The 288358-nt window shown below is 48.7% G+C and overlaps 1 protein-coding gene across 2 annotated transcripts; it reads left to right on the top strand.

Moving 5' to 3' along the window:
- The first annotated feature begins 117425 nt into the window (after positions 1-117425).
- Positions 117426-259978, top strand: EMC2 (ER membrane protein complex subunit 2). 2 transcript variants are annotated; one of them, XM_075352954.1, is made up of 12 exons: positions 117426-117502; positions 121430-121472; positions 158644-158757; positions 182997-183061; positions 188931-189016; positions 191388-191445; positions 218159-218244; positions 218406-218465; positions 219977-220058; positions 226415-226525; positions 229191-229295; positions 259371-259978. In XM_075352954.1, the coding sequence occupies exons 2-12, from the start codon at positions 121433-121435 to the stop codon at positions 259455-259457; spliced, it is 894 nt and encodes a 297-aa protein (XP_075209069.1). In that variant the 5' UTR covers positions 117426-117502; positions 121430-121432; the 3' UTR covers positions 259458-259978. The 2 variants fall into 2 exon arrangements, with proteins under 2 accessions (XP_075209069.1, XP_075209070.1); XM_075352955.1 differs by having other exon boundaries at positions 117466-117504; positions 121425-121472.
- The last annotated feature ends 28380 nt before the right edge of the window (positions 259979-288358 follow it).

The following is a 288358-nucleotide window of genomic DNA, read 5'->3' as shown; positions in this document are numbered from 1 at the left end:
AGCTTACTTATGAAATTTATTCTTAGGATTGTCACCTACAGTGCCACATTTTTTTTTACGTTACCCCCACAAACTTAAAGATTTGTTATTGGGATTTTATGGGATATACCAATACAAAGTAGCAAGCATTTGTGAAGTGTAAAGGAAATGATACATAGTTTTCTAAATGTTTTAAAAATCTAAATCTGAAAATTGTGACGTGCATTTGTATTCAGCCCCTCAGAGTCAATACTTTGTAGGACCACCTCTTGCTGCAGTTACTGCTGCAAGTCTTTTGGGGGAAGTCTCTACCAGCTTTGCTCATCTGGAGGCTGAAATCTTTGCCCATTCTTCTTTGCAAAATACAGTGCCTCTCGAAAGTATTCTCCCCCTTGGCTTTACCTATTTTTTTACATTACAACCTGTGTTTAAATATTTTTGTAATCCGATTTGTGTTTGATGTATCAGTGAAGTGAGAAAAATATAGGAAAAATGTAATTTATGGGATAAAATAAATAAAAATTACCATGTGTATATGTATTCACCCCAATTGTAGTAGTAGTATTTGTAGTAGTATTGGGGGTCGGGAAGCAACAGATTTTGTGTGAGAGGTTCATAAATATTATCTGCTCACCTGTCTCCATCCTCCATCCTCTGAAGATTAATGTAGCTTTATTTGTGCACTGTTCAACGCATTTCGGGAGACCCAGCTCCCTTCCTCAGGACAGTCAGGCAAAGAACATTAAATGAGATTTAATGTTCTTTGCCTGACTGTCCTGAGGAAGGGAGCTGGGTCTCCCGAAACGCGTTGACCATTGCACAAATAAAGCTACATTAATCTTCAAATCTTCCTGATCTGGTAGTCATTGGCGCGGCTTAGAAATACCCTGCTCTACAACTCTCTGTTATCTGCCGATTTGGGGACTGCTGCCGTGACTCGGAGTTACTTACAAGCTGTCATAGGAGTTGTGACTTTCACAAGCCCTATAGGTGAGTATGACTACCCCTTTTCATACCCCCCCTTCCTACCGGGGTAAGACCCTATTGCGCTCTTTTTTCCACAGTTTTCTGTTCTGTCTCCATCCTCGGAACGCACAAAGGGCATGTGATGTTTGTTTCTTGCTGGTGATGTGCTGACTGAGTAAGCTGCTATGGATACCTGGACACAAGCGTCCGGCCTCCATGGCGGCTCCAAGCCACATGACGCAGACTGCATTACGTGCAGTCATCTGACCGGGGTCGTACTAATTGTACGACCCATCGACAGGGGACACATCATGACGCGCTGTGCATGCACACCTGTGATGGAGACACACACCGAAATATGTTTACAACATATATAAAGACAAAGGAGAAAAGGGAGATGCGCTGACTAGCACCCGGTGGTGAAGGGGATTAAGGTAGTGCCCGGAGGCTGCTCCCCTGAAGAGGTTGTGCACCCATGTACAACCCCGGTTAAAGCAGTGAAGGATCCACGGGGTCCCGCCGGAGCCTGGAGCTGTCTGAAGATCCTGGGGAGCAGAGTGGAGCAAATCATTCCGGGTTGGTCATGTGATCGCGAGCCCCCCGAAGTATGTCACCACAGGTTCTGTGCAGTCAGTGCAACCCGGTATCCCAGCAACTGTAGGTCCTGGTAAGTGTTATATAAGGCTCACCGCTCCCAAAGCTGCTCCTGCCGTTAACTCCTCAAGGGGATAATGCAAGTGAAGATATCGTCATGGCGGTCAGATAGTAGCACTAGCAAGCAGGAGGACAGGGAGGATTAAGATTACAAACCTTTTATTTCATTTAAAAACCCTCTAATGGCCACAACGCATTTCAACAGTTGATGAAGACAGCAACCAGCTTTTGAAACACATAGTGGCCATTAGAGGGTTTTTAAATTACATACAAGGTTTGTAATCTTAATCCTCCCTGTCCTCCTGCTTCCTAGCGCTCCTATCTGACCGCCACCCCGATATCTTCAACATATATAAAGAGGTATAGTGCTAGGAGTACATCATGTCTCTTGACTAGAGATGAGCGAACCGGTCCCGGTTCGGCTCGAGGCGGTTCGCCGAACGGGGGGTCTGGCTCGAGTTCGGCTCGTCGAACGTTCGACGAACCGAACTCGAGCCCATAGGAAACAATGGCAGGCAATCACAAACACAGTAAAACACCTAGAAAACACCCTGAAAGGTGTCCAAAAGGTGACAAACAACTCACAACATAACACAAACACATGGGAAAGTGACAAGGACATATACTCATGTGAAAACAAAACAGCTGGACAAGGAAAAAGAGGGAGACACACAGATATATGAGTATATGCAAAGAAACATCGATTCCATTATTGTGCAACTTGAGCCCTGCTCATTTTATGCTTCCAATCTGGATAAATTGCCTGAGCTCGCCACGTACGCCTTGAGGATCTTGTCGTGTCCTGCAGCCAGCGTTCTCTCGGAACCTGTCTTCAGTGCTGCTGGGGGTCTGCTGGCAGATAAGCACACGTGTCTGTCCACTGACAATGTGGACCTGGCTCTCAGAGGACTTTTCTTCCCCTGGGTCAGCCAGGGGAGGCGAAAGGCACGCGTATTTTTGAGAGTGCTTCATGCAAAGCATCTTTTTCTTTGTCAAAAGGGGGGCTCAACCGATGCCAGTCAAGTGGGGTGTGTGTGGCCCAGTTAGTGGCAACGAGGGAGACTGTGGTTGGAGTCCCCTCGCTGTGTCTCTAAAAGAACCAAGATGAACAAGTCATGGCTCTCAGAGGACTTTTCTTCCCCTGGGTCAGCCAGGGGACGGGAAAGGCACGCGTATTTTTGAGAGTGCTTCATGCAAAGCATCTTTTTCTTTTTCAAAAGGGGGCTCAACCGATGCCAGTCAAGTGGGGTGTGTGTGGCCCAGTTAGTGGCAACGAGGGAGACTGTGGTTGGAGTCCCCTCGCTGTGTCTCTAAAAGAACCAAGATGAACAAGTCATGGCTCTCAGAGGACTTTTCTTCCCCTGGGTCAGCCAGGGGACGGGAAAGGCACGCGTATTTTTGAGAGTGCTTCATGCAAAGCATCTTTTTCTTTGTCAAAAGGGGGGGTCAACCGATGCCAGTCAAGTGGGGTGTGTGTGGCCCAGTTAGTGGCAACGAGGGAGACTGTGGTTGGAGTCCCCTCGCTGTGTCTCTAAAAGAACCAAGATGAACAAGTCATGGCTCTCAGAGGACTTTTCTTCCCCTGGGTCAGCCAGGGGACGGGAAAGGCACGCGTATTTTTGAGAGTGCTTCATGCAAAGCATCTTTTTCTTTGTCAAAAGGGGGGGTCAACCGATGCCAGTCAAGTGGGGTGTGTGTGGCCCAGTTAGTGGCAACGAGGGAGACTGTGGTTGGAGTCCCCTCGCTGTGTCTCTAAAAGAACCAAGATGAACAAGTCATGGCTCTCAGAGGACTTTTCTTCCCCTGGGTCAGCCAGGGGACGGGAAAGGCACGCGTATTTTTGAGAGTGCTTCATGCAAAGCATCTTTTTCTTTTTCAAAAGGGGGCTCAACCGATGCCAGTCAAGTGGGGTGTGTGTGGCCCAGTTAGTGGCAACGAGGGAGACTGTGGTTGGAGTCCCCTCGCTGTGTCTCTAAAAGAACCAAGATGAACAAGTCATGGCTCTCAGAGGACTTTTCTTCCCCTGGGTCAGCCAGGGGACGGGAAAGGCACGCGTATTTTTGAGAGTGCTTCATGCAAAGCATCTTTTTCTTTGTCAAAAGGGGGGGTCAACCGATGCCAGTCAAGTGGGGTGTGTGTGGCCCAGTTAGTGGCAACGAGGGAGACTGTGGTTGGAGTCCCCTCGCTGTGTCTCTAAAAGAACCAAGATGAACAAGTCATGGCTCTCAGAGGACTTTTCTTCCCCTGGGTCAGCCAGGGGACGGGAAAGGCACGCGTATTTTTGAGAGTGCTTCATGCAAAGCATCTTTTTCTTTTTCAAAAGGGGGCTCAACCGATGCCAGTCAAGTGGGGTGTGTGTGGCCCAGTTAGTGGCAACGAGGGAGACTGTGGTTGGAGTCCCCTCGCTGTGTCTCTAAAAGAACCAAGATGAACAAGTCATGGCTCTCAGAGGACTTTTCTTCCCCTGGGTCAGCCAGGGGACGGGAAAGGCACGCGTATTTTTGAGAGTGCTTCATGCAAAGCATCTTTTTCTTTGTCAAAAGGGGGGGTCAACCGATGCCAGTCAAGTGGGGTGTGTGTGGCCCAGTTAGTGGCAACGAGGGAGACTGTGGTTGGAGTCCCCTCGCTGTGTCTCTAAAAGAACCAAGATGAACAAGTCATGGCTCTCAGAGGACTTTTCTTCCCCTGGGTCAGCCAGGGGACGGGAAAGGCACGCGTATTTTTGAGAGTGCTTCATGCAAAGCATCTTTTTCTTTGTCAAAAGGGGGGGTCAACCGATGCCAGTCAAGTGGGGTGTGTGTGGCCCAGTTAGTGGCAACGAGGGAGACTGTGGTTGGAGTCCCCTCGCTGTGTCTCTAAAAGAACCAAGATGAACAAGTCATGGCTCTCAGAGGACTTTTCTTCCCCTGGGTCAGCCAGGGGACGGGAAAGGCACGCGTATTTTTGAGAGTGCTTCATGCAAAGCATCTTTTTCTTTTTCAAAAGGGGGCTCAACCGATGCCAGTCAAGTGGGGTGTGTGTGGCCCAGTTAGTGGCAACGAGGGAGACTGTGGTTGGAGTCCCCTCGTTGTGTCTCTAAAAGAACCAAGATGAACAAGTCATGGCTCTCAGAGGACTTTTCTTCCCCTGGGTCAGCCAGGGGACGGGAAAGGCACGCGTATTTTTGAGAGTGCTTCATGCAAAGCATCTTTTTCTTTGTCAAAAGGGGGGGTCAACCGATGCCAGTCAAGTGGGGTGTGTGTGGCCCAGTTAGTGGCAACGAGGGAGACTGTGGTTGGAGTCCCCTCGCTGTGTCTCTAAAAGAACCAAGATGAACAAGTCATGGCTCTCAGAGGACTTTTCTTCCCCTGGGTCAGCCAGGGGACGGGAAAGGCACGCGTATTTTTGAGAGTGCTTCATGCAAAGCATCTTTTTCTTTGTCAAAAGGGGGGGTCAACCGATGCCAGTCAAGTGGGGTGTGTGTGGCCCAGTTAGTGGCAACGAGGGAGACTGTGGTTGGAGTCCCCTCGCTGTGTCTCTAAAAGAACCAAGATGAACAAGTCATGGCTCTCAGAGGACTTTTCTTCCCCTGGGTCAGCCAGGGGACGGGAAAGGCACGCGTATTTTTGAGAGTGCTTCATGCAAAGCATCTTTTTCTTTTTCAAAAGGGGGCTCAACCGATGCCAGTCAAGTGGGGTGTGTGTGGCCCAGTTAGTGGCAACGAGGGAGACTGTGGTTGGAGTCCCCTCGCTGTGTCTCTAAAAGAACCAAGATGAACAAGTCATGGCTCTCAGAGGACTTTTCTTCCCCTGGGTCAGCCAGGGGACGGGAAAGGCACGCGTATTTTTGAGAGTGCTTCATGCAAAGCATCTTTTTCTTTGTCAAAAGGGGGGGTCAACCGATGCCAGTCAAGTGGGGTGTGTGTGGCCCAGTTAGTGGCAACGAGGGAGACTGTGGTTGGAGTCCCCTCGCTGTGTCTCTAAAAGAACCAAGATGAACAAGTCATGGCTCTCAGAGGACTTTTCTTCCCCTGGGTCAGCCAGGGGACGGGAAAGGCACGCGTATTTTTGAGAGTGCTTCATGCAAAGCATCTTTTTCTTTTTCAAAAGGGGGCTCAACCGATGCCAGTCAAGTGGGGTGTGTGTGGCCCAGTTAGTGGCAACGAGGGAGACTGTGGTTGGAGTCCCCTCGCTGTGTCTCTAAAAGAACCAAGATGAACAAGTCATGGCTCTCAGAGGACTTTTCTTCCCCTGGGTCAGCCAGGGGACGGGAAAGGCACGCGTATTTTTGAGAGTGCTTCATGCAAAGCATCTTTTTCTTTTTCAAAAGGGGGCTCAACCGATGCCAGTCAAGTGGGGTGTGTGTGGCCCAGTTAGTGGCAACGAGGGAGACTGTGGTTGGAGTCCCCTCGCTGTGTTTTACATGCTTTTAGAAGGGCATGAAATGGCTTGGAGGTTGACTTTCATCATATGCAAACTGTTGGCTACCAAAATGCTGCCTTTCCAACAACTGTGGTTATAGGCAATGAGGAACATACTGATGAAGATGAGACGCAGATACCCGATTGGGATGACAACTTAAATATTCGGTCAGGGCAAGAAGAAACTCGGTCTGAGGGGTAGGGGAGTGCAAACACAACAATTGATGATTAAGTTCTAGATCACACCTACTGTCAACCCACAGTCAGACACTCGAGGAGGTCAACAGAGGCGGTGGAGGAGGATGCAACCGACGTCGAAGTAACCTGGCGCCTTCCTGGACACAGTCGGAGCACTGGTAGCACGTCTACAACTGCATCCTCAGCCACCACTCTGCCTCTGAGCATTATTCGGGGTGGATCAACAGGTCGCATGGCCTCTAAGCCTTGCCTAGCCAGGTCCTTTTTTGACATAGAAAAAGATCGCCCAAATTATGTGATCTGTAAAATTTGTCATGGTTCTCTTAGTAGAGGTCAAAACCTCAGCAGTTTGACAACTTCTTCCATGAATCGTCACATGAATAAATATCATATGGCCCGATGGGAAGCTCACCGTGCTGCAATGCGGCCTAGCGGAGCGAACCATCCACCGCCTGCCCCTTCCAGTGCATCCGCGCGCTCGTCATCTTCTAGGACTGTGGGGACAGCTGTCACACCTGTTTTTCCACCCACAACTTCCACCACTGTAACCGCAACAGGCAGTTTGCTTGGTAGGTCGTCAGTTGGTTTGGAAGGGGAAACAAGTGAGTGTGTACAGCTCTCTCAGACATCGATAGCACCAACTTTGGATGAAGGCAACATCATGTCTCCGCCTGCACTTTCCTCACAAAGCTGCATTTTTCCAGGGACACCCGACTCAACACCGTCTACACACAGCAGCCAGATCTCTGTCCCTCAGATGTGGTCAAATAAAAGGCCACTTCCTGCGACCCATGACAAAGCGAAGAGGTTGACTCTATCCCTCTGTAAGCTGTTGACTACAGAAATGCTGCCTTTCCGCCTAGTGGACACACAGGATTTTAGAGACCTTATGTCTGTCGCTGTGCCCCAGTACCAGATGCCTAGTCGCCACTACTTCTCTAAGAAAGGTGTGCCCGCGCTACACCAGCATGTCGCACACAACATCACCGCTTCCTTGAGAAACTCTGTGTGTGAACGGGTGCATTTCACCACCGATACTTGGACCAGTAAGCATGGACAGGGACGTTACATGTCGCTGACTGGCCACTGGGTAACTATGGTGATAGATGGTGAAGGGTCTGCTGCACAAGTCTTGCCGTCCCCACGACTTGTGTGTCAATCCTCTGTCTGTCCAAGTTCCGCCACTGCTTCTGCATCCTCCACCTCATCTGGGTCCTCCACCTCCGCCCCAAGCCTGCCTGGTCAGGCCACCAGCGTTCTCACTGCGCAGAAGGAATCACGCACCCCTCATTACTATGCTGGTAGCAGAGCGCAACGGCATCAGGCGGTCTTTAGCTTGACATGTCTTTGAAATAGGAGTCACACAGCGACTGAGTTGTGGGCAGTTCTGGAGACTGATTTTGATAAATGGTTGTCTCCACTCAACCTGCAGCCTGGTAAGGCCGTGTGCGACAATGCTGCAAACCTGGGTGCGGCCCTTCGCCTGGGCAAGGTGACACACGTGCCTTGTATGGCTCACGTGTTTAACCTTGTTGTCCAGCAATTTTTAACACACTATCCCGGCCTAGATGGCCTTCTGACCAGGGCACGGAAACTGTCTGCAGTGCTCACTTCCGCCGTTCAACCGCCGCACCTGAGCGACTTGCATCGCTCCAGAAGTCTTTCGGCCTGCCGGTTCATCGCCTGAAATGCGATGTGGCGACACGCTGGAATTCAACTCTCCACATGTTACAGCGACTGTGGCAGCACCGGCGAGCCCTGGTGCAATACGTCATGATGTATAGCCTGGGCCAACGAGATGCAGAAGTGGGGCAGATCACCCTGATGGAGTGATCTCAGATCAAGGACCTATGCACCCTTCTGCACAGTTTCGACATGGCGACGAATATGTTTAGCGCTGACAATGCCATTATCAGCATGACGATTACAGTCATTTACATGCTGGAGCACACGCTAAACACTATTCGTAGTCAGGGGGTGGGACAACAGGAAGGGGAGGAACTACAGGAGGATTCATATGCGCAAGACACAACAACATCACCAAGGTCCAGACGTTCATCATCACCAACGCGGCAGGCATGGGACCATGGGGGACAGGGATCAACAAGGGCGCATGGTAGCAGGTGAGATGTTGAGGAAGGTGCAGGAGGACATGAAGATATGGAGGACGAACTGTCCATGGACATGGAAGACTCAGCAGATGAGGGGGACCTTGGTCAAATTTCAGTTGAAAGAGGTTGGGGGGAGATGACAGAGGAAGAAAGAACGGTTAGCACCTCTATGCCACAAACACAGCGTGGACTTGGTGCGCATGGCTGCGCAAGACACATGAGTGCCTTCTTGTTGCACTACCTCCAACATGACCCTCGTATTGTCAAAATTAGAAGTGATGATGACTACTGGCTTGCCACACTATTAGATCCCCGGGACAAGTCCAAATTTTGTGACATAATTCCACCCATAGAAAGGGACGCACGTATGCAGGAGTATCAGCAGAAGCTGTTACTCGATCTTAGCTCGGCTTTTCCACCAAACAACCGTGCAGGTGAAGGGAGTGATTCTCCCAGTTGTAACTTGACAAACATGGGACGGCCTCGTCATCTTCAACAGTCTACCCGTACCAGTAGGACCGTATCTGGTGCTGGTAACAGCAATTTTATGGAATCTTTTCATAATTTTTTTAGACCCTCCTTTGCAAGGCCACCAGAGACAACAAGTCTGACACATAGTCAACGGATGGAGAGGATGATACAGGAGTATCTCCAAATGAACATCGATGCAATGACTTTGCAAATGGAGCCTTGCTCCTTTTGTGCTTCAAATCTAGAAAAATGTCAAGAGCTCTCCAGTTACGCCTCGAAGATTTTGTCGTGTCCAGCTGCCAGCGTTGTCTCTGAACGTGTCTTCAGTGCTGCTGGGTGTGTGCTGACAGATAAGCGCACGCGTCTGTCCAGTGACAATGTGGACAGACTGACGTTCATCAAAATGAACAAGTCATGGATCCAGAAGGAATTTACTACCCCTGTGTCATCCTGGGGAGAGTAAATGCTTGTGGATTTGGAATGTGCTTGATGCAAATCAAAACATCCTGTTTGCAACTAGGGCACAAGTGCTGCCACTGATAAGGTGTCTGTGTGGGGCCCAATTTTTGGAAAAAAAGGGAGACTCCGCTTGGAGTAACCCTTGCTTGCTGTGTTTTTTAAAAATGATACAAGATGAACAGATCTGAAGGCAAGATGAAGCCAACATCATGTCTCCGCCTGCACTTTTCTCACAAACCTGCATTTTTCCAGGGACACCCTACTCAACACCGTCTACAGACAGCAGCCAGATCTCTGTCCCTCAGATGTGGTCAAATAAAAGGCCACTTACTGCGACCCATGACAAAGCTAAGTGGTTGACTCTATCCCTCTGTAAGCTGTTGGCTACCGAAATGCTGCCTTTACGCGTAGTGGACACACAGGATTTTACAGACCTTATGTCTGTCGCTGTGCCCCAGTACCAGATGCCCAATCACCACTGCTTCTCCAAGAAAAGCATGCCCGCGCTACACCGGCATGTCGCACACAACATCACCACTTCCTTGAGAAAATCTGTGTGCGACAGGGTGCATTTCAACACAGATACTTGGACCAGTAAGCATAGACAGGGTCATTACATGTCACTGACTGGGCACTGGCAAACTATGGTGAGAGATGGAGAAGGGTCTGCTGTACAAGTCTTGCCGTCCCCACGAGTTGTTTCAATCCTTGTTCTGTATGTAGAAGTTAATACACTGCTTCTGCCTCTTCAACCTCGTGTGGGTCCTCTACCTTTGCGCAAACCCTGTGTGGTCAGGCCACCCTTCCTTGCAACTGCGCACAAGGACTACCACACACCTCCTTACTATGCTGGCAGCAGAGCTCAATGCCATCAGGCGGTCAAAGTTTTACTTTGAAATGTATGGGAAATGTGAGTCACACCGCTATTACAGAGAATAGTAGTCAGGCAGGGTCAAAACATTAATTGAGGAACAGGAACAGAATGGGACGGCCAGGACTTAATCAGAAAACAAGCAGAGGTGAAATGCGTATCGGCCAACAAGGTACATAAACAGCAAGCAGGAAAAGTAGTCAGGTAACAAGCACACAAAATCATAAAACTGAACTGGGGGTAAAATTAACCAGAGGTTCATAGCTATGTCTGGCAGTGGTCTGCAGACAGGATGGGCATAAAAAAGGGTGTGGTGTCTTCCCATTGGTTGTAGCTGAATGATGGTATTTCATCTGTGAGATACCCACCAGCTACATTCAGCCAGAGATTCTGCATCTGTCAAGGTAATGCAGCCCAGTGGGTGAGCATAACCTGCGTCCACCTGCGCCGCTGGCATCGACTACTCTCCCATCATCAGCACTATTCATGAAAGGAACACGTTGTCACCTGGCGACCGGAGTACAAATTGACGGAGCGGACTCCGTTGGTGACTTAACAGCCGTGTGCGGCAATGATGCAAACCTGGCTGCGGGCCATCCTCAGGGCAATGTGACACACGTGCCTTTTATGGCTCACGTGTTGATCCGAATTCTCCAGCAATTTTTAAAACACCATCACGGCCTACATGGCCTTGTGCAGCGGGCACGCTCGCTATGTGCTCACTTCCATCGTGCGCACACAGCAGCTCAACAACTTTCATCACTCCGGAAGTCTTAGGGTCTGGCAGTTAAACGCCGGAAATGCGATGTTCCGACACGCAGGAATTGGAATCTGCACATGTTGCAGCGTGTGTGGCAGCACCGCAGAGCCCTGCTGAAATACGGTAAGACATATAGCCTGGGATAAGTTGATCCAGAGGTGGTGCAGATCACGCTGCTGGAGTGGTGTCAGATCAAGGACCTATGCACCCTGCTACACAGTTTTGAAATGTCGACGAAGATGTTTAGCACTGGCAATGTCATTCTCAGCGTGACAATTCTGGTCATCTACATGATGGAGCACACTGTAATTATTATTCGGAGTCAGGTGTTGGGACAAGAGGAAGGGGAGGAAGTACAGGAGGAGTCATATGCGGAAGGGATAACAAGATCTACGAGGTCCAGATGGTCAGCGGCACCTATGCGGCAGTCATGGTGAGGGAGAGGGATTAACAAGGGCGCATAGTATCAGCAAAAAGTGTTGATGAAAGTGCAGGAGCCCATGAAGAAATGGAGGACGAACTGGCGATGGGCATGGAAGACTCAGCAGATGAGTGAGAGCTTGCTCACATTTCGGTTGTGCGAGGTTGTGGGTAGAGGGCAGAGGAAGGATGCACGATTCTCACCTCTCTGCCACCAACACACCAAGGACTTGGTCCTCCTGGATGCACAAGACACATGAGCGCCTTCTTGCTGCACTACCTACATGACCCTCGGATTGTATGAATTTGAAGTAATCCTGAATACTGGGTTGCCACACTGTTAGATCCCCGGTACAAGACAAAATTTGGCGAACTAATTCCTGCCATAGAAATAGACGCACGTATACAGGAGTATCTGCAGAATGTGGTACGCAATCTTAGATCTACTTTTCCACTAAACACCAGTGCTGCACAGAGTGAATCTCAACACTTTGTCATGGATAGGAGGAAATGGTCTTTTACTTGTCCACATCGGAGGGACCGAGGGATGGCTGCTGTGCTGAGATGGCGTTGAGTACGGTGTCCCTGCACAGTTGCACTTTTGGTCATATCCCAAAATGAGTTGAAAAAGGACAGATGCTGTTGGAAAGGGGAACAGGTGTGTTGGAAAGGGGAAAAAAATTTTGGTCCGTGGATTTGGTGGTTAAACAACTGTAACATTTGCTGAAGAAACAACATCTGTTACAGTGGGACTGGCAGATTTGGATAAAGTGGTATATAATCTGTGACCGCTATATAACAAAAATTAATAAGAAAAGAAAGAGAAAGGTATATATCACCTTCAGCAGTCAGTGTCCACCGTGCTCCCAGTTGGAAAAGGAGAGGTTGGCAACTTGAAGGTTTGGTGGAGGATACAGAGCTGTGTGGCTATGAAACTAATAGTAGCCTGAACCGAGTTAGACGCCATTCGGATCTGGAGACTGTGAGCCCTGTTAGCGTCACAGGGTCCACATGCCCACCCAGCCCAGGAACTCCCTGTTAACAACACAGGGGCCATTGAGTACGCTGACCGTGTGCGTAGGGGCCACACCTGTGGACAGCAGGCGCATCAGCAGCAGCAGGCCTGTTAATGCCACTGGGCTGCACAAGCAGGACTGTTAGGACAGGAGCTGGTCTTAACCGTTCTGCGTTACCAACTGTGGTGGTGGCCTGCATCCACCACCCTATCCCTGCCTACCTCTGGCCTAAAGCCGCAATGGGTTCAACACATGGAGGTGTGCTCTTTCGGAGCATAATAGAAGACTGCGCACCTCCTTGTTGGCTCCAGCCCCTTTTATAACCTGGGTCCGCCCCAAACCAGGGTGAACCACAATGCACCTCCTGGAGACAAAAGCAGAGTGACACGTCATGAGTGGCATAACTAGCGTCCTATTTGGAAACGCAACTTCAATGATGACCTCATGGCTGCCATGACCCAAACACCTCACCAGTCATCGTCTGACCATCAATAATGCGGTGACAAGTCATAGGTGTGGGCCTCTGCAAGCCATTTGGGAGGACACCTGATGCCCTGTGGTCTATATGGGACCCCCACATCAGGGCCAGGGCCAAAGAGTTCATTACCGGACCTAGTCTCTGATGCAGGAAGTGCCTGAGCATGCTCAGTAGCATGAAATACAGTCTCTGAAAAAAGACTATCAGCTTTAGCATGGTGTCTAGGCACAAAACAGGACTTAGACCCGGCACAGAATGCAAGCACCTGTGCAAAGAGGCTTTTCACACTTAGTGTGGGAGCATGCGCTGTATCCCGAAATGAAGACTTAGCGTCAGGAATGGCACAGTCAGGCTGAGCATACTCACTAGGCGAAACACTGTAATTATGCTGCAGCTGGGGTACATCGGCACACGCATGCGCACTAGCTGCCTCTCCACACTTAGACGTGGAGGGGAAATTTGTCTTGGAGATGCTGTCTATGAACAGAAGGAAAAGCTAAAGGAAGCCTGACTTTCTATCCCTCCGAATTATGAAATGCAGCAATGAATTCCATGAGTTTGCTATAACATTAGCGTAGCTAAATGTGCATGAGGGTGTGATGTAGAGGTGCTAGAAATAGCTTGTCACCAGTGGGGCACTAATGGAATACAACAGCCAGTTCTATGATGCCACAAAATGGCAGTATTTTGTGCTATCATTATAGCTTATTAAAAACAGAGCACGAGGTTGTCATGCAGAGGTGCTGCACATAGATTTGCAGTAGTGTGAATAGACAAAAGTACAATAGCCACGTTTAGGATACAACTAGGTACAGTGAGTGTTTGCTAGTATAATGGCTGAGTTTAAAAAAGTTTGAGTGTGCAATGCAGGCAGATGTCCTGCAAATATCGTTCCAATACTGTGAATAGACAAAAGTACAATAGCCACGTTTAGGATACAACTAGGTACACTGAGTGTTTGCTACTATAAATGGCTGAGTTTAAAAAAGTTTGAGTGTGCAATGCAGGCAGACGTGCTGCAAATAACGTTCCAATACTGTGAATTGACAAAAGTACAATAGCCACGTTTAGGATACAACTAGGTACACTGAGTGTTTGCTAGTATAATGGCTGAGTTTAAAAAAGTTTGAGTGTGCAATGCAGGCAGACGTGCTGCAAATAACGTTCCAATACTGTGAATTGACAAAAGTACAATAGCCACGTTTAGGATACAACTAGGTACAGTGAGTGTTTGCTAGTATAATGGCTGAGTTTAAAAAAGTTTGAGTGTGCAATGCAGGCAGACGTGCTGCAAATAACGTTCCAATACTGTGAATTGACAAAAGTACAATAGCCACGTTTAGGATACAACTAGGTACAGTGAGTGTTTGCTAGTATAATGGCTGAGTTTAAAAAAGTTAGAGTGTGCAATGCAGGCAGACGTGCTGCAAATAACGTTCCAATACTGTGAATAGACAAAAGTACAATAGCCACGTTTAGGATACAACTAGGTACACTGAGTGTTTGCTACTATAAATGGCTGAGTTTAAAAAAGTTTGAGTGTGCAATGCAGGCAGACGTGCTGCAAATAACGTTCCAATACTGTGAATTGACAAAAGTACAATAGCCACGTTTAGGATACAACTAGGTACACTGAGTGTTTGCTACTAAAAATGGCTGAGTTTAAAAAAGTTTGAGTGTGCAATGCAGGCAGACGTGCTGCAAATAACGTTCCAATACTGTGAATTGACAAAAGTACAATAGCCACGTTTAGGATACAACTAGGTACACTGAGTGTTTGCTAGTATAATGGCTGAGTTTAAAAAAGTTAGAGTGTGCAATGCAGGCAGACGTGCTGCAAATATCGTTCCAATACTGTGAATAGACAAAAGTACAATAGCCACGTTTAGGATACAACTAGGTACACTGAGTGTTTGCTAGTATAATGGCTTAGTAACAATGAGTTGTAGTGTGCAATGCAGGCAGACGTGCTCTGCAAATGTCTTTGCACTAGTGGGACTATAGCAAAGTCCAATAGCCACGTTTAGGATGCCACTAGGTACACTGAGTGTTTGCTAGTAAAATTGCTTAGTTTAAAAAAGTTGGAGTGTGCAATGCAGGCAGATGTGCTCTGCTAATATCTTTGCACTAGTGGGACTATAGCAAAGTCCAATAGCCACGTATAGGATGCCACTAGGTACACTGAGTGTTTGCTAGTATAATGGCTTAGTTAAAATGAGTTTGAGTGTGCAATGCAGGCAGACGCGCTATGCAAATGTCTTTGCACTAGTGGGACTATAGCAAAGTCCAATAGCCACGTATAGGATGCCACTAGGTACACTGAGTGTTTGCTAGTATAATGGCTTGGTTTTAATGAGTTGGAGTGTGCAATGCAGGCAGACGCGCTCTGCAAATGTCTTTGCACTAGTGGGACTATAGCAAAGTCCAATAGCCACGTATAGGATGCCACTAGGTACACTGAGTGTTTGCTAGTATAATGGCTTGGTTAGAATGAGTTGTAGTGTGCAATGCAGGCAGATGTGCTCTGCTAATGTCTTTGCACTAGTGGGACTATAGCAAAGTCCAATAGCCACGTATAGGATGCCACTAGGTACACTGAGTGTTTGCTAGTATAATGGCTGAGTTTAAAAAAGTTAGAGTGTGCAATGCAGGCAGACGTGCTGCAAATATCGTTCCAATACTGTGAATAGACAAAAGTACAATAGCCACGTTTAGGATACAACTAGGTACACTGAGTGTTTGCTACTATAAATGGCTGAGTTTAAAAAAGTTTGAGTGTGCAATGCAGGCAGACGTGCTGCAAATAACGTTCCAATACTGTGAATTGACAAAAGTACAATAGCCACGTTTAGGATACAACTAGGTACACTGAGTGTTTGCTACTATAAATGGCTGAGTTTAAAAAAGTTTGAGTGTGCAATGCAGGCAGACGTGCTGCAAATAACGTTCCAATACTGTGAATTGACAAAAGTACAATAGCCACGTTTAGGATACAACTAGGTACACTGAGTGTTTGCTAGTATAATGGCTGAGTTTAAAAAAGTTAGAGTGTGCAATGCAGGCAGACGTGCTGCAAATATCGTTCCAATACTGTGAATAGACAAAAGTACAATAGCCACGTTTAGGATACAACTAGGTACACTGAGTGTTTGCTAGTATAATGGCTTAGTAACAATGAGTTGTAGTGTGCAATGCAGGCAGACGTGCTCTGCAAATGTCTTTGCACTAGTGGGACTATAGCAAAGTCCAATAGCCACGTTTAGGATGCCACTAGGTACACTGAGTGTTTGCTAGTAAAATTGCTTAGTTTAAAAAAGTTGGAGTGTGCAATGCAGGCAGATGTGCTCTGCTAATATCTTTGCACTAGTGGGACTATAGCAAAGTCCAATAGCCACGTATAGGATGCCACTAGGTACACTGAGTGTTTGCTAGTATAATGGCTTAGTTAAAATGAGTTTGAGTGTGCAATGCAGGCAGACGCGCTATGCAAATGTCTTTGCACTAGTGGGACTATAGCAAAGTCCAATAGCCACGTATAGGATGCCACTAGGTACACTGAGTGTTTGCTAGTATAATGGCTTGGTTTTAATGAGTTGGAGTGTGCAATGCAGGCAGACGCGCTCTGCAAATGTCTTTGCACTAGTGGGACTATAGCAAAGTCCAATAGCCACGTATAGGATGCCACTAGGTACACTGAGTGTTTGCTAGTATAATGGCTTGGTTAGAATGAGTTGTAGTGTGCAATGCAGGCAGATGTGCTCTGCTAATGTCTTTGCACTAGTGGGACTATAGCAAAGTCCAATAGCCACGTATAGGATGCCACTAGGTACACTGAGTGTTTGCTAGTATAATGGCTTAGTTAAAATGAGTTTGAGTGTGCAATGCAGGCAGACGCGCTATGCAAATGTCTTTGCACTAGTGGGACTATAGCAAAGTCCAATAGCCACGTATAGGATGCCACTAGGTACACTGAGTGTTTGCTAGTATAATGGCTTGGTTAGAATGAGTTGTAGTGTGCAATGCAGGCAGATGTGCTCTGCTAATGTCTTTGCACTAGTGGGACTATAGCAAAGTCCAATAGCCACGTATAGGATGCCACTAGGTACACTGAGTGTTTGCTAGTATAATGGCTTAGTTAAAATGAGTTTGAGTGTGCAATGCCGGCAGACGCGCTATGCAAATGTCTTTGCACTAGTGGGACTATAGCAAAGTCCAATAGCCACGTATAGGATGCCACTAGGTACACTGAGTGTTTGCTAGTATAATGGCTTGGTTTTAATGAGTTGGAGTGTGCAATGCAGGCAGACGCGCTCTGCAAATGTCTTTGCACTAGTGGGACTATAGCAAAGTCCAATAGCCACGTATAGGATGCCACTAGGTACACTGAGTGTTTGCTAGTATAATGGCTTGGTTAGAATGAGTTGTAGTGTGCAATGCAGGCAGACGCGCTCTGCAAATGTCTTTGCACTAGTGGGACTATAGCAAAGTCCAATAGCCACGTATAGGATGCCACTAGGTACACTGAGTGTTTGCTAGTATAATGGCTTGGTTAGAATGAGTTGTAGTGTGCAATGCAGGCAGACGCGCTCTGCAAATGTCTTTGCACTAGTGGGACTATAGCAAAGTCCAATAGCCACGTATAGGATGCCACTAGGTACACTGAGTGTTTGCTAGTATAATGGCTTAGTTATCAGTTGGAGTGTGCAGAGGACAAGAGGGTACAGTGGCAGGATTGTGGTGCTCTGGGTAGAGGAATGGAAGCCTGCCTTTCTATTCCCTCCTAATGGTGAAATGCAGGTAGGAAATCCCTGACCTGGGCTACACAGACGCTGTTGCTGTTTGCAGGACCTGTCACCTATGGCTCTCTGACCCTGCCGGTTGGAGCCCTTAAAAGGACTGCTATAAAGTGCTCTCCCTAAGCTGTCTAACGCTGTGTATGCAGCGCATACAGCTGTATCGGCTATAGGACTCAGGAAGACGGAGCTGCGACAGTGATGTCTGACACCAAAGACGCAGAAGGCAGATAATGGCGTCCGTGAAGAAAATGTCCGGTTTTATAATGCAGGGACATGTGACATGCAGATCCTATCACACATGCCGTTGCTTCTCTGGCTCAAAGTCCACTTAGCTGTGTGTGTGTCTGGGATTGGCTGACATGCTGGCCCGCCCCACAAGACGCGCGCGCTTAGGGAAGGAAGACAAGAAAAAAAAAAAAAAAAAATGGCGATCGCCATTATAGAAACAGCAGTGATCTGAAGGCGCTGTTCACGCACACTATACACTGAAATGTGATAATAGTTTGATTCACAGAGTGACTTACACTATTACAGCAGAAACCAAGCTATGATTTAGCTGTTTTTTGGCTGCTAGAACCGTTCTCGAACGTTTCTAGAACTACCGAGCTTTTGCAAAAAGCTCGAGTTCTAGTTCGATCTAGAACATGCCCCAAAATCACTCGAGCCGCGAACTGGAGAACCACGAACCACGAACCGCGCTCAACTCTACTCTTGACGAAACCGGGTGCGGTGAAACACGTGTCGAGGTGAGGTGCAGCAGCACACAAGACGCCGTGCAGGTCACAAATATGACATCAGGTTTGTTATGTGGATAAATGGACCTTTAATAAAAAGCGTTAATTGTGGGCGTTAGCTAGGACTTTCTATATTTGTGTGCAATTTATGGATATATAGCACAGTAATTGAATAGTATATCTTTAAGTCCAGCTTTACACGCTATTGATATACATCCATGTACCCCATATCATATACAAATTTGTGAGTGATTTTTGCACGGCTTCAACTGTGTGTTCCTGATTTGCAGTGCGGCAGTCCTCTATTTCCATTTTGTTGTGGCCTAGGTATGAATTATTTTATTTGTATCAATACTTTTTTCAAAAAAGAAAGTATTCATTGTTTATTTAACAGTGGTCTTACTAGTCCTTTGTAGGTTGTGATATGTATTCTATTCACCCCTTTTGCTATAAATCCCGTAAAAATGTCTGGTGCAAGCAATTACCTTCATAAGTCACATACTTAATCTAAGTGTCCCAGGGTCTGTTAGTATATACACACCTTTTCTGAAAGGCCACAGAGGCTGTAATACCGTTAAGCAAGAGGCACCACGAACCAAATACCCTGAAGACCAAGGAGATATCCAAACAGCACCATGAAGACCAAGGAGATCTCCAAACAACACCATGAAGGTCAAGGAGATCTCCAAACAACACCATGAAGACCAAAGAGATCTCCAAACAAACACCATGGAGACCAAGTCGACCTTCACACAGCACCATGAAAACCAAGGAGATTTCCAAACAACATCATGAAGACCAAAGAGATCTCCAAACAAGTCAGAGACAAAGTTGCTGAGAAGTTCAAGTCAGGATTGGGTTCTAAAAACATATTCCAATCTCTGATGATCACTCACGAGGACCATCAAATCCATTATCAAATGGAAAGAACATGCTACCACAACAAACCTGTCAAGAGAGGGAAGCCCACCAAAACTCTCAATGCGGGCAAGGAGGGCATTAAACAGAGAGGCAGCATAGAGACCAAAGGTAACTCTGAAGGAGCTGCAGAGTTCCCAATCTGAGACTGGAGTATCTGTCCATGCGACTACAATAATACCATAGAGCTGGCCTTTATGGAAGTGGTCAGTAAAAAAGCGTTCACTTACAGACAAAAATTGGAAGACTCTTTTTGATTTTGCCAAAAGACATGTGGGTGACTCCCCAAGTGTATGGAGGAAGGTGCTGTGGTTAGATGAGAATAAAATTGAACTTTTCGTCCACCAAGATAAATGTTATGTCTGGCACCAAACCAACACACCTCATCACCCCAAGAACATGATCCCCACAATGAAACATGGTGGTGGCAGCATCATGCTATGGGGGTGTTTTTCAACAGCAGGAGAGGGAAAATGGTCCAAATCAAGGGGAAGATGAATGGTGTGAAATATAGGGATATTCTTGAACAAAACCTGTTTCTGTCTGTCAGTGATTTGAGACTGGGACGGAGGTTCTCCTTCCAACAAGACAATGACCCAAAGCTACTGCTAAAGCATCTCCATCACTTGAGTAATTTAAGGGGAAACTTATAAATGTAGTGGAGCGGCCTAATCAAAGCCCAGACCTTAATCCGATTAACAATCTGTGGTCAGACTTGAAGATTGCTGTTCATCAGAGGAAACATCTAACTTGAAGGAGCTGGATTAGTTTTGCCTTAAAGAATAGGCAAAAATCCCAGTGACAAGATGTGGAAAGCTCATAAACTTATACAAAGCAACTTGGATTTTAGAAGGTTAGTAGAGGGAGGAAACATGAGCAGTTCAGTTTTTGACAAATTCAGTTTTAGATAGAGAGAAAACATGATGTTCTAGACAGCAGACAGACAATTACTGGTATTTTGTATTAATGAAGGGATGATATCAGTAGACAATGTGTAAAATTTGGATGTTATCAGCATACAGATGGTATTGAAAACTGAATCTACTGATAGTTTGTCTAATAGGGGCAGTATATACACTGTGTGCAGAATTATTAGGCAAATGAATATTTTGATCACATGATAATTTTTATACATGTTGTCCTACTCCAAGCTGTATAGGCTTGAGAGCCAACTACCAATTAAGTAAATTAGATGATGTGCATCTCTGTAATGAGGAGGGGTGTGGTGTAATGACATCAACACCCTATATAAGGTGTGCTTAATTATTAGGCAACTTCCTTTCCTTTGGCAAAATGGGTCAGAAGAGAGATTTGACGGGCTCTGAAAAGTCCAAAATTGTGAGATGTCTTGCAGAGGGATGCAGCAGTCTTGAAATTGCCAAACTGTTGAAGCGTGATCACCGAACAATCAAGCGTTTCATGGCAAATAGCCAACGGGGTCGCAAGAAGCGTGTTAGGCAAAAAAGGCACAAAATAACTGGCCATGAATTGAGGAAAATCAAGCGTGAAGCTGCCAAGATGCCATTTGCCACCAGTTTAGCCATATTTCAGAGCTGCAACATTACTGGGGTATCAAAAAGCACAAGGTGTGTCATACTCAGGAACATGGCCAAGGTAAGGAAGACTGAAAAATGACCACCTTTGAACAAGAAACATAAGATAAAACGTCAAGACTGAGCCAAGAAATATCTTAGGACTGATTTTTCAAAGGTTTTATAGACTGATGAAATGAGAGTGACTCTTGATGGGCCAGATGGATGGGCCAGAGGCTGGATCAGTAATGGGCAGAGAGCTCCACTTCGACGCCAGCAAGGTGGAGGTGGGGTACTGTTATGGGCTGGTATAATCAAAGATGAACTTATGGGACCTTTTCGGCTTGAGGATCGAGTGAAGCTCAACTCCCAGACCTACTGCCAGTTTCTGGAAGACAACTTCATCAAGCAGTGGTACAGGAAGAAGTCGGTATCGTTCAAGGAAAACATGATTTTCATGCATGACAATGCTCCATCACGTGCATCCAACTACTCCACAGCGTGGCTGGCCAGTAAAGGTCTAAAAGATGAAAAAATAATGACATGGCCCCCTTGTTTACCTGATCTGAACCCCATAGAGAACCTGTGGTCCCTCATAAAATATAAGATCTACAGGGAGGGAAAACAGTACACCTTTCGGAACAGTGTCTGGGAGGCTGTGGTGGCTGCTGCACACAATGTTGACCGTAAACAGATCAATAACTAACAGAATCTATGGATGATAGGCTGTTGAGTGTCATCATAAAGAAAGCTGGCTATATTGATCACTAATTTTTATAGTGAAGGAGCGGTCGGAGAGGTAGGAGGAGAACCAAGAAACAAAAGTGTCCTTGAGCCTGATAGAGCGGAGCATAGTCAGGAGGAGCCACAGTGTCCAATGAAGCAGAGAGATCCAGGAGAATCAGCAGAGAGTAGACATCGTTAAATATAACTGTTAATAAATTATTAAAGACTTTAGTAAGAGCAGTTTCAGTAGAGTGTAAGGAGCGGAATCCAGGTTGTAAAGGGTCAACAACAGAGTTATCTGAGGCATAGCGGATTCAACGGGACTGGACCAAGCATTCCAGAAGTTTAAAGATGAAGGGGAGATTAGAGACAGGTCTGTAGTTAGCAGCGCAGTTTTGTTTGAGGGATTTGTTTTTTAGTAATAGGTGTATACTGACGCGTTTGAAGGAGGAGGAAAAATACCAGATAAGTGAGACAGGTTAAATATTTTAGTTAAGTGACTGGTGACAGCTGGGTAAAGGGACTGAAGGAGATGTGGGGAATAGGGTCACTGGTGCAGGAAGTAGAATCATAGATTGTTAAGAGTTGGAAGGGACCTCCAGGGTCATTCATCATGTCCAACCTCCTGCTCACAGTAGGATTCACTATATCATCCCATACAGATGTCTGCCCAGCCTCTGTTTGAAGATATCCATTGAAGAAGAACTCACCACCTCTCGTGGGAGCCTGTTCCACTCATTGATCACCCTCACTGTCAAAAGGTTTTTTCTAATATCTAATCTGTATCTTCTCCTATAATTTTCATTCCATTGCGTCTCGTGTTTCCATGTACAAATGAGAATAAGGATGATCTCTCTACATTGTGACATCCCTTTGTAGACAGCTATTATGTCTCCTCTTAACCTTCTTTTTTGCAAGCTAAATATTCCCAAATCCTGTAACCATTCCTCATAGGACATAGTTTGTAAACCAGTCACCATTCTGGTTGCTCTTCTCTGAACTTGCATCAGTTTTTCAATGTCTTTAATGTGGTGCCCAGAACTGGACACAGTATTCCAGATGAGGTCTGACCAAAGAAGAGTAGATGGGGATAATTATTTCACATGATCTAGACTCTATGCTTCTCTTAATACATCCCAGAATTGTGTTTGGTTTTTTGCTACTGTATCACACTGCTGACTCATGTGCAGTCTGTGATCTATCAGTATACCCAAGTATTTTTCACATGTGTTGTTGCTTAGTTCTATTCCTCTGCGTCTGTAGCTGTTATTTTCCATTTTCTTGCCCAGATGTAGAGTTTAGCATTTTTCACTGTTAAATACCATGCTATTGTGATGCCCCTGGACAATCAGGTCGTCACAGGGTATTGCACAATCTGCCCTCCCGTGCAGTACCCACCTCCTCATTGGTTTTGGGTCCCTAACTATATGGTATTGCCTACATCAGCTAATCAAACCTAGATACACTCTGCACCACACTCACAAAACACACCAGTGGACGGCTTGAGTGCAATAGAGTCGCCCACCTGGGGGGTTGGAGAGGGGAGGTCAGGAGTGTCAGAGGAGAAAGTGGAGTCTGGAAGTGAATGAGAGAGGAGGTCAGGAGCATGCCTCCTACTAAACTATCTAGGTGGCAGATGGTGGTCTGGGCCTAGAGGAGCAGGACCCCCGGTCGCAGGGGATCGAGGCAAGGGGCACGGATCTGTTGAGGAGGACAGCCGGTGGCCTTGCACCATCACCGGGCTGGGACCAAGGCATGACGGGGTACGTGGACCCTAGGTCGGGGAGTAGCTTCAGGCAATCCGACAATTTACCCGAGGAGAACGGAGCCTTCAATATCCATTCCCACCCGCACCAAAATCGGGGTACTAGCGCAACGTGGGGGATACTACTTTCCACTCAAAATGGTCCAGAAAATCCCAAGCATGAACCCTGAGAGCAAGCTACCACACTTAGCCATAGTGGGGAGTGGGACCTGGCAAGTTTCATACTACTAGGACCAACGGAGCAGTAAACGTAGTGCCAGGAGGCAGGTCACGGATCACTAGGCAACACCATTGGGGACGGGACATGAACTAAGCTTCCTTCAGCGGCAGCAGTATCCAGAACTTTGGTTTATCCAGTTGTCGGTGTCAGCTTAATGGATTGAGTGAGTACACAAGTGACCCCATTGCATCCAACGGCACTCCCCAACCATCACCGAGCCCCGGGGTATCCCCCCTACCTGTGGAGGGTCTCATCACCTGGCTGCCCCACTCCATCACCCCTGGGTACTCCCAACTGCAGCGGTCTTACTCCTAATTACCACATAGCATGGGTGGCGTCATGAACTCTATAATCTCCCTTGTAAATACCCCCCTTCATTTGAGTTGCCGCATGACCCCCGGGTCCGGAGACCCTCAAGCCACCGCAGATCCGGATCCGAGCAGCTTAGTTGCTGGCACGGGGGCGGCACACTATTAGTCCCCGCCCATTGTTCGAGCTTATCTATATCCTTCTGAATCCTTTCTCTGTCTACTCTAATGTTAGCTATCCCTTTTAGCATTGCATCATCGGCAAATTTGATTAGTTTACCTACAGTTTACTTATCTAGATCATTTATAACAATGTTGAACAACACATGGGCTAAGACAAAGCTTTGTGGTACCCCACTTGAAACATTCTTCTAATTGGATGTACAGCCATTTACTACCACTCTTTGACTATAGGGCACTTTTGTTACGTCACTACCGGAGTCCGCTCCAGCGACTTCTGCTCCGATCGCCAGGCGACGCCGTGTTCCTGCCGTGGATGGTGCTGGTGATGGGAGAGGAGTCAATGCCAGTGGCACCGGTGGGTGCAGGCTCCGATCATCCACTGGGCTGGGTTATCTTGGGATCTGCAGTACCACTGGCTGACTGTGGGTGGCGTGTGTTTTCTGGCTGAAGTTGCCAGCGCTCAGCTGCAGTCAATGGGAAGACACCACATCCGTCTTAAGGGGGCTTTACACGCTACGACATCGCTAATGCGAACTCGTTGGGGTCACGGAATTGGTGACACACATCCGGCCGCATTAGCGATGCCGTTGCGTGTGACACCGATGAGCGATTTTGCATCGTTGCAAAAACGTGCAAAATCGCTCATCGGTGACATGGGGTCCATTCTCAAAAATCGTTACTGCAGCAGTAACGAGGTTGTTCCTCGTTTCTGCGGCAGCACACATCGCTCAGTGTGACACCGCAGGAACGAGGAAGCTCTCCTTACCTGCCTCCCGGCCGCTATGCGTAAGGAAGGAGGTGGACGGGATGTTACGTCCCGCTCAGCTCCGCCCCTCCGCTGCTATTGGGCGGTCGCTCAGTGACGTCGCTGTGACGCCGCACGGACCGCCACCTTAGAAAGGAGGCGGTTTGCCGGTCACAGCGACGTCGCCGGGCAGGTAAGTATGTGTGACGGGTCTGGGCGATGTTGTGCGGCACGGGCAGCGATTTGCCTGTGTCGCGCAACAGATGGGGGCGGGTACCCACACTAGCGATATCGGGACCGATATCGCAGTGTGTAAAGCCCGCTTTAGTTCCCCTCCTGTCTGCTGACCTCTGCCAGAGATAGTTCTGATTTCCTGGCTCCTGATCTGCCCTATTCTGTTTTGTGATTCCTGTGTGCTGACTTCTGTGTGTTTTCTGACTACCCTTCTGCCTGCTGTTTTTGTACCTTGCTGCCCGATCCGGTTCTGACCTCTGCTACGTTTTCTGATTACGTCCTTGCCTACCGATTCTGTCCCTGTTCTGCTATTCCTGGTTTGACCCTGCCTGACGACTACTCTCATAGGACTACAGCCTTCCACAAGTAGTAATCTCCAGGGCCCTGTGTAATTCCACATATCTGTATAGGGGTTAAAGGGTTTCAGGGTTCTGGGGGTCCTGCTTGGTGAGTGGCTTCTCTCTAGCCTGTCCATTACATCCCATCTGAGTCTGTTGATCCAGGCAGGCATTACAACTTTACACGCAGCGATATCACTATCGATACCACTAGCGAGCGTACCCGCCCCCATCGGTTGTGCGTCACGGGCAAATCGCTGCCTGTGACACACAACATCGCTTACACCGGTCACACATACTTACCTGCCTAGCAACGTCGCTGTGGCCGGCTAACCGCCTCCTTTCTAAGGGGGCAGTTCGTGCGGCGTCACAGCGATGTGTTGTGAATGTTAGTTATGTTTTGGCTGCTGGGAGGCTCCCTCTGGTGGCCAGGAATGGTTTGGACTTGGACCAGGTGTGTTGTGCAGTGGGTGTTTCCTTTGCTAACTCTCTGCTTATTTAAATCCTGGTCTGATTGCAGGCTGTTGCCGGATGTCAGTTGTTCTTTGTATCTCCAGCCTGCTTAATCCTGCTCTACACCACATCTTTCCCAGATAAGTGCTTGCTCTTTATTTATTGTCTGGTTCTTTTGTTTATCTGGGTTTGTCATTTGCTGTGGTTGGTTTCAGTTTTTTTGCTTGCAGGGATTTTCCCCCTCAGTGGATTGTTGAGGAACTCCTCAGTTCTGTGTGGAGTATAGCTCCTTTGGGTCCATGTGTTTGTGGCTTGTTGACTTTGTTATGATTCTTGTTTTCTGTTCATTGGTATGACAAGGGCACTTGGTATAGGTCGGAGTTCAGATCGTGTGATCTGAGGGCCTTTTTGTACTATCAGGAAGTTGGTATTTTGCAGGGTTTTTCTCTGGCCACCATCAGTCCCTTTCCTGTCCTTTCCTATTTTAGTCAGCGGGGGCCTCACCTTTTGCTACTCCTGTCATCTACCTGTGTATTGTGTTTTTCCTATATCACCGCAGTCTTTGAATGTGGGGGGCTAGCTATTCTTGTCTATTTTCTGAGGCAGAGAGTTATTCATCTTTCCTACCTTTAGGATAGTTAGTTCTCCGGCTGGGTTCGCGGTGCACAGGATGTTAGTTCACCCCTCGGCTACTTCTAGTTGTAATGGTTAGTAAGGGGATGGCGACCAGATTAGTTGCCAATGCTCTTGTCACCTTTTGCCAATGATTTGTGGTGGTCTTCCATGGTTCCGGATCATAACAGCGATGTCACTAAGCGGTTGCCCAATAGAAGTGAAGGGGCGGAGATGAGCGGGATGAACATCCCGCCCACTTCCTTCCTTCCTCATTGCGGGTGGCCGCAGGTAGGGTGATGTTCCTCGTTCCTGCGGTGTCACACGTAGCGATGTGTGCTGCCGCTGGAATGACGTACAACCTGCGTCCTGCAACAGCAACGATAATCAGGAAAAGAACGACGCATCAACGATCAACAATTAGGTAAGGAAATTTGATCGTTAACGGTCGTTCGTGCGTTTCACACGCAATAATGTTGCTAACGAGGCCGGATGTGCATCACAAATTCCGTGACCCCAACGACATCTCGTTAGCGATGTCGTTGCGTGTAAAACGGCCTTTTGATCGGTGAGCCAGTTATGAATCCACCTAAAAACCTCTAAAATATAATAACAATCTTTATTATATTAATTAAAATACATCAAGGTCAATATATAGGACATGGACCAAGTAAAACAAAAAAATGGTGTTAGTGCAAGTGAGCACACTTAGACCTAACACTGGATTCTATCCTCTGCTCTTTGCTCCCTGCACCTTGAGCACATTCATGCTCAGGGTGCTTAGAGGTTTTTTGAATAGGTCCTGTAGTATTACACCTCTTCACTCCTATTACATCTGGTTTTGACTATGAATCCACCTAACTACAGCCTTGTCAATCCCATACTTGGTCATTTTTTCAATAATGATAGTATGAGATACTTTATCAAATGCTTTGTGGAAGTCAAGATATACTATATCTACCATGTTTCTCTGATCCACCCAGTCAGTGATTCCCTCATACAAAGAAATTAGATTAGTCTGGCATGACTTGTTTGCTACAAACCCAGGCTGGTTCTGGTTAATTACTGTATTTTTAACCAAGTACTTACACACAGGCTGTTTAATAATTTGTTCAAAGATCTTTCCTGGTATAGAAGTAAAGCTGACTGGCCTGTCATTTCTGGGATCAATCGTCTTTCCTTATTTGAAGATAGGGCAACATTTGTTCTTCTCAAATATCCAGTAGGGTGAGAAGATGCAAAGAGCTGCTTAACTTCTTCTAATGTGATGGTTTTGAAGGCAGAAAATTAGTTGGATGAAGTGCAGGAGGGAAGAGAATGCTTGATATTAGGAGACTGGGAAATAATTTCCTGTCATTTATGGCAAATTATTTCTTTAAAATAATTGGCCAGATCATTAGCACTGATGTTGGTGGTTGGGGCCTGTACTCTTGGACCGAGGAGGTAAAGAAAAGTGTCAGAGTCATTTAGGATTGTTGGATAGTGAAGTGATGAGGGTATTGAAGAAAGCTTGTTTGGAGAAGTGAACGGTAGAGTTGTAGGGCACCGGAGGATGAAGACACCCATTTGAGCCACGTCCACCACAGTGACCGATTTAGGTATTATAAAGTGTTTTTTATGTTCTACACAGTGGTCTGGGCTCTTATATACAGCATGTTAGAATGCTGTATATAAAAGCCAACTGGTGGTGGCCACACCTTATAGGGCAAAAAACTGGTGACAGGTTCCCTTTAAGCATTAATTTATAATGGTTGAATACTTCAAGAAGTCTGGATTTTCTCCACAGACATTCAGTGCACCTGGAGCGCCGATGGAGAAAATGTGTTTCCAGCATGTTCCAGGGCTGGTGCAGTCTGTACCAAATTGTTCTATGTGTACGAGGTGCAACTTCATCCAGGGCATTTTGCAGTGTTTTATCGGTGTCCGCTCCTGCTGCTGCTTCAGTCACCAGGCCTCACCATATTCCTGTTGCGGACAGTGCTGGTGATAGGGGAGGAGTCGGTGCCAGTGGCTCTAGTGGGTGCAGGTTCCACCCATCCACTGGGCTGGGTTTCCTTGGAACCTGCAGTACCAGTGGCTGACTGTGGTGGTGTGTGTCTTCCTGCTGAAGTTTCCACCTTTCAACTACAGCCAATAGGAAGACACCACACCCTTCTTCCCACTCCTGATTGCTGGTCGCTGCCAGATATAGTTTTGTATTCCTGCTTGTTTCTGGTTCTCGCTCTGTTCTGAATATTGATCCCTGTGATTTGACCCCTGCCTGCTCTCAGACTACTCTCCTGCCTTCCATTTTTGTACCTCGCTGCCATCTCCGGTTTTGACCTCAGCATAATATCCTGACTTGTCTGACGATTTTGTCCCTTTTCAGTATTTTACTGGTTTGGCCCTGCCTGGCGACTACACTTCTCTGGACTCAGCCTTTTACATGTAGCAATCTCCTGGGCCCTGTAGTAATTCCAAATCTTTGTATAGGGGCTAATGGGTTTCAGGGTTCTTGGGATCCTGCTGAGTGAGCGGATTTCCTCTAACCTGTCCGTGACAGCCACTCAGACTGTGGTTCCAGGCAGATGTTACACAGTCAGGACATGAGAGAGAAGAGATTATAGCCAATGATACCTTCAAATTTTTCATAAGTTTCTGGATATTCCTGTCAATTATATTCCTCTAAGTATGAAGTATGGTAAGTGGGGGTGTCCTAAGTGGGTTGACATTTCTTGACAGAGAATGAAAGAAGGTTGTGGTCTGGGAGAGGGGAGTTAGTAAAATAATTCTCTGAGCAGAGTCAGGAGAAGACCACGTCCAAAGTATTCCTATCTTTAAAGGCCCCGTCACACTAAGCAACTTACCAGCGATCCCAACAACGATAGGGATCGCTGGCAAGTTGCTAGGAGGTTGCTGGTGCGATGTCACACTGCGACGCTCCAGCGATCCCACCAGCAACCTGACCTGGCAGGGATCGCTGGAGCGTGGCTACACGAGTTGCTGGTGAGCTCACCAGCAACCAGTGACCAGCCCCCAGCGCCGCGTGGAAGATGCTGCGCTTGGTAACTAAGGTAAATATCGGGTAACCAACCCGATATTTACCTTGGTTACCAGTGCACGCAGCTACACGTGCAGAGAGCAGGGAGCAGCGCACACTGAGCGCTGGCTCCCTGCTCTCCTAGCTACAGCACACATCGGGTTAATTACCGATGTGTGCTGCAGCTAAATGTGCACAGAGCAGGGAGCAGCGCACAATGCTTAGCGCTGGCTCCCTGCTCTCCTAGCTACAGCACACATCGGGTTAATTACCCGATGTGTGCTGCAGCTAAATGTGCACAGAGCAGGGAGCAGCGCACAATGCTTAGCGCTGGCTCCCTGCTCTCCTAGCTACAGCACACATCGGGTTAATTAACCCGATGTGTGCTGCAGCTACATGTGCACAGAGCAGGAGCCGGCACTGACAGTGAGAGCGGCGGAGGCTGGTAACAAAGGTAAATATCGGGTAACCAAGGACAGGGCTTCTTGGTTACCCGATGTTTACATTGGTTACCAGCCTCCGCAGAAGCCGGCTCCTGCTGCCTGCACATTTAGTTGTTGCTGTCTCGCTGTCACACACAGCGATCTGTGCTTCCCAGCGGGACAGCAACAACTAAAAAATGGCCCAGGACATTCAGCAACAACCAACGACCTCACAGCAGGGGCCGGGTTGTTGCTGGATGTCACACTAAGCAACATCACTAGCAACATCGCTGCTACGTCACAAAAGTTGTTCGTTAGCAGCGATGTTGCTAGCGATGTTGCTTAGTGTGACGGGGCCTTAAGTGTAGAAGAGTTAGTAAGTTGTGAAATACCTAAAGAGGAGGTTAGAGATAAAAGATGAGCTGCAGATGGACAGAGGGGATTATCAATAGGATGTTACAGTCCCCCATGATGAGAGTAGGCATAAACAGAATATAAAGTGTGGATGCCAGGTGGCAAAGTGATCGAGCAACTGATGGGGGAGTCCTGTAGGGTGATACAGAACTGCCACTAGCAGGGAGAAGGGAGTGTGGACCTCAAAACAACAGAAGATAAGTGAGAGTACAGGAGGGATATCCTAAAATGTTGTTTAAAGCAGCAGACCAACACCTACACCTGGTCTGTTCTTAGGTCTGGCAGTATGTGAAAATTGTAGGCCACTATATGAGAGAGCAGTAGCGGCGGTGGTGTCTGACTGCTAGATCCTGGTCTTAGTTAGAGTTAGGAGGTTAAGGGAATTTGAAAGGGAAAAGAAGCCATAGCTGTAGGAGAGTTTTTTACCTGCTGCCCGTATGTTCCAGAGGGCACAATTAAAGGAGACAGGAGGCATGCAAGGAATATTAATGAGATTTGTGGGATTTCTGAATGTAGCAGTGAAGGAGATAAGCTTACTATTACAAAAAGGGCCTGGATTAGGGGAGATATCTTCTGCGACTAAGACCAGAAGAATAGAGACAGTGAGCAGATGGTTAAGTGATTTTAGGAGCATCTCTTGAGCTGTATGGTGAGAATGAATGGTATAAAATGTGAAAAGAGCTTTTAATTTGCAATTAACTCATCAAAAAGCACTGCAAGAAATGCAGCAAAAATGTAACGTGTGAACATAGCCTTCATAGCTGTGCCATTTCTCAACGTATTTCCCTGTTGCCTATGACTATAGTAGATGACATAGGATAGGGGGAAATAAAACTGACCCCACTAGTAGTCAACAGTAAATGTAATTTTAACATTTTATTACCTTATCTGGGCATGTGGTGTGTGTGACATCGTCAGGCACATCTTTTTTAATTTATGAAAGAGGGATTCTGAAACTCTCAAAGCCTATACAGACAATTTTAGAACTGCCAAAAACTAGAAGGGAAAGAGACTTTGATACACCTTGTATTAGACCTAAATGAGGGCCTCATACACATTCTGTTAAAATTGTTAGATACTGGAACTTTTAGACTCCTAAAGCCTATGCACTACATGCCAAAAATAGAAAGAAGTACTGCAATATACCCTGGAAGACACATAGAGGAGGACAATTTTCCCATTATTAAGGAGTGGAACTCCTTGACTAGTAAAAGCTATACACTATTTGCAAGGACTGCCAAAAATTAGAAGGAGGGACTGCAATACACCTCTAAAGACATGTAGAGGAGGGCCTCAGAATACATTTTTTCCAATATTAAGGAGTGGGACAAAAATTAGAAGGAGGGACTTGTGGAAGATAGGTCTCATGGGGTTTCAACTAGCCCACAGCCTTGGCTTCTGCATGCACCATCAGCACCACATCCACTTCCCCATCCCTTACCGCACGCCTTGTGCATATTAAATTAGGTAAATTATATGCCAGCAAACTTTATAGTATTAATAGGGAATAGAATAGATGTAGCCCTGACAAGGAACATTTGACCTTATGGTTCAACAGCAAAGACTGTAAGGCTATAATCCCTGCTTATATGACTGTAATTCAAACCTATTCCTACTCCAGCAGCTATACCTATACTAAAGGCAGCAAACAGTGGTATTAATGGGGAATAGAATACATGTAGCCCTGTCAAGGGACTTTTGGTTTTAGGTTGCTGCAACAAGGACTGTAAGGGCCGCTTTACATGCTACGACATCACTAGCAATTGCTAGCGATGTCAAGCTGATAGCACCCGCCCCCGTCGTTGTAACGATATGTGGTGATCGCTGCCGTAGTGAACATTATCGCTACGGCAGCGTCACACGCACATACCTGCTCTGCGACGTCGCTGTGACCGGCGAACCGCCTCCTTTCTAAGGGGGCGGTTTGTTCAGCGTCACAGCGACATCACAGCAGCGTCACTGAACCGTCGACCAATAGAAAAGGAGGGGAGAGATGAGCGGCCGGAACATCCCGCCCACCTCCTTTGTTCCTCCTATTCCGGTAGACGGAGGTAAGGAGATGTTTGTCGTTCCAGCGGCGTCACACATAGCGATGTGTTCTGCCGCAGGAACGACAAACAACATCGTTACTGCAGCAGCAATGATAATTGGGAATAGAGGTGCATGTCACCGATGAGCAATTTTGAACGTTTTTGCGATGATTCAAAATCGCTCATAGGTGTCATACACAACAACATCGCTAAAGCGGCCGGATGTGCATCACAAATTCCGTGACCCCAACGAGATCGCTTTAGTGATCTCGTAGCGTGTAAAGCCACCTTAAGACTCCCTGCTCACATGCCTGTAATCCTAACCTTTTCTTACTGCAGCACCTATTCCTACATTAAATGCAGCAAACAGTGCTATTAATAGGCAATAGAATATATATAGCCCTGAAAAAGATTTTTTTTGCTTTAGGTTGCATTAGAAAGAACAGTAAAACTCTAATCCATACCTACATGCCTCTAATCCAAAGCTATCACTCCTCCAGACGCTATCCCTACAGTGAATGTAGGTAACATCAGTTTGACTCTAAGAAAGGACAGTAATTAGCCATGAAAAATACTTGTGGTATTAGGTTGCAGTAGCAGTTATAATTGTAGAAGGACATTTTGCAATAAACCCTACCTATATGCCTGTTCTAATGCCTAACTATCCCTCCTCCAGCAGCTATCCCTACAGTGCTAAATAGTTTCAAGTCATATATAATTGTCTATAAAATGAAGGTAGTCTCACGCTCAAAGCTGTAGTAGATGGTGGGATATGGAGTCTGAAAGTCAAAAGTTCAAAACATTGTTACTATTTTGCTTTTCAGTGTATTTAAAGTTAACCTGTCAGGTCCCCTGTACACCCAGAACCACTAGCAGTTCTGGGTGCATATCTAGAATCCCTGCCTAACAATCTCAGTGTTATGCTCGCCAGGCGAGCAGAGATGTTAGTGAACCCACTGGGCCGCAGCACACAGAAATCCAGAGGGGCTTGACTATGGACTTGAGCCTGGTGTTCTCCAGAGCCCCTAAAGGTGAGGGTGTTACGCTGCAGGTATGAGTCCGGGTGCCACTGGGGAAGACTGGTGCTGTGTTGGCTGGCACCAGGGGTGCAGGAGCAACAGTCTCTGACAATAGGTTGCAGCAGCAGCAGGTGTCAAGAATCTGTCCGGGATGGATGGATGGACAGATAGATGATACAGCAGCAGCGTCCGGTGTGGATACTTGTACACACAGGTATCGTGTAAGCCAGTCGGCGTGGATACTTGCGACTGCAAGAGACGATACTTTGTGCTAGCGGCTATCATGGTAGGTGGCCGGGGTAATGGCTTGGGGCAGCAGGTTGGAATATGGCAGCAACACTCTGAAATGCAAAGACGTATCAGCAAACAGGCCTAGCAAAATGTATCAGCGGCAGCAGCAACGTATTAGACTAATTGCTCAGGCACTATTGATTGGGCAGAAAGTGCCATAAGTACCTACGGTCTCCCAGCTGACCTTGGAGGTACTTTTGGGTTAAGAAGAGGCTCACCCTTTAAGAAAGGGGGTGTGGCCATGGGTGCACCTTACGGGCAGAGGCCTGTGGCCTGTCAGGTGTACAGACGCTCCGTGAGGCTCCAGCATGGGACGGGGATTGGACCACTGCCGTAGGATGCCTGGACATGTGAGGGAACTGACGTCCTCACTAGGGAGGGGAGCAAGAGAATGCGAGGACACCGGCATGGGCATTACACCCAGCATCTAGTAGCACACATAAACAGATCTTAAGAAAAAAGTATTTCTAAAGATCATTTATGAGATGCTAATTAGAGCAGTGACTAGTCACAGGGGCATTAGTTCCCTGGCTAGTCAGCCCACTTAGCATGCTAATGTGGCGCCCTGGACTAGCCAGGTCGTCACCCCCACCCCCCATTAGACAGTAACATTAGCCAAACACAAAATCCTTGTTGCCTCCCTCCAGGGTCTGATGTCCACACCAGGTGAGGCGGAGCCAAGAGGTTGGCCCCACCCACCGAGGAGTTCACAGGCCTGGATGCGGGAAAAGTGACAGAACGAGTTGGGAGTTTGAAGTGTGAGGTGTAAACACTTGGTTTGTGGCCCAGGCACTGACAACAAGGTTGGCAGACGGTGGTGGCCGTCTGCAGGAGTGGTGAAGCAACGCGGAACCGTAGTACCGGGGTCGGGCGTTGGCCCGCCGGTACCGACCGGGGAGCAAAGTGAAGCCAGTACACACAGGCAGGGCCATCTGACCCCGAACCGGCTTGGAGCCGCCGACAATAGTCAAATCCGAGTGTGACCGGAACCCCAGGGGTTTCCTAACAGCCAAAGAAGGCAACCGCCCACACCGTGAGGGTATACAGCTACCGCCTAAGGCTAGAGACCCAAGGGCCAGCGCCTGCGGGCAAACGGGCTCCTCCGGCATCCATACACCGGGGAGCGGACTACCGTTGGGGATCCACCGTAGTCAAACAGGTACATCAAGGTGCAGTGAAAGACAGCCGCCATCACCTGTCCGGGGAGAGACACTGCAGCCAGCTGCGGGACCCATCCATCCAGCCGTTTGGTTTACCGAGGACTTTGTGCATCTCTTACTGAGTGAGTACACCCGTGCCATCCGGCACCGTGCCGTGCTGTCCCTGCAACCCTGCACCTCACAACCATGCCTCCCCGTTACACCACCGGGCAGCGTCCTCCCCGCCCGCGACAACTTGGCATCACGAACAGGATTGGACCCATCTACTTACCAGTAGAAGTGCGCCTTGTGATCTCCGCCGGCGGTGGCCGGCCAAAAATTTTGAAGCGCCGCCATCTTGCCGTGAAAATCTCCCGCTCGAGCGTCTTCTCCGAGCAGGGAAGGCGCGAAAGCGAAGCCCCGCCCCCAACAAACGGAAGTGCTGAAGAGAACCAAGGGGGGACGGAAAAAGATGTCTGTGCCCGACGGAGCAGTTGGAGGAGTGGCGGTTGCAGCTGCCGCCGCACCCGTAGTTGGAAACGGGATAGACCCTGCTCCGGCCGCAGGAGCAGGGGGGGGCCGCGGGCCCAGCGGTTGCCCAGGTGATGCCGTTCTCCCTGCCCTATGTGCCCGGTGCTACCTGGCTACCGCAGTACGATGGGGAGCCTGATGCTCTGCAGGTGTTCCGGAAAAAGATTAGCCCGGTCCTCGATTTATATCCCTTGGCTGATAGGCAGCGGGCAGCGGTAGTGCTAGGGCAGCTAACCGGCGCGGCTGAGCAGGAGGCGGAGACCTGGACCGACGTGGACCGGGCCTCAGTGACTACCATTTTCGAGAAACTACAAATTGCTTTTGAGACCCGCACAGAAGCGGAGCTGAGGATGCAGTTTTATCAGTGCCGACAACGGCCTGCGGACAATGTAAGAGACTATGCCCTGCGCCTGCAAACAGCCCTCAGTACACTGAAGTGGGTGGACACTATTAATGATGCGGACAGCAATAAGATGCTAGTAGAACAATTCCTGCAAGGGCTGGGGTCCGTGGAAGACCGCAAGCAGCTGCGGCTGTGGGCCCTAGAACACCCCAATCTGGACTTTGCTGTGCTGAAAGAGCGGGCCAGCAAGGCCCTGCAGGCCCCAACGCCAGATGCTCCTGAAGCGGCTTCATGGCCGGCTAAAACGGCTCCTATCAGAGTGGCACCTCCACCCCCGGCTCTACCGGCCCCGGCAGCGCCCGTCGGGATGATGGAGGAACTAGCAGCCCATGTCCGCCGCATGGATGGAGACCTAGCCAAGATCCTCGCCGCACTCCAGCTTCCAACGAGAGTCAAGCCCCCCAGGAGGGATCCAGCTCGCCAACAGCCCGGAGGACGTCCCCTGGATGCAGCGGAGAAGGACCAATGACTTACGGTATGGGTCTCCTATCTGTTACAGGTGCAGCAAGCCTGGCCACTACTCTAGGCGGTGCCCATTAAACGAGCAACCCCTGGGGCCAAGGGCCAATCCGCAGGAGTAGACACCAACGGCCCCCCCCGATTGGCGAGACCGGTACGTCGGAGCTCGCCCCATCATCCCCCTGGCAGTGGACGGCGTCCCGCTCATGGCCCTCTTGGACATAGGATCACAGGTAACCACTATACCATATACACTGTACCAGCAGTATTGGGGCACTGACGAACTTGCCCCCTCTGATGATAGCCTGACCCTTATCGCAGCCAATGGACTCCCGCTAACCCAGGTGGGCTACAAGCAAGTGACCCTGACTGTGGGACGAGCGGAGTTAAAGAATCAAGGGATGATTGTGGTAATGAATGAACCCAGTGATCACACCCCGAAAGTAATCTTGGAGACCAACGTGATGGAGCATTGTATGAGTGAGGTGCTGAATCTGTTGCAGCAGTTGGCCGCCACAGCAGGAGGGGGCCGACAGAGGGCTGTGCAGCGTGAGATCCGGGCCCTTCTGTATCGGCAGCAAGTGAGCTCGACTGGCGGAGAGATTGGTGGAGTGAGGGTGATGGATGTGGCCCCCTTAGTTTTGCCACCCCGAAGTGAAATAATGATCTGGTGCAGGGCAGCAGTAGGCCCCCAGGGGCGCGACTACCCGGCGATGGTGGAACCCACGCCTTCTGAACACTGGCCCACGGTGATGGCGGCCAGAGGGGTGGTTGACGTTAAAAAGGGGAGAGTGCCTGTAAGAGTGCTGAATTGTGGAGAGGAGGAAGTCAGGCTCCCCCGTTACGCTACCCTCGCCAAGTTGCTCACCTTAGACCCTCGCACCATTCACGAAGCTGTCCCTCCTACCTCAGCATCCCCTGCCAGTAACCATACACCCCCTGAACAGTTAGAGGAGTGGTGCCAGTAACTACACGTAGGTACTGAAGCCACACCCACACATCACAAAGAGGGGGTATACCGGGTAGTGCAAGAGTATGAACAGGTTTTCAGCAAGCACCCATTAGATTTCGGGAGGATTAAGGGGATTCAACATCATATTCCTACAGGCCTACACCCACCCATCAAAGAGAGGTATAGGCCCATTCCGCCAGCACACTATCAATGCGCTAAAGACATGTTGAGGAACATGAAGGAGGCAGGGGTCATTCGGGATAGTTGTAGTCCCTGGGCAGCCCCACTGGTGCTGGTAAAGAAGAAGGACGGCACCATGAGAATGTGTGTGGATTACCGGAAGATCAACCAGATCACGCATAAAGATGCCTATCCTCTCCCCCGTATCGAAGAGTCGCTAGCTGCACTGAGAACTGCTAACTTCTTCTGTACCCTCGACCTCACTAGCGGGTACTGGCAGGTAGTGGTCGCGCCAGAGGACCGTGAGAAGACGGCATTTGCCACTCCCATGGGACTCTGTGAGTTTAACAGCATGCCGTTCGGGCTGTGCAATGCCCCTGGAACCTTCCAACGGCTAATGGAGTGCTGCCTGGGACATCTCAACTTCGAAACGGTCCTACTGTACCTGGACGATGTGATCGTGTATTCCCAGACGTACGAGGCCCATCTGGAACATCTGGCTGAAGTGTTCGCGTCCCTAGCCAAATATGGGATGAAATTGAAGCCCTCTAAGTGCCAGCTACTGAAACCCAGGGTGCAGTACCTCGGACACGTGGTGGGCACGGAAGGCGTCGCCCCAGATCCCGAGAAGATCACTGCCATTCAGGACTGGCCGAGGCCGACCACGGTGAGGGAAGTGAGACAGTTCCTGGGCCTGGTGGGCTACTATCGTCGTTTCATTAAGGGATACACGAAGATGGCCGCCCCCATGCAAGACCTCCTCGTGGGACAGACCAAGAGTGGCAGGCCCTCTGGAACCCTGTTGGCATGGGAAGAGAAGCACGAAGAGTCCTTTCGCCAGCTGAAGACGGCCTTGACCGGGGAAGAAATCCTGGCATACCCCGACTATAATCTCCCGTTCATCCTCTACACCGATGCCAGTAATGTAGGCTTGGGAGCCGTCCTGTCCCAGGTCCAGAACGGAAGGGAAAAAGTGATCGCCTACGCCAGCAGAAAACTCCGGCCCACGGAGAGGAACCCTGAGAACTACAGCTCCTTCAAGCTTGAGTTCCTAGCCCTGGTGTGGGCCATTACTGAGCGATTCCGCCATTACCTCGCAGCCGCTAAGTTCACCGCCTATGCGGACAATAATCCGTTAACCCATCTGGACACGGCCAAGCTGGGCGCGTTGGAGCAGCGGTGGGTGGCCAGGCTGTCTAATTATGACTTCACGATCAAGTACCGAGCCGGCCGCACGAACACCAATGCGGACGCGCTATCCCGGATGCCCCACCTATCGGATGAGGGGCCGGAAGGCGATGATCTCGAAGAAATCGAGCTGCCTGCATTTCACCGGCCATCAGTCAAGCAGTTGCATGTCAAGCAGCAACAGGTGAACCTGGACCCGCTGCCCAGTCAGTGATGGCAAGAAGTCCAAGACCAAGCGCCTGCCATCCAAGTGGTCAAGACCATGATTGAACAAGGTTCCACTAGACTGGACCCTGCTGCTCCGCCTGAGGCCCAACGGCTGTGGAAAGAACGAGCCCGGCTGCATCTGGACCAGGGGAAACTGTATCGGAAATTGATCAACCCGAAGACCCATGAGAAGGTTCATCAGCTGGTGGTTCCTCAGGCTAGTGTGCCCACAGTTCTCCGGGCTTACCATGACGGTGCCGGGCACTTTGGGTGGAAGAAGCTGGAGATGCTGTTGAGAGAGCGGTTCTATTGGAGTGGGATGCGGGAGTCTGTGGAGGCCTGGTGCCGAGAGTGTGGTCCCTGTGCACTGAGAAGAAGCGACGAGGCTAGCCAGAAGGCCCCTCTGCGCCCAATCCTCACTCATCAGCCGCTGGAGTTGGTCGCCCTGGACCACATTAAACTCACCCCTAGCCGAAGTGGGTACACCTACGCCCTGACCATCGTAGACCACTACTCGAGATTCATGGTGGTTGTCCTAGTCAAGGACCTGACCGGCCGTACCGCCACTAGAGCATTCCAGGCCTTGTTTTGCCGACCGCACGGGTACCCGGAGAGGGGGCTTACTGATCGGGGTCCGGCTTTTGAAGCGGAGGTGTTTCAAGAATTCTGCCAGTTGTACGGCTGCAAGAAGATTCGGACCACGCCTTACCATGCCCAGACTAAAGGCATGTGTGAAAAGATGAACCATCTGGTCCTGGGTCTCCTCAAGACGTTATCGTTAGAAGAGCGGAACCTGTGGCCAGAAAAGCTGCCTGACCTGGTCGATAGGTACAATAACATCCCCTCTAGCTCTACCAAATGTACACCAGCGTATTTGATGAGAGCTCGGCCAGGCCGGTTGCCGGCGGACCTAGAAATGGGCTTGGAAGCTCCAGAAAAGGCAGAAAGTGTATCCAGCTCACCTGTTATTAGAGTCCATACTCATTTTTTTTTTTTTTTGTGCTTTTATATCATATAATTTTTATTTATTTATTTTTTTTTTATTTTTCAATTTTTCATGTTATTTTCCTAACCCTCTTTGCCCTCCCTGATTGCATCCTCCTGCAGTGGTGTGCAAGACACTCCCCCCCTCCCCACCTGGGGTTGAATTCTCCACCCTTGAATCATAGTTATATTCCCTTCCAGGCCCTCTAGCAGATAACTTATGACTAAGGACTCTTCTGATTTTAGATAATTTTCTCGTCCGAAACGCGTAAAGTTTCACCTGCTATACATATTTTTGTACAGTGAGTTCCCCGACATTATTTTAACTGGATACCAATAAAAGAATTTTTTTTTTTATATTTTATTGAATTGGTGCTGGGCCCATTCCTTTCTTTCCTAATCTTTTGGAAGCTCCAGAAGCTCTCCCTTCGACTGCTGGATGGGACACTCGGCGGAGAGCGCAGTAACGACAGGTCCAGGAGTACGTAGAAAGGAACCTGTGTCGGAGCCGGGAACAGCAGGAACAGTACTTCAACAAGCGGGCTCCAGCTGGCCCCTTTAAACCTGGGGATGTAGTGCTGAAACGAAATAGAATAACCCATAAGCTTGATGACCAGTGGGAAAAGACCCCGTATGTCATACAACCCACTGAATGGGAGAATGAGAAGGCCTACCAGATTAGTCGTGACCAGGGGAAGACTTCGGCCATGGTTTCCAGGGACCACCTGAAGAGCTGCCCATCTCCGTTGAAGGTGGCAGCTGAAGTTCCAGCCCCCAGACCAACCGGGGAGAAAGAAAAAGAGGTGATCCATACAGTGATGGGTGATTTCCCAGCGGACTGGCCTACACAGAACGGCGCGGTGCTTATTCCGGTAATAATGTTCCCACAACCCGTGGAGGAAAAGGAGACGGAAGTAACCGCCAGTGAACCAGTGCCCAGGGCTGCACCTGTACCCAGTCCCCCTGAGTCTCTGCCGGCCCCACACAGTAGATGGAAAGAGGAACTGACTGTCTCTTCTGTCCCCTTGCCCTCCACTGATAGCATTGGGCCCAGAAGGTCCACACGCCCCAACCTAGGCCAACCCCCACTTAGGTACCGGGAAACTACCATTTAGGGGTGTCATATGTTAAGTGTGTAAATATGTGAATGAATGCCAAAAATCAACCAAAGATCATCTAATTAGCTACAGTGATTATCCCGGCCGTTGCCGGCAAGTTGTCCCCGGAGGGACTCTGTGTGTTTTACCACCCACATGAGGAACTACTCATGGACATGGCCGAGAACTGGTAGGCCACCCACAAACTGGTGGGCTTGTAAATAGTTTTGTGGGATGAAAACCGTTGCTGCCTCCGGAGAGGCAGATTGGAGGGAGGGCCCGCAGCAGAGCAAGCTGGGGCCCGGCCACCACCAGGACCGGTGGCCATCCTCCGGGGGTCAGCGGTCCCCCTGGACGTGGGGTCCCCTGAAGTGACAGCCAGGTGCGAGTAACCGTACCCGTTCCCGCTCGGGCAGCCTGAACCTGGACTGGGGTCAAGGGGTGCTGCCCACTTCTTAGGGGCAGCATCAGGGCTAGGTTGCTTGGGTGGGAGAGCGGAAGACATCCGTCCGTCCATTATTATTAAAAATATTTTTATATGTGCAACGTTTAAGTGATCTAACAAAAAAATGCTTATGTTTGAAATGTTTACATGTTAATTTATGTTTTTACAGTTTTTGAAAAAAATAAAACCGGTGATGGACGGGCAGCCCGCGGACGGTCTGCATTTCACCAAGGGGGAATGTGGCGCCCTGGACTAGCCAGGTCGTCACAGGTAACACACAAACACCCCCACCCCCCATTAGACAGTAACATTAGCCAAACACAAAATCCTTGTTCCCTCCCTCCAGGGTCTGATGTCCACACCAGGTGGGGCGGAGCCAAGCGGTTGGCCCCACCCACCGAGGAGTTCACAGGCCTGGAGGCGGGAAAAGTGACAGAACGAGTTGGGAGTTTGAAGTGTGAGGAGTAAACACTTGGGTGTCTGGGTTTGTGGCCCAGGCACTGACAACAAGGTTGGCAGACGGTGGTGGCCGTCTGCAGGAGTGGTGAAGCAACGCGGAACCGTAGGACCGGGGTCGGGCGTTGGCCCGCTGGTACCGACCGGGGATCGAAGTGAAGCCAGCACACACAGGCAGGGCCATCGGACCCCGACCAGGCTTGGAGCCACCGACAATAGTCAAATCCGAGTGTGACCGGAACCCCAGGGGTTTCCTAATAGCCAAAGACCCGATAGAAGGCAACCGCCCACACCGTGAGGGTATACAGCTACCGCCTAAGGCTAGAGACCCAAGGGCCAGCGCCTGCGGGCAAACGGGCTCCTCCGGCATCCATACACCGGGGAGCGGACTACCGTTGGGGATCCTTCGTAGTCAAACAAGTACATCAAGGTGCAGGGAAAGACAGCCGCCATCACCTGTCCGGGGAGAGACACTGCAGCCGGCTGCGGGACCCGTCCATCCAGCCGTTTGGTTTACCGAGGACTTTGTGCATCTCTTACTGAGTGAGTACACCTGTGCCATCCGGCACCGCGCCGCGCTGTCCCTGGAACCCTGCACCTCACCAACCCTGCCTCCCCGTCACACCACCGGGCCCTGGGACCACCGACCCCTACCCACGGAGGGGGAAAACAACATCCCAGCTGCTCCCTACCATCGCTCCCGGGATCCCCGTCACCAGCAGCGGTGGTGCCCATCTTCACCACAACCCGTGGGTGGCGTTACGGACTAAATCCCCCAAACCAACCACTCCTTTCACTCGCAGGCGAGGAACGCCGCTCGAGTCCCCGGATCCAGCCGACCGCTCGAGCCACCGAACAGCAGCAGCCGCAGCAGCGCCAGACCCGAGTGTTAACGAGCGCGCGGCAGCGGCGGTGTCCTCCCCGCCTGCGACACTATCATGCCTCTGTGGGCGTGATAACCTGATGTACAATGCCCAGCATCCTGGCAGTGCTATACAAACCCGCACATACACGCGACTTTGTACCCACCAGCACTGAGCTTCTTTGACACCCTGTGTATGTGTGTAACGTCTGCCAGGGACCACAGTCTCAGGATGGCTGTCATGGACAGACTAGAGGCAAGCCACCACTCAGCAGGACCCTGAGAACCTTGAAACCCTTTATGCCCTGTACAGGGATCTGGAATTACTACAGCGTCCAGGAGGTCACTGCCTATGGAAGGCTGCAATCCAGAGAAAAGTAGTCATCAGGCAGGGTTAAATCAGGATGAACAAAAAGGGACAAAATAGGCAGGCAAGAGCGTAGTCAGGGAATCAAGCTAAGGTCAAACCGGAGATGGAAGAGAAGTACAAAAATGGCAGGCAGAAGAGTCATCAGAGAGCAGATAGAGGTCAAAAACACAGTTATTAATAATACAGAGCAGGTTGTGAAGCATAAACAAGCAGAAATACCTAGAGTATATCTGGCGGGGAGCAGCAGACCACTGAAGGTACAAGAAGGGTATGTGGTGCCTTCCCATAGGTTGGAGCTGGAAGCTGATAACTTCACCTGGAAGGCACACACAACCACAGTCAGCCAGTGGTACTGCAAGTCCAAGACCTACCAAGCTTGGTGGATAGGAGCAGACTGCGGTCACCAGAGCTACTGGTACTGACTCTGCCTCTATCCCTGCCATCACCCACCAATGCAGTGTCACCTGGGGGCCGGAGCCGAAATCTCAGCGCAGACTCTGGTGGAGATGTGTCAATGCAACTCAGCTTCAAAGAGGCTCACCTCCCATGATTGGAAGTCGTCCGCAGCCACAGGGAGAATGTAACTTAATTTTCTCCCTGTAGCCGCTGCTCCAGTATATCAGCTACATAGGGTTTAAACGTAAAAAGTGTTTCTGGAGGTGACAGTTTCAATTTAATTCCCGTTTCCTGACGTTAGAAATAATATCTTGTCAAAAATAATAATTTTATATTAGTCTGAGGCAAATGTAAAATAATTTTTACCGATCGCAGCAAATGTTTTCTGATTAGTTCACGCCTTGTCCAAAGTAGGTGAGTTGTGATACGAATAATCATTTGGAAATATTTCTCTCTCTTATCTCCACTGAGTCAATCTAGATCACCCAGTACTGTCATCATTAAGTATTAATCGGACATTTATGCTGTTGAGAATTTTAATAAAGTGTAAAGCATACAGCTTTGACCTCCATATAAAAAAAAGGAGAAAAGAAAGTTCCTTCCAAGGCATCTGCTCTCCACATGTGCGGGGATGACAGGACGCTGCTAACGTGTCTTCACCTATACCCGTCTCAGGTCATTTTTATCCATTATTGTTTTTTTTTTATTATTACGAAATTACATCACAAAAAGAATGATCCCAGATCGTACACGTGTGCGGCAGAGCAGAACGCAGCGCTAAAATCAACACGTCTTCAGCTTTCTCCAGAGAAAAAACCTTTTGTATTGGTAAATTGTTTGTATTTGGTGCCACAATGTTGCATTTAACGTGTTTCGCATTCTGTGAATCATTCTTGGCTGCCTGATCAGATAAACCTCCTGTAATTTCTTTAATATTGTTCAAATAATAAATAAAAAAAAAAGAATGAAAGAAAGAAAGAAAGAAGACAGTTGTGCGGAGCTATAAATAACCAAAATGAAACACATTACTCGAGATATTCTTTTCACATGAACTTATTTAGCTGCTGACTCTAACATGAAACAGCTGGCTGCACTTGAAAAGCACAAAGTAAATAATTACACACACATATATATATATATATATATATATATGTATATATATACAGTATATACGGTATGTGCACACAGTTTTCGGCAGGTGTGGGAAAAATGCTGACGAGTAGGAATGTTTTCAATACTAAAAGTCTTAGTTTACTTTTATCAATTAACAAATTGTAAAGTAAATGAATAAAAGAGAGATCTAAATCACATAAATATTTGGTGTGACCGTCCTTTGCCTGCATAAAGACTGCTTTACACGCAGCAACATTGCTAACGATGTTGCTGATGAAAGCACCTGTCCCCGTCGTTTGTGCGTCACAGGCAAATCGCTGCCCGTGGTGCACAATATCGCTAGGAGCCGTCACCCATACTTACCTTCCTAGCGACGGCGCTGTGGCCAGCGAACAGCCTCTTTTCTAAGGGGGCGGTTCGTGCGGCGTCACAGCGACATCACACGGCAGGCGTCCAATAGAAGCGGAGGGGCGGAGAGCAGCCGCATGAAAGTCACGCCCACCTCATTGCCGGAGGATGCAGGTACGTTGTTGTTCGGCGTTCCTGGGGTGTCACACGTAGCTATGTGTGCTGCCTCAGGAACGACGAATAACCTGCATCCAGAACAAGGAACGATATTTGGTAAATGGACGACGTGTCAACGATCAACGATTTGGTGAGTATTTTGCATCGTTAGCGGTCGCTCGTACATATCACACACAACGACGTCGCTAACAAGGCCGAATGTGCGTCACGAATTCCGTGACCCCCAAAAGACATCTCGTTAGCGATGTCGTTGCGTGTAAAGCCCCCTTAACAGTCAGCATCAATTCTTCTAGGTACAACTGCACACTAGAAATAGACATTATTGCTCACCACTGGTGAGAGCGGCAAGCGGGAGTGGACGCACTGGACCACAGGGGGACCCAGGTTTTCCCTTTCATGGGAGAGGCTTAAAGGGAACCTAAAAAAGACAGCACAGAAACGTGCACGCGTCGGGGTGGGCGTCACATACCTGGCTCTGAGCTCCTGCTATATCCTGGTAAATTTCCATGTTTTACCTTGACTTAATTACTGGCTCTATATGACCTTTTGGCATTATCTATGCCATTTGAATAGTGAAGCAGCCTCCTATTACACTGCAACTCTATGTGGTTAATATATTTTTATCTATAGCCACATACTATTGTTATTAATGTTTGGTGCACAATGTACTCGAGCTGAGGTATCACTTTTCCACGATGTCGCTAATGTTGCATATTATGGCAGCATTTAGGTGTATATATTATATTTAAATGTAAGGTTACTTCCTCTTAGCACGTGACACTTTAACTTCTTTTTGTAGTCCTATTTTGTACTAATTTTTTACTGTAAAGGAAACCTATTAGTGTTGAGCGAGTATGCTTGTCACTACTCGGTACTCGCACGAGTATCACTGTATTCGGGATACTCGGCGGGTACCGAGTAATCTCGCGATACTCGTGCTGTACTCGTGGTCTTCATGTTGGCGCTCTTTTGAGAGCCAGCCCTCATGCAGGGATTGGCTGGCAGACCGCAATGCCACAGCCCTGTTAGTTGTGGAATTGCAGTGATCGGCCGGCCCTCACAGCATGACCGTGCCTTTAGCCCGACACTTCCCCGCTCGGCTAAGGCCCCTCCCGCACTCCACTCCGCGTGTATATATATATGCACGCTTACACACACACACGCACGTTTTTTTTTAAAATTTACAGTTTTATGGTTTCTACATGCTGCCGGGGGTCATTTCAGAATAATACTCGGGTCTCCCATAGGATAACATTGGGCTCGGTGCTCGAGCCGAGTACACGAGTATTTGGAGATGCTCGGCCCGAGCCTCGAGCTCCCGAGCATTTTAGTACTCGCTCATCACTAAAACCTATCACCAGTTTTTTCCCTATTAAACCATAAATATCACCTTCTGCAGCTCCTGGGCTGCTTTCTAGGAAGGTGCACCTTGTTGCTGTCCCCCCCTTGCAGACCCCTAAAAGAACTTTATAAAATCTTACCGTTTCCTATGCAAATGAGTTTGGTTGGCCAGATGGGTGGGCTCTTATTCGGCTCCTGTCCCCCCTCCTGCCACTGTTCGCCATCCCCAGTCCTGATTTACATGGATGATGCTGCCCCACGCTGCTGGAGTCTCGTGCAGGCGCATTTCGCTGTGCCCCTATCGCAGGGCTGAGCATAAAGTTTCCCTTGCGCGAGTGCTGGTGATGTAGTTGCGCAGGCGCGAGATTAAGTGCACTGTCAGGATTCTCTGATGCCACCACCTAGAGCAGGTGAATGTTTGACCACAAGTATGTGATTTGCATACATTCGGTCTTATGCTGACATGACATGTGTGGCTTTGTTCAATCTAAGTGAATTGAGAGAGGCTGGTCACTAGTTATCTAGTGTGCACCGTCACCGGAGAATCCTGGCAGCGCACACTGAGAAGATTCACAAATCTGCAGTCACAAGTCTGGAGAACCTCTTTAGCAATTGGTAGCTTTTATATTTCTCACTTGTATCTTTCTATGCAGATTGTATCTGCTAATGTGGTTTTCTTCATCAAACTTACAGTATGTATATTTGAATTTATGGTGTTGTTTTCATTAAATATTTTATTGCAGATTTTTTGGATCAGCCAGGAAAAGGATACACATTTTTGATATTTATAATTAATTTATTTGTCTCTACAACTTGTTTGTATACTACCGTATGTGTGACATGTGCACCTTGTCCATACCTTATAATAGATGTGATATGTATTATATCCTAAAACTCAGGACTTTTTTTAATTGCTTTTAGGCCCGTTTCACACGTCAGTGAAAAACACTGACCTTTTTCACTGACGTGTAAAACACACACATGTCCCTCCGTGTTCCATGATTCACGGCACACGTGGGTTGTCCATGTGCAATCCGTGATCTGTGATTGCATATGGACCTTACTCACCTGCCTTCACTGCTGCTGTCCAGCGTGCTGATGTCCTCGGGTCTGCAGCGTCCGCCCACCGCTTTCAGCACCTACTTCCTGGTCGGCAATTCCTGCTCTCATCAATATTCATGAGCCAGGCAGGAGCTGCCGAGAGTGGAGCAGGCACAGCGAATCGCAGGCAAGGTAAGTTGAAAATATTTAATATGTCCGTGATTTTATGGTACGTGTTTCACTGATCACACACGGATCACACCATAGTGTTGTCTGTGGGTCATCAGTGATGCCATAAAAAAACTGACTTGTCTCCGTGCAGAATCACGGCCATGACATGCTGCACGGAGACAAGTTCAGTGAAAAATCACTGATGTGAGAGCAGACCCATTGATTATAATGGGTCTGCGTATGTCAGTGATTCTGGTACGTTCAAAAAAAGGCACAAACGTACCAGAATCACTGACGTTTGAAAGGGGCCTTAGGGTGGAGTCACAATTGTGTGTATCTCGCGCTAGTCACCCATTGCATCACCTGTGAAGGCCGCACACTCTCCGGACAGGAACATCTTAGTTGCGTAGCGGTACATGCAGCTGACCCGCTCTTGTCAGGAGAATGTGCAGCCTTGACGGGTGATGTGAAGCGAGACTTGCGCGAGATACACGCAAGGCACTAGCAAGTGTAACCTTAGGTTAGGTCGGCGAACACAACTGTTTTCTCTACATCCAAGAAACACGGTCCAATTATGTTAGTCAGATTCTGATCAGAGTGGGATCAGTTTTTCTCGATGGTGGAAAGAAAAAAAAGTTTCTCCACTTTCTCCATTATGTCAGTCAGTGAAAATCTGACTGCACTCAGATGACAGAACAGTCCGCTGTTTTCCACGCAGCCATAGAATTGCATTGCTGATTTTAATCTGACACTTGGGTCAGAACCGTAAACGTGCGCAGCCCCATGGAATATCACAGGTCCCAGTGCTATTCATGACAACCATGGATAGCACTTAGATGAGAAAACTGGTCGTGTGCATGAGCCCTAAGTTTATGTCTTTTGTACAAATAAAATTATAAGACCTTTTATACTCTTTATATTATTTCCTGATGTGCGCTACAACCTCATATATAGATGGTTATCCATTTAGATGTTATTATTAGTATTACTATTCATAATTTCATAATATTTAATTTATTATGTATATAATATATATATATATATACCGTATTTTTCGGACTATAAGACGCACCGGACCATAAGACGCACCCAGGTTTTAGAAGTGTAAAAGAGGAAAAAAAAAATTTGAAGCAAAAAATGTGGTAAAATATTTAATAACCTAAATAATACTGTAATATTTCACTAATGTAACTGTAAACAACTCAACAGCAGCATTAACAACCATTATTTCTGACTTTGAGCTTTTAGTCCAGAAATTCCTGTAATTATCAGGGAAATCCCAAGAACTCCTCATCACTACTATCCGAATTTAAGCTCAGTTCGTCAGAATCACTATCATCACTCTGTTCATAGAGTATGTCATCTTCAGAGCCGTCTAAGGCATTGCTGATGCCACATTTCTTGAAGGACTTCACAACAGTTTCATCCTTAACTGACTGCCAAGAGGATTTCACCCACTCACAAACTTGGGTGATAGTGGGCCTTTTAATTCGTCCCGTTGGTGTCAAATCATGATTCCCAGCAGCCATCCATTTACTCCACTCTTCTCTCATGAAAACTTTAAATGGCTTGTTGATGGAAACATCCAAAGGTTGCAACTGGCTGGTAAGCCCCCCAGGAATCACGGCTAGATGGGTTTTCTCTTCTTTAAGTCTTTTTTTTGTAGCTTCAGTGATATGTGCCCTAAATTGGTCAAACACTAATAGTGCAGTTTTTTTCAGAAGTCCTCCAGGACGTTTGGACCACACTTTTTCTATCCATATCTTCATGCCATTTTCGTCCATCCATCCTTTGTCGTGCACATGAACAACAACTCCTCTTGGGATTGACTCTGTTGGCATGTTTTTTCTCTTGAATATCAGCATTGGTGGCAGTTTGGTGCCATCTGCACAGCAGGACAACACGACCGTATAATGGGTTTTCTCATGCCCTGAGGTTTTCACGGTTATGGTTTTCGCACCTTTCACATCAACCGTCCTGTTTGATGGAACATCAAAGGTTAATGGGACTTCATCCATGTTACCAATCTGGTTTATTTGATACCCATATTTCTTTCTTGCATCCAGTACAAATTTGTGAAAAGACACAATCTTGGACTCATACTCTCTAGGCATTTTTTGTGCAATCCTTGTTTTGGTGCGCATAGCCAGGCCATATCTCTTCATAAACCTGTAGCACCACGATGGTGATCCAGTGAAGTCCGTAATCCCTTTCTCTGCAGCAAGACGTTTGGCTTCATAAATGATCATTTTGGTGGATACCGAAAAGCCATTGTTCCTGTGACGTGTGATCCACTCTTTCATATCCACTTCTAACTGTGGCCATTTTGGAGCATGCCCACGAAGACATTGTTTAGTTTTGTCCATTTTTTGTAGCTGATCCTCCTGTTTCCTCCATTCCCGTATCATTTTTTCCGTTGGAGGCGGCCCAAAGTGTCTCGCCGCTGCTCTGTTCCCATGTTCTTTGGCGTACTTCACTACCTCCAGTTTAAAAGGAATTTTATATGAAATCCTTTTTTGCTTTGACATCTTCCCACAATTACGGTACAGTATCTTCAGCAGTCGACTATGGTACGCTAAGATATCGTTCTGCAACAAGATACAGTAATGACAATTATCAACACTGTATCCTTCATACCGTAGTTATGGGAGGGGATCTTCTGCTGACACTGTTATGAGGGGTATCTACTGCTGACACTGTTATGGGGGATCTGCTACTGACACCTATGGGGGGATCTGCTGCTGACACTGTTATGGGGATATGCTGCTGACACTGTTATGGGGAAATCTGCTGCTGACACTGTTATGGGGAAATCTGCTGCTGACACTGTTATGGGGAAATCTGCTTCTGACGCTGTTATGGGGGATCTGCTGCTGACACTTATGGGGGATCTGCTGCTGACACTGTTATGGGGGATCTGCTGCTGACACTGTTATGGGGGATCTGCTGCTGACACTGTTATGGGGGATCTGCTGCTGACACTGTTATAGGGGATCTGCTGCTAACACTTATAGGGGATCTGCTGCTGACACTGTTATGGGGGATCTGCTGCTGACACTGTTATGGGGGATCTGCTGCTGACACTTATGGGGGATCTGCTGCGGACACTGTTATGGGGGATCTGCTGCAGACACTGTTATGGGGGATCTGCTGCGGACACTGTTATGGGGGATCTGCTGCGGACACTGTTATGGGGGATCTGCTGCGGACACTGTTATGGGGGATCTGCTGCGGACACTGTTATGGGGGATCTGCTGCTGACACTGTTATGGGGGATCTGCTGCTGACACGTATGGGGGATCTGCTGCTGACACTTATGGGGGATCTGCTGCTGACACTGTTATGGGAGATCCGCTGCGGACACTGTTATGGGGGATCTGCTGCGGACATGTTATGGGGGATCTGCTGCTGACACTGTTATGGGGGATCTGCTGCGGACACTGTTATGGGGGATCTGCTGCGGACACTGTTATGTGGGATCTGCTGCTGACACTGTTATGGGGGATCTGCTCCATTCATGTCAAGTGGTTTATTATTACCATATCTTCTTGCCTTTAAGGAGAACTATAACTCCAAGCATGTCCTGTATGGCATGCTTGGAGTTCTAGTTCAGCACAGTAATGTGATTTTTACTTTAATGGACGGTACTTTATTAGGGAGAGGGGGAACTTATACGGTACTTTATTGTACTGTAACGTCTTACCGGAGCAGACTCCAGCTATGATAATAATGTACCGCACAGCCTGGCCACGGAATCAGAAACCAGGAAGTACGGTTAGTGATGAAGAGGCAGGGCCGGTGGGGAGGGAGGCGGAGGCAGGGCCGGTGGGGAGGGAGCCGGAGGCAGGGCCAGTGGGGAGGGGGGAGGGCTGGGCTGTGCTGTCATGGAGGGGGAGACTGTCCACCGTACTGACTCTGAGCGCAGGTTACGGTAACGTGCGGCGGCAGTCATTTCAGCACCAGAGTGGTGATGATACACTAGCCGCCGCCAGCACCGCTCCTTCTCCTGCCGCCAGCACCGTTCCTGCTCCCGCCGCCAGCACCGCTCCTTCTCCTGCCGCCAGCACCGTTCCTGCTCCCGCCGCCAGCACCGCTCCTTCTCCCGCCGCCAGCGCCGTTCCTGCTCTGTAATAGCAAGTAGACATCTCCCTAGCAGATGCTGGAAGCCGGCGGCTGCGGAGAGACCATGCAAGCCAGCTATTACAGGTCAGGAACTACCGTAAATAACATAGTGTCTGATCCCCATGTCCCATGTCCACTCAGCGCCGTCCCTTTGCCCTTCAAGCCCCATATAATCCACATATAATTACACTCTTCAGACCATAAGACGCACCCCCCACTTTCCTCCAAAGTTTGGAGGAAAAAAAGTGCGTCTTATGGTCCAAAAAATACGGTACATATATATATACAGTGTGTCCACCCATATCCTGTCCACCGCCATTAACTTGAGAACGTCGGCAGCTATAGGCATAGAAGTGGTGTCTAGGTATAGTAAAGTAGCCATGCGCCGCGCAATGAAACCACCTATAGCGCCACCTGGAGGAAAACAACGGAGTTAGCATTTTTATCTCGAGAAAGGATAGAGATAGAGAAAAAAAATGAATTACAAAGTTGTAGGGCATCATCAATTCAATACGAATCCACACCTTGCATACAGGCTCAAGTTAATGGCGGTGGACAGGATATAGGTGAACACACTATATATATATATATATATATATATATAGATATATATATATAGATATATATATATATATATCTATATATCTATATATATATTTATATACACACACATATATATGTGCTTTGACCAAGGTTGTAGACATACGGTATATAAAACTGGACCTCCCTACTTTTATATATTTTGTATGATGGTGTATGAAAAATTTTACAATAGACAAATACATAAGAATTCACAATTTCTCCTTCTCTTGCATTACAATAGGACAAAAGCAATCATACTACAGAAAAACAAAACAATAAAAATTACAGGTAGAATGATAAATTCAGCTTTGCTATATCCTCATGTGTGCTTCATATTTATCTTCCCATCTGGCCGAGCACCGCTTATCTCCAGGAGGATTTGCCAGTCCAAACACAATGGAAGCTTTTGTGGCGACCTCTGTAATTTGTAAACATCTAGTAAAGTAATAGTCTGAGAACCCTAAGCTCGTTTCGCTTATGACCCGAGGTGTGCAGTGAATTTGGTCATTGATACTTTGATCGCTATTTACTGGCAGACTTCACCCATTCCAATTCCTACAAACATTTTCATCTCGGATATTAACACGCGCGGTAAAGCCGATGGACGCCTGCGCCCGGATTATGAAAAGATTCATAAGCATAACTTGATCTCTAGCGCGGGGAAAACATTTTCATGTCTCAGTATAACCCCTGCTCTGTTTAATGGGAGGAATGAAAATATGTTTTACTTTCCTGCTTTGGTATAGAGTGTTCATTACGGCTAAACATGGGGAAACTAATACTAAATCAGCTCTGGACATGGTGAAAGCACTACAGGGTAGAAAACACTGCAGACCAGATCTGCCTGGCTTTATGGAGGTGGCTAATTCTTGGTAGTTATCCATTTTTTTTGGGGTAAAAGTCAGGCTAAAATTTCTTAAATATCATACAGAGATAAATGTCAATAAAGAGATAATAAAGGACATAAAGAGATAATAAAAGACATAAAGAGATAATAAAGAACATAAAGAAATAATAAAGAAAAGTTGTGAAAAATAACTAACTTAAAAACTGTCGTCCTGACTATTAAACAAATGTAAATTGTGGCATCTTTGTAATATTTTTTCATTAAAGAAGAAAAAACAAACCAATTAGTGATGGAATCCAAATACTCCTTAAACCCCTTCATCCCCAGGCGGTTTTCTGTTTTCTTGTTTTTTCCTCCACTTCCTTTCCGTCAATATAGCCATACGAGAGCATATGTTTTGCACAGCGAGTTGTACTTTTGAATGACATCAATCATTTTACCATATAAAACAGTAAAAAAAAAAAGTGCAGTAATATTGCAAAAAAGTGAAATTCAACAAAGTTTTTTGCATTTTTTTATTCACTGTGTTCCCCATATAGTAAAACTATCATGCCATTATGATGCTTCAGGTCGGTACGAGTTTGTAGATACCAAACATGTATAGTTTTATTTTTATCTAAGTGGTGAAATAAAATTCAGAATTTTGTAAAGAAAAAAAGATTGCACTTTTGTCGCCATATTCAGAGACCCGTACCATTCTCATTTTTCGGGCTCTGGGGCTCAGTGATGGTTTATTTTTTGCGTCTTGAGCTGGATTTTTTAATTACGGTATAATATTTTTGGATAGATGCGATGTTTTGATGGCCTATTATTGCATTTCATTGCAATGTTGCGCTGACCAAAAAACTGTAATTTTGGTGTTTGAAATTTTTTTCTCATAAGATGCCGTTTACAGATCAGATTTTATATTTTGATAGATCGGGCTTTTCTGAAAGCGGTGATACCAAATATGTATACTTTTAAAATTCTTTTTAATTGTTTTATTTTAAATGGGACAAAAGGGGGTGATTTGAACTTTTAGGGTTTTTTTTTCTTTTTTTCATATTTTTAAAACTTTTTACTTTTTTACATTTTTTACTTATTACACTTGTCCCCCTAGGGGACTGTATGACTCTATTCTCTGTTTGCTTATTTTGAGCAGAGTGCTATTTAAACATCGCCCTGATCAGCCGAAATGCTGTGTTCCCGTAAGTAGCGGCCATCTGCCGCCATTCACAGGAAGTGAGTCATCACAGAGTAAGGGGTCATTATCTCACCTAATATATAGGACAGGAGAAATGTTGCTGGGCAGGGTATATATAAAGAAAAATACAGATACCGAGAATTGCACCCAATATACAGGACAGGAGAAGTTGTACTGTGCAGTGTTTTTATATAGAACTACATATACTGAGAATTACACCCAGTATACAGGACAAGATAAGTGGCACTGGGCAGTGTATATACACAGAATAATACAGGTACTGAGAATTACACCCAGCATACGGGACAGGAGAAGTGGAGTGGTGCTGTGCAGTATATATATATCTATATATATATATATATATATATATAGATATATATATACAGTACAGTATACATGGGTACAGTATATACAGTACAAACCAAAAGTTTGGACACACCTTCTCATTCAAAGAGTTTTCTTTATTTTCATGACTCTGAAAATTGTAGATTCACATTGAAGGCATCAAAACTATGAATTAACAAATGTGGAATGAAATACTTAACAAAAAAGTGTGAGACAACTGAAAATATGTCTTATATTCTAGGTTCTTCAAAGTAGCCACCTTTTGCTTTGATTACTGCTTTGCACACTCTTGGCATTCTCTTGATGAGCTTCAAGAGGTAGTCACCAGAAATGTTTCTCACTTCACAGGTGTGCCCTGTCAGGTTTAATACGTGGTATTTCTTACCTTATAAATGGGGTTGGGACCATCAGTTGTGTTGTGCAGAAGTCTTGTGGATACACAGCTCATAGTCCTACTGAATAGACTGTTAGAATCTGTATTATGGCAAGAAAAAAGCAGCTAAGTAAAGAAAAACGAGTGGCCATCATTACTTTAAGAAATGAAGGTCAGTCAGTCCGAAAAATTGGGAAAACTTTGAAAGTACCCCAAGTGCAGTAGCAAAAACCATTAAACGCTACAAACTGGCTCACATGAGGACCGCCCCAGGAAAGGAAGACCAAGAGTCACCTCTGCTGCGGAGGATAAGTTTATCCGAGTCACCAGCCTCAGAAATCGCAGGTTAATAGCAGCTCAGATTAGAGACCAGGTCAATGCCACACAGAGTTCTAGCAGCAGACACATCTCTAGAACAACTGTTAAGGGGAGACTTTGTGCAGCAGGCCTTCATGGTAAAATAGCTGCTAGGAAACCACTGCTAAGGACAGGCAACAATCAGAAGAGACTTGTTTGGGCTAAAGAACACAAGGAATGGACATTAGACCAGTGAAAATCTGTGCTTTGGTTTGATGAGTCCAAATTTGAGATCTTTGGATCCAACCACCATGTCTTTGTGTGACACAAAAAAGGTGAACGGATTGACTCTACATGCCTGGTTCCCACCGTGAAGCATGGAGGAGGTGTGATGGTGTGGGGGTGCTTTTCTGGTGACACTGTTGGGGATTTATTCAAAATTGAAGGCATACTGAACCAGCACAACTACCACAGCATCTTGCAGCGGCATGCTATTCTATCCGGTTTGCGTTTAGTTGGACAATCATTTATTTTTCAACAGGACAATGACCCCAAACACACCTCCAGGCTGTGTAAGGGCTATTTGACTAAGGAGGGTGATGGGGTGCTACGCCAGATGACCTGGCCTCCACAGTCACCAGACCTTAACCCACTCGAGATGGTTTGGGGTGAGCTGGACCGCAGAGTGAAGGCAAAAGGGCCAACAAGTGCTAAGCATCTCTGGGAACTCCTTCAAGACTGTTGGAAAACCATTTCCGGTGACTACCTCTTGAAGCTCATCAAGAGAATGCCAAGAGTGTGCAAAGCAGTAATCACAGCAAAAGGTGGTTACTCTGAAGAACCTAGAATATAAGACATATTTTCAGTTGTTTCACACTTGTTTGTTAAATATTTCAATCCACATGTGTTAATTTATAGTTTTAATGCCTTCAATGTGAATCTAAAATTTTCAGTCATCAGTCATTGAAATAAAGAAAACTCTTTGAATGAGAAGGTGTGTCCAAACATTTGGACTGTACTGTATGTATGTATATATATATATATATATATATATATATATATATATATATACTAGCTGTACTACCCGGTATCACCCAGGTTAATAACTGCTGTTAACAAAATGAGAATGTCCTTTGTTGCCTATATCAGAGCTCAGATTAATTAACTGTAGCAAAATAGAAGCTAAGCTGTGATTGGTTGCTATTGGCAGCCTGATAAATCTCCAGGCAACAGAAAGCCCTCCCCCTGACAGTATATATTAGCTCACACATACAGATATAGACAGGTCATGTGACTGACAGCTGCCGTATTTCCTATGTGGTGCATTTGTTGTTCTTGTAGTTTGGCTGCTTATTAATCAGATTTTTATTTTTGAAGGATAATACCAGACTTGTGTGTGTTTTAGGGCGATTATGTGGCGAGGTTGGTGTATGTGTGGTGAGATGTGTGCTGAGGGTGGTATATGTGTTCAAGTACGTGGTAGTGTGTGGTGCATTTTGTGTGTGTGTTCATATCCCCGAGTGTGGTGAGTATCCCATGTCGGGGCCCCACCTTAGCATCTGTACGGTATATACTCTTTGACACCATCGCTCTCATTCTTTAAGTCCCCCTTGTTCACATCTGGCAGCTGTCAATTTGCCTCCAACACTTTTCGCTTCACTTTTCCCCATTATGTAGATAGGGGCAAAATTGATTGGTAAATTGGAACGCGCGCGGTTAAAATTTCGCCTCACAACATAGCACCCAGCGCTTCCCGGGATAGTAACTGTCTCTCTGTTTCTTTCCCATTCTCTGTCTGTTTCCCCCTCTGTATATATTTCTCTGTCTCTCTCTATCTCTTTCCCTGTCTGTCTCTGACTGTCTCTGTCTCTGTCTCCGTCTGTCTCAATCTCTTTCCCTGTCTGTCTATCTATCTCTTTCCCTGTCTGTCTATCTATCTCTGTCACTTTCCCTGTCTGTTTCTTTCCCTCTCCCTGTCTGTCTCTTTCCCTCTCTTTCCATGTCTGTCTCTTTCCCTCTGTCTCTTTTCCTGTGTCTGTCTCTTTGTCTCTCTATACCTGTCTTTGTCTGTCTCTTACCCTGTATGTCTCTTTCCCTCTCTTTCCCTGTCTGTCTGTTTCCCTGTGTCTGTCTCTGTCTCTTTGTCTGTGTCTGTCTCATTACCTGTCTGTGTCTGTCTCTTAACCTGTTTATAAACCTTATACCAGGAGTCCTAGCTGCCCAGACATGGAGGTTAGTCCAGATAGTGGCATTTCAAGTTAGATTTTTAGTCTAGCTGCCCAGACATGGATGTTTTTAACCTAGATAGTGGCATTTTAGTTAGGGACCCGGAATATTGAGATTTACCTTGCCGTTAGTTTCCGGGCTTTCATGCATTGGCCAATTCATAAACTAAAAATCTCATTTTTTCATACAGCAGTAATGCAGTACCAGAGTTCCCTTATACATTGATGGCATTTAGTGTGTATCCATTTTCTCTCTTAACCTGTCTCTCTCTTTCCCTCTTTTCCTGTCTGTCTCTTTCCCTGTCAATCTGTCTTTGTCTGTGTCTGTCTATTTGTGTCTGTCTCTTACCCTGTCTATGTCTGTTTCTTACCCTGTCTGTGTCTGCCTCTTTCCCTGTCTGTGTCTGTCTCTTTCCCTGGTTGCATTGTACACGCCAACATTCCATATAAGGCGTGGCTGCGCATTCTTCTGTAGTTCTGGCTGCACTGTGGCTCCCAGCTCCATTCGCTTTAATGGAGGCAGGTTTTTTGGTGAATAACTGTAAAGCGCGGGGTTAAAATTTCCCCTCAAAACATAGCCTATGACGCTCTCGGGGTCCAGAAGTGTGAGTGTGCAAAATTTTGTGGCTGTAGCTGCGACGGTGCAGATGCTAATCCCGGACATACACACATACACACACACATTCAGCTTTATATATTAGATATATATAAAATTGTTTTTATTGCGTAAAAGCAGCAAACCATTAATTAGCAAAACACTAAATTTAGTATTGCTGTAAAGAAAGAAAATTACCTGACTGATTACTTTTATCACACAGTGAACAGCATAATAAAAGCCCTCCCCCCAAAAAAAAACAAAAAAAAACAAACCTGAATTGCAGTTCATTCTGCCTCCCAAAAATCAGAATAGAAAGCAATTTAAAAAAAATTAGGCGACAGACAATGAAACTAGAAAAAGTCAACTCATCCAGCAAAAACTAAGCCCTACCATGACACTGCCTGGAGAAATCTACAAAAATAATAGCACTCAAAATATGATGATGCAAATTTTTATTTTTTTTATAAAAAAAAAAGTGTTTTTTAGTGTGTAATGCAAAACTAAAAAGAAGAAAACCGAGATATGGTCAAAAAATATAATAAACATAATTTTATTGGAAAACAATTAGATCAAGAAGACAGTTGCATTGAATCTGCAGCTAAGCAGAAAGGAGGCGCTTAATGGGTAAGAATTGTTAGAACCAGTGATAAGTACAAGAGGGGAACTGATGTTTATGTGGCGCCCCTGAGGCTTCAGTCACCACAGGGTACTGCACCTCACTTAAGGTGCGGTACTTATCCCGGGTAAGAAAGAGGTTAATTGCTGGTGTTTCTCACATTCACAAAACACACACAGTCAGGTGCTTTCCCACTGGGATTGGTCTAGGGTAGACAAGGGATGGCCATTATGAGGCATGGGACTTTCCTGGTCACTAAGACAACGACCGGGGGGCAGGCACCACTTGGGGAAAAGGAAGGAGCATCTTGACACATAGTTTACCCCAGGCATAGCTTGAGGTGAGGAGGACAGTCGGAACTTCGGTCCAGACATCACCTTTTACACTTCTGGGAACGCTACAAGACCCATGGCTTGGAGCAAGCAGCACAGTCCAGGCTCTCTGCAGCTATTGGGTTTTCCAAGGTCTGCGTGTTGCACAGCTTCTAGCTTCCCAGGTGTAGAACAAAGTTCACAGAGCAGATTACATGGGATAACAAGCTCTTTACTCCTTGGAACATGAGGTAATGATATGCACAGTCATACAGTATTGCATCAGGAAGAGAAATCAAAACCAGGAAGGAAAAAAAAAACTTTTTACAAATGGTCTTGGCTTTGACACTTTTCTACTCAGAATTCTACTCCAGTTCCTTTGCATGGGTCTTCCACCCAGTCATCTGCTGAGAGCGCACAGTTTGCACCTGCGGCCCATTGGCATATGTCTTGCCCTTCATACCAAGGCAAGCAGTCTGAGCCCCAAGTTATGCAATGCAGCGTTCACTTCAGCTTTTTGATGTCTCTGCTTCTGGAGTTTCATGGGCCACTCACCTGGACCTGCCCCAAGAGGTGAAGAGATTGAGTGCACTGATGCCCAACCTCTTGTTGTGTTGGAGGATGAGTAGGAGGGCTAGTGCACATGGTGAAAAGACCACCGCAGTACATCGCTCATGGTAATCACGAACCAGATCAGGAACAAAGTTGATGTGAAACTGTTACTGCACTGCTGAAGATATGACAAATACAGGAAAAACTGAATTAAGATGGTTTTAGTTAACCCATTTCAAAGTGCCTCCCCACTTCTTCATCAGGAAATCCATGGATGACGGCCAGTTCGCGCTTTTCAGTGCCTCTGGTTGATGTCGCTGTACCTCAAGCCCAATCTGGTGGGGTACCATAACTGGTGAAATCGGGTGAGCAGTTTTTTTACACAACACACAATAATACTACAATAATAGTAATAATAATAATAATAATAATACAATAGTGTTACTTTTCAGGTGTTATTTATGCTGGATGTATTTACATGAGAATGTATCAAATTTGTATTGTGAGAAATTGGTGTCCTTAAAGAGAATCTGTCAGATCTACTCTCCTAATCCATCTACATGGGCATGCAGGTCATAGGAAGCTGAATAAAATGATACCTTGATATCTGCGATCTGATGTCTTTATTCCATAGTAATCTATGTTTTCCTTATTACGTAAATGAGCTGTTAAGGTCTATGGGGTGGACATAGATCTCCTTGAGAATCTGAAAATTTTAAGTGGAAGGAGGCGTTACCAGTGTGAAACATGTAATGATTGACAGTCTACTCTTCTGATCTAACGGCAGAACTATGTGTGATAATTAACATAGTGTCACGACTGTTTATCTGTATTTTGAGACCAGTGACAGGATCATTGTCATCTGAGACCCTACATATTAAACGTGTTTTCTTTCTTTGGGAGTGGCAAGGGTTAATGTCAATTTTTCGTGCCAGCAGTATCTGACTCCTGGTCAGGTGTATCCGGTTTGGGATCACTCTCAGTCCCTTTTTATACCCTCTGCTCCCAGCAGAGGATGCCAGTTATTCTCTGATCTCATTTTGATGCTTGGCCTAGAGGTGGAAAGGGCTGCTGGAGCCTTTGCTGTTGGTTGCGGTGTAGGCTGCAGTGCTGGTGCCTGACAGCAGCCTACTTGTTGGAGATAGTCTGTTGTTATTTTCCCCCGTCTATCTTATCTTCCCTTGGTGTGTTGTTTTAGTGCAGTGGTGGGACTAGTAATCCTTACCTTTCCTCTCACTAGTCAGGGCTTACAGCAGGGTCTTTCAGGGCTTCAGGTTCCTGCCCAGCGACAGGTGAGGAACCTGTATAGGGACTGGCTAGGAGTGCAGAGTAAAGTTGCAGGTAAGTGGAGGAGGAGTTCATCTTCCCTCTCACTAGCATCAGGGCCACTGTTCTTAATGTGTACCCCTTGTTTGTCTTGGTAAAGTCCCTGTCTGTTGTGTGTTTTACCTTATGCCAGACCTTCCCTAAGTCTGGATTGTGACACATAATACAGAAGAGCTAAAATTTATCTCAATCTAAACACATCTGCACCTGCTGCTCTCCTCTCACAATGCTATCACCTCAGCTGCATTTCCTTCCCCTCACACTAATTGCTTGTGAGAGGGAAACTGAAGATGTGTTAGGCCCGCCGTTTCACATATCCGGCATTTCACCGGATTGCTGGATCCGGCACACTCCAGTACAGTGTAATACAGTACAATGGCATCGCGGCAACCTCCAGGTCATATGCTGTCATGTGACCGGAGCATCTGACCGGAGCTTGCCGCGATGCCATTGTACAGTATTTACACTGTACTGGAGTGTGCCGGATCCGGCAATCCGGTGAAATCCCGGATGTGTGAAACGGGCCTAAGTTATAATTACACACAGCTCTGCAGTGAGATCAGGGAAGCAGACTGTCGGCCATTACATGTCTCACACTAGTAATGCCATCTTTCATCATTCATTTAAAATAAGCTCTGGAGGCAGATTTCCGGGGAGACCTTAACAGCTCAAGGATCTAAACAGTTCATTTACATATCAAGGAAAACATGGGTTTATCTGGAATATGACACTGAATCACAGATATCAAGGTATCACTTCATTCTACTTTCTAATTTAGACAACTTAAGGTCCCGTCACACACAACGAGATTGCTAACGAGATCGTTGCTGAGGTACCGTTTCTGTGACGCAGTAACAATCTCGTTAGCGATCTCGTTATGTGTGACACCTACCAGTGATCAGGCCCCTGCTGTGAGATCTCTATTCGTTGCCGAATGGTCCAGACCATTTTCTTCAAAGGTGATGTCCTGCTGGGCAGGACACATCGCTGTGTTTGACACCTAGCAACGACCTCCTAACACGGTCCCAACGCCCACCAAGATCGTTATACAGGTCGCTGATCGTTACTGCGTCGTTGGTAAGGTCTGACTGTGTGACATCTCACCAGCGACCTCTCAGCGACTTACCAGCGATACTTATCAGGTTGAATCGTTTTCGGGATCGCTGGTAAGTGGTTGTGTGTGACTGGGCCTTTAGGACAGAGTCCCTTTAATACAATTTGTGGACAGGTAAGTATGGAAATATCTGAGTGGTCTGGTGGACATTCCTGGTAATTTTCATACGCCATGTGCTAATACAATCTGCCATTTATCTCACATTGACATTGAAACCTAAGGTAATAATATTTTTTTCTTTTTCTATGTTAGAGAAAAAGGTTTTTCCCAAAAATAAAGTTTATATCAGCTTCCATAAGACTGAATGTAACAAAATTTAAGCTTCCGCTTCTATAAACATTTTAACGATGCACAGAAGGGATATGCCTATACACTAGAGAACAAAGCCGGCATCAAGTAGACAGATCATCAAAGAAAAAGTATTACTTCACTGGTAAAGTAGGACTGGCAGGGAAAGATCGTCATGTATGGTTTTCATCAGTCCTGGAAATGTTATGGGTGCTCAGACTCAAAAACACAGCCTGAGTACACCCTTTTTGGAAGAACCATTATGTAAATTTCAACAAGTATGTAGTGGAAATTCTTGCATGTATTTAATGAGACACCTGGCGACGCCGACAAGTATTTATTACAAGGAGGGAAACAGAAGATCTGCACTGATGATGAAGTTGGCATTGTTAAAGTTTACATAAGCTTAGCAGATTAAAAATGTAATAATCAGAGCTTTTTGAGCTACAAAATGTGCAGTAAGAATTTTGTGGAAACACTGTATCAAATATATTGAGACATTTAAGGGGTAATAGGACTGAGTGGATCCTCAAAAGTTCAGGATCTCTGAGTTCGACCGGACTTTAGTTGACCTCGAACCAATATAAGTCAATGGGTACCCAAACTTTGGTGCGCTTAAAAGGTCGTAGTAAGGGCTTGGAGGAAAAAAAAGAAGCAAAATCAGGGTATGAGCAGGTCAACTACTCTGCAAACAAATGTGGATTAGGATTACAGTAAAAAAAATACGTGGGGGACCCCTTATTTTTGATAACCAGCACAGGTAGAGCAAACAGCTGTAGGCAGCAACCCTCAGCTGCTTGCTTTACCATGGCTAGTTATCAACAATAGAGAAGACCCCATGCTATTTTTTAAAATTATTTATTTAAATAATGTTAAAAAATGGCATGGAGTCCCCCAATTTTTGATAACAAGCCAAGATGAAGTGGACAGCTGGGAGCTGCTATTATCAGGCTGGGAAGGCCCATGGTTATTTGGTTCTTCCCAACATAAAAACAGCACATTGGTGTGGTGGCAACCGGGTTAAATCTTTTGGGGTTGATGTCAGATGTGTAACATCAGATGGCATCTAGCCCAGTGGTTAGCAATGGAAAGGTATCTATCAGATACACCTAGTACTATCCTGGCAAGTAAAGAGTTAAAACACACACACAGGAAAAATATTTTAGTTAAGAAAAACTCAATTCACCAATTTATTTAAAAAAAGAAAACCAAAAACCCAAAACCCATGAAGATCAGATGTAATCCATGGAATCAGATGTAGTCCAATAATGGGAATCTGAAAGATATAAAAAGAGAGAGGTTAAACAAATAAAAACAAGACACAGTCCTTTGTTCACCACTTTATTAGCTCCCCCCAAAAAATCCCGCAAATCTAATGTAATCCATTGTTAATAGTGATCCTAGGATGTCCTACGTCAGCGCCAGCCTTAAATTTTCCCACGGGAGCTGAAGCCAGTAACTCACTGACATCAGCGCCTGTGGGAAAATCCAATTTTCTTGCAACCCTTCGCAATAACCTACGAGAGAGGTGAGGTCATGTAAGGTTACTGACGCCATCATTGTAGTTGCTGGGGGACAGTGCTGCCCTTCAGCGAGAGCTTTGATGACGTTAATAATTTTACATGACCTCATCATTCTTGCCAAGTCTTGCGAAGGACATTGCGAGACCGGTAATGTTTCATGAGCGATGAGGTAATGTAAGGTTAAAGACATCACCACTTGTAAGAAATGACCAGGAGTGACTGCTGCAGCCTCGTTCACTTGAACTAGTCTCCATAGGATCCAGTAAAGAATTATCGGATGTCTTAGAATCGCTATTCACTATGGATTACATCAGACATAAAGGTTTTTTGGGGGGTAAATGAGAGATTATTTCTTGTTTTTATTTATTTATTTATTTATTTAACCTCTCTCTTTTTATGTCTTTCAGGTTCCCATTATTGGACTACATCTGATTCAGTGGATTACAGCTCATCTTCATGTTTTGTTTTTTTTTTAATAAATTGGTGAATGAGGGAGTTGGGCAGTGTTTTTTAAAATAAACTTTTTTCTCCTGTGTGTGTGTTTTTTTTAACTTTATACTTGATGGATTAGTAGTGGGGGTGTCTGATAAAAATCTCTCCATTACTAACCCCTGGGTTTCATGCCAGCTGTCAATTCACAGCTGACATCAACCCCAAAAGTATTACTCGTTTGCCGCCTCACCATGGCAATCGGGAACAGCTGGGCATAGCGCCAGAATTTTCACATCTAATGTGACGCGCCACTTCTGGGAAGGTTGCAGGCATTTATATTTAGGCTGGGAAGGGCCAAATAACCATGGTCCTTCCCAGCCAGATAATACCAGCCCACAGCTGTTTTCTTTACCTTGGTTTGTTATAAAAAAAATAGGGCGTTCCATTGCCATTTTTTAACTAATTAATATATTTAAGAAATGGTGTTCCCTCTATTTTTGATAACCAATAAAAGTAAAAGACAGCTGGGGACTGCTATTGACACACAGCGAAGGGCCATAGATTTTGGCCCCTTCCCAGCCTGATATGAGCCCTCATCTATCTGCTTTACCTTTGGCTGGTTATTAAAATAGGGGGGATCCCACTTAATTTTTTAATTTAAAATATTATTATTATTATTATTGGAGGAGAGGGCAGGGAAATCACTGAAATGTTAGGATACAGTGCTAAAATGAATAAAAACATTAATGAACATGCTATTCACATTTGCCGGGTACTGACTGCAACTCACACCAGACCTGCGGCCTCTCACTGGGTGCAGCATTGAGCCGCGACTCTGATGAGAGTTGTAGTCAATAACAGGCAAATGTGAATAGCATGTTCATTACTGTTCTCCTTCATTTCAAAGCTGTTTTCTACAATTTCACTAATTTCTCTGCCCTCTCCTCCCATACTAATAATAAAAAAACTGTTTAGTCTCCTTATGCCGAACTTGAACATGGACTTCCCTAAGAAGTCCGTGTTCGTGTTCGAGATATGGACACCTAGTGTCCGGTACGACCGCCGTTCAGGTTTGCTCATCACTAGTCAACAACTTCTTTAAAATGCTCAAGAACAGGAATCACAGGAAAATTGGTAACTACAACCTATTTACAGAAAGATAATACCTAGTTGACTGTTTTTATCCAAATACTACCAATATACCTTTACTATACGTGAAGCTGTATAGCGGATTGTGAAGGAGAACTGATGTCTCTTTTGCAATAGCTAAAAATAAATTTGTAAAAATAGTAATGATTGTACACGCCAGTGATAATATTCCTTTTATACTCAGCGTCCATTAGCCAGGCCAACCATACCAATAACATGTTGAGTCTCTATAGAGAACTCATAATAATATAGCCGTTGAAAGTCAATAATCAAACTTGCAAACTCTGTGGTTCTATTGCAACAGTGAGACGAAGGTGGCACCACGGCTAATTTCTAAAATAAGCTAAAAGGCTTGAAAGAGTCTCAAGAAATGTGAAAATGACTATTCATTTCCTTAGAAATGTTTTTTGGCCATTGAGATGTTGACCATTCTTCGTAAATACCAAGGAAAGGAATGCGTCTCTCAGTTTCTTTTTCACTCTGTCAATATAATATATCCATTATTTTTGCTTACATTAAAGACTAAATCAACAAAACTTCCAAAAATCACTGGACTCATCGATAAAATAAAGTAAACTGCAGAGAGAGCCAGAACACAAAATATTCCAATAATAGATTTTCTATTGCAATGTTTAAGGATTTGCAAAATAAAAAATCTCTTTAACCCCTTAATGAAGAAGTCCGCATTCTTGAAGTGTCTCTTGTGTGGCCTTGGAGTCAATTTCTCTGTGTATTCCTATGAGAATCTCTATGTGAGCTTCATAACACCACCACCGATCAGCGGTTTTCAGATGTAAACAATGGAGACGACCAGAACAGCGCTGTTCACTGTGTAGTGGTCATTCTCAGGTACTGCAGCTCAACTCCTAGTGATGGGGTTTTCAGCCACTTTGATATTGATGACATAGTCAGTTGGGCATTAAACACACGGCACCACCACCGACCATGTCACTTGCAGCTCTGGCATGGGCTAGATGTAAACAGTGTGTAGTGCAGAACACTGAAATTGTGTTCAAGTTTATACCCTGTTTACATCCACCCTCTACCGCCAGAGCTACATCCCATCAATTTTAACCATCTTCCCTGTCCCTGCTGAAGAAATGCAGGCCCAAACCATGATGCTGCCACCACCATGTTTGACAGTGGAGATGGTGTGTTCAGGGTGATGAGCTGTGTTGCTTCTACGCCAAACATATCGTTTGGCATTGTGTCCAAAAAGTTCGATTTTGGTTTCATCTGACCAGGGAACCTTCTTCCACATGTTTTATGTGTCTCCCAGGTGGCTTGTGGCACACTTTCAACAACACATTTTAAGGATATGACATTCTCTTTGCCACTCTTCCATAAAGTCCAGATTTGTGCAGTGTACTACTGATTGTTGTCCTATGGACAGACTCTCCCACCTCAGCGGTAGATGTCTGCAGTTCATCCAGAGTGATCATGGGCCTCTTGGCTGCATCTCTGATCAGTCTTCTCCTTGTTTGAGTTGAAATTTTTGAGGGACGGCCGTGTCTTGGTAGATTTGCAGTGGTATGATACTCCTTCCATTTCAATATGATTGCTTGCACAGTGCTTCTTGGGATGTTTAAAGTTTTAGAAATCTTTTTGTAACCAAATCCGGTTTTAAACTTCTCCACAACAGTATCACGGACCTGCCTGTTGTGTTCCTTGGTCTTCATGATGCTCTCTGTGCTTTAAACAGAACACTGAGACTATCACAGAGCAGGTGCATTTATACGGAGACTTGATTACACACAGGTGGATTATATTTATCATCATCAGTCATTTAGGACAACATTGGATCATTCAGAGATCCTCAATGAACTTCTGGAGTGAGTTAACTGCACAGAAAGTAAAGGGGATGAATAATATTGCACGCCCAATTTTTAGTTATTTAATTTTTAAAAAAAGTTTAAAATAAGCAATAAATATAGTTCACGTTCACAATTGTGTCCCACTTGTTGATTCTTCACCATAAAATTTAAATTTTTTATCTTTATGTTTGAAGCCTGAAATGTGGGAAAAGGTTGAAAACTTCAGGGGGGCCGAATACTTTCACAAGGCACTGAATCAGCTATGCTTGAAAAGTATGGGTGTACAGCACAATGCTCCTCACTATCTTTACTAAATCAAGAGGAATCCTCAACCCCAGTGCTTAAAACATATAGAAACTTTATACAAACTGTGAGGAGCATTATAAGCCCAATTTTATTTTAATCGGAAGAGGTGCAGAGATGAATTGAGACTATTAGCGGTACATCCCGACTATCACCAAAGCCTATCTGCATTCTGGCTTATCCAAAAGCTAAATATCAGCACCCAGACAAGTTGTGTTATCGCACTACAGAAAACTCACAAAAGTTTACTTTACCCTTTTAAACACTTCACTAGTGACACAAAGTTGAGAAGCTGCTTGTGTAAGGGACGGCTGTTACGATCACCGAGGGGCGGCAACCGTCCGGTGGTGGACCCACTGGACCATTCACCGGACTCCTCTGAAGGAGCTACTAGCAGCGAACCTCCATATGAGGGCTGTGTAGCACTCCAACAGAAGGCCTCTATGCATGGCAGCCAGGGACGGAGGTGGTAGTCTCTACGGATGAGTATAGACACAATAGCCAGTGTAGAGGTGCACAGATGTGACAGTACAGAGGTGAAGGCTCAAACGAGATGGCACTGTGGTTTTTGCTCAGTCTTCACGGCACTATGGCTATGGCTCAGGTGTGGCGTCACACCAGGGAAGGTTCAGGTGTCGCGTCATGTAGCGCCCCTGAGGCTCTGGAACTGAGCATTTCTGGACGGCTGCTTCCGCTGCCGGCATTGAGAACAGCTGATTGGCGGAATTGCCAGGTGTTGGACCCCAACCGATCAGACATTGATGACCTATGCTAAGGATAGGCCAGCAACGTAAAAGTAATGGCCAACCTCTTTAAAAGGTAGTAGCGAAAAAATCCAAAGACAGTCTTTTCTACTGGTCAATTAAAAAGATGGAACACTTCAAGTTTTTTTTTTCTGTATGGATAGTAATAGAAACATTGCGTAAAGCACCACAAAATATAAAAAATGTTAATAATCAAAACCTGATTCAAACAATTTGTCATTTTCGGATGATAATATTTAATATTTATGGACTTATCTATATATCTTCACTTTTATTACCCTTCATGTTTATTCTTATTTATTTTGGGTGGGATGCCGTTTTCATGATACAGAATATAAAACTAATTTCTACATTTTTTGGTATGGGTTTTATATCCAATCTTGGGGTCAGGAGAGAGCAGAACAGGGCGTGTGAATATGACACTAAATGCTCGGAACACACAGTAAAAATGCTGATGATGAATTGGTGATAAAAGGTTATCTGATAGAAGACAAACACACTATCTGTTGATGATTTGTAATATATGCCAAAATATAATAGAATTGTTATGGGGCTGAAAATATGGGATCGGGAGACAAATGTTCTTTATTAATTTGATGCAATGTCCAGATATTTTACTTACTCTTCACATGTGTTCCAAAGCCTTTGAATATTCACTACAAAGTGAGGCTCCACCTGGACAGCCACTTTTACTATATCTGTGTGAGTGTGTGTACAAGGGGCTTCTCGATCACAGATGTTACATTGATCAGTGGCATGACCTTCCGAAACTGTCCTTAAAACAGGGTCAGGTGTCTCATCATCCAACAAGGCAACTGTCCTACTGTGCCCACACTATGTCCATCCATGCTGCTATGGGTCATAGTGTGGCGCCACTGAGGCTTCAGTCGCCACAGGGTACTGTGTTGCGGGCAGGGGTGACTGACCATGGCAAGGAAGGCTACCCGAGGCGCTCGGATCCGGGATCGTGGCTGGGGCTCGCGCAGCAGCCTGCCGCCCACAACAATAAAAAGGGGGTATTTACAAGGGAAGAGTTTGTCAGTGATGCTGTGGGTTGCGGTGATGTTGGTGACACCGCCACTGCCTTGGTATGGGGCGCCCGGGGCTGATGGAGCGGGGCAGCAGGATGGTATCCCCTCTACAGGTAGGGGAGGTATTGTCCTGGGGCACAGGTGTACGGGGAAGGATGCTGCTGAGCGTATTCTGCAGGGATGGACTGGGTGGTATTGGTGTACTCACAGTTCCAGAGGAATTCACACAAAGTCCAAGTGGTTAACCAAATTGCCAGTGACCGGTGACCTCCGGCGAGTGTATTCGGGTCCCACACCCTGGTACAGCAAACAGAGGTCCCTTCCTCCTGCACTTAGTGTTTGTGTCCTTAGTTTGACTACTCCGCTTGGAACGGGGAAGTCCACTCCCGGTGATTCTGTGTGTTGGGAGCTGTGGCCCGCAAGAACTGACCCGTGGGATCTTAGCAGGCAATTACAGAGCCCTATCCCCCTCGTTGGGCTTCCGTCTCGCTCTCTGGGCTTGCTGGTGGGATAAGACGTGGAATCTTGTCCCCTGCTGGCTAATTGACAAGGGGCTTGAAGCAGTCCTTGCCCTAGGGTCCAGGCACCCCGACTGTGCACGGCCTTCGGACCGGATTCCCGCTGTCGGCACCGGCGGGCTACAACCTGCCCCGGTCCACTTAAGGTCTCCCGTGACCGCATCTCCATCACCTGTGGCCCTATCTGCCGACTGCCACCTGGTCAGTAGTCCGGTAGTCCAGAGGCTCCAACCCCTGACTACCCTGTCACTCCACACTCCTCTCACTTCCACTGTCTGCACTGAACTTAACTTTCTCTGACTGTCTTGTTCCCTCCCAGAACACCTCAGGACCCCTAGGTGAACGTCACCATCCACTTGGCCCCGCCCACTGGTGTGTCCCTATTGTCATGGGGGTGACTAAGCTTTGCTGGCTGATGTGTACCTGGGTGTGGGTTTGGTTGGTATGCCAAGGAGGATGGAGCCCTGCACCTGGAAGATTTGTGTAGCCTCTGTGACAACCTTGTTTTGCCTGGGCGTCACAACTGCACCTCACCAAAGGTGCAGTATTCATCCCGGGTACGGAGGAGGTCATTGCCGGTAAACCACCACAATGCACCAAAACACACAGTTAGTTGCCCATCTACCAGGACTGGGTTAGGGTAGGGTCATTTGGACGGTCCCAACATGTATGAGACCTCCCACCCACTAGTTCAGTAACCTGGGGGGTGGAGCTAGACAGCAGGGAGCAAGGCAACACACACACACAAACAGTCAGTCAGTGACGACCAGTCAGCGAGACAGGAACAAGTGAGACGTGGGAGAACATGGTCGCTGAGGGGAAAGCTGCGCCATAGCTCCCTCAGGACCGAGCGCACGGAGCAGGGTGCGGAGCCCTAAGCTGGTAGTCACTGCACGTCCTGCCAGCAGAATCCGCTGGGCAGAGGATTGCAAGTCTTCTGGCCCACACAAAGCACCCGGGGCACAGCAGCATATAGAGCCAGGAGTCGTAACAGAAGAGTGGCATCAGTAACGGACTCGCGCTGCCTGCCATACTGGACAGGAACGCGGTCCATTTAAGGACTCAGGTCCTCGCGTAGCTTCTAGGCACAGGGACTCACACAACACAGCACAGGAGGAAGGACTCACAGGAGGAAACACCGGTTCTGACCTCTGAACTATCCAGGATCGGCTGGGGCCCATCACAGCAGAGTCCGGCAGTCCAAAGGAGGGAGCAACTCAGTGAGTAAAGAACTTTAACTGCAACTGCTGTGTCGTCCAATCTTTCCCACACCCTGTGCTCCTTTATTAGAGTGGACTACTACCCCCAACCTCCCTGGGGGCCTGAGCTCTGCCTGTGGAGCGCTGTACCAACCTAGCTGCGTTATCATCTGCCCTCAGGGGAAACCTCTTGGGCTATGTGCGCACAGTGCGATTTTCGCTGCGTTTTTGCACGTCTTTCGGGTGCGTTTTTGGCCTCAAAACTGCAGGACTTTGCTTCCCCAGCAAAGTCTATGAGTTTTCATTTTTGCTGTCCGCACACATCTGTTTTTTTTCAGCTGCGTTTTTGTGGTGCCACAAAAACGCAGCATGTCAATTATTCCCGCGTTTTTCACTGCGCTTTTCAGCCATTGAGTGCAATGGGATGTTGAAAGACGCAATGAGAAACGCAAATTGCAAATATAGCTGCATTTTGGTGCGTTTTGGTGCATTTCTAAGACCAAAAACGCAGCTATAAACGCAGGAGGTGGGTAGTAAAGTGACGTGTACAGGAAGAGGATTCCTTCTGTCAGTAAACACAGAAGCGTGAATCCTCCCGGTACCGTCACCGCCGCGTCCACCTCCCATCCTGTGCATGTCTGCTGCCGTGCGGCGCCATGTCTGGGCGGGAGGTGGAAGCGGCAATCAAAAGTGAACAGTAGAAAAAAAAAGTTATACTCACCTGTCTGCAGACTCCCGGTGCCATGTCCGCTCCTAGATTCTGTCACGGTATCGCCGCTCCGGCAGTGTGCAGTCTCCCCGGGTACGTATGCCTGCAGGATGCAGGACCTGGCGATGGATCACCAAATGCAGTTACCTGACGCGTCAGCTGATCGTAAGTCTCGGGGTGACGCCAGCGGCCGGCCGGCTTCACCTATCAGCGGATGCGTCAGGAGACTTCATCCCTGATTACCGGCAGCTGCTGCAGCGATCGGACGGGATAAGACTCCCGCCCCATCGCTGCAGGAGCTTCCGGTAATCAGCACATAAGTGAGTATTTTTTTTTGCACTGATGCATCAGCTGATTGTATAATCGGCTTTTATACAATCAGCTGATGTGTGATGGGATTCAGCCCCTAGAACCTGACACATCATCTGATCGCTTTGCCTTCCAGCAAACCGATCAGATGATATTGGATCCGGATTGGACGGCGCGGGACCCTGACCCAGGATTACTGCGGAGGGGGGTTCTTTATTTCAATAAAGATGGAGTCACTAATTGTGTTGTGTTTTATTTCTAATAAAAATATTTTTCTGTGTGTTGTGGTTTTTTTTTATCTTTACTAGAAATTCATGGTGGCCATGTCTAATATTGGCATGACACCATGAATTTCGGGCTTAGGGCCAGCTATACAGCTAGCCCTAACCCCATTATTACCCGGCGAGCCACCCGGCATCAGGGCAGCTGGAAGAGTTGGATACAGCGCCATAAGATGGCGCTTCTATGAAAGCGCCATTTTCTGGGGTGGCTGTGGGACTGCAATTCACAGCGAGGGTGCCCAGAAAGCATGGGCACCCTGCACTGTGGATTCCAATCCCCAGCTGCCTAGTTGTACCCGGCTGGACACAAAAATTAGGCGAAGCTCACGTCATTTTTTTTTAAAATTATTTCATGAAATTCATGAAATAATTAAAAAAAAAGGGCTTCTCTATATTTTTGGTTCCCAGCCGGGTACAAATAGGCAGCTGGGGGTTGGGGGCAGCCCGTACCTGCCTGCTGTACCCGGCTAGCATACAAAAATATGGCGAAGCCCACGTCATTTTTTTTTTGGGGGGGGGGCAAAAAAATCCTGCATACAGTCCTGGAAGGAGGATGCTGAGCCTTGTAGTTCGACAGCTGCTGTCTGCTCTCCTGCATACACTATTGGATGGAGGATGCTGAGCCTTGCAGTTCTGCAGCTGCTGTCTGCCCTCCTGCATACACTATTGGATGGAGGATGCTAAGCCTTGTAGGTCTGCTCCCCCTGACTCTCCCTCCAGCATACAGTCCTGGATGGAGCATGCTGAGCCTTGTAGTTCTGCAGCTGCTGTCTGCTCTCCTGCATGCACTATTGGATGGAGTATGCTGAGACTTCTAGTTCTGCAGCTGTCTGCTCTCCTGCATACATTAGTGGAGAATGAAGAACATATTGAAGAAGGAAATGACATCAGACCTTTTTTTTTTTGTTCACTGATAAAAAACGCGTTTTTTGCCGCGTTTTTTTGCCGCGGGTGCGTTTTTGTGCATTTTTTGCCGCAAAAAACGCACAAAAATGCAGCGTCAAAAAAACGCAGTGTGTGAACCTAGCCATAGACTGCCTCTGACTCACTGACTACAAGTTTCTAGGCCTGCTCTGATTTAGGCACAAGTTATTCTGTATGGAGGGCAAGGAGGTAAGCAGCAGCAGAGGTAAGCAGCAGCATCACCTGTCTTGAATGGTGGATCCTGAATTATCTACTGTATATAGATGGTTTATCTGTTATTGTAATCCTACCTATGATGGCAATGAGACCACTGAAAAGTCATCTGTATCGAATATGAAATATAAGTCTAGCCTTAAAGGGAACCTGTCACCAGGTTTTCCCCATATAAAGTAGGGCCAGCACATATAAGACCTTATTTACTGCATTCTGGAATGCTGTATATATGTCCCCAATTTGATCTGCAAGGAAAAAATAGACTATGATCCAGTCTGATGGGCATCGCTGGTCTTGATCTGGTGCCTCCTCTGTTCTTGTGATCGTCAGCCTCCTTTTTGCTTCCTGTGGATGACACATCCTATGTCATTCGTACGGTATTTTACATACACAGGCGCACTTCTCTATGTCCTGTCGAAGACAGAGCAAAGTACAATAGTGTGAATGCACTGGGAAAGGCTAAAGAGCGCTGGCGCATGCGCAATACAATACGTTGCTCTGCCCTCGGCAGGACAGAGAAGTGCGTCTGGGTAGAAATGCAATTTAGGGATACGGGATGGATGATGTACCGTAGGATGTGTCATCCACATGAAACAAGAAGGAGGACGATGATCTCAAGAACAGAAGAGGCGCCGGATCAAGATCAGAGATGCGCATCGGACTGGACTGCGTGAGTTGTGAGTATAATGAATTTTTCTTTTTGCATTGCAAATTGGCTTGGGGAAATATATACAGCATTCCAGAATACTGTATATGAGGGCTTATAGGTGCTGGACCTACTTTATATGGGAAAAGTCCTTTAAAGGGAATCTGTCAGGTGCAATATGCACCCAGAACCATGAGCAGTTCTGGGTGCATATTTCTAATCCCTCCCTAACTGTCCCTGTATCTAGTATCATACATAAAGAGATCTTTAGAAAATGTATTTCCAAAGATCCTTTATGATATCCTATTGAGCGCAGAGCGTTAGTTCACAAGGGCTAACATGCTATTCAATGCCATTGCCCAGCGTCATCATCAGCCGTGATTTGCGTACCTGTGTCTGTTGTCACCGCTTCAGAACGTCGGGCTTAGGGGTTAGTGCACATGGATCAGAATGCCCCGCACTTCTGGTTACGCGCACTATGAAGCCGGGTGTACACGTCCCGGCTTCAGAGAGGTCTAGTGTGCATGATTGGAATTGCCCGGACTTTTGATTATGCGCCCTAACCCTAAACCCAAGCGTCTGAAGAGGTGACAAAGGACACAGGTATGATGATGACGCTGAGCAATGGGTATTGAATAGCATGTTAGCACGCCCCTGTGGGTGTGTTAACATGCTAAGAGGACGGAATGACTGCAGGAAATAACGCACTGTGACTAGACCCTGCGCTCATTAGCATATCATAAAGGATCTTTGGAAATACTTTTTCTAAAGATCTCATTATTAGTGATGAGCGAGTACTAAAAAGCTCGGGTGCTCGAAGCTCGGGCCGAGCCTCCCAAGATACTCGTGTACTCGGCCCGAGCAACGAGCCCAATGTTATCCTATGGGAGACCCGAGTATTTTTGTGAAATGACCACCGGCAGCATGTAGAAACCCTAAAAATGGCACAAAAGTCTCAGAAGAGTGCTCAAATAACATGGCAACAGCATGGGGAAGACCCCTTGAAGCATTTATCACTCAAAAGTCACAGCTGTGAACAATTTTGTCCGCGTTTTACGCCATTTTTACGGACTCACCAGAAAACCTTCCAAAATGACACCAAAATGATTTTTCATGGCGGAAATGTTAAGGGCACATACCCAATAGTGAGATAGAGCTAATGTATGTTACTTTTTGAGATCAATACATGAAAGATTTTACGTAAAACATTGTGTGGCACTCCGATGTCCCTGAGAAGAGACGTACATAAAGGCCTCTGAGTCTAATGTGCCCATTTTGAGGAACTGAGTCATTGTAGTATTTTCCTTTGCCAGGGCAGTCCAAAATTGTGAGGTTCACCAATGCCCCTGCATACAGACGTGCATGATGGCCTGTAAACCTGAAGTGCCCATTGTAAGGAAGTGGGTCTATTGTAGTATAGCCCTTAGGCAGGGCAGCCAAAAATTGGGAGGCTCCACGTTGTCCCTGCATAGAGACGTGCATGAGGGCCTCAAAACATTAAGTGTCCATTGTCAGGAAGTGGGTGTATTATAGTATAGCCCTTTGGCAGGGCAGCCAAAAATTGGGAGGCTCCACGTTGTCCCTGCATAGAGACGTGCATGAGGGCCTCAAAACATTAAGTGTCCATTGTCAGGAAGTGGGTGTATTATAGTATAGCCCTTAGGCAGGGCAGCCAAAAATTGGGAGGCTCCACGTTGTCCCTGGATAGAGACGTGCATGAGGGCCTCAAAACATTAAGTGTCCATTGTCAGGAAGTGGGTGTATTATAGTATAGCCCTTAGGCAGGGCAGCCAAAAATTGGGAGGCTCCACGTTGTCCCTGGATAGAGACGTGCATGAGGGCCTCAAAACATTAAGTGTCCATTGTCAGGAAGTGGGTGTATTATAGTATAGCCCTTTGGCAGGGCAGCCAAAAATTGGGAGGCTCCACGTTGTCCCTGGATAGAGACGTGCATGAGGGCCTCAAAACATTAAGTGTCCATTGTCAGGAAGTGGGTGTATTATAGTATAGCCCTTAGGCAGGGCAGCCAAAAATTGGGAGGCTCCACCTTGTCCCTGGATAGAGACGTGCATGAGGGCCTCAAAACATTAAGTGTCCATTGTCAGGAAGTGGGTGTATTATAGTATAGCCCTTTGGCAGGGCAGCCAAAAATTGGGAGGCTCCACGTTGTCCCTGCATAGAGACGTGCATGAGGGCCTCAAAACATTGTTCCCATTGCAAAGGAGCGGGTCTCCTGTCGTTGTAATGTCCATTCTGCAAAGAATGGGTGAAAAAATTTACCACTGGGGGTATACCTGAAACAAAGGCCTAACTCTTGTAACGGTCATCATGGTGGCGCATGAGGAGAAGGAGGAGCAGTCCAGCGATTATCCAAAGTCCAGAAGTGTGTACCCATGGGTGACTGGAGGTACATGGCAAATTCCCGTTACAAACTTTAAATTCCGCTCTCATTTGCTGGTGGTGTGGTGAAGTCTGGCCCAATCCAACCCTTGTTCATCTTGATCAGAGTCAGCCTATCAGCATTTTCAGTTGACAGGCGGGTGTGTTTATCTGTAATGATTCCACCTGCGGCACTAAAAACACGCTCTGACAAAACGCTAGCGGCAGGGAAGGCCAGGACTTCCAAGGCGTAGAGAGCCAATTCATGCCACGTGTCCACCTTGGATACCCAATAATTGTAAGGCACAGAGGAATGTCGGAGTACAGTTGTTCGATCTGCAAGGTACTCCTTGAGCATCTGGGCAAACTTAGGATTTCTTGTGGCACTACCCCGCACCTCAGGGGCTGTGGTACGTGAGGGGCTGAGAAAACTGTCCCACATCTTAAAGACTGTTCCCCTACCTCTGGCGGATTGGACTTGTGCCTCTCTCGGCTGTATGCCTTGGTTGTCCACTGATTCCTGACCTATGCCGCTAGCGTTTTGTGAGGGGAATGCTTTGCCTACTTCCGTGACTATGGCCTTCCGGAACTGCTGCATTTTGGTTGACCTCTCCGCCTCGGGAATAAGAGACATAAAGTTCTCCTTGTAGCGTGGGTCTAACAGTGTTACCAACCAGTAATGATTGTCGGCCAAGATGTTCTTAACGCGAGGGTCACGAGACAGGCAGCTTACCATAAAGTCAGCCATGTGCGCCAGACTCTTAACAGCCAGGACTTCAGTAGCCTGACCAACACGTTGACTGAACATGCTGTCCTCCTCCTCCTCCTCCTCCTCCTCCTCATCTACCCTGTCCTCTGGCCAGCCACGCTGAACCGAGGATATGACTGGTGTGCATGTCATATCCTCAATTTGGCCGGAGATTTGCTCCATGTCTTCATCCTCCTCCTCGTCATAGTCCTCCACTGCACGTTGTGATGAGACGAGGCTGGGCTGTGTGTTATCACCCACACCCACTACTGTTTCTTGCTGCAACTCATCGCGCTCCGCCTGCAATGCATCATGTTTGGTTTTGAGCAGAGACCGTTTTAGAAGGCAGAGTAGCGGTATGGTGACGCTAATAATGGCGTCATCACCACTCACCATCTTGGTGGAGTCCTCAAAGTTTTGGAGGATGGTACATAGGTCGGACATCCATCTCCACTCCTCAGGTGTTATGTGTGGAGTTTGACCCATTTCCCGACGGCTTAGGTGATGCAGGTACTCAACAACTGCCCTCTTCTGCTCACATATCCTGACCAACATGTGCAGAGTTGAATTCCAACGCGTGGGGACATCACACACCAGTCTGTGAGCCGGAAGATGCAAACTGCGCTGAAAGCCGGCAAGGCCGGCTGAAGCAGTAGGTGACTTTCGAAAATGTGCAGACAGGCGGCGAACTTTTACCAGCAGATCAGACAGCTCTGGGTATGACTTTAGAAACCGCTGAACCACGAGGTTGAGCACATGGGCCACGCATGGAACATGTGTCAGCTGGCCTCGCCTCAAAGCCGCCACCAGGTTCCGGCCATTGTCACACACGACCTTTCCTGGCTTTAGGTTCAGAGTTGTGAGCCAGTGATCTGCCTGCTGTTTCAGAGCTGTCCACAGCTCTTCTGCATTGTGGGGTTTGTCACCTATGCAGATTAGCTTCAGCACAGCCTGTTGCCGCTTTGCCGAGGCAGTGCTGCAGTGCTTCCAGCTTGGGACTGGTGTGGAGGGTAAAGTGGATGAGGATGCGCAGGAGGAGGAGGAGGCTGAAGAGCATGACATTCCGGAGCTGTAGAGTGTGGGTGAAACACTGACTGAGGTAGGGCCTGCAAACCTTGGTGTGGGAAGGACGTGTTCCGTCCCTCGCTCAGACTGGGTCCCAGCTTCCACAATATTAACCCAGTGTGCCGTCAACGAGATGTAGCGGCCTTGCCCACAAGCACTTGTCCACGTGTCTGTGGTTAGGTGGACTTTGGGTGAAACAGCGTTGTTCAGGGCATGTGTGATGTTTTGTGACACGTGGTTATGCAACGCGGGGACGGCACACCGGGAGAAATAGTGGCGGCTGGGGACCGAGTAACGTGGGACAGCTGCCGCCATCAGGTCGTGGAATGCTTCTGTCTCCACCAGCCTAAAAGGCAACATTTCCAGCGCAAGCAGTCGCGAAATGTTAGCATTTAGAACTGTGGCATGTGGGGTGTTGGCAGTGTATTTGCGCCTGCGTTCAAAGGTTTGCTGAATGGATAACTGAACGCTGCGCTGGGACAAGGACGTGCTTGATGATGGTGTTATTTCTGCGTAGGCAACTGCAGGTGCAGGACCGGAGGAGGCTTGTTCGCAGGCAGCATGGACAGGGGATTGGCTCGCATGCACAACCAGCGAAGACGTAGCAGTGACATTAGCAAGCACTGCTCCTCGACTCTGTTGTACTTCCCACAAAGTCGGGTGCTTGGCTGACATGTGCCTGATCATGCTGGTGGTGGTCAGGCTGCTAGTTTTGGTACCCCTGCTGATGCTGGCACGGCAGGTGTTGCAAATGGCCTTTTTAGAATCATCTGGAGCCAACTTAAAAAACTGCCAGACTCGGGAAGACCTAACATTTGTACAGGCACCTTGTGTCGTGTTGTTGTTCCGGGGAACGGTTGCCTGACTTCTGCCTGGAGCCACCACCCTGCTTCTTACTGCCTGTTGGGATGCTACGCCTCCCTCCCCCTGTGCACTGCTGTCCTCGCTCTGCATATCCTCCTGCCAGGTTGGGTCAGTTACTGGATCATCCACCACGTCGTCTTCCTCTTCCGCACCCTGCTCCTCCTCCTGACTTCCTGACAATTGTGTCTCATCATCGTCCACCCCTTGTTGAGACACGTTGCCAACTTCGTGAGAACGTGGCTGCTCAAATATTTGGCCATCTGTACATACGATCTCCTCATGACCCACTTCAACATGAGCTGGCGAGAGGCCAGAATGTGCGAATGGAAACGTGAACAGCTCTTCCGAGTGTCCAAGTGTGGGATCATTAATGTCCGAGGACGTGTACTCAGCCTTGTGGTAGGAAGGAGGATCAGGTTCTGAAATGTGCGGTGCAGTATCACGGCTACTGACACTTGACCGTGTGGAAGACAGAGTGTTTGTGGTGGTGCCAATCTGACTGGAAGCATTATCCGCTATCCAACTAACAACCTGTTGACACTGGTCTTGGTTCAAGAGCGGTGTACTGCTGCGGTCCCCAAGAATTTGGGACAGGACGTGCGAGCGACTAGATGTGGCCCTTTGTTGTGGCAAAATTAGAGCTTGCCCACGACCTCGGCCTCTGCCTGCACCACCATCACGTCCACTTCCTTGTTCGTTGCCAACGCCCTTGCGCATTTTGCAATGCTGTGCTGACGTGTATTCACTAGACTTGGGCGTTATATCAAAGTTTGTGCAAATCGTGCACCTGTACGCTGCCACCGACAGGCACACACGTGCGGTTTTTAAATGCAAGCACGGACGCACTAAGAACCTAACAGGTTTTAGGAGCAAAAATTAATGACGAGAACTCTGACACTATCAGCCACTGCTGACTGACGTGTATTATTCACTAGACTTGTGCGTTATATAATAGTTTGGTAAAAACGCACACAAGTGCACCTGTACGCTGCCACCGACAGGCACACACGTGCGGTTTTTAAATGCAAGCACGGACGCACTAAGAACCTAACAGGTTGTAGGAGCAAAAATTAATGACGAGAACTCTGACACTATCAGCCACTGCTGACTGACGTGTATTATACACTACACTTGTGCGTTATATAATAGTTTGGTAAAAACGCACACAAGTGCACCTGTACGCTGCCACCGACAGGCACACACGTGCGGTTTTTAAATGCAAGCACGGACGCACTAAGAACCTAACAGGTTTTAGGAGCAAAAATTAATGACGAGAACTCTGACACTATGTGGACTGTTTTAGACTGTGTACACCAGCCCCAGATATGATGAAGGCTGGTATACGGTCACCACTAGGAATGGCTATATACCCTGCCTGCCTGCCTGCCTGCATGCCTGTATACTGCTACAATAGTCCTGACAAGGACTCTTTTGGTCACTAGCCTGTATTCCGACCTGGCTATACCCTGCCTGTATACAGCAACAATAGTCCTGAGAAGGACTCTGCTACTGTACTCCGACCTGGCTATACCCTGCCTACCTGTATACAACTAGAATAGTCCTGAGAAGGACTTTTGGTCACACTGTTTGCAGCCCTGCTACGGAAATAGCTATAAAGGGCCGCAAACCTTTCCCTGAAGCAGCGACCCTCTCCCTGCACTGACTGTCTGGATAGCTGTGAGCAGAGCACAGCGCGCCCGCCGGTATAAAGGCTCGGTCACGCTGTGCAGGCCGGCCAATCACTGCAATTCCACAACTAACAGGGCTGTGGCATTGCAGTGGTCTGCCAGCCAATCCCTGCATGAGGGCTGGCTCTTAAAAGAGCGCCAACATGCAGAAATGAAGACCACGAGTACAGCACGAGTATCGCGAGATTACTCGGTCCCCGCCGAGTAGACCGAGTACAGCGATACTCGTGCGAGTACCGAGTAGTAACAAGCATGCTCGCTCATCACTACTCATTATTTATGCTACTAGATGCAGGGACAGTTAGACAGGGTTTAGCAATATGCACCACTCGTGGTTCTGGGTGAATAGGGGACCTGACAGGTTCGCTTTAAGCTTAGGGGCAATTTTTTTTTTTTTAATAGGTAGATAGATAGAAATATGGTAATATGAAAAAAAATTATCAAAAACTTAAAAAACTAGATAAGTTTAACATAAACGCCTGATATAAACAATAGGTAATTTTCTGATGACGTGGTCTCTTAAATAGAGATGAGCGAACCGGTAGCCGTTCAGCTCGAGCTTGGTTCGCCGAACGGAGGTCGCGTTCGAGTTCGGTTCGGCGAACCGCTCGAACCCCATAGGAAACAAGGGGAGGCAATCACAAACCCATGAAGACACCTAGAAAACACCTAGAAAACACCCTCAAAGGTGTCCAAAAGGTGACAAACAACTCACAACACAACACAAACACATGGAAAAGTGACAAGAACAAATTCTCATGCGAAAACAAAACAGCATTACGAGGAAGAGGACGAGACACATATATAGGCATGGCATGCCCTTCTAAAATCAAAACACCGCAAGGTGACTCCAAGCGGAGTCTCCCTTTTTTCCAAAAATTGGGCCACACAGACACCTCTTCAGTGGCAGCACTTGTGCCCCAGTTGTACACTTCACAGGTAGATTTGCATCAAGCACATTCAAAAATACACCATCCTTAACCGTCCCCAGGATGACACCGAGGTAGGTAGCAAAGTATTTGCTGATCCCAGATCTGTTCATCTTGGATCATTTTTAGAAACACTGCAAGCAAGGGTTACTCCAAGCGGAGTCTCCCTTTGTTTTCCAAAAATTGGGCCACATAGACACCCCTTCAGTGGCAGCACTTGTGCCCCAGTTGTACACTTCACAGGTAGATTTGCATCAAGCACATTCAAAAATACGCCATCCTTAACCGTCCCCAGGATGACACCGGGGTAGGTAGCTAAGTCTTTGCTGAACCATGACTTGTTCATCTTGGCTCCTTTTTAAAAACACAGCAAGGGTTACTCCAAGCGGAGTCTCCCTTTTTTCCAAAAATTGGGCCACATAGACACCCCTTCAGTGGCAGCACTTGTACCTCAGTTGTACGCTTCACAGGTAGATTTGCATCAAGCACATTGAAAAATACGCCATCCTTAACCGTCCCCAGGATGACACCGGGGTAGGTAGCTAAGTCTTTGCTGAACCATGACTTGTTCATCTTGGCTCCTTTTTAAAAACACAGCAAGGGTTACTCCAAGCGGAGTCTCCCTTTTTTTCCAAAAATTGGGCCACACAGACACCCCTTCAGTGGCAGTACTTGTGCCCCAGTTGTACACTTCACAGGTAGATTTGCATCAAGCACATTCCAACTCCACAAGCATTTACTCTCCCCAGGATGACACAGGGGTAGTAAATTCCTTGTGGATCCATGACTTGTTCATTTTGATGAACGTTAGTCTGTCCACATTGTCACTCTACAGACATGTGCGCTTATCTGTCAGTACACACCCAGCAGCACTAAAGACACGTTCTGAGACAACGCTGGCAGCTGGACACGACAAGATCTCCAAGGCGTAAGTGGAGAGCTCTGGCCATTTTTCAAGATTTGAAGCCCAAAATGAGCAAGGCTCCATTTGCAAAGTCATGGCATCGATGCTCATTTGGAGATACTCCTGTATCATCCTCTCCAGCCGTTGACTATGTGTCAGACTTGTTGTCTCTGGTGGCCTTGCAAAGGATGGTCTAAAAAAATTATGAAAAGATTCAATAAAATTGCTGTTACCTGCACCAAATACGGTGTTGCTGGTATGGTTAGACTGTTGATGATGACGAGACCGTCCCATGTTTGTCAAGTTACAACTGGGAGATTCACTCCCTGCACCTGCACGGTTATTTGGTGGAAAAGCCGAGCTAAGATCGAGTAACAGCTTTTGCTGATACTCCTGTATACGTGCGTCCCTTTCTATGGCTAGAATTATGTCACAAAATTTGGACTTGTACCGGGGATCTAATAGTGTGGCAAGCCAGTAGTCATCATCACTTCTAATTTTGACAATACGAGGGTCATGTTGGAGGTAGTGCAGCAAGAAGGCGCTCATGTGTCTTGCGCAGCCATGCGGACCAAGTCCACTCTGTGTGTGTGTGGCATAGAGGTGCTAACCGTTCTTTCTTCCTCTGACATCTCCCCCCAACCTCTTTGAACTGAAATATGACCAAGGTCTCCCTCATCCGCTGAGTCTTCCATGTCCATGGACAGTTCGTCCTCCATTTCTTCATGTTCTCCTACACCTTCCTCAACATTTCGCCTGCTACCATGCGCCCTTGTTGATCCCTGTCCCCCATGATCCCATGCCTGCCGCCTTGGTGATGATGACCGTCTGGACCTTGGTGATGTTGTTGTCCCTTGCGCATATGAATCCTTCTGTACTTCCTCCCCTTCCTGTTGTCCCACCCCATGACTCCGAATAGTGTTTAGCGTGTGCTCCAGCATGTAAATGACTGGAATTGTCATGCTGATAATGGCATTGTCAGCGCTAAACATATTCGTCGCCATGTCGAAACTGTGCAGAAGGGTACATAGGTCCTTGATCTGAGACCACTCCATCAGGGTGATCTGCCCCACCTCCGCATCTCGTTTGCCCAGGCTATACATCATGACGTATTGCACCAGGGCTCGGCAGTGCTGCCACAGTCGCTGTAACATGTGGAGAGTAGAATTCCAGCATGTCGGCACATCGCATTTCAGGCGATGAACCGGCAGGCCGAAAGACTTCTGGAGCGATGCAAGTCGCTCAGCTGCGGCGGTTGAACAGCGGAAGTGAGCAGACAGTTTTCGTGCCCTGTTCAGAAGGCCATCTAGGCCGGGATAGTGTGTTAAAAATTGCTGGACAACAAGGTTCAACACGTGAGCCATACAAGGCACGTGTGTCACCTTGCCCAGGCGAAGGCCCGCACCCAGTTTTGCAGAATTGTCACACGGCCTTACCAGGCTGCAGGTTGAGTGGAGACAACCATTTACCAAACTCAGTCTCCAGAGCTGCCCACAACTCAGCCACTGTGTGACTCTTATTTCCAAGACATTTCAAGATAAAGACCGCTCTGCTGCCAGCATAGTAATGACAGGTGCGTGATTCCTTCTGCACAGTTAAAACGCTGGTGGCCTGACCAGGCAGGCTTGGGGCGGAGGTGGAGGACCCAGACGAGGTTGAGGAGGCAGAAGCAGTGGAGAAACCTGGACAGACAGAGGATTGACGCCCAAGTCGTGGGGACGGCAAGACTTGTGCAGCAGACCCTTCACCATCTATCAACATAGTTACCCTGTGCCCAGTCAGTGACATGTAACGTCCCTGTCCATGCTTACTGGTCCAAGTATCGGTGGTGAAATGCACCCGTTCACACACAGAGTTTCTCAAGGAAGCGGTGATGTTGTGTGCGACATGCTGGTGTAGCGCAGGCACACCTTTCTTAGAGAAGTAGTGGCGACTGGGCATCTGGTACTGGGGCACAGCGACAGACATAAGGTCTCGAAAATCCTGTGTGTCCACCAGGCGGAAAGGCAGCATTTCGGTAGCCAAGAGCTTACAGAGGGATAAAGTCAACCTCTTAGCTTTGTCATGGGTCGCAGGAAATGTCCACATCTGAGGGACAGAGATCTGGCTGCTGTGTGTGGTAGGTGGTGAGTAGGGTGTCCCTGGAAAAATGCAGGTTTGTGAGGAAAGTGCAGGCGTAGACATGATGTTGCCTTCATCCAACGTTGGTGCTATCGATGTCTGAGAGAGCTGTACACACGCACTTGTTTCCGCTTCCAAACCAACTGACGACCTACCAAGCAAACTGCCTGTTGCGGTTACAGTGGTGGAAGGTGTGCGTGGAAAACCAGGTGTGACAGCTGTCCCCACAGTCCTAGAAGATGAAGAGCGCGTGGATGCACTGGAAGGGGCAGGCAGTGGATGGTCCGCTCCGCTAGGCCGCATTGCAGCACGGGGAGCTTCCCACTGGGACATATGATATTTATTCATGTGAAGATTCATGGAAGAAGTTGTCAAACTGCTGAGGTTTTTGCCTCTACTAACAGATTCCCGACAAATTTCACAGATCACATGATTTCGGCGATCCTTTGCAAGGTCAAAAAAGGACCAGGCTAGGCAAGGCTTAGAGGACATGCGGCCTGCTGAGCCACCCCAACTAGTGCTCAGAGGCAGAGTGGTGGCTGAGGATGCAGTTGTAGACGTGCTACCAGTACTCCTCCTCTGTCCAGGAAGGTAACTTCGTCGTCAGTTGCATCCTCCTCCACCGCCTCTGTTGACCTCCTCGAGTGCCTGACTGTGGGTTGACAGTAGGTGGGATCTAGAACTTCCTCATCAAGCGTTGTGTTTACACTCCCCTCACCCTCAGACCGAGCCTCTTCCTGCCCTAAACGAATATTTAAGTTGTCATCCCAATCTGGTATCTGCGTCTCATCGTCATCAGTATGTTCCTCATTGTCTATAACAACAGGTGTTACAGTTTGTGAATAAGGGTCAACATTATGCTCAGAAACTTGGTCATCACAGCCTGAATCTGAGTCACGAAGGTTCTGGGCATCACTGCAGACCATTTCCTGGTCTGTACTCACTGTAGTTTGGGAGCAGACCTCTGATTTCCAGGCTATAGTGTGACTGAACAGCTCTGCAGACTCAGCCATCTCTGTTCCACCATACTGTGCAGGGCGGATGGAGACTTGAGAGCTGGGAGAATGCAAGTGTGATTGGGATGACAACTCAGAGGACTTTTTTTTTGGATGCAGTAGTTGAGGTGGAGGAGAGGGCACTTGTTGGAGCACTTGAGATCCATTCAAGCATGTTCTTTTTTTGTGTATCATCTACCTTTGTTCCAGTTGTTCGGGTCCTTAAAAAAGGGAGCACATCGGATTGTCCATGGAAAGTAGTAGATATCTTACTTTTGCTGGAAGATGGCCTATCTTCAGCAGATGTTAATGTAGCTTTGCCACCTTCCCCACGGACAAAAACTTTTTTTTCTTTTTCCAACATGCCTGTTCCTTTTTCCACCAGCATCTGTCATTTTGCCACTCATTTTGATAGCAACAAGATTGGCCACTTAAAATGTGGTAGTAAAAATTGAGAGGTGGTGTAGATTGCAGAGGTGGTCTAGCTTTATTGACAGCTGAAGAAACAACACTGACTATCCCTGACAATGCAACTATGGCCCTTAAAGTTTCAGCAGTGTTTGCTATTATAATAGCTTAGTAAAAATGAGCTTGAGGGTGCAATGCAGAGGTGCTGGAAATTGCTTGGCACCAGTGGGACACTAATGGAGTCCAACAGCCACTTTTAGGATACCACTAAGTTTCCTCAGTGTTTGCTATTATAATAGCTTAGTAAAAATGAGCTTGATGGTGTAATGCAGAGGTGCTGGAAATTGCTTGGCACCAGTGGGACACTAATGGAGTCCAACAGCCACTTTTTGGATGCCACTAAGTTTCCTCAGTGTTTGCTAATATAATAGCATAGTAAAAATGAGCTTGAGGGTGCAATGCAGAGGTGCTGAAAATTGCTTGGCACAAGTGGGACACTAATGGAGTCCAACAGCCACTTTTAGGATGCCACTAAGTTTCCTCAGTGTTTGCTATTATAATAGCTTAGTAAAAATGAGCTTGAGGGTGCAATGCAGAGGTGCTGGAAATTGCTTGGCACCAGTGGGACACTAATGGAGTCCAACAGACACTTTTAGGATGCCACTAACTGGCAGCACTCTTTTACATTAAAATGGCTGTGCAAAAATTGGCAGGAGGGGAGAATGCAGAGGTGGTGGGACTTGCTTGGCACAAGTGGCACAATAATGGAGGACAGCAGCCACTCTTTGGATGGCACTAACTGGCAGCACTCTGCAATTAAAATGCCTTTGCTAAAAAGGGCAGGAGGGTACAGTGGCCGGGTTGTGGGTCAGTGTAGAGGAAAGGAAGCCTCACTTTCTATCCCTCCTAATGGTGACATGCAGCAAGGAATTCCCTGAGCTTAGCTACACAGACGCTGTTATCTGAAGCTGTAAAAAGCGTTTCCACGGACCTGACTGTCACCTATGGCTCTGAGCCAGCTGTAATTAGCCCTTAAAAGGGCTGAAATAAAATTCTGTCCCTAATCTGTAGAACGCTGTGTGTATAGCGTACACAGCAGGATTGGCGACAGGAGCTGCGTGAGAGGTGACTGACACCCAGACACAGAAGGCAGATAATGGCGTGCTGGAAGAAAATGTCCGTTTTTATAATGCAAGGACATGTGACATGGACAGCCTATGACACATGCCTTTGCTTGTCTGGCAAAAAGTCCACTTAGCCGTGTGTGTGTCTGGGATTGGCTGACATGATGGCCCGCCCCACTACACGCGCGCTTAGGGAAGGAAGAAGAAGAAGAAAAAAAAAAATGTCGATCGCCATTATCCCAGCAGCAGTAATCTGAACGCGCCACCCCCGTACACTATACGCTGAAATTTGATAATACTGTGAGTTACAGAGTGACTCACACTATTACAGTGAAAAGCCAGCTAGTAATTAGCTAGGCTTTTTGCTGATAGAACCATTCTCGAACGTAACTCGAGCTAACGAACTTTTAGCAAAAAGCTCGAGTTCTAGTTCGATCTAGAACACCCCCCAAAATCACTCGAACCGCGAACTGGAGAACCACGAACCGCGCTCAACTCTACTCTTAAAGAGGCTACCCTCTACCACAGTGTGCATCGACTATGCCCTATACACGTGGCTGCGCCAATCACTTTGTGGGGAATCACTCTGAGCACCTGTAAATGATGGTAGTCATATTACCATCACGTTTTGTTTCTTTTTTTACGGTTTCATTTTGAATACGGGGTGTCCATACTGCATGTCCCTTCACCATATTTCATATTGGGTTATAAAGACATCATAGAGGCTGTTGTAGTCTAGAATATCGCATTTCTTTACTGACTTATGGGGTTGTAATCAATGGAATTCTTTATCACCTATCACAAGGTGGTTGTGGTCTCTTTGAATTGGAACCAGGCCACATTCAAGTAAATGAGTCTAAATGATGAGTTGGCAGGAAAATGTGAAGGTGCCGCTGTTTTTCATGGGTGTCACTCCTTTCTAGGGAATGGTAGGGGGGCAGCTCTGAACTTCTTTGGCAGTGATATCACTAACAATCATCATGACTTGTGTGGGCAACTCTCCTGAGAGACCCTTTAGTTTTGCCGCAACCTGTTTTACTTGGTTGCTAATGTAACTGTTAAATGTCATTCATCGTGTCCATTGCAGCATGATGTAATTAGGCTGATGACAGACTTATAAGGAGGGTGAATAATTCATTTTTTGTAGCGAATCATAAGAACATTTGTGTCAGATCTCTACATTGGTTCAGTCAGAATTGTAAAAGAGACAGGCACACATACTTCAAAAGATTACAAGAGTCAGTAGGTCACAGATGGTGGATCCCAACAACCCCGTTGATTCCTCTACAGAATCATTGCACAACGGGGGGGATATTTTTCATGAGACTCTATAGCGGGCTTTACACGCAAAGACATCGCTAACGAGATGTCGTTGGGGTCACGGAATTCGTGACGCACATCCAGCCTCGTTAGCGACATCGTTGCGTGTGAACCGCACGAATGACCGTTAAACGATCAAAATTACTCACCTAAACGTTGATCGTTGACCGGTCGTTCTAATCCCGATTATCGTTGCTGTTGCAGGACGCAGATTGTTCAGCGTTCCTGCGGCAGCACACATTGTTATGTGTGACACCGCAGGAACGAGGAACATCACCGTCCCTGCGGCCGCCCGCAATGAGGAAGAAAGGAGGTTGGCGGGATGTTCGGCCAGCTCATCTCCGCCCCTCCTCTTCTATAGGGCGATCGCTTAGTGACGCCGCTGTGACGCTGAACGAACCGCCCCCTTAGAAAGGAGGCGGTTTGGCAGCCACAGCGAGGTCGCTAGGCAGGTAAGTATGTGTGATGGGTGTAGGTGATGTTGTGCGCCATGGGCAGTGATTTGCCCGTGACGCACAACCAACGGGGGCGGGTGCTTTCACCAGCGACATCGCTAGCGATGTTGCTGTGTGTGAAACCCGCTTATGAGTTGTTAATTCTCTAAATGGAGACTGTCAGCTAGCATAGGGAGACTTATATGCCAAGAAATGCTACCTGGGAAAAAAGGTCACAGCATATTGTTGATCTTAGATCCGCATTAGTGCCCTCTCATCTTTAACACTGAGTTGGAGCATATTTAATTTCATCTGGTACTAAAGCAGTTAAAGTTCATTTCTATCCTGCGGTGATCTAACAGGTTGTTATAACCTTAGCTGCAACCACTACCCTGTGCTATAAATTTCCACTCCTAACTCCTCCTTATGCTGTCTATAGGTCAAACCTATGCTGACCATGTTGAAGGAGCTTGTAGCTGCATAGCTGTGCTGTTGTTACTATTGCAGCTGCAAAGTTTCCTATGGATTGAACTACGGAGTGCTTTTTTTTGTGTCTTTTCCCACCTGTTTGTCTTATCTTCCTTATGTTGTCTTATTGTAGTAGTCTCTCTGGCCCTCACTAGTCAGGGTGAGTTCAGGACCAGTTAGGGCCTAGGCACATGATCGGTGTACAGGGGGAAGGAATCGTCTAGGAATGTTAGTGAATGAATGGATCAGCATCAGAAGAGTGTTAGCAGGGACCCCACTCCCCTCTCCCTAGCACCAGGGCCCACCTTTATATAATTTGCCTGGTGTACCATTTGTGTTGCGTCGCTCACCAGGAGTCCTCAGCCAGTGTGACATTACCCTGGTGTTCCCGCTGTGTTGTACCACTCACTGGTTGTTCCTGGCTTGACACCTGTAGTTACATTGTGACACATAATGACAATGGCAGCGAGGATCTGATAAAAGACCCAATTGCCACCACATTAGTGTTACTGTAGAATTAGCATCGGGATGAGATTCATAGCAGACTGTGATATTTACAAAAATCTGTCATACTCAAGTGGGAACTTGAACAAAACAAAGAATTTGTCCGGCTCACCTGCTCACCAAGGAAACTGCACATCCAGGACCGTGCAAGGAAAGGAAGGTGGCAAGACTTGGTATAACAAAATAAAAAATCCAGCAGTCCAGTCCACGGAAAATTTCTTTCTTAAAATGTCAACATTTTATTCATAAATTCATATTAAATTAATATTAAAAAGTCCATAACAGGGTCAAACATGCCCATAAAAGAGAGTGTATGTGTGTGTGTGTATGTATGTCCGCTAAAGGAATCCGCACTGTCGCATTTACAATCACGAAATTTTGCACAGGCGCCCCATGTGAACGTCATAGACTATGTTTTGACAGGAAAATGTAACCACGCGCTTTACAGTTACTCTCCAAAAAACATGTCTTCATTAAACTGAATGGAGGTGGGAGCTAGAGGCTATTAATAGCAACTCTCAGTGGTTGCATAGGAACAAAATAAACTGTTAGTATAAGAAGCTTATATGTAAGGTAATAAGATGTCGGTGGGGAGACGGATAGAGAGAGACAGAAAAAGACAGACAGAGACAGACAGACCTGGAAAGAGACAGACAGAGACACAGACAGACAGACAGGGAAAGAGACAGAGAGACAGACGGGCAAAGAGACAGCCCTGGAAAGAGACAGCCCTGGAAAGAGACAGCGATGGAAAGAGACAGCGATGGAAAGAGACAGACGGGCAAAGAGACAGCCGGGGAAAGAGACAGACGGGCGAAGAGACAGACCTGGAAAGAGACAGACAGGAAAAGAGACAGACGAGCAAAGAGACAGATGGACAAAGAGACAGCCCTGGAAAGAGACAGACCTGGAAAGAAACAGCCCTGGAAAGAGACATCCCTGGAAAGAGACAGCCCTGGAAAGAGACAGCCTGGCAAAGAGACAGCCGGGCAAAGAGACAGCTGGGAAAAGAGACAGCCAGGCAAAGAGACAGATGGGGAAAGACACAACCGGGCAAAGAGACAGCCGGGGAAAGAGACAGCCGGGGAAAAAGACAGACCTAGAAAGAGACAGACCTGGAAAGAGACAGACCTGGAAAGAGACAGCCGGGGAAAGAGACAGCAGGGGAAAGAGACAGACCTGGAAAGAGACAGACCTGGAAAGAGACAGACGGGGAAAGAGACAGATGGGGAATGAGACTGACAGATAGAGAGACAGACAGACACAGAGAAAGAGAGAGACACAGAGATAGAGACACAGAGATAGAGACAGACAGAGAGACTGATACGGAGAAACTGATACAGAAAGAGACTGACACACAGAGACAGACAGAAACTCGAAGAGAGACAGTTACTATCCTGGGCAACGCCCAGATACTTCAGCTAGTGGAAAATAAAAAATAATGTGAAAAGTAAAAAAAAAGTAAAATAAAATATAAAAATTAGAATCATTAGAATCCCTTTTTCCTGTTCAAAAATAAAGAAACAACAAAAAAAAATTATTTGGTATCACCGCATCCATATTAGGCTGATCTATAAAAAATATAAAACTATTTGTCCCATAAGCTAAACATCGTGAAAACAAATCAACAAAACAAAATTGCTATTTTCTTTTTTACAGCTATACTTCTCTTAAAAAAAAGCATTTAAAATGTCGTACTTATGTAGCCCAAAATGCCACCATATCAATTGTCAGCTCGAGAGACAAAAAAAACAAGCCCCCCCACAGCTCCATTGACGGTAAAATAAAAATGTCATTGGTGTCAGAAACCAATTTTTTTTCTTTCCGAATTCAGCATTTTCTTAAGCCACTAAAATAATTACAAAATTATACTCTTTTGGTATTGCTCTATTCGTAATGACCTGGAGAATATAAGCAAAACTCAAAAAACAATAGCAGATTTCTATTTTTTTTTTTTTTTTAACATTTCAACTTATTTGGAATTGTTTCACATTTTTCCCTGTACAGCATAAGATATTTTAATCGATTTATATTAGTTTTTTTCAGGGAGATGTGGTATATAGCAAAAATATTGTTCTCCTATGAAATCTCCAACTATGACTGAGCTCCTCAGGAGCGCCAAGATATACTTCAAAGTTCACATTTCGTTAGTCCCAGGGATTCCAAGTCCATACTCACAGAACCTTAAAGGGAACCTGTCGGCAGATTTGGGGCCTATAAGCTGCGGCTACCATCACTGGGCTCTTATATACAGCATTCTAACACGCTGTATATAAGAGCGCAGGCCACGCTGTAGAACGTAAAAAACACTTTATAATACTCACCTAGAAGGTCGCTCCGGTGCACAACAGTCAGATGGGTGGCGCTGTTCTCCTGACCAATGCCTTCCATTTGGCCATCTTGGTCTTCCTTCTTCTGAAGCCGGCTTGCATGACACGTCCTACGTCATACACACTCGCCGGCACTGAGGACATGCGTAGGTGCACTTAGATCTGCCCTGCTCAGGACAGATAAAAGTATGGTAGTGCGCCTGTGCAGGACCTCAATACTGGCCTGTGTGTATGACATAGGACGCGTCATGCACCCAGGCCTCAGAAGAAGGAAGACTAAGATGGCCAAAAGAGGAGGCACTGGTCCCGGAGAATGGTGCCACCCATGTGTCTGTTGTGCACCGGAGCGACCTTCTAGGTGAATATTATAAAGTGTTTTTATGTTCTACAGTGCGGCCTTCTCTCTTATATACAGCATGTTAGAAGGCTGTATATAAGATCCCAGTGATGGTGGCCGCAGTTTATAGGCCCCAAAACTGGTGACAGGTTCCCTTTTAAAGCTCCATATTTCTTCCACCCGCAACTCCACTTCAAACCTTCTTCCATCAGGAAGGGGTTCAGATGCTCTCAAACACATCAGCAATAAGCCCTAGGCTACGTATGTTTCCAGAGTATATTTGCCCAGGCAGTTCCAGTAAGGCCTCGTACTGCCCAGAACTCCGTGAACTCTCTTTGCTATCCAGCCCTAACATGAAACAGTCACTTACACTACGAACTAACTCCACCCATTGTGGGCTTGTCACAAGCTTAGCTATTGTTTGCCCTGCAGTCAGTTGCTGATTAAGACATTCATAATGTCGAAACGCATTGGTTAATCTTCCTTCTACTTCATATCTGTCAGTACCTGTGCAAATTTTTATTCTCATGTTTCAATAAAGAAGAAGTTTTTATTCATCCTTACCTGCTGGTTCCGCTGATCCTATGCCATCCTGATTAGGGCATGTTCCGTGCGGAGACTGTGACTGATTACCGGATTTCACTACAGGGTGAGCTGGCTACTTTTCCGTTTTTCCTTCTTTGTATATTTAAGTCTGAGATTAAGGATAGCTGAGGGTCAGTCTAGGAGCCCCTATCCCCTGCTTTCCCCTCACTCACCGTGACAGCCACATTGGACATTGCGTTTCTCATTCAGAAACATTTCAAAAGTGAACAGCCACTCCTTTGAAAGAGTTAACAACCCTTTTTGGTAGATTCACCCTTTCTTTCATACAGTAGCACATAATATGATTGCATACAAATTACAATTCTTAATTAAATTATTTTTTTCAGTCTACAGAATAGCTAAACACGGGAATGTTTCCTGACTGTCATTTGCGTTAATTCAGTTACGTAGGTAAAATAAACACAGATGCTACACTGCACAATTGAGGCCTTTATCCGGAGCTATCCTCTGTGGATTACGTTGATTCAAGTGGACAGTGTACTTTTCACTTCTTCTTGGAAACAGATATACCGAGCACCAAATGAAATAACACGGAACCAAATTTACACTTGCAGAATAAAATGGCTCTTGTAAGGTCTCTTTTCATGTACGCTTCAGTGAGAGGCAAACTTTACATTCTGGAAGATGAAACCTCTCAGTGTGTACAGGATCACGTGTTACTGGTAACCAAAACAATCCATTAACCACCAAAAAATAATCAAACTCTTTGCCTCCCCGGGAACCATCCTCGAAGAGCAAGAATACAATGAAGGGCCTAATACTGAATTTCAAAAATGACCTCAGCGTTGACGTCAATGAGGCTTCCTCACAACTTGCCTCCATCATCATTAAGTTTTATGACTAAACTCTAGTGGAAATAGAGCTCATCTTCTTACAACAACAAACTATTATCAGGTGAAAAACTCAAAAGAAAACCTCAGAAGAAGAGTTTGTAAGAAACGGTCATCAATCCACCAGTCCAGGTGCTGGAGAGTGATGGATCCATGGGCACTTTGTTAAGGTTATGTTGGCTTACTGCAGATATTTTGAAGAGCAATCCAATAAAGAGGGTGAAAAATGAGCTTGCCCCCATTTCCCAATTTGTTGAGGACTACCATGTATTATTTGCTGTTGATTTTGCTAAGAGACTGTTCAGAAATGTAATACTCCTCACAAAAAGTTAGGGATATTTGGCTTTTTGGGTGAAATTTCAAGATGATCCAAAATGCCCTCTAATCTTTTCAGGTGAACTTAATGTGACCTCCTCTAAACTTTTGGGTGCACATTAAAATTGTTCAATGTTTTATTACTTTTTGCACAACTTGCTGCTCTCTATCAAGGACCTTAAAGGCAGAATTCACAACAGGTGTTTGATCTATAAATCACCCAATAAATTTTGGGGAAAAAAAGATTTGGTATTAAACAGTCCTCTTCATCATGCTTGTTCACATTTTGACATCATGAAAGGAGGACGACACCTAACAATTGATCAATTAATCAGCCGTACCTCAACATTGTGAGACTTTAAACAAGATATTCTCAGATAGAAGTGGCTTATGCACTTATTGTGTCACAGTGTGTCACCAGCAGATTGTACAGAGACACAGAGACTGGAAGAGTCACAGAAAGGCATAGAAGTGGACGTCCTTTGTCGACATCCCACACTGATGACCGCTTCATTGGGAACAATGCCCTTCAGACCCGAATGATGAATGCCGCACAACTCCAATCACACCAACTGTCATGTAAAGCAATTTGAAACCGTTTCCATCAGTATGGTCTGCGTGTTGCGGGGGTGGCGCGGGGCAGTAGTCGCGGGCAAAGGCGAGCTTCTACCTCCTGGTAGTTCTCCATTTGAGGACTGTGCCTCCTCAAATTCCAAAGGGATGACGCTTCTTTTACTTCAAACGGTTCTTTACAGAGATTAACACGCAACACTAGCCGAGCAGGTACATTGCTGGAACACTCTTTGAGCATTGCAGGGAGCACATAGTTCACATAAACTTGAAATTTACCACAAACTGCTCCCCTGGATCTGACACATCTGCTGTTTCTCTTGTAATCTTGAATTGAGATACAATGCAGAAAGTGAACAAAATCTTATGTGAATGCTTCCTTCTCTGCCAACTTAACATCCTGCTTTGTCAAATCAGCAACACAGATAGCACTTTTATTGACATATTCCGTATAAAAAGTGAAATAAATGCTATTCTGTAGCACCCCTGAAGCCATCAGAGTGCTACAAGGTTCTGCATTCCCGCAAGGATGCAGGGCCTACCCCCTTAGGGACCCGGAGATCCAGTGCTGGTAACACCAAAAAACCAGGTAATCCCCGTTTTTCCCCAACAATCCCCCCATACAGTGGTACCCAGCTAGGGTCGGACCAATGGATGATAGCCTAGAGATGGAGCCAGTCCAGTCCACTAGTTGACCAGGTGGGAGGGGCAGACTGTGGAGAGTTATAGTCGGTAGAGTTTAGAGTGAAGAGGTGGACGTGAGGAGATGGTCTGACGCGGGTTAATGGTGACCTGGTACCCCGGAGAGTGGTTGCCGGTGGAGTGCCCCCGGAACTACGCACCGACGGGGTACAGGACCCCAAGACAGGAAAGAGCTCCAAGCTGACTTGTTAACACCTGCACAGCAAGGGGACCATCAAGGACATTGCTGACCCTAACAATCCAAAGACTCAGTAGCAAAGGGAGAACCGGCGACATGACCAGAGACTCCAACCCCACAGGGTTCATGCTACCTCAGGCGGACAGAAGTGGACAAACCACCGGACGGGGACCCCCAGTTGCTCTACGCCACGGGGACCCATTTACCAGAGACAGGTGCAGGGGAAGAAGGTACCAGGGAACCAAACTGGCACTGGAATGAAGGGGACCTGTAGGTGAAACCAGCTGGCCTCGGGCAAGCAGTTACCACCAACCAGCAGTGAGTAAAGACCAGTTACACTTAACTTTGGTGTGGACTCCCTTCTTCTAACACCTGTCACATCACCCATCCACTGGGGCCCGGCCCTGCTTGCGGAGGGCCTACCATCTAGGCTGCTAATAACACCAGCCCCAGTAGTGATATTTTGCAGCGGCGGTTCCATCCCAATTGCCGCAACACCACAAGTAGCATCACATATGAACACTAACTTAATCCCTTGTAAATACACCCCCATCACAAAAAGGGCCCAGGGCACGGGACCAGGCAACGGCCACCACTGTGACATTTCCAAGTCATACACTGCCCGGGACCGAGTACCCCATATCCCTGGGCGACACAATTCCATTACTTATCATGTATTGATCCTGCTTTTGACTTCACTGGGTGCTGAGCTGGAGTAGCCAGGAATGGACACTAGATTGTGTATAAAGCTATGATCTCACGTTTGATAAACTGTTTACTTCCAGCTGGCGTGAGATCTGCGAACAGCTAATTGGAGGTGGTGCCTGATCCACAGTGATCAGATATTGATGGTCTATACTAAAGACTAATCATCAATTTTGAAGTCCTGGACAACTCTTTTAAAGGGAACCTGTCACCATATTTTTGCATTCTAAATCAAAACTAGTGCCTTAAGCAAAACCTGTGCTGCATTCTATAAAGGTGCATGTTATCTCCTGAATCACCCTGTAAACCCCACAAATACATTTACAAAATCTCCCGTCATGTATGTAAATCTTTGAGTCTGGTCCGATGGGCGTCCTAGGTTGCGGCTCCTGTCCCTCCTTTTGGCACTGATCACCATCCTCCTTTGATGATTGATGTGGATGACACCTGTGGCACCATCCACATACCTGGGCAGTCTTGAGTCTTGAGCCAGTCTTGAGCCTATGCAGAGACCATTGCTGGCTCGCGCAGGCACACTTTGTTCTGCCTCATTGCGGGCAGAGCCGTAAACATACAGTAGGTGCACCTGTGTGAACCGGCGAGTTCTCTGCCCAGGCGCAAGATTTTGACCAGCTACATAGATGGCACCGGAGGCGTCATCCACGTCAATCATCAAAGAAGGACGGCGATCAGTGCCCAAAGCGGGGACAGGAGCTGCAACGCAGGAAGCCCATCGGACAGCACCCAAGGATTTACATACATGGCAAGAGTTTTTATAAAGGTATTTGTAGGGTCTACAGAGGGAGTCAGGGGATAAAATGCACATTTACAGAATGCAGCACAAATGCTGCTTATCGTGCTAGTTTTGCGTCAGAACTCAAAAATCTGGTGACAGATTTCTTTTAATCCCAATGCTTCTGCTCCAAGCTGAGACTATTGTAAAAAAGATAAGAGGCCCGCATGTACTCTTTCAGCAACTAAGGCTACGTGCGCACGCTGCATCTTAGTGCATTTTTTTCCTGTAGTCACAGAAACACAGCTTGTGGCCTAAAAAATGCAAAATGCATGCGTTTTGTGGCAATTTTGTTAATGTGTTTTTTAAAGGAGAAACAAAATATGATAGGATAATTGATAAATAGGTAGAATAGATAGTTAGATAGATGTTTTTAATTTTTTTTTGGGAAAAAAATGACGTGGGGTCCCCTCCATTTTTGATATCCAGCACAGGAATAGCAGCAGCTGAAACTCTCAGCTGTCCGCTATACCTTGGCTAGTTATAAAAAATAGAAGGGATCCCATGCTGCTTTTTTTCATGATTTGATTTACTTAAAAAAAAATAAATAAATAAAGAAAAAATAAATAATTAAATGACATGGGATCTCCTCCATTTTTCTAAAACAAGCCAAGGTACAGCAGACAACTGGAGGCTGATATTATTAGGGTGGGAAGGGCAATGGTTATTTGGCCCTTTCCAGCCTACCAATAGCAGCCCGCAGCTGCCCCAGAAGTGGCGCATCCATTAGAAGCGCCAATTCTGGCACTGGACCTGGCTCTTCTCATTGCCCAGGTGTAGTGGCAATTGGGGTAATAAGGATTTAATGGCAGCCCCCAGCTGCCACTAAGCCCCTGATTAGTAATGGTATTCTATTCGACTCCCCCATCACTAATCTGTAAGTGAAAGTAAATATACAGAAACACCCAAAAAATCCTTTATTTGAAATAAAAACCTCCCTCTTTCATAACTTTACTAACCCCCAAAACACCCCTGCAGCTCTGACATAATCCACATGAGGTCCCACGACGCTTCCAGCACTGTTACATCCAAATTCACATCCAGTGAGGTTCAGGTAGTGAATAAAGTGAGCCGTGTGATCAGCGATGACATCACTCAGGTGATTTGCGGTCACAGATGGAGGACTTCAGCTGTGGCTGAGGCTAACCTGAGTGATGTCACCGATGATCGCAGCTCAGTCTCTGCCTGAACCTCATAGTGGGCACTCATGTTCTATGGCGCTCCTTTGATTACATGTTGTGGGAGGACCAATCACATCTGCTCCCCTTCTATATATGCTAGTTAGATCCTTCCAGCTAAGCCCGCTATAATTTATCTTACTTGGTCTAGTGAGGTGTTGTGATCCAGACTATCTGGTGGTTGTCACACTCGTTGCTAATTGCTATTGTGTTTACTCTTGTTGCCTTTTTGTTGTTACCTTCCTGCTCTTGCTTTATTCCTGAGTCTCTCTATCTATTGCTGTTTGTGTGAATAGTGTCTGTCTTTAGCTGTTTTGTATCACATCCCTGCCCAATCCCTCCCTGGTGGGAGGGGGGTATCAGAGTAGCACTGGTCAGGAGATTAGCCAGGAATCTCCACCATCAGGAGTAACCATGGGGTTAGGAATAGCTTAGGAGCGCCTAACGTGAGGAACAACATAGGAGCCCCTGTCCCCTACTATCCTCGTGACAATCATACTCACGAGTTTCTTCCTTTCAGCAAGATAAATAATTTGTTTAGGAAATTCAATTTTTTTTTTTAACCAAATTATCAGTAATAATTGATTCCATTATGTTTATACATCTCATTTGTTCACTGTTGGTTCCGAATTTTTTTTTCACATTTTGCTGGCTTGTTTGATAAAATTCTTATATCTGTCTACTCTAATCACAGCATCTGCCAGACATGTGATATCTGTGAGAAGATTGTCAATTTTTATTAGGCCGGGTTTGCCAAACAAAGATGCATTATAATGTTTTCTATCATCAAAGTCCTCATTTAATTTATTGTGGCTTCGACGTGCAGTCATTCGATATGAGAAATACCTTAATATTGTGTAACTTTTTTTTTTTTAAACTCTGTGTATCAAACTAATTGAAACGATATGGCCTTACGAAATGATGAAGAATAGATAACGCACAGTGAACTGGATGTTAGTTCTGCTACTTTTGTGTTTAGTTGAAAAAAAACACCTCTGAAGCCACTCAGCCGGCACACTGCACTGCTATTATTTCCGATGTGCTCACATCACTCATAGTCATCTGTGCATTTAGACATTCAATTCAATTAAAGACATATTAATTGAACGGGAGGAAGGGTAGGTACATTCACTTTATGGTTCACATTTCCCAGACATTTTGGAGCCCATTTATAAACCTGTGTACATCACAAAATATAGTAATTGGAATGTGTCTACCATATTTTGTGGTATTTTCTTAAATATGTACATTTTTTACTTTAAGTAAATGCCGCTGAGTCTGGCATTTTTCTTTTGTTCCTGTGCTTCTCCCTTCTTGAGATATATGTCACAGGGTACGTAATGACAGAGCAGGGGCTCCTAGGCTGGCCCTCAGACTCGACACTGCGCTGTATCTTAGCTCGGAGGTAGGCTTTATGGTAGCCAGGTCTGAGCCCCCAGCGGGACCCTGATTCCTGTCCGAGCTCTAATCTTACTCCCTGGCCGGAAACACAGTAACAAAACCCCACAGAAACAAAACAGACAAGGGAGAATGAAAACTTGTACATGTTGCATTAAAAACACACAGGAGAGACAATATGTGTACAGGGGAATAAATAAAAAAGGAAGGAAATAACCGCACAGCAGGGGAGCTTCCACACCACTCAAAATCACAACCAGAGATCACCACAAACTGGATCAAGGGGTACTTTGCACGCTTCGACATTGCTAGCATATGCTTGCGATGCCGAGCGCGATAGTACCCGCCCCCGTCGCACATGCGATATCTTGTGATAGCTACCGTAGCGAACATTATCGCTACGGCAGCTTCACACGCACTTACCTGCCCTGCGACGTCTCTCTGGATGGCGACCCGCCTCCTTCCTAAGGGGGCGGGTCGTGCGACGTCACAGCGACGTCACACGGCAGGCAGCCAATAGAAGCGGAGGGGCGGAGATGAGCGGGATGTAAACATCCCGCCCACCTCCTTCCTTCCGCATAGCTGCTGGATGCAGGTAAGGAGAAGTTCCTCGCTCCTGCGGCTTCATACACAGCGATGTGTACTGCCGCAGGAATGAGGAACAACATCGTACCTGTCGCTGCAGCGAAATTACGAAAATAATCGACACTACACAGATCACCGATTTACGACGCTTTTGCGATCGGTTATCGGTGCATCTAGGCTTTACACGTTGCAACGTCGTTACTGGTCACTTTCAATTTGACCCCGACGACATCGCAGTAGTGATGTCGCAACGTGCAAAGTACCCCTAAGACCGGAATCGCTGGAGCTAAGCTGAAGCTATTATCGTCACGGAATGGTAAGGTCCAGTATCTTTTATAGAAAGGAGATGGGTGTGGTTAGTAATAAGCAACCTGCTCCTAGCAGTGTTCCCCAGGTCAGCATGAATTAACCCCTACAGGACTGAGGAACAGAGCACATGAAACATTCAATGCCCAGCTCTGGTTGAACAACTAGGAGACATTAGGTTGCCTGTCAGTCTCTCAAGTGTGAACAGTGCCTGATGCCGCTGTGACACCTAATGAGCCTGAACCTGAGCACCACATGACAATATAGCCCCTCTTCCCTATATATAAATCTATTTTTTTTTTTGCCAAGGAGGGGTAGTCCTCATCACATCTCTGTTGGAGTCTTCTTGAGGACCACACGCAGTTGGCTAAACAGACTAGATTTATATAGAGAGGACTATACCTCAGGAATAGAGACGCGCAAGAATAAAAAGTAAACAATGCCAGATTCAGGAGAACTGCGGCATTTACACCAGGTATAAAAAAATTACGTATTTATGACAAGTGAGAGGTTTTCTTTAAAGGGGAATTGTGAGCACTTCTGACATGTCAATTTTAGTGTGAGACATGTAATGTTTGCTCTCATAATCACACAAATGTCTGCAGATAGGTCAGAACTACTGTGTTTCGCCCCAAAAATAAGCCCTAACCCCGAGAATAAACCCTAACAGGAATTTTCGGCTTTTTCAGAGTAAGGTTTAAATATAAGCCCTACTCTGAAAATATGCCCTAGTTACGATTCAATAATGACGTGTCCATGCAGCTAAAAAAGTTAAAGAATACTGCAGGACACTTCATTATAGAAAGCGGACACCCCCAAAAGAGAGAAGAAAGAAGACAGAAGACTTCGCAATCATACTCACCAGACCACGAACAGGCCGCAGGGGAACATGAGGATGTGCAGTGGAACGCATTGAGGACCTGCGGTGGAACGCACACACACACACCCTCCTCCTGGTGATACAGTACTTCTCTGGGGACCTAGCAGGCAGTGGAACGCAAGGACCTGTGGTGGAACACATCGATGTGTTCTACCGTAGGTCCTCCGTGCATTCCACTGCAAATCCTTGTGTTCCACAGCACTGCCAGCTGCAAGCAGTATGGTATCACCAGGTGTTTCTGAGTGTGTGTGTGTGTGTGTGTGAGAGAGAGCACTGGACCGAAGCAGGGGAGGACCACTGTGGAAGAGGGCCTGGGAGCGATGCAGATGTCCGAGGTCTGGTAATTATGATTCTTCTGTGGTGGTGTCTCCCTTTATTGGGGGTAAACTTACCCCCCAACTTGTGCTTCCTCAAAAATAAGTTCTACCCCAAATTAAGCCCTAGTGCATTTTTCGGGGCAAAAAAAAATCTTATTTTCGAGGTAACACAGTGCAGCAGAACTCAAGTTTGTCTCATTACAAACACATTTTTAGCTGCAGTTACCCTCTCACAGTGCTTTAGCTTTCATCTCACAGACAGTAAGTGTGTGGGGAAGGGCAGTACAGCTGAGCTGACAAAACTGTAAGAAGACAACTGCAAATGTGCTTGTTGTGTTGGTAATGAGATAAAGTTCAGCTGTGCTGTTCTGTTGTAAGTTATAACCTGACACAGCTCTGCAGTACAGCTGACAAAGGACAAGTGCTGCTGCAAATGTTTGTAATGAGACAAGATTTAGCTTTTCTGTTCTGTGTTAGTTATAATCAGACACAGCTCTGCAGAAGAGCTGGCAAAGGACAAGTACTGCTGCAAATGTTTGTAATGAGACAAGATTCAGCTCTGCTGTTCTGTTAGTTATAACCAGGCACAGCTGTGGAGCAGATCTGACAAAGAACAAATACTGCTGCAAATGTTTGCATTGAAACAAAGTTCAGCTCTGCTATTCTGTGTTAGTTTTGATCCCACTGCAAAGCTGTATGGGATTATGACAGCAGCCTGTAAGTCATTACATGTCTCATACTGGTAATGTCCTCTTTCATTTAAAATAATCTCTGGAGACAGATTCTTGGGGAGACCATGCCTGACCCATAGATCTTAACAGCTCATTTACATATAAGATAAACATCGATGACTCTGGAATAAAGCGGGCTTTACACGCTGCGATCTTGCTAGCGAGATCGCAAGCGATCGTACCCACCCCCGTCGTTTGTGCGACACGGGCAAATCGCTGTCTGTCACGCACAACCTCCCTTACCCCCGTCACACGCACTTACCTGTCCTGCGACGTCGCTCTGGCCGGTGATCCGCCTCCTTTCTAAGGGGGCGGGTTGTGCGGCGTCACAGCGACGTCACATGGCAGCCGTCCAATAGAAGCGGAGGGGCGGAGATAAGCGGGACATAAACATCCCGCCCACCTCCCTCCTTCCGCATAGCCGGTGGAGGCAGGTAAGGTGATGTTCCTCGCTCCTGCGGTGTCACACATTGCGATGTGTGCTGCCACAGGAACGAGGAACAACATCGCTAATTAGAAGAAAATGATTTTTTGTTTTAGGATGACCTCTCCACAGCAAACGATTTTTGCCGCTTTTGCGATCATTTTAGGTCGTACATAAATGTCACACACTGCGATATCGTTAATGACGCCGGATGTGCGTCACAAACGTGACCCCGACGATAATTTATTAACGATATCGTAGCGTGTAAAGCCCGCTTAAGACATGAGATCGCAGATATAAAGGTATTATTTTATTCAGCTTCCTATGACTTACATGCCCATATATATGACACGCCCACGGGGTCTTGGGGTGGACACTCGTCACCGGGCCGGTGTCGGTTTAGGATGACACAGCGGCCTGGCCCGGTTTCGTGACCCTGAAAATGTCAACAAAGATGGGGATGATGGGAGCAGCTATTCGTGACGCCACCTGTGGTGTGCGGCTAATATTGGAGCTGCCATTGCGAGTGCTTTCTTTGGGGCGGATGATAACACAGCTCAGATGGTACAGCTCTCCACAGGCAGAGCTTAGGCCCCAGGGAGGATGTTGGGAGTAGTAGTCGTCTATGGCGCAGGGGCGCAATGATGGGAATGCCAGCAATGATGGGACGACACAGAGGGTGCAGTTCAAGCTCTTTACTCACTGAAGTCACACCGCCTTTGGAGTGCCATGTTCCGCTGTGATGGGCTCCAGCCGATCCCGAATAGTTCAGAGGTCAAGACCGGTGTTTCCTTCTGTTTGCCCTTTCCAGTGGTCTTCCCTCCACCCCAGCTCCTGGGCCGTGGAACGGGTCACGGATGCCTGCTGCACTCCCCGCGAACCCTGGGATCCCCCTTCTTCCTAAGAACCCGGATCGAGCTCCGGACCACGGGCCCCTTTCAATTCAATGTCTTGCGACGTCTCTCTCTGAGTCTGACCTGGCGCTTGCCGCGCCTAGAGCTAACTGAATGCTGTGAGAGCTGGCTCCTCACTTCCCCTCAGGTGCCCCACCTCCCGGGTTACTGAACTAGTGGGCAAGAGGTCCCATACCTCATGATGGCCACCCCTGGCAGCTACCCTGGCCCAGTCCCAGAGCTCCCGGGTTGTATGTTGGATGTGTGGTGGTTTACCGGCGATGACCTCATCCGTATCCGAAATAAATACTGCACCTCGAGTGAGGTACAGTACCCTGTTGCGCCTGGAGCTGCAGGGGCGCCACATAGACAGTTTAGGAGGATTGATCCATTTGACAGATTCCCTTTAGAGATTTTGCACAACTTCTTCCTGCACTCTACCCTGACAGTTTGTATTGGCCTTTTATAAAGCAATTATGGCAAACCTCAAATACAGAAAGACCTATTTTTGCCTGAACACATGTTTGGAATAGACAGCGTATAAGATGTGATGGCTATGAATTGTTTCCAGTAGGATAAATAAACAATGGCTTTATTCATACACATTTTGGACATGAAGATTTTGGCAATGTGGCCAAATACATAAAGATTATAAATAAAATAAAATGTTATAAGTACATTTACAATAAACAGTACCATATGCTATATACGTGGCTGGTAATATTGTGATTCTGGGCAGAAGAGGAGGTTTTATAGCCTTTCATATGCCGTCCTGTATAACAAACATGTTTAATGGGCAAATGACTATAAAGCTCCAATCTGTGACATTCAGTTTATTCTGACGCCTTGAATGGTAATATATTTTAGACTAGAGGACACCCAGTGAGTGGCGCAACACAAAGGGAAAACCAGGTAAGTACAACAACAGGCCCTGGCGATAGGGAGAAGGAAGCAGGGTCACTTCCTATCACTCACTTCAGTCTGATGACTGCACTACCTAACATCCCTAGATAGGTCCTTCCTCACGTGCGCTGGCGTGTGCCTAGGCCATCGCTGGCCATAAACTCACCCTGACTAGTTTGAAGGCTAACGAGACATTAGCCACACTACTACAATAAGACAACATGAGGAAGGTAAGATAAACAGCTGGGGAAAAAAATAACAAATAGCACTCCTTGACTTCTCCAGCAAGGAACTTCTCAGCTGTAAAAAAAACAAACACTTCAGCTTCTCCAGAGACAGACTCCTTCAAAATGGTCAGTATAGAAGAACGCTAAGTGGCATGGATTGAAGCCAGGAGTGGGTAAATATAGCGGAAGAGAGTGATGATAAGATGCTACGGCTCTGATTAAAGCTGGTGTCACACATAACGACGACGACAACGACGTCGCTGCTACGTCACCATTTTCTGTGACGTTGCAGCGACGTCCCGTCGCTGTCGCTGTGTGTGACATCCAGCAACGACCTGGCCCCTGCTGTGAGGTCGCCGGTCGTTGCTGAATGTCCAGCTTCATTTTTTGGTCGTCACTCTCCCGCTGTGACACACACATCGCTGTGTGTGACAGCGAGAGAGCGACGAAATGAAGCGATCAGGAGCCGGCACTGGCAGCTGCGGTAAGCTGTAACCAGCGTAAACATCGGGTAACCAAGGGAAGACCTTTCCCTAGTTACCCGATGTTTACGCTGGTTACCAGCCTCCGCTCTTGCTGCCAGCGCCGGCTCCTGCACTGTGACATGTGGCTGCAGTACGCATCGGGTAATTAACCCGATGTATACTGTAGCAAGGAGAGCAAGGAGCCAGCGATAAGCAGTGCGCGCGGCTCCTTGCTCTCTGCACTGTGACATGTAGCTGCAGCACACATCGGGTTAATTAACCCGATGTGTACTGTAGGAGAGCAAGGAGCCAGCGCTAAGCGCGGCTCCCTGCTCTCTGCACATGTAGCACAGCGACGTTATGATCGCTGCTTCTGCTGTGTTTGACAGCTAAGCAGCGATCATAACAGCGACTTACAAGGTCGCTGTTACGTCACCGAAAATGGTGACGTAACAGCGACATCGTTGTCGCTTAGTGTGAACCCAGCTTTAAGCTATGAGTAAGTATCTTAGCCAGATAGGTGTAACGTTCAGTCCAGAGGTGGATCCACGGGACCGTGCACCGGACTCCCCCAGAGAGAAAACCAGGAGCGAACCCCTATACAGGGACTGTCTGGCGGCCTCCCCAGAGGGCCTAGATGCACAGCAGCTGGGACACAATCGAGTTCGGGTTTCGCGTCCTTCAGATGTCCGTACGGGATATAGTGACTAGTCCAACGGTAGCCGTGGGCAGGACGGATGATCGGAACCGGGTACAGGTGCTGAATGGAAACAGCAGACGGAGTCCGGGTACAGCGAGGAGTGCAGGCTGATGTGGCCAGATGGAATCCAGAACCGGTGACGGGTAAAGGCTGATGGAAGATGACGGGATCCACAGCTGATAGTCACCGGGGCAACTCCTGGGAAGCAGCAGGCTGGACACATTCCAGTTGGCGGTCGTACACTGTGGGTAGAGACAGGGTTAACCTGGGTACAAAGCACACAGGGACCTGAACATCTAGTGCAAGAGATAAACTACAAGAACACGTTGAACAGGCACCGCCCACAAGCAAAGGACGTCTTATATACCTTGCACCTGTAATCAGCCATATCCTGTTTCAGTGATGCTGGCCCTTTAAGAAGAGGTGAGTGAGCGCGCCTGCCCCCTAGTGCGCATGCACAAGGCCCAAGCGCCGGAGATCAACACAGGATGCAGGGGAGAGAGCGGAGGAGATGCAGGGAGAGCAGAAGCTGAGTCCCGGACCGCAGCGGGATGCCGGGGCCGATGGGCGGGGAGCACGGAGGACGCACAGGAGGGAGAGTGGGGGCAGCAGCCGTGGCCAGGGCGCCCGAGGACCGGATCGGTGAGTGACGGACGGCATTGGGATACCGGGAGCATGACAGTACCCCCTCCCTCACGCCCCCCACCCTGCAACCGGGACAGGAATTCGCGAAGAAGTGGAACAGCAATGTTCTCCCGGGGTTCCCAGGACCGTTCCTCCGGACCGTAACCCTCCCAATCAACAAGAAAGAACTGCTTACCCCTCACTCTCTTCATGGCCAAGATGTCTCTTACCTCGTACACATCATCATCGGCAAGAGCAGGAGGAGAAGTACCGGGATTAGAAAAGTAGGGACTTAGGATGACTGGCTTGAGCAAGGATACGTGGAAGGAGTTAGGGATGCGCATCATGGCCGGCAGCTGAAGTTTGTATGAGACCTCGTTGATCCGGTTGATGATCTTGAAAGGACCGATGTATCGAGGACCCAACTTGTAGGATGGAATCTTCAGCCGGACGTACTTGGAGGAAAGCCACACCATATCCCCAGGAGAAAAGTGAGGAAGATCGAGGCGTCTTTTGTCAGCATGTTTCTTCATCCGAGCGGAAGCACGTTCAAGAGAGGTCTTGACGGTACTCCATATCTTGGGAGAAATCTCTGGACAGGACGTCTGCAGCGGGTACACCAGAAGTAGAGGGTACCGGTAGTGGCACGGAAGGCTGAAGACCGTAGACGACATGGAAGGGAGAGCTGGAAGAGGACTCACTGGTGTGATGGTTGTATGAGAACTCAGCCCAAGGTAGCAGCTTGGTCCAGTTGTTATGGTGGACGTTGACGAAGTGACGAAGAAATGAAGTCAAGGCTTTGTTGACCCGTTCGACCTGACCATTTGATTGAGGGTGGTAGGCCGAGGAGAAGTCTAGGGACACTGCCAGGAGTTTACAGAGCGCCCTCCAGAAACGCGAGGTGAATTGACTCCCCCTGTCAGACACAATATACAGAGGAAAGCCGTGAAGCCGGAAGATATGTTGAATGAAGTCATCTAAGAGTTCCGGAGCAGAGGGTAGTCCGACCAAGGGAACGAAATGGGCCATTTTTGAGAGACAATCCACCACAACCCAGATAACAGTACAGCCCGAAGACAACGGTAAGTCCGCGATAACATCCATGGCAATGTGTTGCCATGGGACGGAGCGAATGGGCAGAGACAAGAGACGACCGGTGGCCAGGTGCTTGGGAGTCTTGTTACGGGCACAGGACGGACAAGCTGAAAAAGAGACGACATCCTTACGGACAGAAGGCTACCAATAGTGACGGGAGATCATGCCCCAAGTCTTCTTCTGACCCGCATGACCGGCCCCTTTCGAGGAATGGCCCCAGTGAAGGACCTTTTATCTGTCGGCCTCCACAACGAAGGTCTTCCAGGAGGTATCTGCAACAGAGTGACTGGAGCCACCGAAACAACCTTACTGGGGCAAATGATGAACTGGTCCCTCTCTTCCTCTTGTTCTGCAGGTATGAAGGATCGGGACAAGGCATCGGCCCGCACATTCTTGTCAGCGGGCCGGAAATGTAGCTGGAAATCGAAGTGGGCGAAAAAAAGAGACCACCGGGCTTGTCGAGGATTGAGTCTCCGGGCCGAGTGCAGGTATGCTAAGTTTTTGTGATCGGTATAAATTATGACCGGATATACCGCTCCCTCCAGCAAGTATCGCCATTCCTCCAAAGCTAACTTAATAGCCAACAGCTCCCGATCACCGATGGTGTAATTGCGTTCCGGAGCGGAGAAGGCCGTGGAAAAGAATCCACAGGTAACCATCTTTCCGGAGGACGACTTCTGCATCAACACGGCTCCGACACCCGCGGACGAGGCATCCACCTTCACCGTGAATTGTCTGTTCACAGCTGGTCGATGGAGAACGGGAGCGGAAGCAAAGGCCTGCTTCAGGGAGCGGAAGGCATTTTCGACCTCAGTAGACCATTCCTTGGGATCCGCCCCTTTTCTAGTCATAGCGGAGAGGAGCCGTCAGTGCGGAAAAGTAGGGGATGAATTGCCAGTAGTAATTTGCGAATCCCAGGAAGCGTTGCATAGCTTTCAGTCCAGAAGGGGGAGGCGAGGTGAGAATGGAAGACAGTTTCTCAGGATCCATCTGTAGGCCTCTGTCGGAAATGATGTAGCCAAGAAAGGGAAGAGACGTCTGTTCAAACAAACATTTCTCGTACTTGGCGTACAGACGGTTTTCTCTAAGTCTTTGCAGGACGAGTCGTACGTTTTTTCTATGGGTCGGTAAGTCTGGAGAGAAGACCAAGATGTCGTCCAGGTAGACGACCACACAGACGTACAATAGATCCTTGAAGACATAATTCACCAGCTCCTGGAAGACAGCCGGGGCGTTACAGAGACGGAACGACATCACACAATATTCGTAGTGCCCGTCCCGGGTGTCGAATGTCGTCTTCCATTCATCTCCCGGGGCGAATACGGACCAGGTTGTAAGCTCCGTGGAGATCAAGCTTGATAAAGATGCGGGCCCCTCTCAGCCGATCAAACAGCTCCGGGATCAGAGGAAGGGGGTATTTGTTCTTAATGGTGATCTGGTTTAAACCCCTGTGGTCAATGCATGGCCGGAGGGATCCGTCCTTCTTTTTCATGAAGAAAAACCCGGCTCCTGCAGTGGAAGATGATCTCCGGATGAACCCCCTTGCCAAGTTCTCAACAATGTATACCGACATGGCCTGGGTCTCGGCTGCTGACAAAGGATAGATATGTCCTCAGGGGGGAGTGGCCCCTGGCAGCAGGTCCATGGCACAGTCGTATGGTCTGTGTGGCGGCAATACCTCTGCCTCGTTTTTGTCGAAGACATCCACAAAGGACCAATATGCGGACAGCAGTCCTGGTAGAGACTCCGATGCCGAAGACTGATGGACGGGCCGGACAGACTGCAGACAGTTCTCGTGACAAGACTGGCCCCAACGTGTAATCTCTCCGGAGCGCCAACTGACTACAGGTTCATGTGCTCGCAACCAGGGTAGCCCCAGCAGGATTGAGTGAGACAGCCTCGGAAGAACATATAAGTCAATCTTTTCGGTATGCAGGGCACCAATACGGAGTTCCACTGGTTTGGTGACAAACAATACGGGTTCGGATAGCGGTTTCCCATCCACGGAAGCGATCACAAGGGGATTTGAGAGCGGCATGACGGGTATCCGGTATTTGTCCACCGTAGCCTGTTGGATAAAATTGCCTGCTGACCCTGAATCGAGGTACGCCTCCGCTGTGAATCAGGTCTCCCCCGTTGTCACTTGGACGGTCAGCGTTACCGGGGATGAGAGGGCTCCGGTGCTCAGGGTGGCCTCTCCTACCAACCCTAGGCCTTGGAGTTTCCCAGCTTCTCAGGGCAGGAACGAATCAGGTGTGTATCACCCCCCGCAGTAGAGGCACATGCCCTTGGCAAGCCGCTCTGCCCAGCGTTGTTCAGCTTGTCCCAGATGGTCTATTTGCATAGGTTCGGGAGTAGAGTAGTTGGGTGGTATCGACTGAGGAACGGTGGGCCTCTGCGGAGTAGGGGCGTGACGTGTCAGTCTCTTCTCCCGGAGTACTTCCTTGGACCGTTCCTGGAAACGGAGATTAATCCGGGTGGCCAGAGAGATCAGGCCGTCCAAGGTAGAAGGAACATCACGACCGGTCAACTCGTCCTTGATGCGGCCGGAGAGACCCTCCCAGAAGGCTGCAGTCAATGCCTCGTTGTTCCAACCTAACTCAGAGGCAAGCGTACGGAAATGGAAGGCATACTGGAAAACCGTTAGGGACTCTTGGCGTAGCCAAAGGAGCAAAGAGGCGGCCGTGGTGGTACATCCAGGTTCGTCAAAGGTGTTGCGGAAAGCCTCTAGAAATCCCTGGATGTTGGTAGTCACCGGATCTTCTTTCTCCCACAAGGGATTTATCCAGGCCAATGCTTCACCCTCCAGATGGACATCAGGAAGGCCACCTTTGCTTGATTAGAGACAAAGAGTTGTGGGAGCAACTTAAAATGCAGTAAGCATTGATTCAGGAAGCCTCAACAGGTCTTGGGGTCCCCGGCGTATCGGGGCGGAGCAGCAAGGCGGAGTTTAGAGGCTGAAGAGGAAGCAACTACGGAAGCCGCTGCCGTGTTCTGATCCGACAGGGATGTGGCTGTTGCCTGGAGATTGTTCAAACGGGTATCCACTGACATAAAAGCCAGCATGCGAGATTGGGTCTCGCGTTGTCGCACAAGTTCTTGTTGTAAACCGGCCAGCTGGGATGCTTGTGATCCGGCGGAATCCATGGCCTGTTCAAACTGCAATGTTCAGTCCAGAGGTGGATCCACGGGACCGTGCACCGGACTCCCCCAGAGAGACAACCAGGAGCGAACCCCTATACAGGGACTGTCTGGTGGCCTCCCCAGAGGGCCTAGATGCACAGCAGCCAGGACACAAGTTCGGGTTTCACGTCCTTCAGATGTCCGTACGGGATATAGCGACTAGTCCAACGGTAGCCGTGGGCAGGATGGATGACCGGAACCGGGTACAGGTGTCGAATGGAAACAGCAGACGGAGTCCGGGTCCAGCGAGGAGTGCAGGCTGATGTGCTCAGATGGAATCCAGAACCGGTGACGGGTACAGGCTGACGGAAGATAACGGGATCCACAGCTGATAGTCGCCGGGGCAACTCCTGGGAAGCGGCAGGCTGGACACACTCCGGTTGGCGGTCGGACACTGTGGGCAGAGACAGGGTTAACCTGGGTACAAAGCACAGAGGGACCTGAACATCTAGGGCAAGAGATAAACTACAAGAACACGTTGAACTGGCACCACCCACAAGCAAAGGAAGTCTTATATACCTTGAACCTGTAATCAGCCATATCCTGTTTCAGTGACGCTGGCCCTTTAAGAAGAGGTGAGTGAGTGCGCCCGCGCCCTTGTGCGCATGTGCGAGGCCCGAGCGCTGGAGATCAACACAGGACGCAGGGGAGAGAGAGGAGGAGATGCAGGGGGAGCAGAAGCTGAGTCCCGGACGGCAGAGGGACGCCGGGGCCGACAGGAGGGGAGCACGGAGTATGCACAGGAGGGAGAGCGGGGGCAGCAGCCATGGCCAGGGCGCCCAAGGACCGGATCGGAGAGTGACGGACAGCGCCGGGATCCCGGGAGCGTGACAATAGGGAAATGGTCTTTAAAGGGTTATTCCCATCTCCGCGATTCTATCCCAATATTTAGTAGGTGTAATAATAATAATATTAGCAGGTACCTCCAATTAGAAATGTAGTATAGGTTTTCTTATTAATTATGTCACTTATCTCATGTTCAAGGATTTCCAGGACCTTAGGTATTCATGGTTACGACGCACATATAGTCACAGTAAAGGCCGCTTTACACACTGCAATATCGGTACCGATATCGTCAGCGTGCGTATCCGCCCCCATCGGTTGTGCGTCACGGGCAAATCTCTGCCCGTGTTGCACAACATCGCCCGGACCCATCACACTACTTACCTTCCCTGCGACGACGCTGTGACCGGCGAACTGCCTCCTTTCTAAGGGGGCGGTTCGTTCAGCGTCACAGCGACGTCACTGAACCACCGCCCAATAGAAGCGGAGGGGCGGAGATGAGCGGGACGAACATCCTGCCCACCTCCTTCCGCATTGTGGCCAGGAGGCAAGTAAGGAGAGCTTCCTCGTTCCTGCGGTGTCACACGGAGCGATGTGTGCTGCCGCAGGAACGAGGAACAACTTCGTTACTGCTGCAGTAACGATATTTGAGAATGGACCCCCATGTCACCGATGAGCGATTTTGGACGTTTTTGCGACGATGCAAAATCGCTCATAGGTGTCACACGCAACGGCATCGCTAAAGCGACCGGATGTGCGTCACAAATTCCGTGACCCCAACGAGATCACTTGAGCGATGTCGTAGAGTGTAAAGCCCACTTAAGTTAGCTTTTTGCTAGTAGTCATAACCAGGATAGATTGGACTATTTTGTTCATGTGTAATTGCACTGCCCCGGTGCTAGTTGGGCTGCTCGGGTCCGGGATCGTCGTGGCTCGAGGGGTCCGGACCCGGCTTTGCGGACACTTTGATTCGTAAAAGGGGAATATTTACAGGGGACAAGTTCGTGAAGCCACGTGCGGGTTGCGATAATGGAAGTACCGCTGCTGCTGGAAGGAGGACCGGGGCAGATGGTGTGAAGCAGCAAGGTGTCAGTCCCTCCGCAGGTAGGGAAGGCTCTGGGCTCAGGGGGTTGGTAGATTTGGGAGGTCAAGGTGCAGGGACCAGGATAATCACTGCGGGTAGTCGTGGTGTTGGATGAGGTTTAGAAAGGAGACACACACACTGTAGGTAAACCAAAGTCTCTGTGTAGAACTGCTGCTGCTGGGAGCTCGTCCAAGTACCCGGGCCCACCGGTGTCACTTAGTGATTAGGAGACTATCTCCGTGTACAATTTGTAGTCCGTTGATGGTCCCCGTGGCTTGAAGCTGTTGGGGGCCCTGCTCACTATGTGTAGTGTAGCTGTGCTCTTAAGGGCTGGCACTTGGGACCTCAGTGGGTTTCTGTGTCTGGAAAGACTCTGTCCCCCTCGTGGTGCTGATGCCCTCAATGTCTGAGCCTGTAGGGAAGTCCTTGAAGATCCTCTCCCTTTCAGGTGAATTGCCAGGATGTTGAATTGGCTCCTGACCTAGGGTCCTGTACCCCGTCGTGCTCAGAACCGGTCAGTTCTGTTGGGCCCTTCTGGTGCCGACAGTCCTCCAAGACTACGTCCGTCACAACCCTGTCTAACATCTCTGAAACCGGTCGCCGACTCCTATGGACACAGATCACTGCTTGCGACCCAATCAGTTCCCCTAGCTCCCCAAGAGCTCACTCTCCCAGCTCCTCACTCTCTGGAGCCTACTTCTCACTCTGTCTCCCCCTTACATTCTGCTCAACCCCTAGGTGAGTGGCCCTTTTTCCAGCTAGACCAACCCACTGGTGTGTCTGACAGTGACTGATGTGCGCTGATTGGGTTTTATGGTGCAGATGGGAGTGACACTGGTTTCTTGGGTACCTGGAACCATGGGGGTAGGCCCTGCACCCTGGGTAAGGATGCAGTTCCCTGTGGCACTCTGATGTATTCAGGGGCGCCACATTCCCCCTTGGTTAAATGTAGCTTGTCCGTGAGCTACAGCACACACAGAGTTTTATTTAACTGGAAGTAAAAGATAACATATTATTCTTCCCCCCCAGGGGAGGCACATTTCTTATAACGTTTTAAACATGTAGAGTCCAACACTGGAACACTTGGGAACGCTACCGGTTGTAGCGGTAGCTGGGGACTCCGCCTGCTCCGCTGCATCCCCTTCCTGTGACAGTCCATTCCCATTGTCCCTTTCCCTTCAACCCCCCACCCAAAACACCTGAACCCCTGGTGCCACCTCTAGTCATGGTGTTGCACCACCCAGAGTTCCTTGCATTGTTCGTGGTGACGAGATTGAGGTCCGGGTATTGCAGAGGACTACTTTGGTAGGCACACTAGGTGCAACTATTTACAAAGAGCACAAGTTTGTGCTGGCTGCTGCTAGTCCTACAGCCATGGTCCATTTTTAATAACGTTACTAACTGGTGGAAAAAAAGGTTACTTTCCCAGAAAGATTCAACGTTTCAACATTTTTAAATGATTAGCAGTAATATAGCATCTATTACAACATTTCAACATGAATAAAGGCTGCTTTACACGTTTCAATTTCCTATGCGATCTCGTATGTGATTACACTCACTATCTCCCAGCTCCCCACTCTCTGGAGCCTACTTCTCACTCTGCCTCCCCGTTACAGTCTGCTCAACCCCTAGGTGAGTGGCCCTTTTTCCAGCTAGACCAACCCACTGGTGTGTCTGACAGTGACTGATGTGAGGTGATTGGGTTTTGTGGTGCAGATGGGAGTGACACCGGTTTCTTGGGTACCTGGAACCATGGGGGTAGGCAATGCACCCTGGGTAAGGATGCAGTTCCCTGTGGCACCCTGATGTATTCAGGGGCGCCACATAAAAAATTGGTTGAACAAAGCAGACAGTCATATTACCTTGCTTGATTTGTGGGTAACTGTGCCTTTAAAAAATTATAATGATTCTTGCGCTGTGTCTGCACAGGGAAAAAAGTGGGGTCTCTGGTTAGCAATATGTAGAGCAGTAATGACACGATTAGTCTATATACTGAACCGCATTTTGCCGTGTGGGGGAGCGACCTGTATGGCACAGTGTCAGAACATTGAGCTGTTCATTAGTTTCATTCCTCTGGGACTTGCATAGATCAGTTGGTGTTCAACCACTGGGACCTGAACTAATCGGAGGGTGTCTGACCACTGGGACACACTGATCGGAGGGTGTCCCAACTGCTGGGTCCCACACTAATTGGAAGTTGTCCGACTACTGGGACTCGCACTGTTTGGAGGTTGTCCAATCGTTGGGACTCACACTGATCGGAGGATATCCAAACACTGGGACCCACACTGATCGTAGGGTGTTCGACCGCTGGGACCTGCATTGATTGCTGGGTGTGCAACCACTTGGACCTATATTGATTTGGTGGGTATCTGACCGCTGGGACTCATACTGATAGGTGTCTGATCACTGGGACCTGTACTGATCAGAGGGTGTCAGACCACTGGGACCAGCACTGAACGGAGGGTGTCCGACTCCTGAGAACTGCGCTGATCAGAGAATGTCCTACCACTGGGACTGACCTGCACTGATCAGGGGGTGTTCGGCCGCTGGGACCGCACTGATCAGGGGGTGTTCGGCCGCTGGGACCGCACTGATCAGGGGGTGTTCGGCCGCTGGGACCGCACTGACTGGAGAATGTCTGACCGCTGGGACCCGCACTGACTGGAGAATCTCAGAGAATGACTGACTGGAGAATGTCTGAGACGCGCACTCATGTAGGAATGTCCAACCACTGGGACCCGCACTGATCAGGGGGTGTTCGGCCGCTGGGACCGCACTGATCAGGGGGTTTCGGGCGCTGGGACCGCACTGATCAGGGGGTGTTCGGCCGCTGGGACCGCACTGATCAGGGGGTGTTCGGCCGCTGGGACCGCACTGACTGGAGAATGTCTGACCGTTGGGATCTGCACTGAACAAAGGGTGTCTGACTCCTGGGACCTGCACTGATCAGGTGGTGACTGACCATTGGAACCCGCACTGATCAGGGGGTGTCCGACCGCTGGGACCTGCACTGATCAGGGGGTGTCCGACCGCTGGGACCTGCACTGATCAGGGGGGTGTCCGACCTCTGGGACCTGCATTGATCAGGAGGGTGGCTGACCTCTGGGACCTGCACTGATCAGGGGGGTGTCTGATCTCTGGGACCTGCACTGATCAGGGGGGTGGCTGACCTCTGGGACCTGCACTGATCAGGGGGGTGGCTGACCTCTGGGACCTGCACTGATCAGGGGGGTGGCTGACCTCTGGGACCTGGACTGATCAGGGGGGTGTCCGACCTCTGGGACCTGCACTGATCAGGGGGGTGGCTTACCTCTGGGACCTGCACTGATCAGGGGGGTGGCTGACCTCTGGGACCTGCACTGATCAGGGGGGTGGCTGACCTCTGGGACCTGCACTGATCAGGGGGGTGGCTGACCTCTGGGACCTGCACTGATCAGGGGGGTGGCTGACCTCTGGGACCTGCACTGATCAGGGGGGTGGCTGACCTCTGGGACCTGCTCTGATCAGGGGGGTGGCTGACCTCTGGGACCTGCACTGATCAGGGGGGTGGCTGACCTCCGGGACCTGCACTGATCAGGGGGGTGGCTGACCTCTGGGACCTGCACTGATCAGGGGGGTGGCTGACCTCTGGGACCTGCTCTGATCAGGGGGGTGGCTTACCTCTGGGACCTGCACTGATCAGGGGGGTGGCTGACCTCCGGGACCTGCACTGATCAGGGGGGTGGCTGACCTCTGGGACCTGCACTGATCAGGGGGGTGGCTGACCTCTGGGACCTGCTCTGATCAGGGGGGTGGCTTACCTCTGGGACCTGCACTGATCAGGGGGGTGGCTGACCGCTGGGACCTGCACTGATCAGGGGGGTGGCTGACCGCTGGGACCCGCAGTGAAAAGATCTCCTCCTGCCCAGTACAATGGTGAATATGGTCAGCACCGGACTGCACCCCGGAGGCCGCACAGCGCTGTCTCTATGTGACCCGCTGATTTGAATGAGGCGATTTCTATCAGTGAATTGGATCAAAAACGGACGCATTGTGTATCCGTAACGGACGTGGAGGTGAGAACGTCCCCAGGAATAACGGGGACGTGGAAAACGGACGTCTGACGAAGCCCTCCATATAAAAAAAAAATAATGGAGGCGGTCGGAGGTTTTCTCTGCTGATTCATGTCTATTAGCGCCAGGAGGGAAAACATGAAGAACACGGAGGAATCACTTTCTCTGGTCTCGTGTTCTCCACTCAGGGACAGACACAGGACGAGTCACGTCGCCATGGTAACACTCCGCAGCAGCTCCACCCTCTCCCCACCCAGGTGACGTCACACGTACGCTACGTGCTTGCGTAGCATCAACCTAGTGACGTCAGACGGCACGCACCGGCTTCACCCTCCACCAATCATCCCCGTGCGGCTTGTAGTGAGTACTGACGGGTAGCAATGGTGACCACTTTATACAGAGTGTCGTGTGCTCCGTCCTAGCACATGGCACAGCGGGTGTACAATGCAGGGCGCGGCGGCGTGCTGCCGTGTGTGCAGACTCACAGATGAGTCCTGACAGGAGCGGCCCCGGGAGCGGTGACCGCTGCAGATGACGCTGTATGAGCACGTGACCGAGCATCTACTGACACAAAACGGGAAGACACCGGGGACGCGGAAGGCAGTCTCCTGTCACCGCTGCGTACGGCACCTGAAACTGATTGGTGGCTACAAACAAAGCCTCCTATCAGATTCGAGTTTACATTGTAGGTTGGAATGTATAACGAGAGATTTGATTGGCTGATATGAGTAAGGAAAGGAGTTCATAGCAACCAATCATATTCCAGCTCTCATTTATCACATCTCCTAGTGAAGCTAAAAGATGCTTTCTGATTGGTTGCTACTGGTAACTTTTTATTGCACTAGTTTTGATGTAATACATATACAGCTTTGTAGTTTGTCACCTGTGGGGCCGGTGCAGACATGAACATCTACAGCTCCTCCATGTGTGAGTCTGGCTGTGGGGATGTAGGACGCGGCAGTGACACGGGCACAGGACGGGCGCTTTTAGCGTTAGGAGGGTCAATCGAATGTTTGGAGAACCTGAATGAAAACCAAATGGACAACATTTTTATTAATGGCTCTGTCCCGCGCTGTTCGTGCCGTCATTGGATGGTGACGTTTCTGTAAGGCCCCCTTCACACGCACGTGTCTCCGGTACGTGCTAGGTCCGTGCCCGCATGTACCGGAGACACGGGCACATGTAAATCCATTAAAAATCAATGGGTTTATGTGCACACACGTGTTTAGCCATTGGCCCGTGCCTCCGTGTGGAGCAGACGTGAGCCCGTGTGCTCCACACGGATGCATGTCAGTGTTTTCTCTGTCAGCACGGGTGTCACACGGCCCGCACACGTACCACACTGAGGTAGTGTGGATGCGGTCCCGTGTAACACGTGTCGGAGAAAACACGTGTCAGAGGAAAAAAAAAAAACTTTACTCACCTTCTCCAGCCCTGCTGTCTCTGCCGCTGCTGTCACTTGCTGCCGACCGCCGCTCATTATGCTTATTTAATATTCGGGCGGAAGCAGCGGGGAGTTGGCAGGACCGAAGATCAGCACCACAGACAGCGACGCCAGGGACAGGTGAGTAGAAAGTTCCGTTCGCTGTGTGTTATAAAACACACGGAGAACACACGTAGTGCCATAAACACGGCACACGGAGGGGAAAACGCACCTCTGACACGTCCCTGAAACAAGTGCGTGATTTTCACGGACGTGTGAAGAGGGCCTAACAGATAGCAGAGCCTTAAAGGGGTATTTCATCTCCAAGATCCTATCGTGGTATGTAATAGATGTAATATTAGCAGATACCTCCTAAAAGAAATGTATATTTCTCCTAATCTAGCCATGTTGGTTACCTCATGTGCAGGGCATTACATGGTAACAACCACAAGCAACTAACACCATGTGAGTGGATGTAACCATGGATACCTAAAGTCCTGCAATGCCCTGCACATGAGGTAAGAGACATGGCTATATCAGGAGAACTATACTACATTTCTAATTGGAGATATTTGCTAATAATATTATTACACCTACTGGATATTGGGATAGCTTCTTGGAGATGGGAATACAACTTTAATCTCCCAAAAGTGGTTTCCTCATCGCTATAAATGGGTACAATTTACATGTGAGAAGTGATATACAAAATAAAAAAAAGTACAATACAGTGGAACCTTGGATTACAAGTATAATTGGTTTCGGGCGTGTGCTCTTAAACCAAGTTACTCTTATATCAAAGCGAATTTTCCCATAGGAAATAATTGGAACACAGGCAATTCATTACACAGCCTAAAAATATTTACTGCATTTATACAAACTTATTACAGTAATACAAGCCAGTAATAGCCACCTACACACAGCGTATACCCATATACACAGATGCCACCTACACACAGCGTACAGCCATATACACAGACGCCACCTACACACAGCGTACAGCCATATACAGACGCCACCTACACACAGCGTACAGCCATATACAGACGCCACCTACACACAGCGTACAGCCATATACAGACGCCACCTACACACAGCGTACAGCCATATACACAGACGCCACCTACACACAGCGTATAGCCATATACACAGACGCCACCTACACACAGCGTACAGCCATATACACAGACGCCACCTACACACAGCGTACAGCCATATACACAGACGCCACCTACACACAGCGTATAGCCATATACACAGATGCCACCTACACACAGCGTACAGCCATATACACAGCCGCCACCTACACACAGCGTACAGCCATATACACAGGCGCCACCTACACACAGCGTACAGCCATATACACAGGCGCCACCTACACACAGCGTACAGCCATATACACAGACGCCACCTACACACAGCGTACAGCCATATACACAGATGCCACCTACACACAGCGTACAGCCATATACACAGGCGCCACCTACACACAGCGTACAGCCATATACACAGACGCCACCTACACACAGCGTACAGCCATATACACAGGCGCCACCTACACACAGCGTACAGCCATATACACAGACGCCACCTACACACAGCGTACAGCCATATACACAGGCGCCACCTACACACAGCGTACAGCCATATACACAGGCGCCACCTACACTCAGCGTACAGCCATATACACAGGCGCCACCTACACACAGCGTACAGCCATATACACAGGCGCCACCTACACTCAGCGTACAGCCATATACACAGGCGCCACCTACACACAGCGTACAGCCATATACACAGGCGCCACCTACACTCAGCGTACAGCCATATACACAGGCGCCACCTACACTCAGCGTACAGCCATATACACACACACATATATTTACATAGATATTTGCCAGTTGTGGATGTAACCGTATCACATAATGCACTGCGGCACTGTCAGTTGTGCAGCCGAAGTTCGCGCCCACATCATAGCCATGGTAACCAGGGACCAGTGCAGGCGGATCCCAAATTGTGTGCTAAGCACAATTCTGTTCCCAGTCTAACATTGTGCTCCCCATACCACATCTAGGTATAATGAGGTGTAGTGAGCAGTAAGGAGACGTGGCCGGGTATGTCCGCCCTTGCCTGACATTGCCATGCTTTGAGTGATGTTGCAGCGAGTGACGAGACATAGCGGCACTGATGAGAGACGGAGAGAAAAAGAAAAAAAAATACGTATACATTATGTTTATTTACAATAAAAATACACACAGCCTTTAACACATTTAATTAGCCCCAAAAGCGCAAACAGTGTGACACATCTCCACTGCTCCTGTCAGCACCACTAAGCATAGACAATGTTCATGTCACCGCACTCCCCGTGCGACAGCATCGGCCTGTTTCTAGTTTGTAATAAATAGTTGTTGTTTTATGGAGCCTAGATGCTGGATTGTTTTCTACTACGTATAAACTGTGTTGCCGTTTTCTAGAATTGCAGCTCAGATCAATAGGAAGTGAAGATCCGTACAGGACAGCGGTTACTACACAATGCACGGAGCTGCGGTGTCCCCACTCTGTACACTATAGCTGGAGGTGCAGACAACTGATTAATGGGGTGCCGGGTATTGGACACCCATCAATCTAATACTGATGGCCTTACCCTATAGATAAGGCATTACCGAGTGGTCCAGGGAAAATAAGATATCCGCTTTTGACAGTGGAGGGGATAATGCACTGATTCGTGGGGGCCGACTAGTAGAATAGGTGACTTTTATCTCACTGCAAAATGTCCTGTAGATAGGTGAGAACTTTTCCTGTGGAAACCCCTCTGTGGGTGTTATATACTCTTGTGTTCTAATATATACGTATATTTTTGGTTACAGACAATGGCCAAGGTCTCTGACATGTATGACGTGACGTGGGAAGGTAAGCCGCGCCTGCTTTGTGTTAATATCATGAACATTGTGAATCATTAAATTGTGATAGTTTGACTTCCAGTAGTATCTAGACATAGGCACATCTAATATGCATCCAAAATTCTGCCTTTTCCTGGGAGATTCCACGTTGCCTGAGCCACTAACAAATTGTACACCCCCACCCCCACCTAAGGTTCAGGGTCTGTGCAGAGGCGCATTGTGAGAGATTGAGATTGTATACAAACAAGGTCCAGCGGTCAGGTGTCCCGACTGTAGAGATTGTATAAAGGTAGGGTCCAGTGGTCAGGTGTCCGACTGCAGAGGTTATATACAGGTAAGGTCCAGTGGTCAGGTGTCCGACTGCAGAGGTTATATACAGGTAAGGTCCAGTGGTCAGGTGTCCGACTGCAGAGGTTATATACAGGTAAGGTCCAGCGGTCAGGTGTCAGACTGCAGAGGTTATATACAGGTAAGGTCCAGTGGTCAGGTGTCCGACTGCAGAGGTTATATACAGGTAAGGTCCAGTGGTCAGGTGTCCGACTGCAGAGGTTATATACAGGTAAGGTCCAGCGGTCAGGTGTCAGACTGCAGAGGTTATATACAGGTAAGGTCCAGTGGTCAGGTGTCCGACTGCAGAGGTTATATACAGGTAAGGTCCATTGCTCAGGTGTCAGACTGCAGAGGTTATATACAGGTAAGGTCCAGTGCTCAGGTGTCAGACTGCAGAGGTTACAGTGCCTACAAGTAGTATTCAACCCCCTGCAGATTTAGCAGGTTTGATAAGATGCAAATAAGTTAGAGCCTGCAAACTTCAAACAAAAGCAGGATTTATTAACAGATGCATAAATCTTACAAACCAACAAGTTATGTTGCTCAGTTAAATTTTAATAAATTTTCAACATAAAAGTGTGGGTCAATTATTATTCAACCCCTAGGTTTAATATTTTGTGGAATAACCCTTGTTTGCAATTACAGCTAATAATCGTCTTTTATAAGACCTGATCAGGCCGGCACAGGTCTCTGGAGTTATCTTGGCCCACTCCTCCATGCAGATCTTCTCCAAGTTATCTAGGTTCTTTGGGTGTCTCATGTGGACTTTAATCTTGAGCTCCTTCCACAAGTTTTCAATTGGGTTAAGGTCAGGAGACTGACTAGGCCACTGCAACACCTTGATTTTTTTTCCCTCTTGAACCAGGCCTTGGTTTTCTTGGCTGTGTGCTTTGGGTCGTTGTCTTGTTGGAAGATGAAATGACGACCCATCTTAAGATCCTTGATGGAGGAGTGGAGGTTCTTGGCCAAAATCTCCAGGTAGGCTGTGCTATCCATCTTCCCATGGATGCAGACCAGATAGCCAGGCCCCTTGTCTGAGAAACAGCCCCACAGCATGATGCTGCCACCACCATGCTTGACTGTAGGGATGGTATTCTTGGGGTCGTATGCAGTGCCATCCAGTCTCCAAACGTCACGTGTGTGGTTGGCACCAAAGATCTCGATCTTGGTCTCATCAGACCAGAGAACCTTGAACCAGTCTGTCTCAGAGTCCTCCAAGTGATCATGAGCAAACTGTAGACGAGCCTTGACATGACGCTTTGAAAGTAAAGGTACCTTACGGGCTCGTCTGGAACGGAGACCATTGCGGTGGAGTACGTTACTTATGGTATTGACTGAAACCAATGTCCCCACTGCCATGAGATCTTCCCGGAGCTCCTTCCTTGTTGTCCTTGGGTTAGCCTTGACTCTTTGGACAAGCCTGGCCTTGGCACGGGTGGAAACTTTCAAAGGCTGTCCAGGCCGTGGAAGGCTAACAGTAGTTCCATAAGCCTTCCACTTCCGGATGATGCTCCCAACAGTGGAGACAGGTAGGCCCAACTCCTTGGAAAGGGTTTTGTACCCCTTGCCAGCCTTGTGACCCTCCACGATCTTGTCTCTGATGGCCTTGGAATGCTCCTTTTGTCTTTCCCATGTTGACCAAGTATGAGTGCTGTTCACAAGTTTGGGGAGGGTCTTAATTAGTCAGAAAAGGCTGGAAAAAGAGATAATTGATCCAAACATGTGAAGCTCATTGTTCTTTGTGCCTGAAATACTTCTTAATACTTTAGGGGAACCAAACAGAATTCTTGTGGTTTGAGGGGTTGAATAATAAATGACCCTCTGAATAAACTTTTCACAATTTAAAAATAGCTGAGCGCTATCACATGCCGGCGGCCGGTCGCTCAGCTGAGCGCTCTCACATGCCGGCGGCCGGTCGCTCAGCTGAGCGCTCTCACATGCCGGCGGCCGGTCGCTCAGCTGAGCGCTCTCACATGCCGGCGGCCGGTCGCTCAGCTGAGCGCTCTCACATGCCGGCGGCCGGTCGCTCAGCTGAGCGCTCTCACATGCCGGCGGCCGGTCGCTCAGCTGAGCGCTCTCACATGCCGGCGGCCGGTCGCTCAGCTGAGCGCTCTCACATGCCGGCGGCCGGTCGCTCAGCTGAGCGCTCTCACATGCCGGCGGCCGGTCGCTCAGCTGAGCGCTCTCACATGCCGGCGGCCGGTCGCTCAGCTGAGCGCTCTCACATGCCGGCGGCCGGTCGCTCAGCTGAGCGCTCTCACATGCCGGCGGCCGCTCAGCTGAACGTTCGGCCACCGAGAGACAAAATAAAGTTTGTGATTTAAAAAAAAAAAAAAGAGCATGTGCAGTGAGATCCTATGGATTGCGCTGCTCAAAAAAACGTTACATGCTGCGTTCCTTCCGCCCCACGCAGCGTCAAAATAACGATGCTGCGTCGTCTTGCGGATGCAACGCAGACACTTGCGTTACACTGTGTCGTCCATACAAGTCTATGGAGAATAGCGCAGTGCGTTAACGGACTATTCTCCATAGTGACGGAATGCGCTGAACGCAGGTGTGAAAGTGGCCTAATCATGCTCTTAGGCTGCACTTTGTGGCACAGACAGGGGCTGTTTATTGAGTATGATCTGCGGCGTCTTCCAGTCCCAGCATTACCAGTGAGATTTGTGGAGCCTCTCCCCACTGTGTCTGATTGATGGCTCTCTGCCTGTGTATTTATACACCTGTCAGTCTATCTTTGCTGTGCATGGATAAGTCAGCGAGGAGGGGGGGTGTAAGACATGAATACTCCCAATTAGGGAGCTGTCCCCTGCCCATGCTCCAGGTTCCCCTTAACCCTTTCTTATGCCTGTGAGCTGCCTGATATTGTAGACCTAATACCTGTGGTTCTCCTGTAGCCGGATGTATGTATTGTGCTTTTTGTCCCAATGCAGCTTATCTGGGGAAACCCAGAACATTCTGTTTCAGTTAGACCTAAGGAGGCTGGTGTACTTGTGAAAATCCATATAAAAAGTGACTAGATAATTTTCAAATTAAAATGCTCATTTTCACATTAGGCAGGGAAACTTTAACAAAGGATTAAAAAAGCCACTCTGAGGCCCTGTGCATTTTTTTGTCATGGATTTGTAGCAGAAAAGGTGCGGTTTTTGTTCATGTATGAGAAATCCAAAATACTGTGCGCACACTGCGGTTTTTTTTTTTTACCTACAGGTTTTGCTGCAGAATTTCTACAGCAAAAAGAAGCTGCATGTCACTTCTTTTCTGAAGGTACCTGTGGTTTTACCATTAAATTAATGGTTAAAAACCCCAGGGACGAACCGGTGGAGAAAAACACACAAAAATCACGGTAAAACCTCATGCGGATTTTGGGTGCGTTTTCAGTGCGGTTTTTGCTGCGAGTGTTCAATTCTGCCAGAGGGTGCAGCTTTTAGTTAAGAAACGCACAGACCCTGATATGGATTTTTAAAGTAAGGGCACCAGGTCAAAGAGCTATTTTTAATAATGAGTATAAAATTTGGTGCTCGAAAGGCTTTAAAGGGGTTTTTTGGTTTTGGAAAACTCATTGGCTGCAGTTTAAAAAAAAAAACCAAAAAATAAAACACGCAAACAAAACAAAACTTTTTTTGTGTTTCACTCACTCTCCCTGGGTCCAGCACTGAGTAACTGCCGGTGCTCCTGGTGTCAGCCATCCACTATCCACTGTGGCTCTGGCCGAATTGACAGCACAAGCTGATCAGGGCAGCTAAGCTAAGTTATTGTCTGCAGTGCGGTCCATGTGACGTCAATGGTGCATATGACACCTGTACCAGAGCCTCGTCACTGGACCTGGTGAGGGTGAGTACAGCATGTTTTGTTTTTATTATTTAAACTGCTGCCTGGTTAAAGTGGTTTTCTGAAGCAGACAAACCCTTTTAAGATGACTATAAACACTAGATAAAAGTAACTTGATGGTTGAACAAGCATTCAGCAAACAATTTTCAGTTGAAAAATTGATAGTTCTGCAGCCACTAGTAAGGGAATCTGTTACCAGGGTTTTACCACTTAATCTGACAGTTGCATTAGGCCAGTTTCACAGTAAAATGCACACATGTCCCTCTGTGTTCCGTGATTCATGGCACCTGTGGGTTGTCCATGTGCAATCTGTGATACGTGATCTGTTATCAGTGATTGCACATGTACGTATGCTCACCTTTCCCGTTCCTGCTCTCCATGGTGCTGAACTCCTCGGCTCTGCAGCATCCGCCCACCGCACTCTGCAGCTACTTCCGGGTCGGCTATGGCTGCATTCATAAATATTCATGAGCCGGTCAGGAAGCTGCAGAGAGCGGCGGCTGCACAGAGCGTCGCTGGAAAGGTGAGTTGAAAATGTTTTTTATTTTCAATGTATGTATTTTTCTGGTACGAGTTTCACAGACCACACCCTAGTGTGGTCCATGGGACATCAGTGATGCCAGAAAAAACGGATATGTCTCCGTACGGCAATCACGGACACACGTGTACGCCGCACGGAGACAAGGTCAGTGAAAAATCACTGATGTGTGCGGAGAGCCATTCATTATAATGGGTCTGTGTCTGTCAGTGATTTTGGTATGTATAAAAACTAGTACGTACGTACCAGAATCACTGACGTCTGAAAGAGGCATTTTGTTGACACTGAGACCTTATTTCCAGCGATGTGTCACTAAGGGGTACTTCTCACATAGCGAGATCGCTGCTGAGTCACGGTTTTTGTGACGCAGCAGTGACCTCATTAGCGGTCTCGCTGTGTGTGACACTGAGCAGCGATCTGGCCCCTGCTGTGAAATCGCTGCTCGTTACACACTGCTGTGGTTCATTTTTTTGCTTGTTGCTCTCCCGCTGTGAAGCACACATCGCTGTGTGTGACAGCAAGAGAGCAACGATCTGAATGTGCAAAGAGCAGGGAGCCAGCATCTGGCAGCCTGCGGTAAGCTGTAACCAAGGTAAATATCGGATAACCAAGCGAAGTGCTTTGCTTGGTTATTCAATATTTACCTTGGTTACTAGCATCCGCCGCTCTCAGGCTGCCAGTGCTGGCTCCCTGCACACGTAGCCAGAGTACACATCGGGTAAATAAGCAAAGCGGTTTGCTTATTAACCCGATGTGTACTCTGGCTAGGAGTGCAGGGAGCCAGTGCTAAGCGGTGTGCGCTGGTAACCAAGGTAAATATCGGGTAACCAAGTGAAGTGCTTTGCTTGGTTACCCAATATTTACCTTAGTTACCAAGCGCAGCATCGCTTCCACGTGTCTCTGCTGCCTGGTCACTGGTCGCTGGTGAGATCTGCCTGATTGACAGCTCACCAGCGACCATGTAGTGACGCACCAGCGATCCTGACCAGATTGCTGGTGGGATCGCTGGAGCGTCGCTAAAGTGTGACGATACCCTTACTGGGCTGCCTGCTGTAGTTTTGACCTCACTTATCTGCAGGAGATTATCAGTAGACGACTAGTAAACCTGCTGCTACTTAATTTAACTCCATATTTGAAATCTTTGTATAAACCCGCTCTCACCACTGCTTGACTTCTTTCTGCCTATGAACAGTGTACACAGGAGGCTGCCAAATCAGTGGTGTGCGCGGGGATATTCTGCATTCGGAGAACTAGTAGATCTGCAGCAGATAAAACAAGGACTTTATCAAAGCTCAGTAAGTGACACATCGCTGGAATCAAGGTCTCTATGTTGCACTCAGATGGGGGAGCAAAGACCTGGTGAGAGATTCCATTTAGAGGGGTTTCTGCTAGATTTTTAAGTGATCGCTCTAAAGCTATGCTGAAAGGAAAAGAAAAGCATGATAGAATTGAGCAAAACGATTTGCAGGACTGTGGTCCTGTGGCCACATTGCTAGTCCTAGGACAGCGAACCAGAGCCGTACAGACTGCGTTCTATGTGCCGGCACGCATCAGGACGACGTCATGCCAGGCATACTAAGTAGAAAATTCGCCAGGGATGCTGACAGTAGGCATTTTGTGGGGCTCTGGTTCGATGGCTATAGACTGCCCATTTGGGCACCCGACCAAGAGCCTGCGAGTATTTTTGCCTAACTCTTGGGCTAGGGTCACACGAGTGCATAGATTTACTAATGACACTGCTCCAGCCGTGCGCCGAGTGTCATTTTACTGCGAACGGATTCCCCCACATGTGAGATTCGGAGGACAGGTGCGGAGAAGGGGCGGAGATAAACTTCTCCATCTTCTCCATTGTCTGTCTCTGCGTATATCAGAGCGATGACGTCAAGTGCAGACCGATGTTTCACACACACACACACACACTTGTATGAGAGCGCGTGAGCTGATATATGCTGCCAATCGGTGCTTGCTGCAATTTTTTCTTTTTTCCCTCAGTCCAATTGTAGCTGAGAAAGCCTTCCAGATCTGACCTGACCATTGACTAACAATTAAGGGATACACCAAAATATCCCAATAACAAACTAGAGCCAATATAAAAGGAGTTTTTTTTTATTAATGGTAAATATTTATTAAAAACATAAATGACAAATTACATACAATTAAAACCTACATAAAGCAAGGAAGCAGCAGTGTGAAACGTGCGTTGGAGTGAGAGGCGGGGAGGCTGGTTGTGCGATCCACCATGGCTACAGGTCTGCTATATGTTTTTTAGGGGGCAGTTTGGTTTTGTGGCTATAGTATTTTACTATTGAAAGGTCAGCCTGTGACCACATTACTGACCGCATTACTGTCTCAATTGTTGTATACTATAATTATTCTGTTTTATATATATAATTATTATACCTAATGTCCATGCTGGGTTGCATAGCCTGTCTTCCCTGCCTTTGGGTTTTATGTAGGTTTTAATTGTATGTAATTTGTCATTTATGTTTTTAATAAATATTTACCATTAATAAAAAAAACTCCTTTTATATTGGCTCTAGTTTGTTATTGGGATATTTTGGTGTATTGCTGTTTTGTATATCCTGATAGGATTAATAAATTTTGTTTAAATCCAGTTAAACCGTCTAATTTGGGTATATAACAATTAAGGGAACCTGTCAGGTCCGATATGCACCCAGTACCACGAGCAGTTCTGGGTGCATATTGCTAATCCCTGCCTAACCATTCCTGTATACACTAGCATAGATAAAGAGATCTTTAGAGAAAGTATTTCTAAAACTCTTTTACTGTATGCTAATGAGCGCAGGACTAGTCCCCTGGGCGTTAATTCCCTTGGCTAGTCGGCCCCATTAGCATGTTAGTACGCCCCTGTAGGTGTACTAACATGCTAATGAATGTGCAGCGTCAGAGGATGATCTCACTCATCTCTATGCTGCCATCGCGGCCCGACGCTGGATTTCATCTCTGCGCATGACCCCGGAGTTTTGGTCATGCGCACTACTTCAGTTTGAAGCCAGGACGCGTACACTCGCCTTCATAGTGCGCATGACCCAAACTCCAGGATCATGCGCACGCAGCCGTAATTCCGCATCAGGCGGCGATGGAGGCGGAGAGGTGAGTGAGATCATCCTGTGACGCTGCACATTCAGCATGATATGACGCCCACAGGGGAACTCAATAGGAAGTATAAACTTTACCACACAAATAGTGAGAAACAGGACAGCAATTTTATTTTAGGAATAAGTATCAGATAAATTCCAATGTTATCGTTTAGGCTCAGCCTGAGCCTTATCCACGGAATATTATCACAATGATGGTAGTAACGCATCAATTGGCAAAATCGCCACCAAAAGATTAACGTTGGAATTTATCTGATACTTATTCCTAAAATAAAATTGCTGTCGTATTTTTCACTATTTGTGTGCCGGAGTTTATACTTCCTATTGATTTATTCTTTTGCTCCTGAGCACCACCCAAGTAGTTGAGCAGGGACTCATTTTTCTTATTAGCCAGGGGAACAAGTTGACAAGTTGAGCTCCCACAATCCCTCTTACCAATTCCTCTAGCTATATATCTGGGGCTCTCTTAACCCCTTAACAACCGCGGGCCGTAAAATTACGTCCTAGCGGTCATAATGTTACTGCCCGCGGGCTGCTGGCGGCAGCATGCTGCGATCGGCACACATCTCAGCTGATTTTCACAGCTGAGATGTGTGCCTGCTAGGCACAAGCAGAATCGTTATCTGCTCGTGCCGTTTAACCCCTTAAATGGCGCTGTCAATACGTGACAGCGCCATTATAAGCGCGATCGCGGTAAACTTTTACTTACCGCCCGATACCGGAAGTCACGTGACGTGATCACGTGACTTCTGTTAGTTGTCATGGTAGCACAGGGTCATGTGATGACTCCTGTACTACACATGCCAGCGGCACAGCAAAAGAGAAAGAGAGCGTATCTGCTGTTTACAGCTGTATAGCTGTGATCAGCAGATAGTGCAGAACGATCGGATTGCTGATCGCAATAGCCCCCTAGGGGGACTAGTAAAATAAAAAAAAAATGTTAAAAAAAAAGTTTTAAAAAATGAAAAAAAACAAAAAAACCTAAAAGTTCAAATCACCCCCCATTCGCCCCATTAAAAATTAAAGGGTTAAAAAAATAAAAAATATACACACATTTGGTATCGCCGCGTTCAGAAACGCCCGATCTATCAAAATATAAAATCAATTAATCTGATCAGTATACGGCGTAGCGGCAAAAAAATTCCTAACGCCAAAACGACTTTTTTTGTCGCCACAACTTTTGCGCAAAATGCAGTAAGAGGCGATCAAAACGTAGCATCTGCGCAAAAATGGTACCGTTAAAAACGTCAGCTCGAGGCGCAAAAAATAAGCCGTCACTGAGCCATAGATCACGAAAAATGAGAACGCTACGGGTCACGGAATATGGCGTAAAACATGCACCACTTTTTTCGGTCAAACTTCCGATTTTTTTTTTTTTAACCCCTTATATAAAAGTAAACCTCTACATGTTTGGTGTCTACGAACTCGCACTGACCTGAGGCATCCCACCCACACATCAGTTTTACCAAGTGAACACAGTGAATAAAATATCTCAAAAACAATAGTGCTATCGCACATTTTTTGCAATTTTTCTGCATTTGGAATTTGTTTGCCGTTTTCCAGTACACTATATGGTAAAACGGAGGGTTTCATTTAAAAGTACAGCTCGTTCCGCAAAAAATGAGCCCTCACATGACCTTATTGACTATAAAATAAAAAGTTACGTCTCTCCGAAAAAGAATGGCGAAAAAAAACAACAGAAAGCGAAAAATCGGCCGGTCGTCAAGGGGTTAAGGGGTGCCTGCATGAGGGGTGCCTGCATGCGTGTGCCAACTTTTGCAAAGTGCAACGTTGCTAAGTGCTGGGCAGTTATTTTAATGGCAGTTAGTCAGGGCAGTTAGTCAGGGCAGTAGTCAGTTACTCTTTGACACCTTTTGTGTCAACCATGACCATTTTTTCTATCCTTACCATCCTATTTGCTTTTACCGTCCACTTTCACCGCCCTGTCCCCCCTCCATCACCACTCATCCACATCAGCCCCTCTCTCCTCCCCTCCCCTATGTACAGCTCCCAGGCTCTTTTCACCTATCTGAATAATCTCAATCCATCATACTCCAGGGTCTTGCAGAAAAAAAAGATGCCACGACTCCAAACACCATCTGACCTTTCTCCTGTTACTTCTACTTCTCTCAGGCGATATCTCTCCTAATCCCGGGCCACCCCATGCTAACTTTACCCCCTCCCCCACCTCCCATAGAAACCCTGCTAACCTCATTGACATTAGTTGTACACCCTCACTTCCCTCTTTTAATTGTGCTCTTTGGAATCCACGGTCTGTATGTAACAAGCTTTCTTACATCCATAACCTCTTTCTCAATAACTCTTAATCTACTAGCCCTCACTGAAACCTGGATTCAGGATTCTGACACTACTTCCCCTGCCGCCATTTCTCATGGTGGTTTACACTTTTCACATTCACCAAGACCTGAAAACAGACATGGTGGTGGAGTCGGTTTACTCCTGTCCCCTCAATGCACTTTCCAGGTCATCCCCCCAGCTCCATCACTCTAATTCCCATCCTTTGAGGTACACACCATCAGACTCTTCCATCCCCTTTCCCTCAGAGTTGCTGTCATATACCGTCCACCAGGCTCACCCACCCAGTTCCTTGACCACTTTTCAGCCTGGCTGCCACACTTCATGTCCTCTGAATTACCAACCCTTATCCTAGGAGACTTCAACATCCCCAGGAACAGCCCCTCCTCCCCATCTGCATCCCAGCTTCTATCTCTAACCACCTCCCTTGGCCTTTCACAGCTCTCATCCTCTGAGACATATGAAGATAGTAACACCCTTGACCTGGTCTTTATCCGCTTCTGCTCAATCTCTCACTTTGACCACTCACCTCTTCCCCTCTCTGACCACAACATCCTCTCCTTCAAGCTCACAAACCCTCGTCTGCCCCAGCACACTCCCACCTATCACACATTCAGAAACCTACAGGCCATTGACTCTCAGACACTTACAGACTCTCTACACTCATCATTGTCCCCTATCTCCTCACTTTCCTGTCCTGATCTGGCTGTAAACCACTACAATGAAACACTCAGTAGCACCCTGGACCAAGTAGCACCCCTCACTCTCAGAACCTCCAAACACACAGTAAAAAAGCCTTGGCTCACATACCAAACTCGATTTCTTCAGTGATGCTCCAGGAGAGCCGAACGCCTATGGAGGAAAACCCGCACACCAGAAAACTTCATCCATTACAAGTTCATGCTAAGGACCTACAGCTCTTCCCTTCACCTCGCTAAACAGACCTACTTCACCACCCTTATCTCCTCACTATCCAACAATTCAAAAAAGCTCTTTGACACCTTTCACTCCCTCCTCAGTCCCAAAGCACAGACCCCTATCACAGACCTTCATGCTGACCACCTGGCCTCTTATTTCACAAAGAAAATAAAAAACATCCGCCGAGAGATTAGCTCCCATCACCAAGCCTTGTGAATCCCATCCCTCGCCACATCCCATCCAGCTCACTTTCCACATTTGACCCAGTCACAGAGGAGGAAGTCTCCAGGCTCCTCTCTTCTTCTCGTCCTACCACTTGCCCTACTGATCCCTTTCCCTCACACCTACTCCACTCTCTCTCTCCGGTTGTCACCACTCACCTAACTAAAATCTTCAATCTCTCTCTCTCTTCGGGTATCTTCCCCTCCTCCCTCAAACACTCTATCATTACTCCATTATTACAAAAACCTTCTCTTGATCCGTCCTGCACAAGCAACTACAGACCAGTCTCCAATCTCCCCTTCATCTCCAAACTCTTGGAGCGCCTGGTCTACTCTCGTCTCACCCGCTACCTCTCCTCTCACGCTCTTCTAGATCCTTTACAGTCTGGCTTCCGCCCTTTACACTCAACAGAAACTGCTCTTGTCAAAGTGACCAATGACCTACTGACAGCAAAACGTAAAGGTGACCACTCTCTGCTTATCCTTCTTGACCTCTCTGCAGCCTTCGACACTGTTGACCACCATCTCCTTCTCTCTATGCTCCATTCTATCGGCCTAAAGGACACCGCGCTTTCCTGGTTCTCTTCCTATCTTTCTGGCCGCTCATTCAGTGTATCATTTGCTGGCTCCACATCTTCTCCTTTTCCTCTCACTGTTGGGGTCCCTCAAGGTTCAGTCCTTGGCCCTCTTCTTTTCTCCCTCTACACTGCCCCAATTGGAATGACCATCAGCAGATTTGGCTTTCAGTACCATCTCTATGCTGATGACACACAGCTATACACCTCATTCCCTGAGCTCACCCCCGCTGTACTACAGAACACCAGTGACTGTCTGACTGCAGTTTGCAATGTCATGTCTGCTCTCTATCTGAAACTTAACCTTTCCAAAACTGAACTTCTTCTTTTCCTTCCATCTTCCAACCTTCCTCAACCTGACATCTCTCTCTGTGTGTGGCACAACAATAACTCCAAGGCAGCAAGCCCGCTGTCTGGGTGTTATACTTGACACTCATCTCTCCTTCACCTCCCACATACAATCTCTTGCCCGCTCCTGCCGCTTGCACCTGAAGAACATCTCTAGAATCTGCCCCTTTCTCACAATGGACCCCCTAACTAGACTCTCTCCTCTACAGTCCATCTTCAATGCAGCAGCCAGGGTCACCTATCTGGCTAACCGCTACTCGGATGCCTCTGCTCTGTGCCAGTCATTGCACTGGCTGCCCATATATCACAGGATCCAATTCAAACTGCTTGTTCTAACCCACAAAGCTCTCCACAATGCGGCACCCACCTACATCTCCACCCTCCACTGTCTATCACCCCACCCGTTCTCTACGCTCTGCAAATGACTTTCGACTAACATCCACACTAATTCGAACCTCCCACTCCCGAATCCAAGACTTCTTCCGAGCTGCATCAAACCTCTGGAACGCTCTACCCCAAGAAGTGAGGACGAATCACGACTTACTCAGCTTCAGACGCACCCTAAAAACGCATCTTTTTAGGGTGGCCTATCACAATCCCTAGCCAAACTAATTTCACCTAATCCCTCCACATCTTTTCAGATAAGTACCCCACGTCAAACTCCATGGCACCCAAATGCATCTCAAGGTCCTGGCCAACTGATCCACGAAGCCATTATCTATCCCCCATTTTCTTGAGATGGCTGGATTGTCATTGTAAATAAGCACTTGTACCTTGTCCCCCCCCCCCCCCCCCAAATCTCACTGTAGATTGTAAGCTCTCACGAGCAGGGTTGTCTTTTTTCCCTTTAAATTATTGTATTTTCGATGACTGTTACTTGTTTGTATATGATCCTTCTGAATTGTAAAGCGCTGCGGAATATGTTGGCGCTATAAAAATAAAAATTATTACTATTATTATTATTAAATAACACCCAGGGGACTAGTCCCTTGCGCTCATTAGCATAAGATAAAAATACTTTCCTGAAGATTTCTTTAAAGATCTCTTTATCTATGCTAGTGTATACAGGGACGGTTAGGCAGGATTAGCAATATACACCCAGACCTGCTCGTGGTTCTGGGTGCATATTACACCTGACAGGTTCCCTTTTAAAGGAGTTGTCCGACATTAGCTTAACAAAACTTTTTGAGTTTATCTGTGCTGTATTGTCATATAAATCACACCTACATTGTTATTTTTTGTTTTCTAACTTTTGTTCCTCTTGAATTATCCCTTTATTCTCTGCAGCTCCTTGTTTACATTCAGATCCAGCAAACTGACCACTTCCTGTGCTGAACCTCAGTCACAGCTGGCACCGCCCGACCTCAGTGTCCAGCCTCACCCTCTGCCCGCCCCCTGCACACACATTCCCTGTCAGTATTCTTCCCCAGCACCTGACCTGGTATCACTACAGCATTGCAAATAACAGCCCCACATATGGCTCTGCACCGCACACGCACACATATGGCTCTGCACCGCACACGCACACATATGGCTCTGCACCGTACACGCACACACATGGCTCTGCACACGCACACATATGGCTCTGCACCTCACATGCACACATATGGCTCTGCACATGCACACATATGGCTCTGCAACCCCCCCATCCCCATCGGGAACACATGTGGAGTACATACTCACCTGTCCTCGGTCCCCGCCGCTCCTGCACGTTCGCGCACTGTCTGTGTTCTGGCCATATCAGCACAGTAGTGACGTCACCGCTGTGCTGAAGAGAGCACAGACAGCCGGAGGGACAGTGATGAGAAGCAGCGCTGCGCTGCTTCTCATCAGCACTTTCAAATGTACCGGCATCGGTGATCTGTGATGCCGGTACATTTGAATGTGTGATCCTGAGCAGGGGCCCGGTGCTGGAGCTGACACCACGGCAGCTGCCGCCAGGCCCCGCCCCCAAGTCACGGACCCCACAGCAGTGCAGGGGGAGGTTACTGGAGAGTAAAAGAGGTGCGGGGGAATGTGTGGGAGGGTGCAGGGAATGGGGGGCGGGGCTCATCACACTGTACAGCCCAGCAGGGAGGCGACATGCTGTTCCACATTTGCATGTCAACATGGCCCTGCCCATGTTGACATGAAATGACCGGAAGCAGCAAAATCGCGGCAGGAGCGGTCACATGACCGCTCTGAGCCGGGGGAGAGGGGCTGACAGCAGGGCAGGTAAGTGGTCTCTATCTACTTACCTGCCCCAATGTAGCCCAATAGGGAAATAAAAAAAAAAAATGTCAAAGAAGCCGGATAACCACTTTAAGCCGAGTGCAATGCCGGATTTTCTCACATTTCACACATCTGCAATTTTAAGATGGTCTAATAAATTTTGTTGATTTTAGATTTCTAATTTGCGGGACTCTCCTTGGATCATGGATCACCTCCTTCCTTTTCTGCAACATTTTAAAGGGGTTCTGCAGCAAAATGTAATCACCTAATCACACAATAGGTGATTACTTATTGATCAGTGGGGTCTGACGGGTTGGACACGAACAGATTTGTAGAACAGGGAAGATTTATTAGTATACTATGCAGAGGCGGCTTCTGCACCAAACCGTGCAATACCTTTATAGCCGGGTTTATAGGTCAGCTTCAGTCCTCCTTATGGAAACAATGGTCATGGGTGCACATAGACAGGGAAAACAAAATCCAAACCAATGTCCAAGAAGCAGAAATCTACGGCAGACACCATCCAATTTTCCAAAGTGCTTTATTCCATCACCTTGTGCTTCTACGGGACCCGTAGAAGCAAAAGGACGTGCGAAACGTCCGTCGTCCATTAGGGGGCCTGCACTCGCCGCTCTCCCCGCTACTTTTAACTGCACATGATGATGACAGGGAAGATTATACCTACTAGAATGGATGCCTGACTTGGTCTCAGAGAGAATGAATGGAGCGGCGGTCGGGCTTGTGGACTTATACTACCTACTAATGGAGATAAACTTGACCTATAGAGGATGAAGATCTGATCTCTGCAGATGCCGACCGATCAGCTAACCTGAGGATGAGTGCTAAGATATTTGCATAGGGCAAGCCCTTTAATTTGTCATCATAGCTGAGCGTGCATATATTTGTGGAGAAGGGCATGAGAGAGCGATCGTACAACACCTGATTGATGTGTATGGACACCCAACCCGGACAGTCTTACCTTCCCAAGACGTTATGCCCTCGTTTGACAACTCAGAAAGGCAGATTTGCCTTTTGGTAGACAGCTCCAGTAAACCGAAATTTGCTCATCATCCATAATTTTCTAAAACTGGGCAGATGAGGACTTTTCAGGGGAATTTTTTTTGTCTTTTAGGATTTTTTTTTGCTTTTTAGGCAATGCTGCAAGTAAAAACACGAGCTAGTATTACAGTACGTGCGCGGCCAGAACAGTGCGACCTTTGTATTGGCTTACCATCTGCTCGTATAGGCATTTCCACGGCTCAGCATCAGGCCGCAGTCCAGAAACAGGTGATCCACATTAAGCTGTCACTACGAACATCACAACCAATAAACTTTTATTCATCCTAAAAAATCCCTGAGCCTTTAATTACGGCCCGAAAAGACCAGAGATGTTTTTTTTCCACAAAGGAGCTGGAGTAGTCATGACCAGATAAAACAAGCCGGGAGCCAGGCTAAATATCTGACGTGAAGCAGCAGTGTCCAAAAGGAAGTCTGCGAGCACTAAGTTTTCGGTGTGGAACATCACCAGGACTTCCCTTTGAAAGAAAATACGGTTTAGCAAATCTTCTAATGCCGTCCTAAGTACTGGCAGCAATTTACATTGTTGTTTTTGCTCGAAGTGCCATTCTAAAGGTAATGTGGGAAGCGTCCACCATAGAAGAAAGCTCTCATGTGTGGTGGCTTCATACCTAGGCTTGATGAAGGGTCACATCAGGTAAGATGACTGCAAGGAAGACCCACCAATGCCCCATCTCCAAGTCATTGTTGTGAGGATATAGGGATATATTGTAATCTATCAAGCCATATTCCAATAGCAGCTATCTTGTCCAGATACCACCATATCTCCCTCTTAGGAGAAGCCCCACCTGTTAAGACCTAAAGGCCCAGTCACACACAACGACTTACCAGCGATTCCGACAACGATTCCACCTGATAAGGATTGCTGGTAAGTCGCTGGTGAGATGTCACACAGTCAGACCTTACCAACGACACAGTAACGATACAAATCGCAGTAGCGACCAGTATAACGATCTCAGCAGTCACTGTGACCCTGTCACACAGTGTCAAACACAGCGATGTGTCCTGCCCAGCAGGACATCGCCTTTGAAGAAAATGGCCTGGACCATTCAGCAGCGACTAGAGATCTCACAGCAGGGGCCTGATCGCTGCTAGGTGTCACACATAACAAGATCGCTAACGGGATCGCTACTAGGTCACGGAAACCGTGACTCAGATGCGATCTCGCTCTAGCGATCCCGTTGTGTGTGATGGTACCTTAAGGAGTCTTCATTCAATCAGTATGCTAATTAAACCTGAGGAAATGGTCTTTTAGGCAGTTGTTGTGACTGCCTCCCCCCCCCAGTGACACTGCAGAGAAGTGACAAACTAAATAGAGAAGTCAATTACAATCTAGACTGAGAGAGAATAAATCTTTAATATCTCATGAGCTGTGCTTTCCGTAAACATGTCAAGCAGAAATATTGCATCCAGACATTCAGACGATTCTTGCACATATTTTATATAGGTGTGTGACCTCTGTAGGTATCCCCGCGATCAGCTGTGATCACTCGAAACCAGGCAGTAAGTGTTCAGTTTCCCTGCAGCTCCCCACTGGAGGAATAAAGCATTGCATGGTATTCATTCAAATCAATGTGTTGTTTGTAGGACAGGTCAGGACCTCCAGAGCAGGAGACACGCTCTGTAATTGACAAAAAGAACAGTCGGTGTCAGCTCACCTAATTCACCAAGGTCCGGGCCCGCATGAGTAGCGTGAAAAGACCTTGGCGGGGTTTGCAGGATCCAGATAAAGAAAAAACACAAAGGACTGGAACACAATGGAAGGAGGAATGAGATAAAACATCACATTTATTTCTTCAGTAAAAATATTTTGCAGGCAGGTAGATCCACAAAATTAAACCCACACTGAAGAAGATCAAGAGAACCTGACGCGTTTCGGCTAAGCCTTATACATTTTTTCCTTTATAGACGTTTAGGAGAAGTTTTATCTCATTTCCCCTTCCATTGTGGTACAGTTCTTGCGGCGCTGGTATTAGTTTCCTTTGTCTGGATACACTTTGTACTTGCTCTCGAGGATAGAAGGGTCTTGAAGAAAGATCATCCCTAGAATTGTTCTCAGTTTCCTTCTGGGGGTTGCCTGCCTAGTCATTCTCACTTCTGATCAACTCATTCTTGGAAAGTGGTGTAATGCTGATCAGCGTAATATCAAACCTAGATGCCTTCATCAGGCATGACAGCGTGATGTCGCCCTTTGATCACATTGCCAGGGCACTATAAGAGTGTCAGTCTTTGTCAAACCCTTTAGATGCTGAGGTTGCTATTCCCATGGCTTCTAAGGAGTTATCCCTAATCCTGGGTTTTGCAGATGGGTGTATGTTAGGGGTCAGCTCTCGAGCCCCATGATTTTTCCATAACTGTACTGCATTTCTAGTTAAAGGGAAACTGTTAACAGGTTTGTTCCATATAAGCTGCGGCCACCACCAATAAGCCCTTATATACAGAATTCTAGAATACTGTATATAAGAGCCCAGGCTGCTATGTATATTGTAAAAAACACCTTTATTATACTCAACTGCGGGGCAGTCCAGTCTGATGGGTGTCGCTGCTCTCGGTCCGGCGCCTCCTCCCTTTCTTCCATCGCCGTCCTCCTTCCCAGCTCTGTGTATATGACGCGTCCTAGGTCATCCACATACAGGCCGGCATTGCGATTCTGAGCATGTGCACATTGATCTGCCCCCCTGAAGGCAGAGCAAAGTACTGTAATGCGCAGGCGCTGGCAAAGGTCGAAGACTGTTCGCGCATGCGCACTACAACATTTTGATCTGCCCTCAGCCGGGCAGATCATAGTGCGCTTACGCAGGAGTGCAATGGCGGCCTGTGTGTGGATGACATAGGATGCGTCATCCACACGGAGCAGGGAAGGAGGATGGCAACTCCACTGGATAGAGGAGGCACTGGACCAAGAACAGCGACGCCCATTAGACTCTACCGCCCCGCAGGCAAGTATAATAAAGGTCTTTTTTACGTTATACAGATCTTGTATACAATATTCTAAAATGGTGGTGGCCGAAGCTTATAGGGGAAAAAATCTGGTGACAGGATCCCTTTAAGGCCTAAGCCACACGATGTACCGCACGTGCAGAGCGAGAATCGCAATAGCCGGCAACTGAGGAGAGAGGGAGATAAATCCCTCTCTCCCCTCCTCCGTGCCGGCCCGCCCCTCCGCAGAGCTGGCCCGCCCATCCTCATAGCCGGCCTGCAGCTGAGGTCCGCTTGCACAGTCGGACCGTAGTAGCAGTGACACTCGGCTCCTGCTGTGCTGACAGCGCGAGCCGAGTGTCATGCGGACATCGCAGTAGTGCCCCGTGTGGCCCCGGCCTAAAGCTGAATCTCCCAGCTCCAAGACTTCTCCCAAGCTGCACCAATCCTTTGGAATGCTCTACCCCCAAAAAACTAGGACGATCCACAACTTGCAGAGCTTCAGACGCTCCCTAAAAACATCTTTTTAGGGTGGCCTAACACCCACCCTAATCAAAGTCAATTCATATATATCCCCTACACTACTTATTAGGACGTAATACTTCTTTGAACTCCACTGCAGCCAAAAACATTACAAAGACTGGCTGGTGACCGGCTCATGCAGCCTTATCTATCCCCCTATTTCTGCGGGATGGCTTGACCATCGTAAATAAGCACCTGAACCTTGTCACCCCCATCTCACCCCATTGTAGATTGTAAGCTCTTAGCGTTTATTGAATGTACCGTATTTTTCGGATTATAAGACACACTTTTCCTCCCAAAAAATTTGGAGGAAAATGAGGGGTGCGTCTTAAAATCCAAATATAGCTAACCAGGGGGGGCTGTCTGTGCGGCGACCGGGTGCGGTCGGGTGCCTGTGGCTGCGTTCGGGTAGCCGGGTGCCTGTCTGTGCCGGCTGCCTCTCTGCGGGTGGCCTGCTGGCTGTCACTCTGTGCAGGAGGTTGGCTGTGCGGCAGGTGTCCCAGTGTGTCCGCAGTCCCAGTTTCAAATGATGGCGCCGGGAGTCAGCGCGTGCGCAGATGGAGCTTTATGATGAGTGCTCTATCTGTGCACGCACTGCTCTAGGAGTCATCATTTGAACCGGGACCGTGGACAGACTGGGACACTCACCGCAGCGGCCTGCTCCACCACTGACCCGCCGCCGTTGCTGCTGCCGCCACCACCGCTGCTGCCGCCACTGACCCACCTCCGCTGCTGTCACTACTGACTCGCTGCTGCTGACGCCACTGACCCGCCGCCGCTGCCTCTACTGACCCGCCGCCGCTGCCTCTACTGACCCGCCGCCGCTGCCTCTACTGACCCGCTGCCTCTACTGACCCACCTCCGCTGCTGCCACTACTGACTCGCTGCTGACGCCACTGACCCGCCGCAGCTGCCAGCACAACCTCTGCCTCCTGTGGCACCGCTTCACCACCACTGCTGCCCCCCTCCGGTAAGACAACACCGGAGAATAAGATGGACCCCATTTTTATTTTTCTTACTTTTTTTTTATCTCTAAATTTGAGGTACATTTTATAATCCGGTGCGTCTTATAAAACGAAAAATACGGTATTTAAAATGTGTTGACTCCCATAGTGTCCAATAATGGACACCACTCATATATAAGGGGACAGTGCTGTGCGTGCTTAAAAAAATAAACTTTATGGACCAGAATTTAGCCAGTAACTGTTTCAAGTGAAATTTGGAAAATATTAAAGGGGTTTTCCATCCTTTACTTTAAGTTTACATGTGGCTCCAGCACGGGAAGTAATCCCAGAGGTAAAAGAGAGGAAACAGGCAGGGCACACGGTCAGCGGGGGAACCATGGCTGTCCATGCTCTCTTTTGTTTTTTTGGCACATTATGGAAACTGAAAGGGGTGGAAAGCCCATTTATGATAACAATAAGCCTCCTTATACACGTGAAGGTTGTATGTCCCTTGGACAGGACGTTTCGGGTGTTAGTCTGCGGGGCCGGGTATGACTTTCTGACACCTCTCTTTTCCTGTCCAGTACAGATGTTTCATCAGGCGAGTGCTCTCAGTGCAGGGCGCACTGGCTAATAGAAGGTGTCAGAAATCTATTCCTCCGAGAAATAATCCTTCTGTCTTTGGTTTTTCCGGATTTACCAGAATGACTAATTCCACATTTGGGTGACAAACGTGTTGAGAGCAGAGCGAGCAGCGAGCTCGGCCGGCCCCGATACTTTACACTGGTGTGGGGATTGCAGCGGACGCCAAGTCACCGGTAGTAGACGGCGTTGGCCGGCTGAGGGTTTCTTCTCTGCGTGTTTGGCCGGCTCTAGCCTTCTGATGTATTCATGCTCGCTGATATCCATACTGTACTATTAGAATTTCCAGGATCTTTATGTCAAGAAGCATTTGCTCCTCGCGACTTTTAGGAAAGATGACCCCGGGGCGGTTTTGGTTGAGTTTAAAAAATGTCATTGTGAAAACACTGCCAGCTTTCTGTGAGATGTGAGCTGGCTGCTGGAGGGGAGACGGCTCGCGATTGCTAGTCTGGTGTTACTGTCGTCTGCACATGGAAAATCATTTTCTCTCGTCTCTAATATTTCAGAAAGACGCTCGATGTCTGCTGCCTTTTCATCAGTCCATGTTCCTAATGCTCATTTATACGCTGTATATTTTCATAGAATTACAATGATATTTTTGTATCCTTCATCGTGTATCTTCTAAGCTTTTCCTGAGAGATCTTGCTAGAGATTTTCACCTTTCTGCCCTCATTTCCTACAAATTAAAGGGAACCTGTCAGGTGCAATATGCACCCAGAAACATGAGCAGTTCTGGGTGCATATTTCTAATCCCCGCCTAACTGTCCCTGTATCTAGTAGCATAGATAGAGATCTTTAGAAAAAATATTTCTAAAGATCCTTTATGATATGCTAATGAGCGCAGGGACTAGTCACAAGTGCGTAACTTTCCCTGACTAGTCCACCCTCTTAGCATGTTAGCACACCCACAGGGGTGTCCTAACATGCTATTCTATAGCCATTGGCCAGAGTCATTGGCAGTGACACGCGTACCTGTGTCTTGTCACCGCTTCAGATGCCAGGTTTAGGGTCAGTGCGCATGATCAGATGTCACCGCACTTCCGGTCATGCGCAGTATGAAGCCGAGTGGTCGCGTCCCAGCTTCAGAGAGGTCTAGTGCACATGACTGGAAGTGCCGGGACTTCTGATCATTTGCATTGACCCTAAACCCAGCATATGAAGGCTGGCAACACACAGGTATGCACATCAGTGTCGATGACTCTAGGCAATAGACACTGAATAGCATGTTGGCACGTCCCTGTAGGCTTGTTAACATACTAAGAGGGCGGACTAGTCGGACAGGAAAACACACTCTTGCGACTAGTCCCTGCGCTCATTAGCATATCATAAAGGATCTTATCTTATAAAGTATGTGTCACAAACCACCGGGGGGTCACTCAGAAATCCCCCGCGCTGGCTACCAGTACGTCACAATCGGGGGGTAACAAGTGGGGGTCACCCCTCCTTTATACCTCCCGACCGACAGACAGAGCACGTGACGCGCTCTCTAGCGCCCCTCTTATAGTCAGGCCAATTATGGAATTGCCCGACCATAAGCAAGGAGGCCGCTATACTACTTATGCCGATTATTGAAGGGTCCCCGGTGAGAGTAAGGTATATATTCCCCCGACCTCCGCGGGCGGAATATATAAAATCTCCCCGAATCTCACTGGCCTCCCCACAATAATCCTTGGCACAATTCGCTGCCACCAACCGATTTACGGTAACTATTAGCCGAACACACAGACGTGGGATTCAAGATCGAGATAACAGAACAGCCCAAGATTAATTATATAATTTAATCAGCCTAAAGCACACTAGAAACTACAATATATACAATAGGGAATCTACAGAATATACATATGTCAGAGTACAGTTACAATCAAAGCATGGGTTACAAACAGGCATACACAGTTCCAGCAGTTACCTTGTTGCGTCTGGCCACAGGGGGGCGCTGTACCCAGGTTTCTAGGATCCTTCCCACAGATGTTTCCTACACGTGCCCCCAGCGAAAGAACGCTGGAAAATGGCCGAAGTAGGGTTATCAACCTGGGCAGATCCAGGTCCCCTCCTACCTTAGTGACCTCACAGGGAAGCACTGCCACTCCCCCTGCATGGATCAGAATTATCCAGCAAAGGGGATATTGGCCATAACTTTGCCTGGGAGCGTCGTAGGCAGACGCCAATGCTCTCATTGTGACAGTTATGAATTTAGCTACAGAACGAGGGGACTCATGACCTGTCTGCCAGTTCCCCATTGGCTGATATCACGCCTGGGGCATTTCCCAATGTCCTGCTCCCATAAAAAGGGGGTGCCGGCATCGTCCACATGCGGAGACACCATTTTTATGGTTGCCATATTTATCGGAAATATGGCTTGCGAGATATGAACCATTTTTTACTGGAGTCGTTCTGTCTGGCTATTTCCAGAGCCTTGCTAATTAGATAGCAGCTCCTACTACAGGGTGACGGCAGGGAGTCATTCTGTGTCCATTGTCCCTAAAGCCACCTAATTTCCATATCACAGGACATGGCCATGGAGGTGTAAGTGGAACACTGAGAACAAGAAGGGAGGGGGCACTGCCAGGGAGTGATGAGGGATTATGACTGGAGTCATAATTCATCTTCATATCCCGGGATTTGCCTCACACCTCCCCCCTTTTGAGGGCGCTAGGGGGCAGCACACTCCGGTGTTCCCCCGTGCGCCCGTCCGCGACCTCTCCTTGTCGGGACAGCCCGTCTGCGTTACCGTGGTCACGGCCCCTTTTGTGGCGAATGGTGAAGTTGTATTGCTGGAGCGCAAGGCTCCATCGCAACAATCGCCCATTCGTCCCAGAGACGGTGTGCAACCAGCTGAGGGGATTGTGGTCCGTCTCCACGATGAAGTGGCGCCCGTATAGATAGGGTTGCAGACGCTGCAGGGCCCACACTATGGCCAGGCACTCCTTCTCCATCGTGGAATAGGCAACTTCCCTTGGTAACAGCTTCCTGCTCAGGTACAAGACTGGGTGCTCTTGGCTCGCAGAGTCCACCTGGCTGAGCACCGCACCGAGGCCGAAGTCACTGGCGTCGGTCTGTACTACAAACGGCCGCGTGAAGTCGGCTGCCTGTAGCACGGGCGGGCTGGACAGGGCGTCCTTTAGGGCCCGGAAGGCTGTCTCGCAGTCCATTGTCCAATCGACTGCAGAGGGCAGCTTCTTCTTGGTGAGGTCCGTCAAGGGCTTTGCCAGGCTACTATAGCATGGAACAAACCTCCTATAGTACCCAGCGGTCCCCAAGAAGGACATCACCTGCTTCTTGGTCCTGGGGGTGGGCCAGGATGCGATGGCTTCCACTTTCTCAGGCTCGGGCTTCAGTGTTCTCCCACCTACCCGGTGACCGAGGTACTGGACCTCGCTCATGGCCAGCTGACACTTTCCCGGCTTGATGGTCAAACCTGCCCGGTGGATCCGCCTGAGCACCTGTGCTAGATGCTCTAGGTGGTCCTCCCAGGTGGGACTGAAGACGGCAATGTCATCCAGGTACGCGGCCGCGTACCCTTCAAGTCCCTTGAGCAGGGTGTTGACCATCCGCTGGAAAGTGGCAGGGGCATTCCTCATCCCGAATGGCATCACCGTGGACTCGTACAGTCCAAATGGGGTAATAAAGGCAGAGCGTTCCCTGGCCTTGCGAGTCAGGGGGATCTGCCAATATCCCCGGCTCAGATCCATGATGGTCAGGTACTGAGCCCCGGCCAACTGATCGAGCAGGTCATCGATGCGTGGCATTGGGTACGCATCGGCGACCGTGACAGCATTGAGCCCCCTGTAGTCCACGCAGAACCGAGTGGTTCGGTCCTTCTTAGGGACGAGGACTACAGGCGAGGCCCAAGCGCTGTTGGATGCCTGGATCACCCCCAGCTTCAGCATCTCGTCAATCTCCTGGCGCATGTGTTGCTGCACCTCCAGGGAGACCCGATATGCTGAACGCCGGATCGGGGGATGATCCCCAGTGTCCACGTGATGGACAGCCAAGTCAGTCCTTCCGGGCTGGTTGGTAAACAACCCCCGGAAGGGGTGTAGGGTGGCCCACAGCTGGGACCGTTGGTCCTCCAAGAGCTGGTGGCCAACCTCCACATCCTCAATGGATCCGCCTGCCCTAACCTGGGCTAGCATATCCAAGAGGGTTTCCGCTTCTCCCTCCTCGGGCAGGTTGCACACGGGGAGCGCACATGCCTCCCGCTCATGATGTGCCTTCATCATGTTCACATGGAAGGGCTTCCGCCTTCCACGGGCAGGGTCCAGGGTGACCAGGTACGTTACAGGGTTGAGCTGCTGGTACACGAGGTATGGGCCTTCCCAGGCTGCCTGAAGCTTGTCCTGTGGTACGGGGACCAGTACCCACACCTTTTGACCCACTTGGTAGGTCCTCTCACAAGCGTTCTGGTCGTACCAACGCTTCTGATCGGCCTGGGCTTGAGCCATATTGTCGTGTACCAGTTGCGTCAAGGCCTGCATTTTGTCCCGGAAGCGCATGACATACTCGATAACCGACACTCCAGGGGTGGCCAAATCCCCTTCCCAAGCCTCTTTCACCAGAGCCAGGGGGCCCCGCACACGTCGCCCGTACAGGAGCTCAAACGGTGAGAATCCTGTTGAGGCCTGTGGAACCTCCCGGTAAGCAAATAACAGGTGTGGGAGATACCGCTCCCAGTCACGCCCATGGGAGTCGACCAACATCTTAAGCATCTGCTTTAAGGTGCCATTGAACCGCTCGCACAGGCCATTAGTCTGTGGATGGTACGGGCTGGCCACCAGATGTCGCACCTGGACTTGCTTACAGAGGGCCTCCATCAGCTGGGACATGAATTGGGTCCCCCGGTCAGTGAGCATTTCCTGGGGAAAACCCACTCGGGAGAAAATCTCCAGCAATGCGGTGGCCACCTTGTCAGCCCGAATGGACGACAAGGCCACTGCTTCTGGGTACCGGGTGGCATAGTCCACTACCGTCAGTATGAAGCGTTTCCCGGAGCTGCTGGGGATGGCCAGCGGGCCGACCAGATCCACAGCCACCCTCCTGAAAGGCTCATCGATGATTGGCAGAGATACTAGTGGGGCTTTGGGGTGTGGCCCCGCCTTCCCCACTCTCTGACAGGTTTCACACGAACGGCAGTAGGCAGCCACATCGGCCCCCACTTTTGGCCAGTAGAAATGCTGGTTTAACCTGGCCTTGGTCTTAGCGATCCCTAGGTGTCCGGCCATCGGAATCTCATGTGCGATCCGCAACAACTCCGTCCGGAACGGATAGGGTACCACCAACTGTCGGTCCCTGGGCCACGCCTCCGGTGAACCCTGCTGGACCGTGGCCCGGTACAGCCGTCCTTGGTCCCAGACCACTCGCTCCGGGTCCGAGTCCGAGGGAGGCTGGGCCGCCTGCTCCTTAAGAGCTTTCAGGCTGTCGTCAGCTTCTAACGCTGCCTGAAACCCCTGACTAGATGTGGCCAGAATCGACGAGACTGTCACATCTTCGGTCAGTACCCCGGGACCTGTGTCCTGGCCTCCACCTGACTCGGCTGCCACTTGGTCAGAAGGGGAAGAGCTATCGGACCTCCGGGAGGCCCCTTGGCTTCCAGCACTCCCACTGCGGGTGACAGCGGCCACAGCCGCTGCGACCGTGGGTCGTGCCTGCTCCTCCTCCGTTCCTGACCAAGTCGCCGGTTCAGGCAGACCTACCTGGCTTCCTGACACCCCGGTTGTGGGGGAACCATGCACCGAGATCTTACCTGGGAGCACTTCCGCTCCTGGACCGGCCCCAATCTCACCTGCCTGTTCCCCTCCTGCAGCAACAGAACCCCGCTGTGAAATCTCTGGGGACCCCACATTTGCTGTGGTAGCCCCCACCCCACACACTGGTCCTCCCCCTGCAGCACCCTGCTCTCTGCTTATCCCTGCAGAGGGCAACAGATCCCAGCTCACAGGCTGATTACTTGTAGAGGCATTGTCACACCTTTCTCTGACCCCCTCCCCTGTCACAGCTGCAGCTGAGTGTGTGTCTATGGTGTCTATGCAAGCAGAAATATCAGAGTTCACTCCCTCCTCCCTTACATCATTCATAGATAACACATTAACATTGTTAGGAGTCATGTCAGTACGGGCTGAAGGTTCAGCCCTTGGGGGGGGCCCAAACTGGGAGGTTATCTGCCCCAAATCTGTCCCAAGTAGCACGTTTGCAGGGATCCGATCAGTTACCCCCACCTCCCTCACCCCTCGCCCTGCGCCCCAGTCCACATAAATGTCAGCAACAGGCAGCGCCGGGTCAATGCCTCCAATCCCGGAGACAGCGAGGGTTTTTCCAGGGATCAAGTCTTGGGGGGACACCATCTCAGGCCGCACCAGTCACCTCCGAGGCGCTGTCTCGCAGTCCTATGGTCACAGACCGGCCGACGGTGACAGGTTGGAAGCTGTCCAGGGACCTACCACCACCCCCACCCACACAATACACCTTGGGCGGCCCTTGGGACGGGGACGGAGCCGGGGCCTTGGGACGCTGAGGGCACATGGCCTTGAAGTGTCCAGGTAGGTTGCACTGGTGGCACCGTCTTGGTTCCGCCACGGGCCTGGAGAGGGGAGTTGAGGGGGACACCCCCTGCAGTCTAGGGGCAGGTGGGGCAGTCGCCGAATTCATCTTACCCCCTCTCCAGGTGCTGCTGGTGGCTGCTCTCCTGGCCTCAGGGGCCCGGTTGTTGGTGTAGTCATCGGCAAGGGCAGCTGTAGCCGTGGACCCCTTTGGCTTCTGGTCTCGGATGAACTGGCGGAGATCCTCAGGGCAGTTCCACAAGAGTTGCTCCGTGATGAACAAGTCCAGGATCTCCGGTCCGGTGGAAAGCTGCAGGCCTTGGGTCCAGTGGTCGGCAGCTCGGGCAAGTGCCCGCCGGTGGTCAGCCCAGGAGTCCTTTGGTCCCTTCTGTAGGCTCCGGAACTTCTTGCGGTAGGACTCTGGAGTGAGGTTGTACTGTTGGATCAGGGCCCGCTTGATGGTGTCGTAGCCCTGATCTGCCTCAGCAGGCAAGTCACCAAGGATATCCAGGGCCTTACCCCTTAAACGGGGGGTCAGGTATTTGGCCCACTGGTCCTTGTCCAGATGGTGCTGCAAGCAAGTCCGTTCAAAAGCAGTCAAGAAAGAGTCCAAGTCTCCATCCTTCTCCAGCACTGGGAAGTCCTCAACACGGACCTTTGGAAGTTTGGTGTCTCGAAGGTCACATGTGGCTGATGAGGGCCGGAGCTGAGCTAGCTGCAGCTGGTAGTCACGCTCTGCCTGGCGCTCTTCACGCGCTGCCTGCCGCTCCACAGCCTCAGCCTCACGCGCTGCTTGCCGCTCTGCCCTGCGCTCTGCCAGGAGTCCCTTGTAGCCCTCCTGGTCTCCAGCCTGGAGAAGGGCCATAGCCATTTGAAGAAGGCTATCCGAGCCTCCCAGGCTCGGTGGAATGGCACGTGGTGATCTGCGGCCCGCTGCGGAGCCTGGTGATTCACTGTCCCTTGCAGAGCGGAGGGCTGGCATCTGGCTCGTTGAGGACCCTTGGGTGAGCTGCTCCTCATCTTGTCCATAATTGCCAGCTTGTGCGCTGTCCTCTGCAGAACGGTTTTCTGGCGTCGAGCTCCTGGAGGACTCGTGGACAACCTCCTCATTACTGTCCACAGCACCGTCCTCCCTCTCTTCGGCTCCTGCTTTAGCATTGGCCAGTTGCCTAGCTCTGCTCCTGGTGCCATCAGCCATTCTTGCAGACTTTTGGTCACTGACACAGAACTGACACCTGATGCCTCCACACACCTTACAGTATCTGCACTCTGACACTCTAGTGTTGAGCTAGTCTGAAGACCCCAGCAGCCACAGCTGCTGCAGGCAGTCTTTAGTGTCTGGGAGTATGGGTCTCACACTCACACACACTATTATCTCGATCCCACCGCTATGCCACCAATATGTCACAAACCACCGGGGGGTCACTCAGAAATCCCCCGCGCTGGCTACCAGTACGTCACAATCGGGGGGTAACAAGTGGGGGTCACCCCTCCTTTATACCTCCCGACCGACAGACAGAGCACGTGACGCGCTCTCTAGCGCCCCTCTTATAGTCAGGCCAATTATGGAATTGCCCGACCATAAGCAAGGAGGCCGCTATACTACTTATGCCGATTATTGAAGGGTCCCCGGTGAGAGTAAGGTATATATTCCCCCGACCTCCGCGGGCGGAATATATAAAATCTCCCCGAATCTCACTGGCCTCCCCACAATAATCCTTGGCACAATTCGCTGCCACCAACCGATTTACGGTAACTATTAGCCGAACACACAGACGTGGGATTCAAGATCGAGATAACAGAACAGCCCAAGATTAATTATATAATTTAATCAGCCTAAAGCACACTAGAAACTACAATATATACAATAGGGAATCTACAGAATATACATATGTCAGAGTACAGTTACAATCAAAGCATGGGTTACAAACAGGCATACACAGTTCCAGCAGTTACCTTGTTGCGTCTGGCCACAGGGGGGCGCTGTACCCAGGTTTCTAGGATCCTTCCCACAGATGTTTCCTACACGTGCCCCCAGCGAAAGAACGCTGGAAAATGGCCGAAGTAGGGTTATCAACCTGGGCAGATCCAGGTCCCCTCCTACCTTAGTGACCTCACAGGGAAGCACTGCCACTCCCCCTGCATGGATCAGAATTATCCAGCAAAGGGGATATTGGCCATAACTTTGCCTGGGAGCGTCGTAGGCAGACGCCAATGCTCTCATTGTGACAGTTATGAATTTAGCTACAGAACGAGGGGACTCATGACCTGTCTGCCAGTTCCCCATTGGCTGATATCACGCCTGGGGCATTTCCCAATGTCCTGCTCCCATAAAAAGGGGGTGCCGGCATCGTCCACATGCGGAGACACCATTTTTATGGTTGCCATATTTATCGGAAATATGGCTTGCGAGATATGAACCATTTTTTACTGGAGTCGTTCTGTCTGGCTATTTCCAGAGCCTTGCTAATTAGATAGCAGCTCCTACTACAGGGTGACGGCAGGGAGTCATCCTGTGTCCATTGTCCCTAAAGCCACCTAATTTCCATATCACAGGACATGGCCATGGAGGTGTAAGTGGAACACTGAGAACAAGAAGGGAGGGGGCACTGCCAGGGAGTGATGAGGGATTATGACTGGAGTCATAATTCATCTTCATATCCCGGGATTTGCCTCACAGTATGATACTAGATACAGGGACAGTTAGGCCGGGGCCACACGGGGACTAATGCGATCCTCGCATGACACTCGGCTCACGCTGGCAGCATAGCAGGAGCCGAGTGTCACTGCGACTGTGGTCCGATCATGCGATCAGACCACAGCTGCGGGGGGTGGGCCGGCACTGAGGAGGGGAGGGCCAGTGCTGAGGAGGGGAGGGAGGTATTTATCTCCCTCTCTCCTCCGTAGCCGACTATTGCCATTCTCGACCTGCACTCGCGGTACACCGGTGTACTGTGAGTGCAGTGCGATCTTTCTCTCGCCCCATACACTTGAATGGGTGTGAGAGAAAGAGACTTGCATTATAATCGCAGCATGCTGCGACTGTTTTCTCGGTCCAATTGGGGCCGAGAAAATAATCGCTCCTGGGTGCTGGTACATAGGCTAATATTGTTCCGAGTGGAATGTGATGTTTTATCGCACTCCACTCGGACCAGTTTTCATGCTGTCTCTGGCTTAGGCCTTAGGCAGGGATTAGCAATATGCACCCAGAACTGCTTGTTGTTCTGGGTGTGTATTGCACCTGACAGGTTCCCTTTAAGCCTGTTTTGGAGCACATGAATCCAGAAATCATCCCAATATGTGTTCTCTGTGGCATGTAGGCATTCCCTTTTTAGTGGGCAGTTCCACTTTAGCATTCTGCCAGCACTATTAGAGCTGGAACTTCCTTTCCCTTATTTTCAAGCTTGCAGTACTGCCAGAACTGGAAGCAACACTCTAAAGGTGGTGTCACACACAGCTACAATGACGACGACGTCGCTGCTACGTCACCATTTTCTGTGACGTTGCAGCGACGTCCCGTCGCTGTCGCTGTGTGTGACATCCAGCAACGAGCTGGCCCCTGCTGTGAGGTCGCCGCTCGTTGCTGAATGTCCAGCTTCATTTTTTGGTCGTCGCTCTCCCGCTGTGACGCACAGATCGCTGTGTGTGACAGCGAGAGAGCGACGAAATGAAGCGTGCAGGAGCCGGCATCTGGCAGCTGCGGTAAGCTGTAACCAAGGTAAACATCGGGTAACCAAGGTGGTTACCCGATATTTACCTTCGTTACCAGCCTCCGCCGCTCTCACGCTGCCAGTGCCGGCTCCTGCTCTCTGCACATGTAGCTGCAGTACACATCGTGTAATTAACCCGATGTATACTGTAGCTAGGAGAGCAAGGAGCCAGCGCTAAGCAGTGTGCGCGGCTCCCTGCTCTCTGCACATGTTGCAGAAGAGCGACGCGGGTCGTTATGATCGCTGCTGCTTCTGCTGTGTTTGACAGCTAAGCAGCGATCATAACAGCGACTTACAAGGTCGCTGCTACGTCACAGAAAATGGTGACGTAACAGCGACGTCGTTGTCGCTGTCGCTTAGTGTGAACCCAGCTTTAGTCAGACTGTATACAGGCTTATCAGACAGCAGAGAGCTCATTACCATCTATCTTTCTTTGTCGCTCCTAATTGGGAGACCCAGACAATTGGGTGTATAGCTATGCCTCCGGAGGCCACACAAAGTATTACACTAAAAGTGTAAAGCCCCTCCCCTTCAGCCTATACACCCCCCGTACTGCTACGGGCTCATCAGTTTTTATGCTTTGTGCGAAGGAGGTCAGACATCCACGCATAGCTCCACAGCTTAGTCAGCAGCAGCTGCTGACTATGTCGGATGGAAGAAAAGAGGGCCCATAATAGGGCCCCCAGCATGCTCCCTTCTCACCCCACTCTTGTCGGCGGTGTTGTTAAGGTTGAGGTATCCATTGCGGGTACAGAGGCTGGAGCCCACATGCTGCTTTCCTTCCCCATCCCTCAATTAGGGCTCTGGGTGAAGTGGGATCCCATCGGTCTCCAGGCACAGGAGACCGTGCTCCATCCACAGCTCCTGAGGACCCTGCTGGATAGGAGCCGAGTATCGTTCAGGGACATGGCCCTGCTACTTGGAGGTACTCTGTGTCCCCGTGGGGACCGCGCACAGCAACACTCCAGCATTGCTGGGTGTGCTAGTGCACCGGGGACAGCAGCGCTGGCTGCATGTGTGCCACTATACACTTCAGCGTCGCTGAGTGTATTTGTGTAGGGGGACTGCCGCGCTGACCGCCGCTGCCATGGGTATCACTGTGGCGCGGCTGGGACTGTTGGTGCGCCGGGGACTTCCGCGCCGACCGCGCTTATACGGCGGCCGCGCTTATAACTATAGTCCCCGGCTTTTGCGGCCTAGTCGCTCTTTCTTCCCGCCCCCAGCCCTGCCAGTCAGGGGAAGGGCGGGACGCTGTACAGGTCGGCAGCACTGAGGGCTGGAGCATGCTTTGCATACTCCACCCCCCTCACTCTGCACAGTGGGGCACCAGTTCCCGCACTTTTCTGGGTCACGCCCACGGCTCCCTCCTCTCCCCAGGACGCTGGCAGCCATTCCTCTCAGCTCTGCTAACGCTGGAGAGGAGAGACAAACTCAAAGAGACCCAGGCAGGAATTCTGGTGCCCACACAAACGCTTTGCGCAGGCGGTAAGCAGCACCTGTGGTGCTGGCCCCACTGGTGCAGAAGTGTACTTATAGATTATATGATTATAGACTATACTTTACACTGTATGGTGCACTGTTGAGTTGTGGCTATTTACCCTCCTGTATTGCTCAGAGGAGACAACAGCATGTCGTCCACAAATAGCAAGGGTGCCATGGCACAGACTTACTATGCTGCCTGTGCAGCATGTACGGCTATACTGCCGGCAGGTTCCACTGACCCTCATTGTGTGCAATGCTCGGCCCCTGTGGCACTTTCTCAGCCGGAGCCTCTGCTAGGGGTGGCCCAGGGAGAACCACCTGTTAACACTGTCCAGGTGACAGGGACGGAGTTTGCAGTTTTTACTGAAAGACTTTCTGAGACTATGGCTAAGATATTAGAAGCCTTGCAGTCCAGGCCGGCATCTCAAGCCAGGGGCACTGTGGTATCATTGTTCCCTGGTTCCCCTCAGTTGGAACAGCAATGTCCTCCCGGGGTGTCTCATGGATCCCAGGGTGAGGTCTCTGACACGGACCGCAGCCCCAGACCGACTAAGCGAGCTCGCTATGAAATTCCCTCGACATCATCACAATGTTCAGGGTCTCAGCGAGAGGACTCTCTGTATGATGAAGCGGAGGTAGCTGATCAGGATTCTGATCCTGAAGCCGCTTTCAACCTTGATACTCCTGATGGGGACGCCATAGTGAATGATCTTATTGCGTCCATCAATGAAATGTTGGATATTTCTCCCTCAGCTCCTCCAGTGTAGGAGTCAGCCTCTCAGCAGGAGAAATTCCGTTTCAGGTTTCCCAAGCGTACAAAGAGTATGTTTCTGGACCACTCTGACTTCAGAGAGGCAGTCCAGAAACACCGAACTTATCCAGATAAGCGTTTTTCCAAGCGCCTTAAGGATACACGTTACCCTTTTCCCCCTGACGTGGTCAAGGGCTGGACTCAGTGTCCCAAGGTGGATCCTCCAATCTCCAGACTGGCGGCTAGATCCATAGTTGCAGTGGAAGATGGAGCTTCACTCAAGGATGCCACTGACAGACAGATGGAGCTCTGGTTGAAATCCATCTATGAAGCTATCGGCGCGTCTTTTGCTCCAGCATTCGCAGCCGTATGGGCACACCAAGCTATCTCAGCTGGTCAGGCGCAAATTGACGCACTCACACGTACGTCTGCGCCGCAGGTGGCGTCCATAACCTCTCAAACGTCGGCATTTGCGTCCTACGCTATTAATGCTGTCCTGGACTCTGCGACCCGTACGGCGGTTGCAGCCGCCAATTCGGTGGTAATACGCAGGGCTTTGTGGCTGCGAGAATGGAAGGCAGATTCGGCTTCCAAAAAGTGCTTAACTGGATTGCCATTTTCTGGCGACCGTTTGATTGGTGAGAGATTGGATGAAATCATCAAACAATCCAAGGGAAAGGAAACATCCTTACCCCAGGCCATACCAAAAACACCCCAACAGAGGAGGGGACAGTCGAGGTTTCGGTCCTTTCGGGGTGCGGGCAGGTCACAATTCTCCTCGTCCAAAAGGCCTCAGAAGGATCAGAGGAACGCCGACGCATGGCGGTCTGAATCACGCCCTAAAAAGACCGCCGGAGGTGCCGCTACCAAGGCGGCTTCCTCATGACTTACGGCCTCCTCACACCGCATCCTCGGTCGGTGGCAGGCTCTCCCGCTTTTGCGACACCTGGCTGCCACAAGTAAAAGACCGTTGGGTGAGAGACATTTTGTCTCACGGTTACAGGATAGAGTTCAGCTCTCGTCCTCCGACTCGATTCTTCAGAACATCTCCGCCTCCCGAGCGAGCCGAGGCTCTTCTGCAGGCGGTGGGCATTCTGAAGGCAGAAGGAGTGGTGGTCCCGGTTCCTCTTCAGCAACAGGGTCACGGTTTCTACTCCAACCTGTTTGTGGTTCCAAAGAAGGACGGGTCCTTCCGTCCTGTTTTGGACCTAAAACTGCTCAACAAACACGTAAGGACCAGGCGGTTCCGGATGGAATCCCTCCGCTCCGTCATCGCCTCAATGTCCGAAGGAGATTTCCTAGCATCGATCGATATCAAGGATGCTTATCTCCACGTACCAATTGCTCCAGAGCATCAGCGCTTCTTGCGCGTCGCCATAGGAGACGAACACCTTCAGTTCGCGGCACTGCCGTTCGGCCTGGCGACAGCCCCAAGGGTTTTCACCAAGGTCATGGCTACAGTAGTTGCGGTCCTCCACTCTCAGGGTCACTCAGTGATACCTTACTTAGACGATCTGCTGGTCAAGGCACCCTCTCAAGAGGCATGCCAACACAGCCTCAACGTTACTCTGGAGATTCTCCAGAGTTTCGGGTGGATCATCAATTTTCCAAAGTCAAATCTGACACCGGTCCAATCACTGACATATCTTGGCATGGAGTTTCATACTCTTCCAGCGATAGTGAAGCTTCCGCTGGACAAACAGCGTTCACTACAGACAGGGGTACAATCTCTCCTTCAAGGTCGGTCACACCCCTTGAGGCACCTCATGCACTTCCTGGGGAAGATGGTGGCAGCAATGGAAGCAGTCCCTTTCGCGCAGTTTCACCTGCGTCCTCTTCAATGGGACATCCTACGCAAGTGGGACAGGAGGCCGACGTCCCTAAACAGGAACGTCTCCCTCTCTCAAGCAACCAAAGCTTCCCTTCGGTGGTGGCTTCTTCCCACCTCATTATCGGAAGGGAAATCCTTCCTACCCCCATCCTGGCCGGTGGTCACGACGGACGCGAGCCTGTCAGGGTGGAGTGCAGTTTTTCTCCACCACAGGGCTCAGGGTACGTGGACTCAGCAAGAGTCCTCACTTCAGATCAATGTTCTGGAGATCAGGGCAATGTATCTTGCCCTAAAAGCGTTCCAGCAGTGGCTGGAAGGCAAGCAGATCCGAATTCAGTCGGACAACTCCACAGCGGTGGCTTACATCAACCACCAAGGTGGGACACGCAGTCGGCAAGCCTTCCAGGAAGTCCGGAGGATTCTGCTGTGGGTGGAAGCCACAGCATCCACCATATCCGCAGTTCACATCCCGGGCGTAGAAAACTGGGAAGCAGACTTTCTCAGTCGCCAGGGCATGGACGCAGGGGAATGGTCCCTTCACCCGGACGTGTTTCAGGAGATCTGTTGCCGCTGGGGGATGCCGGACGTCGACCTAATGGCGTCACGGCACAACAACAAGGTCCCAACATTCATGGCTTGATCTCAAGATCACAGAGCTCTGGCGGCAGACGCCTTAGTTCAGGATTGGTCGCAGTTTCAGCTTCCTTATGTGTTTCCTCCTCTGGCTCTGTTGCCCAGAGTGTTACGCAAGATAAGGGCCGACTGCCGCCGCGCCATCCTCGTCGCTCCAGACTGGCCGAGGAGGTCGTGGTACCCGGATCTGTGGCATCTCACGGTCGGCCAACCGTGGGCACTGCCAGACCGACCAGATTTGCTGTCTCAAGGGCCGTTTTTCCATCTGAATTCTGCGGCCCTCAACCTGACTGTGTGGCCATTGAGTCCTGGATCCTAGCGTCTTCAGGATTATCTCAAGAGGTCATTGCCACTATGAGACAGGCTAGGAAACCAACGTCCGCCAAGATCTACCACAGGACGTGGAAAATATTCCTGTCATGGTGCTCTGCTCAGGCGTTTTCTCCCTGGCCATTTGCCTTGCCCACTTTTCATCTCAATCAGGACATCTCCTTACCCTCGTTTTGTCCTCATCCAGTTCACCAATGTGAAAAGGATTTGCACTTGTTAGATCTGGTGAGAGCACTCAGACTCTACATTTCTCGAACGGCGCCCCTGCGCCGCTCCGATGCACTCTTTGTCCTTGTCGCTGGCCAGCGTAAAGGGACACAAGCTTCCAAATCAACCCTGGCTCGGTGGATCAAGGAACCAATTCTCGAAGCTTACCGTTCCTCGGGGCTTCCGGTTCCCTCAGGACTGAAGGCCCATTTTACCAGGGCCGTGGGAGCGTCCTGGGCCTTGCGACACCAGGCTACGGCTCAGCAGGTGTGTCAGGCAGCTACCTGGTCGAGCCTGCACACTTTCACGAAACACTATCAGGTGCATACCTATGCTTCGGCAGATGCCAGCCTAGGTAGGCGAGTCCTTCAGGCGGCAGTTGCCCACCTTTAGGACGGAGCCGTTACGGCTCTATTATGAGGTATTATTTACCCACCCAGGGACTGCTTTTGGACGTCCCAATTGTCTGGGTCTCCCAATTAGGACCGACAAAGAAGAAGGGAATTTTGTTTACTTACCGTAAATTCCTTTTCTTCTAGCTCCAATTGGGAGACCCAGCACCCGCCCCTGTTTTTGTATACACATGTTGTTCATGTTAAATGGTTTCAGTTCTCCGATATTCCTTCGGATTGAATTTACTTTAAACCAGTTATAATTTTTTCCTCCTTCTGGCTTTTGCACCAAAACTGATGAGCCCGTAGCAGTACGGGGGGTGTATAGGCTGAAGGGGAGGGGCTTTACACTTTTAGTGTAATACTTTGTGTGGCCTCCGGAGGCAGAAGCTATACACCCAATTGTCTGGGTCTCCCAATTGGAGCTAGAAGAAAAGGAATTTACGGTAAGTAAACAAAATTCCCTTCTTTACTGTAATCTGTTAGTGTCTCTGCTTCTATAGACAGATTACACTTGACAAGCAGTAGGTTGCTCAAAAGGTAAAAAAGAACCAAAAAGGGTAAAAATAAATCTCTGCCCATAAAAAATGTGTCTGAATATGGAGGACAGAAATACTGCACCCAGGTAGGAGTCAGATGGCACCCAAATGCCCGCGCTCTGCAGCACAGTGCCAGTGTATGGGGTAAATTCCGGCATTAGAATCTAGTACTGGGTTATTGGAATGTTATTGTACCTGCTGTTACTTTTTATGTGTTTTTTGAGGCCTCTGTGATCTGACAATTGACATTTTTCTTCTGTAGAAATGCGTGACAAGATGAAGACTTGGCGGGAGGAAAACTACAGGAACAGCGAGCAGATCATCGACGTGGGCGAAGAACTGATCAGCGAGCACGGCTCCAAACTGGGGGACGACAGTGAGTGTATCCATCCCGCACAGCTCGGTGCTGCGCTCGCCAGTGCCGGGAACACCTGCTCAGCCCTAATACCCCACAGGGGACTCCCATTTTTATTTTTTTTTTTCTTCGATTGGTGTCAGGAGAAGTTTATATAAGAACGAAGTTGTGAGCGGCCCAGAGCTTTACGTGCGGTAATAAAAAGTGTGTTTCTCATTACCTGCTATGGCTGCGTATCTGCCCAAATGCTTTCAGAAGGGATGAAATTTGCAATTTTATTTTTTTTTTATAATGAAATTCTGCTCTTTTATTGTTGGCCGTTTCCAACCAGAGTAATTTCGGGCTAGTGTAACAGAGCGCACTGAAAACCGCCCCCACGAGGGGTGATCCCAAAAATGGGGGGCCCCTATATCTGCAATGTAATGATGACCTGGAGGCTCACAATGGGGAGTCGTTATTTTTTTGGGGTTAAACTCCCCAGATATTAGACTGTGATGACCACAATGGCAGGTCAGCCTGGAATTACAATTCTCCAGGTGTTGGGGGGGCTCCATAGGGATTTATTAAATGCAAGAATGTTCTGTCTGTACAAGGATAATAAATCAGTCCGGGCTTGTATACTGTCTCCACAGCCACATAATGTCTCTCCCAGGCGTCCCTCTCAGCGCAGGTAACCCGTGACTTATAATATTGCATGTTGCTACTTTTTACCGTCCTCTGCCAGTAATTTTTATTTTTTACGTAAACCTTTTTGTTACTTCTGACAAGTTGGAGAGGTATAAATAATCTATGTGCGTAAAACACATATACTGTAATTTTTGTTTTATAAGACGCAGCCCCAAATTTAGACAAAAAAATAATGGGGTCTGTCTTATAATAATCCAGTGGGGATAGGGGTGTGGGTTGGGGGGGTCACAGGAGGCAGGGGCGATGCTGTGGGCTTCAAAGACATGGCGCCCGGAGTCGGCGCGTGCACAGATTAAGCTATTGGCTCAATGACAAGCCGAGATGTCATCTGCGCATGCGCCGCCTCCAGATCCTATTTCCTTAAGTCCACTGCTGTAAAATAGTGGGCTGGAGGTGGCACGTACGCAGATGAGATCTTGAGCCGAGAGATCCATCTACACATGCGCCGACTCCGGGCGCCATTTTTTGAAGCCCGCAGCACAGTGCCTGCAGCATTGCTTCTGTAGGCACTGCGGTGTGGGCTTCAAAAAATGGCACCCAGAGTCGGCGCATGGGTAGATGGATCTCTCGGCTCAAGATCTCATCTGCGTACGTGCCACCTCCGGCACACTGTGACCATTCCCCACCCTTCTCCCTGGTTACCTACATTCGAATCATAAGATGCACGCCTCATTTTCCTCCCAAATTTTTGGGAGGAAAAGTGTGTCTTATAATCCAGAAAATATGATACATATTTTTGAGACCATCAATCCATCTGTAAAGCAATCCTGGACAGATTAAAAAGAAGCCTCATGAAACGTACTATAGTGTTCTAAGGTTGGTAGAAATAAGGACCAATATGGCAGAAGTCATAGTAATTAAAGGGATATTCCGTCTCCATAAAGCAGGGGTGGGGAACCTCCGGCCCGCGGGCCGTATGCGGCCCGCGATGACATTTAATGTGGCCCCCGGGCACATTCCAGGCTACCCCAGTGCTCGAGCGGCACTTGCGCTTTTGCCAGCCGCCGGCCCTTTAAAATCCCAGTGCGTTATGGTTAGATGCTAGAATGTATGGGCTATTTACAGATCCTGATTGCAGCCCGTACTAGAATGTACGGGCTCTTTTCGGGACCTGACTACAGCCCATACATTCTAGACTGAACCCGGGACTGTGCTCGCATGCTGAGGGTTTACCTTGAGGGCAGGGTAAACAGCGCGCTGTGCACCAGTCACAGCAGAAGAGGTGCAGCAGATGCCTTCCTGCTGTACATGCCTCCCGGACCTGTGCTATGTGACTCCTCCTCCCCTTGTACTGTGAGTATGCAACCCATCGCTGCCCCCCCATCCAGTGCTGTGTACCCCCTAGTACTGTGTTTAGCCCCAAGTGCTGTATACCCCCCAGTACTGTGTGTAACCCCTCAGTGCTGTGTAATCTGTGCAGCTTCCTAGTGCTGTCAGTGCTGTTACATAGTGCTCTCCCTGCTGCCTCCTAGTGCTGTCACCTAGTGCTCTCCATGCTGCCTTTTAGTGCTGTCATTGTCAGTGCTCTTTGTGCTGCCACCTAGTGTTCTTTGTGCTGCCACCTAGTGCTCTTTGTGCTGCCACCTAGTGCTCTCTGTGCTGCCACCTAGTGCTCTCTGTGCTGTCACTGTCAGTGCTCTTTGTGCTGCCACCTAGTGCTCTTTGTGCTGCCACCTAGTGCTCTTTGTGCTGCCACCTAGTGCTCTTTGTGCTGCCACCTAGTGCTCTTTGTGCTGCCACCTAGTGCTCTTTGTGCTGCCACCTAGTGCTCTTTGTGCTGCCACCTAGTGCTCTTTGTGCTGCCACCTAGTGCTCTTTGTGCTGCCACCTAGTGCTCTTTGTGCTGCCACCTAGTGCTCTCTGTGCTGCCACCTAGTGCTCTCTGTGCTGTCACTGTCAGTGCTCTTTGTGCTGCCACCTAGTGCTCTTTGTGCTGCCACCTAGTGCTCTTTGTGCTGCCACCTAGTGCTCTTTGTGCTGCCACCTAGTGCTCTTTGTGCTGCCACCTAGTGCTCTTTGTGCTGCCACCTAGTGCTCTTTGTGCTGCCACCTAGTGCTCTTTGTGCTGCCACCTAGTGCTCTTTGTGCTGCCACCTAGTGCTCTTTGTGCTGCCACCTAGTGCTCTTTGTGCTGCCACCTAGTGCTCTCTGTGCTGCCACCTAGTGCTCTCTGTGCTGTCACTGTCAGTGCTCTTTGTGCTGCCACCTAGTGCTCTTTGTGCTGCCACCTAGTGCTCTTTGTGCTGCCACCTAGTGCTCTTTGTGCTGCCACCTAGTGCTCTTTGTGCTGCCACCTAGTGCTCTTTGTGCTGCCACCTAGTGCTCTTTGTGCTGCCACCTAGTGCTCTTTGTGCTGCCACCTAGTGCTCTTTGTGCTGCCACCTAGTGCTCTTTGTGCTGCCACCTAGTGCTCCCTGTGCTGCCACCTAGTGCTCCCTGTGCTGCCACCTAGTGCTCCCTGTGCTGCCACCTAGTGCTCCCTGTGCTGCCACCTAGTGCTCCCTGTGCTGCCTCCTAGTGCTCCCTGTGCTGCCTCCTAGTGCTCCCTGTGCTGCCGCCTAGTGCTCCCTGTGCTGCCGCCTAGTGCTCCCTGTGCTGCCGCCTAGTGCTCCCTGTGCTGCCGCCTAGTGCTCCCTGTGCTGCCGCCTAGTGCTCCCTGTGCTGCCGCCTAGTGCTCCCTGTGCTGCCGCCTAGTGCTCCCTGTGCTGCCGCCTAGTGCTCCCTGTGCTGCCGCCTAGTGCTCCCTGTGCTGCCGCCTAGTGCTCCCTGTGCTGCCGCCTAGTGCTCCCTGTGCTGCCGCCTAGTGCTCCCTGTGCTGCCGCCTAGTGCTCCCTGTGCTGCCGCCTAGTGCTCCCTGTGCTGCCGCCTAGTGCTCCCTGTGCTGCCGCCTAGTGCTCCCTGTGCTGCCGCCTAGTGCTCCCTGTGCTGCCGCCTAGTGCTCCCTGTGCTGCCGCCTAGTGCTCCCTGTGCTGCCGCCTAGTGCTCCCTGTGCTGCCGCCTAGTGCTCCCTGTGCTGCCGCCTAGTGCTCCCTGTGCTGCCGCCTAGTGCTCCCTGTGCTGCTGCCTAGTGCTCCCTGTGCTGCCGCCTAGTGCTCCCTGTGCTGCCGCCTAGTGCTCCCTGTGCTGCCGCCTAGTGCTCCCTGTGCTGCCGCCTAGCGCTCCCTGTGCTGCCGCCTAGCGCTCCCTGTGCTGCCGCCTAGCGCTCCCTGTGCTGCCGCCTAGCGCTCCCTGTGCTGCCGCCTAGCGCTCCCTGTGCTGCCGCCTAGCGCTCTCTGTGCTGCCGCCTAGCGCTCTCTGTGCTGCCGCCTAGCGCTCTCTGTGCTGCCGCCTAGCGCTCTCTGTGCTGCCGCCTAGCGCTTTCTGTGCTGCCGCCTAGCGCTTTCTGTGCTGCCGCTTAGCGCTGTCCGTTGTGCCGCCTAGTGCTGTCCGTTATGCCGCCTAGTGCTGTCCGTTGTGCTGCCACCTAGTTCTGTCCGTGCTGCCACCTAGTGCTCTCTGTGCTGCCGCCTAGTGCTCTCTGTGCTGCCGCCTAGTGCTCTGTGCTGCCGCCTAGTGCTCTGTGCTGCCGCCTAGCGCTCTCTGTGCTGCCGCCTAGCGCTCTCTGTGCTGCCGCCTAGCGCTCTCTGTGCTGCCGCCTAGCGCTCTGTGCTGCCGCCTAGCGCTCTGTGCTGCCGCCTAGCGCTCTGTGCTGCCGCCTAGCGCTCTGTGCTGCCGCCTAGCGCTCTCTGTGCTGCCGCCTAGCGCTCTCTGTGCTGCCGCCTAGCGCGCTCTGTGCTGCCGCCTAGCGCGCTCTGTGCTGCCGCCTAGCGCGCTCTGTGCTGCCGCCTAGCGCTCTCTGTGCTGCCGCCTAGCGCTTTCTGTGCTGCCGCCTAGCGCTTTCTGTGCTGCCGCCTAGTGCTGTCCGTTGTGCCGCCGCCTAGTGCTGTCCGTTATGCCGCCTAGTGCTGTCCGTTGTGCCGCCGCCTAGTGCTCCCTGTGCCGCCGCCTAGTGCTCCCTGTGCTGCCGCCTAGTGCTCCCTGTGCTGCCGCCTAGTGCTCCCTGTGCTGCCGCCTAGTGCTCCCTGTGCTGCCGCCTAGTGCTCTGTGCTGCCGCCTAGTGCTCTGTGCTGCCGCCTAGCGCTCTCTGTGCTGCCGCCTAGCGCTCTGTGCTGCCGCCTAGCGCTCTGTGCTGCCGCCTAGCGCTCTCTGTGCTGCCGCCTAGCGCTCTCTGTGCTGCCGCCTAGCGCTCTCTGTGCTGCCGCCTAGCGCGCTCTGTGCTGCCGCCTAGCGCTCTCTGTGCTGCCGCCTAGCGCTTTCTGTGCTGCCGCCTAGCGCTTTCTGTGCTGCCGCCTAGTGCTGTCCGTTGTGCCGCCGCCTAGTGCTGTCCGTTATGCCGCCTAGTGCTGTCCGTTGTGCCGCCGCCTAGTGCTCCCTGTGCTGCCGCCTAGTGCTCCCTGTGCTGCCGCCTAGTGCTCCCTGTGCTGCCGCCTAGTGCTCTGTGCTGCCGCCTAGCGCTCTGTGCTGCCGCCTAGCGCTCTCTGTGCTGCCGCCTAGCGCTCTGTGCTGCCGCCTAGCGCTCTGTGCTGCCGCCTAGCGCTCTCTGTGCTGCCGCCTAGCGCTCTCTGTGCTGCCGCCTAGCGCTCTCTGTGCTGCCGCCTAGCGCGCTCTGTGCTGCCGCCTAGCGCTCTCTGTGCTGCCGCCTAGCGCTTTCTGTGCTGCCGCCTAGCGCTTTCTGTGCTGCCGCCTAGTGCTGTCCGTTGTGCCGCCGCCTAGTGCTGTCCGTTATGCCGCCTAGTGCTGTCCGTTGTGCCGCCGCCTAGTGCTCCCTGTGCTGCCGCCTAGTGCTCTGTGCTGCCGCCTAGTGCTCTGTGCTGCCGCCTAGCGCTCTCTGTGCTGCCGCCTAGCGCTCTGTGCTGCCGCCTAGCGCTCTGTGCTGCCGCCTAGCGCTCTGTGCTGCCGCCTAGCGCTCTCTGTGCTGCCGCCTAGCGCTCTCTGTGCTGCCGCCTAGCGCTCTCTGTGCTGCCGCCTAGCGCGCTCTGTGCTGCCGCCTAGCGCTCTCTGTGCTGCCGCCTAGCGCTTTCTGTGCTGCCGCCTAGCGCTTTCTGTGCTGCCGCCTAGTGCTGTCCGTTGTGCCGCCGCCTAGTGCTGTCCGTTATGCCGCCTAGTGCTGTCCGTTGTGCCGCCGCCTAGTGCTCCCTGTGCTGCCGCCTAGTGCTCCCTGTGCTGCCGCCTAGTGCTCCCTGTGCTGCCGCCTAGTGCTCCCTGTGCTGCCGCCTAGTGCTCCCTGTGCTGCCGCCTAGTGCTCCCTGTGCTGCCGCCTAGTGCTCCCTGTGCTGCCGCCTAGTGCTCCCTGTGCTGCCGCCTAGTGCTCCCTGTGCTGCCGCCTAGTGCTCCCTGTGCTGCCGCCTAGTGCTCCCTGTGCTGCCGCCTAGTGCTCCCTGTGCTGCCGCCTAGTGCTCCCTGTGCTGCCGCCTAGCGCTCCCTGTGCTGCCGCCTAGCGCTCCCTGTGCTGCCGCCTAGCGCTCCCTGTGCTGCCGCCTAGCGCTCTGTGCTGCCGCCTAGCGCTCTCTGTGCTGCCGCCTAGCGCTCTCTGTGCTGCCGCCTAGCGCTCTCTGTGCTGCCGCCTAGCGCTTTCTGTGCTGCCGCCTAGCGCTTTCTGTGCTGTCGCCTAGCGCTTTCTGTGCTGCCGCCTAGTGCTGTCCGTTGTGCCGCCGCCTAGTGCTGTCCGTTATGCCGCCTAGTGCTGTCCGTTGTGCCGCCTCCTAGTGCTCCCTGTGCTGCCGCCTAGTGCTCCCTGTGCTGCCGCCTAGTGCTCCCTGTGCTGCCGCCTAGTGCTCCCTGTGCTGCCGCCTAGTGCTCCCTGTGCTGCCGCCTAGTGCTCCCTGTGCTGCCGCCTAGTGCTCCCTGTGCTGCCGCCTAGTGCTCCCTGTGCTGCCGCCTAGTGCTCCCTGTGCTGCCGCCTAGTGCTCCCTGTGCTGCCGCCTAGTGCTCCCTGTGCTGCCGCCTAGTGCTCCCTGTGCTGCCGCCTAGTGCTCCCTGTGCTGCCGCCTAGTGCTCCCTGTGCTGCCGCCTAGTGCTCCCTGTGCTGCCGCCTAGTGCTCCCTGTGCTGCCGCCTAGTGCTCCCTGTGCTGCCGCCTAGTGCTCCCTGTGCTGCCGCCTAGAGCTCCCTGTGCTGCCGCCTAGTGCTCCCTGTGCTGCCGCCTAGCGCTCCCTGTGCTGCCGCCTAGCGCTCCCTGTGCTGCCGCCTAGCGCTCCCTGTGCTGCCGCCTAGCGCTCCCTGTGCTGCCGCCTAGCGCTCTGTGCTGCCGCCTAGCGCTTTCTGTGCTGCCGCCTAGTGCTGTCCGTTGTGCCGCCTAGTGCTGTCCGTTGTGCCGCCTAGTGCTGTCCGTTATGCCGCCTAGTGCTGTCCGTTGTGCCGCCGCCTAGTGCTGTTCGTGCTGCCACCTAGTTCTGTCCGTGCTGCCACCTAGTGCTCTCTGTGCTGCCACCTAGTGCTCTCTGTGCTGCCGCCTAGTGCTCTGTGCTGCCGCCTAGTGCTCTGTGCTGCCGCCTAGCGCTCTCTGTGCTGCCGCCTAGCGCGCTCTGTGCTGCCGCCTAGCGCGCTCTGTGCTGCCGCCTAGCGCTCTGTGTTGCCGCCTAGCGCTTTCTGTGCTGCCGCCTAGCGCTTTCTGTGCTGCCGCCTAGTGCTGTCCGTTGTGCCGCCGCCTAGTGCTGTCCGTTATGCCGCCTAGTGCTGTCCGTTGTGCCGCCGCCTAGTGCTCTCTGTGCTGCCGCCTAGTGCTCTCTGTGCTGCCACCTAGTGCTCTCTGTGCTGCCGCCTAGCGCTCTCTGTGCTGCCGCCTAGCGCTCTCTGTGCTGCCGCCTAGCGCTCTCTGTGCTGCCGCCTAGCGCTCTCTGTGCTGCCGCCTAGCGCTCTCTGTGCTGCCGCCTAGCGCTCTCTGTGCTGCGCCTAGCTCTCTCTGTGCTGCGCCTAGCTCTGTCCTTTGTGCCGCCTAGCGCTGTCCGTTGTGCCGCCTAGCGCTGTCCGTTGTGCCGCCTAGCGCTGTCCGTTGTGCCGCCTAGCGCTGTCCGTTGTGCCGCCTAGCGCTGTCCGTTGTGCCGCCTAGCGCTGTCCGTTGTGCCGCCTAGCGCTGTCCGTTGTGCCGCCTAGCGCTGTCCGTTGTGCCGCCTAGCGCTGTCCGTTGTGCCGCCTAGCGCTGTCCGTTGTGCCGCCTAGCGCTGTCCGTTGTGCCGCCTAGCGCTGTCCTTTGTGCCGCCGCCTAGTGCTGTCTGTGCCCGCCACTAGTGCTATCCATGCTTAGCATCTCCTGTGATGTATACACCCCTCCTGTGATCTATACGCTCCTCCTGTGATGTATACGCCCCAGCTTGTCCTGGGATGTATATGCCTCAATGTTTCCTGTGATGTATATGCCCCAGTGTCTCCTGGGATGTATATGCGCCCCAGTGTCTTCTGTGATGTATATGCCCCAGCTTCTCCTGGGATGTATATGCCCCCAGCCTCTCCAGACCAAGACAAACCTGGAAAAGCAGTTGTGAGAAACAAAATGATCAATATCACCGAACATCACAGCCACACCAAAGAGAAGCAGCTCCTGCCACCACATTAGGGGTGAGTTAATTAATTGTTTGACCAAATATAGCCTGGTCGTTTTCAAGTTGATAATTTGGTGCGGCCCCCGAAGGTTGGTAGAAAATTCCAAATGGCCCCCGGCAGTAAAAAGGTTCCCCACCCCTGCCATAAAGTAACACCTCTAAGACTAATAATATTCACTTATATAGCGCTGTTAATTCCTCAGCGCTTTCCATACATTGGCAACACTGTCCCCATTGGGGCTCACAATCTAAATTCCCTATCTGTATGTCTTTGGAGTGTGGGAGGAAACCAGAGGAAACCCACGCAAACACAGGGAGAACATACAAACTCCTTGCAGATGGTGTCCTTGGTGGGATTTGAATCCAGGACCCCAGCGCTGCAAAAACTACAGTGCTAACCACTGAGCCACCACAAGACTGCAGCACTAACCACTGAGCCACTGTGCTTCCCGTATACTATGTAGCAATTGATAGGTTGGTGAGATACCCACCTGTCTGCCAAAAACAAACCACATCCAGGAGCTATTTACCGAAGTTGTTGGTAATGCATCTGCACTGCGGCTCACTTCTAGGTCCTGTAACACTGAAGATGGCGGATTGTAGTGCAGCGCTCGGCTTTTTGTCAGTGTCATATGCATGCTGCGTTTGCAAAAGCCAATTTCAGGCTGATAAACAAGTGCCGATCAACTATGTATGAGTGGATTGTTGCCATTCCACATGGACAAGCAAGAACATGGACAGGACAATCGCTGGATAACCCAGTCATTCTGTCCCCATGCGGTGTCACTATATCGGCATCACAGCTCCCGTTTACATGGGGTGATGTGCTGCTGAAAAACGTTAATAAATAAAGATATATTTAATATTTATATATATGTATATATTTTATATATATACACATATATATGTATATATTTTTTATATATACATATTTTTTTATATATATATAATATATATAAAATTACATTTATTAAATATATTTTATATATATATATATATATATTATATATATATTATATATATTTATATATATATATATATATATATATATATATATATATATATATTATATATATATATATTATATATATATATATATTATATATTAATATTATATATATATATATATATATATATATATATATATATATATATATAATTTTTTTTTTTTTTTCTTAGTATAAATGAAGCGCAGCTTAGTAGTAGTCATAGATCACAGCTCTGGATGCTTTTTAGCTTTGCTTCATTATGACAATCAACAAGATCTGAGGAAAGTAATAGCAGATAATCATCCTTTATAGCTACTTATGTTTTAGCTTTTCACTAGGGCACTCCCTTTAAAATTCCAGGTTTCTGCTTTCTTCATTCATGGTCAGTGTGATACGTTGCCCGGTCCGGCTGCGCGTCTCCCCATCCTATATGCCTTTGAGTTTGGGTCGGGAAACCCGCGGCCGGTCTGGACACCACGCTCCATACTCAGACCATTAATGTCGGGCGTGTGAAACCTGCCTCATAAACCATGAGTCGTGCGAGTTCCTGTGCACGGCGTGAACACTGCGCCCCATGCTTTCCTGCAAATTGTAATTTGTTTGCTGTGAGAGATCTGTAAAATATCTGCTTGGCAGAGAAGTCAACTTTGTATTGGCTCGCGGCACTGTCATCACTCAGTGGGTCATCTAAGCAGGCGCTTGCAGCACTTGTTATGTATCCCACCTCTCGCGCTGGTACCCCCTCGCTCGCTCTCAGCACGATCGCGTTCTGCTGATAATTAGGTCTCCTGTGAGCCACGCGCCTTCCAAGAATAACATATTCCAGGAAATGGTCACCTTATGTATAGGAAATCCGACCCACTTTGGCACGGCACTATTATTTGGTACCTTTAAACAATATTAAACAGAGTTCCAATAGTAAGAGCTCATTTATCTTTCAAAGCTGTGAATTTTGGCAGAGCAAGAACTGCTTTTTTTTTTTTATTTTATTATTATTTTTATTTGTAATTCTTTAAGAAAAATTGTTACTTTGCTGTTTACCCCAGTACCAGACTGAAAATGTTATTTGCACGTAGAAGTGTGTGTGTGTGTGTGTGTGTGTGTGTGTGTGTATTAGCGTGTGGGTATCTCAATAAATTAGAATATCATCAAAAAGTTAATTTATTTCAGCAATTGAATACAAAAAGTGACACATATATTAGAGTCATTACACACAGAGGGATCTATTCCTATATATTATATAGAGTCATTACACACAGAGGGATCTATTCCTATATATTATATAGAGTCATTACACACAGAGGGATCTATTCCTATATATTATATAGAGTCATTACACACAGAGGGATCTATTCCTATATATTATATAGAGTCATTACACACAGAGGGATCTATTCCTATATATTATATAGAGTCATTACACACAGAGGGATCTATTCCTATATATTATATAGAGTCATTACACACAGAGGGATCTATTTCTATATATTATATAGTCATTACACACAGAGGGATCTATTCCTATATATTATATAGAGTCGTTACACACAGAGGGATCTATTCCTATATATTATATAGAGTCATTACACACAGAGGGATCTATTTCTATATATTATATAGAGGCATTACACACAGAGGGATCTATTTCTATATATTATATAGAGGCATTATAAACAGAGGGATCTATTTCTATATATTATATAGTCATTACACACAGAGGGATCTATTCCTATATATTATATAGAGTCATTACACACAGAGGGATCTATTCCTATATATTATATAGAGTCGTTACACACAGAGGGATCTATTCCTATATATTACAGAGTCATTACACACAGAGGGATCTATTTCTATATATTATATAGTCATTACACACAGAGGGATCTATTCCTATATATTATATAGTCATTACACACAGAGGGATCTATTCCTATATATTATATAGAGTCATTACACACAGAGGGATCTATTCCTATATATTATATAGAGTCGTTACACACAGAGGGATCTATTCCTATATATTACAGAGTCATTACACACAGAGGGATCTATTTCTATATATTATATAGTCATTACACACAGAGGGATCTATTCCTATATATTATATAGTCATTACACACAGAGGGATCTATTCCTATATATTATATAGAGTCATTACACACAGAGGGATCTATTCCTATATATTATATAGAGTCATTACACACAGAGGGATCTATTTCTATATATTATATAGTCATTACACACAGAGGGATCTATTCCTATATATTATATAGAGTCGTTACACACAGAGGGATCTATTCCTATATATTATATAGAGTCATTACACACAGAGGGATCTATTTCTATATATTATATAGAGGCATTACACACAGAGGGATCTATTTCTATATATTATATAGAGACATTATAAACAGAGGGATCTATTTCTATATATTATATAGAGTCATTACACACAGAGGGATCTATTCCTATATATTATATAGAGTTATTACACACAGAGGGATCTATTCCTATATATTATATAGCGTCATTACACACAGAGTGATGTATTTCATGTATTTATTTCAGTTAATGTTGAGGATTATGGCTTACAGCCAATGAGAACCCAAAAGTCGTTATCTCAGAAAATTAGAATAATTACCACAAAATACCTGCAAAGGCTTTCTATGGGTTTACAATGGTCCCTTAGTCTGGTTCATTAGGCTACACAATCATGGGGCAGACTGCTAACTCGACAGATGTCCAGAAGGCAGTCATTGACACACTCCACAAGGAGGGTAAGTCACAAAAGGTCATTGCTAAAGAAGCTGGCTGTTCACAGAGTGCTGTATCCAAGCATATTAATGGAATGTTGAGTGGAAGGAAAAAGTTTTGTAGAAAAAGGTGCTCAAGCAGCCACATAACATATGCGTCTCCCTTTTTGTATTGAAGTACTGAAATAAATTAACTTTTTGATCTAATTTACTGAGGTGTGTGTGTGTGTGTGTGTGTGTGTGTGTGTGTGTGTGTGTGTGTGTGTGTGCAGACCGTGTACATTTCAATAGAAAACACTACTATTAACACCAATACACTGGTGTTCCACTGAAAAATGCAATTGGCAGATGACATTTTCAGACCGGTAGCATAGTGTTTACTTTGTACAGTCCCAAGTGATTATTACTATCAGCTCCCCGGTAACATGAAAACTTGCACAAAAAAAAACTATTTCCCCCTTATTCTCCAGAATGAGAGCAGCACTCCAGAATTTATTTATTTGTTTTTATTCATCCGGTCACCAGTCCCGTATAGCTAATACTACTTTGTTTATTGATCCCTTTCTATATGAAAATTCATTATCCAACTGAAGAAAAAGTTTACAATGGGATCTCATGGTGTCATTTTGGGTATTACACTTTTAGGTTCTCTGGAGGGGGGGGGCTCACCATGTCAGTAACTAGAACTGCTGAAATTTTTTTTTTATTATTTTATTTTTATTTTTTTTTTATCTAGCGCTAACATATTCCACAGCGCTTTACATACATCAGGAACACTGTCCCCATCGGGGCTCACAATCTAATTTCCCTATCTGTATGTCTTTGGAGTGTGGGAGTAAACCGGAGAACCTGGAGGAAACCCACGCAAACACGGGAAGAACATACAAACTCCTTGCAGATGTTGTTCTTGGTGGGATTCGAACCCAGGACCCCAGCGCTGCAAGACTGCAGTGCTAACCACTGAGCCACCACAAGACTGCAGTGCTAACCACTGAGAAATTATATTACATGGACTGTATCACTAGAGCTCTTAATAGTGGGAGGACAGAAACTCTTACTGATGATGATTAGTCAGCTCCTGTCACACATTTTTAAAGAAGAAAGCCATCCCTGACTGAAAACTTACAATATTCTAGCCAATTTGGGAGAATATGGATTGAAAGATGTATGTTGGCCTATGTGATGCTGTACTGGTGTATCTTGGGATAATTGAGCAGAGAAAAATAGAAAGAAGAAAGATAAGATTGACCTCACATTCTGATGTTCCTTAGTACGGATAGGTTCTAGTGTCAGATGACATGATCAAGTGTTTTTGCTTTTTAGTGGAAACAGAGAGTCGAGGCCTCATTTGGTGAAAGAGAGCAAAATTTAGATTACTCAGCAGTGGAGAACATTTGCCTGCTCGTATTTATGTTGCACAATGGTGATGGGAAAGTCAGAATTTAGCTGTAGCAGTACAAGTAAATGAACTCTTCTCTTAGGTGCCAGAAGTTCCAGCTGTTAGAAGTAAAATATTGGTGTGGAAGAGTCTGTTCTCGGCACACTAAGTTTTCTGATACCTGTGGATAGATGTTTTAATACACATAAAGGGAATCTGTCATAGATGAGGGTTTTTTTTAATGAAAGGCATCTATTTATAAGATTTGACAGGGAGAAATCTTTCACAAGCAGGAGGCAGGGGCACTGGCTGAAGCTGCGTTAAGGAATTTTTACCAAGATAGTTTCATATCTCCTATGATTAGGGTAATTGATAACTTGCTGATGGTGGGAGTGACAACATCCGGGGGCACCATCACTGATCCAGAGAGTGGAGCTCTGCAAAGGCCCATGTGACTGGAGTTACAGTCAAGCACATGTACCATTATTATTATTATTATTATTATTATTTATTTTTATAGCGCCATTTATTCCATGGCACTTTACAGTGAAAGAGGGTATACGTACAACAATCATTAACAGTACAAAGACTGGTATAGGAGGAGAGAGGACCCTGCCCGCGAGGGCTCACAGTCTATAGGGAGTGGGTGATATGCACCAATACTCTAGTCCTTGTCTGTGGCTCTGCCAGAGGTAGCGGAGCACTGGATCTTCTTCCTCTCTCCTCCATAGACTTTAATAAGCAGCAACTTTATTGATCAGTGAGTTGAAAATCTCCCTCCACTGAAGACAGATTCTACCAGTGACTAAAGTGAATGAACAGTAAGGAGAGGAAAGAGACTTTTTTTGTAATAAAATAGATTACAACGTTTTATTTCTTTTTCGCTCCTAATTGGGAGACCCAGACAGTGGTGTATAGCTACTGCCCTCTGGAGGCCGCACAAAGAACTACACTTAAAAGTGTAAGGCCCCTCCCCTTCTGGCTATACACCCTCCCGTAGGAGTACAGATTCCTCAGTTTTAGCTTTGTGCGCAAGGAGGTCAGACACGCACGCATAGCTCCATTGTTTTTAGTCAGCAGCAGCTGCTGACTATGTCGGATGGAAGAAAAGACGGCCCATACAGGGCTCCCAGCATGCTCCCTTCTCACCCCACTGTATGTCGGAGGTGTTTGTAAGGTTGAGGTACCCATTGCGGGTACGGCGGCAGGAGCCCACATGCTGATTCCTTCCCCATCCCTTTTTACAGGGCTCTGGGTGAAGTGGGATTTACTGGTCTCCAGGCACTGAGACCGTGCTCCATCTACAGCCCCTGGAGAAGATGCTGGATGGAGCGGAGTACATCAGGGACATGGCCCTGCTTCCTCAAGGTACTCTGTGTCCCCGTGCATTTGGCGCTCACACCGCAGCATGCTGGGTGTTGTAGTGCGCCGGGGGACATCAGCGCTACGGCGCTTGTGCCATGGCCTCATTCAGCTTCGCTGAAGCAGGCACACTTCTAGGAATCGGTCGCGCCGGCCGCTGGGACTGCGGCGCGGCTGGCACTTGTGGTGCGCCGGGGACTTCAGCGCGGCCCGCGCTTTTACGGCGGCCGCGCTGATAACTCGAGTCCCCGGCTTTTGCGGCCTGCTTCCGTTCGTTCCCGCCCCCGGACCTGCCAGTCAGGAGAGGGGCGGGACGCTGGCCACGTCTAGGAATCGGTCTTGCCGGCCGCTGGGACTGCGGCGCGGCTGGCACTTGTGGTGCGCCGGGGACTTCAGCGCGGCCCGCGCTTTTACGGCGGCCGCGCTGATAACTCGAGTCCCCGGCTTTTGCGGCCTGCTTCCGTTCGTTCCCGCCCCCAGACCTGCCAGTCAGGAGAGGGGCGGGACGCTGGCCAGTGCATCAGCGCTGAGGGCTGGAGTCGTTTTTACATACTCCAGCCCTCACAATCGGCACAGAGGGGACACTGTTTCCCGCACTTTTGTTTGGGAACTCCCACGGACCGCCCCTCTCCACAGACGCCGGCAGCCATTCCTGCTGACACGCTGAGCTGCAGAGGGGAGCCGGGGACACCCAGACAAGGAATTCTGCAGCCTCTTACCCGCTATTCAGCGGGCGGTAAGCAGCCCCCAGGGCTCACCCCCTCTTGTGCCAGTAGTATTCTTAGTATTTTGTTTCTACAAATACTTTGTATTGCATAGCGCTGGTCGCCCTTTGGCTATAGACTCTCTCACATTGCAGAGAGCCAGCAGCATGTCGTCCGTAAAACGCAAGGGTGCCAAGGCACAGACATTATATGCTTCCTGCACCGCATGTGGGACTTTTCTACCGGCAGGCTCCACGGACCCCCATTGTGTGCAGTGCTCGGCCCCTGCGGCGCTTGCACAGTCGGGACCTCTGCTGGACGTGACCCAGGGTGTACCACCTGTGAATGCTGTACAGGTGACAGGAACTGAGTTTGCAGCTTTTGCTGACAGAATGTCTCTCACTATGTCACAAATTCTTGACACATTGCGAGCTAGGCCTGTACTTCAGGCCACGGACACTGTGCAATCATTGCCCCCTGGTCCCCCTCAGCTCCAAGCTCCGGGACGGGCATATACACCTCAGGGTGAAGACTCTGACTCGGACGATGGCCCCGGGCAGCCTAAGCGGGCTCGCTATGACGGGCCTTCACATTCATCTCAATGGTCAGGATCCCAGCGAGATGAATCTATGGGTGATGAGGCGGACGTAACTGATCAGGATTCTGATCCTGGGACCGCTCTCAATCTAGATACACCAGATGGTGACGCCATAGTTAATGATCTTATATTTAACATCAATAAGATGTTAAATATTTCCCCACCAGCTCCTCTTGTGGAGGAGTCAGCTTCGCAGCACGAGGGAATCCATTTCAGATACCCTAAGCGTACTTTAAGCACTTTTCTGGACCACGCTGACTTTAGAGACGCAATCCAGAAACCCCGCGCTTATCCTGAAAGGCGTTTTCCTAAACGGCTTAAAGATACACGCTATCCTTTTCCCCCTGAGGTGGTCAAGGGTTGGACCCAGTGTCCAAAAGTGGATCCTCCAATTTCCAGGCTTGCAGCTAGATCCTTGGTTGCAGTTGAGGATGGAGCGGCACTTAAAGATGCCACTGACAGGCAGATGGAGCTCTGGCTGAAATCCATCTATGAAGCGATTGGAGCGTCATTAGCGCCTTCTTTTGCAGCCGTATGGGCACTCCAAGCTATCTCAGCCGGGCTTGCGCGAGTTGACTCCGTCACACGTGCATTTGCCCCGCAGGTAGCACCATTGACCTCGCAAATGGCGGCATTCGCGTCGTACGCGATTAATGCTGTTCTTGACGCTACAAGCCGCACGGCAGTGGCGTCAGCCAACTCCGTTGTTTTGCGTAGGGCCCTGTGGTTGAGACATTGGAAAGCAGACTCTCATTCCAAGAAGTGCTTAACCAATTTGCCTTTTTCTCGTGACCGATTGTTTGGAGAGCGTTTGGATGAAATCATCAAACACTCCAAGGGTAAGGACTCATCCTTACCGCAACACAGACAAAACAGACCCCAACAGAGGAAGGGTCAGTCTGGTTATCGGTCCTTTCGAGGACCGGGCAGGTCCCAATTCGCCTCGTCAAAAAAGACTCAAAAAGACCAGAGACGCTCAGATTCTTGGAGGTCTCAGTCACGCCCAAAAAGGACAGCCGGAGGAACCGTTGCCAAGACGGCGTCCTCCTGACTTGCGGTCTCCGATTCCACACCCGCGGTCGGTGGGAGGCTTTCCCACTTTGGCGACATCTGGCTGTCACACGTCAAAGACCGTTGGGTGAGGGATATTCTGTCTCACGGGTACAGGATAGAGTTCAGTTCTCGTCCGCCAACTCGTTTCTTCAGAACTTCTCCACCACCAGACCGAGCCGATGCTCTGTTGCAGGCGGTGGCCGCTCTAAAGGCGGAAGGAGTGGTGACCTCCGTCCCTCTTCAGGAACAAGGTCACGGTTTTTACTCCAATCTGTTTGTGGTCCCAAAAAAGGACGGATCGTATCGGCCCGTCCTGGATCTAAAGTTGCTCAACAGACACGTAAAAGTCAGGAGGTTCCGGATGGAATCCCTACGCTCCGTCATAGCCTCAATGTCTCAAGGAGATTTTCTAGCATCAATAGATATCAAAGATGCGTATCTCCACGTGCCGATCGCACCAGAGCATCAGCGTTTCCTACGCTTCGTCATACACGACGAACACCTGCAGTTCGTAGCGTTACCTTTCGGTCTGGCAACAGCCCCCCGGGTCTTCACCAAGGTCATGGCAGCAGTAGTAGCTGTTCTGCACTCGCAGGGTCACTCGGTCATCCCGTATCTAGACGACCTGCTTATAAAGGCACCCTCTCAAGAGGCATGCCAACACAGTCTGAAGGTGGCACTAGACACTCTCCAGAGTTTCGGGTGGATTATCAACTTTCCAAAGTCTCATCTAACCCCGACCCAATCTCTGACTTATCTTGGCATGGAGTTTCATACTCTCTCAGCGATAGTGAAGCTTCCACTGGACAAGCAGTGCTCGCTACGGACTGGAGTGCAATCTCTCCTTCAGAGCCAGTCGCACTCACTGAGGCGCCTCATGCATTTCCTAGGAAAGATGGTAGCAGCAATGGAGGCAGTCCCGTTCGCGCAGTTTCATCTGCGCCCTCTACAATGGGACATTCTACGCCAATGGGACGGGAAATCGACGTCCCTCGACAGGACTGTCTCCCTCTCTCAGACTGCCAAGGACTCTCTGCGTTGGTGGCTTCTCCCCACCTCATTGTCACAGGGAAAGTCGTTCCTTCCCCCGTCCTGGGCAGTGGTCACGACGGATGCGAGCCTATCAGGGTGGGGAGCGGTGTATCTCCACCACAGGGCTCAGGGGATGTGGACTCTGGAAGAGTCCACCCTGCAGATCAATGTTCTGGAAATCAGAGCAATCTATCTTGCCCTGCGAGCCTGCCAACAATGGCTGGAAGGCAAGCAGATTCGGATTCAGTCGGACAATTCCACGGCGGTGGCGTACATCAACCACCAAGGGGGAACACGCAGTCGCCAAGCTTTTCAAGAAGTCCAACGGATTTTGACGTGGGTGGAAAGCAGAGCGTCCACCATATCCGCAGTTCACATCCCAGGCGTGGAAAACTGGGAAGCAGACTTTCTCAGTCGCCAGGGCATGGACGCAGGAGAATGGTCCCTTCACCCGGACGTGTTTCAGCAGATCTGTTGCCGCTGGGGGACGCCGGACGTCGATCTGATGGCGTCACGGCACAACAACAAGGTCCCAGTTTTCATGGCACGGTCTCACGATCACCGAGCACTGGCGGCAGACGCCTTGGTTCAGGATTGGTCGCAATTCCGACTCCCCTATGTGTTCCCACCTCTAGCATTGTTACCCAGAGTTCTCCGGAAAATCAGGTCCGACTGCCATCGAGCCATACTCGTCGCTCCAGACTGGCCAAGAAGGTCGTGGTACCCGGATCTGTGGCATCTCACGGTAGGCCAACCGTGGACACTACCAGACCGTCCAGATTTGCTGTCTCAAGGGCCGTTTTTCCATCTGAATTCTGCGGCCCTGAACCTGACTGTGTGGCCATTGAGTCCTGGATCCTAGCGGCCTCAGGTTTATCTCATGAAGTTGTTGCCACAATGAGACAGGCTAGAAAACCATCCTCAGCTAAGATCTATCACAGAACGTGGAAGATATTCTTAGCGTGGTGCTTGGCTCAAGGGTTTTCTCCCTGGCCATTTGCATTGCCAATTTTTCTTTCCTTCCTGCAGTCTGGGTTGGAAAAAGGTTTGTCGCTTAGCTCTCTTAAGGGTCAAGTCTCCGCGCTATCCGTATTCTTTCAGAAGCGCTTGGCACAGCTTTCTAAAGTACGCACGTTTCTCCAAGGAGTGGAACCCTGGGATCTGAACAAGGTTCTCATTGCTCTCCAGAAGCCGCCTTTCGAGCCTTTGAAAGAGGTTCCCCTTTCTCGGCTTTCACAAAAGGTATTTTTTCTTGTGGCGGTCACGTCTCTTCGAAGAGTGTCCGAGCTAGCGGCGTTATCTTGCAAATCTCCCTTCCTGGTGTTTCACCAAGACAAGGTAGTACTGCGTCCAATTCCAGAGTTTTCTCCCAAGGTGGTTTCTTCCTTTCATCTCAATCAGGATATCACTTTACCATCTTTGTGTCCGCATCCAGTTCACCAATTTGAAAAGGGTTTACATCTGTTGGACCTGGTGAGAGCACTCAGGATTTACATTTCTCGCACGGCGGCTCTACGCCGTTCTGATGCGCTCTTTGTCCTAGTCGCTGGTCAGCATAAGGGATCGCAAGCTTCCAAATCCACCCTGGCGCGGTGGATCAAGGAACCAATTCTTCACACATACCGTTCTGCTGGGCTTCCGATTCCATCTGGACTGAAGGCCCATTCTACCAGAGCCGTGGGTGCGTCCTGGGCATTGCGGCATCAGGCTACGGCTCAGCAAGTGTGCCAAGCGGCTACCTGGTCGAGTCTGCACACGTTTACCAAACACTATCAAGTGCATACCTACGCTTCGGCAGATGCCAGCCTAGGTAGACAGGTCCTTCAGGCGGCGGTGGCCCACCTGTAGGAAGAGGCTGTCTGACAGCCCGTTCATGTGGTATCTTTTTACCCACCCAGGGACTGCTTTTGGACGTCCCACTGTCTGGGTCTCCCAATTAGGAGCGAAAAAGAAGAAGGGAATTTTGTTTACTTACCGTAAATTCCTTTTCTTCTAGCTCCAATTGGGAGACCCAGCACCCGCCCTATTTGTTCTTAGGGTTTCGTTTTTCGGGTGCACATGTTGTTCATGTTGTTTCTTAAGTTCTCCGATCGTGTTATCGGATTGAATTTGTTTTTGAAACTGTTATTGGCTTTCCTCCTTCTTGCTTTGGTACTAAAACTGAGGAATCTGTACTCCTACGGGAGGGTGTATAGCCAGAAGGGGAGGGGCCTTACACTTTTAAGTGTAGTTCTTTGTGCGGCCTCCAGAGGGCAGTAGCTATACACCACTGTCTGGGTCTCCCAATTGGAGCTAGAAGAAAAGGAATTTACGGTAAGTAAACAAAATTCCCTTCTTTCAGTTGTATTATTGATTCATGTATAAAAAAAAAAAAAAAACAACAAAAAACAAGAGAGCAAGAAAAAAAAAAAAAAGCTATTGTGGGGTATGATGGGATAACCGGGGACCGGGCTCCTAAACTGGCCATCAGGTTAGGGGAGCCCTAGCTGTCCCTGATCCCAGTGATAGTCTGATGGTGATGATGTCCGGGCCGCCTTCCTAGCGCTGCTTCTGAACACTCTTATCTAATACCCCCTCTCTCTCATACCAGGAGAGGGCTGGGACAGGAGTGGTAGAACCCACAGATAAGTAATACCAGGGGAAACCAAAACTCGATCACGCAGTGGCCATGAACAAGTTATGAGGAGGAAAATAAGAGCAGAGAGGAAACAATGAAATGATGAGAGAAGTCCATAACTCCACGCACAAAGCACTACAATCACCAGCAGGACTGGGATACAAGAACACATGGACCAGTGTAGCTGAAGCTATAGTCGGCATGGGAAGACAGGCTCCTCCATCTTAAAAAGGTGGGGAGTGATTGTGATAGGTCTCCCACAACATATGTTCCAAGAGGTAACCAGCAGGCCGGCTGAAATTAACTCTTGCAAGCCCGATCACTAATGAGCACAAAACTGGTCAACGCCCGAGCCTGCCTGTGCAGATGCCGCTATGACACATCGGCGAGTTTTAGAACTAAAACCTTGTGACAGAAGCTCTGTGTGCAAACCACCCAAAATTGCATTGATGGAGGGAAGGAGTTTTCATGCTGAACTGCTTCATTTTTGCTAGGGGAACATTAGATGTGAGGGAGCTTAACTGTCTTTCTCACACTATAGACAGTAAGATGGGGGGAAGCTCCTGCTGCAGCATTTGTCTCTGAGCGACACACATGATGGTGAGGAAGTATTAGGGGACAAGTATATTTCTTTGATTATAAGATGAAACAAATAGTATCAAAGTAGCAAGGAGATTAGGGAAGGAATTTCTGTGATTTTATTTTTTGTGCATTTTCTGTATTTAGTCTTACTTTAAAGTCTTTACAAAGCCTTCTCTTTCATTTTGGGTAAGACATTGAAGCACAGCGAGTCTTTTTGAAGGCAGCATGGATCTTGCCCACCATCATTTTTTTTAACATAGTAGTCATTCCTGAATATATACATAGATGTGAATGACAGATAAGACCCTCTCGGCGGCCCTGGCTGCATATTTTCCTAACTTAAGCTAACACCGTAGATCCTACTTGATCTTCGGCTTGATTTCCTTTTCGCTTAAACCTCGCTCTTTCTATGTGATTTTCCAGCTTGTACTTTATTACTTTATTTTTCCTTTCACTGTTGCTTTTAGTTTTCCGTGGGGTTTACTATAGTAGAAGCAAACGTAAATTACCATTCTAAATCAGGGTTTTTGTTGAAAACTTGTTTGTCCCATATGTCCTAAATTTATACTGCCTTATTCTTTCCTAAAATACATGGCAAGAAAAGACTTTGTCTAAGTACATGGAAAGGATAAATAACATATGAATGGAGATCAGGCAATGTTTTATACCATATATACAGTGCCGGAGTCACCACCCGGCACAACCGGGCAAGCGTCGAGGCCCTGAACAAACGGGGCCCACTCGCTGTCGGAGACACTATCAGCGCAGTTTACCAGATGGTGTCCCCAGCCCTTTATGATGTGTGTAAGAGAGAGCACAGGTGGGGAAGAGACTGCACGGGGCGAGAGACTGCACGGGGGAGAAGGGAGAGCATGGGGAGAGAGACAGCACGAGGGAGAAGAGAGAACACTGGGTGAGACAGCATGAGGGAGAAGAGAGAACACGGGGTGAGACAGCATGAGGGAGAAGAGAGAACACTGGGTGAGACAGCATTAGGGAGAAGAGAGAACACGGGGGGAGAGACCGCACGGGGAGGACAGAGCACAGAGTAAGAGACTGCACAGGGTGAGAGAGAGCACAAATTGAGAGAACACACAGGGTGAGAGACCATATGGGGAGAAGAGAGCACAGGGTGAGAGACTGCACGGGGAGAAGAGAGAGCACAGGGTGAGAGACAGCATGGAGAGAAGAGAGAGCACAGGGTGAGAGACCGCACGGAGAGAAGAGAGCACAGTGTGAGAGACCGCACAGGGGGAGAAGAGACCACACGGCCTTGAGAGACAGCATAAGGGGAGAAACGAGAGCATGGGGTGAGAGACCGCATAAGGAGAAGAGAGAGCATAGGGTGAGAGACCACACAGGGAGAAGAGAGCACAGGGTGAGAGACTGCACAGGGAGAAGAGAGAGCACAGGGTGAGAGACAGCATGCAGAGAAGAGAGCGCACAGGGTGAGAGACAGCATGCAGAGAAGAGAGAGCACAGGGTGAGAGACTGCACAGAGAGAAGAGAGCACAGTGTGAGAGACCGCACAGGGGGAGAAGAGACCACACGGGGTTGAGAGACAGCATACGGGGAGAAACGAGTGCATGAGGTGAGAGACCGCATAAGGAGAAGAGTGAGCATAGGGTGAGAGACCACACAGGGAGAAGAGAGCACAGGGTGAGAGACTGCACAGGGGGAGAAGAGACCACACGGGGTTGAGAGACAGCATACGGGGAGAAATGAGTGCATGAGGTGAGAGACCGCATAAGGAGAAGAGTGAGCATAGGGTGAGAGACCACACAGGGAGAAGAGAGCACAGGGGGAGAGACTGCACAGGGGAAGAAGGGTGAGTACGGGGGAAAGAGCGTGCACAGGGGAGACAGTGCATAAGGGAAGAAGAGTGCATGGGGGGATTATATTTATGGGAATTTGTATTATTTATAATATATAAAGCCCTGCAAACTCTATTCTTTCGCCCAGGGTCCACGAAAGCTTGGAGCCGGCCCTGCATATATGCCACATTATGCAGTAGATAAATGGTTCCTGTACTTTCAGACAACTGGAGCTCATTTCATAGATATAGCGATCTGCAAATTGTCTTTCACATTATGTAAAATATATGTTGTCTTTCCACTCAAAAAAAAAAATCCTTGTTCTGTGTAACCTTGTCCACTGCCTGTTGTCAAATGCAATCCTCCTTTAGCTGCAGTAACGTTGAGACCGCTTACATGACGTGCGGTCTGCATACAGGCATAAGAGAGGTGGGCTTTTACTTCAGGGCAGTCAAATAAGGGAAAGAAAGTTCTAGCACCTATAGTGCTGTCTGCATGCTGATTAAAGAGGAAGCTACCACTCAGAAGTAGTGAATGGTAAGTTCCAGAACATAGGAATCTGGACAGTTAATGGGCATAAAGGACATCTACTGCCCCAAAATCAGTTTTACTTTATGGGAGGTGAGGTCAGCAGGACCATGCTTCTTTACAGGTTTTGTATGAATTCCACATCCATGTATGACAGTAACTCAATGATGTTTTTGTTTTTTTCTAGTTTATTATTATTTTTGGACTGTTATGGTGCATATCATCTCTCCTTATCCTGATTGCTTGATCTGCTGATCAGTACAAGCAGAGCTGCAGTGTAAAGCATGGCTCATGTGCGGATTAGCAGCATGAGTCTGTAATGACAGTGAAGGTGGATTTTAGATGAGCCCAAACTCCCATTAGTGTTTCATGATCATGCAACGGCTCACAATTCCTTCCCTGATGTCACCTTGCCCTTTAGTAGTCAGTTCCTGATTTACCTCTGCCTTTTCTTTTTGGGAAGAAGCTTTTATATGATACCACGTTGTGGCCTGTCATCCCGTAGTGCCACTGCCATTATGGCAGAGAGTATTTTTGCTGCAGAGATTTCTTTGACAGTCTTCATTTCTCTCTCCTCTGGACAGTATGGATCGTGCATGAACAAGTGATGGTTGCTGCCTTGGATTGTGGCCGTGATGACGTAGCGATGGTGAGTAGTGCATAGATTTGATACACTCTGTCTTCTCACAAACCGAGCTGTCGAGTATTGTCCAAAATAATATGCTAAGGGGTCTTCACCTTCATCAGTGTTAGAGCAAATCTGTCTCACCATTCTGATCATTGGAGATGGACCTAACGGCCTCATCACACGCAGCGACGTATCTAACGATATATCGCCGGGGTCACGGATTCCGTGACGCACATCCGGCATCGTTAGCGACGTCGTTGCGTGTGACAGCAACGAGCGAGTGTTAACGATGGAAAATACTCAAATTATCGTCCATCGTTGACACGTCGTTCATTTTCAAAATATCGTTGATTGTGGAGGTCTCCGGTTGTTCGTCGTTGACGAGGCAGCACACATCGCTACATGTGACACCCCGGGAAAGACGAACAACAGCCTACCTGCAGCCGCCGGCAATGAGGAAGGAAGGAGGTGGGCGGGATGTTACGTCCCACTCATCTCCGCCCCTCCGCTTCTATTGGGCGGCTGCCGTGTGACGTCGCTGTGACGCTGCGCAAACCGCCCCCTTAGAAAGGAGGCGGTTCGCCAGACACAGCGGCGTCGCTAGGCAGGTAAATCCCGTGTGACGGCTCCTAACGATGTTGTGCTCCACGGGCAGCGATTTGCCCGTGACGCACAACCGACGGGGGCGGGTGCTTACACCAGCGATATCGATGCATGTAACACCCTCTTTAGGGACCCCCGATAATCATGGCAGCATCTTCCTTATTTCTGAGGAGCATTGTGACCCTAAATTAATACATAAACCCATCCGCCATAACATTAAAACTGATGGCAGAAGTGAATAGCTCAGATTGTCTTGAGGCGATGGCTCTTAGCAATGCACCGGAACAGTCAGTGATTTGACCCCATAGAAAAACTACTTGCCAAAAATGTTAAAGGGGTTGTTCACTACTAGGACAAACCCTTCTGATTCCACATGTTTCCCCCAGGTAATATAATAAAGCCTATACTCACTTCCTGTTCCGGCACTCTTCCAGTGGTGTCGGGCCTCACGTAACGCTATGACATCATACGAGCCCCACATCCAATCATCACTGGATTCCTTCTCCCTGCCTTTGGACCAAACAACCAATCAACAGGAAGCGAGCTCAGTTGCAGCACTCACTTTCTGTTGATTAACTCGTTTGGCCCGAAGGTGGGGAGACAGAAGCTGGAGCTGATTGGACACTGGGCTTATGTGACGTCATAGCGTCACGTGAGCCTCGACACCACAAGCCCGGACACTGCTGAAATGACACTGGTGTGGGAGGTGAGTAGAGGCCTTTTAATTTTACCTGAGGGAAGTGTGCACTCAGAAGAGGTTGACCTAGTTAGTGGACGACCCCTTCAATGGTGGCAATAAGGGTGAAGGCATGGAGGATGTACGATGTCTGGGCAATGTTCTGCTGTCGGCCCTGGCATCCTTGTGAATGTTATTTTATCCTCCATTGGTGCTAGACATGAACAAAGAGATTTGCAGGACCCTGGTCCAGTGCCAGGTTAGATTATCAAGCCGGTGGGAAGGGGAGCATGCTGAACCGCCTTTTCATCTGCATCCCCGGGTCTTCTATTGGTTAGCCAGCCTGGCACAATGTTATCGTGTATTTCTGTGGTTGTACAAGGCGCAATATGCACACTGTCAGGCTGATCCCCTATTTCCAGAATGAGTGGGTGATCACGTACTGACCAGCAATATTTCCTGCTTTTCTCATTGGTCTATTGAGAGAAGCAAATGAGAAGCTAGTTGGCGTGTGATCACAACTGTGCATTGCATTCTTGTGGCAGCCCGAGCAAGCTGGAAATGGAGAAGAATCTTGACTGTTTGCATATTGCACACTTATAGGATTCGGCAATTTGCAGTTGGTGATTGCAGAAATATGATAAATCCAGAAAACCCCTCTATTGTTCTGTCTGGTCAATGTGTCTTTTATTTTCATTGTTGATAAATTTTCTGTTAAATGATTTTTTTCCCCTATAATTATTTTCTGTTGAGGTCTGTTCCGTGTCTTGTGCCGCCATGCTTTATGGTTCTCCGTTCACCCGGAGTATAATCTTATACAGTGGAGTGTCAGTGGAGCTCTTCTCCCTGCATCCCCGTATAACATCCCCGCACATGTTCTCAGACGTGTTCCTCGCTCCTCCGGCATGTGCCGCGCGCTGTTTGTTTAAGTTTGTGTGGTTATGTCATGCATATTTATCATACTTCTTCATCATCATCCGCGGGGTTTTTCTGTTCTCCGGCCAAAAAGTGTCCGAGATTTGTTTAACTTAAAAGTCATCCAAACGGTTCCAAGCTGCTGCAGATGATGAACATTTTCAGCGATCTCAAGTGTCAACAGAAATGCAGGAGCCCAGTGTAAAAGTGACAGGACGCGCACAGACTATGAGAGCTACCTGCGGGGCCGGAAAGCCACATCAAGTGTAGACAAAAAGAAAACTGATAGTCTGAGAATATAATTACCTACCTGTAATACTGCCTGCTGCAGGACACCTCCCCCTGTAATACTGCCTGCTGCAGGACACCTCCCCCTGTAATACTGCCTGCTGCAGGACACCTCCCCCTGTAATACTGCCTGGTGCAGGACACCTCCCCCTGTAATACTGCCTGGTGCAGGACACCTCCCCCTGTAATACTGCCTGGTGCAGGACACCTCCCCCTGTAATACTGCCTGCTGCAGAAACCTCCCCCTGTAATACTGCCTGCTGCAGGGAACCTCCCCCTGTAATACTGCCTGCTGCAGGGAACCTCCCCCTGTAATACTGCCTGCTGCAGAAACCTCCCCCTGTAATACTGCCTGCTGCAGAAAACCTCCTCCTGTAATACTGCCTGCTGCAGAAACCTCCCCCTGTAATACTGCCTGCTGCAGAAACCTCCCCCTGTAATACTGCCTGCTGCAGGGAACCTCCCCCTGTAATACTACCTGCTGCAGGAAACCTCCCCATGTAATACTGCCTGCTGCAGAAACCTCCTCCTGTAATACTGCCTGCTGCAGAAACCTCCCCCTGTAATACTGCCTGCTGCAGAAACCTCCCCCTGTAATACTGCCTGCTGCAGAAACCTCCCCCTGTAATGCTGCCTGCTGCAGAAACCCCCCCCTGTAATACTGCCTGCTGCAGGAAATCTCCCCCTGTAATACTGCCTGCTGCAGAAACCTCCCCCTGTAATACTGCCTGCTGCAGAAACCTCCCCCTGTAATACTGCCTGCTGCAGGACACCTCCCCCTGTAATACTGCCTGCTGCAGGGAACCTCCCCCTGTAATACTGCCTGCTGCAGGGAACCTCCCCCTGTAATACTGCCTGCTGCAGGAAACCTCCCCCTGTAATACTGCCTGCTGCAGGGAACCTCCCCCTGTAATACTGCCTGCTGCAGGGAACCTCCCCCTGTAATACTGCCTGCTGAAGGACACCTCCCCCTGTAATACTGCCTGCTGCAGGGAACCTCCCCCTGTAATACTGCCTGCTGCAGGAAACCTCCCCCTGTAATACTGCCTGCTGCAGGGAACCTCCCCCTGTAATACTGCCTGCTGCAGGAAACCTCCCCCTGTAATACTGCCTGCTGCAGGGAACCTCCCCCTGTAATACTGCCTGCTGCAGGACACCTCCCCCTGTAATACTGCCTGCTGCAGGACACCTCCCCCTGTAATACTGCCTGCTGCAGGGAACCTCCCCCTGTAATACTGCCTGCTGCAGGACACCTCCCCCTGTAATACTGCCTGCTGCAGAAACCTCCCCCTGTAATACTGCCTGCTGAAGGACACCTCCCCCTGTAATACTGCCTGCTGCAGGGAACCTCCCCCTGTAATACTGCCTGCTGCAGGAAACCTCCCCCTGTAATACTGCCTGCTGCAGGAAACCTCCCCCTGTAATACTGCCTGCTGCAGGAAACCTCCCCCTGTAATACTGCCTGCTGCAGGAAACCTCCCCCTGTAATACTGCCTGCTGCAGAAACCTCCCCCTGTAATTCTGCCTGCTGCAGGGAACCTCCCCCTGTAATACTGCCTGCTGCAGGAAACCTCCCCCTGTAATACTGCCTGCTGCAGAAACCTCCCCCTGTAATACAGCCTGCTGCAGAAACCTCCCCCTGTAATACAGCCTGCTGCAGAAACCTCCCCCTGTAATTCTGCCTGCTGCAGGGAACCTCCCCCTGTAATACTGCCTGCTGCAGAAACCTCCCCCTGTAATACTGCCTGCTGCAGGGAACCTCCCCCTGTAATACTGCCTGCTGCAGAAACCTCCCCCTGTAATACAGCCTGCTGCAGGAAACCTCCCCCTGTAATACTGCCTGCTGCAGGACGTCTCCCCCTGTAATACTGCTTGCTGCAGGACACCTCCCCCTGTAATACTGCCTGCTGCAGGAAACCTCCCCCTGTAATTCTGCCTGCTGCAGGGAACCTCCCCCTGTAATACTGCCTGCTGCAGGGAACCTCCCCCTGTAATACTGCCTGCTGCAGAAACCTCCCCCTGTAATACAGCCTGCTGCAGAAACCTCCCCCTGTAATACAGCCTGCTGCAGAAACCTCCCCCTGTAATTCTGCCTGCTGCAGGGAACCTCCCCCTGTAATTCTGCCTGCTGCAGAAACCTCCCCCTGTAATACTGCCTGCTGCAGGGAACCTCCCCCTGTAATACTGCCTGCTGCAGAAACCTCCCCCTGTAATACAGCCTGCTGCAGGAAACCTCCCCCTGTAATACTGCCTGCTGCAGAAACCTCCCCCTGTAATACTGCCTGCTGCAGGGAACCTCCCCCTGTAATACTGCCTGCTGCAGAAACCTCCCCCTGTAATACTGCCTGCTGCAGGACGTCTCCCCCTGTAATACTGCTTGCTGCAGGACACCTCCCCCTGTAATACTGCCTGCTGCAGGAAACCTCCCCCTGTAATACTGCCTGCTGCAGAAACCTCCCCCTGTAATACTGCCTGCTGCAGGACACCTCCCCCTGTAATACTGCCTGCTGCAGGGAACCTCCCACTGTAATACAGCCTGCTGCAGGGAACCTCCCCCTGTAATACAGCCTGCTGCAGAAACCTCCCCCTGTAATACTGCCTGCTGCAGGGAACCTCCCCCTGTAATACTGCCTGCTGCAGGACGTCTCCCCCTGTAATACTGCCTGCTGCAGGACACCTCCCCCTGTAATACTGCCTGCTGCAGGAAACCTCCCCCTGTAATACTGCCTGCTGCAGGAAACCTCCCCCTGTAATACTGCCTGCTGCAGGAAACCTCCCCCTGTAATACTGCCTGCTGCAGGGAACCTCCCCCTGTAATACTGCCTGCTGCAGAAACCTCCCCCTGTAATACTGCCTGCTGCAGGACACCTCCCCCTGTAATACTGCCTGCTGCAGGACACCTCCCCCTGTAATACTGCCTGCTGCAGGAAACCTCCCCCTGTAATACTGCCTGCTGCAGGAAACCTCCCCCTGTAATACTGCCTGCTGCAGGAAACCTCCCCCTGTAATACTGCCTGCTGCAGGAAACCTCCCCCTGTAATACTGCCTGCTGCAGGGAACCTCCCCCTGTAATACTGCCTGCTGCAGGACACCTCCCCCTGTAATACTGCCTGCTGCAGAAACCTCCCCCTGTAATACTGCCTGCTGTAGAAACCTCCCCCTGTAATACTGCCTGCTGCAGAAACCTCCCCCTGTAATACTGCCTGCTGCAGAAACCTCCCCCTGTAATACTGCCTGCTGTAGAAACCTCCCCCTGTAATACTGCCTGCTGCAGAAGTTTTCACCTAAAATACTGTATTTTTTTTTTATACCTTTTAGTAGTTAAAAATGTTGTCAGTGTTTTTATTTTCTGGAGCTGTCTGTTTTCAATGCTGACCATTAATCTGTGCCCACTCTGCTTGTTTGAAGTCTTGTCTACAAGAGCTCCGGAGGCAGTTTCCTGGCAGCCACAGGGTAAAGAAACTCACTGGCATGCGATTCGAGGCCATGGAAAGGTAACATAATGGATCCCATGTATTCTTCAGCTGTTTTCCTCGTTCTCCTCGGTGCATGCGGCGTGGGGCTGATCATGGCTTCCGTGTGTGTTTGGATCCTTTCCCGATTTACCAATAATGATTTTTGACAACATAAACTCACTTTTGGCCGCGGTGAATCTTGCTTTTCCATTACCTATATGCAGACTGTATATAAGTAGGCCGCTCGCCTTGTGCTTCTTATACAGGCACTTGCCTCCGGGACACAAAGTGGCAGCGACTGACTATAGTATCAGGGGTTTGATCACCGCTGAGGACACATTTTAGGGATAGGACTGTCCCATCCATGTAGCGTACGGGGAAGCATATTGCACATTAGTGCATTTTGCACTTTCTAGTGACAAATACCATAAAGGGGTTGTGCAGGACTTGGATATTGATTGTCATCAGTATGCAATCAGTGGGGTCTACCTCTTAGCACCCCCCAACAATCAACTGTTTGCAGCTCACTGGGGACAGTATGCATACAGTGTACAGATCTGCCCGATGCACCGTGTACTGATCATTCTAAGGTCCGTATACCCAGCTCCTATTGATGTGAATGGGAGCTGAGATGGTAAAAGCCAGTACGCAGTGTATATAGCTATGTCGGCACTGTACACTTTTGCACATCTGGCTGCCCAATCAGCTGAATTGAGGGGGGAGTGTTAGATCCTCACCTATATGGTATAAGTCCTCTGCTGAGAATAAGTCATCAACATGTAAGTCCTAGACATCCCCTTTAATATGGAATTATATGGAGCAGCAATTCCTAACTCTAACCCATTGATCAGGGTTAGCAATCAGTAATGAAAATGAGCCCCTCTGTTGATCAGCTACTCTTCATGTATTCCACCACAGGTCCTCCCGTTCAGCATGATTGCGGGGTCTTCTTTCTTCTCTCTTTTGGGGGTGTCTGCTTTCTATTATAGTTGCTGGAAAGAGAAATCACACACAATAGGGTCTTATCCAATTAAAATTAAAGGAGAAACAACTCAGAGAGGCTCACCTTGTGCGGTTGTGCAGGTCGCAACCACCATAAAACGCCTGATGGCCACTGCAGAACCCACATGGAGATACAATCAATGGAAGGAAGAAAAGGGTTAATCTCCTGCGCCGACAAACCAGTCCAGATGATGTAGATAAAATATGATTTAATGGTCAACGCGTTTCAAAGCCCTCAGAGGCTTCTTCATCAGGACAATTGCGTTTCAAAGCCCTCAGAGGCTTCTTCATCAGGACAATCCTATACGATTGTCCTGATGAAGAAGCCTCTGAGGGCTTTGAAACGCATTGACCATTAAATCATATCTTATCTACATCATCTGGACTAGTTTGGGCGGCGCAGGAGATTAACCCTTTTCTTCCTTATTTGTCTGCTTTCTGTAATGAAATGTCTGCAGTATTCTTTAACTTTTTTAGCTGCATGGACATTTCATTATTGAATCGCGACTAGGGCTTATTTTTGGGGTAGGGCTTATATTTAAAGGGAACCTGTCAGCAGAAATTTGTCACTAAACCTAAAAGATTCCCCCTCTGCAGCTCCTGGGCTGCATTCTAGCAATGTTCCTGTTGCTATTCTGCCCCCTTTTAGACCTAAATAAATACTTTTATAAAGTCTTACCTTTTTGTATGCAAATCTTTTTTTATAGTCACGGGGGCGGGCTGTCTGGCGTCCGTTATTCTTCCTCCTGCCACTTTACGCTGTCCTCCATCGCTCATTTCCATACCTGAGGCCACCGCCCAGTGCTCCCGAGGTCTCGCGGGACTGAGCACTGTGCACAGTGTGACCGCTGGTGACGTGATTGCGCAGGCGCGGGATTATGGGCGGCGCTGTGAATGTCATCAGCAAGTACCCGCCCATAATCTCGCCCAGGAGCTGCAGAGGGGGAATCTTTTAGGTTTAGTGCGAAATTTCTGCTGACAGGTTCCCTTTAAGCCTTATTCTGAAAATTCTTTCTTATTTTCGGGGAAACACAGTACACACGAAAATTGGCTGGTTGACGCGGTTAAGCAGTCCAACATAGGGTTCTTTTCCTCCATTTACGATGGGACACTTATTTTTTTGTAGGGTAGCTCCGCAAGTAGTTAATAGTTACAAAAAGTAAAGTATTTTTGATTGTGGGTTCTTTCTCCTCGTCCTTGTTCCGATCTCTCGGCACCGTGTGCCACAGTCTCCTGATTGCAATTTACATGGAAACCTGAACTGTTTATAAGTATTTTCCGAGGCGCTGAATATGTCTTTCTTTTTTTACGCTGACTCGCTGCGTTGTGTATTATTTTTTTTTTCTTCTATGGATGTTTTCTGGAACTGATTTTCCATAAGCGGTTTTCACTTTCCTTTTTGGAACAGGTATGATGATGCTCTCCAGATATATGACAGGATATTACAAGAAGATCCAACCAACACAGTAAGTCAAATATTGTGACTGTTATAGGTAATTTGAGAGAAGCCGGCTGAGTGCATGCTCTTGGCTAAGAAAATATTGCTTCAAATCGTTCTCGCTCTCCCACAGGGAAATCTTATTTCTTTTAATTATTTTATTTTTTTCTTTTCTTTTATTAACTTGGACATATTGTTTTGCTTGCACGCTAAATACCAGAGAAATTAATAATATAATAGCTTTTCTTCCTAGAGCGACAGGCTTTGGCGAAACTTGGAACTTCGCCCTGCTTTCCACGCACACCATTGCGTTTTTGGAATATGCAGGGTTAACCTTAAACTTAATATTAAGACGTGATTTCATTTCTTCAGACCTCCCAGGATTAAATAAGACATTATTGAGCGCCCAAGAATCAGATTTGGGCTCTTGACGACACATCCATCCAGTAGATTAATTCCCAGCTCTCTTGGAGTTGTCGGGAACACTCCACCTTTCCTTCCTACTTTACATCATGTCCTACTAGATTTCTTTGATGGGAGCCTTTTACAGAGTTGCAGGTCTGCTTTTATATGACGTTTTGGGAAAAAATAAGGCAAAATGTCTAAAACTAAAATGTGAATAGTCATGTGGGCGGGGCCAATACTTTCAAATAGTTACGATATAATGATTGTGGCGAGATTGACAAACCGAAAAGTGAGCAATGTCACCGGAATAGTTCCTCAATGGGGTGTTCTCAAGTTTGAAAGTTATCCCCTATCCACCGGATTGGGTACCCCCTATCCTGCATCCCCTATCCACCGGACTGGGTACCCCCTATCCTACATCAACTATCCACCGGACTGGGTACCCCCTATCCTACATCCCCTATCCACTGGACTGGGTACCCCCTATCCTGCATCCCCTATCCACCGGACTGGGTACCCCCTAACCCCCTATCCTACATCCCCTATCCACCGGACTGGGTACCCCCTATCCTGCATCCCCTATCCACCGGACTGGGTACCCCCTATCCTGCATCCCCTATCCACCGGATTGGGTACCCCCTATCCTGCATCCCCTATCCACCGGACTGGGTACCCCCTATCCTACATCAACTATCCACCGGACTGGGTACCCCCTATCCTACATCCCCTATCCACCGGACTGGGTACCCCCTAACCCCCTATCCTACATCCCCTATCCACCGGACTGGGTACCCCCTATCCTGCATCCCCTATCCACCGGACTGGGTACCCCCTATCCTGCATCCCCTATCCACCGGACTGGGTACCCCCTATCCTACATCCCCTATCCACCGGACTGGGTACCCCCTATCCTACATCAACTATCCACCGGACTGGGTACCCCCTATCCTACATCAACTATCCACTGGACTGGGTACCCCCTATCCTGCATCCCCTATCCACCGGACTGGGTACCCCCTAACCCCCTATCCTACATCCCCTATCCACCGGACTGGGTACCCCCTATCCTGCATCCCCTATCCACCGGACTGGGTACCCCCTATCCTGCATCCCCTATCCACCGGACTGGGTACCCCCTATCCTACATCCCCTATCCACTGGACTGGGTACCCCCTATCCTACATCCCCTATCCACTGGACTGGGTACCCCCTATTTTACTTCCCCTATCCACCAAACTGGGTACCCCCTATCCTACATCCCCTATCCACCGGACTGGGTACCCCCTAACCCCCTATCCTACATCCCCTATCCACCGGACTGGGTACCCCCTATCCTGCATCCCCTATCCACCGGACTGGGTACCCCCTATCCTGCATCCCCTATCCACCGGACTGGGTACCCCCTATCCTACATCCCCTATCCACCAAACTGGGTACCCCCTATCCTACATCCCCTATCCACTGGACTGGGTACCCCCTATCCTACATCAACTATCCACTGGACTGGGTACCCCCTATCCTGCATCCCCTATCCACCGGACTGGGTACCCCCTAACCCCCTATCCTACATCCCCTATCCACCGGACTGGGTACCCCCTATCCTGCATCCCCTATCCACCGGACTGGGTACCCCCTATCCTGCATCCCCTATCCACCGGACTGGGTACCCCCTATCCTACATCCCCTATCCACTGGACTGGGTACCCCCTATCCTACATCCCCTATCCACTGGACTGGGTACCCCCTATTTTACTTCCCCTATCCACCAAACTGGGTACCCCCTATCCTACATCCCCTATCCACCAGACTGGGTACCCCCTATCCTACATCCCCTATCCACCGGACTGGGTACCCCCTATCCTACATCCCCTATCCACCAGACTGGGTACCCCCTATCCTACATCCCCTATCCACCGGACTGGGTACCCCCTATCCTACATCCTTTATCCACCGATCTGGGTACCTTTCTGATTGGTGTGGGCCGACTGCTGTGTCCCCCACCGGTCCCAAGAACCAGGGCTCTGAAGCCTCAATGGAGCAGTGGTCGATTATGGACACAAACCTCTCCACTCACATCCAGTAATCATCCGCTAGAACGGATTCTGCAGAGATCCGATGGTAAAATGATTTCTGCCGTATCCATTTTTTTTTTTTACATGGGAGTCTCTGGAGAACTGATCCGTTAACGGGTTGCTACTTATCTTTCTTTTGAAACAGATCCTGTAATAAAAAAAAAAACTGCTCCATTACAAATGCAAGAAAAACATATGACTAAATAGTAATCCGTAGCAAAAAGACAGTTGCACTCTGAAATGCTAAAGCATGCAAACAATGAATGCAAGAATATAGATATGCATTACTGCTTAAGGAAATCTAGGAAAACATAAAGATATTTAGCATACAAAAATGGCCATTTCAATATTTGCCCAGTAGCCACGTCACGGCATATCTCGTTACTGAGTAACTACACTAAACTGAAGCCCCTCTCTGGGATACAAAGCTCCTGTGTATGGGCAAGTAGAACCTGCTATTAGAGAATAAAATCCCCTGTGGCTAATGGGGTAAGGGTGCACAGTCACAGCGCATGACTCCATAATCTAGACATAGACTGATGGCACTGCCAAAATGCAGTCTGAACAAGGGCAAAACTGAACATGACATATAATAACAAAAAAGACAGTGGTACTTTGAAATGCTAAGTCATGCAAACAATTAATGCAACAATATAGATTTGCATTACTGCTAAAGGAGATCTAGGAACAATTGAGATATTTACCATACAAAAATGGCCATTTTAATATCTGCCCAGTAGCCCCGTCAAGGCATGGCTCGTTTACTGGGAACCTACACTAAACCATAGTCTTGCACTCTCTAGTGCCTCCATGTCCGACCCTTCATCAAGCCTTGCCTCATCTCCAAGATCAGCAAATCAGACCAAAGATTAAGGATTCCCATCTGCAGACGGCTCTTTTGGGTTCCTTGCCCCTCGTCATTATTAACGAACTTCACAACATCTTGTCCTTGTTCTCGCCTGGTGGCTGATAAATTGTGGATCACAGAGACCCCAACTGTTTTTGGGAAAGGGGCATTAAAGACCCAATTGAAACGACACGACCACCACTTGGGGGCTTTGTCTCCACTTGTTACTGAATAAAGGATACCACTACATGTCTGTGACTAATTATTGGAGGAAACCCTGGAAAATTGCAGCCCTCCATTATTCCATAACAACAGTGCCCCTTTAATAACCTTGTGCTCCTGTGCCTATGGAGTGTTACTTATTTATCCCGTGGCCTGTTTACACACACACTATATATATATATATATATATATATATTACATATATACATACACACACACACACACACACACACACACACACACACACACACACACACACACACACACACACACACACACACACACACACACACACATATATATATATGTACACACACACACATATATACATGCACACACACACACATATATACATGCACACACACACACATACATACATACATACATACACACACACATATACACACACACACACACACAGTGATAGTCTGTTTTGGATGCCAAGATAAACTCTGCAAAAAAAGTGCTCTTCAAATCCAAAGCCCTCCGCCCCCCTCCCCCACTGCGGCCACATATCCATATGGAAGCACTTAGCAGGTAGATGATATATAAACAATCCCAATACCTGACGATGTATCCGAGCGTTTCTCTGCAGCTTCCACCAGCGTCAGCGCTGGCAGAGGAGGTTTCTTACCATCTATGGGAGAAACATGTCGTAAACTAACATATAAAATGCTCAAGCAGGTATTGTCTGTAAAATAATGCCCCCAGTGTGAATACTTTGCCGTTTTTTTCCCCTATTTAAAATGGCAATAGTGGGATTAAGGCTGCCAAAATGCGTAATTGCAAACAGTTTACAAGAACAGTCAGTACCAGGCATGCCATTGCAAATATTTATTGTGCCCGTACATATCCAGACTATCCGCTTTCTGCGGCCTGACGTGTGCTCCGTGCGAGCATAGCATAGTAAAATACCTATCCACTGGTGATATAAAAACATACTAAACGGTTACTCCAATACCTGAACCAAAAATCTGCAGACAATCGCCCCCCAAGAGGTCTAGAAAAGTGCCAACAACTACTAACTTTCCCCGCATAATACAGTAGTAGCAAACACAGTTCTCCTAGAATTAAAGGGAATCTACCACCAGATTTTATCTGGGAGCAGCATGATGTAGAGAAACAGACCCTGATTCCAGTCATGTGTCACTTACTGTGGTTTTAAAGAAATTGCTGTTTTATCTGCTGTAGAGCTATCAGTTCTCTGAATAATGAGCCCTGTATAACCCCGCCCATACCACTGATTAGGGAAAGAGCTGCCAATCATTGGTGGAGGCGCGGTTTACACAACAGGAAGACTACATGACTTCAGACAACTAGTCCTGCAGTGATAATCTCCTGTTGGTAAAACACTGATTTTATTGAACTAACAACAAGCAACCCAGTAAGTGACACATCGCTGGAATCAGGGTCTCTGCCTTTATATTATGTTCGCTGATTACATAGCAAAAACAGGTTGTCTTTAAAGAGGGCCTCATCACTGAATGGACCACCATTGCCTTGAGTGTAAATGGACTGGTACAAATGCAAACAAGAGAAAAGAAACATTAGTAGCATCGAGCAACCAAACCCACGAGCAGTTCTGGGTGTATATGGCTAATCCCTGCCTAACAGTGCCTCTATCTAATAGCATAGATAAAGAGATCTTTAGAAAAAGTATTTCTAAACATCCTTTATGATATGCTAATGAGCGCAGAGACTAGTTGCAAGCTATATCCCCACGAATAGTACGTCCTCTTAGTATGTTAGCACACACACAGTGGAGTGTTAACATCCTATTCAATGCCCATTGCTCAGCATCATCAGCGGTGACGCGCGTACCTATTTCCGTTGTCACCACATCAGACGTTGGTCAGTGTGCATGGTCAGAAGTCACCGCACTTCCGGTCATGCACTCTATAAAGCCGGTTGTACGCGTCCTGGCTTCAGAGAGGTCTAGTGCGCCTGATCGTAAGTGCCGGGTCTTCTGATCATGCGTACTAGCCGGCGTTCTGAAGGTACGCACGTCATCACCGATGATGCTGGGCAATGGGTATTAAATAGCTTGTTAGCACACCCCAGCGGGTCTGCAAACATGCTAAGAGGGCGGACTAGTTGGGGGATACAACTCTCTTCCGACTAGTCCCTGGCCTCATTAGCATATCATAAAGGATCTTTAGAAATACTTTGATGTTTGATGTCTTTTTATTGGTGATGGTTTAACGGAGCCTACAGTGGTACTGCTTTGGCATAATGTGAAAAGTGCCCAGCGTTTTCGTCTTTGAACCTCTTAAGAAAAATAGAGGCGACCCCACATTGTTTTTTTAATTGAAATAAATAATTTAAAAAACGGAGTAGGTTTCCCCCTATTTTCTTTATCGTTCCTATGGGAGACCCAGACATTTGGTGTATAGCTTCTGCCTCCGGAGGACACATAAAGTACTACACTAAAAAAGTGTAGCTCCTCCCTCTGAGCATATACACCCCCTGGTAGCCAGTCCTAGCCAGTTCATTGCTTTGTGTTCAGGAGGCATACATCCACACATGCATTCTCATCTGATTTTTCATTTTGGAAAGTTTTTGAAGAAAAGCGGGTCCAAGCCTGGACCCCCGGCATGTCCCTTCTCACCCCACTGTGTCGGCGGTGTTGTTAAGGTTGATTCCAGGGCTGGAGCCTTACATGCCGCGCTCCTTCACCATCCCTCGGGCTCTGGCTTGAAGTGGGAGCCAGCACGGTTCTCCCTGCTTTGCAGGAGGCCGGTCTCCATCCGCAGCCCTTCAGGATCCTGCTGGACGGAGCACTCATCCCCAGGGACTTGAAACCCTGCGTCTCACAAGCTAAGTATCTGAGACGTTTATGTTCGGGGGGTCCCTTGTATTTTATTGTTGGGGAGAGTGTGCTGTGTAACTGTTCTGACATTTCCGGCCGGTTCTCTGGTTGTCACCTGAGAACTGCGCCGATGGAGCCTGCGCGCCGGCCGCATCGCTTAAATGTAGGCCTCGGCTTCACCTGAGGCCTACTTTCGATTTCACTGCCCTTGCATGTCAATCATGCAGAGGGACCGTGCGGCTCCACCCAGCGGCCGTTCGGCACAGGGGAGGGACACTCCTCTCTGAGTAAATGTCCCCTCCCCTGTAAATCTCCTTGGCCCTCCAGATCCCGCTCTCAGAGTAGGTCCCGCCCCCTCTCCTCGCTCCGGCGCCATTTTATCAGCGTTCTCTCAGCGATCGGCGCTGGCTGCAGCATCCCTGCTAATCTGTCTGGGGGTCCGGGCTGTGGGATCTGGAGGGCACACAAACGGTCTGGTAAGCCACAACCTCCGGTTGTGGACCTGCTTATATACTCTCTGGGGGTCATCCTGGCTCAGAGCCCCCACTTCAGCAGCATGTCTCACACAAGGAGCAAGGCTGCAAGGCTGTACTCAATATGCACTGCATGTAAGCTCGTGCTGCCTGAACCGAGCACATATCCACATTGTGATGCCTGCTCTAACCTGACAATGCCTCAGCCTGGAATCGCACCCACAGTGGTCCCTCCGGCTGCTCCGGCTCCGGTGGCTGAACCCCCGGCTTGGGTAGAATCCTTCTCTAGGTCAATCTCCCAGTCTTTTGCCGACTCCATGGGACAGCTGTCCCGGACTTTGCTGAACATGCATCAGCCCCCTTCTCAGGGCGCCTCTGCTGCTAGGGCTCTCTCAGCGGAGCTCACAGAGGATTCTTCATCTGGTCCCAGACCCCGTCCTCCTAAGAGGAGGCGCAGGGCTCCCTCTTTTTCCTCGTCCCACGGCTCTGATTCAAGAGCTGACTCGCAGGACGAGGAGGATGCCGTTACTGGGGGCTCGGAGGCGGCCTCCATGTGCCCCATTGATCTGTCCGAAAGTGACTCAGATGTTAGTGATTTGATTGCGTCCATTAATTCTGTACTGGACCTCAATCCGCCAGTATCAGAGGAGCAACCCTCTCTGGCAGAAAAGCACCAGTTTACCTTGCCTAAGAGGACAAGGAGTGTGTTCTTTAACCACTCCAGTTTTCAGGCCAGTGTGACCAAGCCTAGGGCCTGTCCTGACAAACGCTTCCCAAAGCGTGGTTCTGATGACCGTTTTCCCTTTCCACCAGAGGTGGTCAAGGAGTGGGCTCATTCACCAAAGGTAGACCCTCCGGTGTCTAGACTCTCAGCCCGGACCGTTGTATCAGTGGCTGATGGCACCTCTCTTAAGGATTCCACTGACCGCCAGGTTGACCTTCTGGCCAAATCTGTATATGAGGCGGCAGGGGCCTCGTTCTCCCCATCTTTTGCAGCAGTGTGGGCTCTCAAAGCCATCTCTGCTTCTCTAGAGGAGATGCATTCCCTCACCAGGGAATCTATGCCCGAAATGGTTGCCTTAACTTCCCAAGCTTCAGCTTTTTCATCCTATGCCATGTCTGCCATGCTGGAAGCTTCTCACCGCACTGCGGTGGCTTCGGCTAATTCCCTCGCTATCCGCAGGATCTTGTGGCTTCGAGAGTGGAAGGCAGACGCTTCTTCAAAGAAGTACCTTGCTGGGCTCCCTTTTGCTGGGTCCAAGCTGTTCGGTGAACAACTGGATGAAATTATTAAGGAAGCTACTGGCGGGAAGAGTACTTCCATGCCACAAACTAAAACCAGGAAACCTGTCTAGGGCAGGAATCGGTCGAGGTTTCGTTCCTTTCGTTCCTCCAACTGGTCGTCCTCTAAGCCCTCGGCCTCGTCCACTAACTCAGCCAAGGACTAAAAACCCAACTGGCGCACGAAGCCGCGTCCTCAGAAGACCGCAGGAGCTGCTGCCACTAAGGCAGCCTCCTCTTGACTATCTGGCCGCGCCAGCAACGTCCTTGGTCGGTGGCAGGCTCTCCCACTTTGGCGACGTGTGGTTTCAACACGTCTCCGATCAGTGGGTGCGGGATATCATCTCCCACGGCTACAGGATAGAATTCTCTTCCAGCCCGCCAAACAGATTTTTTCTGTCAACTCCCCCCTGCTCCAAGGCCGCCGCCTTCTCTCAGGCCGTGGCATCCTTGCAGGCCAACGGAGTAATTGTACCGGTTCCCGCCCGGGAACGGTTCAGAGGTTTCTACTCAAATCTCTTCCTAGTCCCCAAAAAGGACGGTTCCTTCCGGCCCATCCTGGATCTCAAGCTTCTCAACAAGCATGTTCAGGTGCGGCATTTTCGCATGGAGTCTCTGCGATCAGTCATTGCCTCAATGACCCAAGGAGATTTCCTGGCATCCATCGACATCAGAGATGCCTATCTTCATGTGCCAATTGCAGTTTCACACCAGCGTTGGCTACGTTTTGCAATTGGAGAGGAACATTTCCAATTCGTGGCTCTCCCCTTCGGGTTAGCCACGGCCCCTCGAGTATTCACCAAGGTCATGGCAGCAGTGGTTGCGGTTCTGCACCTCCAGGGGTTGGCAGTGATTCCTTACCTGGACGACCTTCTAGTCAAGGCTTCATCCAGTGCAGACTGTCAGCGGAGTGTCTCGCTCACTCTCGCCACTCTAGCCCAATTCAGGTGGCTTGTCAATCTGCCCAAATCCACTCTGACTCCGACCCAGAAGCTCACGTACCTAGGGATGCAATTCGAGACTCTGCCGGCACTTGTGAAGCTGCCCTTAGTCAAACAGCAGTCCCTCCATCTGGCGGTGCGCTCTTTGCTGAGGCCCCGCCGTCATTCCATCAGGCACCTAATACAGGTGCTGGGTCAGATGGTGGCGTCAATGGAAGCGGTTCCCTTTGCCCAGTTCCATCTGCGTCCTCTGCAGCTGGAAATTCTCCGCTGTTGGGACAAGCGGACTTCCTCCTTGCACAGGTTAGTGGCTCTGTCGCCACAGACCAGGGGCTCCCTTCAGTGGTGGCTTCGGCCCCTCTCTCTGTCTCAGGGACGCTCCTTCCTGGCCCCGTCCTGGGTGATCCTCACCACGGATGCCAGTCTATCCGGCTGGGGAGCAGTATATCTCCAACACAGAGCGCAGGGCACTTGGACTCCGTCCGAATCAGCCCTCTCGATCAATGTGCTGGAAATCAGAGCTGTGCTTCTAGCTCTCTTAGCCTTTCACCACCTGTTGGTGGGCAAGCACATCCGAGTCCAGTCAGACAACGTGACAGCGGTTGCCTACATCAATCACCAAGGCGGGACACGCAGTCGCCTGGCAATGTTGGAGGTTCAACGCAACCTTCAGTGGACGGAGGACTCCAAGTCCACCATATCCGCAGTCCACATCCCAGGCGTGGAAAACTGGGAGGCAGATTATCTCAGCCGTCAAACCGTGGACAGTGGCGAGTGGTCCCTGCATCCGGCAGTGTTTCGGTCAATCTGCCGCAAGTGGGGCACTCCGGAAATGGATCTAATGGCATCCCGGCACAACAACAAGGTTCCGGTTTACGTGGCTCGCTCCCACGATCCTCAGGCCTTTGCAGCGGACGCTCTGGTTCAAGATTGGTACCAGTTTCGTCTGTCCTACGTGTTTCCCCCTCTAGCTCTCTTGCCCAGAGTCCTGCGCAAGATCAGAATGGAGGGCCGTCGGGTCATCCTCATTGCTCCGGACTGGTCCAGGCGAGCTTGGTACCCAGACCTGCTCCATCTGTCCGTAGAGGTGCCGTGGCATCTCCCGGACCCCGGACCGTCCAGACCTTCTCTCACAAGGTCCGTTTTTCCGCCAGAATTCTGCGGCTCTCAGATTGACGGCGTGGCTCTTGAGTCCTGGATCTTGACGACTTCTGGTATTCCTCCTGAAGTCATCTCCACTATGACTCGGGCTCGGAAGTCTTCCTCGGCCAAAATCTATCAAAGGACCTGGAGAATTTTCCTGTCCTGGTGTCGCTCTTCCGGCCATGCTCCTTGGCCTTTTTCCTTGCCGACCCTCCTGTCCTTTCTACAGTCCGGTCTGCAGCTAGGACTATCCCTCAATTCCCTCAAGGGACAGGTCTCGGCTATGTCAGTGTTGTTCCAGCGGCGTATCGCCCGGCTGGCTCAGGTGCGCACCTTCATGCAGGGCGCGTCTCACATCATTCCGCCTTACCGGCGGCCCTTGGATCCCTGGAACCTCAATCTGGTCCTCACGGCCTTGCAGAAACCCCCCTTTGAGCCTCTTAGGGAGGTTTCTTTGTCTCGTCTTTCACAGAAAGTGGTCTTTCTAGTGGCCATAACTTCCCTCAGGAGAGTCTCTGATTTGGTTGCGCTCTCTTCGGAGTCACCTTTTTTGGTTTTTCATCAAGACAAGGTGGTTCTCCGTCCGACTCCGGACTTTCTCCCTAAGGTGGTTTCTCCTTTCCACCTTAACCAGGACATTTCCCTGCCTTCCTTTTGTCCGGCTCCTGTTCATCGCTTTGAAAAAGCGTTGCACACTCTGGATCTGGTGCGGGCGCTCCGGATCTATGTGTCTCGCACCGCTGTTCTTAGGCGGTGCACCTCTCTTTTTGTGCTAACCACAGGTCGGCGTAAGGGCCTCTCTGCTTCTAAGCCGACCTTAGCTCGTTGGATTAGGTCGGCCATTTCCGATGCCTACCAGTGTACTCAGGTGCCTCCCCCGCCGGGGATCAAGGCACACTCGACCAGAGCTGTCGGTGCCTCTTGGGCTTTCAGGCACCAGGCTACGGCTCAGCAGGTCTGTCAGGCTGCCACTTGGACTAGTCTGCATACCTTTTCAAAGCACTACCAAGTGCATGCTCATGCTTCGGCAGATGCGAGCTTGGGCAGACGCATCCTTCAGGCGGCTGTCGCCCATTTGTGAAGTTAGGTTCCGCCTACTTCCCAGTTTTCTGTTTATTCCCACCCATGGACTGCTTTGAGACGTCCCAATGTCTGGGTCTCCCATAGGAACGATAAAGAAAAAGAGAATTTTGTTTACTTACCGTAAATTCTTTTTCTTATAGTTCCGTATTGGGAGACCCAGCACCCTCCCTGTTGCCTGTTGGCAGTTTCTTGTTCCGCGTGTTATCACCGGCTGTTGTTGTAGACAGAGGCTCCGGTTGTTCCGGTTCTTGCTCTATCTCTACTTGTGGGTGGCTATTCACCTTCAGCTTTTGCACTAAACTGGCTAGATTTTGTTATCCAGGGGGTGTATATGCTCAGAGGGAGGAGCTACACTTTTTTAGTGTAGTACTTTGTGTGTCCTCCGGAGGCAGAAGCTATACATCCAATGTCTGGGTCTCCCAATACGGAACTATAAGAAAAAGAATTTACGGTAAGTAAACAAAATTCTCTTTTTTTATAACCAGGCATGGTAAAGAATCCAGTTGTGGGCTGATATTTCAAGGAAGTTAGGGCCCATAGTTATTAGGCCCCTCCTAGGCTAAAAATAGCAGCCTGCAGCCGCCCCAGAAGTGGCTCGTCCATTAAATGCGCCAATATTATCCCTTGCGACTATTGCTTACAACATATAAGTGATTTTTTTTAAAACATATTAGTAAATAGCGTTATACAGGGCTCATTAGGGAGGAAACTAGGCATACAGCCTTGAAGGCCAGGTTGGAGGGCATTGGGGACCTGCAGGTTCAGTTTAAATCCCAAAAATCCAAGATCCGCCCTCTCTGGTATCAGCCGCTTACTCCTATATCAGTGGCTGTAGTGTTTTGTTATGCCTCTCCTGCCCAACCACGCTGCTTCTCTCCCACTCCTGTGCCTGTTTGTGCAATTGTGGAAGGACCGATGTAACTATGGCTCTGTTCACACCTGCGTTTATAACCACTGTTCTTTTTCGTGCTGTTGGTGTCTACTAACCTATAATGGGCGTCATCAAGGTGTCCTTTGTTTTACCGGATCAAATATTGCATTACTGCTATTTTTTTTTTTTTATTTTTTTTTTTTACCTTGAGTCTGGCACAGACATGGATATGTGAGTCTCCTGAAATCGCTCCTCAGCCTCTGCAGCCTTGGAATCAGTCGGGGATGGGGCGACCGTGCCTGTGGCCTCATTAGCTGCTAATGCTTTCCTGAGATAACCTAATTGCTGTGTACATTGCGGCTCCCTCCACATACGAGTGAAACGTATCCACGCTGTACTGTAATTTAGGGTGAAGGATTGTTAGTCTTGGAAAGCCTGCAAATAAATTCCCGAGGCCGCACGGCCAATAACAAACTACTTACGGGAAGTATAAATTGATTCTGACAATGTATCTCGCGCTGAATACTTCCAATAATCGTATCCACAGGCTGCTGTATCAATTGCCAATCCTGTTACTTGGAAGATTGTAGTTTTACTCACTGGCCATTAAAAAAATCTCACATCGGGTTCTTCCCAATCTAAGGGAAATATTACATTCTGACATGCTCTGATTCCAGCGTTGGGCTGCTTGCTGTAGTTTTGATAAAATCATTGCTTTATAGGCTGCAGCTCTACTAGTCGTCTCAATGATGCACTCTGTCTTAACACACCCTCATCATTGACAGACAGTTTTCTGCCTTCACTGTGCATAGACAGAAAGCTGCCAATCAGTGGCAGGGGATGGAGGTAGACATGAATACTGAGGACTACATATGAGAAGCTTAAAGTGCACCAATCACCAGGATTTCCCCATATAACCTATCGCCAGTGCTATACTGGCACTATCATAGTGATTCTATACATACCTTTAGTTGTCAGCTAGGATGTATAGGTTTTGAAACACAAACAAGTAAAGTTTGTAAAATGAGCAGTTTTTTGAGTGGTAGCAACATTCATAGTGATTCCTGCCCCCCTGTCTGTTCATCCGCTGTGATATTTAAGCTAATTCTATTATAGAATCGTTTTACCAAGTGACTAGAAGGACCTGTGCCGATTTCATACCCATGTGACCTGAAGGGGCGGGGCTTTAGCCAACATAGCTGATACCAGGAAGCAACATTATTTTTCTGTTGGCTGAGGCCTCACCCCTTCTGGTCACATTGGTATGATATCAGCACAGGTCCTTCTAATCACTTAGTAAACCGATTCTATAATATAAATAAATAAGCATAATAAATAATAATAAGCATAATAAATTAAGCATAAATAACACGAAGGATGGACATGCAGGGGGATAAGAATCACTAAGAATACCCACCCCAGCTATCAGCTGATCAGCAGCTGCTGCCACTCAAAAAACTGCTCATTTTACAAACTACACTTGCCTGTGTTTCAAAACCTATACATCCGAGCTGACAACTTAAGTTATGTATAGAATCAGCCTGATAGTGCCAGTATAGCACTGGCTTTAGGTTATATAGGAAAATCCTGGTGATGGATGCGCTTAATACGGTGAAGACAAGCAGAGCTACAAGCTAATAAGTGTTTAATCAAAACTACAGCCACCCAATGGTGGAATCAGGGTTTCTGCCCCTTTTGCTGCTTTCAGTTGGGGCAGTATAAATCTGGGTTATTCCTTTCAGAAAACTTTTGGGTTTAAGATTCAGTAATTATATACCTCGTTTCCCTGAAAATAAGACAGGGTCTTATATATCATACTTTGTTTCCAAAAGATGCGCTAGGGCTTATTTTCAGGGGATGTCTTATGTCCCATGAACAACAATCCACATTTCTTGTTAAACAAAAAATCAAGATTTATTCAGATATTATCCTGTCATCACATTCTGGAACATCAACATTTTGTGTTAATCAGATTACTGGCTCGGACGCACATTGTCTTATCTGCTATCTTCGTGGTGCAGTACCAGTCCTCTAGTGGTGGGTACATACCATATTTACAAAGGTTTAAAGTACCTGCTTAAATGTATTATTCTCTATGTATGGCTAAGTTTACCCCTAAAAGTAGATAGCCTCTAAAAGAATCGCACTTACCACACTCAACGCAGATACAGTTGGCGAGTGAATGAGCTCTCACATACAAATCTGTGTCTGTCAGGTCCCCTGCTTTCTCCAGTGGTTGGCTCCCCTGGTGACTGGAAGCAGTATCACTCGCGTGGAGTAATACTGGTACCCGATGTGTTTGTGAGAGCCGCAGTGCAATGCTGCTGGAACGGCGAGGGACCGGACAGCAATGCAGATCTCTGTGTGGGAGCCCATCCACCATCAGCATTTTCCAACTGTAGTTATTTGGAGTCTGTGGGTGTGATTTTTTTTTTTTTTTGTTTTGGAGTGGGGGAGGTCTGATTTTCTTTTGGGGATGTCTGCTTTCTTTTATGAAGAGTTCTGCTGTATTCTTTAACTTTTTAGCAGCGCAGACACTTCCTTATGGAACCGCAACTAAGGCTTATTTTTAGAATAGGGTTTATATTTTAAGCATACCCCAAAAAGCCCAAATAATCCTACTGGGATTATTTTCAGGGTAGTTCTTATTTTTGGGGAAAGTATTGGAAATCTTACTAGCGCTTATTTTAGGGTTGGGTCTTATTTTCGGGGTAAGTATTGCTTATATTCATTGGGTCCACACCACTTCCCCGATTTCTGTTGTTTGACTGCAGCCAATCAGTGAGCTCAGCAACTGGTGCCGTTTGCCTGGGCAGAGCCGCATAGTGATTAGCTGCAGCGCTGCTGACGTGATGTCAGCGCTGCTTCAGTCTCCGTTTTTTTATATATAGCTAACCGAAGCCTACCCAAAAGTTTTCTGAAAAGGGACAACCTCTTTAACACTTCCTGTCACTTTTCGTCTTGATAACACACAGGCTCATCATGTAGTTTTCAGACCTGCGATCCTGGTAGTAAACCATGCAGGATCTCACTGAATGGCAACAAGCAGAGATTGAGATCTGCTAGGAATTGATCCATTAATGATACTGAAAATTCTATTATAGCTTATCATTATTTAATGTTCTCTGACCTGTTAAGGGGGCTTTGCACGCAATGACATCGCTAGCGAGATGTCATTGGGGGTCACGGAATTCGTGACGCACATCCGGCCTTGTTAGCGACGTCGTTGCGTGTGACACCGCAGGAACAACCGGTAACAATCAAAAAATACTCCCCATATTGTTGACCGTTGTCCAATCGCTGTGTGTGACACCGCAGGAACGAGGAACAACATCGTTCCTGTGGCCGCCCGCAATGCGGAAGAAGGTGGGCGTGATGTTCGTCCCGTTCATCTCCGCCCCTCCACTTCTATTGGGCGGCCGCTTAGTGACGCCGCTATGACGCCGAACGAACTGCCCCCTTAGAAAGGAGGCGGTTCGCCGGTCACAGCGACGTCGCTAGGCAGGTAAATATAGTGTGACGGGTGTTAGCGATGTTGTGCGCCATGGGCAGCGATTTGCCCGTGACGCACAACCGACGGGGGCGGGTAGGCTCGCTAGCGATATCGCTGCGTGTAAAGCCCGCTTTAGAGTCATAGTCGTTGCAGAAAATTGCCAAATAAAACAAGCTGCAGATTTCATTCCGGAGATGCCGAATATTTGTTGCTTATGTTGCATTTGCAACGTTAAATTAACATTTTTGCTCTTTTATATACACAGCCTCAGACAATGCATGCTTCCAATTTTTGGCGCAGGGTATCCTTAAAGGGAACTTGTCACCAGTTTTTTAGTGTAGGAGCTAAACCCATTACCTTCCTTAGCACTGATGCTGCATTTTAAAAAGTGGTATATTATGCCCTGACCCCCCCCCCTGTATATCCCCAAAAACAACCTTTTGAATAGCTCCAGCACTGTATGCAATTGCGTCCTGTCCGATGGGCGTGATTGTGGCGACTTCTGTCCCACCTCTTTGCTGGTCATTGCCGTCCTACTGATCTGATTGATGTGGATGATATGTCCTCTGTCATCCACATAGCCAGACAAAATCTCACGCCTGCGCAGGAAGATTGCCCGCAGCAGGGCAGAGCAAAGTGCGCCTGCGCAAACTGCAAAGCATGAAATCTAGCTACACATGCAGCAGGGCAGAGAGTAAAGTGCGCCTGCGCGACCCGACATCTTCCTGCACAGGCGCGAGATTTTGTCCGGCTATGTGGATGACGTAGGACACATCATCCACATCAATCACATCAGTAGGACGGTGATGACTAGCGTAGTGGCGGGACAGGAGCTGATGCAATGACGTCCATCAGACGGGATCGGTCGAAGTTGCATAGAGTGGGGGCTATTCAAAAGGTTTTTCTTTGTCGCTCCATTGGGAGACCCAGACAATTGGGTGTACAGCTTCTGCCTCCGGAGGCCACACAAAGCACCACACCTTTAAAAAAAAGTGTAACCCCTCCCCTCTGCCTATACACCCTCCCGTGGATCACGGGCTCCTCAGTTTTATGCTTTGTGTGGAAGGAGGCACACATCCACTCATGCATTCTCATACATAGTTATGTCGGATGGAAGAAAAGAGGACCCCGATGGGGTCCCCGGCATGTTCCCTTCTCACCCCACTATGTCGGCGGTGTTGTTAAGGTTGAGGTACCCATTGCGGGTACGGAGGCTGGAGCCACATCATGCCGTCTCCTTCACCATCCCTTATGCGGCTCTGGGAGAAGTGGGATCCTAAGCAGTCATCCATGAGCTGGGACCGTGCTCCATCCGCAGCCCCTGGTGGAACCTGCCGGACCGGAGCTTCTTCACCCCCAGGGACCGGGCCCTGCAACTGGAAGGTACTCTGTGTCCCCATGTGGGGACTGTACAGAGAGGATCGCACCTTATCCCCGGAAGCCGCGGTAGTTCCATCCGTTGTCTTTTCGGCGGACTTCCGCGCCGACCGTGCCTGCTTGTCGGGCACGGCCTTAAATTTAGTCCCCGGCTTCGCCGCGGCCTAGTCGCGAAAAATCCCGCCCCCGAGCCTGCCTGTCAGGGGTTAGGGCGGGATGGCCGACATGATGTCGGCTTTGAAGGCTGGAGCATCCTGCATGTTTCCCTCCCTCCTCATTGACCACTGTGGGGACTCCAGATTCCCGCTCTTTGCTGGCGCCGCCCTCGGCTCCACACCCCCCCTGAGAGCTCCGGCAGCCATTTTTAGCATTCTGCCGGTGGATGCTACTCAGCAGCAAAGCTCTGCAGCTCCGGGGGATCCACAACAGGGAATCTGGAGGACACACTCCGCTCGTTAGCGGTTGGCAAGCCACACCGGTCACGGTGCTGGTCCCCCTAGGGTGCCGGGATAGATATATATATATATATATATATATATATATATATATATATATATATATATATATATATATATATATATATATATCTCTCTCTATCTATCTATCTATCTATCTATCTGTTCGGAAAGGCTGTATACCCTTTTCCTATATACCCTTAGTGGTCACTCTCCTAAGAGACAACAGCATGTCGTCCACAAGGAGCAAAGCTACTAAGGCACAGATTTTTTTCGCGGCCTGTACCTCTTGTGGGGCTATGTTGCCTGTGGGATCCACTTACCCTCACTGTGATCAATGCTCGACTCCTGCCACGCTTGCTCAGCCGGAGCCTAGGGCACTTGTGGGCCCCTCGGCTCATGTAGATCCCCCTGCTCCCACTGAACAGGCTGCAGGGACAGAGTCACCGTCGTTGGCCTCTTTCGCTGAGAAACTCTGTCACTTTCTCAGTCCATTGCACAGTCTATGGACAAATGGTCATCTAAGCTCCTTCAGGCTTTGCAGTCCAGACCAGGCCCTTCACAGGCCCCGGCCCCTGTTAGTCTGTCTCCTCCAGGCCCTTCTCGGTCCGCGCCGCAGCGCGCTCCCAGGATAGCCCCTAGGCCCCAGGCGGAGGACTCCTGCCCGGACCGCAGCCCCAGACCGGCTAAGCGGCCTCGCTGGGACTCTTCCCCGGCCTCCTCACGCTGCTCTGGATCCCAGCTTGAGGACTCTCAGGACGACGAGGCGGACGTGGGAGCTCAGGGCTCTGACCCTGACTTCGCCCTTAACCTTGATACCCCTGAGGGGGCCTTAGTAAATGATCTTATCTTATCCATCAACCAGGTGTTGGATCTCACACCACCGCCGCCTCCTGCAGAGGAGTCGGCTTCTCAGCAGGAGAAACACCAATTTCGATTCCCCAAACGTACGCGCAATACGTTTTTTGATCACTCTAACTTCAGGGACGCTGTCCAGAAGCCCAGAGCGGTCCCGGACAAGCGCTTTGCTAAACGGCACACTGACACGCGTTACCCCTTTCCACCTGAAGTCGTTAAGGGCTGGGCACACTCTCCCAAGGTGGATCCTCCAGTCTCTAGATTGGCTGCTAGGTCTGTTGTGTCTGTTGCCGATGGCTCATCCCTGAAGGATGCCACTGACAGACAGACAGAGCTCTTGGTGAAGTCTATTTATGAAGCCACGGGGCGCGCCTTTCGCCCCGGCCTTTGCGGCCGTGTGGGCTCTCCAAGCAATCTCGGCATGTCTGACTGAGATTAATGCTGTCACGCGGAATTCTGCTCCACATGTTTCTTCCTTGACCTCTCAGGCATCAGCATTTTCGTCCTACGCTATGAACGCCATCCTGGACTCCGCTAGCCGTACGGCTGTAGCATCCGCTAACTCCGTGGCAGTCCGTAGGGCCATGTGGCTGCGCGAATGGAAAGCAGACTCTGCTTCCAAAAGGTTCTTAACTGGTTTGCCTTTTTCTGGCGACTGTTTGTTTGGCGAACGGTTGGATGAGATTATTAAGGAATCCTCGGGAAAGGACTCCTCCTTACCCCAGTCCAAACCTAAGAGACCTCAGCAGAGAAAAATCCAATCGAGGTTTCGGTCCTTTCGTCCCTCCGCCAAGTCCCAATCCTCTTCGTCCAACCGGCCGGAGAAAGACCAGAGGAACTCCTATGCGTGGCGGTCCAAGTCACGCCCCCAAAAGGCCGCAGGAGGCACTGCCTCCAAGACTGCCTCCTCATGACTCTCGGCCTCATCTAGCCACATCCTCGGTCGGTGGCAGGCTCTCCCGCTTTGGCGACGCCTGGTGGCCACACGTTCAAGACCGATGGGTGAGAGACATTCTGTCTCATGGTTACAGGATAGAGTTCAGCTCTCGACCTTCGGCTTGTTTCTTCAGAACTTCCCCACCCCCCACGCAGGCCGACGCACTTTTTCAGGCAGTGGACGCTCTAAAGATAGATGGAGTTGTGATTCCCGTTCCCCTTCAGGAACGTGGTCGCGGTTTTTACTCCAACTTATTCGTGGTGCCAAAAAAGGACGGGTCATTCCGTCCCGTTCTGGACCTCAAGCTGCTCAACAGACATGTGAGAACCAGACGATTTCGGATGGAATCGCTCCGCTCGGTCATCGCCTCGATGTCACAAGGAGACTTCCTAGCATCGATCGACATCAAGGATGCTTATCTCCATGTGCCGATCGCACCCGAACATCAACGTTTCATGCGTTTCGCCATCGGGGACGAACACCTCCAGTTCGTCGCATTGCCCTTCGGCCTGGCGACAGCCCCACGGGTTTTCACCAAAGTCATGGCATCCGTTGTGGCGGTCCTGCACTCTCAGGGCCACTCGGTGATCCCCTACTTGGACGATCTCCTAGTCAGGGCTCCTTCTCGGGTGGCGTGTCAACGAAGTCTTTCCGTCACTCTGGAGACTCTCCAGCAGTTCGGGTGGATCATCAATTTCCCGAAATCCAAGTTGACGCTGACCCAATCACTGACTTACCTCGGGATGGAGTTTCATACCCAGCCAGCGTTAGTCAAGCTACCGCGGGACAAACAGCTTTCTCTGCAAGCGGGGGTGCAATCACTTCTTCGGAGTCAGTCACACCCCTTAAGGCGCCTCATGCACTTCCTGGGGAATAGGGTTGCAGCTATGGAAGCAGTGCCGTTCGCGCAATTCCATCTACGGCCACTCCAATGGGAAATTCTTCGCAAATGGGACAAGAGTTCGGCTTCCCTCGACAAGAACATCTCTCTTTCCCTTGCAACCAAAACATCACTTCAGTGGTGGCTCCTACCCACATCTCTGTCTCGGGGAAAATCCTTCCTACCTCCATCCTGGGCCGTGGTCACCACGGACGTGAGCCTGTCAGGTTGGGGAGCGGTTTTTCTCCACCACAGGGCTCAAGGAACCTGGAATCCAATAGAATCGTCCCTTCAGATCAATATTCTGGAGATAAGGGCAGTATATCTAGCCCTATTGGCTTTCCATTGGTGGCTGGAGGGCAGGCAGATCCGAATACAGTCGGACAACGCCACTGCCGTCGCGTACATCAACCACCAAGGCGGCACTCGCAGTCGTCAAGCCTTCCAGGAAGTCCGCCGAATTCTGCAGTGGGTGGAAGTCACAGGCTCCACCATCTCCGCAGTTCACATCCCGGGCGTAGAAAACTGGGAAGCAGATTTTCTCAGTCGTCAGGGCATGGACGCGGGGGAATGGTCTCTTCACCCAGACGTGTTTCGAGAGATCTGTCGCCGCTGGGGAACGCCGGACGTCGACCTCATGGCGTCACGACACAACAACAAGGTCCCGGCCTTCATGGCTCGGTCTCAGAATCACAGAGCTCTGGCAGCGGACGCCTTGGTCCAGGATTGGTCGCAGTTTCGACTGCCATACGTGTTTCCCCCTCTGGCGATGCTGCCCAGGGTACTACGCAAGATCTGGTCCGAATGCCGTCGCGCCATTCTCGTCGCTCCAGACTGGCCGAGGCTGTCGTGGTATCCGGATCTGTGGCATCTCGCGGTGGGTCAACCGTGGGCACTTCCAGACCGCCCAGACTTGCTGTCACAAGGCCCGTTTTTCCATCTGAATTCTGTGGCCCTCAACCTGACTGTGTGGCCATTGAGTCCTGGCTCCTAGCGTCTTCAGGGTTATCTCAGGATGTCGTTGCCACCATGAGACAAGCCAGGAAGCCAACGTCCGCCAAGATCTATTACAGGTCTTGGCAAATCTTCTTATCCTGGTGCTCTGATAACGGTTTTCCTCCATGGCCGTTTGCCTTACCCAAATTCCTTTCATTTCTACAATCTGGAATGGACAAGGGTTTGTCCCTCGGCTCTCTCAAGGGCCAAGTTTCGGCGCTCTCCGTGTTTTTTCAAAAGCGTCTAGCCAGGCTTCCGCAGGTCCGCACGTTCCTGCAGGGGGTTTGCCACATGGTTCCTCCTTACAAACGTCCGTTGGAACCTTGGGATCTTAACAGGGTCCTGACGGCTCTTCAAAAGCCACCTTTTGAGCCGCTGCGGGATGTCTCTCTCTCCCGTCTTTCTCAGAAGGTGGCCTTCCTGGTGGCAGTCACATCACTTCGGAGAGTGTCTGAGCTTGCAGCGCTGTCATGCAAAGCTCCCTTCCTGGTTTTTCACCAGGATAAGGTGGTTCTGCGTCCTGTCCCGGAATTTCTCCCTAAGGTGGTATTCCCTTTTCATCTAAATCAGGATATCTCCTTGCCTTCCTTTTGCCCTAATCCAATTCACCAGTGTGAAAAGGATTTGCACTCTTTGGATCTAGTGAGAGCACTCCGGCTCTACGTGTCTTGCACGGCGCCCCTGCGCCGTTCAGACGCGCTCTTTGTCCTTGTCGCTGGCCAGCGCAAGGGCTCTCAGGCCTCCAAGTCAACCTTGGCTCGGTGGATCAAGGAACCGATTCTCGAGGCCTACCGTACTTCTGGGCTTCCGCTCCCTTCAGGGTTGAAAGCCCATTCTACCAGAGCCGTAGGTGCGTCCTGGGCATTGCGGCACCGGGCGACGGCTCAGCAGGTGTGTCAGGCAGCTACGTGGTCTAGTCTGCACACTTTCACGAAGCACTATCAAGTGCATACCTATGCTTCGGCAGACGCCAGTCTAGGTAGGCGAGTCCTCCAGGCGGCGGTTGCCCACCTGTAAGAGGGGGCCGTTTTCGGCTCTTTCTATTGAGGTATTGTTTTTACCCACCCAGGGACTGCTCTTGGACGTCCCAATTGTCTGGGTCTCCCAATGGAGCGACAAAGAAAAAGGGAATTTTGTTTACTTACCGTAAATTCCTTTTCTTCTAGCTCCTATTGGGAGACCCAGCACCCGCCCCTGTGCCCTTCGGGCTGGTTGTTCTTTTGTGTACACATGTTGTTGATGTTGATTTTTGTTTTTTTGGTTCATGGTCTTCAGTTCTCCGAACATCCTTCGGATTGAATTTACCCTAGACCAATTTATAAGTTTTCTCCTTCCTGATTTTGCACCAAAACTGAGGAGCCCGTGATCCACGGGAGGGTGTATAGGCAGAGGGGAGGGGTTACACTTTTTTAAAGGTGTGGTGCTTTGTGTGGCCTCCGGAGGCAGAAGCTATACACCCAATTGTCTGGGTCTCCCAATAGGAGCTAGAAGAAAAGGAATTTACGGTAAGTAAACAAAATTCCCTTTTTTGGGGGGATATACAGGGGGGTCAGGACATATATATACCACTTTAGAATACATCATAGGTGCTAAGGAAGATGGTGGTATGATTAGCTCATACACTAAAAAACTGGTGACAGGTTCCCTTCAAGATTTCGAACAATTTCTTGCACCTTGCTTCTACAGTAATGCTCAGCAGGGTTTCCAGCCAGGTGGACCGAAAATCCACTACAAAATTTCCTTAGTGGCAAAATTCAGGCCATATAATGGGAATTTTGTAGCTTGTTTCACTGTGGCGATGCTGTGCCATTCATGATGATGATGAGGATTTTAAAAAAAAAAAAAAAAAAGGGAAGAAATTTTAAAAAAATGGCCTCTGTAATGGGATTACACGTGCACCAGTCGACTTGTACGATCAATGGGCTGAATTGTTCCCATAAAGCCGGTGTCCCTCTTGCGATTGCCTCGCGTGTATCTCACGTGAGTTTCGCGGTGCATCACTGGTCACGGGCTCACACTCTGCTCACAGGAGCGGGTCGGTGCATGAGCAGAGTGTGAGTCCGTGCCGGGTGATACTCCGCGAAACTCACGCGAGATACACGCGAGGCAATCACAAGTGGGACACCGGCTTAAGACGGAGAGTTGGCCGCCTCCATGTGTAGGAGGTTTACCAAATACTGAACTCCACCCTACTCCTCTGTCACTTGTGTATTCCTCATGATATCAGGGAACATATGGATCACTAATGTTTCTTTCCCCCTTCGGTGAATGCCTCTTTCTTTTACGTACAAAATGAAGATAAATGATCTGCTTCAAGGTTTCCGAAACTATTGGGCTAGAGGCGTTGGGCAGACAGGGGCCGGTAACACGGATTCTGGCAAGCTAGCGCTAGAGCAATCCCACATAATGTGCTACTGGACAGTCCTCAAAACAGTCTAGTCCGGTGTGCCTGACAAGCCTTGTAAATCATCCCAGATCCTGATTCATTACTGGAAAAATCACTTAACCGCACAACCAATTAAATCCTCCGCGCGCAGCGAGCCGGTGGAATAGGGCTTTATATTCTATGGTATTTTAGTAAGTTAAATCCACATGGCCGAGATGTCTGTAGCTGTGCAAAAATGAAAATATGATCCAATCCAATTTGTTTAGCCTATTGACATTCCCGGCTATTTATACGTGTGTGTAGTTACATTAGGGTAGTATTCCCGGGCCGGTTGACACTAGAGAATTGTTGGGCTCTGAAAAAGCTAAAACACACGTCTTCTATATGGTGAGAGTGCACATCTGCGAGTATGTTGTTGCATCCGTGACACTGGTTCTCCTCGATTGGAGACAGGGGTCTGCTTTTATTTGTCAATTCTCCCATTAAAGGGAACCTGTCACCACTTTTTTTGGCCTATAAGCTGCAGCTACCACCGGGCTTGTATACATCATTCTAACATGCTGTATATAAGAGCCCAGGCCGGGGGTATAACATAACATAAAAAACACTGTATAATACTTACCTAACGGTCGCGCAGTGGGCCTTGTGGGCGTCTCCGTTCTCCGGTGCCGGCGCCGCCTCTTTCGGCCATCTTCGTCCTCTTTCTGAAACCTGGGTGCATGACGCGGCTACGTCATACACACTCGCCAGTCCTGCGCAGGCGCACTACAATACTTTGATCTGCCCTGCTCAGGACCTGAATGCCGGCGAGTCTGGATGACGTCGTACCCGTCATGCACCACAACTAGAGAAGTAGGAGCACAAAGATGGCCAAAAGAGACGGCGCCGACACCGGACAACGGAGACGCCTATAAGGCCCACCGCGCAACCGTTAGGTAAGTATTATAAAGTGTTTTTTATGTCCCCCGACCTGGGCTCTTATATACAGTATATGTATATGTATGTATGTGTATATATATATATATATAATATTATAGCATGTTAGAATGCTGTATATAAGAGCCCAGAGGTGGTGGTGGCCGCAGCTTATAGCCAAAAAAGTGGTGACAGGTTCCCTTTAAACAGTGCCCCTCTTGTCCCTGGGCTGTATCTGGTATTGCAGCTCGGCCTGATTTATGTGAGCTGCAATACCAGACACAGCCTGTGAATAAGAGTGGCACTATTTCTGCATTAATAGTTATATCCTTTTTATATACCACTAACCTATTTTGCAGCACTTTACAGGTCAGAAGGTCCAAGTATAAAAGTATAAACTGTACCAGACAGAGAGTAACATATACTTCATCAATTCAGATCCTGCTTATACTACTTACAGTATGCTCCAGCCATCATCAATACTATAAAATGTGAACCTGTATGAAGTCACCAGGCAGTATCTGTACATATCAATATGGAGTATGGGGGGGGGGGGGGGGAATGATAGAAAAGACCAGATTCTGAGGGGGAAGTAAAAATCTAAATTTGGTTTATGCCTAGCTAAAAGGATGTGTTTTTAGGATGTGCCATAATCTGCGGACACTGGGAAGTAATTAGATTGTCTGGGGTAGTGCATTCCAGAGAACTAGTGCAGCATGAGAGAAGTCCTGGAGACGGGAGTTGGAGGTTTGGATTATGGATGATGTTGTGCTTAAATCTTCCTCTGAATACAGAGCACGGGTAGGGTGGTAGACAGAGATAAGGGTGGAGAAGCAGGGCAGTATAGCACTGTGGAGAGCACAGGTAGGGTGGTAGACAGAGATGAGTGAGGAGATGTAGGCAGTGCAGCTTTGTGGAGAGCACAGGTAGGATGGTAGCTAGAGATGAGTGAGGAGATGTAGGGTGGTGCAGCACTGTGAAGAGCACAGGTAGGGTGGTAGACATAAATGTGGGAGGAGATGTAGTGTGGTACAGAACTGTGAAGAGCACAGGTGGGGGGTAGACAGATGTGGGAGGAGATGTAGTGTGGTACAGAACTGTGAAGAGCACAGGTGGGGGATAGACAGAGATGAGGGAGGAGATATAGGGTGGTGCAGCACTGTAGAGAGTACAGGTAGGGGGTTGTCTTAGATGAGGGAGGAGATGCAAGGCCGTGCAACACTGTGGAGAACACACATATGGTAGTAGGGTAGCCATAGATGAGGAGTAGATATAGAGTGGTGCACCACTGCAGAGAGTGCGGGTAGGGAGATAGATGAGGGAAGAGATGTTGGATGATGTAGCACTGTGGAGAGCACCGGTAGGGTGGTAGACAGAGATGAGTGAAGAGATGTAGGGTGTATCATCACTTTAGAGAGCCGAGTAAGTTAAGTTTGTATTCTTTTTTGTAGCAGGTGGGCAACCAGTGTAATGACTGGCACAGGGTGGAGGCATCGGTGTATTGGCTGTAGAGAGATATGATCCTGGTTGCTGCATTCAGGGGAGTTTAATGAGAGAATTAGCGATTATATTAGTGACTTGTATTCAAGATGAGATTGAATCGGAGAGACTGTAAGAAAAGGGTGAATTCTGTAGACACTTGGGCACATCTGCTCATTCCTTAGACAATGGCCAAAATATAGTCTAGGGATACATCTTTGGTGCATAGATTTGCTTTTTTAGAACCTAGAAATGCAATAAAATTCTTAAGAAATCTAACAACATATACAATACTTTATTGCATTGCTGGAGAAATCCCACCTTGTCTGTGCACATAGATTTTTTTTCTATTGCCACCTAAGTCTTTTGATATCTCATTGCTGGGCCAGTGAAAGAGTCAGTTGGCTCCTAAAGTCTACGGTATTATGTCCATCCCTGGCTTAGCGCTATTAGAAGCCCCTTAAATTTCCTCTGGGGTCAGTGAAACCTTTATCCCCTGCAGAGATTATTGCAGTGACAGGAAGGAGAGGTCCGGCCCTGAATGGGACACCAGGATTAGCCTTCCCCGCTGGTTTGTAATTACTCCATTCTGACGGGACACTTCTTTGGATGAAGTGATGCATAGTGTTGGTATCAATAGGCGGGCATACGTAATGTGATCTCGGGATGAGTTTTGCATTGTGTCGGTGGAACAGCATAGCGTGTGTTTATATACTCCGGCCAAACACTGGAATTCCTCTGGCATTGAGATAATAATTTGCACAGGCAAATTGCCTTCTTTACCGACAGTCTAATCCTTTCTTAATGTCAACCTATAGGCAACAAGAAAGAGGAAGATTGCCATTCGCAAAGCCCAGGGGAGAAACGCCGAGGCAATCCGAGAGCTGAATGAGTATCTGGAACAGTGAGTGTTTTACAAGGGGATTTTGTTTTGCGCTTCTGCTATATATATATATTTTTTAATTAAAATGGAATTTGCATTTGATTTAGCCCCTTTTTTTTTATTTCCAGTGTTGCTTTCCCACCCTTCCCATATTCCTCATGCATCTGACCTTCTTTTTTCAGATTTGTAGGTGACCAAGAAGCTTGGCACGAGCTTGCGGAACTTTATATCAATGAACTTGAGTAAGTCACAGATTTCCTACAAGTAGATGATGGTAAAGATCATAATATCAACTTAAATGTATCGCCTTCCATAGGATCGGTGCTGAGTGTTAGATCACTGGGGGTTGCACTACCTACCATGATAAGAAGGGGTCCAGGATGGATCTTTAGTCTTGTAGGCTTTGAGTGTCGTGGGAGTGAACATGCTACAGTAGATGGTTGGCCAGTCCAACTGCGGATCTCCATACCTGAACTAATAGCCCCATGGACATATATGACGTTATTTCAGGTGAGGAGAACCATACAGTATGTGGCAAAGCTGTTGGACTTACCTTACAAATGAATAGGAATTCACACCACCTTTGACAGCAGCATATATCAGGGCCAGCTCTCCTGATGGATACGGCATCTGTGTCTACTTTATTGTTGTAGCATATCCTCTGCATAGTCCATAAATGTGCGAGATAGGCATATCCATATAGGGATTGGGAAATAAAAATTCTACACTCACACTTCTCGCTCACTCTCTTCATCCGGATGTCTCGCTAGCTCTTGATCCAGCTGGCTCGCTTGCGCTCTTTCTCCGTCCGGCTCACCCCACTCTTTCTCCGTCCGGCTCGCTCCACTCTTTCGCCCTCCCGCCGCTCGCCCCGCTCTTTCGCCCTCCCGCCGCTCGCCCCGCTCTTTCGCCCTCCCGCCGCTCGCCCCGCTCTTTCGCCCTCCCGCCGCTCGCCCCGCTCTTTCGCCCTCCCGCCGCTCGCCCCGCTCTTTCGCCCTCCCGCCGCTCGCCCCGCTCTTTCGCCCTCCCGCCGCTCGCCCCGCTCTTTCGCCCTCCCGCCGCTCGCCCGCTCTTTCGCCCTCCCGCCGCTCGCCCGCTCTTTCGCCCTCCCGACTCTGGCTTATGTCTGGTACTGCAGCAGTCACTAGCATGGAGCTGAGCTGAATTACTGCAAGAATCCTAATCCTTTGTCAGTAGTGATGCTTTTTTTTTGGAAAATTTCAACCTTGTTTTCTAAATCTTATATAAAGAATGTGCAGATATTTGGCTTCTCTCTTTTTTTTTTCTCTTACATGCATGTACAGAGATTGCCGTGACTCAGATTAGTCCCTGTACCTATTTGGACTCTCAAAGTATTAAATTAAAGGGGTTTTCCAGGGGATACTATTTTCCAAAGTACCTGGATCAAACCGACATAATCCCAGGGACAGCAAAGATATTCAATGCAGATGTTGATCCTGGTCGGATCTGAACCCAGGACCTTTAACCACTGAGCCACCGTGCTGCCCATCAGGTCAATAACTGGCGGCTGTCTGGGATGTGACAATATGGCCTACACGTCACTCTACAATTGTGGCCTGGCCTCACACGGCTTCACTAATTCTTTAGAGGATGTAGTCACCCATGACTTTTTCCTTTATGATAACTGTAAAAGTGGCGCACAATTCTTGGTGAATGGATGTACGTTAACTTATCAGTGGTGATCTATGAGTGAATATTTATGTATATTTTCTCCCGCTTTTTCCCCATACAGCTATGCAAAAGCTGCTTTTTGTTTGGAGGAACTGATTCTGACGAACCCGCACAACCACTTCTACTACCAGCAGTTTGCTGAGGTGAGCGATCACTGACATATATAAAGTTCACCATTGGGCACTGTGGGGTTTAGGGTTTCCAGATATGTCTAGCCGATTTATCAATTGTGACTTTTTAAAAACGATCTTATTTTTAGCGTACATATACTCCAGTGCCCATACCAGGAGTGATTTCTTCGGCGCTCCATTGGGAGACCCAGACGATTGGGTGTATAGCTACTGCCTCCGGAGGCCACACAAAGCATTACACTAAAAAGTGTAAGGCCCCTCCCCTTCTGGCTATACACCCCCCGTGGGATCACGGGATGCTCAGTTTTCAAGCTTTGTGCGAAGGAGGTCAGACATCCACGCATAGCTCCACTGTTTAGTCAGCAGTAGCTGCTGACTATATCGGATGGAAGAAAAGAGGGCCCATATAGGGTCCCCAGCATGCTCCCTTCTCACCCCACTTGCGGTTTGTTAAGGTTGAGGTACCCATTGCGGGTACGGAGGCTGGAGCCCACATGCTGCTTTCCTTCCCCATCCCCCTGAGGGGCTCTGTGGAAGTGGGATCTTACCGGCCCCCAAACCCTGAGGCCGGGCTCCATCCACAGACCCAGAGACCCTGCTGGAGGAGCTGAGTACCGTCAGGGACAAGGCCCTGCAACATTCAGGTACTCTGTGTCCCCGCACAGACAGGCCACGCACACTCCAGACTTTCTGGGTGTGCTAGTGCGCCGGGGGCAGTAGCGCTGCGCGCTCGGGTTAGAGTCACTGCAGCTTAGCTGAGTGATTTTATGTGTTGGGAACTACCGCGCCGGCCGCTCCGGGAGCGGCGGCGCGGCTGGGACTTGTAGTGCGCCGGGGACTCGCGCTGACCGCGCTTTTACGGCGGCAGCGCTCATAAATCTAGTCCCCGGCTTTTGCGGCCTAGCTCCGCTTCGTTCCCGCCCCCACCCTGTCAATCAGGGAAAGGGAGAGACGCTGTTCTATAGTCAGCGCCGAGGGCTGGAGTCTTATTTACATACTCCAGCCCTCTCACTGGGCACAGTGGGGACGCAAGTTTCCCGCTCTTGGTCTCAACACGCCCAGGGCCCGCCCCTCTCCACAGGACGCCGGCAGCCATTCCTGCATGCAGTCTGGCTGGAGAACGGACACAGGCTCTGGGGGACTCAGACAAGGGGCTCTGGCGACCACACACCCGCGTTTATGCGGGCGGTAAGCTGCACATAAGTGCTGGCCCCACTAGTGCCACAGTGTTATTTGGTGCACTTTTTCCCTGTACCATATATATTTATATTGCACTGTACGGTCGCTTCTTGGCTTATACCCTATATTGCTCTGAGGAGACAACAACATGTCATCCGCAAAACGCAAGGGTGCCAAGGCACAGGCGGTATGCACTGCTTGTGCCGCATGTGGGGCTAATCTACCGGCAGGTTCCAATGACCCCCATTGTGTGCAATGTTCAATCCCTGTGCCACTTCGGCAGCCAGAGTCTATGGTAGTAGTGGCCCAGGCAGAGACGCCTGTGAACCCTGCCCCGGTGACGGGGACAGAATTTGCAATTTTTGCTGATAAGATGTCTGTGACTATGACAAAAATCCTGGAGACCTTGCAGTCCAGGCCAGTTACTCAGACCATGGACACTGCTGTGTCTATGCTCCCCGGTCCCCCTCAGTTGGAACTAATCCGTACTTCAAGGGGGTCCCAGGCATCACAGGCTGAAGACTCTGACTCGGATGACAGTCCCAGGCAGCCTAAGCGGGCTCGCTGGGAAAGACCCTCGACGTCATCACACTGGTCAGGATCTCAGCGAGAAGAGTCTCTGTATGAGGAGACAGAGGTGGGTGATCAGGAATCTAATCCTGACACCGCTCTCAATCTAGATACCCCTGATGGTGACGCTATGGTAAATGACCTTATAGCGGCCATCAATAGACTGTTGGATATTTCTCCCCCAGCCCCTTCAGCAGAGGAGGCAGCTGCACAGCAGGAGAAGTTCCATTTCCGGTATCCCAAGCGTAAATTGAGTACTTTTCTGGACCACTCTGACTTCAGAGAATCAGTCCAGAAACATCATGCTTATCCAGACAAGCGTTTCTCCAAACGTCTTAAGGATACACGTTATCCCTTTCCCCCTGACGTGGTCAAACGCTGGACCCAGTGTCCAAAGGTGGATCCCCCAATATCCAGGCTTGCGGCTAGATCCATAGTTGCAGTGGAGGATGGGGCTTCACTTAAAGATGCCAATGACAGACAGATGGACCTTTGGTTGAAATCTGTCTATGAAGCTATCGGCGCGTCGTTTGCTCCAGCATTCGCGGCCGTGTGGGCACTCCAAGCTATTTCCGCTGGTCTGGCACAGGTGGACTCTATCATACGTCCAGCAGTGCCGCAAGTGGCGTCCTTAACTACGCAAATGTCTGCGTTTGCGACCTACGCTATCAATGCGGTACTGGACTCTACGAGCCGTACCTCAATGGCGTCCGCCAACTCTGTGGTTTTGCGCAGAGCCTTGTGGTTAAAGGAATGGAAAGCAGATTCTGCTTCCAAGAAATGTTTAACCAGCTTGCCACTATCTGGAGACAGACTGTTTGGTGAGCAATTGGCTGAAATCATTAAACAGTCCAAGGGTAAGGACTCCTCCTTACCCCAGCCCAGATCAAGCAAACCTCAACAGAGGAAGTGGCAGTCGAGGTTTCGGTCCTTTCGAGGCTCGGGCAAGCCCCAATTCTCCTCGTCCAAAGGGACTCAGAAGGAGCAAAGGAGCTCAGATGCCTGGCGGGCTCACTCACGCCCCAAGAAAGCAACCGGAGGAACCGCTTCCAAGCCGGCTGCCTCATGACTTTCGGCCTCCTCTCTCCGCATCCTCGGTCGGTGGCAGGCTCTCCCGCTTTTGCGACATTTGGCTGCCACAGGTCAAGGACCGGTGGGTAACAGACATTTTGTCTCACGGGTACAGGATAGAGTTCAGTTCTCGTCCTCCGCCTCGGTTCTTCAGAACTTCCCCACATCCCGACCGAGCAGATGCCCTTCTGCAGGCGGTGGGCTCTCTAAGAGCAGAAGGAGTGGTGATCCCTGTTCCTCTTCAGGAACAAGGGCAAGGTTTTTACTCCAATCTCTTTGTGGTGCCAAAAAAGGACGGCTCATTCCGTCCTGTTCTGGACCTAAAACTGCTCAACAAGCATGTGAACGCCAGGCGGTTCCGGATGGAATCCCTCCGCTCCGTCATTGCCTCAATGTCTCAAGGAGATTTCCTTGCATCGATAGACATCAAAGATGCTTATCTCCACGTGCCGATTGCTACAGAGCACCAACGCTTTCTACGTTTCGTGATAGGAGACGACCATCTTCAATTCGTAGCTCTGCCATTTGGTCTGGCGACAGCCCCACGGGTTTTCACCAAGGTCATGGCGGCAGTGGTAGCAATCTTGCACTCTCAGGAACACTCGGTGATCCCTTACTTAGACGATCTGCTTGTAAAAGCACCCTCTCAAGAGGCATGCCAACTCAGCCTGAATGTTGCGCTGGAGACTCTCCAGACTTTCGGGTGGATCATCAACTTTTCAAAGTCCAATCTGTCACCGACCCAATCACTAACGTATCTTGGCATGGAGTTTCATACTCTCTCAGCGATAGTGAAGCTTCCGCTGGACAAGCAGCGGTCACTACAGACAGGGGTGCAGTCTCTCCTTCAAGGTCAGTCGCACCCCTTAAGGCGCCTCATGCACTTCCTAGGGAAGATGGTGGCAGCAATGGAGGCAGTCCCGTTTGCGCAGTTTCATCTGCGCCCACTTCAGTGGGACATTCTCCGCCAATGGGACGGGAAGTCAACATCCCTGGACAGGGAAGTCTCCCTTTCCCAGACGGCCAAGGACTCTCTGCAATGGTGGCTTCTTCCCACCTCATTATCACAGGGAAGATCCTTCCTACCCCCATCCTGGGCAGTAGTCACGACAGACGCGAGTCTGTCAGGGTGGAGAGCAGTTTTTCTCCACCACAGGGCTCAGGGTACGTGGACTCAGCAGGAGTCCACCCTTCAGATCAATGTTCTGGAAATCAGGGCAGTGTATCTGGCCCTACTAGCCTTCCAGCAGTGGCTGGAAGGAAAGCAGATCCGAATTCAGTCGGACAACTCCACAGCGGTGGCATACATCAACCACCAAGGAGGGACACGCAGTCGGCAAGCCTTCCAGGAAGTCCGGCGGATTCTGATGTGGGTGGAGGACAGAGCATCCACCATATCCGCGGTTCACATCCCGGGCGTGGAAAACTGGGAAGCAGACTTCCTCAGTCGCCAGGGTATGGACGCAGGGGAGTGGTCCCTTCACCCGGACGTGTTTCAGGAAATCTGTTGCCGCTGGGGGGTGCCGGACGTCGACTTAATGGCGTCTCGGCACAACAACAAGGTCCCGACCTTCATGGCGCGGTCTCGCGATCAAAGTGCTCTGGCGGTAGACGCCTTGGTGCAAGATTGGTCGCAGTTCCGGCTCCCTTATGTGTTTCCACCTCTGGCACTCTTGCCCAGAGTGCTACGCAAGATCAGATCCGATTGCAGCCGCGTCATACTCGTCGCTCCAGACTGGCCGAGGAGGTCGTGGTACCCGGATCTGTGGCATCTCACGGTCGGCCAACCGTGGGCACTACCAGACCGACCAGACTTACTGTCCCAAGGGCCGTTTTTCCATCGGAATTCTGCGGCCCTGAACCTGACTGTGTGGCCATTGAGTCCTGGATCCTAGCGTCTTCAGGATTATCCCAAGGGGTCGTTGCCACCATGAAACAGGCTAGGAAGCCCACGTCTGCTAAGATCTACCACAGAACGTGGAAGATATTCTTATCCTGGTGCTCTGCTCAGGGAGTGTCTCCCTGGCCATTTGCATTGCCTACTTTTCTTTCTTTCCTGCAATCTGGGTTAGAAAAAGGTTTGTCGCTCGGCTCCCTTAAAGGGCAAGTCTCGGCGCTATCCGTCTTTTTTCAGAAGCGTCTAGCACGACTTTCTAAGGTGCGCACGTTCCTGCAGGGGGTTTGTCATATCGTACCCCCGTACAAGCGGCCGTTAGATCCATGGGATCTGAACAGGGTACTAGTTGCCCTCCAGAAGCCGCCCTTCGAGCCTCTGAGGGATGTTTCACTTTCTCGACTATCACAGAAAGTGGCTTTTCTGGTAGCGATCACATCTCTTCGGAGAGTGTCTGAGCTAGCACCGCTGTCATCCAAGGCTCCTTTCCTGGTCTTCCACCAGGACAAGGTAGTGCTGCGCCCCATTCAGGAGTTTCTCCCTAAGGTGGTATCCTCTTTTCATCTAAATCAGGATATCTCCTTGCCTTCCTTTTGTCCTCATGCAGTTCATCGGTATGAGAAGGATTTACATTTGTTAGATCTGGTGAGGGCACTCAGAATCTACATTTCCCGCACGGCGCCCCTGCGCCGCTCCGATGCACTCTTTGTCCTTGTCGCTGGTAAGCGCAAAGGGTCGCAGGCTTCCAAAGCCACCCTGGCTCGATGGATCAAAGAACCAATTCTTGAATCCTACCGTTCTGCTGGGCTTCCGGTTCCTTCAGGGCTAAAGGCCCACTCAACCAGAGCCGTGGGTGCGTCCTGGGCATTACGACACCAGGCTACGGCTCAACAGGTGTGCCAGGCAGCTACCTGGTCGAGTCTGCACACTTTCACCAAACATTATCAGGTGCATACCTATGCTTCGGCGGACGCCAGCCTAGGTAGAAGAGTCCTGCAGGCGGCAGTTGCCTCCCCGTAGGGGAGGGCTGTCTTTGCAGCTCTAACATGAGGTTTTTTCTTTACCCACCCAGGGACTGCTTTTGGACGTCCCAATCGTCTGGGTCTCCCAATGGAGCGCCGAAGAAGAAGGGAATTTTGTTACTTACCGTAAATTCCTTTTCTTCTAGCTCCTATTGGGAGACCCAGCACCCGCCCTGTTGTCCTTCGGGATTTTTGTTTTTTTCGGGTACACATGTTGTTCATGTTGAACGGTTTTCAGTTCTCCGATGTTACTTCGGAGTGAATTTGTTTAAACCAGTTATTGGCTTTCCTCCTTCTTGCTTTAGCACTAAAACTGAGCATCCCGTGATCCCACGGGGGGTGTATAGCCAGAAGGGGAGGGGCCTTACACTTTTTAGTGTAATGCTTTGTGTGGCCTCCGGAGGCAGTAGCTATACACCCAATCGTCTGGGTCTCCCAATAGGAGCTAGAAGAAAAGGAATTTACGGTAAGTAACAAAATTCCCTTCTTTATTTACGGCTGCATTTTTGCTCAAAATATGACATTTTAGCAGAAGTGCCTTTTACTACGCCTAGTGCACAAGTTGTCCGTTACCCATCATGGTAGCCATCATTTTCTAGCCCCCTATTGATGATTGTGCTTTTATTTTACAGGTGAAATACACTCAGGGTGGACTTGAAAACCTCGAACTGGCTAGAAAATATTTCTCCCAGTCCCTGAAGCTGAACAATCACAATATGAGAGCGTTATTTGGCCTTTATATAGTAAGTTATTCGGATGCACTGATGGATTGTTAGCAGGTACGAGCCTTCCAGGTAACCAGGGTCTCTTATCTTTCCGGTTCGCTCTTCTGCTTAACGTTTTGTTACCTTATAATTACTCTTGGGTAATACCGTGTTTCCCCGAAAATAAGCCCTAGGAGGAATTTTTGGCGTAAGGCTTAAATATAATCCCTACCCCAAAAATAAGTCCTAGTTGCTGTGCAATAAAGAAGTGTCCATGTAGCTAAAAAAAATACTGAAGGACATTTCATTATAAAAAGAAGACACCCCAAAAGAGGGAAATCCCCCCCCCCCCAAAGCAACAAAAAAGAAAAACTTCATTATAGAAAGCAGACACCCCCAAAAGAGAGAAGACCCCACAATCATACTCACCAGACGGAACGGGACAACGTGCACTGGAACGCACACCCGCACACATCGGGTGACGCACACCCGCACACATCAGGTGAGGCACACCCGCACACATCGGGTGGCGCACACCCGCACACATCGGGTGGCGCACACCCGCACACATCGGGTGGCGCACACCCGCACACATCGGGTGGCGCACACCCGCACACATCGGGTGGCGCACACCCGCACACATCGGGTGGCGCACACCCGCACACATCGGGTGGCGCACACCCGCACACATCGGGTGGCGCACACCCGCACACATCGGGTGGCGCACACCCGCACACATCGGGTGGCGCACACCCGCACACATCGGGTGGCGCACACCCGCACACATCGGGTGGCGCACACCCGCACACATCGGGTGGCGCACACCCGCACACATCGGGTGGCGCACACCCGCACACATCGGGTGGCGCACACCCGCACACATCGGGTGGCGCACACCAGCACACATCGGGTGAGGCACACCCGCACACATCGGGTGAGGCACACCCGCACACATCGGGTGAGGCACACCCGCACACATCGGGTGAGGCACACCCGCACACATCGGGTGAGGCACACCCGCACACATCGGGTGAGGCACACCCGCACACATCGGGTGAGGCACACCCGCACACATCGGGTGAGGCACACCCGCACACATCGGGTGAGGCACACCCGCACACATCGGGTGAGGCACACCCGCACACATCGGGTGAGGCACACCCGCACACATCGGGTGAGGCACACCCGCACACATCGGGTGGCGCACACATCAGGTGGCGCACACCCGCACACATCAGGTGGCGCACACCCGCACACATCAGGTGGCGCACACCCGCACACATCAGGTGGCGCACACCCGCACACATCAGGTGGCGCACACCCGCACACATCAGGTGGCGCACACCAGCACACATCAGGTGGCGCACACCCGCACACATCAGGTGGCGCACACCCGCACACATCAGGTGGCGCACACCCGCACACATCAGGTGGCGCACACCCGCACACATCAGGTGGCGCACACCCGCACACATCAGGTGGCGCACACCCGCACACATCAGGTGGCGCACACCCGCACACATCAGGTGGCGCACACCCGCACACATCAGGTGGCGCACACCCGCACACATCAGGTGGCGCACACCCGCACACATCAGGTGGCGCACACCCGCACACATCATGTGGCGCACACCCGCACACATCAGGTGGCGCACACCCGCACACATCAGGCGATGCCAATTGCTTCTGGCTGGCAGCGAAATCTGGGACCCAGTGCAGTGGAGCACAAGGACTTGTGGTGGAACGCATTGAGGACCTGTAGTTGAATGCATAGATGTGTTCCACTGCAGGTCCTCGCAATCCAGTGCACTGCATCCCAGGTTCCCCTGCCAGACAGAAGCAATTGGTATCACCAGATGTGTTCAATGTGTGGTGTGTGTATGTGTGTGAGTGATGTGTGTGTGTGTGTGTGTGTGTGTGTGTGATGTGTGTGCGCACGCTCATGTGATCTGATGTATGTGACTGTGTTGGCCAGAAGCAGGGGAGGACTGCATGGAGAACACCTGCTGGGAGCTTCCACCAAAGATCACAGGAGGACCTGGGAGCGACACAGACATCTGGGATCTGGTATGATTTTCCTGGGAAGGTGGATTTGCTTTTTAGGGGGTTAAGTGGGAGGGGGGAGAGTAAGCCCTACCCTGAAAATAAGCCCTAGAACATTTTTCAGGGCAAAAAATAATATAAGACATTGCCTTATTTTCGGGGAAACACGGTAGATTGCCCCACCTGTTCTATAAAAAGACACTTTGCCCCATGGAGTGATTTGACCTCTAGATTGGGGACACCGCTGCATGGAGCATGAAGCATAGGGTACTACATGTGCCTTCCTCTTCCATGATAGCGCCTGTACATGTGGCCACTGTCCTGGAGAAACTTCCAGTTTTTTATCATTTAGAAATTGTGAGACCACCAAATATATATATTCACTATTGAGCGTAATATTCCTCATTTTTATAATTCGGCAGAAAACCTGCCACGTGCAGCACTTAAAAGGGCGGAAGATTGTAAGTAATTGTGACTTCTTCATAGAGATGAGGGAATAAATTCGCAGCACTCTGGTCCAGTGGCCAGGTCAGCACTCCGTGGCTGGTGGCTGGCGAACCGCCTTGCCGGCATCCGTTGGTTTTACTAATGTGTTCACTATAGGTGGATACAGAAGCCCGTCGCTCACGAGCGCTAAGTGTCCTCTCTTTTCTCATTTTAGTCATCACTCCACATCGCGGCTAATCCGAAGGCCAGCGCAAAAATGAAGAAGGACAATGTGAAATTTGCTACGTGGGCCGCTAATCAAATCAAAAAAGCTTACCAGGTACAGAATCGGCTTTATTCATTATCTTCATTGCATGCATTTACATACTAATAATTCTGAAGCTGTTATTTTCTTTCGTAGGTGGCAAAAGTTTTAAAGGGGGATATCTGGGGTTTTTGAAAACCGTCCGAGATCAGGAGAAAAGCGTTAATACACCACTTAAAGGGGGTTTCCACTTTTAAAAAAGAGGAGCCCAAAAGTTTCCTCATCTAAAATAAGAAAATCAGGTAGTACTCAGTCTCTCCGGGTCCAGTGCCAGCTCCCCGGTCTTTATTTTGGCCACAGTGGTGACATGTCGACCACTCACACCAAGCTGCAGCCAATCACTAAGCCTGAGCAGCCCAGCCAAGGTAGACTGTACCAGCCGCTGAGCTTCCCTCGGTGATTGTCTGCAGCGGTGATGTGAGATTAAAGCAAAAGAGCTGGCACTGGATACAGCGAGAGGTGAGTACCATCGATTCTGTTATTTCATGTGATCGGAAACATTTCCAAAAGTGTAAATCCCCTCCTTATTGATTGAATTCAGGTTTTTCATTCAGTCCCATTACCAGAATTCCCCATCACTCCTCTTGGGAAGACGTCGCGTACATCTTCCTGACTGCTGCTGTCAATCGTCCAATGCTCAATCTGCCTGATTTTGGTGGTTTTTGGGTGTCAGATCATCCATCAATAGGATAAAGAGCTGCACACTAGTCACAATGTATAGGGAATGATGAAAAGCAGAACTGCTATGGGAATACTAGACTGAAAAATACAATGAACGATCTGAAAAAGTGAAAAACATGAAAATGGAATATGCATAACTGCTATGAATAATAGGAATATAAGAGATGTTTAGCCATTGTATTGATCAATGAGTCTTGCACCTTGTTCACACCATTGGTGTTCCAGATGTACATTCTTTAATTAGTATGCATCTTCTGTCTGAGAACCCGCCCCACCTATAGCCATGTGTCTTATTTCACATATACAGTGTGTCCATCCATATCCTTTTCACCGCCATTAACATGAGAACAGCAGCAGCTATAGGCATAGAAGTGGTGCCTAGGTATAGTAAAGCAGCCATGCGCTACACAATGAAACCACCTATAGCGCCACCTGGTGGAAAACAACGGAGTTAGCATTTTTATCTCGAAAATGGAACGAGATAGAGACAAAGTAAATTACAAAGTTGTAGGGCATCATCAATTCAGTACGAGTCGACACCTTGCATACAGAACTGCTATGATATGAAACCCATGACGCCCCCAAAACATTGAATGCTGGTCACGCATATGGTGCTCATTTAACTTTGATGCTCAAAGTGGCCCCCGTCAGCTGCAATGCACATCTGGACTCTGCACAGCATACTGTATCTTGCTGCACGTTGTTCAATATGGTAGGTGACACGTTTGCACAAGCATCTGTGATACGTCGTCGTTGGTCCTGCAATGTTGGTGGAGGGGTTGCATACACCATAGAAAGAAGTCCAATGGGGTCAGGTCAGGTGAGCGTGGAGGCCACGCCTCGCAGCCACCATACCCAATGGCTTGTAGGAAGGTCTCCATGAGGTATCGCTTCACGTCCGCAGCCTTGTGAGTTTTACACGTTCTAATCATAGCATTTCTGTGTGCAAGGTGTCGATTCGTATTGAATTGATGATGCCCTACAACTTTAATTCACTTTTTTTCTCTACCTCGTTCCGTTTTCGAGATATAAATGCTAACTCCGTTGTTTTCCACCAGGTGGCGCTATAGGTGGTTTCATAGTGTAGCACATGGCTACTTTTACTATACCTAGACACCACTTCTATGCCTATAGCTGCCGCCGTTCTCATGTTAATGGCGGTGGACAGGATATGGGTGGACACACTGTATGGCTTGGTCCTTTGCTTCCCATACAGAGCAAGTTTTTTAACTGCAGGTGAGGTTACACGTAGGTTAGGGACCCCAAATATAGAGATTACCTTGACGAGGTTTGGGGCTATTTTGCATTGATCAATACAATGGCTAAACATCTCTTGTATTCCTATTATTCATAGCAGTTATGCATATTCCATTTTTGTTTTTCACTTTTTTCAGATTGTCCATTGTATTTTTCAGTCTAGTATTCCCATAGCAGTTCTGCTTTTCTTTATTCCCCTATACATTGTGACGTGTGTGCAACTCTTTATCTTATTGTATAGTTATGGTTTTGAGTCTTGCACCTTGTTCACACCATTGGTGTTCCAGACGTAAATTCTTTAATTAGATCATCCATCAAGAAATCATTGTCCCCTGCTGCCTGCAAATACAGCGTATTGTCCCCTCTTGCACCTGTTACATAATGCACCCACCAATTCAGACATTCCCCTAGCACCCCTAATCCGCTCCCTCAATCATTTACTATGGTGGTGTTCTATTTGCCTCATTCCTTTATATGATGCGGAGACGTTCTTGCTGTTTTAGGTTCCTGGTCAGCGGTTTTGCATGCTTTTAAAACAGGGGAACCGTTGGCTGCGAGACGCCGTATATTGTTACTTAGACAGCACTTTAATGAGATCCCATTCACTTTTATTTTTCCAGTCATCCGCTTTTTTTTGGACAAGTTATTGAATTTTAATACGCCCGACCCTTGTTTAAAATTGTAGATGTGGCGGAGCTGCGATCATTTCGGTGTAACCACTTCAGATTGCTCCTCGTGATTAATGTAGACAGACTAATTGCTTGTCAGAGAAAATGACCTCCGTCAGCTGCTTGTAAGCCGCTGATTGGAATTATGTTTGACAGCTACAATATTTAAGAATTCTTCGAGAGCAACCCGTCCAAGTACAGCTAAGTCCCGGCGGCCCGACTTTACTAAAATCTCGGATTTTGCCGGTTCTAATATAAATATTGCTTTTGCACGTTGTCTTTTTAATCAGCATGTGGATCTTTTGGCCTCTCATTACAATCTTTTTTACATACCTCAAGATTGAAATTGCAGCACCAAGAAGGAAAAGTCATGGAATTATGGAAATATCAGGATGGATAGATATGCTGCTGATATAATTTTCAAAACCTCTCAATTTATGCAGTACGAAATTTCAAGCACCTCGTGCCAAAATACCCACACTTTATATGGCTTGGGTGCTGAGGTTTTTAAGGGTTGTCTTAGGAATGTTCTTCCACAATCATCAAGATCTGCTGCTGGCAGCTCCTTTTGCAGTGGCTAACCAGTGACGTCCCAAATGTGCTCGACGGGAGACAAGTCCGGAACTGCTGCAGTCCACAGTAGCACATTTAGGCCATGCAGACTGCAGTATTGCAAGCATCGTGCAACTTGACACTGACGTGTTGAAATATGGCTCCTAGGACACTTTCACGTATCTTTTTGAAGGCTTCTCCATTGCTTTGCCCACGTGGCCACAAGGCCAATCTCCAGCTATCATTGCATCTGTGTAAAAAGGTGTACTCATCACCGAAGAGGACTGACTTCTGTTCCAACCTCCATTGCTGTTTTGCTCTGCTCCATGACAGCCTTTGAGAGCAGTGGTGTGAGGTCAGTGGATCACCAGAAGCTGAGACTTCAGGCTCGTAGCCCACTGTTGTGCAAACTCCTTCTGATGGTTTGTGTAGACACTGTCTGACCCCTTTGATGTCTAATTTTACTTGTGGATGACTATGGGCATTCATTTAATCTGATGAGACGAAATCATGTTGGCAATGCCGTGAAGAGGGAACGTCATACCGGTCCTACTCTTGGTATTACGATGTGGGGTGGTATAATATACGGTAGTCAGACCCCTTTAGTCTTCATCCCAGGTGCACTAACAGCGCCACGTTAATTTGATCATGGATCCAATGGTACAGCCATTTCTCCAAAGTGTCCCAAGAGCCATTTTTCTACCTGATAACCCCAGGCTGCATGTTACTTTTCCTACTGTATGGCCTTATGGCCTAAACATGCTACCCTGGCAATCAGTGTCTCCGGACTTGACCCCCATCTAGCACAACTTGGATGTCACTGGTCGGCAATTGCAAAGAAGCTGCCAACAGCAGATCTTGATGATTTACCCAAGTGCATTCAGCATGACAGAACATTCCTCAGACAGCGTGACTCTGGCGGAAGCCAGGTACCACTCTTAGGGAAGTGACAGGGACTGTGGCAGCTAACCCCCAGAATTGGTGACGGACTAAGGCACAGGTATCGGCAGTTATAGTCTAGGTGACTGAGGCAGACAGGCAGGCGGGTATGAACACCTCTGATGGGCACAGCAGGGACACATAGGTGTGGGAAGGCAGGTACAGCTGACAGATACAGGGACAACGGGATCTGACAAGTAACTAGCTAGCAGACTGACTGACTAACTAAAGGCGTTGCGCAGGCACCTCCCTTAATGGTAGGTTGCCTTAAATACATAGTGCCTCTCAGCCATAGGCATGTCCTGGAAATAGTGCACCGACCCTTTAGGAGGAGAGCTGGTGTTCACATGCATATTAGGCCTGTTCCCAGGGAGCCTGTGCTGTGTGCACAGGCCCAGGGGTGAGAGGAAGGAAGACTAGCACAAGGGCGGCCATGGAGCTGCGGGAGAAAACGCAACCCGGCAGAGGGGGTGAGTAAGTTGGTGTTCCCTGCAGGGACACCGATGCTACAATGCGTTATTAGGACTTGATGATTAGAACTGAAACAAGGTCAAGACCTGGCATCACTATGAGCTCATCCAACACCAAAGCCAATAATATGGAGTTATCCTGATTAGCACATACTAAACAGTTCCCAAATTTATAGGGTAGGAGATAACTGCCCGATCACTGGGGAACCCCACTGATATGTAGACCGACCAGTCTCAGACGAACATGAAGGTCTTCAGTAGGACAATATCGGCGATGGCTTATTTCCCTGAAAATAAAATAAGGTCAAGTCACGTATCGTAGTACGGCTATGATGTGAAAGAAGCTGAACTGCAATACCACACACCACCTGTAGTCATAGGAGGTGCTGTTTACGGAAGAAAGCAGCCATGTTTTCTTTGTCGCTCCATTGGGAGACCCAGACAATTGGGTGTATAGCTTCTGCCTCCGGAGGCCACACAAAGTATTACACTTTAAAAAGTGTAACCCCTCCCCTCTGCTATACACCCTCCCGTGCATCACGGGCCCATCAGTTTTTATGCTTTGTGTTGAAGGAGGCACACATGCACGCAAGCTCCACAAGTTAGTCGGCAGCAGCTGCTGACTATATCGGATGGAAGAAAAGAGGGCCCATTACAGGGCTCCCGGCATGCTCCCTTCTCACCCCACTCTGAGTCGGCGGTGCTGTTAAGGTTGAGGTACCCATTGCGGGTACACAGGCAGGAGCCACATGCCGTTTTCCTTCCCCATCCCTTACAGGGCTCTGGGTGAAGTGGGATCCTAAACGGTCTCCAGGCACTGGGACCGTGCTCCCTCCGCAGCCCCTGGGGGAATCTGCTGGACAGGAGCCCGAGTATCGTCAGGGACATGGCCCTGCTACTCTGAGGTACTCTGTGTCCCCTTGGGGACGGTGCATAGAGCGCCTGTTTGATACACGCTGCAGCAGCTGCTGGGTGTGTTGGTGCGCCGGGACTACCGCGCTGGCTGCGCTTGTTTGCCGGCCGCGCTTATAACTCGAGTCCCCGGCTTTTGCGGCCTAGTGCCGCATATTCCCGCCCCCGGGCCTGCCAGTCAGGAGTAAGGGCGGGACGCTGCACGGAACGTCAGCGCTGAGGGCAGGAGCATAGTTTGTATCCTCCTCCCCCCTCACTGTGCACAGTGGGGCACCAGATTCCCGCACTTTTTAGTGCACGCCCACGGCTCCCTCTTCCTCTCAGAACGCTAGCAGCCATTACTAGCAGCACGGCTGACGCTGGGGATCTTCAGAGACGAGTTCCAACAGCGCTGGGAGCCCAGGCAGGGAATCTGGTGGTCACACAAACGCTGAGGGCGGTCGGTAAGCAGCACCTGTTACTAGGTGCTTGCTCCCCTGGGTGCAGAAGTGTATATTTATATCCTTATTTCTTCGGCGCTCCATTGGGAGACCCAGACGATTGGGTGTATAGCTACTGCCTCCGGAGGCCACACAAAGCATTACACTAAAAAGTGTAAGGCCCCTCCCCTTCTGGCTATACACCCCCCGTGGGAACACGGGATGCTCAGTTTTCAAGCTTTGTGCGAAGGAGGTCAGACATCCACGCATAGCTCCACTGTTTAGTCAGCAGTAGCTGCTGACTATATCGGATGGAAGAAAAGAGGGCCCATATAGGGTCCCCAGCATGCTCCCTTCTTACCCCACTTGTGGTTAGTTAAGGTTGAGGTACCCATTGCGGGTACGGAGGCTGGAGCCCACATGCTGTTTTCCTTCCCCATCCCCCTCAGGGCTCTGGGTGAAGTGGGATCTTACCGGTCTCCAGGCACTGAGACCAGGCTCCATCCACAGACCCAGAGAACCTGCTGGATATGGAGCTGAGTATCGTCAGGGACAGGGCCCTGCTACATCAAGGTACTCTGTGTCCCCATACACATCGCGCACACACACACCAGCATTGCTGGGAGTGTTAGTGCGCCGGGGACAACAGCGCGGAGCGCTTGTGCTATTATTCACTGCAGCTTGCTGAGTGAATTTATGTGATAGAAACGGTCGCGCCGGCCGCGGCTGGGTGTTTTTACACTGTGGCGCGGCTGGGACTTGTGGTGCGCCGGGGACTTCCGCGCTGGCCGTGCACATGGACGGCCGCGCTTATTACTCGAGTCCCCGGCTTTGCGGCCTAGTTTTCGTTTCGTTCCCGCCCCCAGCCCTGCCAGTCAGGGGAGGGGCGGAACGCTGTACAGAAAGTCAACGCCGAGAGCTGGAGTCTGCTTTGCATTCTCCAGCCCCCTCACTGAACACAGGGGACGCCAGCTTTCCCGCTCTTGTCTGGGGCACGCCCACGGCCCGCCCCTCTGCACAGGACACCGGCAGCCATTACAGTTTGCAGTCTGGGCTGGAGAACGGAGACAAGCTCTGGGCAACCAGTCACAGGATTCTGGCGACCTCACACCCGCTTTTGTGCGGGCGGTAAGCAGTGCTGACCCCACTAATGCCGGTGTTCGTTTGTACTGTATGCTTGTACACTGCACTGTACGGTCGCTATTCTTGGCTATATACTCTCCTAGATGGCTAGACTACAGCAGCAAAAAAGCAAGGGTGCTAAGGCACAGGCTTTCTATGCTGCTTGTATTGCATGTGCTGAAGTGTTCAGTTGTACTTTATGCCTGTATGCTATACATGGCACTGTACGCTCGCTATTCTTGGCTATATACTCTCCTACATGGCTAGACTACAGCAGCAAAAAAGCAAGGGTGCTAAGGCACAGGCTTTCTATGCTGCTTGTATTGCATGTGCTGCAGTGTTCAGTTGTACTTTATGCCTGTATGCTATACATGGCACTGTACGGTCGCTATTCCTGCCTATATACTATCCTAGATGGCTAGACGACAGCAGCAAAAAAGCAAGGGTGCCAAGGCACAGGCTTTATATGCTGCTTGTATTGCATGTGCTAAAGTGTTCATTTCTACTTTGTGCTTGTATGCTATACACTGCACTGTACGGTCACTTTTCTTGGCAGCAGCAAAAAAGCAAGAGGCAGCAAAAAAGCAAGAGTGCCAAGGCACAGGCTTTCTATGCTGCTTGTATTGCATGTGATACTGTTCCACCGGCAGGTTCCACTGATCCCCATTGTGTGCAATGCGCCCCTGTGGCATTTGCTCAGCCGGGGTCTCTGCTAGAGGTGGCCAAAGGAACACCTGTGAACCCTGTCCAGGGACAGGGACGGAGTTGCAGTTTCGGCTGACAGATTGTCTGTGACTATGGCTAACATCTTAGAGACTTTGCAGTCCAGACAGACCATGGGCAAGGTTGATTCAATGCTCCCTAGCCACCCTCATTTGGAACAAATCATTGCTCCGGGGGGGGTCCCATGCATCCCAGGGTGGAGGCTCTGACACGGGCGACAGTCCCAGACAGCCTAAGCGAGCTCGCTGGGAGCGGCACTCTGCTTCATCACTGGTCAGGGTTCCAGCAGGAGGACTCTCAGTATGATGAGGCAGAAGTGGCTGTTCAGGACTCTGATCCTGAGACCGCTCTCAATCCGGACTCTCCGGATGGTGACGCCATAGTGAATGATCTTATAGCGTCCATCAATGGAATGTTGGATATTTCTCCCTCAGCTCCTCCAGTAGAGGAGTCAGCTTCACAGCAGGAGAAATTTCCGTTTTCAGTATCTCAAGCGTAAATTGAGTACTTTTCTGGCCACTCTGACTTCAGAGAAGCAGTTCAGAGACACCACGCTTATCCAGATAAGCGTTTCTCCAAATGTATTAAGGATACACGTTATCCCTTTCCACCTGACGTGGTCAAGGGCTGGACCCAGTGTCCAAAGGTGGATCCTCCAATCTCCAGGCTTGCGACTAGATCCATAGTTGCAGTGGACGATGGGGCTTCCCTTAAAGATGACACTGACACAGATGGAGCTCGGGTTGAAATCCATCTATGAAGCTATCGGCGCGTCGTTTGCTCCAGCATTCGCAGCCGTATGGGCACTCCAAGCTATTTCAGCTGGTCTTGCGCAGATGGACACTGTCACACGTACATCTGTGCTGCAGGTGGCGTTCTTAATCTCGCATATGTCTGCATTGCCACTTACGCTATTCATGCTGTCCTGGTCTCTACGAGCCGTACACCGGGGGCGTAAGCCAACTCCGTGGTTTTGCGCAGAGCCTTGGAGTTAAGGAAATGGAAGGCAGAATCGGTTTCCAAAAAAGGGCTTAACCAATTTGCCATTATCTGGTAACAGACTGTTGGGTGAACGATTGCATAAAATCGAACAGTCCAAGGGTAAGGATTCGTCCTTACTCCAGCCCAGATCAAACAGTCGAGGTTTCGGTCTTTTCCAGACTCGGCCAGGTCCCAATTTCCTAGTCCAAAATGACTCAAAAGACTCAGAGGGACTCAGATTCCTGGCGGGCTCACTCACGCCCAAAGACGGCAGCCGGAGGAACCGCTTCCAAGGCGGTTTCCTTATGACTTTCAGCCTCTCTTTATCTCCGCGGTCAAGGGCAGATTCTCCCGCTTGGTGGCATTTAGCTGCCACAGGTCAAAGACCGGTGGGTGAGAGACATTTGTCTCACGTGTACAGGATAGAGTTTTGTTCTCGTCCTCTGGCTCGATTTCTTCAAACGACCGAGCCGCTGCTCTTCTGCGAGCAGAAGGAGTGGTAATCCCTGTTCCACTTCAGGCAATCACGATGCTTATCTCCTTGTGCCGATTGCTCCAGAGCACCAGCGTTGCTACGATTCAAGAAGACGAGCATCTTCAATTCGTAGTCCTGCCCTTAGATCTGGCGACAGCCCCACGGGTTTTCACCAAGGTCATGGCAGCAGTGGTAGCAGGCCTGCACTCTCAGGGTCACTCTGTGATCCCTTACTTGGACGATCTACTTGTCAAGGCACCCTCTCAAGGGGCATGCTAAAGCGGCCTGAACATGGCGCTGGAGACGCTCCAGAGTTTCGGGTGGATCATCAACTTTTCAAAGTTAAATCTGACCGACCCAATCACTGACATATCTTGGCATAGAGTTTCATACTCTCTCAGCGATAGTGAAGCTTCCGCTGGACAAACAGCGTTCACTACAGACAGGGGTGCAGTCTCTCCTTCAAGACCAGTCACACCCCTTAAGACGCCTCATGCCCTTCTTAGCAAGATAGTGGCAGCAATGGAGGCAGTTCCCTTCGCGCAGTTTCATCTGCGTCCAATTCAATTGGACATTCTCCGCCAAGGGGATGGGAAGTCGACGTCCCTAGACAAGAACGTCACCCTTTCTCAGACGGTCAAGGACTCTCTTCAGTGGTGGCTTCTTCCGCCTCATTGTCAAAAGGAAGGTCCTTCCTACCCCCATCCTGGGCGGTGGCCACGACAGACGCGAGTCTGTCAGGGTGGGGAACAGTCTTTCTTCAGCGCTCTATTGGGAGACCCAGACGATTGGGGTATAGCTACTGCCCTCCGGAGGCCACACAAAGCACTACACTAAAAAGTGCAAGGCCCCTCCCCTTCTGGCTATACCCCCCCGTGGTATCACGGGTACTCCAGTTTTCAAGCTTTGTGCGAAGGAGGTCAGACATTCCATGCATAGCTCCACAGTTTTTAGTCAGCAGTAGCTGCTGACTATTTCGGATGGAAGAAAAGAGGGCCCATATAGGGCCCCCAGCATGCTCCCTTCTCACCCCTGGATGGTGTTGTAAGGTTGAGGTACCTATTGCTGGTACAGAGGCTGGAGCCCCACATGCTGTTTTCCTTCCACATCCCCTTGTAGGGCTCTGTGGAAGTGGGATCCTGCCGGCCTCAAAGCTCTGACGCCGGGCTCCATCCACAGACCCATAGCACCTGGTGGATGCCGAGCAGGAGTACCATCAGGGACAAGGCCCTGCATCATACAGGTACTCTGTGTCCTCGGCAGGCACAGACACACTCCGGGCTGGCTGGGTGTTGTAGTGCGCCGGGGACCATAACGCTAGAGCTAGTGTTCCTACAGTTTAACTGGGGGACTTTTTTCTGTGTTGTGGGAACGCAGCGCCGACCCCCGCTGGACCGGCGGCGCTGCTGTAACTTTTAGTTCGCCGGGGACACGCCGACCGCGCTTTTACGGCGGTGGCGTTTATAAATCTAGTCCCCGGCTTTTGCGGCCTAGGACGCCAGCAGCTCCGATTCGTTCCCGCCCCCACCCTGTCAATCAGGGTAGGGGAGAGACGCTGTTTCACGGCAGCGACGAGGGCTGGAGCCTGATTTACATGCTCCAGCCCTCTCACTAGGCACAGAGGGAAGCAAGCTTCCCGCTCTTAGTCAGGAACGCCCAGGGCCCGCCCCCCCTCCTCTCTCAGACGCCGGCAGCCATTACATGCATGTCTGGCTGGAGGAAGGACGCAAGGCTCTGGGAGACCTGGACTAGGGGGCTTTGGGAGACCACACACCCGCTCTTAAGCGGGCGGTAAGCGGCTTTTCAGCTGGCCCCTCTAGTGCCTCAGTGTGTATTAGTGTACTGTGTCACTGGACATATATATATATATTTCCTTATTTCTTGCACTGTGAGGTCGCTTCCTGGCTGTATACCCAGATCGTTCTGAGGAGGCAGCAACATGTCATCCACAAAACGCAAGGCTGCCAAGGCTAGGGCTGTGTACACTGCGTGTGCTGCATGTGGGGCTGCTCTACCAGCAGGCTCCAAGGACCCCCATTGTGTGCAATGCTCAGATCCGGTGCTGCTTCGCCAGCCGGAGTCAGGAGAGATAGTGACCCAGGCTGAGACGCCTGTAAGTCCTGCCCCGGTGTCAGGGACAGACTTTGCAGTTTTTGCTGATAATATGTCTGTGACTATGGCAAAAATCCTTGAAACTTTGCAATCCATGCCTGGGGCTCAGTCTATGGACACGGCGAGGTCTATGTCCTCTAATCCCCCTCAGTTGGAACTTATCCACACTGTAAGGGGGTCCCCGGCTTCACAGGCTGAGTATTATGACTCAGATGATAGCCCCAGCCACCCTAAGCGAGCTCGCTGGGAAAGACCCTCAACGTCATCACACTGCTCAGGGTCTCAGCGCAATCAGTCTCCCTGTGATGCGTCTGAAGAGAGTGATCGGGAGTCTTCTCCTGGAACCCCTCTCAATCTGGATACCCCGGATGGGGACGCCATGGTTAACGATCTTATCTCAGCCATCAATAGTCTGTTAGATATTTCTCCCCCAGCCCCTTCAGCAGAAGAGGCAGCGGCTGAGCAGGAGAAGTTTCGTTTCCTCTACCCTAAGCGCAAATTGAGTGCTTTGTTGGATCACTCTGACTTCAGAGAATCAATCCAGAAACACGACGCTCATCCAGAAAGGCGTTTCTCTAAACGTTCTAGGGATACACGTTATCCTTTTCCCCCTGATGTGGTCAAGCGCTGGACACAGTGTCCAAAGGTAGACCCCCCGATTTCCAAACTTGCAGCTAGATCCATAGTTGCAGTGGAGGATGGCGCTTCACTTAAAGATGCCAATGACAGACAGATGGACCTTTGGTTAAAATCTGTCTATGAAGCTATCGGCGCGTCGTTTGCTCCAGCATTCGCGGCCGTGTGGGCACTCCAAGCTATTTCAGCTGGTTTAGCAAAAGTGGATGCGATCATACATCCAGCGGTGCCGCAAGTGGCGTCCCTTACCTCGCAGATGTCTGCGTTTGCGTCTTACGCTATCAATGCGGTCCTAGAATCTACCAGCCGCACCTCAATGGCGTCCGCCAATTCGGTAGTTTTGCGCAGAGCCTTGTGGTTAAAGGACTGGAAAGCAGATGCTGGTTCCAAAAAATGTTTAACCAACTTGCCTTTATCTAGAGATAGACTGTTTGGCGAGCCATTGGCTGACATCATTAAGCAGTCCAAGGGTAAAGACTCTTCCTTACCCCAGCCCAGACCAAGCAAACCTCAGCAGAAAAAGTGGCAGCAGAGGTTTCAGTCCTTTCGAGGTTCGAGCAAGGCACAATTCTCCTCGTCCAAAGGGACTCAGAGGACGCAAAGAAACTCAGATTCCTGGCATGCTCACTCACGCCCCAAGAAAACAGCCGGAGGAACCGCTTCCAAAGCGGCTACCTCATGACTTTCGGCCTCCTCCCTCCGCATCTCCGGTCGGGGGCAGGCTCTCCCGCTTTTACGACATTTGGATGTCACAAGTCAAAGATCGGTGGGTGACAGACATTTTGTCTCGCGGGTACAGAATCGAGTTCAGTTCTCGTCCTCCAGCTCGGTTCTTCAGAACCTCCCCACATCCAGACCGAGCAGATGCCCTGCGGCAGGCTGTGGATTCCCTAAGAGCGGAAGGGGTAGTGGTTCCCGTACCGCCTCAGGAACAAGGGCGAGGGTTTTACTCCAACCTCTTTGTGGTTCCAAAAAAGGACGGCTCGTTCCGTCCTGTTCTGGACCTAAAACTGCTCAACAAACATGTGCACGCCAGGCGGTTCCGGATGGAAACCCTCCGCTCTGTCATTGCCTCATTGTCTCAAGGAGACTTCCTTGCATCCATAGACATCAAAGATGCTTATCTCCACGTGCCAATTGCTACAGAACATCAACGTTTTCTACGTTTTGTGATAGGAAACGACCATCTTCAGTTCGTAGCTCTGCCATTCGGTCTGGCGACAGCCCCACGGGTCTTCACCAAGGTCATGGCGGCGGTGGTAGCAGTCTTGCACTCTCAGGGACACTCGGTGATCCCTTATCTAGACGATCTACTTGTCAAGGCACCCTCTCAAGAGGCATGCCAACTCAGTCTCCATGCTACGCTGGAGACTCTACAGACTTTCGGATGGATCATCAACTTTCCAAAGTCCACTCTGTCACCGACACAGTCACTAACGTATCTTGGCATGGAGTTCCATACTCAAGCAGCGAGAGTGAAGCTTCCGCTGAACAAGCAGCGGTCACTACAGACTGGGGTGCAGGCTCTCCTTCAGGGACAGTCGCACCCCTTACGGCGCCTCATGCACTTCCTCGGGAAGATGGTGGCAGCCATGGAAGCAGTTCCCTTTGCGCAGTTTCATCTGCGTCCACTTCAATGGGACATTCTCCGCCAATGGGACGGGAAGTCAACGTCCCTGGACAGGAAAGTCTCCCTTTCCCAGACGGCCAAGGACTCTCTACAATGGTGGCTCCTCCCCACCTCATTGTCTCAAGGAAGATCCTTTCTGCCCCCATCTTGGGCAGTAGTCACGACAGATGCGAGTCTGTCAGGGTGGGGAGCAGTGTTTCTCCACCACAGGGCCCAGGGGACGTGGACTCCGCAGGAGTCCACCCTTCAGATCAATGTTCTGGAAATCAGGGCAGTGTATCTTGCCCTACTAGCCTTCCGACAGTGGCTGGAAGGAAAGCAGATCCGAATCCAGTCGGACAACTCCACAGCGGTGGCATACATCAACCACCAAGGAGGGACGCGCAGTCGGCAAGCCTTCCAAGAAGTCCGGCGCATTCTGAAGTGGGTGGAGGACACAGCATCCACCATCTCCGCGGTTCACATCCCAGGCGTAGAAAACTGGGAAGCAGACTTCCTCAGTCGCCAGGGTATGGACGCAGGGGAGTGGTCCCTTCACCCGGACGTGTTTCAGGAAATATGTCGCCGCTGGGGAGTGCCGGACGTCGACCTAATGGCGTCTCGGCACAACAACAAGGTCCCGGCATTCATAGCGCGGTCGCGCGATCAAAGAGCTCTGGCGGCAGACGCCTTAGTGCAAGATTGGTCGCAGTTCCGGCTCCCGTATGTATTCCCGCCTCTGGCACTCTTGCCCAGAGTACTACGCAAGATCAGATCCGATTGCAGCCGCGTCATACTCGTCGCCCCAGATTGGCCGAGGAGATCGTGGTATCCGGATCTGTGGCATCTCACGGTCGGCCGACCGTGGTCTCTTCCAGACCGTCCAGACTTACTGTCTCAAGGGCCGTTTTTCCATCAGAATTCTGCGGCCCTGAACCTGACTGTGTGGCCATTGAGTCCTGGATCCTAGCGTCCACAGGATTATCCCAAGGAGTTGTAGCCACAATGAGACAAGCTAGAAAGTCGACTTCGGCTAAGATCTACCACAGAACGTGGAAGATTTTCCTAGCATGGTGCTCTGCTCAGGGAGTGTCTCCCTGGCCATTTGCATTGCCCACTTTTCTCTCTTTCCTGCAATCGGGGTTAGAAAAGGGCTTGTCGCTCAGCTCCCTTAAAGGACAAGTCTCGGCACTATCCGTGTTTTTTCAGAAGCGTCTAGCACGTCTTCCTAAGGTGCGCACGTTCCTGCAGGGGGTCTGTCATATTGTGCCCCCGTACAAGCGGCCGTTAGATCCATGGGATCTGAACAGGGTACTAGTTACTCTCCAGAAGCCGCCCTTCGAGCCTCTGAAGGAAGTTTCCTTTTCTCGCCTGTCACAGAAAGTGGCGTTTCTTGTCGCGATCACATCGCTTCGGCGAGTGTCTGAGCTGGCAGCTTTGTCATCCAAGGCTCCTTTCCTGGTGTTCCACCAGGACAAGGTAGTGCTGCGCCCCATTCCGGAGTTTCTCCCTAAGGTCGTATCCTCGTTTCATCTTAATCAGGATATATCCTTGCCTTCCTTTTACCCTCATCCGGTTCACCGGTATGAAAAGGACTTACGTTTGCTAGATCTGGTGAGAGCACTCAGAATCTACATTTCACGCACGGCGCCCATGCGCCGTTCCGATGCACTTTTTGTCCTTGTCGCTGGTCCGCGCAAGGGATTGCAGGCTTCTAGAGCCACCCTGGCTCGATGGATCAAAGAACCAATTCTAGAGGCCTACCGCTCTGCGGGGCTTCCGGTTCCTTCAGGGCTAAAAGCCCACTCAACCAGAGCCGTGGGTGCGTCCTGGGCATTACGACACCAGGCTTCGGCTCAACAGGTGTGCCAGGCAGCAACCTGGTCCAGTCTGCACACTTTCACCAAGCATTATCAGGTGCATACCTATGCTTCGGCGGATGCCAGCTTAGGTAGAAGAGTCCTGCAAGCAGCAGTGACACCCCCGTAGGGGAGGGCTGTTTTTGCAGCTCTAACATGAGGTATTTCTTTACCCACCCAGGGACAGCTTTTGGACGTCCCAATCGTCTGGGTCTCCCAATAGAGCGCTGAAGAAGAAGGGAATTTTGTTACTTACCGTAAATTCCTTTTCTTCTAGCTCTTATTGGGAGACCCAGCACCCGCCCTGTTGTCCTTCGGGATTTTTTTGTTGTTTGCGGGTACACATGTTGTTCATGTTGAACGGTTTTTCGGTTCTCCGATGTTTCTCGGAGTTAATTTGCTTAAACCAGTTATTGGCTTCCTCCTTCTTGCTTTGGCACTAAAACTGGAGTACCCGTGATACCACGGGGGGGTATAGCCAGAAGGGGAGGGGCCTTGCACTTTTTAGTGTAGTGCTTTGTGTGGCCTCCGGAGGGCAGTAGCTATACCCCAATCGTCTGGGTCTCCCAATAAGAGCTAGAAGAAAAGGAATTTACGGTAAGTAACAAAATTCCCTTCTTCTCCACCGCAGGACTCTGGAAATCTAAGCAGTGTATCTTGCCCTGCAAGCCTTCCAGCAGTGGCTGGAATGCAAACAGATCCGAGTTCAGTCGGACAACCCCACGGCGGTGGCATACATCAACCACCAAGGTGAAACACGCAGTCGGCAAGCCTCCCAGGAAGTCCGGCGGATCCTGATGTGGGTGGAAGACAGAGCATCCACCATATCCGCAGTTCACATCCCGGGCGTAGAAAACTGGGAAGCAGACTTCCTCAGTCGCCAGGGTATGGACGCAGGGGAATGGTCTCTGCACCCGGACGTGTTGCAGAAACTCTGTGGCCACCGGGGGAGACCGGACGTCGACCTAATGGCGTCTCGGCACAACAGCGTGGTCTTACGATCAACGAGCTCTGGCGGCAGGCGCCTTAGTTCAGGATTGGTCGCAGTTCCAGCTACCCTAGGTGTTTCCCCCTCTGGCAATGTTGGCCAGAGTGCTACGCAAGACAGCTCCGATTGCCGCCGCACCATCCTCGTCGCCCCAGACTGGCAGAGGTGGTCGTAGTTCCCGGAGCCGGGGCATCTCACGATCGGCCGGCCGTGGGCACTATCAGACCGGCCAAACTTTCTGTCCCAAGGGCCGCTTTTTTCCATCTCAATGCTACGGCCCTGAACCTGACTGGGTGGACTTGAGTCCTGGCTCCTAGCGTCTTCAGAATTATCTCAAGACGTCATTACGCCCATAAGACGGGCAAGGAAGCCGACGTCTGCCAAGGTCTACCACAGGACGTGGAAGATATTCTTATCTTAGGGCTCTGCTCAGGAAGTGTCTCCCTGGCCATTTGCATTGCCTACTTTTCTTTCCTTCCTGCAATCTGGTTGGAAAACAGGGTTGTCGCTCGGCTCCCTTAAAGGGAAAATCTCAGCGCTGTCTGTATTCTTTCAGAAGCGCCTAGCACAACTTCCTCAGGTACGCACGTTCCTGCAGGAGGTTTGTCACATTGTCCCTCCGTACTGAGGCCGTTAGACCCATGGGATCTGAACAGGGTACTACTTGCTCTCTAGAAGCCGCCCTTCGAGCCTCTGAGGGATGTTTTCACTTCTCGACTTTCACAGAGAGTGGCCTTTCTGGTAGCGGTCACGTCTCTGCGGAGAAGGTCTGAGCTAGCAGCGCTGCCATCCTAGGCTCCCTTCCTGGTGTTCACCAGGGCAAGGGAGTGCTGCGCCTGATTCCGGGGTTTCTCCCTAAGGTGGTATCCCCCTTTTCAGATGGATCAAGGAACCATTTCTTGAAGCCGACCGTTCTGCTGGGCTTCCGGTTCCATCAGGGCTGAAGGCCCATTCTACCAGAGCCGTGGGTACATCCTGGGCATTACGGCACCAGGCTACGGCTCAACCGGTGTGCCAGGCGGCTACCTGGTCGAGTCTGCACACCTTCACCATGCATTAGCAGGTGCATTCCTACGCTTAGGCGGATGCCAGCCTAAGTAGAAGACTCCTACAGGCGGCGGTTGCCTCCATGTAGGGAAGGACTGTTTTACAGTCCAAACTTGAGGTATTAATTTACCCACCCAGGGATTGCTTTTGGACATCCCAATCGTCTGGGTCTCCCAATGGAGCGCCGAAGAAGAAGGGAATTTTGTTACTTACCGTAAATTCCTTTTCTTCTAGCTCCAATTGGGAGACCCAGCACCCGCCCCTGTTTCCTTCGGGATTTTTGGTTGTTCGGGTACACATGTTGTTCATGTTGAACGGTTTTCAGTTCTCCGATGTTCTTCGGATTGAATTTGTTTAAACCAGTTATTGGCTTTCCTCCTTCTTGCTTTGGCACTAAAACTGAGCATCCCGTGTTCCCACGGGGGGTGTATAGCCAGAAGGGGAGGGGCCTTACACTTTTTAGTGTAATGCTTTGTGTGGCCTCCGGAGGCAGAAGCTATACACCCAATCGTCTGGGTCTCCCAATTGGAGCTAGAAGAAAAGGAATTTACGGTAAGTAACAAAATTCCCTTCTTTGTATACATTTACTCTGTACGGCCGCACTGTTGCCTTGGCTATATACCCTCTCTGATTGCTCTAAAAGGAGACAACAGCATGTCGTCCGAAAAAAGCAAGGGTACCAGGGCACAGGTTTACTTTGCAACCTGTACCTCATGTGCGGCTATGCTACCTGCAGGTTCCACCTATCCTCATTGTGTGCAATGCTCGGCCCCTGTGACACTCACTCAGCCGGAGCCTTTGCCACTGGTGGGACCCTCGGCCCAGGTAGAACAGTCGGCTGCCACTGTCCAGGTGACAGGGACAGAGTTTGCAGTATTTGCTGACAAACTTTCTGAGTCTATGGATAGATGGTCTGCTAAGATTCTACAGGCTTTGCAGTCCAGACTAGTAACACAGATCCCGGGCACTGTTGAATCATTGTCCCCAGGCCCCCCTAGGTTGGAGCAGCAAAGTGCTCCTGGGGCGACTCATAGCTCCCACGGTGAGGACTATGACACGGACCGCAGTCCCAGGCCAGCTAAGCGGGCTCGCCGGGAGCTTCCCTCGACTTCATCACAGTGTTCAGGGTCTCAGCATGAGGAATCTCTGGAAGATGAAGCGGAGGTGGCAGATCAGGGCTCTGATTCTGACGCCGCTCTCAACCTTGATACACCTGAAGGGGACGCCATAGTAAATGACCTTATAGCGTCCATCAATCAGGTGTTAGATCTTTCTCCTCCAACTCCTCAGATTGAGGAGTCAGCTTCTCAGCAGGAGAAATTCCATTTTAGGTTTCCTAAACGAGCACGGAGTGCATTTCTTGATCACTCCGACTTCAGAGATACAGTCCAGAAACACCGAGCTTTTCCAGATAAGCGCTTTACTAAGCGCCTTAATGACACACGTTATCCCTTTCCCCCTGACGTAGTCAAGGGTTGGGCTCAGTGTCCCAAGGTGGATCCTCCAATCTCCAGACTGGCGGCTAGATCCATAGTTCCAGTGGCAGATAGTGCATCACTCAAGGATGCCACTGACAGGCAGATAGAGCTCCTGATGAAATCCATCTATGAGGCTATAGGCGCGTCTTTTGCTCCGGCATTTGCAGCCGTATGGGCACTCCAAGCTATCTCAGCTTGTCAGTCTGAGATTAATGCAGTTACACGTGCCTCTACTCCGCAGGTTGTGTCCTTAACCTCTCAGGCGTCGGCGTTTGCGTCCTACGCCATGAATGCTGTCCTGGACTCTGCGAGCCGTACGGCGGTAGCATCCGCCAATTCGGTGGCAGTCCGCAGGGCTATGTGGCTACGTGAATGGAAGGCAGACTCTGCTTCCAAGAAGTTCTTAACCGGTTTGCCATTTTCTGGCGACCGCCTGTTTGGCGAGCAATTGGATGAAATCATTAAACAATCCAAGGGAAAGGAATCGTCCTTGCCCCAGTCCAAACCCAACAGACCTCCACAAAGGAAGGTACAATCGAGATTTCGGTCCTTTCGGACCTCAGCCAAGTCTCAATTCTCCTCGTCCAACAGGCCACAGAAGGGTCAGAGGAACTCTGACTCATGGCGGTCTAAGTCACGTCCTAAAAAGACCGCCGGAGGAACCGCTCCCAAAGCGGCCTCCTCATGACTTTCGGCCTCCCCAAACCGCATCCTCGGTCGGTGGCAGGCTCTCCCGCTTTTGCGACGCCTGGTTGCCACATGTCCAAGACCGATGGGTGAGAGACATTCTGTCTCACGGTTACAGGATAGAATTCCGCTCTCGTCCTCCGACTCGTTTCTTCAGAACATCTCCGCCCCCCGAGCGAGCCGATGCTCTTCTTCAGGCGGTGAGCACTCTGAAAACAGAAGGAGTGGTGATCCCGGTTCCCCTTCAGCAATGGGGTCAAGGTTTCTACTCCAACTTGTTTGTAGTGCCAAAAAAGGACGGATCTTTCCGTCCCGTCCTGGACCTCAAGCTGCTCAACAAACATGTGAACGCCAGGCGGTTCCGGATGGAATCCCTCCGCTCCGTCATCGCCTCGATGTCCCAAGGAGACTTCCTAGCATCAATCGAGGGCGGTGGTCACGACGGATGCGAGTCTGTCAGGGTGGGGAGCGGTCTTCCTCCACCACAGGGCTCAGGGTATCTGGACTCAGCCAGAGTCCTCCCTGCAGATCAATGTTCTGGAGATAAGGGCAGTGTATCTAGCCCTAAAGGCGTTCCAGCCGTGGCTGGAAGGCAGGCAGATCCGAATTCAGTCGGACAACGCCACGGCGGTGGCATACATCAACCACCAAGGCGCACACGCAGTCGGCAAGCCTTCCAGGAAGTGCGGCGGATTCTGCTGTGGGTGGAAGCCACAGCCTCCACCATCTCCGCAGTTCACATCCCGGGCGTAGAAAACTGGGAAGTAGACTTTCTCAGTCGCCAGGGCATGGATGCAGGGGAATGGTCTCTTCACCCAGAAGTGTTTCAAGAGATCTGTTGCCGCTGGGGGAAGCCGGACGTCGACCTAATGGCGTCCCGGCACAACAACAAGGTCCCGGCATTCATGGCACGGTCTCAAGATCACAAAGCTCTGGCAGCAGACGCGCTAGTTCAGGATTGGTCGCAGTTTCGACTGCCTTATGTATTTCCTCCTCTGGCCCTACTGCCCAGAGTATTACGCAAGATCAGGTCCGACTGCAGCCGCGCCATCCTCATCGCCCCAGACTGGCCGAGGAGGTCGTGGTACCCAGATCTGTGGCATCTCACGGTGGGTCAACCGTGGGCACTGCCAGACCGTCCAGACTTACTGTCTCAAGGGCCATTTTTCCATCTGAATTCTGCGGCCCTCAACCTGACTGTGTGGCCATTGAGTCCTGGATCCTAGCGTCTTCAGGGTTATCTCAAGAGGTCATTGCCACTATGAGACAGGCCAGGAAACCAACGTCCGCCAAGATCTACCACAGGACGTGGAGAATCTTCTTATCCTGGTGCTCTGATCAGGGTTTTTCTCCCTGGCCATTTGCCTTGCCCACTTTTCTGTCCTTCCTTCAATCCGGACTGGAAAAGGGTTTGTCTCTCGGCTCCCTTAAGGGACAAGTATCGGCGCTATCTGTGTTTTTTCAAAAGCGTCTAGCCAGGCTTCCGCAGGTCCGCACGTTCCTGCAGGGAGTTTGTCACATAGTCCCTCCTTACAAGCGTCCGCTAGAACCTTGGGATCTGAACAGGGTGCTAACGGCTCTTCAGAAACCACCTTTCGAGCCAATGAGAGAGATTTCTCTTTCACGCCTTTCACAAAAGGTGGTCTTCCTAGTGGCAGTCACATCACTTCGGAGAGTGTCGGAGCTGGCTGCACTGTCATGCAAAGCCCCCTTCCTGGTGTTCCACCAGGACAAGGTGGTTCTGCGTCCGGTTCCGGAATTTCTCCCTAAGGTGGTATCCCCTTTTCATCTTAATCAGGATATCTCCTTACCTTCTTTTTGCCCTCATCCAGTTCACCAATGTGAAAAGGATTTGCACTTGTTAGATCTCGTGAGAGCACTCAGGCTCTACATTTCACGCACGGCGCCCCTGCGCCGTTCTGATGCACTCTTTGTCCTTGTCGCTGGCCAGCGTAAGGGGTCGCAGGCTTCCAAGTCAACCTTGGCTAGATGGATCAAGGAACCGATTCTTGAAGCCTACCGTTCCTCTGGGCTTCCGATTCCTTCAGGGCTGAAAGCCCATTCTACCAGAGCCGTAGGTGCGTCCTGGGCATTGCGGCACCAGGCTACGGCTCAGCAGGTGTGTCAGGCGGCTACCTGGTCGAGTCTGCACACTTTTACAAAACACTATCAGGTGCATGCATATGCTTCGGCAGATGCCGCCCTAGGTAGGCGAGTCCTTCAGGCGGCAGTTGCACACCTGTAAGAAGAGGCCGTTTTTTCGGCTCTTTTTATCGAGGTATTCTTTTACCCACACAGGGATTGCTTTTGGACATCCCAATTGTCTGGGTCTCCCAATGGAGCGACAAAGAAGAAGGGAATTTTGTTTACTTACCGTAAATTCCTTTTCTTCTAGCTCCTATTGGGAGACCCAGCACCCGCCCCTGTTCCCTTCGGGCTGTTGTTTTTTTTGTGTACACATGTTGTTCATGTTCATTGTTCTTTGGTTCATGGTTCAGTTCTCCGAACATCCTTCGGATTGAATTTACCTTAGACCAATTTATAAGTTTCCTCCTTCCTGCTTTGGCACCAAAACTGATGGGCCCGTGATGCACGGGAGGGTGTATAGCAGAGGGGAGGGGTTACACTTTTTAAAGTGTAATACTTTGTGTGGCCTCCGGAGGCAGAAGCTATACACCCAATTGTCTGGGTCTCCCAATAGGAGCTAGAAGAAAAGGAATTTACGGTAAGTAAACAAAATTCCCTTCTTTTCTCATCTTATATAACTCCTAAAAGTCTGGTCTTTGGTCCTACATCCTCGGTGGTGGTGCCGAGTGTCTGAGCCCGCTCAATCTGATATTTTTTTTTTTTTGCTCAATTTTTTTCTTCTCAACATCTCTTTAGCCATCTGCATTTTTTTTAATATTTTCAGCACTTTTTTTCTTTTTTCATGTTTACGCAGCACTCAGAAATCTGACCTAATTTCTTCAAACATCCCAGCGATTGTATCTAAAGATTCCCAAGCATTACGGCTGCTTTCTGTATCAAAGCGGTTTCTGGAAGGAATTGAAACTCCCGCAGCAGCAGATTAGGCCCATTCCTGTTTGCCTGGGAATGGAAGGCGAGCGTCAGAAGAAAAGACGTTCTGTTCTCCTTCAGGCCGGGCGTGCTCGAGTTTATCAGCCAGCAGAGTGGAAATAAAGAGTAACTCGTGTCACCGGACAAAGCCTTTTATCGGAGCCGGCAGCTATGGGAGGTTGAGTAGGTGCATTACACCTAGAGCGTTCGGCGCAGACACATCTGATAGCGCTGTCGTTAAGTCAGGACACACGCTCCTCTTTGCTACTTACCTTTTTGTTCTGGATTTTTTTTTTTTGCATTTTCTGTGCATTAAATTCCCCATTAGTGCCTATAAATATAAGACCTTATCCTGTCGGGTAATTTGCTACAAACGCAGTTTCATAGGGTCTGTGAGATAAAGTGCAGTTCTCGGCAGCAGTCACAAGTCAAAGAGCAGTTTTCAGTTGACCAATGGGGGTCCCGGTTCTTGGACCCCTATCTGTCTCATAATGATGACTTATCCGATGGATAGGCCATCAAAGTCCTCAACAATTTGGTATGACTGATAGGGAACATGGGTCTTGGACCCCCATCAGTCTCATAATGAGGACTTATCCAATAGATAGGCCATCAAAGTACTCAACAATCTGATATGCCTGATGGGGGTCCCGGGTCTTGGACTTCATCTGTCTCATAATCATGACTTATCCAATGGATAGGCCATCAAACTCCTCAACAATTTGGTATGACTGATGGCGAACACGGGTCTTGGACCCCCATTAGTCACATAATGATGACTTATCCATTGGAAAGGCCATCAAAGTCTTCAACAATTTAGTATGACTGATGGAAGGTCCCGGTTCTTGGACCCCTATCAGTCTCATAATGAGGACTTATCCAATAGATAGGCCATCAAAGTCCTCAACAATCTGGTATGACTGATGGGGAACATGGGTCTTGGACCCCCATCAGTCTCATAATGATGACTTATCCAATGGATAGGCCATCAAAGTTCTCAACAATCTGGTTAAGACAATTAACTACAGGTTAAGGCTCTTCCCAATCTGCAAATGGAGAAAATAACCGGCTGTTTTTAGGATCATGCCAATGGGATCAAATTCAGAAGTCAATAAGCAATGTACGGGGCTTCTCTATTCTGTTGAGGACAGTACTTGGTTCCATCCTCTGACACTAGTTTTCAGCTGATCAGTAGGGGTGCCGGGTGTTGGACTTCCACCTTTCTCATATTGACAAGTCCTCAGCCAAGTTCTTTAAGACGATTGGCTGCAGTATGAGCGTCTGATGGACAAACTAAGTCACGGTTTTAGGGTCATTTTAGAAGCACTGTCCCCGCAATAAAACAAGGACATATGAACAGTCAAACAGATTATAAAGGCTACTTGGTCTATCCTTGGGGAAAAAAAATTACTCAGGTACATCTAAATGAGGCCGAAAGACAAAGAAGACTATTTTTCCACACTGATTCCTATTCATCAATGTGGAATCTGTTACTTACTGGGTTTCTTGCTCCAGTTTTGATAAAATCTCCGTTTTATCAGCAGAATAGTATCAATGGAGGACTAGTAAACTTGCTGCCAGGTAGTCCTACATATATATGAGCTCTGTATAACCCCAACCCAACTACTGATTGGCAGCTTTCAGCCTATGTTAGATGTTAGAATGTAACCAGGTATGATGTAATTTGTCACATGTTCAAAATGCAGTCCGATGTTTTCCAGACAAAAGAAACATTTATTTTTCTAAGTCCACATGGGCTTTTGAGTTGTTTATAATATAAGTGGTGGGTAAGACCCCCAGGAGGAAAGGAGGGTTTATGCAGGAAGGGGGTGGGATTCATGATTAAAGTGGACAGGAGGAAACATTGCCACGCCCACCAACCAAGCTGATCGTGCCCACTAACCTGGAAGAAGACCATACACTCTAGGCTCAACCTTCAGCCTATGCGCAGTGTAAACAGGAAGCTGCCAATCAGTGGTGTGGGCGGGGTTATACAGAGCTCCGCTTTCAGAGGACTGGTAGATCTGCCGTAGAGAAAACAGGGATTTTATCAAAACTGCAGGAAGCGGCTCTGTAAGTGACATATCACTGGATTTGGGGTCTTTGCCCTTACATCATGCTGCTCTCAGGTGAGGTAGCAAATTTTGGCGACAGATTCCCTAGCATATTTCTCTGTAGAGGTTAGCCCAGTCATCTCAGTAAGGAACTACGTAATTTTTAAGTCCTATTGCAGTAAAGCAGAGTATTTACTGATTTCCACCTATCCACTGAAAAATAGTGACTGTCCATTCCAGGACCATGACTGATGGCCGGAAAGGAGTGGTGTTAGAGCCTTTAGGACTGCCAGAGATGGCACACAGCTGGTCTTCACCTGTACCATAGACCCTAAGGCAGTGGAATTGGACACTTTATGCCAGGTCTCCCCATAAATTACAGCTACAAGGTGGGAGCCAAATCCCTGGGACTGACAAATCTAGCAAAAAAGAAACAAAACTACCGATGTATGAATAAAGCCTGAAACGGATACAGGGGTGTCCAGTTGCAGCAAGGGATGGCGTATGGCTGGAATATACGGTCACTTGCTATTTCCGTGCACCTTCTGAATCCATGCTTATATACATGTATGTAGGATCAAAAAGGTCCGTGGAGCCTCTGTTAGGAGTCTCGACACGGCAAATAGCCAGAAATCCCTCCGGGAAGGACCTAGCCAAGGAGTGGCTCTTTTTAGGAGACACCATAACCACCATATTAAGTGGCCCTTTTAGTCAATATCCAGCTCTTGACGAGTTTAAAGATATAAAAGGGAAATACCAAGGCCAGGTATCCATCCACAGACAGCTGTTTCGGGGTATTGCCCCTCATCAGTGTGGAGTAGGATTCTGGCTGGGTGGGAGCAATGCCTAGTAGACCAGCAAGACCAAACAATCACTGATCTCGGGGAGACCAGCCAGAGAAAACACTTCCGGCAGCCAGCGTGGAGGAGATATATGTAGGAGACAGCTGGATCTGAGACTGCAGGATCTGACTACACAGAGCTTGTTTGTAGTCTGTTACCATGGAGACAGACCTGTAGACACAAAATAAATATTTATGGTTTGCAAAGTTGCTTTATTTTTGATGCATTAGAAAAATGTACAAAATAGGTTGCAAAGGTGGGTGGTCAAATACCTGAACGGCTACAGAAATTTACAAAATCTGGTATTAAATTCAACGGGACATGATTTACTACCAAAATTTGTGCCGCACCTTGTAGTGCACATACAATGCCACCATGAACTAATCAGACGCCTGCTGTTCAATCACAGAGGGTCGCCGGGACCGAAACCAAATCTCGCAATACAATAAAACAAGATATGTGTTGTAGCCAAGAACGGAAACCAAATACCTGCAGTATAATAAAAAAGTGCGATCCGTGGAGTCACCGAGATTTCGGACGGAGCAGATGCTTTTTCCTGCGCGCCCGTCCAATTCTTACATTATGAAGTGACGGTGAAGACATCAGCGGTGCTTACCTTATCAAGCCGTGAGCGTGTAATAAAAGAGAAAAGCTGTTCCCAGCCAGTGATTGATCGGGTCGTGCAGCTAAAGGTCAGACGCAGGTTACCGGCAACTCCCCGCTCCTCGGTGGAACAGTTTCTTGATCACATAATCCTTCCACACACATCATACCAGACTTACTAAATGAATGTAAAGGGTGGGGGGGAGGAGGGGCGGCTCATAAATCACGGCCGTAATATTCAGCTTCTCAGAAAAGAAACCATTATATCCAAAATTTATTAAGTGTTTAAATGTTCACATTAGACCAAGAAACTTTTTTTTTATTTTTTTCTCTTCTTTTTTTTTTTCTCTTCTTTTTTTTGGACCAATAGCAAATTGCACAAGCGTTCTCTAGAGAAACTGGCGCTTTATTGCTGCTATATTGCAAATACGCCTTTCGGCGACAAAAGCCAGCCTTTTTACCTGCTTTAATATGTGCGGTGTAATCAGGCCGATGAGGGATGGAGCTTGTCAGGGCCGTTAGAAAACTCATTTTAAAAGCAGCATGAGGCACTCAGCGGCTCCTCCATTCAAAGGGCTTCAGTCAACTCACAGAGCCGCCCGCCGGGGTCATTATAGGAAGATGTAATTGGCCCGGCTTAATTTCTTCCTGAGTAAATGCTCCGAAGTGGAAATGAAACCTTAGTTTAATGGTACACCGAACTGTTAATCTTTCCTAGCGCTTGCTGAGCCATCCAGGGAAAGACAATGGCTGCTCTTTGGGCTCTTTTTCTTGCAAAGGTTGGGAAAAAAGTCAAGTTTTAGGCCATTATTGTTGACCGCTTCTATATTTATTAGGTGAAAATCTGTTTTAGGAAAGTTTTTTTTAATCACAGTTGGTTCGGGTTTTTTTTTTTTTGAAACTTTTATTTTGGGGGGTGGTGCTTACTTACTGCTTAGGGGTCTACATTCATCTGTTGGTGGTGGGGTGCCCCTGCATTTGATGGCATCCTTTGAACTCTTCAAGTAAGCTGCATTTGCTCTGAAAGATGATGGTGCATGGGATTTCTTAAAGGGGTTGTCCAGGACTTTAAAGCTATGTTCACACGCTATGTTTTTTTTCGCAGTTTTTCATTCGTTTTTTCTTGTACTGCAAGGAAAAACGTATCCCAGCAAAGGCTGGAATCCTCACTTGCTGTGCACATGTTGCTTCTTTTTTCCTTGCAGATTTTGCTGAAAAAAGAAGCAAGATGTCAATTGTTTCTGCGTTTTTTCTGCTGATATGATCCATTTCAGCTCTCAGTCTCGACCACTACAATCGATTATATGTCAGTGTTGCACTTACAGCACTGACCTTTCGTCTCACACACGATGCATGGTGTGTAAGGCTTTCTGTAGATCAGGAACCCCATGCATGGTGTGTGAGGGTTTCCATAGCTCAGTAACCCCATGCTTGGTGTGTGAGGCTTTCCGTAGCACAGCAACCCCATGCATGGTGTGTGAGGCTCTCCGTAGCTCACTAACCCCATTCATGGTGTGTGAGGCTCTGTAGTTCAGTAACCCCATGCATGGTGTGTGAGGCTTTCCATAGCTCAGTAACCCCATGCATGGTGTGTGAGGCTCTCCGTAGCTCAGTAACCCCATGCATGGTTTTTGAGGCTCTTCGCATCTCAGTAACCCCATGCATAGTGTGTGAGGCTTTCTGTACCTCAGTAACCCCATGCGTGGTGTGAGGCTTCCCATGCATGGTGTGTGAGGCTCTCCCTAGCTCAGTAACCCCATGCATGGTGTGTGAGGCTTTCTGTAGCTCAGTAACCCCATGCATGGTATGTGAGGTTCTACGTAGCTCAGTAATTCCATGTATGATGTGTGAGGCTCTCCGTAGCTCAGTAACCCAGGGTCATCATGGTGAACACATTACAGGGACCTGATCGCCTGGGAGAGGTAAGCGATCCCTGCCTCCTGAATGCTACAATTGCTTTGATCGCAGCATGCCAGGAGCGGCACGGACACTGCTCCTGGTTGTGAGAGCCGGGTCCTGGCTGTGATATCAGCCGGAGACTCGATGGCGATTGTAGGAGTACTGAATAGAAAAACGCATGGAAGAAATGTGCAAACGTGATGAAAATATGTGCTTTTTTTGTTGCGTTTTTACTGCCAAAACATGCAGTTTTGTTTGCAGAAAATCTGTTCACAAGTCTGCATACATCGGCACAAAGCCTAACATTGATGGCCTATCCTCAGTAGCTGAGGTAGCGGTATTTAGGTAGGAACCCTGCATAAGAGATACGCCATGATGCTGGCTGCTAGGCTCATATAAAACTAACCTTTTTTTATGCGCCAAGTTTCTAAATTTTTAATTGTATTTCCTTAGCAGTAATGAATCTCTAAACACCTATATTCAGTGTTTGCATTCCTGAGCTGTATATTTGTTAGAGTATATTTCATGTTCAGTTTGCACCTGTTCACACTTGTCTGTTAGGAATTGCCGTCAGCTTTCTCATTGCATCCTCAGCCGCACTGTATATGTAAATCCCGGCATCAGCCACACAGCAAGTGAACGCTTTTCTTCTCCATTGTCCCTGTATCCTACAAGACAAATATAGTGGACAACCTGAATCTTTACAGAAAAAAATAATTAATTATTGGAAACCTATGTTGTTATTTTAGGCCACAGCAAGCGTCTTAATGTACTGGTTCCCACAAAAATGCCTTCCTTGGAAACTCTTGCAAAGTCTTATGTATTAGGCTATGTGCCCGTGGGACTATGTACCTGTGGATATATCCGCATGAGTGTCCGCAGGTTTCCCGCAGCAACTCCCCGGAATCCGCAGCCATACATAGCTGCGGGATTCCAGCGAAATATCTGCGGTAAACCTGCGGACATTCGTGCGACTTACCTGCGGAAGTCTTGGCCTCTATCTCCTTAGTGGAGGGCCGGGAATTCCTCAGGTATTTCCGCAAGAGTAATTGACATGCAGTTACGTGCGGCTGAGGAATATCCGCAGCATATTCCACAGCTGCACATACCGCAGCATGGACACAGCACGCCCCATAGGATAACATGGTAACATGGGGAGTGTCTGTACTCGTTAAAACCTGTGGATTTATCTAGAAAATCCAGATAAATCCGCAGGTTTTCCGCGGGTACAGAGTCTTGTGGGCACATAGCCTTAAGCGGGCTTTATACGCTACGATTTCGCTACAGCGATCTCGTTTGGGTCACGGATTTTATGACGCACATCCGGCCGCTGTAGCGATGTCGTAGCGTGTGACTCCTAGGAGCGATTTTGGATCGTTGCAAAAACGTCCAAAATCGCTCCTCGTTGACATGGGGGTCCGCTCCCAATTATCGCTGCTGTCGCTGAGGCGAAGTTGATCCTCGTCCCTGCGGCAGCACACATCGCTACGTGTGACTCCGCAGGAACGAGGATCATCTCCTTACCTGCCTCCGGCCACAATGCGGAAGGAAGGAGGTGGGCGTGATGTTACGTCCCGCTCATCTCCGCCCCTCCGCTATCATTGGGCGGCCACTTAGTGACGTTGCTGTGACGCCAAACGGACCGCCCCCTTAGAAAGGAGGCGGTTCGCCGGTCACAGCGACGTCGAAGGCCATGTAAGTACGTGTGACGGGGGTGCGCGTTTTTGTGCGCGACGGACAGTGATATGCCCGTCGCGCACAAACGATGGGGGCGGGTCTCATGCTAGCGATATCGGGCCGGATATCACAGCATGTAAAGCCACCCTTAATCTTCTGTATCAATGGAAATCTTCAAGTGGAAACTGGATAAACATATAGCTGGGATGATTTTGGAAAGCCTGCACTCACAGGGGGTCAGACCCGATGGCCCTTGAGGTCCCTTCCAACTCTACCATTCTATCATTCTATGAAATATAACTATGTATAATGTGAATTAAGTATATGTTCTCCTTGTTCTCAGCTTGCAGGCCGGACCATGACGGACTCGCAGATGTCTCTAAAGGCAGTAGAAAACATGCTGGAAACCTTACAGATCACTCAGTCTTAAATCTGAGTGCTGCCCCCTGACGATTAGGTACATTAACCCATCTACGGAGCGGAGGGCACCCATCGGCTGTACAAAGCGTAAGCAGAGGGGTCATACAGCCAACCAGTTCACCAAGACCTAGTGACATCGCTGCCACTTCAAGATGAACATTACTATCTTTTTTTTTTTTTCCTCCCTGATTTTATTAAAGTTGATGACCAGACTGTAAAAAAAAAAAGTTCCTTTTAATAATGGCTGGGAAGGACAGAATCCTATTGGGTAGATTCGGTCATCCATCGTTCTCGGTATGGCCGTCCGCAGGTCTTCTGAGCCTCATAGTCCTGTATGTCCAGGCCGGGAGGTCCGCAGAAACATACCTGGGTGAATCCGGCCTTCAGAAGAACATTCGTCTTCGCTCCTCATACAACAATACTACAAAGAGGGCGGCAGGGAGCATTAATTTATTAATTTAAAGGAGTTGTGATGATTCACAAATAATAGTTTAACGTTCACAATTTTGATTAAATTTTGCCTGCACCCCCGTGATGAGTTTTGTTACTAATATTCTCGTGCTCTATGGTGCCCTCTTTACACACAACATACACTTCTTTTTGGACCTTTCAGAATTTAGAATCTGACCTACACTAGGTGTACTGCGCATTAAACAATAGAAGTCATTTTCATCAGACACCACCATTATTACTACAATGTTGTTTGTTTAGCAATTAAGGACACCAGACAATCGCAACAAGTGCAACCACAGAAGAAAGGGGAAAAAAAAAGCCATCAGACATCTTATCAGGAATTGATTATTATTATTAAAAGGTGTAAGACAGACAGAAAAAACATACACAATTGGGTACACAAACCCCAGTAACACGCAAGCAGGGAGGGTTACCGTATTTTTCGGACTATAAGACGCACTTTTTTTCCCACCAAATGTTGGGGGAAAGTGGGGGGTGCATCTTATAGTCTGAATGTAGGGCTGCGGGGAATGAGGGTGGCGCGGTAGCAGCCTGCCGTGACCCCGTGGGCCTGCTCATTTAATATGCACGCCCATCATCCCGCCCATCATCTCTCAGCGCTTAAGCCAACGCTGACAGGTGGGCGGGATGATGGGCGGGAGGTGCACACATAGTAAACAGCCAACCCACATGATCACCCCTGGCAGCTACAGCCTAGAGTGATCATGTGCGGCTGTATTCACTGCCCCCTGCGCATCATCATCAGCGCGGGGTGCAGTGAATAAGTACGGTATACTCACCGGTCCCTGCAGCACCGCGATGTCCTCCTGTCTGCAGGCTCGCTGATCAGTGTAGATAGCGGTGACCACAGGGATGACGTCATCGCTGTGCCGCGTTCTCCACACACAGCAGCGAGCCGGGAGACAGGATGACATCGCGATGCTGCAGGGGAACGGCTCCACACAGGTCAGCGGCGCTGCTGCTGACACAGAGAGGAAGACTAGCGATGCTGCAGGGAGTGAGGAAAGGTGAGTATAAACATTTATTTTTTTTTGTGTGCCATAGAATATAGGCCATATACCCAGGATAGGGGTAGATACCAGGATGGGGGTATCTTATGAGCAGGATGGGGGTATATATCAAGATGGGGGCTATACCAGGATGAGGGACATACAGTATATACAAGGATGGGGATCATATGCAAGGCAGGAGGATCATTACCAGGATGGGGTACCTTAGTAGAGAATTTGGGGACATTACCCCCATAACAGTGTCAGCAGCAGATCCTCGCCCCATAACAGTGTGTCATAACCACATTTTTTTCTTACATTTTTATTTTCCTATTTTCCTCCCCTAAAACCAGGGTGCGTCTTATGGTCCGAAAAATATGGTCTATTACAGGGAGTTCAGAGGGTACATAATAAATGCACAATAGTTCTCAAACAGATATTAACATAACATAAAAACAAAGCTTTTTCAAAATAGTAAAAGCCGCCGGAGCTTTTATAACAGCTGTGCAGCGCCACGCCGGAGATCGGGGAACGGTAAGTATGAGAGGGGGGGGGGGGGGGGGGGACTGACCGACAGACAGCGAGAGGGACAGATAAGACAGAGACCGACCGACAGACATAGAGAGAGACCGACCGACGGACTGAGGGAAAGAAAGAAACATAAAAAGAAAAAAGACCGACATCACATGAAAAAAAGCACAAAACGTACACGGAGCATACAGAGATGCGTCCGTGTCACTTAGGCGTGCGCACAGACCCATTGACTCATTGGGTCCGTGTGTGCGTGTTGCGTGATGAAAACGGACATGCTTCCGTGCAAAACGGAGACACAAACGTAGCACGCACACGGACCTTAATGAAAAACGCACGTGTCCTCAAACATTAAATAACATTGGTGCACGTTTCTCCGTATATACGGGAACAGACCAAACTCGCACGTGTTTGACGGATGTGTGTTGCAGGCCGTAGGTGGTGTTAATATTAGTCAAGGGGGGCTATATTTTGGGGTGTGATAACTTGTGTAATTATCTGTTCACCGGATTGACAGTTTTAAACATGGTATTGTAACCTGTTATGTTAATAATATCTGTTGTGAACTATTTATTATGTACCCTCCGAACTCCCTTTAATATAACCCTCCCTGCTTGCGTGTCACTGGGGTTTGTGCGCCCAATCATGTATGTTTTTTCTATTCTATCTTCCACCTTTTAATAATAATAAAAATCAATTCCTGATAAGGCGTCTGATCGCTTTTTATCTTCTGTGGTTGTGCATTAAACAAGACTAAATTAGACTTTCTCGTTAGTAAAATCTATGGCGTGGTGTTTAGAAGATTTGGTTTTGTGGAAATGTGAAGTCACGAAATTAGCCAGTCACCAGAAATCATCTGCACAATGTTATAGGGCTGTACTGGTATTGACACCCTTCAAGGAATTGTTTACTACCAAACACTTATCAAAAATGGGGCAAGGTGGTCCTAAGACTAAAGGGAATCTGTCACCAGGTTTTTGCTCCCCCATCTGAGAGCAGCATAATGTAGAGACTGAGATCCTGATTCCAGTGATGTGTCACTTACTGAGCTGTTTGCTGTCATTTTGATAAAATCAATGTTTTTTCTGCTGCAGATCTAGCAGTTAGGCCTCGGTTTCACTTGCGTTTTGCAAGGACGAGTGCAATCTGATAAAACATTGTGCATAGTGCAAAACTATGGGGCAATGTCCACCTGCGATTGATTTCTCATTCCTTATCGGCATGAAAAATGAATCACAGCATGCTGGGTTTGGCAGCGAGTCTCTGCTCACACACACCCATACAAGTCTCTGGGTGCATGTGAAACATCGCACTGTACTTGCATGTTGCATGACAGCAGTGCGATGTATGCAGAGACAGGCCGCAGAGAGGAGGGAGAAAGTGCTCCTCCCTTTTTTCTGCAGCAGTGATCCAATCACAGGATCTGTTCACAGTCACATGACACTCGGCTCACGCTCGCGGCAGAGAGTCATTATCATATCACTTCCAATGCACTCGCTTTGGAGGCTGTGCTCAACTGGAACAGAGGCCTTACACAGAGCTCATGAATATGCTGGATTATCTGCAGCATGCCAAGTAGTCCTGTAATGATAACCTTCTGCTGATTAATATTACACTAAGCAGCTCAGTAAGTGACACATGGCTGGAATCAGGATTTCTTCCCCTATATTATGCTGCTCTCAGATTAGGTGTCAAAAACATGGTGACAGATTCCCTTTAAAAGATATATACCTATTAATGCCCATCTACTTCTGCAATGTTTTTCCTGGTCTTCTCTTCTGACACTGATGATCAGTGCAAACAATTATCAGCAGATTCTACATGTGTGTATAGGGAGAGACCTGACACTCAAGGATTTTGGGGTGGGGGAAGCAGCCGAGTCGGCCTTTTGATCCAGTCTCCTGTGCAGCTTTTTCTGACTTCTCATGACTTTTAAAGGGAACCTGTCACCACTTTTTTTGGCTGTAAGCTGCAGCCACCACCACCGGGCTCTTATATACAGCATTCTAGCATGCTGTATATAAGAGCCCAGGCCGCTGTGTAGAACATAAAAAACACTTTATTATACTTACTTAACGGTCGCACTGTGGGCCTTATGGGCGTCTCACTTGTCCGGTACCGGCGCCGCCTCTTTCGGCCATCTTTGTTCTCCTTCTCTAGCCGCGGTGCATGACGCGTCCGACGTTATCCACACTCGCCGGCATTCAGGTCCTGAGCAGGGCAGATCAAAGTATTGTAGTGCACCTGCGCAAGACCGGCGAGTGTGGATGACGTAGCCGCGTAATGCACCCAGGCTTCAGAAAGAGGACGAAGATGGCCGAAAGAAGAGGCAACGGGACCTGACAGCGGAGACGCCCATATGGCCAACCGAGCGACCGTTAGGTAAGTATTATAAAGTGTTTTTTATGTTATACCCCCGGCCTGGGCTCTTATATACAGCATGTTAGAATACAGTGTATAAGAGCCCGGTGGTGGTGGCCGCAGCTTATAGGCCAAAAAAGTGGCAACAGGTTCCCTTTAAGGCTATGTGCGCACGCTGCGGATTTGCTGCAGAAAATGTGTCTAACATTGCTGCAGCCATTCCCAGCAAAACCTTTGTGTTTTAAAAAAAAAATGCTGTGTGCACAATGTGTTGTTTTTATAATACCTGCGGATTTACCCGCGGAATTTCCGCTGCGGAATTAATGAGCATGTCACTTCTTTTCCGCAGGTACCTGCGCTTTTTGCCGTAGATAATGGTAAAAATCCACAGGCACCAACCAGTGGAAAAACCGCAGCAAATCCGCACCAAACCGCGGTAAAACCGCATGAGGAGTTCGTTGGGGTTTTGGTGCGGTTTTTTACCACACGTGCGGGATTCCTTCAGAGGAACCGGATTTTCCTTAAGAATAAGTCCATTTCTAGTGCACACATGGCCTTAATGTGGGATTTTTCTCTGAAGCTCTGCATCATTTCATAGTCAAGCATACATGGCTGAAATGGTACTGCCGTGTCCGATACATGGTACCGCCGTGTCCGATACATGGTACCGCCGTGTCTGATACATGCTACAGCCGTGTCCCATACATGGTACTGCCGTGTCCGATACATGGTACCGCCGTGTCCGATACATGGTACCGCCGTGTCCGATACATGGTACCGTCGTGTCCGATACATGGTACCGCCGTGTCCGATACATGGTACCGCCGTGTCCGATACATGGTACCGTCGTGTCCGATACACGGTACCGCCGTGTCCGATACACGGTACCGCCGTGTCCGATACATGGTACCGCCGTGTCCGATACATGGTACCGCCGTGTCCGATACATGGTACCGCCGTGTCTGATACATGGTACCGCCGTGTCTGATACATGGTACCGCCGTGTCCCATACATGCTACAGCCGTGTCCGATACATGGTACCGCCGTGTCCGATACATGGTACCGCCGTGTCCGATACATGGTACCGCCGCGTCCGATACATGGTACCGCCGCGTCCGATACATGGTACCGCCGCGTCCCATACATGGTACCGCCGCGTCCGATACATGGTACCGCCGCGTCCGATACATGGTACCGCCGCGTCCGATATATGGTACCGCCGCGTCTGATACATGCTGTTCGGGGCAGGTTCCATTTAACAAAGAAGAGCCAAGTTAGGTTTTAGTGATTTTTGTGTATTTTTTAGTTACTCTGCGCCTGAGCCAGGAATCAAGAATTACAACTTCTCATTTATTAATCCTTATCTCATTGCCGGTCTCTCTCCTGGATCGGCCGTACTACTTATTTAAGGTATTTCCATTACTGCTTAGTAATCGTGGTAGCAATGTACTTGTATTGGGGCCAAAGTAAAGCCATTTGCTTTTCCATTTTCTTGTGTGGGGAGGCAGAGGTATTTCGGTATGTAATGGAAGATTTTGTGAGCTTTGACTCTAGACCTGTCACGAGCGCATTAAACCCAGATAGGAGCTGACAATATAGAGATGATGTATGTTACATGTCGGGCAAAGTTCAGATATTCACATTTTATGTTACTATCCGACAGTAAAATCTTGGCTGACTTCTCTGCCACATGAAAGACCTGGGGGATAGACGTCACGTGGGGCTTTAGAATCTGTAAGGTGTTTTGTTTTATTTTTTTTGTACTATTGGGTTTTTAAAGAAATTAAAGAGAACCGTGCCTTAGCACTCTTAGTAATATACAGTGTGTCCACCCATATCCTGTCCACCGCCATTAACATGAGAACGGCGGCAGCTATAGGAATAGAAGTGGTGTCTTGGTATAGTAAAGTATCCATGCGCTACACAATGAAATCACCTATTTGTCGATTGTTGTTATGTGTCGATTCGTATTGAATTGATGATGCCCTACAACTTTTTTTTCTCCTATCTCGTTCCATTTTTAAGATAAAAATGCTAACTCTGTTGTTTTCCACCAGGTGGTGCTATAGGTGGTTTCATTGCGTAGCACAAGGATACTTTACTATACCTAGACACCACTCCTATTCCTATAGCAGCCGCCGTTCTCAAATTAATGGCGGTGGACAGGATATGGGTGGACATACTGTATATGGTATAAAGAAGGGGCATTTATAGGGAAAATCAAAATGTTCCCCCAATTATGATGTACCCACAATATAAAGCCCATTGTTTATTTTTGTCACGGGGTATGTACAGATGGAAGAGGGGCTCCTAGGTGGACTCTAACACTGGGGCCTCTGTGCTGCCCCTTATTTCAAAGGTAGGCTTGATGGTAGCCAGGTTCAAGCCCACAGCATGACCCTGGCTGCTGTCCGGGCACTGATACTACTTTCCACCCTGGGAGCAGGCTGGAAGCCCAGTATCCAAAACCTCACAAATAGGCACAGACAAGGGTAAACGAAAATTCGCACTTAAACACGAAGAGGGGATGGTATGTGAACAGGGGAGTAATGCAAAAGGGGTAGGAAATAAATGCATAACTGGAGGACTCCCACACCACGCGAAACCACAACTTGTAGATCACCGTAGAACAGGATAACCTCCAGGAACCGGGGAAGCAAAGCTATATCCGGCGCTCAGCCTCAGAATCTAGAGCCTTATAAAGATTGCTGGCAGCTGGTGATCACAAGCCAGCAGGGATTAACTCCTGCACTACTGGAGAGTACTGAAGCCAGAACCAGCCATCACCTATGACAGGCTTTGCAACTAAGTGATCCCAGGCGATTTGTCAGACTCTACAGTGTGAACACAGTCTGACGCCGCCATCACACCCAACGAGTGTAACGCTGAACACAGCACGACAATTTCCCCCTTTTACTTTCATGACGTGAGTTTTAATGTAGTGAGGGGAGTCCTTTTATCTGTCCTCACCACCAAGTAATAAACTGAATGGGATCAATCAAGACTGAGCCCTGTCGTGGAGGAGAGTTGCTAGATCAGCGTACCTTCTTAAAATAACAACGTCCGAGCACCAAGGGAGCAGAAGCAGTTTGATAAAATACCACTTTGCTGTTCTGGATGTTGCTAATGATTTTTTTTTTCTTTTCAAATGTTTTTAATTATTTTTCTACATGGAGAGAATCAGTTTGCATTGTGTTTGTGGGTCATCTTTGTATTTTTTTTTTTTATAAAGGGAATCTGTCACCAGGTTTTTGCCACCTAATCTGAGAGCAGCGTAAAGTAGGGGCAGAGATCCTGATTCCAGCGATGTCACTTACTGAGCTGCTTAGGCTAGTTTTGACAAAATCACTGTTTAATCAGCAGGAGATTATCATTACGGGACTACTTGGCATGCTGCAGATAGTCCAGCATATTCGTGAGCTCTATATAACTGCTGGATCTGCAGCAGAGAAAGCATTGATTTTATCAAACTGACAGCAAACCGCTCAGTAAGTGACACATTACTGGAATCAGGGTCTCTGTCTCTATATTATGCTGCTCTCAGATGAGGGAGCAAAAACCTGGTGACAGATGTCCTTTAAACCTGCTTTTGCTTGCTTTGGTAGCTGTTAGCTCTGTACTCACTGGGTGTTGCCTATGAAGCTAATCTGCCTTCTCCTTTCTTTTAAAGGGACTCTGTCAGCACAGAGTGAATGTTCAAACAAAGTACAGCTACTGCTGCATCATGGTGCAGCTAATCATTTAAGTAAACCTTCTCACCTGCTTGTTTTCCCTCAAACACCACACCCCCTCCTCTTTAATTGACAGTTCTGGCTTTACAGAACCAAAGAAGGGTGCAAATGGATGAAAAACAAGCAGATGGGAAGGTGTATGTAAGGGATTATCACCTGGCGCATGTACTTGGTTTGAACAGTCACCCTGTGCTCACAGAGCCCCTTAAAAAGGTTTCTCTGAGAATGAGATAAAATAGTGTACCTGTTATCATCCAATCTAAATCCTATCCTAGTCATGTCAGTACAGGCTGCAGACTGAAGATATACAGCTTTCAAGACCTGTGTGTCAGCTGACGAGCTGTATCACACACACCTCAGTCATCAGGCTGTCCTATATGAAGAACTTGCAGCCTGTAAGATGAAAGCTGAAGGAACCGTTTAGTTGTAATTGGGTAAATCTCTGCAGCAGAGCTGATCGCTCTATCAGAGGGCAATTGCTGGTGCAGCTGTATTTGTAATGAAACAAAGCTCAGCTCTGCTGTATAGTGTTAGTTATAATCACACAACTCTGTTGTATAGTGTTAGTTATAATCACGTACAACTTAGATCTCTACTGTATGGTGTTGTGAGGGTAAGGCGTGGGCTGTGGGCCGTTTGTCCAGATATAATAAGATAATCTGTGTGTGTATATATAATTAAAGCATAGATATCATTGCATAATTATCCGTATGTCTGTATGACAATCGCATAGACGCCATAATATGATTTTATGGTGTGCACTCAGGAATGTGTTAAGCTAAAATGTACAATGAACAAAGTATTATTCATAACACACTGATTGTATCCATAACATGTTGGTTCTCACCAGCTGGGATGTGAAGCCGGGGCTTTATCTTTACTCTTTGTTCCCGTCTCAAGGTCAAATGTTGAATTGTATAACTGTGATTGTTTTACAATCTATGGGTTAGAAGAGCATTGAGCTTCTCCCGGATAGAGACACGTCTCTGTATGGTCATTTTTCCTCATACATATATCTGCGCAGATCGATTTGAAATCCATCTCTGTGACCCTGAGAAACCTCATTTGTGGTTTCCCCAAAATTCCCAACCTTTAACAGTGTTAGTTATAATCACACACAGCTCTGCTGTATATTACTTATGACACAGCTCTACTGTATAGTGTCAGTTATAACCACACACCGCTCTGCTGTATATTGTTAGATATAATCACACAGCTCTGCTGTATAGTGTTAATTATAATCACACACAGCTCTGCTGTATAGTGTCAGTTTTAATCATACACAGCTCTGCTGTATAGTGTTAGTTATAATCACACACAGCTCTGCTTTATAATGTTAGTTATAATTACACAGCTCTGCTGTAGTGTTAGTTATCACACACACAGTTCTGCTGCATATTGATAGTTAGGACACAGCTCTGCTGTATAGTGTCAGTTATAACCACACACAGCTCTGCTGTATAGTGTCAGTTATAACCACACACAGCTCTGCTGTATAGTGTTAGTTATAATCACACACAGCTCTGCTGTATAGTGTTAATTATAATCACACATAGCTCTGCAGTGAAATCAGGAGGTTAGACTGTCAGTCATTACATGTCTCACGCTTGTAATGACTCATTTTCATTTAAAATAAGCTGTGGAGACAGAGTCTCAGAGAGATCTATGTCTAGCCCATAGATCTTAACAGCTCATTTACATATTAAGGAAAGCATGGATATCTCTGGAATAAAACATCTGAACACAGATCAAGGTAACATTTTCATCCATCTTTCTATGACTTGCATGTCCATATAGACTGCTTAGGAGGATAGAGCCATTCAAAAAAATGTGCCGACAATTTATTACATGGACATACTGTACTCTCACCATCATGAGAAGTTGCTAATTTGTCTGGTGTGACAGGTCTCAGGGATCTTTTTTTCTGCCACCTCCTCACGTATTGATACTTCTGGATACATATTATATATGTCTAATATGTGTAAACCCCGGTAACTCTACCTCCCCCTCATTCATCCTTCTTGTCCCTGTATTGCAGGATGCTCTTGGATACATGCATACGCCTGGATTCTCCGTCTCCATACTGTATGTCAGACTTTTACCGTTTTGTTTGCAGTTTTTTTGTTATTTTTATGCTTATTTTTCCTCCTTTTCAAAGCTGTTAATATACGCTATAGAACTAAACACAATGTAAAGCAATATTGCGTGATAAAAACTACCTACAACCAGGGCTGTGGAGTCGGAGTCGGAGTCGTGGAGTCGGAGTCGGAGTCGGAGCTCATTTTGGTGGAGTCGGAGTCGGAGTCGGAGTCGGTATAAAATGCACCGACTCCGACTCCTAAAATATATAATAAATTGGGGACAGGAGTGCAATGCAGAATGTGCTGAATATTTTACTAAATAATAACATTTAGTATAATGCTTATATTTAAGTGAAAAATTTATTGTAGTACAATGTGAACATCAGACATTTAATTGTTTTTATGATACAATAATCAAGATATTTGGATAGAACATAAAATATTTATTGGAATACAACTTTAGAACACAAAAAACTAATAAATTGTAAATATGTAATATATATATATATATATATATATATATATATATATACACACAGTGTATATACACACACAAGATATATATGTAATCTACTGTATATTACATAGTGTATTACATATTTACAATTTATTACAGTTTTTTGTGTTCTAAAGTTGTATTCCAATAAATATATTTTATGTTCTATCCAAATATCTTGATTATCGTATCATAAAAATTATTAAATGTCTGATGTTCACATACACATATTCATGTACTACAATAAATTTTTCACCTAACTATAAGCAATATATGTAGGAGTCGGAGCCGGAGTCGGAGTCGGAGCCGGAGTCGAAGGTTTGGCTTACCGACTCCACAGCCCTGCCTACAACAAAGATATCGCAGCTAAATCTAAGGTCAGGACCAGATGTTCCAGCACAAAACCAAGATCTCTGGAAACATTTCAATCTGCGCTTCAGCATCAGGCATCTAGAATATCAGCAACATCTGCTGGAATAATCGGTATCTTTTAACCACACGTCTCCCCTGCCCTAGGTGTAAAGGTAGATTTAATAGGCTTCAAAGGGAACATAAAGCGCAGAATTTCTCCTCCACTTAAACACGATTTACGGCCATCTTAGTATTTCCTCTCCAGTGGCGTTGCATCAAGTGGGATATTAAAATTTTCTCTTGTAAGGTTCAATGGAACAGCGGTGGAAGGGTAGACACATTATGAAATGGGATACGTTGCACCAAATGCTCAGCGCTTCACATAAATACCTTTTTAAAGTCACTATTTAAAGAGCAGCTCCTTGGAGAGAGGGGGCAGGTGGCTACGGAGGCAGAATTGCTAGCACAGCACGGAGTAGCATCGCGCCGTGTTTTTTCCTGCCGAGTTCAAGACAAACGCATTCAAATATACCATTAGGGAGTTAAAGGGTTAATTCTGTTCCACTCGCATTAACTTCGAGAGATGAGCTGAGCAGGTAATGTCACCAGCTTTTTGCCGCCTCATCTGAGCAGCATGATGTATCCAACTATGTATCACTTAGATTACTGGGTGTTCTGTTCTGCTCAAATTAACTTTGAGAGATGAGCTGAGCAGGTAACGTCACCAGCTTGTTTCTGCCTGATCTTAGCAGCATGATGTATCCAACTATTCATCACTTAGATTACTGGGTGTTCTGTTCCGCTCACATTAACTTTGAGAGATGAGCTGAGCAGGTAACGTCACCAGCTTGTTTTTGCCTGATCTGAGCAGCATGATGTATCCAACTATGTATTACTTAGATTACGGTGTGTTTTGTTCCACTTACATTAATTTCGAGAGATGAGCTGAGCAGGTAACGTCACCAGCTCTTTGCTGTATCCAACTATATATCACTTAGATTATTAGGTGTTCTGTTCTGCTCACATTAACTTCGAGAGATTATCTGAGCAGGTAACGTCACCAGCTTTTTTCTGCCTGATCTGAACAGCATGATGTATCCAACTATGTATCATTTAGATTTCTGGGTGCTCTTTTCCGCTCACATTAACTTTGAGAGATGAGCTGAGCAGGTAATGTCACCAGCTTGTTTTGCCTGATCTGAGCTGCATGATGTATCCAACCTATGTATTACTTAGATTATTAGGTGTTTTGCTCCACTCACATTAACTTCGAGAGATGAGCTGAGCAGGTAACGTCACCAGCTTTTTTCTGCCTGATCTGAGCAGCATGATGTATCTAACTATGTATCACTTAGATTACTGGGTGCTCTGTTCTGCTCACATTAACTTCGAGAGATGAGCTGAGCAGGTAACGTCACCAGTTTTTTGCTGTATCCAACTATATATCACTTAGATTACTGGGTGTTCTGTTCTGCTCACATTAACTTGGAGAGATGAGATGAGCTGAGCAAGTATTGTCACCAGCTTGTTTCTGCCTGATCTGAGCAGCATGATGTATCCAACAGTATTATCCGAGAGTAAAATCTTGGCTAACTTCTCTGCCACATGAAAGACCTGGGGGATAGACGCCACGTGGGGCTTTAGAGTCTGTAAGGTGTTTTATTTTATTTTTTTTTGTACTATTGGGTTTTTAAGGAAATTAAAGAGACCCATTCCTAAGCCCACTTAGTGGTATATATGGTATAAAGAAGGGGCATTTATAGGGAAGCTCAAAATGTACACCCAATTATGATGTACCCACAATATAAAGCCCATTTATTTCTGTCACGGGGTATGTACAGATGGAAGAGGGGCTCCTAGGCTCACCCTAAGACTGGGGCTCCTGCACTGTTCCTTATATCAGAGGTAAGCTCGATAGTAGTCAGGTTCGAGCCTCTAGCGTGACCCTGTCTCCTGTCCGAGCCCTGATACTACTCTCAACCACTTTGGGAGCAGGCCGGAAGCCCAGTAACCAAAACCCCACAAATAGGCACAGACAAGGGAAAACGAAAACTCGCACACACTGCACTTAAACACGGAGAGGGGACGGTATGTGAACAGGGGAGTAATGCAAAAGGGGTAGGAAATAAATGCACAACTGGAGGATTCCCACAAGACGCGAAACCACACAAGAACCGAGGAAGCAAAGCTATATCTGGCACTCAGTCCCAGAATCCAGAGCCTTATAAAGGGTGCAGGCAGCTGGTGATCACAGGCCAGCAGGGATTAACTCCTGCACTACTGGAGAGCACCGAAGCCAAAACCAACCGACACCTATGACAGGCTGTGCAACTAAGTGATCCCAGGCTGTTTGTCAAACTGCAGTGAGTCTGACGCCGCCATCACACCCATTGAGTGCAACGCTGAACACTGCACAACAATTTCCCCCTTTACTTTCATGACCTACAGTCATGAGCAGCATGATGTAGACTAAAAAAAAAACAAAAAAAAAAAACAAAGAGAATAATAGGTATACTATAAAAAAAAAAAAACACCAAATAGAGAAAACCTCTAAAAACCAATACTTAAATCAATTAAAATACAGAAAAGTACCGAACCATATAGACATACAAGACATGGACACAATAGACAAATTCATATAGTATTTGTACAAGTGAACACATACCCTAATGGTGGAGTATAAGGAAATTCCAATGCTTCAACTCGTCAAGGAGATGGACTTTAGGGTAGACCTACCTTGACCTTAGTGACAACGGAGGATACCTTAATTTTTTGGATATCCCCCGCTCAACTGTGGCTGACCCTGATTATCCCTTAGCTCAACTAGTAGGGAACTACCACCACTACTGTCCAAAGTGCCTGAAAAGTGACTATAAACATATACTGTAGACATACAACATAAACCGCTCACAATACTGGACACGGTCCTAATCAGTACAGTAGGAAAGGATACCTTAAAGTCTTGTACAACTATAAGCACATGCCTGAAAACCTCTCTATAAATTATGTTTGCCGGTGAAATAAAAGCTAAAGACACGTCGTAAGTCCCATTAGCAACCCCTGAGGAAGTTACAGTGTATGAAACGCGCGTTGGGGTCGGCACGCTCTATACTATTAGCTCCCATTGTTTGTCCTTATTTGATTGTATACATGTTTTTATTTTTATTGCACTGAGATACCTGTATATTTATTAACATTCTTTTTTGCACTAGCACACTTTACATTACATGCCTGAAAACTTCTCTATAAATTATGTGTTTGCCGGTGAAATAGAACCTAAAGACACTTCGCATATCCCATTAGCACCCCTGAGGAAGTCACGGCATACGAAACGCGCGTCGGGGTCAGTACACAGGATTAGCAGACCATCTAACGAGGTAGTAAGCTTACACTTACTTTGCAGCTCTATACTATTGGCTTCCATTGTTTGTCCTTATTTGATTTAAACAGGTTTATATTTATATTACACTGAGATACCTGTATATTTATTAACATTCTTTTTTGCACTTGCATTCTTTACATTTAACGGACTATCTGGAAAATGCCACTTTATCTGCTGCTTTTTTTGCACTTTATTCAAGCCCTATCTGTGATATGTGGTAGTATACATGGTCTCTTTTGCACTTGTACCTGCTTTGCTGCTGTAAGGAAACATCTCTGTCCATATTTCATACTTATTTGCACCGTCACATGTACAATCACGAAAGTTTGCACAGACACTCCATTTGACTCATAGACTAAGCTTTGAGGGGAAATTTTAACCCCGCGCTTTACAGTTATTCGACAGAAAACCTGCCTCTGTTAAAGTCAATGGAGCTGAGAGCCACAGTGCAGCTGGAACTTCAGAAGAGTGCACAACCACGCCCTTAAAGGGAATGTTGGCATGTCACAATGCAGCCAGGGAAAGAGACATAAACAGGGAAAGAGCCAGACACAGACAGACACAAACAGATAGGGAAAGAGACAGATAGGGAAAGAGACAGACAAAGACAGACCAGGAAAGAGACAGATAGGGAAAGAGACAGAGAGACAGACAGGGAGACAGGGAAAGAAACAGACAGGGAAAGAGATAAGAGAGACCGAGAGAAGGAAAGAGTGGGAAAGAAAGAGTCAGACAGAGAGAGACAGGGAAAGAGACAGACAGGTAAAGAAAGACAGACAGGGAAAGAGACAGACAGACAAAAAACAGACCAACAAAGAAACAGACAAAGAGACAGACACAGACAAAGAGAAAGACAGGGAAAGAGACAGACAGACAGGGAAAGAGACAGGGAAATAGACAGGGAAAAAGACAGGGAGAAAGGGAAAGAGACAGACAGGGAAAGAGACAGTGAGAAAGGGAAAGATAGAGACAGACAGAGACAGCCAGAGACAGACAGAAAAAAAAAAAACAGACCGACAAAGAAATAGACACAGATAGACACAGACAAAGAGAAAGACAGGGAAAGAGACAAACAGAGAGGGAGAGAGACAGAGACTGAGAGAGAAACAGAGAGACAGTTACTATCCCGGGCAATGCCGGGTACTACAGCTATTTTTTTCAATAAAATACGATATTATATCCTCACATTTTGTCTTTGTCATTATCCACTTTTGGTGATGCTTGCCTACACTCCTATGGGGATTTTGGATTTGCACGTCACAAGTAATATAAAAAATATTAAAAGTGCACGACGTTAACGTCAAAACACTATTTTCCAGGCATAGGTAGGCAATATATATTTCTTAGAAAAAAAATACTATGTCAAAATATTTGGATTTACTCATAATGTCAGATGGACGTCAGTTATCACACGGCAATCAAAATGTATTGGGGGGAAAATCCGGTAAGGAGCTCGTTACTGAAGCTTTCTAAATCTTCACACGACGGCTTGGTAAATAACATAAAACAGGGAACCACATTCAGTCCCCAGGCTAAAAGCCAACTTCAGTGTAGGTCCCTCTGAAGGAGGTAATCGGTGATCAAGGAACTCGGCCAGAACAATTAAACAAACACTGCGAAAGAAAGAGGCCAAGAAAATCCGGCAGCGTCTTCACACAATTCTCAGTACTCTGCAAAAATGATGTAATAACCCTCTATCACAACTGGTCCCAGACCACTCAAGTGCTGTCACTGCAGATCCTAAGGAGATGGAAAATATTTGGAAAAGTCCGATCAGGAATCTACTAAATCTTTACATATAGTTTATTTTTTCAAATATTTATCTGCTCATTTTTTAATTTTTTTTTTTCTCTTTTCTTTTTTGCTTTTCTTTAATGATACTTGAAACCATTATAATATCAGGCAGGAAACTTTGAAAATGGAATTACACAGCCATTCTGATATGGATTTTCAAAATAAGTACACCCGCCTCATCGGGTTTCAGAGATATTTTTTAATAATACGTGTAGTTTGTATTGTGAAATCAGGCCAAAAGTAATAAAAACGTTTGTCTTCTTTAATTCTATAAACATAAAATGAATATTTTCTCCCCAAATATTTAATTTAGTATAGTGGACAGACCTCATTGACACGGGAAATAATAAATATGAATACATTTCCAGGATGAGGAGGTGGAGGTGAGCTGTGATGTCATCTATTGTGATTTGTGGATCCTGTGATATCTACTGTATATATCTATAGAGATGTTATCAGCCTTTGTACAGGAGGAGGAAGTGAGCTGTGACATCAGTTTTTGTGACTAGTGGATCCTGTGTTATACTGTATATAGAGATGTTGTCAGCCTTTATACAGGAGAAGGTGAGCTGTGACATCAGTTTTTGTGAATAGTGGATACTTTGTTATACTGTATAGAGGTGTTATCAGCCATTATACAAGAGGAGGTGAGCTTTGATATCACATTTTGTAAATGGTCGATCCAGTGTTATCTACTGTATATAGAGTTGTTCGCAGTCATTGTGCAGAAGGAGAAGGTGAGCTGTGACATCACTTTTTGTGAATAGTGGATCCTGTGTTATACTCTATAAAGAAATGTTATCAGCCATTATACAGGACGAGGAGGTGAGCTGTGATATCACCTATTATGAATTTGTTATTTGTTATGTGTTATTTTCTGTATATAGAGGTGTTATTAGTCATTGTACAGGAGGAGGAGGAGGTGAGCTGTGACACCCCTATAGGGAATGGTGGATCCTATCATGTACTGTACATAGTTATCAGTCATTGTACAGTTGAAGGAGGTGAGCTATGACATCTGCTATTGTAAATGGTGGATACAGTGTTATCTACTGTATATCAGTAATTGTACAGGAGGAGGAGGTGCGCTGTAACATCATCTATTGTGAATGTTATATCCTGTGTTATGTACTATATATAGAGGTGTTATCATCAGTCGTTGTACAGGAGGAGGAGGTGAGCTGTGATAATACCTGTTGTGAATGTTATATCCTGTGTTATGTACTATATAATGAGGTATTATCGGTCATTTTTTAAAAACACGATTTACATAAAATCTTGATTTAAACAATGGATAATTTTCTGATAAAACAATCCCTTTAGATCAAACATCACTGTCCTGTTCTTTCTGTCACTCATCCCTTTATTACCTGGATGCGGTGCTGTTCCTTATGTGTCCTGCTAATCTGAACTCATACTGGCATTCGTTTTACCAATTATCAGATATCTGATTATTCTCAGGCCTTATTGATATTTTCTAGTAACATGTAAAGTTCTCTCATCTGAACCTTTGCAACAAATTGTTTGTTACGCAGATCTCACCATTCGCATTGCACACTATGTACAAAAAAACATTCAACAGATTTGTGCGCCACCTAGAGTATGAAGTTGGCATTACACCATTATTTTTATTCAAATCCTGACTTTCTATTTTCCTATGAAATACCAAATGTTCATACTATAAAACAATAAGTCAATCGGTATGTTGATACTTTGTATATTTTTTTACTAAGGAGATGGATATTGAATAAGGCTGATTTCACACAACTTCAATGCATCATTTTAGTACTGGTCTCCTTAAGATTGGACAGAGGGATGTTATGTTCCACCTTCTCCATCCTCTTAGAGGCGATGCTTGAAGATTAGCAATATGGGATATGGGGTTATAATTAGAAAATCCTAGTTTTCCCATTAGTCAAAGTAAATGAGTGATGTGGGCTCTGGCTGTATACTATAAAAATGATTTGGGATCATAAAATACATTTTAAGAGCATTTCAGTGCTCTTAAAGGGAATATGTAACCATAAAAAAACTTTTGTGATTGCTGAATACTGTGTTATCTTACATTCATTGTAATCCTGCCTGTGATAATAATGAGACTGCTGAAAAGACATTAACAGAGCTGGAAGTATGAGTCTAATATCAGCATTGTGGCATGTTTCCTCTAGACACAATGCATTTAGAATAAATGCACGTATACCAAGAGCACTGAGTGATGGCAGAATTTATGATACTTTCAGTGATACTTTCATACTTTTTACTTTCTCCCCCTACACTAGCAGCTCTCATGCAGCACCACGTAAGGACACTGTGACCACCATGGAGAGTCAGGATCGAGATTGTAAACATAAGGACAGACAAGGGAAAAATCAAAACTCTGACTCACTGCACACACAGGACTAGACAAAGAAAGACTCAGGAGAAAAACAAGAGCAGGAGGGTGGCAACAAAGAGAGAACAAGGGTTAAGGCCGCTTTACACGCTACGACATCGCTAAAGCGATCTCGTTGGGGTCACGGAATTTGTGACGCACATCCGGTCGCTTTAGCAATGTCTTTGCGAATGACACCTATGAGCGATTTTGAATCATCGCAAAAACGGTCAAAATCGCTCATCGGTGACATGGGGGTCCATTCTCGAATATCGTTGCTGCTGCAGTAACGATGTAGTCCCTTGTTGCTGCGGCAGCACACATCGCTCTGTGTGACACCGCAGGAACGAGGAACCTCTCCTTACCTGCGTCCCGCCCGCAATGAGGAAGGAAGCAGGTGGGCGGGATGTTATGTCCCTCTCATCTCGTCCCCTCCGCTTCTATTGGGCGGCCGCTTAGTGACGTCGCTGTGACGCCGCACGAACCGCCCCCTTAGAAAGGAGGCGGAACGCCGGTCACAGCGACGTTGCTAGACAGGTAAGTAGTGTGACGGGTCTGGGCAATGTTGTGCGCCACGGGCAGCGATTTGCCCATGTCGCACAACCGATGGGGGCGGGTACCCACGCTAGCGATATCGGTACCAATATCGCAGCATGTAAAGTGGCCTTTAGCTCCACAACCGCACACAGGAACAGATATCACACCAGATAGCTGGTCTGGGGAGGTGTGGCGATCCAGACTAACATAAACTATAGCTGGCATAGGTGGAAAGCTCCAGCCAGCATATATAGGAGGGGAGCAGATGTGATTGCCTCCCCACAACATGTGATCAAAGACTAACAAGCAGACTAGCAGAGATTAACTCCTGCTAGCCTGCCTTAGAAAAGCCCAAGTCTGCTTGTGTAGATCACAGACACCAGTGAAGTTATCAGGCAGAGCGTCAGACCCTGTATTCTGAGCAGAACTCAACGCCGCACAGTTGGCGAAGTTTGTGAAAATCTCCATGTGACAGCTAGACACTAAAAAGACAAGTCTTGAGGCAGGGCAGTCAAATGTGTCAGATACCAGGATAGCACATCAAAGATTAAGGGCATAGTCAGAGGCAAAGTCAGGTCACTCTCTGGAAACTCAGAATACCTGGAGGATAGCGGATCAGAACAAAGGGGCAAGGCAAAAGGATTGTCAGGTGAGGTCAGAGGTCTGGCAGAATGCTCAGACTATACAGCTAAGTAGCTGGCCAATTACTGGGAACCCTGCAGAAACCCAGCACCTCCCAGGATAAGATTAGATGACTGAGCTGTCATTTGAAGTACTGACAGCTCAGCACACTCTGATCACTGAGCGGAGCAATTGTAGCGCCCCTGACTACATCAGGGTGCTACAGGGAACTGCATCCTTTATCCCAGGGTGCAGGGCCTACCCCCATGGTTCCAGATTCCCATCAACAGTGTCACTAACATCCTCACTACAAATACCAACCACACCTCACACCAGAACTGGACAGACACCAGTGGGTTGGTCAAGTTGGAGCACAGCCGCCATCCTAGGGGTCAGGCAGACTGGTGGGAGGGAAGACAGAGGAATTGGAGAGTAGCCGTCAGAGAGTGAGAAGCAGGGGAGTTGGAGCTCCCAGGGAGGCGACAGGTTGGGTAGCAGACGGTGGTCCTGGACCACAGGAGTCGGAGACCGGTATTAGGAACACTGGACAGAAGTGTAACAGACGCAGTCTAGGAGGACTGTTGGCACCAGAAAACCCAGCCACCTTACCGGTACTGAGCACGGCGGGGTACAGGACCCTAGATCAGGGAAGAGCTTCAAGCGCCTTGGTAATTAACCTGTGGAGGGTAGTCTCTTTATGAACTTTCCCCAAGAACTTAGAGATTGTGCATCAGCACAACGCGGGGGATAGGGTTCTGCAAAAGACACAACCCACTAAAATCCCAAGTGCCAGCCACCAAGAGCACAGCTGCCATACACACGGGTAGCGAGGCCCCGAAAGCTTCAAGCTGAAGGGCCACACCGGTCAAACCAATTTGTGCATGGAGGCAGAGCTCCGGGCTTACCAAGTGACACAGGTGGGAGCAGGACCTGGACGGGCTCCCCCCGTAGAGACTACGGTGCCTAGAGACTTTGGTTTACCATCTGTATGAGTGTCTGCTTATTCCACCTGATCCAGCACCACGACTACCGCAGTGAGTAATCCAACCCCTGCACCCTGCCTCCCAAGGCCAAGCCACCCGTGCATCAAATACCTACTATCCGGGGCCTTCCCTACCTGCAGAGGGACTGACATCTAGCTGCCCCACACCATCAGCCTCGGTACTCCCTTCGGCAGCGGCGGTACTCCCCTTACCGCAACCCGCAGGTGGCATCACGAACATCCCCTGTAAATACCCCTTACATTTAAAGTGGCCTCAAGCCCCTGGGTCCAGAGACCCTCGAGCCACAGTACACCCGGATCCGAGCAGTTCGACTGCTGCTGGGGCAGCACACAATCGTAACACATAAAATACATGTTTAATAGTGCTGAGCGAGCACTACCATGCCCGGTTGTTCGGTAGCTGTTGGTTGTTTGGATGGGCGCAACTTGAGTACTCGAGTATAATGGAAGTCAATGGAGAATTTGAGCATTTTTCTGAAAAATCTTTTGGAAAAATGCTTTAGTTTTCCATTGACTTCCATTATATTCAGTTCACGAGTTGAGCCCATCCAACTGCTTGTTACGAGTACCGAGCACCCGAGCATGGTAGTGCCCACTCATCATTGGTTACGAGTACTAAGCACCCGAGCATGGTAGTGCCCGCTCATCACTAGTTACAAGTACCAAGCACCCGAGCATTGTAGTGCCCACTCATCATTGGTTACGAGTACTAAGCACCCAAGCATGGTAGTGCTCGCTCATCACTAGTTACGAGTACAGAGCACCCGAGCATGGTAGTGCCCGCTCATCACTAGTTATGAGTACTGAGCACCCGAGCATGGTAGTGCCCGCTCATCACTAGTTATGAGTACTGAGCACCCGAGCATGGTAGTGCTCGCTCATCACTAGTTACGAGTACTGAGCACCCGAGCATGGTAGTGCCCGCTCATCACTAGTTACGAGTACTGAGCACCGGAGCATGGTAGTGTTCACTCATCACTAGTTACGAGTAAAGAGCACCCGAGCATGGTAGCGCTCGCTCATCACTAGTTACATGTAATGAGCACCCGAGCATGGTAGTGCTTGGTCATCACTAGTTACGAGTATAGAGCACCCAAGCATGGTAGTGCCCGCTCATCACTAGTTACGAGTACAGAACACCCGAGCATGGTAGCGCCCACTCATCACTAGTTACGAGTACAGAGCACCCGAGCATGGTAGTGCCCACTCATCACTAGTTACGAGTACAGAACACCCGAGCATGGTAGTGCCCACTCATCACTAGTTACGAGTACTGAGCACCCGAGCATGGTAGTGCCCGCTCATTACTAGTTCTGAGTATTCAGCAACGAGTATAGTAGTGCTCACTCATTACTAATGTTTACCTATGGTATCACCATAATCATACTGGCCTGAAGAATCAAGTTGTCGGGTTATTTTTATTACTTGATTAACTGAGCAAAAGCAAACCCTCAAAACAATGACAAAATAGTTTTTTTCACCCTTTCACTTCATTTGGATTTTTTTCGCCACATTTCAGTACATTATTTGGCAAAATTAATTATGTAATTCAAAACTACAACTCATCTACCAAAAAATGAGTTCCCATACGACTGTGAACTGAAAAATGAGAAAGTTATAGCTCTTGGCAGAAGAGGTGGAAAAAATGAGATCACAAAAATGTAAAGTGGCTGCATCATGAAGGTTAAATGTCGCTGTCAAAGATTATGACTCTTGCCCTCTCCATAGAACTACACTGCACTGTGATGTCATTGTGTTTATTATCCTTATACTGTGACATTTCTGTGTATTATCCCTACACTGTGACATGACTGTGCTAATTGTCTCTGTACTGTGATATCACTGTGTGTATTACCTCTGTACTGTGACATCACTGTGTGTATTACCTCTGTACTGTGACATCACTGTGTGTATTACCTCTGTACTGTGACATCACTGTGTGTATTATCCCTGTACTGTGACATCACTGTGTGTATTATCCCTGTCCTGTGACATCACTGTGTGTATTACCTCTGTACTGTGACATCACTGTGTGTATTACCTCTGTACTGTGACATCACTGTGTGTATTACCTCTGTACTGTGACATCACTGTGTGTATTACCTCTGTACTGTGACATCACTGTGTGTATTACCTCTGTACTGTGACATCACTGTGTGTATTATCCCTGTACTGTGACATCACTATGTGTATTACCCCTGTACTGTGACATCACTGTGTGTATTACCCCCGTACTATGAAATCACTGTGTGTATTATCCCTGTCCTGTGACATCACTGTGGGTATAACCCCTGTACTGTGACATTACTGTGTGTATTACCCCCGTACTATGAAATCACTGTGTGTATTATCCCTGTCCTGTGACATCACTGTGTGTATTATCCCTGTACTGTGACATTACTGTGTGTATTACCCCCGTACTATGAAATCACTGTGTGTATTATCCCTGTCCTGTGACATCACTGTGGGTATAACCCCTGTACTGTGACATTACTGTGTGTATTACCCCCGTACTATGAAATCACTGTGTGTATTATCCCTGTCCTGTGACATCACTGTGTGTATTATCCCCATACTGTGACATCACTGTGTGTATTACCCCTGTACTGTGACATCACTGTGTATTACCCCCGTACTATGAAATCACTGTGTGTATTATCCCTGTCCTGTCACATCACTGTGTGTATTACCCCTGTACTGTGACATCACTGTGTGTATTATCCCTGTCCTGTGACATCAATGTGTGTATTACCCCTGTACTGTGACATCACTGTGTATATTATCCCTGTCCTGTGACATCACTGTGTATATTATCCCTGTACTGTGACATCACTGTGTGTATTATCCCTGTGCTGTGACATCACTGTGTGTATTATCCCTGTGCTGTGACATCACTGTGTGTATTATCCCTGTGCTGTGACATCACTGTGTGTATTACCCCTGTACTGTGACATCACTGTGTGTATTATCCCTGTGCTGTGACATCACTGTGTGTATTACCCCTGTGCTGTGACATCACTGTGTATATTACCCCTGTACTGTGACATCACTGTGTGTATTACCCCTGTCCTGTGACATCACTGTGTGTATTATCCCTGTACTGTGACATCACTGTGTGTATTACCCCTGTGCTGTGACATCACTGTGTATATTACCCCTGTACTGTGACATCACTGTGTGTATTACCCCTGTCCTGTGACATCACTGTGTGTATTACCCCTGTGCTGTGACATCACTGTGTATATTACCCCTGTACTGTGACATCACTGTGTGTATTACCTCTGTACTTTGTTATTATTGATAATATTGGTCTCTGACCTGGTATAATGAATGTTGTTCAGTAACAGTTATTGTGATAGTATTTATCATTTAGTAACTATATGACTATTACTTAGAACTATGAAAATGGATTTGTCGCTGCATTTACTAAGTTATTTATACAGTCAGGAAAATAATTATTTGATACACTGCTGATTTTGTAAGTTTTCCCATCTTCAAAGAATGGAAGGATCTGTAATTTTTATCATAGGTACAGTGCAGTTCAACTGGGATAGACAAAATCCCCCAAAAATCCAGAAAATCCCATTGTATGATTTTTAAATAACTGGTATTTTATTGCATGAAATAAGTATTTGTGCAATAGAAAAACAGAACTTAATATTTGGTACAGAAACCTTTGTTTGCAGTTACAGAGGTCAGCTATTTCCTTGTATTTTTGACTAGAGATGAGCGATGTTCGAGGCTCGAGGTTCGCCAAGTTCATGTTCGAGTGATTTTGGGCGATGTTCGAGTCGTTCGACGAACTCGAACGATTTGCTTAAAGTTCGGCAGTTCGAGTTACGTTCGAGAACGGTTCGATCACCAAAAGCGTGGCTTTTCACAGTAAGGCTGTGTGCGCACGTTGTGTATTTGCATGCATCCTGCATCTCCAGCATAATCCCTCTCTCTTTCCTACTCACCGATCACGGGCGCAAGGCTGCACGGCTGTCACAAATCTCCGGCGGCTTTTCCTCCTTTGAAAATGGCTGCCGCTTCATTATTCAATCAGGTATTCCCTGCCTTCCCCTCCCACTGGCGCCCATGATTAGTTGCAGTCAACAACGCCCCCATGATGAGTGACAGCTGTCTCACTGCAACCAATCACAGCCGCCGGCGAGTGGGTCTATATCGTGCAGTAAAATAAATAAATTAATAAAAAAAAAAATCCGGTTCACCCCAATTATGATAACAGCCAGGATAAAGCCACACGGCTTAAGGCTGGTATTGTCAGGATGGAGAGCACCAAGTTATGGGGAGCCCACCACCTTAACAATGTCACCTAGCAGCCGCCCGGAATTGCCGCATCCATTAGATGCGACAGTCCCGGGACTCTACCCGGCTCATCCCGAATTGCCCTGGTGCGGTGGCAATCGGAGTAATAATGGGGTTAATCTCCCCGAGATACCTTCCATGATTAACGTGTAAGTGAAAGTAAATAAACACACACAACGAAAAATCCTTTATTTGGAATAAAAGAGAAAAAACACCCTCTTTCACTATTTTATTAAAATCCCCAAATACCCCTCCAGGTCCAGCGTAATCCACAGAGGTCCCGCGACGCATCCAGCTCTGCTACATGAAGCTGACAGGGAGCTCCGTAGAACAGGAGCGCTCTGTGTCCTCTACACGGAGCAATGAAGTGAGCCGCACTGTCAGCAGAGACTTCACCCAGCTAGTGCCTGCGTGTGCAGTGATGATGGGGGTTGTAGTGCCTGCGTGTGTGCGAGGATGAGTGCCATAGTGCCTGCGTGTGCAGTGATGATGGGGGTTGTAGTGCCTGCGTGTGTGCGAGGATGAGTGCCATAGTGCCTGCGTGTGCAGTGATGATGGGGGTTGTAGTGCCTGCATGGGTGCGAGGATGAGTGCCATAGTGCCTGCGTGTGCAGTGATGATGGGGGTTGTAGTGCCTGCGTGTGCAGTGATGATGGGGGTTGTAGTGCCTACGTGTGCAGTGATGATGGGGGTTGTAGTGACTGCGTGTGTGCGGTGAAGAGTGCGGTACTGCCGGTGTTTGCCCGCCTATCCGCTCATCCATCCGTCCATCCGCCCATCTGCCCATCCATCCATCCATCCACCCATCCATCCATCCTTGCAGCTGAACAATCTGCTTCTAGATTCTCTACTGCAGTATAGAGGTCAAAATTACCAAATCTTCCCATGCTTTTCATTAGAAGCAGTGGTTCAATGGATAGAGCTCCCGCCTAAGGAGAGTTAGTTTACGAGCTCAAGTCCCGGCCGTCCTGGTAAAGAATTTAATTTATTTTTAATTTTAAATTATAATTATTATTTATTTATAATTATAATTTAATTTAATTATGCACTAAGGGGAGGAGCCAGATATCAGCTGTGAGCCGCGGGACACACCTCTAAAATCGGAGCAGTTCACGGAATGAGGCTGCATTGCTCTCTCCTCTCTCTCTTCTCTCTCTCTCTCTCTTTCTCTCTCTTCTCTCTCCTCGCTCTCTCTCCTCGCTCTCTCTCCTCTCTCTCCTCTCTTTCTCCTCTCTCTTTCCTCTCTCCTCTTTCTCCTCTCTTTCTCCTCTAACTCTCCTTTAACTCTCCTCTAACTCTCCTGTCTCTCTTCTCTCTCTCTCCTCTCTCTCTTCTCTCTCTCTCTCCTCCCTCCTCTCTCTCCTCTCTCCTCTCTCTCTCCTCTCTCTCTTTTCTCTCTCTCTCCTCTCTCTCTTCTCTCCTCTCTCTCTTCTCTCTCTCCCTCCCTCTCTTTTCTCTCTCTTCTTTCTCTATCTTCTCTCTCAATTCTCTCTCTCTCTCTCTCAGACCTGGCGATGATCAACTAGTGCGGTCACCTGACAGAATCAGCTGGCACTATAAGTCGAGCGGTGAAGCCGACTTTTTACCGCCCGGCCGGCTAAACTATCAGCTGATGCTGTTTGACTGGAGTCTGCACAGAAGTGTGTAGTTTTGTTGTTTTTTTCACTGATGCATCAGCTGATTGTATAAAAGCCGTTTATACAATCAGCTGCTGTGTCATGTGATTCAGGCCCTTGAACCTGATACATCATCTGATCGCTTTGCCTTCCAACAAACCGATCAGATGATATTGGATCTGGATTGGACGGCGCGGGACCCTTGACCCAGGATTCCTGCGGAGGGAATTCTTTATTTCAATAAAGATGGAGTCACTAATTGTTTTGTGTTTTATTTCTAATACAAATATTTTTCTGTGTTGTGTTTTTTTTTTTATCTGTACTAGAAATTCATGGTGGCCATGTCTAATATTGGCGTGACACCATGAATTTCGGGCTTAGGGCCAGTTGATAATATGCAGCTAGCCCTAACCCCAGAGAGTTGGATACAGCGCCAGAAGATGGCGCTTCTTTGAAAGCACCATTTTCTAGGGCAGCTGCGAACTGCAATTCGCAGCAGGGTTGCCCAGAAAGCTTGGGCCACCCTGCACTGCGGATTCCAATCCCCAGCTGCCTAGTTGTACCTGGCTGGACACAAAAATTGGGCGAAGCCCACACCATTTTTTTTTTAAATTATTTCATGAAATTCATGACATAATTAAAAAAAAGGCTAGAATACAAAAACATGGCGAAGCCCACGTAATTTTTTTTGGGGGGGGGCAAAAAACTCCTGCATACAGTCCTGGATGGAGTATGCTGAGCCTTGTAGTTCTGCAGCTGCTGTCTGTCTGTATGGAGGAGAGCAGACAGCAGCTGCAGAACTAAAAGGCTCAGAATGCTCAATTCACTAGTGTATGCAGGAGAGCAGACAGCAGCTGCAGAACTACAAGGCTCAGCATGCTCAATTCACTAGTGTATGCAGGAGAGCAGACAGCAGCTGCAGAACTACAAGGCTCAGCATGCTCCATTCACTAGTGTATGCAGGAGAGCAGACAGCAGCTGCAGAACTACAAGGCTCAGCATACTCCATCCTGGACTGTATGCAGGAGTTTTTTGCCCCCCCAAAAAATTATGTGGGCTTCACCATATTTTTGTATGCTAGCCAGGTACAGCAGGCAGGTACGGCTGCCCGCAACCACCAGCCGCCTATTTGTACCCGGCTGGGAACTAAAAAAAATAGGGAAGCCCTTTTTTTAATTATTTCATAAATTTCATGAAATAATTAAAAAAAAAAAATTGTCCTGGGCTTCACCTCATTTTTGTGTCCAGCCAGGTACAACTAGGCAGCTGGGGATTGGAATCCGCTGCACAGGTTGGCCCGAACTTTCTGGGCCCCTCTGCTGCAAATTGCAGTCCGCAGCCGCCCCAGAAAATGGCGCTTTCATAGAAGTGCCATCATCTGGCGCTGTATCCATCTCTTCCAGCAGCCCTGAAGCCGGGTGGCTTGCTGGGTAATAATGGGTTAATACTAGCTTTGTATTACTAGCTAGTATTAAGGCAGAGATTCTTAATGTCAGGCAAGTTTGACCCGGCCATTAAGAATCTCCAATAAAGGGTTAAAAAAAAGACACCACACAGAGAAAAAATACTTTAATAGAAATAAATACACAGACACACTTAGAGACTCCTTGTTTATTACTCCCTTTCATCCCTCCACGATCCTGGTCTTCTGTCTTCTTTCTCCTTCAACCCATGCAGCTCTGCTACATCAGACAGCACTGCATGGGAGGAAGACATTGCTGCCCCCCGTGCAATCTAATCACTCAGTTAGAGTGAGCAGAGGCTGCAGGCTGTAAGCGGTGACGTCACCGCTGCCACCGTTGCTAAAGTAATCTGACAGGCGGTTACTATAGCAACGGTGCTCCAATCACGTGGTTCCCGGTGCCACAATTCACCGGCTGTGGCAGCCAGTCAGTGGGCTGACTCTGTAAAGAGCACCCACATGAAGGAACCGGGAAGCCAACCATGTGCCAGAGCATCTCGCTGGTACACGTAGATGCACAAACGAGCACCGCGTACCGGAGAGTTGCACTGACAGGACCTAGCATGATGTCTAGCCATGTGACCAGTCTGTAGCCAATGAGATAATACACACGTGACTGGTCACATGCTATTTTGACGTCACGGAAGGTCCTGTCATCAGTGCTGGTTACCGGGAGGATGCAGTGATTATCCGAAGGAAAAGCGGCGGGAGACAGAGTGCAGGACGCGTCGCGGGGACCTGTTAGTGTAATGGCAATGTTTAATAACTTTATGTGTACATGTATAATGTGTTTGTATGT

The sequence above is a fragment of the Anomaloglossus baeobatrachus genome, chromosome 6, assembly GCF_048569485.1.
Source record: "Anomaloglossus baeobatrachus isolate aAnoBae1 chromosome 6, aAnoBae1.hap1, whole genome shotgun sequence".
In the NCBI taxonomy this organism is placed as follows: Eukaryota; Metazoa; Chordata; class Amphibia; order Anura; family Aromobatidae; genus Anomaloglossus; species Anomaloglossus baeobatrachus.
Note: the sequence above shows the minus strand (reverse complement) of the source record. Positions and strands in the feature narration are given on the sequence as shown.

Excerpts from the sequence above, each read along its gene's own strand:
- EMC2 (XM_075352954.1), top strand. The coding sequence starts at position 121,433 with ATGGCCAAGGTCTCTGACATGTATGACGTGACGTGGGAAG. Across the intron at positions 191,446-218,158 it reads AAGAAGATCCAACCAACACA|GCAACAAGAAAGAGGAAGAT; the intron begins GTAAGTCAAATA and ends GTCAACCTATAG. Across the intron at positions 229,296-259,370 it reads AAATCAAAAAAGCTTACCAG|CTTGCAGGCCGGACCATGAC; the intron begins GTACAGAATCGG and ends CCTTGTTCTCAG.